Source organism: Scaptodrosophila lebanonensis, unplaced genomic scaffold, assembly GCF_003285725.1.
Source record: "Scaptodrosophila lebanonensis strain 11010-0011.00,11010-0021.00 unplaced genomic scaffold, SlebRS2 tig00001415-arrow-pilon, whole genome shotgun sequence".
NCBI lineage: Eukaryota > Metazoa > Arthropoda > Insecta > Diptera > Drosophilidae > Scaptodrosophila > Scaptodrosophila lebanonensis.
Window position 1 is genome coordinate 10124880 of NW_022060742.1, and position 284602 is coordinate 10409481.

General features: G+C 38.2%; 15 protein-coding genes and 2 pseudogenes across 17 annotated transcripts; 6 read left to right on the top strand and 11 right to left on the bottom strand.

The window, feature by feature from the left end:
- The first annotated feature begins 19867 nt into the window (after window positions 1-19867).
- On the top strand, window positions 19868-140461 carry LOC115632888. The gene is made up of 7 exons (XM_030530169.1): window positions 19868-19991; window positions 65701-65722; window positions 89824-90482; window positions 119414-119516; window positions 126489-126511; window positions 138021-138352; window positions 139959-140461. Exons 3-7 carry the CDS (start codon window positions 90008-90010, stop codon window positions 140292-140294), a joined length of 1269 nt encoding a protein of 422 aa, XP_030386029.1. The 5' UTR covers window positions 19868-19991; window positions 65701-65722; window positions 89824-90007; the 3' UTR covers window positions 140295-140461.
- A 4770-nt stretch (window positions 140462-145231) lies between these two features.
- Window positions 145232-145709, top strand: LOC115633040. Its single transcript, XM_030530383.1, has 2 exons — window positions 145232-145355; window positions 145448-145709. The coding sequence occupies exons 1-2, from the start codon at window positions 145247-145249 to the stop codon at window positions 145693-145695; spliced, it is 357 nt and encodes a 118-aa protein (XP_030386243.1). The 5' UTR covers window positions 145232-145246; the 3' UTR covers window positions 145696-145709.
- Window positions 145710-146433: 724 nt separating this feature from the next.
- On the top strand, window positions 146434-147203 carry LOC115632346. Its single transcript, XM_030529452.1, has 2 exons — window positions 146434-146782; window positions 146853-147203. Exons 1-2 carry the CDS (start codon window positions 146641-146643, stop codon window positions 147101-147103), a joined length of 393 nt encoding a protein of 130 aa, XP_030385312.1. The 5' UTR covers window positions 146434-146640; the 3' UTR covers window positions 147104-147203.
- A 64-nt stretch (window positions 147204-147267) lies between these two features.
- On the bottom strand, window positions 147268-150495 carry LOC115632347 (myosin-J heavy chain). Its single transcript, XM_030529453.1, has 4 exons — window positions 150422-150495; window positions 148047-150336; window positions 147689-147817; window positions 147268-147631 (listed from the first exon to the last, which is right to left on the bottom strand). The coding sequence occupies exons 2-4, from the start codon at window positions 150327-150329 to the stop codon at window positions 147389-147391; spliced, it is 2655 nt and encodes an 884-aa protein (XP_030385313.1). The 5' UTR covers window positions 150330-150336; window positions 150422-150495; the 3' UTR covers window positions 147268-147388.
- Window positions 150496-151249: 754 nt separating this feature from the next.
- LOC115632790 (alsin homolog) lies at window positions 151250-157355 on the top strand. Its single transcript, XM_030530041.1, has 5 exons — window positions 151250-153716; window positions 154350-154959; window positions 155014-156120; window positions 156554-156705; window positions 156772-157355. Exons 1-5 carry the CDS (start codon window positions 151250-151252, stop codon window positions 156993-156995), a joined length of 4560 nt encoding a protein of 1519 aa, XP_030385901.1. The 3' UTR covers window positions 156996-157355.
- Window positions 157356-157393: 38 nt separating this feature from the next.
- LOC115632263 (pyruvate kinase) lies at window positions 157394-159498 on the bottom strand. The gene is made up of 2 exons (XM_030529341.1): window positions 158990-159498; window positions 157394-158924 (listed from the first exon to the last, which is right to left on the bottom strand). Exons 1-2 carry the CDS (start codon window positions 159459-159461, stop codon window positions 157447-157449), a joined length of 1950 nt encoding a protein of 649 aa, XP_030385201.1. The 5' UTR covers window positions 159462-159498; the 3' UTR covers window positions 157394-157446.
- A 7774-nt stretch (window positions 159499-167272) lies between these two features.
- LOC115632791 (larval cuticle protein 1) lies at window positions 167273-168496 on the top strand. Its single transcript, XM_030530042.1, has 2 exons — window positions 167273-167971; window positions 168035-168496. The coding sequence occupies exons 1-2, from the start codon at window positions 167843-167845 to the stop codon at window positions 168494-168496; spliced, it is 591 nt and encodes a 196-aa protein (XP_030385902.1). The 5' UTR covers window positions 167273-167842.
- A 623-nt stretch (window positions 168497-169119) lies between these two features.
- On the bottom strand, window positions 169120-183514 carry LOC115632975 (ankyrin repeat and BTB/POZ domain-containing protein 2). 2 transcript variants are annotated; one of them, XM_030530286.1, is made up of 6 exons: window positions 183396-183514; window positions 173237-173451; window positions 170516-173206; window positions 169811-170174; window positions 169425-169749; window positions 169120-169356 (listed from the first exon to the last, which is right to left on the bottom strand). In XM_030530286.1, exons 1-6 carry the CDS (start codon window positions 183512-183514, stop codon window positions 169120-169122), a joined length of 3951 nt encoding a protein of 1316 aa, XP_030386146.1. The 2 variants fall into 2 exon arrangements, with proteins under 2 accessions (XP_030386146.1, XP_030386145.1); XM_030530285.1 differs by lacking the exon at window positions 183396-183514 and adding an exon at window positions 175596-176551.
- Window positions 183515-200670: 17156 nt separating this feature from the next.
- LOC115632710 (copper transport protein ATOX1) lies at window positions 200671-201691 on the bottom strand. Its single transcript, XM_030529952.1, has 3 exons — window positions 201526-201691; window positions 201310-201385; window positions 200671-201128 (listed from the first exon to the last, which is right to left on the bottom strand). Exons 1-3 carry the CDS (start codon window positions 201529-201531, stop codon window positions 200995-200997), a joined length of 216 nt encoding a protein of 71 aa, XP_030385812.1. The 5' UTR covers window positions 201532-201691; the 3' UTR covers window positions 200671-200994.
- A 256-nt stretch (window positions 201692-201947) lies between these two features.
- LOC115632823 lies at window positions 201948-203243 on the bottom strand (annotated as a pseudogene).
- A 489-nt stretch (window positions 203244-203732) lies between these two features.
- Window positions 203733-205027, bottom strand: LOC115632756 (annotated as a pseudogene).
- A 498-nt stretch (window positions 205028-205525) lies between these two features.
- LOC115632636 (probable fumarate hydratase, mitochondrial) lies at window positions 205526-207173 on the bottom strand. The gene is made up of 3 exons (XM_030529866.1): window positions 207023-207173; window positions 205955-206963; window positions 205526-205893 (listed from the first exon to the last, which is right to left on the bottom strand). The coding sequence occupies exons 1-3, from the start codon at window positions 207143-207145 to the stop codon at window positions 205634-205636; spliced, it is 1392 nt and encodes a 463-aa protein (XP_030385726.1). The 5' UTR covers window positions 207146-207173; the 3' UTR covers window positions 205526-205633.
- Window positions 207174-207290: 117 nt separating this feature from the next.
- Window positions 207291-208868, bottom strand: LOC115632635 (probable fumarate hydratase, mitochondrial). The gene is made up of 2 exons (XM_030529864.1): window positions 208673-208868; window positions 207291-208618 (listed from the first exon to the last, which is right to left on the bottom strand). Exons 1-2 carry the CDS (start codon window positions 208856-208858, stop codon window positions 207350-207352), a joined length of 1455 nt encoding a protein of 484 aa, XP_030385724.1. The 5' UTR covers window positions 208859-208868; the 3' UTR covers window positions 207291-207349.
- A 151-nt stretch (window positions 208869-209019) lies between these two features.
- Window positions 209020-209980, bottom strand: LOC115632792 (probable fumarate hydratase, mitochondrial). The gene is made up of 5 exons (XM_030530043.1): window positions 209936-209980; window positions 209665-209875; window positions 209487-209561; window positions 209200-209430; window positions 209020-209081 (listed from the first exon to the last, which is right to left on the bottom strand). The coding sequence occupies exons 1-5, from the start codon at window positions 209978-209980 to the stop codon at window positions 209020-209022; spliced, it is 624 nt and encodes a 207-aa protein (XP_030385903.1).
- Window positions 209981-210452: 472 nt separating this feature from the next.
- On the bottom strand, window positions 210453-211867 carry LOC115633098 (aldose 1-epimerase). The gene is made up of 2 exons (XM_030530479.1): window positions 211718-211867; window positions 210453-211648 (listed from the first exon to the last, which is right to left on the bottom strand). Exon 2 carries the CDS (start codon window positions 211614-211616, stop codon window positions 210474-210476), a length of 1143 nt encoding a protein of 380 aa, XP_030386339.1. The 5' UTR covers window positions 211617-211648; window positions 211718-211867; the 3' UTR covers window positions 210453-210473.
- A 295-nt stretch (window positions 211868-212162) lies between these two features.
- Window positions 212163-213010, bottom strand: LOC115633099 (ORM1-like protein). Its single transcript, XM_030530480.1, has 3 exons — window positions 212794-213010; window positions 212570-212721; window positions 212163-212506 (listed from the first exon to the last, which is right to left on the bottom strand). Exons 1-3 carry the CDS (start codon window positions 212968-212970, stop codon window positions 212371-212373), a joined length of 465 nt encoding a protein of 154 aa, XP_030386340.1. The 5' UTR covers window positions 212971-213010; the 3' UTR covers window positions 212163-212370.
- Window positions 213011-213141: 131 nt separating this feature from the next.
- Window positions 213142-220843, top strand: LOC115633101 (mediator of RNA polymerase II transcription subunit 1). 2 transcript variants are annotated; one of them, XM_030530481.1, is made up of 4 exons: window positions 213142-213463; window positions 213525-214805; window positions 214858-216791; window positions 219046-220843. In XM_030530481.1, the coding sequence occupies exons 1-4, from the start codon at window positions 213427-213429 to the stop codon at window positions 220435-220437; spliced, it is 4644 nt and encodes a 1547-aa protein (XP_030386341.1). In that variant the 5' UTR covers window positions 213142-213426; the 3' UTR covers window positions 220438-220843. The 2 variants fall into 2 exon arrangements, with proteins under 2 accessions (XP_030386341.1, XP_030386342.1); XM_030530482.1 differs by having other exon boundaries at window positions 213144-213463; window positions 219051-219485.
- Window positions 220844-284602: the final 63759 nt, after the last annotated feature.

The following is a 284602-nucleotide window of genomic DNA, read 5'->3' on the forward strand; positions in this document are numbered from 1 at the left end:
TGATGTGCACAGCCACTTGAAAGTGCAAAAAAAGTATTCTTCATCTGTCTTGATTAAATTGAACTGAGGAGCTGTGCTCGCAAGTCCTCTGAGAGGTAGTTGTGGATGGAAACTATATAGAAAGTTAATCCTCGCTACTGCGACATATACAAATAATTATGTACTTCGTGATCTGTTTATTTGAAGTTCCGAAACAATACTAACGTGAACCTCTTTAGACTGTTCAACTTTTGGATATATTTTTATATGTTACAAGCACAAAATAATATGGCGGGGTGTGGAACCATCACCTTTTTTCAAGTTATATCAAACCAATAATTTATTAGCGTCAATTATTAGTTGGTGTTTATAAAGAATAGGCAGACATTGATTATTTTACATAGCTTTCAATAATTGCATAACAACATTAACCTTAATCCTTAATTTCATAAAAAAATTGTTCATATTATACATTTCAATTAATATTGGGAGATCTACAAACATTTTCGCAATGAAAATTGTTTTAATGATTTATTTTAATAATGTAATTGTCGCTTAAATTACAATGATATGCAAGCAGCAATTATGAATTAAGCAATAAATAATATAGCAGTTTAGTATTTAAGATTCTGTTTGCTTAAATTCAAAATAAATTGCGCCTCATCTAATTACTCAAAGCGATGGCGATAGTATATTGGGAATATTAATAAGTCAGATAACATTGTGCAAACCCAAGCTTAAATAGAAATATTTACAAATATGCCATAGCTACTTCTTTAGCTCCTTGTAGTATGTCAGTTTTTTAAAAAATATTCAATAATAATAAAGGCTGAAAATTAAATGAAATACTTATATCGAAAATATCGAGGCTATCAGAGACTACTTTAGAAACTTTGGACGAAATCTTACTGCATTTCTATAATTAGTAGTAGTAGTATTCCATATATCTTTTGGAGTAGAATGGTTCCATTCATTTGTCCCTTTATCCTTTGATGATTGCTTGATTTTATTTTTTCAAATATAAATAAGTTTATAAAGCTTGTTTTAGTAATTTGTCTTTGTAATGAAATATTATTTTGTTAAATAATTTCATGACGGAAAAAAGAAAAGATTTGAATTGGATATTGTGTGTTTGAGGATTATTTGGCCAAGTCATACTCCTATTATTAGTCGTGTAATTTTAAGTAAAAGCCTTCTTGATGTTATTCAGGCAAATGTGTTCTACTTTCTACATTTCTTCAGTTTGTCCTTATTCCCTATTTAAAAGTCAAGGAAAATTTGAGGTTTATTTTTGATAAAAAAAAAATTTAAATTTAAAGAATGATCATTATTCTGTAATAATTATTAGTTAAGCTCTAAAGTAAAACTCAAAATTAATCATTAAATTTTAAGAGAATGTGTGTTCTACTTTCTACATTTCTTCAGCTCTTTAAAGCATTTCTGTGAAAATTATCTAATAAGTCAGAGATTTCATGAAAATTTGTAAATTGTTGATTGAAAATTTGTAGATTTCGCCTCTAGTTAACAGAAAACTACACAAGCTGTGAACAACTTTCTTTTTAATATTACTTAAAAGGTAGTTTGAATGTCATCTGTTCTCAAGTGAAAGCAGTGAAAGCAGAACTGACCCACAAGTTGCAAATTTCTCAGCTTTGTTAATTTTTCCCAACCATGGACCACCTTAATTAAATCTAGAATGTTTTCAACTAAAAAGAAAAGTTCCTAAATGTAAAATTTCATCCTTTCGTCAATTAGTTTCGTAATTGAAAGAGCTAATTGAATAAAGACATTACGAGACGCATTGTTGGCCAAACAAAAACAGATAAATGGCTTATTTTCGAATTGAACAAACTATTCGGATGGTGGTGGCTGGCGAAAATTGCGTGGACAAGAACGAATTGAGACCATATTGGGGCTCAATGAACAAATGAAGAGCAGAAGAGAGAGAGAGAGAAAAAAAGATGCACGTCATTTCCACAATTTCAATTAGGCTGCGCTGCTTCCAATTCAATTTGGAGCTGAATGTAAGACCCGAAAAGGAAATAATAAGGCGTAACTAAATAGGCGCTTTAGTCTATAATCATGACACAATTTCCGCCGCCAAACTCGAGCAAACTTCAGAACCGAATGCGCACACTCACTACACACTCATACACTCATACACTCATACACACACTCATACAGGCAGTGAAATGTGTGTTGATTGTAACAACAGTTGGCTCAGATAGAGACCCAGAATAGGCCTAGGGGGCAAACCTCTTCGATGCTCACCCGCGTTTTTTGCCCGAGAACCACATGAGATGTAGTTTGTGGTGTGGTAGTCGTATTTCAGGAAGTTCACATGACTTCTGCCCTCGACTGACGGCAATGACTTGGCGAAAAGCTACGAGTAACTACTATATATATCGGGCATTAATTCCATTTTGCTCGATTCAGACTGCGCGTCACAGTTGAGAGTTCAGCATGAAGGGGCCCCAGCCGGCGAGCCCCGGTGGGTAAGTAGCGCCCTAAATGATGATGATTTGTAATAAATTGAATATTAACCATCATTTGGTTGCTTGTAGTCACTATTATTCAATGTAATTGTGCGCTCGCCTCGCCGCTCTTTGTCTGGCAAATTGCCAACGCTTTATGGAGCCATAAAGTGGACAAAGAAATATGTTAATTCTTATCAAGAGATAAACAATGGCACTGAATGCCAGACGTCAGCTCTCTCTGGCACGCCCCGGCAGTCGCTACTCACGAATGTCACTCATTCGCACACCCATTTGCCGGTCCCAGTCCTGGTCCTAGCCTCTCCATCACGACATATTGGAGATATGACAGGTGCAGTAACGGGGTTGAGTTTCTGGTACGGTTTCGACTTCGGCTTCGGGGTGCGGTTGCGGCCTCAAGTGCACACCAACAGTGGAAGAAAGCGTGTTTGTGTTGCCACTCTAGGCCTATAATTAAGAAACCAGCTAAGTAGTGTAAATGCGCTCTGCAGAGCAGATCGGTTTGCTCTGTTCATAGGAAGTGGCTGGTTCCTGTGCTATAATTTGTGAACAATTACGCTTTGTAATAGCATTTAATGACTTCATTTTCCAAATAATGGCACCAGCCAGCGGGTTATTTCTTTGTTTTTTTCACTTCGATCTTATCTCTAGGTGGCGAGAATCGGGGCAGCTAAAAGCTTTCAAGTGTGCCGTATGGTGCAGGAAGAGGGCTCGGTAATATAATTAGAACCCCATTGAACGCCTCTAAATACTTGTACTTGCCTACACTTGTCCATCATCATCAGGCTCGACCCAATCGCCTATTCAATAGCTGGAGTGCCTAGCATCAGAGATCCCCGAGATACTTGTGATTGTGCATTCAATACTTAAGAGCTTATCTTCCGAATGAAGTTTGTTTCGATCAAAATGTGTCCGTTTTTTGCTGTCAGTAGAATTAACCGCTCATATAGCATGATTAATTTAATTTAAATGGCTAATATTAATATTATGTCAATCATCATTCTAAACACTTTGTGGAACATGGATAATGGATCATTCAACTGGAATATACAAAATATTTTTATAATTTTCAGTGGGGGTTATATTAAATATTTTATTTTCTGTATTAATTTGATTATTCATTGATGAATCTCGTTTGCAGTTTGATCGCAATTTCATATTTCGAGTATATACGCGATTATTCAAATTGCTGTTTTGTAGTTATTTCAAATCGATTGTACAAGTATATAGCATTTATTTATTTTTTTGTATTTTTTTATTTATTTATGTCAACAAACATTGACTGTCGACCTATCAGGAAAATAGATAAAAATTATAAAAAGCATCTTATAAGCTAGAAAAGCCTAAGAAGGAGAAATCTAATCAAATTACAATAATATCTAATATCGAATATCTAATTATTTGTCTATTGACTGTCATCGTTTATTATTAGCCTTTGTGTGTTTATTTATAATGCGTGCACTTGTTGTAAGGCTACAAGGTATAGAAATATTTTAATCAGATAAAATGCACCGCTACGATGCAATTAAGGGCTTACGGCGATATCTGCAAAATAACTTAGCACTTCAGTTTTTAACGAAGACTGTTTTTTCTCGACACAACAAGTGCAATACCCTTCGACTACCAAGCTACAATTGCTGAACTAACTAACGATCTACCAAGCCAGAACTGACAACTCCATTGAATACGTCTGCTTAAATATAACAAAAAGTAGTTTGCAAATAAAGTATTTTCTGATTAAAGCTACAATTGAACAAAAATAGTCTAGTCCCCCTTACATCGCGTTGTAAGGAATCCAAACGATGTAGACGCTGAGACAAATCAAAGGACAATGAAGATGCTCTAAAATATGGTTCCAATGCTAGTCCCGATTGAGTTCATTCACAGCTTAATCAGCAATTCAAATATGCATTTCTTACACCTTGGCTTACAAACTACCGAATTGATAATTTTGCTAAATTAATCCATTAAAAGCTATGATTGATTCAGGATTCTAAAATATTATCGATTTAAAAATTAAATTATTCAACTATGATTAATTTATTTTGAAGTTTCATAACCCTTTACATGAAGGGCTCTAATAATTTAGGAGCGACTGTACAGATTAAAATTTCCCAAATTAGAGCTCAGATTTCAATTCATTTTATCGAAATCGATTTGATGAATCAATTATTTTCAAATCTTTTTATCATAGTACTCTTAAATGAGCATTTAAATTGAATCCAATAAGAATTAATTTTAGCTCTGAGGCTCCATGCAATCAAACCATTTGTTATAGCCAGCCGGATCGTAATAAAATATTTTTTAAGGGAAGTTTGTTTTTGCTTATTGCTTAAGGATATACTTAAGGTTTGTTCTGTCCAGGGTCAGCGAATTACTAATTCAGGTTTATTCTGATCAAAAAAATAAAAATTTAAAGAATAATAATTATTTTATAATGGTTTATAATGATTATTAGTTAAGCTGTAAAGTAAAACTCAAATTATTTATTATATTTTAAGGGAATGAATAAAAATTAAAATTTGTAAATCATGGTGAGAATGCATAGATAATCCTAAAAAAAAGAATGTTGGTAAATTCCTCGCTTTCTCAAATTTACTATAAGCGAATGATTATTTCGTTTAAAAATATACAAAGTTTTGATAAATACACGTACTTTAAACAAATTAGACTACTGTACTTGATGACTATCATAGAAAGGATATAAATATTTGTATTTTAGTTGCAGAAGAGTGCCATTTAATAATAATTTGTTTATGTACAACAGTTTCAGAGATGCTAATTAGATAATTATACTCTGTACATGAAATGTACAAGAGTATATTAGGTTTGCGGGAGCTGAAAAATGTAACAGGCAGAAGGAGGCGTGGCAGACCCCACAAAGTATATATATTCTTGATCAGCATGACGAGACGAGTCGATCTAGCCCTGTCTGTCTGTCTGTCCGTCTGTCCGTCTGTCCGTCTGTCCGTCCGTATGAACACCTGGATCTCAGAGACTATAAGAGATAGAGACACCAAATTTTGCACGAAGATGCGTTATGTGTGTATTCTATACGAGTTTGTTTTATTTTTTTGATTTTCCCCCCCACTTCCCCCCTATGGGGGTTTTCCCGATTTTCCATTTGTATAATCGCCTATATCTCGGAGACTATAAGACCTAGGAACACCAAATTTTAGTCCCAGATGCCTTATGTGAATATGCAGAAAATGTATATTTTGGAATTCCCCTCCCTCCCCCCTCTACCCCGCAAATCGTAACTCCCGTAATTCTTGGAATTTCGAACTAAAATTTTGGAAATACCCCCAGTTAGTTATTATGTGTCCGTATGCCAAATTTCATTATGATAGACCGATTTAACAAGAAGTTATAGCCATAAATATATTTGCTGATGCAGCGCTGCTGCAGCGCTGCTCAAGCGCTGCCCGCGGCTGTTGTTGATGTTGCTGTTTGGTTGACTGCGAAAATGCTTACACAGACACGAATTGATGCGCATAGGCATACATACACTCACACAGACGCAATTGCTATGTAAATGTGCAATTATACACCCTTTACGTGAGTTCGAATACCGAGAGAGGTAAAATCGATCAAATTTTTTTTTTTATTTTCTTAATTTTTTTTATTTTCTATAATTATTGTAAACATATGTACAGAGTATTTCAAAGTCGGGACACCCGACTTTAGCTTTTTTACTTGTTTATATATTAAATTAGTCAGAAAATATATATAATTTTTTAAATGACATTACTTCTTTCTACAAAATTGATAAATTTCTTAATTATCTTATCTTGAAATTGGCATTTGAGTTGAGAGTTTTCCATCGGAAAATAAGGAGCTAATTTTCAATTATCCTTTTCATGCCCCTTATCTTAGCCTTAATCGCTCACCATCTGAAGTGATGGCGCACATTTTCCCTGAAGTTCCCATTAATCACAAGCATTCTCTATCGCCCCATTGCGGCTATATGGATGCTCTCAGAGTTTTCTTGGGCTCTGCTCTATAAACAAACTCAATTAGGGACCATTAAAGCTTTGATCACCTTTGGCTTTGGCTATGGCTACGACTAATGCACTTCCCATATGCATATCCTTGCCATCCTGCCTAAGTGCAAATAACTTCTTCAACTCAATTCGCGGAGCAACAACAATTTGTATTGCAAATTGCAAAAAGCTTTTAACATTATCAGTTGAGTAATCTGATCCGATTATCATTGGCGGTGCACATTACCGCAACCACATCCCAACTACCAGCAGCGAACAACGAACAACGAACAACCAACCGCCAACCAACAACAAACGTCAAGATGCATTCAGTCGTTCAGTCAACCAGAACGCATAGACCAAACCCATAGCCATAGCCAAAGCCAAAGCCATTGCCACAGCTATAGCTACAGCTACAGCTATGGCCAAGTTAGCAAGTTTTAGCCTTAATCCAGGGCGATGTCATTAAAAATATTTAAAACCTATGCGTCGCCTTCCATTCGTCCGCCTGCTCGCTGAGAAGATGGCAATTGTCTCAGCTGTTGACGTCGCTCTGACGCTGAAGCTGTCGTTGATGATGACGATGACGATGATGTTGACGATGGCGATGGCGATGACGATGACGATGATATGGAGCTGCTGATGGCCAAGTTGTTGCTGCCACTGCCACTGCCGAAGCCGATGCTGTTGCTGCTGCTGCTGCTGCTGTGATGCATTCAGTGCATAATCGTAAACATCACTTTGCATAATAAGAATGCTCCATCAATTCCTGGTGCTTGTCGGCGCCAGCTAGGAGCAGGAGCAGGAGCAGAGCAGCGAATGCCAAGCGAGTGCACAACTCTATCTAAAGTGATATTAATTAAAAGATCATTTATATCAGTATTCATAAAATAGCAAAATGTTGCTAGCAGCACAAAAAAATGCATATGTTGCTGACGTATTGCAGTTGCCAGCAGCAGCAGCAGCAACAACAACTTTGCGGCATATGCCTCATCAATGCCAAGCGAAATAAAGTTGAAGATTGCAGGCAGAAAAGGAGACAAGCAGGCAGGCAGGCAGGCAGGCAGGCTGGCTGGCTGGCTGGCTGGCTGGCCAGTCGGTCGGTCGGCCGGCAAGCAGGATGGAAAGAAGTTGTCGCTCAGTGCGTTGATATTTATTGATACTGACAATGAACTCTTGCAAAGACGAGGACGATGACGACGAAATGGTCGAGCTGGGAGAGTGGGAAGAGGGGAAAAGGGGAACGGAATGCGACTGCGACTGCGGGCGGCGGTGACTGCCGTTCGCGACGGCTGCTGAAGATGACAAGTTATGCAAATCGTGGAGACACCAAGATCAAAATAAACTTTACGCATGCAGCACAGGTGAGTGGGCAGAACGCACGACATGGACAAGGTCACACTGGAGAGGGAGGAGCAGGAGGAGTTGGCTGGAAGCCAAGCTGGAAGCCAAGCTGGACAGGCCGGGACCGGGACCGGGACAAACCTTAATTTCGCGAGCACTCTCAATTTTTCAAGCATGCTGTCCGAAACGAGTGCAAAAGTGAAAGATTGATGGCGAAATTACTTTAAATGTTTGTATGCCAGCACACACTCACACACACACACTCACACACACACACTCACACACATGGACAGACCCATCCATGACAGTGCAAGCCCTCAACGACAAAAACAACAACAGCATCAGCAGCAGCCAAGTTAGTCGACTTAGACAAACGTCTGTGTCTGCGTTGATCAATCTGCGACGGCTGCCAGCTACGCCTACCCAAAAGAAAAAAAAAATAACAAAAAAATAAAATAAGAAAAACTGTAGCTGTAGCCTGACTGACTGACTGACTGACTGGCTTAGCCGCGCCACCGGACAAAGACAGGGACAAGCAAGGACAGGGTCTAAAGACAGGCGACAAACCTGTCTGACTCTGTACCACACTAAGCAAAAACCAAAAAATGTGTTCGAAAGACGGCTTAGACCCAACTAAGAATGCTAGAAAGGGTTAGTTAGGAGCTCGAAACATATATCCAGAGATGAGTCAAGAGAGAAAATATACAACCGTCCAAGTTCAATTGAACGCAAGTGAAGCTATTTGACAATTAGAAAGGAAGAGGTTAAGCAAATAGATACATTTATTTCTTAAGCTCATCATAAATGAAATAATTAATCGTTAAGTTTATTTAACAAATTTAATGTTTGTCCACGACGGACAGTTTTAAATAAAAACACTCTGCTGATACAAAAATGTATTTCTTAAAAAACTAGATACCTTTAAAAACGAATAACATTTTATTTCTAATATCGTAGTAAATATCATTTTTCAACATTAATTTTTATATTATATTAACTCTTTTAAAATCGAGAAAAATATAAAAATACCTAGGTACAACAATTCAAATTTTGTTTTAAAATAAAAATTTGTGCAATTATTTATTGGTTGTTGCATATGGAATGCCCGTTTTAAAAATTCAAACTCAGTTGACGTGTAAAAATTTATAAATAAATGGTTATACAAATGTCTAAAATTTAACCCATAAAGAACCTTTTCTAGGGGGAATAAACATCAGGCTAAGACTTATTAAAATAAATATTAAGTTATCATGTTTAATGAAAAAAAAAAATTGCTTCCCAAGCCTGTATTACAGATCAAAGTTATTCCAAAATTGAAATTCCTTCTACTATCAATCAGTCTTCCAATAGATTTTCTCTATAGATGAATTTTCAAATTCTAAAAACTAATTATGTAGGTTTTTTATGTATATTTTGTTTGTTGTATATGTTACACAACTGTTCAAATGTCATTTATACTATATAGTGAAACGATTTTCATAAAATCCTACTAAATTGAAGTGTGGTAATACATGTTGTTAAAGAGCTTTTCTAACGAAAATTACCTATTCATGGATTATTAAAATAAACTTGGACTGATAGGACAAATGTATATATTAAGTTGTGTGTCCCTAAAAGTTATGATTCAAAAGATTTGAAGGTTCATACAGACAGACAGAGGAACAGAATCGCTCTATCTAGTTGTCTCTAAAACACAGTATCTGTCAATCGTTTCCAATTGTTTACAAACTTTATTTTAAAAAAACTGCTAAGCCTTTTAAAATATTCTCAGGTTATGTTATGGAAAATCGTTTAAAAATAAGCAGCACCCTAATCAGATTTCTGATGAAATGAGATATAGAAATAGGACTCTTCAATTCAATTCAATTCAATTGATGTGAAGCACATCTTTGGAGCCTGACATAGATGTAACTCTCTTCCAACTTGGTTATAACAGACTGCAAGTGGATTAAGAGCCTTTATGTTTGAATTAGCCCTTATTTCTCAGAGTGTGACTTTAACACTGGCACGCCAGTTCGACAGCGGTTCAACAAAATGCTTGCATGCCATTTTACATGCAACGAGGGGCAGAGCGTGTTGCAGCAAATGCAAGACGAGCTGTACTTGCCTACTTTGTAGTTGAACCAGGCGTCGCCATTGCCATCGTTGTCTTTGGCTCTGGCCATCAACTTGTCGCTGACCATGCCAAGTGGAGCCTGCCTTCTTGCCTGCCTGGCTGCCTGCCTGCCTGCCTGCCTGCTTGCATGCTCTTAGTCTTGGCCTTAGTCTTAGTCTTAGTCGGTCCAGACCGACCCGCTCTGGCTGACTTCAATCAGTCGAACGCAATTCGAGTTGACAACATGTCGCAAATGCGTACGAAGGACGGATGGATGGACCGTAGGTCGAGTATGTTACAACATGCTTCACTCTTATGATTATATAGATTATATTGCCTGGCATTGCCTGGCCGTTCCCTTCGCACCTCTCCCCCCTCCATCCAATCATTTGCCGAACCTGCGTCCAGTCAGCCGCATGTAATCCACGGCCACTCGTCCGCCCCTGCATTCTTAGCCCAGTACGGCTCCCTCAACAGACCGTGGTGAGCCTTTGCTTTGAGCTCCAGTTGAAGAAGCTCTGGCTTGCGTGATTGAAAGATTGAGTGGCGGCCGCAATTAAAGTGCCGTATGATGTATGGCAATTGTCGCAGTCCTAATTTGGTTTGCGTTTGTTAAGCCAAATGCAATTGAACAGGTGCACGCACTTCCACACACACACACTCAGATACACACACACACACACAAGCATTAGTACAATATGCATTTCAGCATTTGTATGAGTTGATGGAAGACTAGCAGGTTTGTCTTGGGAGCTAATTAGATTAGCACGTCATCAATCATCAATCAATCAAACAAATGCTGTAGCATTGGACTGGAATACAAAACGACCACTTCATGAACTCATGTGTATGGGAAGCCCTAAGGAAGTTTCATACAATAGCTATGATTTGAAATGTAAGATTTGCTTGCGAGTTGAAAATGTAAATAGAATTAGCTAGTTATCTTCATCATCTCTTGAGAGATCTACCCTTATTTTATTTTAAGACTTTAAGTCTTTTAGTATTGTCAATTTGGTTGAAGAAATTAAGATAATTGACTGTCTAATTTGTGTTACTACAATATATTGGAATATAATTGAACAGTTCAGTTATATGAGAAGAGTTTGTTGAATGTTATATTTCATTTCGGAACAACCTATTAATACCAAGAGCAATTAATTCAGATTAGATTAAAATTTGCTTACCTGTCGTTAGTCTCTAATAGAGAAGATTTCATAAAAAAAAAAAATAAATAAAAAGAAACAGGGTACAGGAGACTAATCCTATTCAATATGGTATTAATTTCCAATAGCAATAGTTATAGAAAATTACATCTTTAAATTCTTAAGGTACAGGAAATTATATACCGATATGACAATGAGGACCTCGATCGAAGTTAAGAGATTTTCAGTACAGCTGCTTAAAATAAAACATATTTTTCAAAATTTTATTAGACTGAGTCGGGGATCTATTAGTGCCATAATGGAACTTGACACTCTTGAGTACTACTAGTATAAAATCTAATGGCTTATATCTAATAGCTACTAACATCGACAAACGAAAGCGAGTTTTTTTCTAAGTATTACTTTCTTTTGATAGCACTAGTTACCAATAAACAGTAGTTTCTTTGCTTTTAACCAATTGTTGATGCTTTTAACCAATTGTTGATGCTTTTAACCAATTGTTGATGGTATGTTTGAGAAAGTGTTGGTGAAGACTTCTCCCATTGATTGAACCGATTTGTATGCCCTTAAAAGCTTCAACAATTCATAGCTACTGCTTAGATTCAACCATAACTTAGACACTTTTATAAATAAGTTGTGCAGAGTGTGGTTTCCACTATTCCGAACACCTTTTTAAGGCTTCAAATACACACCTGTTCTAGCCTGGGGTCGACGGCTTACGACGTCGCCCTAGAGAGATGAGTAAGCGAGCGACTTAAATTGCGGAAATGCAACAACCCTGTGGCCAATCCGCAGCCATCCCCGCTGCTGCGGTGTGCGGCTTTTTGGTGCATGTGGATGGCCATAGTTTTGCGCTTCAAATGCACATTTGGTAGCATAAAAGCCAACTTATTGACACTGCCATAAACTGGGCAGCAATCAAAATAATAAAAGATTTACAACAAACCTATTAGAACAGCAACAACAGCAACAACAACAATGACACCGACGGCTATAGTGCTAACAAAAAGCGCAAATAAACGGAATGGAATGAAATAATAAAATAAATAAGCGCATAAAAGATGAGCAGCGAAAATTTGCAGTAATTTGAGATTACGTTGGCATTATGAGCGAAGACTCTGCAACGTCTTCGGCTCCGGCTTCGTCTTCGTCTTCATCTCCAACTCTTGGCCTTTGTCTCCAATGTCTTCTGTCCGGCTTCGTCTTGGTCTTGGCTGTGCCTGTGGCTGCCGTTGCCAACTTTGGCAAGTCGAGGTGAAGGCACAGAGACCGCCAGGCATCTGTTAATGAATGGCGTTGCTGGTAATGAAGTGTTGGCCATAATGCCGCGCCGGCGACGATGACAGCCGCCGACCAGCAACCGCAACAACAACACCAGCAACAACACCATCCCAGTTGACACTGGAGACTTAGCAGATATGTGATAAGCGATAACGAACTTTGGCCATAAGCACATTTGGGCTAGTTAGGCAATTAGCCATGCAATTGGCGCTATTATGGCCAATTCACAATAAATAAGGAAAAGGCAAATGCCAGCGAAAGGCAATTTTAAGTTTTATTTTTTTTTATTACCATTACCCATGCATTTTTATTTTTATTACATTTGGTACGAATACTCGATGCAAAGGCGGAAATAATATATAGTATTTTAATTCTAATGGAAAACTTTGATATGGCATAAAAAATATTTCGCCTGCAGCAGCATACTTGTAGTATGACGAACTCGACAGAGTTGTAAAAGCCAAAGAAACGGCAGTCGGAACCGTTTTACAGCCCATGATGACGTGGCCATAAAGCGCAAGTACCGCTCGCACAAATCGCAAATCTTCTTGGAAAAAACTGCAATATCTTTTTGGTCGCTAAAAAAAAAAATGTAGTAATAGCATTAAGCCCAGTCGGAAAGTTTCGAGTCGTGTCGAGTCGCAGGCAGCGCGTCGAGTCCAACACTTTTCACACATCACAGGGTCGAGTGAAGGCTCAGAGCGAGGGGGTCGAGAGGGTGCGGATTTCGAAAAGCTAAAGCTAATGTTAATGTTGTCTGCTTGTAGGCAAATATTTGTATTTGTCTTTGATTTAAGCCGGACTTTGTATTATGTGTTTACAAAAAGCGGGCGACACTTGCAACGCCAAAGCACAATGGAATCAAAATGGCAAAGAGCTGCCTAAATTTATGTAAAATCTTGCATTCTCTTTATTATATAGAATTTATTATTATTTATTATATTTATTAGTCTAGTTAGTAATTCCTTATTTTGGGAAGACAAATCTACAGAGCGATAACCATTTCGTCAATGTCTTTGATTCCACGTTTCTATCTCTACTTGAAGCTGAAACTGTGCACCATAGTTTTGGATAAATCTACAAAAAAACAAAAAAAAAAACGTAAATTCTGGTATCATAAGAGTTAATCTTACGATACTTAAATATCAAATAGAATACCTTTTTTGTACCCAAGTGTTATTAAAGGCTCTTTTTTAACCAATACTTCTGTAACTCTTAATACAAGTACTTTCAATAAATACTTTTTTATACAAAAAATTATATTACTTGTTAGAATTAAAGTGATAAATGATTTATGTAACGAACCCATTAAATATGCTCTTTACTTTGTGATGCATATGGTAAGTAGGTAAACGCTTTAAGAATTCTGTTCTATGTAAAAAAACTAACTACAGGGTGCGCCATCTTTTATGTCGGTATGTAAATATTGAATAACTTTGTCATTAGTGAACCGATTGACTTGAGTAGACCAGTGTTGAAAACCTCAGTTCAAGAAATTGTACAGAACCAAATTAAATAAAAATATCTCATACTTGCAAATCGGTTGTTTATTTTCAAAGATATTCAATGTTTACATACCGACATACTATAAAAGATGGCGCACCCTGTATTCTAAGATGATTACGAGTTTTCTCAAACTTAAGAAAAAATTAAGCCTATTTTGGAATAGTTTCCCAATTGTTGCAGAGTAAAACCATCAAATTGAGGATACAAAATAAAGTTCATATTTTCTTTATTTCAAATAGAAGGAATGTTTCGGTATCATTATTTTATAAGTTTTATTTTTTTGCCCAAAAATAATGACTATTAGTTAAGTTGTAAGCTAAAACTCAACATTAATCAATCATTTATCATTAAATTGTAAGAGAATGAATAAAAATTTAATTTTATTACTCTTGATGATGATTTTTTCGTTTAAAAAAAACAACAAAATAACTAGTTTGATTTTTGTTTTAGACCACTGTCTGAGGGCGGTTGCGGCTTCCCTTGACCATTGGCTTGCATTGTCTTGGCCCGTTGTTTTTACCGAAAGGCGCACACACACACACACACACACACACACACACACACACACACACACACACACACACACACACACACACACACGCACACACACTGTCGCAGAGTCTAGGCTAAACGCCAAAGTGACATGCAAGACACAAATCATGATTTGTTGGCAGCGTCAACAGGCAGGGGCTAGAAACGTTGATGTCGCTGCCGTTGTCGCTCCCGCTGCTGAAGCTGAAGTTGAAGCAGTTGCTGGTGTTGATATGTTTGCTCTTCTTGTTGTTGTTGTTGTTGCTGCTGTTGTTGTTGTTGTTGTTGTTGGTAATGGCAGCCTCCAACTACAACAACTCTTTTTCAGCTATGCCGCAGCAACGGCAACGGGAACGTCAACAATGAAATTGTCAAGTGTTGACAAATAAATTTGAGGATTTTGAGAAGATTTACTTATGCTAATGAAAGACACTTGTCACAAATATCCACACATAAATATCTCTCGGGGCATGTGAGCTTCTGCGAGTGTGTGTGTGTGTATGTGTCTATCTCTGTATATATGTGTGTGTTTGAGTGTGTGTGCGGATATCTGCAGGCCAGCGCATCTTCTTTAAGTGCGGCCGTCGACGTCTCAACGTTGCGCCGCATAAATATGCGAGTTGGAGTTGGAGCTGAGGATGAAGCTGAGGCCGAAGCTGAAGCTGAATCTTCGAATGGATTGGCTGGTTGGCTGGCTGGCTGGTTGGTCGGCTGTGCAAAATAGCAAAAGTACCGTAACAAATTTGCAAAGTGAAAGAATTTGACGAAAGAGAGATGTTCGTTCGAATTCGTGGAATGGGAATGGGAATAGGAATGGAAATGGGCATGGGTATGGGGTATGGAGTATGGTTATGGGGCTAGTGTTTTCGGTAGAGAACTTACACAGAGAGTAGTAGGAGACACAGAAACAGAACGAATGGTGTCCCCACATACGAGTACAGCTGCATAAATATTTATGAATGGTAATGGTGAGGTGGAAATGGAAATGCCAATGGCAACGGCAATGGCAACAGCTACGGAAGAAGGATTTGTTAGTGTCAGCAACGTGTGATGGAGGGAGGGATGCAGGGAGAGGGTGTGGAGTGCCACGATGACACCTCATGTGTGCAGAAAGTCTCCCCGAGAGCTTCCAGAAAGACATATGTTTGTGTCTGTTCTAGGAGGACATGCATATTTCAAAAGCTACTATTGAATGAATAGATAGGCGAATGAAAAACTGACACACACTAGGAGCCTAGGAAGGAGAGCAAAGCTACTTGACAGCTTCACCTAAAAACTATTTGACAAGAAGAAACAAGAAGAGCAAAGAAAACCTTCGTGGACAGAAATTGATTCCAAAGTGTGCAAATACAACAACAAGCCAAGGAGTTTCCGAAAAATGTTTTATTTTCTTCTCACAACTATAGTATAAAAGGCCCTTAAATGCTAACAAATCTATTGAATTATTGGAATGCCTAGCACCCAATAGGTAACCTAATGAGGAGGCCTGAAAAACTTCCCCAAATACAGTGAAATCTCCTACGGTTCTAGTTTACATGCCACATTCAAAAGATGTGAAAGAAATATGTACATTAACATATGTATGAATGAATACATTAATGTATATATTTTCTGCATTTTAATGGGATAACCTCTCGTCCTTCTTCGCTATTCTGAAAATCTTGTAACGTACTTGTATGCGAGCTAGAATTGCCAAACTTGGTAAACTTATGTACGAATATTTCCAGAAAGTCCAGAAAGGGAATATTTTAGTTTTTTTTTTCTTTTTTTTTTTCTTAGATGCACACCCGCTCTGCTACTATAAGTGTTTTCCTCAAATCCCATAACTAATGAAATCTAATTAATTTTTTTTTTATTATTCTTTCTTTATCAATACGGATCGTTAGATATATTCTGCTAATTATGTTTTCAAAGTCAAGTAATACTTCTCTCATTCCTTATTAGAGAATAGAAAAACACATCAAACTACTGCCGCATTGTGTTCTTCAAGGCAATTAAAGGAGAGTACCCTGTAACTGAAGGGAAAAATGGATATATTCGATTATTGAAATACACCTTTCAATAATAAAAAATAAAGAATATTTTTCTTAACGGGCATAAAGATACAAATTAGGTTGATTTGTGACCGTCTGTCCATCCGTCCACATTGACCAAACTTGGTATTGAGGCACTCCTAATCCTCAAGCATTTTTTTTCCTCCTTGATTTTAATCTATATTTAATTTAATATTTTCCTTTTGTAATCTCTATCCTGGCGTTACAAGTATTAGGTGACTTTTAAATTAGTAAGCAAGTCAGTCTAAATATATATTGTTATTAAATAAATCGACAGATACACTTGTTGATTTAAATAAATAAATAAATAAAAATAAATAAATAAATAAATATTTATTTAGATCGATATCAATACATCTTAACTATACATATTATTTTATCTTATCTAATCTTATTCTTTATTTCTTATCTATATATCTGATATTTCAAAAGTTACATTTTAAATATTATAATGTTATTGCTTTTACATATGTGTTGTATTTTCATTTAGTTGTTCTCTTGAAAGTATGCTTGAATACTAATTCTAAAGGGTCAAGGGTCCAATATCCAGTATTTCGATAACTGTATTAGGTATTAGGTGACTTTTAAATTAGTAAGCAAGTCAGTCTAAATATATATTGTTATTATATAAATCGACAGATCCACTTGTTGATTTAAATAAATAAATAAATAAAAATAAATAAATAAATAAATATTTATTTAGATCGATATCAATACATCTTAACTATACATATTATTTTATCTTATCTAATCTTATTCTTTATTTCTTATCTATATATCTGATATTTCAAAAGTTACATTTTAAATATTATAATGTTATTGCTTTTACATATGTGTTGTATTTTCATTTAGTTGTTCTCTTGAAAGTATGCTTGAATACTAATTCTAAAGGGTCAAGGGTCCAATATCCAGTATTTCGATAACTGTAGAATTCCATATTGTTGCATTTTTTTTCGTAAGAGGACTATGTGTATAATAACAATATTTTGAAAATGAACGCAGCTTCATTATTTTTTTTTAATATTAATCGAAGCTTTTTGGTCATATTTTGAGAGATTTGTTTCTCGTATCATTGTTTTTGTTGATAACTTATTTAATTATAAAATAAAATAAAATTTTTTAGGTTCAATATGATTTAAACCCTATATTTCTACTTACGGTTTAATTTTTTATCCATTAATTCTCGTATCATTGTTTTTGTTGATAACTTATTTAATTATAAAATAAAATAAAATTTTTTAGGTTCAATATGATTTAAACCCTATATTTCTACTTACGGTTTAATTTTTTATCCATTAAATTACGGTCAGGTAATTGTGAAAAGTTTTGAAGTTTGTTTGTTTGAAGGTTGATCAGAATGTTTAATTCATTATACAAAACAATAGTTTAAAGATTTAGAATATTTCGGGTTACAACATATTTATCAAAATTAGTAAAATATACACAAGTTTTATTCATTATACAAAATAATACTTTAAAGATTTATTTATTTATTTATTTTTTTTTTGAGTTTTTGTTTTAACTTATTAAATATTTCTTATACTACAAAACTACTCTGTGAATGAGAGTCCAATTCTTAGGGTAATTAAATGAAAAGCATTCCTTCACTTAATTATTTAAGCAATGTTAAAAATATGAAAACAAAAATATATAAATGGAGATGGTGCAGAACACTTATACTTATAAATAATACTTATAAATAAATAATTTTAATTGGAATTGAAGTATAGCGCGCGCTTAATTGTTTAAAATGTAAGCAGTTTGAAGTGTTAAATATTTTCTATATTCCATAATTGAGACTTGTTCAACATTGTTCAAATTCTGTTCACACCTGCTTCTAAATAGTGTAATAACTGGCGATGTAGGCCGCCATTGCTCTATAATTTGAGTAGAACAAGCCGTTAAATCTGGTTTCTGGCTCTTGAGAATTTATTAGCCATCATTGAGTTGTACGCGGGCCTAATTAATGTCCAGATACATTATTTATTTATCTCGTATAGTTCGATTTCACACGCTCATCAGCTCTCGTCCACAATCGCGGCGTGTACTTAAAATTGTGAATCGCCGTGACTCCCCATCCCCATTCCGGCTGTTGAGTAATAAAAGCGGTAGGAGCGCGAACATTGTAAAGATGAAAAATTAGTATCTATGGCCACTACCTGTGAACTCTCGCGATAAAACAATAAATTTCTAAAATACAAGTTCTAAATTGCATGCCACGGCCTGGCTGCCTGCCTGCCTGCCTGCCTGTGCGCCATGCATGCTTATTTAGCCCCATTTGAGCGGGGCAGCATAATTGAGTAATTAAGTTGAGCGCGCTCGAACGAAACCCGTTCTGCGTTCGTTCGTTTTCCAATGCCAACGCATTCCATTTGGAGCGCAATCAGGTTTCGAGTGCAATGGAACGAATGGAAAGCGCTCGGGCCGTTGCATGAGTGAAATGGAATTGTATGGCAATGGAACGGCAACAAACACTGCAGCATTAATGAGTGGAATGATTGGCAGCGAAACAAACAAACTTGCTGCCGGCGTCGCTGCCGCTGCCAACGCCAACGGCAGCAGCACAAGCAGCCGCTATGGCTGCCAGCCGCTTGGCCGGTCTTCACAAACTTTGGCCGCTTCAGTTCAAATTGTGCGCTTTCTGACGCCCGTTCGACGTTCGCCGATTCGTTCGCGTCGCTGTCGCTAAAGATTCCGTTTCTGATTTTCTCAGCCGATTCTGTTGTACGCCGACGATAAATCTGCGATTTCCGATTTGCAAATGCAACAGCATATCTACACACCCATATACATATGACATACATATGTATGTATGTACATATATATGTTTCAATTATTGGCGCGCCCCTCAAAAAAGAAAAAATTCATTTTCAAATTTACGAAAATAAATTGAAATTTATGCCGCATGCATAATTAACAAGTTAATTGGCGCGCAAAAATTTTTGATCTTCTCAACGTCGTTGTTGTTGCTGCTGCTGATGCTGCTGATGCTGCTATCGTTATTGTTCTTTTAGTGCTAAAAAGTGCCTCGTAATCGCTTGCATTTATGCAGATAGATTAAAAATAAATATTTATTTAAGCGCATAATAAATTTATTGCAATTTTTCAACGTGCCAAAGAAGTGCAAACGGTTGCAGAAATTATTTGTTAACAACAACTACAACAAAAATCACATCGATTGAAAAGTGTAATTTGCATTTACAACAACAAAAATATTTTACAATACACGTGAACAAATTCTACTAAATAGATACATAGGTGGGTGGAGAAGAGGGGAGAGAGAAAAAGAGAGAAGGAGCAAGTTAGTGAGTGCATTAAATATTTATAACAAAGTGCAATGCATAAAAATTGAAATTAATATTGCAACAATAGTTGAATAAAGAGTTTTGTGCTAACAACAACACTGCCGACGAGACGCCTGCGCAGCCAATCCAGTATTTTTTAATTGGATATTTGCAGCGAGCAAACAGGAAACGGAAGCGGCTGCCATTTGCAACACACCAGAGAGAACAAGCCGGCGCAGAAAAAAACCAACTAACTAACACACACACACAGCAAAGGTAAATAGAAATATAAAGTATGCATGCAGACACACACACACACACACATCCATGCATGCATGCATGCAAGTACAAACAGTTTCCAACACTCAAAAGAGCTAGTATGTCAGTGTGTGTGTGTGTGTGTGTGTGTGTGGGACGTGATTTGTGCCAAATACTCGTAATTAGCCGGGCCAAGCTTAAATGCCAAAACATAAGCAGGCGAGATGAAAGCCAAATCCGCCAAACTCCACAGATTAGTCATCTCAGCCAAAAACACTTTTGGCCAACAAAAACGAAAACAATAGCTACTAGTACAATAACCACTTTTGACGACACTTTGACACCACAGTCAACGCTCCATTATGTGAACGTGCAATGCATCCAATGCGGAATAAAAAAAACTTGTCCGTTCGACTGTATGAACCCTCAGAACTTCTGAACCACAACAGCTAGAAATAAAACGAACTGGCATGTAGACTCAACTAAGTGTTGTGCAGGTGTAGTTTTGAATGAATTTGTGCAGTTTCATTATTTAAATCAAATAATTAATCGTCAAGCTTATCTAAGAAATTTAATGATTGTCCACGATGGACAGTTTTAAATAAAAACACTCTGCTAATACAAAAAAAAAAATAAAATAAAATAAAATTAAAGAAGTAGAAATCGTACTTTACAGAAATATTTTTATTTTCTTGCATTCTGATATTGTGAAATACGTTCAACAGCAAACATATCTCAGCATTTTAAGAATTCATTAAAAATAGTTCCAAAATAAAGGACAGCAAATATTAGACGCCTTGCATTATAGTTTAACAAAGTTAAGTGTGAATTATTTCCTGGTAGTTCGACAGTATCTAAAGTGTTTTCAAAAAATTTTGGAATTGAATAAATAGTATTTTAAAGCTATTTGCAAAAGGGAAGGAAGAAATTGCACAGATAACGAATTTGTGACCAGTGACCAAGTTATCATTTTTGGAACTGAAGAATTGTTGTACTACTCACTAAAATGTTAATTTTTATTCATGGAGTTGAAGTGAATTATTACTTCCAATATTTGTAGTATCTCTGAAAGCATTTAGAAATTCACATGCTTAATATTGTTTGGAATTTTCGGAGCTTTAAGTCGACTAATTCCTTGTTGAATTTGTAAGTACTTAGCCGTCTGGCATTTTAAATAATAGCAATAATCCGCTGGCAGCTCCAAGATTACATCGAAATCAGTATAAACGAATAGCTTTGTAAGGAAATTTGGTGAACTTGGCAATAACTCTTAAATCAGTTATTATTATTTCTCTTATACATATGTTGTGTGGTAAATTAATTATTTACTAGCATTTATTAGTATATAGTTAGGGCACAATTTAGCTATGGTTTTATTTTTATTTTTTTTAAGACAAATGCAAGTTATTTAGTGGAAGTTATTTAGTGGAAGTTATTTAGTGGAATTTCAACTTGTATTATTAATTGTATCTTCCCTTTTTGACACTCACAATAAGCTTTTACATATTTTCTTAAATGCTTGTGAACAAACCCCCTTGTAGATCATTGGGTCGAGTATTTATAGATGGCTTTGGATAGTTTGACGGAATATTTGGAGGTCATTGTGCTTACATTCGTTACGAATATAATATATAAGTATATCAAGAAATTTTTGTAATAATTTTATAGATTCCCCCAATTAGTCTCTAGTGGCTTGAACCAAGCTAGGATACCTGCTCATAATTGCAGTATTATCCGCAATCGAGGATGCCTGCGTTAATCAAATATTTTTACAAAATATCCGTATCTAATACAGCTCATGTTTAAAGATATAGTAACAGCAAGCTTTAGAAATATTTGCTCTATAAACTGGCTTTAAAAAGTTAAGTTTAAATTAATTTAAAAGTCACCCTAGCCGGCACTCACTGTTTGTTTTTTTTTTTCTTCTTCTCTCTGTTGCGTTTTATGGCCATGTTTTATAAAATGATTAAATTTGACAGGTTGACAATTTTTTGTTGTTGTTGTTTTTGTGTATGTCGGTTGCATGCTTTTAATGCCTCTACTCGTAATGTTTTCGTATTTTAAAAGCCAAACATGTGTTAATAATATGTGTACGAACACATCCAAATGAATTGGCAACTCAACAGGCATTTTACAAGATGCCCCAGAACCGAATTATCGGCATTGACCCGCCACGTCTGTGTGTGTGTCTGTCTGTCTATGTGTGTCTAAATACTTATGACATACATAAGTGTGTTTGTCTGTCAATTGAAGATTGTGTGTTCGTTTTAATTTTTGGCATAATATGTAAGTAGAGCAATAACATTAGCATTAACATTAACCACAAAGACATGACAAAACATACACACACACACACACACACACACACACACACACACACACTGTTGAGCTGGCCAACAACGGAGCGTGACTTAATGGCCCATTTGAATGTGTTGACGGCTCACCATTTGGCCTATTCGAGTAAATTTTCTTTAGAAAATTATTCATGCAAGCTGCTCATTCAAAATGATAAAGTGTGAAAGATATTATGTTTTATAACGAACATTAGAAGCCATTGTATGTCGACTATTCACAAGTCGAGTCGCCAAACACTTTGCTGCAATAAACTTTAAATATACGAGTATACGAGTATGTATTTGAATTCTGATTGTTAACAATAATGCCAGCCGGTTTGAAGTTCGTTTTATTATACTTGTGTGTGTGTATGCCTGTAAAATTCACTTTTAATTCAGATTTGGGCTTTTAGTGATTTGAGTTTTAGAAAATGTCTAAAAACTTGAATGTCCAGCGCTCTAATAAATCTTTTATGTCTTGAATATTGTATTGAAGAGTTCAGGAAATGGCTTCATAAATTGTTGACATTTCATTTGGAGTTGCATTCAATGAATAGTTGAGTTTTGTAAACACTTATACAGTGTGTTTCATATTTATACGACCCTCTATTGTTATTTTAATTTTATGAAAACCATTGCATACATAGCTTGTTTTTCTGTGTTTTTTTTGTCATTTCATAATTAAAAGACATTAGTCGGAATACTGATTTCACTGCTCTACTTGAAAGTAATATTGTTTCAATTATTAATTGCAATTAATAATATAATTATGGTGCGGAACTAGAAACAAGAAACTATCCACTAACCCACTAGGATTAAGCAAAAAAATTATGTATAAACTAAAAGCTTTAAAATCGATGTGGGACCTTAAAGTATGTTGAGCCGCTAGTTGTTTCAAAATTAATAAAAAGACTCTTTTTTTTTATCACGACAAACCATAACCAACAATTGGGACATTATTAGTTCTCCGACCATTTGTTAAGAAATTAATTAATAAATAAATCCATTAATAAGTAGCTGTATCAGACTCAACCGATATGGCTAAAGAAAATAATGATTAAATGGTAAAAAATTTAAAATAAAATTGCCCTTGCGTTACACATGATTTATGTATTACTCTCATAAAATTCAATTTATTGATCGAAAGTTATGGCACAACAATAGCAATAGTTGAGTAATATTATAAGGGCTTGCATACGCCGCAAAATTAGTCCAATCTAGCCGAATTTTACATCACACTTCACTCTACATTTTCTATATAGAAATTTGCTGAAAATTCATAATTCGGCTTTCAGATATCCCGACATATTTTCATATTTATTTCTAATTTAATGATTGTCCACGATGGTCAGTTTTAAATAAAAAACACTCTGCTAATAAAAAAAAATATATATATATATTTCTAAGAGAAAAATCATTTAAAATAAGAATGTAAACTTTAAATAAAAATCGGAATATGTCTGTATACACGTACATTTTTAAAGTTCAACCCGAAGTAAAAGGAAAGTAAAGGCATTTTAACTTTTGTCTAAGTTTTTGGTAAATAAAAACGAGTTGTCTGTTTTCTCGACTTAAAAACAATTAAAGTATTCAGTATTAAATGAGAAATGCAGGCTTATTTTATTGAGGTATCTACGCTATTCGGATTCCTTTGCAAACCCCAGAAGACAAACTAAGAGCGTTATATTTGGAGTTTTTTGCCTCAAAAAGAAATTCGCATTCAAAAAAATTAATAAAAAAAAATAATAAAAATTAAAATAACGTAGAAATCATATGTCAGCTGCATTTAAAGGGGAAAATGAGTATTTAGGATTTCCCCTTTTATTTTTTACTTGAGCTTAACTTATGCTTCAAATAATGTGCACATCTGAAGACATTTTGGCATTATTATTGTTAATCAATGCTAAGTCTTAAAATATACAATTATTTTCTTTTAGTTAAAAAATTCTCCTTTCTTTGCGCTAAAATAAACAATAAACAAATTTTTAAGGCGTCCTGATAAAATCTTACTTAAGCCCCACGAAGGTCGCTCAATTCGATAATAAACTTAATTGCACATAAAACTGCAGATGGTGATGGAGAAAATATTTCGCTAATCAGCTCCAAAAATATCGAAAATCCAATTAAAACTTTTCCGAGGCGGCACACGCTAAGAAAAAAGAATTCATTCTCCATTACCAACCAATCGCCGCCTAAAGTACATTTCTCTGTGTCTATTATCGCCGGCAAGCTGCCAAATATAATTGCAATCAGCACGCACTGATATATGTGTGCGAGTATTAATTACAAACGATTTTCTTTGGTCGCAGCAACAAAAACAACAACGAAGCGAGGTGAGGCGAGGTGAGGTGAGGCGCGGCGAGGCGGCAAAGGAATAAACATTTCATAATTAAGCAAAAGCAGCCGGAAGGAAAATATAATTACTGTGCGAGCACGCGCAAATTAAATTTTCTAATGTGCCACAAAGATATCTAAAGTGTTGCACACACACACACACACATCTACATACTTGTATAGTATACATATGTGGTCCTATTTGAATATCAAGTATACGCAGTGTGGAGCCAATTTAAATGGCAACAGTTGCAAACCACTGAGCCAAAAGTTTCAATTAGCTGCCAAGCTCAATGTAAATTAGTTACAATGTTGACTACAAATGCGTTGCACAGTCAATTGAACCCACATACACACACACGCACTCATACACACACACACACACAACTTGTAAGTGAATGTTAATTATAATATAAATGAAAGCAACTTAGCAGAGAAGCACAGAAAGAGAGGCTGAAGAGCAGCAATCACGAGTGGAACTTAATGCCATATAGATAACAAATAGAAGACCACAGTACATGTGGCACCACCACCCAACCACCCACACAACCACCCACAGAACCACTCCCCGAGCTGCAGTGTAACTCTCTAATTAAAGCGTCACAATAGTGCGAGCCACTAAGCACCCTGCCAGACATCAAGATCTGTGCTAACAAAGGTGTCTGTCTATATGTCTGTCCCTAGGTCTGTCTGTCTGCCAGCATTCTAAGCTGCAACGTCAACGATACGGATACGAATACGTAGACGTATACGGATACGTGTATACGCCTTACCCTCCCCCCACCCCTCCCCCTCTCGGGCCGTGTCGTGCCAATGTCAGCAGACGATGCTTTCTTTGTACACTCATTTCATTCTCATTCATTCATTCATGCTTTTTGTTTTAGAAATTGCACACACAAGTACTCACACTCACACACACACACACGCACACACACACACTCGCATGTATGTATAGCTGTGTGTGAGTGTACATGTGTAAATAAGTCTCTTTGGCTTTGTTGTGTGAAGGGTTTCCAAGCTAGCAGCAACCACCAGAGCCACCACCAATACAGAATCCCAGCGAGAAATCAGGCATCACAAGCTTAGGCGCGTAGATGTCGCCCCCTTTTCTTTATTTCTTATTGTTGTTGTTTTTATTTGCATAGCCAAGTCGCACAGCAACAAAATTCAAATCAGAAAAGGGGGCTCAAGTTCAAGTACAGCTTATGAAGGCTTCCTGCATTCTAATGCTCCCATGCTCCCAGCGTCTAGACTCTAGACTGCAGACTGCAGACCAGCAGCAGACGCAGACACAAAAGTTCAAGACTCCGCCGCCACTTAGACTAGAGATGAGCACGTGACACGACATCCACATGCGTGACAGGCTGGCCTAGCAAGAAATCTATAAATCGCCCCTCCTAGTGTCTAGACTCTAGACTGCAGACCAGCAGCAGACGCAGACACAAAAGTCCAAGGCTCTGACGCGCTAGTTAGACTAGAGATGAGCACGTGACACGACCTCCACATACATGGCAGGCCGGCTTAGCAAGAAATCTATAAATCTACATTTATATTTTTCAACTATTTATCTACATCAATTTATTTATGGAAGCTAAATACTTCAAAAGCAAAGTCACGATGGGTTGCAATCAAAAGCACGGCCAATTTCCATCTCTAACTGTAAATCAAAGAAGAAGCGCCACTGGAATAAAAGATAACAACTGTAGAAAAGAGTTAAATGTCACAGAAACAGACAACGAAACAAAAACAAAAACCAACAGAAAAGAAACACAAACAGCAACAACAATACCAACAACAAGAACAATCGCCAAGCCGGCATATTTGAATAAACATTAGAGAGACAAAGCGACAACATGCGACGATACTACTATATATCTCTGCTATCTGGGGAAATTACAAAACGGTGCACAAGAGTGAGAATTATAATGGCGACGGTGCCATAAATTATGGTCGAGACCGCGCCAGATTCCATGCAGCGAATTCTTTAGCCATAGTCGGACCCGATCCGCACCATCGACAGAGACATCAACGGCATCGTTAATACAAGTATCATCGTTCTGTGAGTGTGTTGCGGATTAATAAAGCGGCTAATTTGAATCAAACGAGTTGGCGTCGGCGTCAGCGTCAACATTAGCTTTGGCCAATTCCCATTTGCCGCGTCCGGCCAATTTGGCGTCTCTTGGCCAAGCTAGCAGCAGTAGCAAGCAAAAAATAAGAAATAAAATAATTATAATAATAATACATTGATTGGTGTGTGGTACGTGTTGCAAATAAGTTTTGAAAATCTAAACTCTCTGCTCATGACGGAAGTCGAGGTCGAGTCATGCTAGAAAAAGCCGAGAGATTCGTGCGCTTGGGCTTAGGGCGATAGTGCTGGGTTCTCTTATCTAGACATAACCTTGAGCTCTACTCATGCAACACGAATACTATACACATATTTACATTTGCCGCACTCGGGGGAATTGCAAAATCACTATTTTGAATAAATTAGTGCAGTGAAATGTTCAGATATTGAAATTCTTGCACGGCAGCTCTTACAATGAGTAATAAATAGCTATAGAGTATTTGAAATTTTCAAAAGATATAATATCGTTTGCATTTAATTTCCTTATCATGGCTAATGATGTGATTACTTTATAAGTCTGTCTACAAATGCTTGAATATATGTGAAAGAAATGGGAAATGGTAAAGGGTTACTAGAGTTTCATAAAAGTTTTGTTGTAATGAGCTGAAGAGTAATTCTGTGCTAATATTTTATTTATCTCTTTTTAAAATCTAGAGATGGCAGTACGCTTGGCCTTAACTTTTTCCAAATTAAAATAACCCTCAATTATTTTAAAAGGAAGAACAAGTCTTTAACTCCAAAGAGACAATTCATCTCGTCAACTGCTTCAACTACCTACTTATAGATTGCATTTCGAATTTCAATAATAATAATAATAATAAAGCATGAAGAAAGTAAAAAAAATAGATGTTGAGTATTTAAAAATGTATTCCCCTCACATTCTTACATAGTTATGGTTTTCATTGTTGACTTTACCGAAACTATATACTTCTTTCCCATTCTGGGCAAACCCTTCTTCTGCTCAGCATGTTTTGTATCCCTAGCCGGATACTACAACCACATACTAAATGAAATAATAAACTGTAAAGTTTATCTTTATCCAATTTAATGATTGTCCATGATGGACAGTTTTAAATAAAATACACTCTGCTATTAAAAAAAAATTTATGTTCTGTATCCGTGCGCAGACTGTAACTCCCTTTGCGTAATTCTTGTTGTTTAAAGCCTTTTCTTCTCTAGCTAGAAATGAGTGTAGCACCATCTCTAATGATTTCTCCTTAATATAGGTGTGTTGTAAGCCATCCCTTATGTAGACTGTCAACCGTTCTTCTGCTCACCAGATTCTACATCCATGAGCAGATTGTAGCGTAATTGTTGTTCTTCCTTTTCTTCTTAATAAAGCCATTCCTTACATAGACTTTCAACCGTTCTTCTAGCGTTTTCAGCAGAAATGAGGTGAGCCCTATTTTACTTTGTTTTGGGCAAGACATCAACACGTGCCGTCCTTGAGGTCGTTTCAAACTTGCCTCGTTTAGTAGTATTATCCATACTAGTGGGTCGATAATTATCACAGGACCAATCAAATATCTTTTAGGTAGAAATTATATAGACAAACAACCACAATGATTTGGCTTTACTCATTAAACTCTGTAAACTTTTGGAACATATTGAGGTTGCGATATCGTTTATCTTTTTCCGCATGAAGCCTTCCCTAAGTTGTTAATCTCAGACATTTTTGATATAAACGATGGATGATGATTGAGGATAGTTGTGTCTTACGAATGATCTGAATATCGTTGTGTGGTTATTGTATAGATCTGAGTGTTAAAGCCAAGAGGGTTGTTCTCGTAGGATGTGTTGCCTTTGCTGCGAGAATACAGCGACATCCAGCATTTAGATTTACTTTGAAGCACAAATTCAGTTCGAAAGAAATAAGTACTAAACAAAAGTGAACATATAGTAAATAAATAAACTAATAGTAGATGCTCCGTTTTTTGTGATGCTCCCTTTTCTTCAGAGATATAGAGATATACTATACTCCTTAAGGCAAATAAACGTATAATGTGAAGCAAAATTTGTAAATAAATTGATTATAGAGTCCTCTCTTCCCATTTTTATAATTGTTTTTAGTTTTTGTTCAAGTATATCTAAGTAGAAGCTCGGCTCATATTTCTTTAATGCTCCACAGTAGTTATTTTTTTGAGGTATATTCTGATTTTCCGCACATAGTATTGTACCTTCCAATACCTTTAAGTTTATTTAATTTTCTTTCTTTCTTAATTGCTTTCCAGCTTAAAACGGTTGTTGTTTCTAGACACAAAAAAGGTGCTCTTTCATTATCTTTCGAGAGCAAAAACTATCTTGATTATGGCTGTTGCATATTCATGCGCCAATTTGTTTTGTTAATTGCGAAGAACTAATCAAAACATGTACTATAATTTAAATTGGCAGCATTATCTAATCTAAATTGGGGGCGATGCGAAAATGCACAATATTTGGACAATATTGACGCGCTTTGAAGTCCGACAGCTGAGCCGCAACAACGATACAACAACAAGAATAAGAACATTATCGACTTACACAGATATCTGCATATATATAGGAGTATGTATGTATGTATGTCGAGCTATGCGAAGACAAATGCGACGACTTTTGATATGGGCTGAAGATGATGATGAGCTCTAATTTCGAAATTATACAAAATTATTGCTGACTGATTCAGACCCAACTTCGGCACTCTTAAGTGGAGTTGATGTTTATGTTGTTGTTCTTGTTGTTGTTTATGTTGTTGTTGTTATTCTTGTCAGTTGTTGTTGTTACTGCCAATCGCAATCTCAGTCCAAGTCCCAGGTCTCCAGACTTGAGACTGAAGACATCAGACATGAGACTTCCAACTCAGTTTCGGTTTCAGTTTCGGTTGCTCAACTTCAAATTGTCTTTGCTGTCGTTGTTATTGTTCTTCTTGTTGCTGTTGTTGTTGTTCTTTCTGGGCATATAACAAGTTAATTTTCATGTAAATTTCTGTTGTATGAGCACGACTGCCAGCCTTTCATTTCTCATAGCAGGCAGGCAGCAAGCCGGCAATGTCTGTGCGTCTTGGTGCGGATTCTGAATCTGATTCCGATTCTTTATTCTGTATATCTCCAAACAACTGCCGCCAAACAACAACCGGTTAACATAATCACTTAATTTTCTCATTGTGATTGTGTGCGTGCCTCGTTTTAGGCTGCCTTCATCCCATTCCTCTCTCCCTCTCCCTCACCCTCACCCTCACCCATCCCTAACCATCGACCATTAACTCATCTACCCGTACCGGCGTAGGCGCGCTCTTGCCGTCAAACGATTAGGGCCGCCTCGAACTGCGAGCAGAAGTTGTCTCGATATTTAAGCGGTTGGTGAGCGGCCGGGAATTCTCATTCAATATACTACTACAACATGCTATATCGATCGAACAAAAAGAAAAAGAAGTGTCAATATTATTAAGTGATGATGTTCAATATGTTCGACTCGATGCGCGGCAATGATAAACGAGCTGATGCTGATGCTGCCGATGCCGATGTCTCTAGCCCCTGCCCCGTGCCCCTGCCCCGACCCCAGCCACCGTATTGTAAATAATCGACAACAGCGCCAAAAGAAATCCAAAACTTGTCGAACAAAAAGCCAAAGCTAAGCACTAGCCCCCAGTTGATATATCTTATTTATATTTATGTTGTTAGTAGAAAATAATTTACACAATGTTTGAAGCGAAAAAAATGTGGCTGGGAAACGTAAAACCTGACACACTGCGTTTTTTATACGCTTCCATCATTTTTGGAGGCTATTTTTCTAGGCAGCCTATAATGTTTTATTGATTGCTAATTGATCTTTTTGTTGTTTTTATTGCCAGGTAATTTAGTTTTCGATAAAAGTGCTAATTTGTGTCAATTATTCAAATTGCTCATCAATTTTGTGTGAGAAAAACTCTTAATGTTTCTAACTTTTCTAGGGCTGGGCTTTCGGTAATTTGGTATGACATACTAATATCGATGTACGAAATATATATTCTTAAAGAAGAAGCTTTACGTAAACTATAGTATACTAGACTAATCATAAATGATGTTTGCAAAATTGCTTAAATTATAAAAGTGAATTATTACTTCCAATATTTATAACTATACTGCTTTAGTCAAAATAATATGTGTGGGATTTTATTGTAATATTACCTTTAAAAATAAAAAATTAATCATCAAATATAATCAACTTTATATTAAAATTCTACTAAATTAAATAAATAGTGATGAATAGTAATTACATTTTTCCATCTTCAATATTCTCTGCATTTTCTGTTTCCTTTTATATCATATATTCTCAAATTTATCTAATCTAACAATTAACTTGGGTATAATTTTCAGTAAGAATTCTTTATAATATTCTAATTATACTATACAAGCCACAAAAGAATTATGTTGTGTGCGGCAGGAATCAAGTAATCTTGCCGAGAATAATAGAAAACACTCGTATGTTAAAGAATCGGTTTCGATATCAAGATCACATTCTCCAATTTTTTTTAGTATGAAAGCAAAATTTGAAGTTGCAAATGCAAGTTGTTCATACAAATTGTGGAGCTTATTTTCCCCCTTTCAGGGTCGAGTTTTCCAAGGGTGGTTAACTACAACCTTTAAATTACACTTTGTAATCAAATATGTATCGCATAAATTGATTGATAAATTAAGCTATCAAGTCTTATATTTTTAGTCAATTTGCAGCTAATGTACAAATTGTTCGAATCAATCAAATTAATGTATTTGATTGACATTGAAACAACAAAAGCTTACATTGAAGCTCTGCGAAAATTGTAGGAAATGAAAGAGGGGCTACTCATTGCCTCCGTACACTTTGCAAACATTGCTCCAAAGTTATAATACCCTTACTTTGTAGGGCAATAAAAAAACCGGCAGCCGTTGTTTGTTCTTCGGCAAGGGCAAAAAAAAAATTGTGTGTGTGAATAGGAGAGTCGAGTAGAAAACAAACCGACTACCAAAATAGCAAACAAGCAAAGGCGAACAAACACAAAGACACAAAAAAGAAGTAGCTGAATAAAAACGAAAAAAAGCCAACAAAACAAATCAAAATGTGATTCAAAGCTAAACAAAAAACAATATGCGATCTTGTAGTGCGAGTCGAGTATGTGACGCCGTGGGGAAAAATTGAAACAAATGCTAAATTATTAGTACAAGAATGTTTGCAAAGGGGGCTGTGGGGGCTTTGGGGCTGCGCTTGTTTGTGCGGGCGTGTTTTTGTTTTCAGCTGCTTATTCATGACTGCAGTCACAACAACATTAGCCACAACAACAACAACAAGAACAACAGCAGCTCACAAGCCAACAAAATGAAAAGTCACAACTAAACAGAAAACACACCAAAAAAGAAAAAAATGAAACTGGCGAAAATAGCAACACGTGAAAAACACAACAACTTGCACTCGCAAAAAAATGTGCAGAAAAAGTTGAAAATGACGAAAATAAAAACTGAAATGCATACAAACACACACACACACACACACACACACAAGCATACATGTGTATATAGTATAGTCTAGCAGTTATGTTATTGCACATATCAATGAGATATCCGAGGGTGGCCTTAAGAGTTTAGAACGACCCACAATCTTCTATTGACAAATTCTAATTTATTTTATCGCTTTTTATCGAAACGGATTTCTATAAAATAGATCAGCCAGATGAAACGTTTTCTAACATTTTATTGGCAGTCTTCTTTTGTGCTGCAAGGATATTTCCCAGTTATGTAAATAGTAGGTAACAGAAAGAGTCTTCAAAAGCGACTTTAACTGCATTATCTTGAAAAATCCAAGTACAGTTTTAGCGTACAAGAAGGCGTTACATGCCCTTAGTTAAATCTTAAAGTCTATACTTTATAACAAAAGTTTAACAAAAGTTTAAATACAAGTATGTCAGCGTTCAAAGTCTGCATTACCCTGCAAGATATATGCGTGTCAGTCCTAACTAAATACGTAAAGTCTTAGGTTATTATATCATATCTTGTTGGGGTATAACATGGCTCTTTAAATAATATACATCTAATTATATCATAAATTATGAAATACCAGTGTCAGTCCTAACTAAATACGTAAAGTCTTAGGTTATTATATCATATCATGTTGGGGTATAACATGGCTCTTTAAATAATATACATCTAATTATATCATAAATTATGAAATACCAATATTTTTTAGATCTGATCTTTCCTAGAACATATAAATAAGTAATGCGCTGAACAACTAATATTGGGCTGCATTTAAGGAAAATCTCTTAAAGGTAGTTATACTCATACTAGAATCAAAACTTTCAAACACAAACCTACATAAATTGTTTTTAAATATTATAGATAAAAAGAAGGATAACCTAAAATTTGATTTTTGCTGAAAATATAAATTCCAAGTAGTTTAAATTTTTTTAAAATTATAATTAAAATAATTTTTAAAAATATATGCATGTTAAAGCCACTTTGAATTAAATAAAAAAATATTAGGTGAACATTTAAAAATAAGAATGGAAAGCAATTAAATTTATGAAGCTTTGCTGTATTTGACAGTAAAAAATCTACGGAAATATCAATATTTAGATGATTGCTTCATAATGGGAGTGTGAAAATCTAAAAGTATGATTATTGTTTGACCCGATCTAACGCATAAATTTTATACTTTTTGAAACATTTCTTTGCGAAGCTCGGTAGCTCGATGTAGTTCTTAGGAGATTTTTACAAACACAGAACATAAATTTAAAAGAATTCCAAATATCAGTTGATAGATAGATGTTTAATTCACAGGCCAAACTTCTTTCAATATTAAATTTCTTGGTCATATCTATATCTGATATAATGTTTGAACGATTCTGGCAATTTCTTTAGTAACCCACCCAAGCACAATTACAGCATGACGACCAACTGCATTCGTGTTTGTGTGTGTAGCCATGCATTTATGATGATTTTAAGCCTGCAGGCATCATCAGCAATGCGACCAGCCAGCCAGCCAGCCAGCTAGTCAGCCAAGCAGCCAAGCAGCCAAGCAGCAGTCGGTCGAGTAGCGAGCGTTGAAGTCGCCTCAGCTAACTATAAATAAAACAAAAAGCAACAATAGCAGCAGCAAAAAAACATACACACACAACATAGCTATATGGTATAGCAACTGAAGGACAGAGGGACAGACTTAGGCACTGAACGATAGGCAGAGACTCACATGCGAATGCATCAAAAGTTAAAAACTGCAAACTCGGGGGCTGCTGCAGCAGCGATGGCTAGAAACAAAACAGCTTCAGAGTGAGCTTCAGCTTCAGCCACAGCCACAGCTTCAACCTCAGCCCTAACTACAGCCTCAGCATAAAAACAACGCAAAATAATAATACAAATAACTATAGATGCATAGATACGACGATAGTTAGATGAACGACGATGGTTACAATGCACGAGAAGGATGTGAAGGAGAGCTTGCAAAACCCAATCCCTCTGCCTACGTCATCATCGTCAACATTGTTGCAACTATTGTGGTTGTGGTTGCTGTTGTTGTTGCTGTTGCTGTTGTCGTCAGAGTCGCGGTTGCTGCCATTGCCGTTGCCGTTGCCCTGGCCATAATTGTTTAGTTATAACCAAAGACCGCCTCAGCCTTGGCCCACCTGCACACAAAGCTCGAGAATTGTTGCTGCTCTTCTTCTTTTTATTCTGCTGCCGATTCTATCCCCCCTTCTCCGCCAGCTGCTGCTCTTTTGTGCAATCATGTGCAACCAAGTCAATAAACGCGAAGTCGCCTTCGCCGACGCCGACGCCACCGCCGCCAATAGCAACAACAACAGCAACAAGAACAACCACACAAGAAACACTCAGCAAAAAAAAAAAAAGAAACATTATTTTAGTCCGCAACCCATTTTAGGTGTCGCGAAGATAGAACTCGCTGGCATTCTGGTTGCCTTTAAATAAGGAGAATACTTTATTTCGGACTGCATAGTTCAAAGAAACTAAAATGAAATAAAATTTCTGCGCCACCTTGTTATCATTTATGGCTGTGGCTTAACTGTGAAATCTTTCCGTAGACATCACAGTTGGCTTAAGATTCTGAAAATAGTGCTGATTCACACGTGGCTCATTGAGGTTGTTGATATCAACAGATATATCTGATTTAACCAATTGAATAACAAGTTGCGAGAGCGAATTCTTGAAATCGTATAAATCTTTTTATGCTAATTCTTATTATTACAAGTTTGCTAGAATAAATGATTAATAGGTTAACACTAATTTTGTATTCCATTCTCAACTTGTTTGCTAAATATTAAACAAATAAATACATATATTTATTATTTTCTTACAAGCAATAACAAATCGGTTGATTGCTGGTTTCTTTCTTTTATTATATTATCCATTTAGAATATTTACGATGATTTGAACCTATAAATTATGGTTAGTTGCTTGCTTCAAAGAGAAGCTTACATTGCCACAACTTGGAAAGCTACTTGAATTGTAGCACGAACTTTTTCATCCGTCTTACTTCTTAAAGTTGAACTTCATCTTTCCTTGTACCAATAAGTTGATATCTTTGTGAACTTTCAAGTTATTGTAGTTGATAATATTAGCTTATCCCCACTTTTTATTTATATATTCTATATCATCAAAATAATTTGCAGAAAATACTCACAGTTTGTAACCAAGCTAAAACTAACATAAAATCGCATTCAGATAATAATAAAAGAACCTCACCACCCAACATCTCAATTACCGTCATTAACTAAACGACTAATGAAACTAATGTGAGTAACTTTCAGCACCCACTTATAACTAATTAATAAAACTAATATGAGTAACAATTCAACAAACTGCTGAAAATTATGCCTAATGTCACAGAAGACCGTCTTATTTCGATTACAATGGTTGAGGCGTTGGATCTCATACACCCACCCACCCAGATCTTAAAGGCCCGCCTGTCTCTTTTAATAAAAAAAAGGAAGAAAATTATTGGCGTAGTTTTCACTTTAGAAATAGTTTTCATGCATTTATAATAAATTTAAGAGTACTCTTTACAATCTTAGTTTTGTCAATTTCCAGTTCACCTACAATCAGGAATTTTTAGAAACTATCTAATAGAAATGCAGAATGTCTTCGCCATAATCTCTCTTAAGACTGCACTTTTCTCGAGTTCGATCAAAGTTTTTTCGCTGAGTGATTAGAACTGGCAGTACCAAGAAGAAGGCTACGGCTTACTCCCTTTTTGCATTGAACAAGAAGCAGGAATTGGCTCAGCTTTGCAGCTCAACAGCTCAGCTGAGCATTGGCCGTAGATAAAGGCAAAACCTGATTATGAGTAGCTCCGACCATGGACATTGCTACATGTTGTTGTTGTTGTTGCTGGTGTTGTTGTTTTGTATTCTAACACGATGCGGACGCGCACGTCCTCATCATCATCATCATCTTCATCGTCGTTGTCGTCGTAGTCGTCGTCTTCGTTGGCTCTGTTGGCTTGGTACGGATCTGGGCAAACAAAATGCGTCTTTAATGCAAACATGCAGGAGGCAGCAGCTTCCTTTGATGTTGCTGGCCGTGATTGGTGGGGGAGTGGTGGGGACGGGGGGCGGCATGTGTGTTGCATGTGCGTACAAAACTTTAAACAGGAATTTTAACAACTTGCTTTGTACTTTGCTTATTGTTGCTGTTGATGTTGATGGTGCTGTTGCTGTTGCTGTTGTTGTTGCTGCAGCAACAACATTCTGCGTGCAGCTACAACAACTGATTTATATAGAAAATTTCTATGCGTTCGCGATGTTATTATTGTTGTTGCTCTTGCTGTTGCTGTTGCTGCTGCTGCTGCTGTTGTCGCTAAACCCAAAAAGGAAGTGCATGCCACAATGTTGCTGCATGCCAAGCAACAGCAACAACAGCGAGAACAGCAACAACCAGTCAATGTGGCCAGCGTTCCAATTGCCAATTAGAAGATTTCATATTTTTGCCACCATGCGCATTTCAATTAGAGATTGAAAACGAGGCAGGCAGGTCAAATGCCAAAGCCACAGCAACAGCCACATTCAAAGCTGTAGCTGCAGTTGCAATTGTTGCTGTTTGCTGTTGCTGTTGTTGCTGCAGCTGATGTGGCACATCAAAGGGGACCGTCACCTGTTGCCAAAATGACGTTACACATAACACAAAAGAGTGGCGCAGATGATGAAGAGACGTATTTGCCGCTGCGAACATATGTTCAAGTGCACCGCAGGCTGTCAGTCAGTAAGTCATTCAGTCAGTCATTCAGTCAGTCATTCAGTCAGTCAGTCATTCAGTCAATTACACTCGAACGGCTCTTAACTGCAGTTAAAGGTTGAACTCTTCAGTTTCCACTACAGCTCGCGGCAACATGTTGCGATATCGTGATAATTAACGAAACTTTTAGCGGCGTCTCTGCGTCGCCCCAAGAGCTGAACGAGCCCCAACTTGACGCACAGCAGGGTGGTCAGCAACAGCAACAACAACAGCAAAAACAACAGCAACAACAGCAGCAACATCAAGTGGGCCGCTGCCGCTCGAACGGGCATCGAAAAAATTTATCTTTTTATTAAAAATTGCTACTTGCAGCAAACATTTTAATTATGGATGCGAAATACTGAAATACACACGCAACAAATAATGAAAATGACAAGCAACCGCCAACTGTTGTTGCTACCACTACCAAACAACAACAACAGCAACAACAACAAGAATATAAGAAGGTCAGGGCTAAGCTTTGCTAAAATGTTGCTATTAAAACTGCATTAAGCCGCTGCCAACTGTCTATAACTCGAACTTATGGATAAACGTTGTATCTTTGCATTTCTGACAGCTGTTCCAAATATCGGCGCATCCACTTCATCAAAGTCGCCCCAGGCAGTTGGCCAAATGCCCAGAAAATGTGTTATAATTGTGCCGGGGTGGGGCACAAAACAATCAATATGGTTATTAAAATATTATATTTTAATTTACCATACTTTTTGATAACCTTGCAAGGTTAACTCAAAGTGCATTACAATTTAACAATCCTTACAAAGGCTTAATTGCTATTCTTATTAATTTCATGAAGATTATGAGACATACTTGATACTCGATGCGGGAAGATGATCAGTCAAGAATTTAGGAGGCCTAGAGCTATTTACACAAACATGATTAATTATTGATACTGCTGCTAGTTATCTTTGATAGCTCGGATATCCTTAACTTTGGTTGCGTATCTTGCCTCCACCTAGTGGTTCCAGATACATTGCAACAAAAATTAGTGATTCTCAATTCTTGCTTTAGTCGTTACATATTTTGTTACAAAGTGCTTTCGGCTTACCGTAATTCTTGTAAGTTATTCTTATTTTAAATCACTTCATTTTTCTATTTCTACGATATCATCTTTATGTTTATTTTGCAATGCCTCTTAAAATTCTTGTAAAAGGTCAAACACAAATATCCAAAGTTTTAGCAACATGCGTAGAAGCAATCATACATATCAGCTATTGGATAACACCCACCAAAATATTTAAATTGTTCTTTACGTCATCTTTTTTAACACAAAGATGATTGTCCAATAGGTGACGTATTGCAGGGAAAGCCTAGCATTTTCCCAAAGAACGTTTTGTTTTCTGTGCCAACAAAAGCGACATCATTTATATATACATATTTAAATAAGACTATTCTCAAATCAAATAACTCAACAGCTATCGTTTTCTGCTTTCCTCTTTTAGCAGATTTATCTTCCCTGCACTCCTACTTAATATTTTTAATACTGATATTTGTTCATCAATATAATTTAACTCCTTCTTCATATTTAGTTTCCAAATAGCGCTGTGATACGTCATCTAAAATTTATTTGTATAACATGCTCGATAATTGCTAGAATTCTTTCATCCACACCTCAAGGTTCAAATGATTGATGTTAACAGTTTTATCATCACTAAAATTAATTGACAATTTATGCTATTTATGTTTCATTAATTAATTTTAATTTATATGTTCGTGAATCTGCAGCCCAGCCCACCTTTCGCAAACGAACCGTTTAATCTTTCGACAGCCATTTAACATTTTCAAAGAACAATACAAGAACTAATGAATGACACATGGTTGGTTTATTGAAAAATAAATACAACCAACAGAAACCAACACAGTCTGACATCAAAAGCCAAGTACAGCACGACATATCGCACTGCCCAGAGACAGACCTAAACACCTGTGCGACCCAATCTTTGTGAACCAATCGAGAGCTCATAAAGCAAAACGTGTTCACACGTCGGCGTGACGCCAACGATAGACAAAACAATATAGTATATGTATGTAGAAAAAAATTTGAGGAAAAAGGCAAATAAATAGAGAAAAATAAAAACATGACCTTTCGATATAAAACTTCGTTGTGGCCTCAGACGTTGACGACCCCCAACGCAACACACCCACCACACCACACCACACAAGCACCACACCAGCAGCAGCATCGCCAACAACAACAGCAACAACAAGAGTAACAGCAACAGCACCAACAACTGCGCGCATTCGTCATCTGGTTGGTGGAGCCTGGGGAGGAGTGGAGCCGAATGCTGAATGCTTGTGCTCATCAAATTCTCGCATGTTGCCTGTCAAACTAAAGTGACACACACACACACACACACACACAGAGACACACGCACATGGACACCACGACGAGACATGCGGCCACAGACTGAGGCTACACTCAGAAAAATATGCATGTAGTATGTTCAGATAATTATAATTGAAAGTGTAAAAGCTGATATACAAAGGCTCTGGGGCAAGGAAATGAAAGAAATAATTGTAATATTGTTTTAAAAGCAAATTTACAATCGTTAATTGTCGAATAGCCTCCCGAAAGTATGAGACATTTTGGGTTTTGTAATTTCAATGGGTGGCTTTTGCTTTCCTTTCATTACTTTTTACAGACAAGGACGTACGCAGCTTTTCCCAAAAGGGGGCCAAAATATTAAAATGTTGAATAAACAATAACTTATGCATATGATCAACAGAAAAAATTCAATCAGTTTTAGTGTTTCATTGGTTAAAAAAGCTAAGCTTTTGTTTTTTATTAAATTATAATTTTTTTCTAAGTTTATAAAGTGAATTCAGTCCAGTAATTGGAAAGCAAATTATAAATTTATAATTTTAAATGGTTTTTGAAATCCTAAAAAGTCTACTTAAAGTGTATATCGGCACATACTTATATAAGTTTAATTTTATAGGTTCTGCCTTGTAAGGCTATTGCATTTTTTTATCTCACATTTATCAAGACTTTTTCTTCTCCCTCTCTACTATAGAGCATAAGAAATGAAGGTAAATAGTTGAATATATTGAGTATATATTCTTATTCATGTTTACACTTTGCAAGCTTATGCTTTCAATAGATTTCGTTTAATTTTTCAATCTTTTTATTCGAACTAATACTTTGTAGAGCTCAGCTCTACATTATTCCAAAGAGAGTTAATGTGTATTGGTCATTTGCTGTATTTTTTTATGTTTCTTTTCTAATTACATTTGTTATGTAACAGATAAAATGAAAAATCATTTTGAATATTTTTATTTATTTTTATTGTTTTTTTTTTTATATTTGTAAACGAGTATATTTGTACTATGTCGATCAAACTTCTCCCTTTAACTTACTTAATTAATTTAAAACCAAAAGTTACACACTTCATACAGAAAAAGGCAATTAAAATGAGAAATAATTTACAGATTATATAGACATGCACTATCCGATTTTACTGCTGGATAGATTTAGTAAAGCTCTGTTCTAGACGTGAAATTTCTCCCAGTGCTGGAGTTCTGCCTCAGTCGCTGGACCTGTGCCTACGCCTGTTCCTGGCTGGGCATTGTCGTCTGCTCCTCTGGTGCCACATCCAACAGCTGCGCCTGCTGGCTGTAATTCCTTTGAAAAATTCCACCAGTTGCAACTGCAACTGCAACGACGTTGTCGTCAATGGCAGTGTTGCTGGCTTTGTTTGTTCTTGCTTTCGTTTTTGCTCACCGCACTTGCCATAATGTTTTTATGATGACCCACGGCAGCAGAGTCTGCACCCGCGCCGACTGCTCCAACGGCTCCAACAGACCAGCAAACCATCAGCCCCTGTTGGAGCTTTAATCCACTGGCAATGCACTTGCTCTTGTTGTTGTTGTTGTTGCTGTTTTTGTATTTTTGTTGTTGGGGCCTGCTCGGTTGCAATTAGCTGATGCTTCAACTATGTGCAACTATTCTTGGCGCACAATGACTTATGAGGAGCAGGCCGCTTGCAGTGGTGAAGAGTCGCGACTCCCAATGGCTGGGCGAGCATAACCGTAAAATTAATTAAAATTATTTAGCAGCCAAGTTGCCGCCTCAACAGCTACAGCAACAACAGCAACAACTCTACAAGCAGCAATGAAATTTGAGCAACTTGTGCATATTTTTTTTTCTTTTTGCAATAATTCGCTCGCAGCACCCGTCAATGGGCCCACAACTGTGACTGCGACTGCGACTTCCACTGGTGGGGTCAGCATTTGTAAGCGCATCGGCTTACAGCTGCCGCTGCTGCTGCTGCTGACTCCACTTAGCAGCTGGTGCTGCTGCTGCTGCTGCTGCCATGCCAGGTAAATAATAGCAGGCAACAGGCCGGGCCAGCAGGCAGCCAACACTGCAATCCATTTCAATTTCTGCGCCGCGCTTTAGATTACGCGCCCGATTAGTCGAGCACCTGGAGAATGCGTTTGAGAGCACGCGTTGCGCTCTTTACTTCATGCCTGGCATGGCGCGGTTCCTCGTAGCTCCGCCATTTGATGCCTGTTAGAGAAGCTGCAGTGGGCCGGCCTCATAAATGGGCCTAAATGGCAGACCTATCAGCAATACCAAGGCACGTGCCAAAACTCTGCAGAGACAATAAAAGCCCCTTTTGCAATCCATCGAATAGAGCATAAATAAATTATATTTATATATATATATTTTTCATATATTAAATTTTTCAGTAAAATTCTATTTTCCTAAATAAAATTAATAAATAATCCTAATTGCCATCCGACTATAAAGCCAGTGAGTAGGCAGTATACTTTGTTCACTTAATTAAATAAATAGCCGCTGCATGGAGTATAAATTTTAAATAAAATGCCACCTCTAAAAAAGTTAGAAAAATAATTATATTGTCAATGTTTTTCACATACACGAAAAAAAAAAATGAATCACACTGTTTTTGGTCATGACTCAAAAAGTGTTGTTGAGATCTTTACAAACGATAGCTTAAAAGAGAGACAATTCTTGCATCAATTTTACGTTTTTGAACAATCTGCCAATTTTTTCGGCTTAGACCTGACACCTTCAAAAGATCTTGCACAAAAGCGCAGCCGACTTCATGAGGCCAATAATGGATACCATCGGTGACATTTAATAAAAATAATTAATTGTTTTGTAACTTTTTTTAAAATTTGTTTTATACTCTTATAATATGACTCATTTGGACCACAAAAACCCAACACTTTAAACCACATTGGTAATCTTTAGAACCTGTCTCACTTTTGTTGCTTGTATCTTGTATTAGAATTATTTGAAAGTTTTATCGTTCATAATAATAACGAAAGGATTGTTGCATATTATTGTAGAGTCCTTGCTTTGGCAACCTTATTTTAAAGATCAGTCCAACTTAATAAACTTTTTTTTAAATTCCTTTTTACTCCAATTGGGAGCTTAGGGCTTTTACAAGTATCTCTATTTCTGGTCGTCTGTCTAGCTGTGTCCCACGTGTTGTTCTTATGGGATAATAATAATATAAGCTTTTATATATAATACGCTTTTAAGCTATAATTTTTACTTGTTTTCTATCCAAAAGATTGTGACAAAGTTTCAAGTTTTTAGGGATTTATATATCTGACGGCAAGGTTTTAGTTTCGCTGCAAAAATAATAATTTGAATGCAAAAAGAAAAATAACACTAAGCTTTCACAAGGGATATAGCCCTAAATTTGGTTAATTTTATTTGTTTTATTAAATTCAAATAATAAATTAAGCTAAAATATAATTCAATTATAATCTAAATCATGTGCTGCAAATAAAACTAACAACAAACCATTATTATTGAGCAAAAGAATTTGTAAATGCTTATTGTTTGGTAAAAAGCCAAAGTTCGATCCCCACTATATTTTGACATGATGCAGTGTCTCATCTAATGTTACCTTGAAAGACCCATAACTCGTAAGACTTTCGGCATACAAATGTTTGTTTCTTAACTCAAAAAGTTTCAAAGTTTCGGATTATACAGCAAACGTGTTCTAAAGTCCAATTCGGCACGCTTACACATGTTTCGTCGTCTCAGCACATCAACATCAAAAAAAAAAAAGAAAAAAACGATACGCGTAATAAAAATATTGCTCAGTCAGCGTATATATAAACAATTAATTAAAAATCAAACTTACAAAAATGTCATTGCCGGGCCAGCTCGAAGCGATCTGCACATCACGAAGTCAGCAAGAAATTTGTAGAAGTTGTTGGATCGAAATGCATTAAGTTGCAATTTCCAGGGACAATTTTTAATGCAGCGCTTTGACAAAGCGACTGTGTGATGAGTGCAGGAAATGACAAAACTTGCAAAACTTTTAATTTATTAATCGGGGGGAAAATAAAACGGCAAATTGTCAATAAAAAGCCAACGATGGCCAGCAGGACAGAGAGGCAAACAGGCAGACAGGCAGACGGGCAGACAGACAGACTGACAAGCAATCAACTCGAGACGTTGTGCAAACAAAATGCAAAGCTAAAACTTGCTAAAATCCCAACAACAACAGCAACAACAACAACAAGAACTAAAACAGCAACAACAAGTCAGCTAAAGTGGAGCTGGCGCTGGGAAGCTGTTAATGTTGTTGTTGTTGTTTTTGTTGTTGTTGTTGTTTCAGGTCCCATGCAAAACTCTTTACGCATTTGTAAGCAGCAGTCGCATGCAGAGGCTTCGAGCGAGCTGACTGTGGGAAAAGTGGGCGTGGTCGCATTAAACGGTATTCCAACTTTGCTTAAGTTCTTTCAGTTGTTGTTGTTCTTGTTGTTGTAGCTGTTTCTGCAATAAAATGATGCTCTGCCTCCGCCACTCTCCATTGATTTCATTTCGCATGTACACAGTATTTGTTTTTGGCTCTCTGGCTGCGACTCCGACTCCGACTACGGCTCTGACTCTGCCTCTGACTGCAATTAATTGACTGACGTTGCTGGGCACCCAAAAATAAAAGGGGCAGCGAAAGAGCAAAGCAGTTAACAATCAGACAGACAAACTGACAAACTGGCAGACTGACTGACTGACTAACTGACAAACAAACCAAAAGTCAGACAAACAAACAGAGTCGTCATCAGCGAAACCCCCTTAACCCAAACCAACCTCAGCTTAGCTTCCTCAGGCCACTCTTGTGGGGGTTGCGTGCATGAAAACGGCCTAAGCAGCTTACTTAAGCACAGTACGGTGCATAAGTGTGTGGCTAAATATAAATTAGAATCATATTCTAAATGCAATTAGCATTGCTTCTCAACTTGTTCATTCGTAATATTTGATCAACTCTCTTTGGAAAATTGTTATTCCGTTCAAATGATCTAAATTGTTTGTTTGCCAATCTTAACATATAATTTCGGCAAACTTTTGTAAAAGTTATTCAAATCTTTCAATTTTTAAATACGACTGATTTCGAGTAGACAATTGTATCCCCTTTGTCAAGCATTATGCTACGCAGAACCTGTGTGTACCAGAATACAAAAATATTTGACCTAAATTAAGTGGATTTTCGAACTGAAAGTGAGATTAATAATCTCAAATGATTTCTAAATGGCGTTATTCGAAGTTTAAATTAATAAGAAATAGCATTCGAGAACATAATGCATTTGTTTTAAAATACTTTCTTAAATAAAATCTTGTTATTTGGTTTAATATACCTTATCTCATTTAAGCTAAATAAAACCAAAACATTTCACAAACAAATTCTCTTTTATATTTACAGGTAGGTCTCTTTTCATCATCAGCAGCGATCGATCACAACATGCTTCTCAAAGAGATCAAATCTGTCGACGTTTTCGACACACACAATAAATACTTTCTGAAGAAAACGAAGCGGTTCTAGTGTGAAAACACTTTGCCACGGTTTTAGTTAAAGAGTTGTGGCATTTAAATGAAAAAAGTAAGCATTAGATAGATTAACGATTAACATTTATTCAGATCCTACTTTTCTTTTCTGAGCGTAACATTTTAATAATTCTGAATCAGAGATTTTGAGAGATTTTATCATCTCTTCAACCTCTTCAATCTTCAATCTCTTCAAAGTTTATCAACCTTTTCAAATTCAAATTAGAAGGAAGAACAACTTAGTATCAACCTGAACTAATTAATGACTGGAAGTATTAGCAACATTCACAAGTTTTCAAAGTAATAATCCAAAAAAGCTTATGCTTATTTCCATTAACGATTAACTTTTATATAGATATAATATTTTTCTTTTCATCTTGCTGAGCCTAACATTTAAATAATTCTGAATCAGAGATTTCATCTCATCATTCATCTCTTCAATCAACATTTTTAATGAATTTGACACCAGTTGAAATATATATGACAGAAAATTTATCAACCTTTTAAAATCCAAATCAGAAAGAATAACAACTCAGTAGCAAACCCATCAACCTGAACTAATTAATGACTGGAAGTATTTTAAAATCCAAATCAGAAAGAATAACAACTCAGTAGCAAACCCATCAACCTGAACTAATTAATGACTGGAAGTATTAGGAACATTCACAAGTTTCCAAAGTAGCAATCCAAAAAAGCGTTTGCTTAGTTGAATTTGACAAATTACTGCTATTGGCTAGTGTCTCTGTATGTCCTGCGAGCGCATCATTAGTGCCCCTAATCAACTCACAGTGCAAAGCTTCCCACATCCTTCCCCTCCACCACCAACACCGCCACCACCATCGATTCAGCATCTTCATCATTAACTTCGCGGCTGGCAAATTGATTCATTAGTCAAAGTGACTCTTATTTAGTAAATAAGCTAAAGCCGGAGAGAAGCACAGCTATACTCGTATAGCTATATTGCTTTAGTCAGATCGCGGCCAGCTGTGGACATTCGAGGGGACAGAGAGACGGATAGACGGGCAGACTGAGAACCAGACTAATGGAGCATTGTCGCATTCACTTCCCTTGCTCATGTTGCTGCTTTTGTTGTTGCTGCTGCTGTTGTTTCTGTTATTGCTGTTGTCCGACTATCCAGTTGCTGACATTGCCAATTGTCTGTCCGCCAGTCTGAGTGCCCGTCTATCTGTCGTCTGGCTATAGTCAGTTTCATTTGTCGCGCTAATGCATTAAAACCAAAGTGGACCAGCCAGCCAACCAGCCAGCAGCCAGCCACCTGCATTTTGTGTGCGTCGCGTGAGAGTTTTGCTCCACAACTTAATGTTCGCTTATTTATCAAATTGCATTTGATTTGTTAATTAAATTTTGCTATTTATGCTCATTATGGTAAGCGCCATTGTGGACCATGTCGTGCACGCCGTGAAATATCAGCAGACGAAGAGAAGAAAAAACAACCATACACACCCAAGTAGGGATGTAAATCAAAGGGAAAACATCGATGTAGATGCTCATCGATGTCTTTTTATAAAAAATCGATGCATGGCAAAAAACATCGATGCATCGCAAAAAACACCGATGCATCGCCAAAAACTTCGATACATCGCAAAAAACATCGATGCATCGATGTTTTAAAAAACTATCTTTCCATAGAAAATGATGCTTATACTTATTAGGAAGAAAATGAACCCAAATATTATAAATGAAAAATGTTAATATATCAAAACCGACTCTCATAGTATTTTACTTAATATTAACCAATAAAGGAATCGTCATCCTGACTTTGGACGAACTTGTATGGTTTACTTCAAAATAAATTATAAAAGCAAATCAATCCTACGCTTTGCAGTTACGCATTTTAGGAATATTAAACGAGGCTATACGTATTAAAATTAAATGCTTAACAATCGAAAATATAGTATATATAACAAAATACACTTTTTAATGAAAACATGAAAAAAAAATAATAATAATAATACAAATATACCTTGTCCGATAAAGCTTACCAAAATAATGGCCGCTTAAGAAAACAATGAAAATGTTCGATGTTTGGACAAACATCCATGGATCGACGATGTATCGCAAGCAAAGAAACATCGGAAAACATCGCTGCATCGGGTTAAAAACATTGTCGATGCTCGATACATCGATGTTTTTTACATCCCTACACCCAAGTCACAATATTTTATAGAATTGCGAGCACATTTTGAATATCAAACCGGTTAATTCAAATACTAACCAAAGACCAAATAGCAACCAACCAAAATGTAGCTGCTGCCCACCTCGGGCCAATGTTTTTGTTGTTGGTAATATTGTTGCCATTTCGGTCTCCAACTGTTATCAACGATACGAGTATGAACCGTTTTCTGGTTATGATTGTGTCACATTTTGTGTTTATTAACTGCTCGTTCGTTCTCCTCCTCCTCCTCCTCCTGCTCCATTGCCAGTATTTATATTTCCAATACTGCCTGCCACTCTGTTGCCGTTTTGGCAACAAAATTTATTTTTATTACAACTTTAATGACAAATAAATGTTGTATTAGTGTGCGAACCCCGCGGTGCGCATGAATTTCAAATCGTTCAACGTTCATCGCTCGTCGCTCGTCGTTCTGGCCTGTGGTGGGGAAGGGCCAGAGCGAGATAGAGATGGAGATAGAGCGCTAAGTAGTAGTATAAATATGATATAAAATAAACTTGTTATCCCTTTTAAGTTTCTGCTGCTGCTGCTGCTGCTCTGCTGCTAACGGTCTTCATGCCATTGTGGGAGTCGAGATGAGTGCGTGGATCGGACCGCGGTCATTGGTGCGGCGACAAGTATCTGATGGCTGCGATTTTTATGGTCTATTCCCAAGTGTTTGGTTGGCGGATTGATTAGCTAACCGACAACTGCACCCCCAATCCAACACACACACGCACACTCACACACACACACACCCATTTACGAGTACATATTCGTGGGTGTGGAGTCTAGCAGAGTCGTGGTGTAATGCTCAGCATTGATTCCTAGACTCAAGTGGCTGTTCAAAACTTGAATGTAACGACTGCTAATTACTTTTTACTTATAAAGTAAATTAGATTCGAAAGGCTTGTTCTTTGTAGAGGAATTGTTGACATACTCCACGATTTTTTACACGGAAGGTAGCGCTTATAATAGTGTGTTAATTACTTTATATACCTCAGAAAGTATATTTGATTTGAAAGACTTGTTCTTTGTGGTAGAACTGTTGTAATTCTCCAAGACTTTTTGCACTGAAGTTACTTTTTATTTACAAGGTATATTTGATTTGAAAGACATGTATTTTATGTTTAGTTAGAATTCTTATGGCAAATCGATTATTTTTACACTCGTATCAAAAAATTATGGTATTATTAACGATAAGTTGATTGTTTTTTAAAACTATTTGAACGCAAATTGAGTGCCTGCTGATTACTTTTTAGCAGTTTACTTGCACTTTTAAAAATGTTTCTTATACGATATTTTTGAGTTTATTAATTCGTTAAATCTGACTTTTTGTTGTCAACTTTCCTAACAAAAGTCGTTTCTTTTATATTAACTTTTTCCATAACTTTTTCCTTCCTCTGGTTTTTATATTTTTATTTCAAAGCAATGCCACGAAATGGGTGAAAAGGGTAGTCAATTGGAAAACTCTCCTCGTTAGGTTCATATTATGCCTGTAAGCATTGTAACTAAATTATCTCAGAAAAATGCAAACAAGTGTTTTATATTATTTAGTAGTATCTTAGTTTTCTTTATGAATTTTGCTTTATTATTCATTTTGCTTAAATTCTTTTTCTATGAAAAAAAAAACATACTATTCAGTAAATGCAGAGTATGAATTTGAAATCGAAGAGAGGACTTTTATCCAAAAATTCTAGCCGGAAAATATATTTTTTTAACGAAGCTCATGTAATAGATTCCCAAATATTAAAGCCACTGTCACACACGCAAATAGTTTGCTTACAAATTATCGTATTTTTCAGCAGGCTCTGAAAAATTAATCAGAAGAAACTTTGTTGCAGCAGAATTCTTATTAATTTTGATTGAAATAACATTATTTTCAAACCATTTGGTAACATTCGAGTAATTTTCGAGCAAATTATTTGCCTGCCTGTCAATGCTATATTCTCAAATCTGCATTTCCGATATGAAGTCGTCATCTAGATATATACATACATACGAGTGTGTGTGTAATGTAAATAAATTTGTTTAAAACAACAACAACAACACACTTTTACTTTTCATCATTGCGGTTGGAGGGAGATAACAACTGCCAGTTATTGAATACTGTACATCTGCATGTGCTGTATCTTTATATCGGGCTATGTATGCATCCATAATATAGATATATAGTATGTATACTACGGGGCTGTATATAAGTGTGTGTGTGTGTGTGTGTGAGTGTCTCAGCGGGAGCAGCAACCAGCAGAGTGTCACCTTTTGCGGTTCTCAAGCGCTGTCAAGCGTAATTTTATATGATCAGCTTTCGATTTGCGAAGCCTGAGGTTAAAAATTAAGCACAGACCGACCGCGCGACCGAACGACCGATCGACAGACCAACCTACCAACCAACCAACCAGCCAGCCAGCCAAGCGGCAGGCAACATGGCCACGGCGATAAGTAGAGAGATTGCCGTTGGCACCGAGTTGGACTTGCAGGGCGACTTCTCGACTCCAAGCTGGGACTCGGGCAAGGCGATTTTGCGGTTTTGTATCCAAAATGCAGCAAAAAAGAAAGAGTCGCTGCAGTGCGGCAATGTCGCGCTTGCTTTTTTTTTGTTTTTATTTCTGCAATTTTTGCAATTGATACTCGTATAGTATACCAGCCGATTCGATTGTCAAAGCCAATTGTGAGGCGGCGCGGCGTTTCGGCCATGTAAGCGAACTCTTCGCAGTTGCTTGCGGTTGTCGCCTGTCCGTCCTTACTTTATGCGATATGAATTACACGCGTTTCCTGGCACTTTTTCTCCTGCATACCAATATCTGCAGCAACATATAATGCCATTTTTCTCTTTATTATTATACGCCCCAAAGTGTGTTTGTGTGTGTGTCTGCATAATATAATAATTAAACGAATTGCCAAAGTGTGTCTTGAACAAACGCATGTCGTTCGTCACTCACACAATTGCACTTCCTTCGGCCCACCCGACAAAAGGAATCAGTTCGCCAACACTTTTTGGTTAGTATAAGCAGGTCCTTTGAGAGAAGTTTCCTCAAGAATGAATTACAATTTATTTACAATAACAAATGTGTTTGGTTTATTTAGGTTGGATAGAAAATAAGGTCCAATGAAGGTATAATATTAAAAATTAATTTGTTTTAAAAAAACCGTATGAAAGTCAGCTTAAACTATAAACAATAATCCTTTGTTATAGAAATAATGCATTCACTATTGTGAAAGATCCCATACTTTCAGTTATTTTTATTATTTTTATTTCACAAAGTAATAAAGGAATGTAGAATAATAATCATCATAAATTGTATAAATAATAGAACATTTTAAACATAAGAACGCAGAATAAAATTTTGGTCACATCAAAAATTTTAATTTTTAAAAAGTTCTGTATATTATTTAATGTTTTGTTTTGAGCTGAACTGTTTAATTACAAATATAACAAGAGAGAACGCTACAGTCGAGCAAGTCTGACAGTGTAATACCCTGTACACAGGTAAACTTCCGTCACTGAGTTATATGCGCCCAAAAAAAGGAAGAAGAAGAGCGAACTTGTTGCTGCAGTTTGGTGGGGTTGTACTGTAGAGAATTTGTTTCGCTAATAACTTTTCTTAGAATTGACCGAATTGGATAACATTTTAAACAAAAGTAGATAATTACATATATATGATGTGTGCAAAGTTTGGTTTAGGTTTGAAATGTGGACGCTATTGAAATTGAAATTCTGTAACTGGGGAAGGGGGGGAAAATTCCAAAAAATAAAATAAACTCGTCCTTTCTCGGACCTAGGAGAATCTGGATGCCAACTTTGGTTATTCTAGCTTTTATAGACAGACGGACAGACGGACGGACGGACGGACATGTCTAGATCGATTTCTCTCGTCATGCTGATTCAGAATATATATACTTTATGGGGTCGGAGATGCTTCCTTCTGCATGTTACATACTTTGCACAAACCTAATATACCCTTTTTACCCTACGGGTACAGGGTATAAAAATACAAAATAAACTTTCAAAAATGCTTTACAACATTTTAATAAAACACTTCGCAAATTAGTTTGTCAAGCGAATTAGAAGAATATTAACATTCAGAGACTATACAAATAGCTTGGTAAAGAATCTTCTTCTTCTTCTCAAACTTCTTCAAAATATTCGCTTAAAACGGATGCCTGTGCCGGGTGGGCGCAGGTTTTGCAAATGAGCTCGTTTCTGGGTTTCTGTATATCTGTGTGTTTGTGTGTATTTCTGTGTGTTTGTGTGTGTTTCTGTGTGTGAGTGAGTATCTGTGAATGAGCATAATGTAGCTCAAAAGTAGAAAGGCGAGCGCTGCTTGTACGCTCGAATGTTCGAAAAAGGGTTTTTATTTTTGCTGCCTTTATTTGTATTTTTACACTCGAGGTGTCAATTTCAACGCCCTTCTTTTGTTTGTCAGCACAGGACAGAACAGAACAGGACAGGACAGGGCAGGACAGGACAGAACAGCAGAGCACAGTATGTGCGATCAACCATACTAGTACTATATACATACAAATTTATGTGTTTGTCTGCATTTACTTATGAATATTACCCTCGTTTTCAATTTCTGCCAAATTATGCAAAGTTCTGAACATTGAGAGCGTCAGCAAAGTTGTGCTTCCTGCTCCTGCTGCTCCTGTCGCTCCTGTCAGGCAGCGCAATTGTGCGAGACCTTAGAAGGGTTAACAACCCAACAAAGCGTGCACTGCAAGAAATAATCGAGCATATATTATTATTGAGAACAGCAGACAGACCAACAGAGCGACAGACCGACAGTCGGACAGACAGCAGACATTACAATGTGGAGTGGAGGCGCGTTGGCTCTGCTAAATCTATAAATATTGCTTTTGTGTGGCTGCCACACCCATCGACGACGCCCACAAAAATGTTTAACATAAATATTTGCAAACTGCTTAAACAACGGCGTCTACAAGCGAAGAAATTAAAACGCATGCACACGCATATAAATTGCCTTTGACTTCTGCCATCTACCATCTACCAGGAATACTCGAACTCGTACCATCTGCCCACCAACTTCAACACGATCGATGAGGAGTGGGGGCGTGAGTTGGGCGTTGTAAATCAGCACCTCATCTCTCTGCTCATATATGTACATACACGTACATATGTCTAGATATGTACTATATACTATACTGGATGCAATTCAGGGCGACGCTTAACTCCTTCGCTGGCAGCCACAACATTCACACATCACATCAAATGTTGAATTTTTTATAATTTTTTTTTTTTTTTTTTTTTTTTTTTGGGGTGTGTACTTGTGGCACAGTCTGGAGCTGGAGCTGGAGTTGGAGTTGCTTCAGCATTTTGGGGGTGACATGGAGAACGCCCCGCATTCAGATTTGCATGTGTTGCTTCGCAACGAACTGACAACTCAATAAAATGTCGCTATTTTAATTTCGCCCTAATGTCAAATGCTCCGAGCACGTTGCGGATGTTGTGGCTGCTGATGATGTACATGGCGGTACGGTACGAGCAGTATGTACTGCTGCTAGTTGCCACATTAAACATCGTTTTTATGGCTTTGATACCGAGAAATTGCAGCAGCCCCACTAAATATGCTGACATTATTATTAAAGGGATCGCCACCAATTTCTATGGACATCAAAGAGCAGCGTCCGTAGCAATTAACTTTATGAGCTCGATAGCCATATGAATTCATGTAGTTAATAAAAATAAAAGCTGATAAAAAATTACATACTATACATGCTTATAAACAAAAGCTACAAAATTATTCAACAACTAGAAATGTCATTCAGCTAACTAGAACCTCAGAAAGTGCTAAACAACGATAGCAAAATAAAAAATTTTAAAGCAAATATATCCCTTCAAAAATTAACTTTAGAGAACATAGTTCTCTGGTCAGATATCTGGATCAATATAAAATATATGATTAACATTAATTCCAACCATTTCTACTTGCGTTCAGATTCCAGTTGCTATTCAAACACAACGGTTTAATATAAGTTTAATCATTATAAAATTAAATTATTTCTGTTATTAAAGAGTTTGAAAGCCCCTATAAGTTAACTAAAGTATTAGGTTTACTGATGGCGGATATTTATTTTAAAGCCTCTGGAACTATTAGTTCAGCATTAATGAAAAGAAAACCCTTTCTTAACTGTAGTTTTGTTTCTTAGTAAATTGTAGTTAATCAACTTCTTATTCATTTACCAAAGGGTTACTTCATAATACTAACTCTTCGATTAATCATACACCTCGCTTGTAATATGTTAACTTAAAGCCTTTATCACAAATTTTAACTTCTGGTTCACAAAGGAAAAAAATTGTATGTTTCAAGAAGTACACTTTGTAATGTTTTTAGTAATATTTTCAAGTAAACAGTGAACTGATAACAGTAATTCATTTATGAAAATATCACTTTCTTCTCTTGACTTTTGTTACAAATATTTTATTTGTCATTGTCACTCGTACCTCGTTAAAGTCCTAGAATGCTCAATGTGCCGGACACAGTTCATAGGTAATGGAAAAATAGGCGAATTTTTAAACATTTGTAAGCCATTCTAGAACAAACTCTTTGAATAATCCTTCATCTCGCTTTTTAAATTCAAACTTAAAGCTTTGATTAAAACTGTGTACTTACGGTTCACAACTAAAGCGGATCAAGTGATATATATTAATTACAAATAACTACATTTTGTATTGTTATTGTGAACATTTACATAAAAAAAAATACAAATTACAGTTAACTGATGATAGTAAGTGATTAATGAAAATAGAACTTTTTAGTTGCCTTTCGTTACAAATATTTTATTTTATTTGAAGTACTAGAATGCTCAAGGTCTGGTCCCCCTTCTCCATTTTGAGATCTTAAGCTGCAAACTACTTTTTTTTTGTTGTTGTTGAATTACTGATAACGACGAACAACACGCAGGTTCCCAAAATTATAAAATAAACGATGAGTGAGAGAGTAAAGAAATTATTCAGACAAATTTCCGCATAATTCCTATAATCGTATTCTGGCAGCTGAAATCAGACTGAGTTTCCTTTGATGGTGCTAGTGAGCAGATAACGTGGGTTAATTCGACTCGCAAGTGGGATAAAGTTAGAATCAATGTGCATAAAAAAACACTTTTTCATGACTGGCTGTCAGAGTTAATTGAAGCCAAAGCTTCTTACTTCTTCTCGAATCCACACACACATACTTATATACAGTACTTTAAAGCAGCAATCATTAAGCACTTATCTCTCCTTTGATTGCTCATTATAATCTTGCTCGTTAAAAATCATGCATTTTCAATTAATCGGCGATTGCCTGCAACTGCCTTGGCATTATGTATGACCACGTGTTGACAACAAAATTAATTCAAATTAGCAAAAAAGAAGAGGCCTGAGAGAGAGCGAGAGAGAGAGAGAGAGGTAGAGACTTCAAGGTTAGGCTCAATTTCAAGAGACTTGTGTGCCGCATGTGCGTGTTGCAAATTTGCCGGCTGAATGGCTAAGAAGGCAACAGAAGCGGCCTCAAATTGCTGCAACAAATTAAACTCTTTGCAACTACTTACTTATCGCATGGTGCCTCATTTTATGAGCAACAAAAATGAAACCAACTTGTTCGTTGACTGCTGCCGTATTGAAATTGCAATTGTCTGTTAACACTCCCCTCCCCACCCAATCCCACTCCATGTCTCTCCATCTCTCAACCATGCTGCTATATCCACTTGAGCCTTGCATAATTGCCGAGTGGGTTTCTGTTTTTATGAAGTTCACTGGCAAGTAGCCGAGAGACCCCATTATATTGGCGAGTATATAGCCTTGATGATTGGCTTGTTGACGACTTTGCGTGCCAAGAAGACGAGGACAGGTGGACGAGCTCGCTTGCTTGCTTGCCTGCCATCCACCATTTTGTGCAGTGTATTTGTTAACCGAGTGTGATAATTGCAACCCATTGCCGTCGCTGCATCGGAGTTACAGTCAGAGCAAACAAACAGCTTTTCTAATACCTGAGAGTCGACTTGAGTCGACTGAAAAGTCCAGTTCAGTCCAGTGGCTTTTCTGTGCGCTACTCGTGCAGCGAGCTGGCAATTTGAAGTGAGACATTAATCTCAGTTAGGTTTATCTTTGATGCATAATAAATTGGCCACTTTTAGTTTCCGCTCGCGCGCTCAAAAGGCGCCAACTAAAAGCAGCCATTTATTAATGTTAAAGCGTCCGACGAACACCCGATCTTATTAACCCAGTTACCAAACAGCCCCAAGTTATGGAGCCACAAAACAAAAACACAGAAACGGAAAAAACACACAAAATAATAAAAAATTAAGCGAGAAGGAAAACTTTTTGTACAGGTTTTCCCTCCCTTCGCTTAATATCAGCAGGTTTTCTGTGCTTTTTCTACAAATATTTCTCCTTCGTTGTTTCTTGTTTTTTAGGGGGGGGGGGCTGTTATGTTTGCTGAAACTTTTTGTGGCAACGCACGCGCGCACGCCTCTGTGGCGCTGTAAGTTTGTGTGCCAATAAAAATAAAAATTTCTTCTTCATGCACAAAGTAAACACTGCAGAATTGCAATCACTTTGCCATTATGAGGCCGAGACTCGGCCTCGGACTCCAACTTGGGCCTGGACTCTCCAAACTGATGCCGAAGCTAAAACTGAAGCTGAGACCCACGCCCTCAAAGTCGCGTTGGATGTGTGCAAACAGCCACTGGCAGCATCAATCTCCTAATGCGTTCAACATTTTTGCTGTTGCTGCATTTTATTGCAGCTCGCCAACTGCGCCAACGTCTCCAACGAGCCCATTAGGCAACGGCCAGACTGTGTGACCGCTCCACAAGAAATTTGACAAACTTTGCACACATTTCAATATTTATTTGGGGTGTAATCTGCTTCTACATTTTCAAGAGTTTAGATCTGTTTATTCTTATAAAGTTTTCAATTTTGTAAGTGAAGTGTGTATACGAAAGATAAATTCGAGATGTGGTGGACCTCTACCTATTAGACAAGGTGAAGACACCCGTCCTGGGGGTCTTCTTAAATTGCCTCTCAACATACAGAATGCAAAGGTTTCATTTGACTTTTTTGATTACTGGGTTTTTAAATAATAATGTATTCTGTGAAACCACAATTAAAAGTAAAAGGAACTTAATGGGTGGAATTTATTTACCAAATCTCTGGTGTGACCAAACAAAATTTATATGCGTCGTATTTAAAGCATTATCAAGACCAGGCTTGTCGTAACTCATTTATTGGAAATGGTTTTGGAAATAACAATCTTTATAGTAATATTTTGTTGGTGTCGCTTTTTGGAATATAAAAAGGACACCCATTAATGAATTGTCATAGATTAGACCAAGTCTCAAATCTCCCACCCCTGATAGATTTACTCTTGAACATGCAACTTTTCTTCGTCGGTTGTTTTTTTATAAAGATATCGACAACAATTATCGTAATGCCCACTTATCGATGATGTTATTGATTTTGAAATTAAATATTTGCCCTCAACTTGTTTATATACATATCTGGAAATTTTCCTCTATTGCAGACTGTATACATTTGTCTAGATTTCCTTAACACCTATCTGTCGATACTCTGAAAATTGTTAAAAACTAAATACTATACTAAACTAATTTAAAAAACGTTCGATTGATGATTTTTGATGCAGCGCTTTTCCTGTACTTGTGTTGTACAAGTACGCGTATATTATTGAATTGAGGCCACCTAAGCAATTTTCGAAAACTGAAACTTTCGATCTGCAGAATGTATACACACGGTTTGTTTAGACTGATCTGAACAGACCCCTCACAGCTCTCTTGCCTCGCAGCTTTCCGCTCCGCTTTGCCTGCATTAATGTTTACTTTTGATGTAGCACTTTTTTGTGTTTTTGTTGTGGTTTCTTCTCTCTTCAGTGCCTCAGTCGTTGTGCAGAGCCCGCTAAAAGTTTTTTGCCGAAAATTTGTGCTACATTTTTGTTGTGTTTCTTACTGTCGGGCGAATTGACTTGTTACCACGCCCCTCCTGCAGCTCCTGCTGATGTTGCACTCCCTTTCTGCCCCGCTTCCCATTCCGAATCAGACGAGCGACATGCAAATTTATGAAAGGAGCTTGAGCTGGGGCCTTTTTATATTAATTTTGTTGTTTCCCCCCCCTGCTCAAGCGTTGGAGCAACACGAAGCTGATGGCCTGGAGGGTGAAGGCGGGGTCCGAACATGCTGCTGAGCTTGTTTTCGTGCGCCGTAGTTAATAATTCGCTTGCATTACGCGCGATCTCAAAGAAGATGTCGTCTTAATGACTTCATTAATATTGAGTAAAACACACTCTTGTAGCTGTTCTTGTTGCTGTTGTTGTTGTTGTTGCTGCTGCTGTCGATGCACAAAGTGCAACCAAGCAAGCCAATTCAGACCAAAAGGCACAGTCCAGTGAAGTGAAATGTGCGGATGGCAACGAATTCGCGCTCGATTGCCAAAAGCAGCCAAAGAACGCTTCAATGCATCTCTTTTGTAGTTGTTGTTGTTGCTGTTGTTGTGGTTGTTGTTGTTTCCGCCGCACTGCGTGCAAAGTTGTTCCCATTGGCGTGACTTTCAAATTGATGGCGTTGTGGCAGCCACAGAGTATCGGCACATAATTCATCCAATTTATCCCGTGCCCGACTCTAGTCGCTGTAATTAAAATTAACTCGAAACCTAAACGGTTAATTTAATAAAAATGCATTAGGCCAGAAAGTTGCACTCTAAAATGCACGTGCTTGCCGTTTAAAATCGTTCCTTGGCATATTAATTCAATTAATTAGTGCTTAGGAGAATTCTAGCAAGACGAAGGCTAGTAAAATGATGTGATGTTATATTATAAGGTGTTTGTAAAATAAACATCAATTGTTTCTGCTATTTATATATTGTTAAACTTATTACTTTGGACAGATATTTTAATAGAACTTCCACTTCGGGCATGTTAAAACTTCCTGAATCGTCTAATCGACTTGCCTAACACCAATATCTTAGTTTATGCTTATTTATTATAAATTAAAACTTTACAGATTTTGCTATTTCTGTTCTAAATTTTTGTTAATAGAATGCAATTCTCAGAAATTTAATGATCTAATCAGAGATGATGTGAGATGTTTAGAGATGATCAGAGATGATGACAGATAAATTCGATAACGATTTTATCGTTTAAATGGGCTTCAACGAAATCTTTTGTATAATTAGCTGAAGCAATTTTTCTGCGCCACTTTTCTTTAAAGTAGTGCAGTACCTGAAGCAAATTCACTTTTAAAATTAAATGCATCGACTACAGCTTCCAAGTCAGATTATGGTTAGTCGGGCGGCCTGGGAGCCTCAAAGCTACAACCGCTTGCACTCCAGTTTACTTTAAATACAGGTTACGGATTCTATAAATCAGCCACAAGTATTTCTTAACACTTTTTGCGAGCTGTAACACTTTCAACCGCTCATTAAAAACCATTAAGGAAAATATTCAGCTGTGAAAAATTATGGCGTAAATGATACCCCCGAATGGTAACGACAGCAGCAACACTAACAACTACAATAACAACAACAGCAACAACATGAAGCAAAGAAACCTCGGCCGTGCCACACCGAGCTCGTAATTCACTAAACGCGTTTCGGAGTTTACTCGGTTTCTGTGTCATTTTCTTGTCTGCAAGTCGAGTCTAAGCGTCAAATAAATTTTGTCTACAAAACAAAGCCACAAAAAATAACGTAACGTCAAACAACAACAATTCCATTGGGCCGTGTAGATGGTTACGTTCTATGGCATTTGTTGCTTGTTTTGGCCGTTTCTATTTTTGCAACGAGCATTTGCCACAATTTGTTATTGGCCATTTAAGCCATTACCCGCTGCCTGTTGGCCATTGGCGTTGTTGGCGTTGTTGGCGTTGCGCACCAGAAATTTGTTGAGTGTTAATGACATTTTTATGTTTTAACGCTTGAAATGTTGCGGCCGCTTGGCAACTCTGGCCGTGGCGGCCTCTGTGCGGGCCGCCTTTTCAGTTCAATGAGAAAGCAAGACCAATTGAAATGGCGGTCTGGGTTACGTTCGAGTCGGACTCTTTAATAGTTGCGGGCTAGCCGGGTTTCTGTTTTCCTTTTATTTTATTTTATTTTATTTATTTTTTTGCTCTGCTCTGGTGAATTATTGCAACAGTCATTGGACATGGATTAGATTTTCAGGTGGACGGATGAACAGACAGGTGTACATATGTGAAAGCTTGTAAAATTGAAAGGAATTGGAAAAAGAAGTGCTTGCCGGCCGGCCATACCCTTCCCTTCACTAATGGCAGGAAAGAAGGTCGTGATTAGTAATACAAGAAAAGTATTCCATGGCAGCCACCTTCTCGCAATCGTTCAGAGCCTAGCTGCTGTCCATTTTAGTATTTTTTTTTATATCGAATTAGTTTACATCTCTTATGTTTTAGTGCTTTTCAGAATTTGCCATTTAGAATTGGTAATGCAAAAGCAATGCAAACTGTCAACACAAGCGGCACAGGTTTTACTGAATACAAAAAAAAGAAGAGCTAATATGGGGAGAGTCTTCTGTCAACCACTTTAACAACAAAAGGTTCCTCAGCAAATGATTATTGCACCATTAACTTAAGTCAGTCAGTCGCGTCTATCTAGTCAACAACAAAAAAGTAAATGATACTTTTGAAACTTGCTGTATTAAGAATTTGGTGAACAAACAACATTTTAGCATTCGAATGTGAAGTTGTTCAAATTATAAGAATGCGAACAATATTTTGAAAGAATTAATGTATTCTTTTAAAGAAAATATTTATTGATAACAACTGATTTCTTTATGAAAGATTAAAATTGTTAAAAGAGTGAAAAGACTTTTGGAACCATTCTTTGATTTGGTGGTTATCTAATTTTCTTACAGTTACTTATGGTAAGAGATTCCGATTTCCACAATAAGTAAAAGCTCTCTGTTCATATAGGTTAGTCTAAATATAAATATTATCTTTTATCTGCTGTGTTTTATCCAACCAAACCACATCGTAGGTAATATATGTTGAAGGTGCAGGAAAGCAGGAAGTAGTACCACATGTCAGATAAAAATGTATTGTGATATGATTTATTAGCTTCTAGTGCTAGCTCTGGCCGCTCCTGCAGTAAAAATGCTCTTCCTGGAACACATTTATTTGTATAGATGGGTGCCATTCAGTCTTCAGCAGCAACTTGTGCTGCAGGCGTATTTAAAAAGCTTGTTTGTGTTTATATAGAATTAACCACAAAGCTAACAGCATTTGTAGAAAATGAAATTATGTGAATTCCACTATCTCTGCGGTACCTTTGCAAGACTCTGTGGTATCAACACAATGAACCAACAATCTCTTCCACTCCTATGTGCAGCTTAAGCCGCACTCTGCCCTCCTTTTTCCGAACTTTCCACGCAGCCCTGCATTGGCCTGCAAGTTGTGTCAACATTAATTAAATTTCCGCGCGCATTTGTGAACTTTTAAGCAGCTAATTGGATTTCGGTTGGCGTCTCGTGCAACGACGACAACAACAACAACAACAACTACACCGACGACAACAACAGGCGAAGATGCACAAATAAACAACAACAAAAAACTAAACCAAATTTGCCCGCAACCAGCAACTAATAACTTGCGAAGCGCTCCACACAAACAACAAGAACAAATTTTCTTTGCGCGCTTCATCGGATGAACTTCATCCTGGCCCTGGCAGCGATGTCGACATCGACATCGACGTCAACGTCAACGTTCTTGCCAATGAGCCTGCAGTGCAGGTCTCCGACTCTGACAGCATTTTTTCATGCGAAAAGAAGGAAACGCTCCTATTAAATGTATTTTATTTGTATGTATTTCTCTGTTTTATTTATTTGTATATATTCCTTTGCTCAAGCTTCACTGGCGCTGCAATTTTGCAAATGTTTTCTTTTGCCCTTCCGCCGCGCATTCCCCCTCTTCCCCTCTCCCCATCTCCCACTCACCCCCTCTTCTTCTTTTAGCCATTTTAATGATTCACGTCGACGTTTCTGTCGAAAAATATTCCTTTAAAAGAAAGAGAGAAGAGAACACAATTTTTTGGGCAGGTGGCCTTTTTGCAATTTGGCGCGCTCGTGTTGGGCAACAACACAGTTGAAATTTAACGCAAATTCGTTAAATGTTTGTGTTCATTATGTTGGCTTTGAGGGTGGCAGGGAGGTGGAGGAGTCGGACTCCCATATAACCACCTACCTATGTATGTAACCGGCAGTCCAACTTGGCAGTCAAGTGCGTGGCCCCCGGGCTGCAGACATGCGCCACACTAGCAGCTTTTTATGCCTACTGTGTATGCATGTACACTGAGAGAAACTAATGCTCGAAAACCAAATGCATCTGGAATATGTTAGAGAACATTTAAGCGCGATAAGTTAACATTTAAGGGGAATTCAAGTATAGAAGATATAAGTGCAACAATCCATCTTTCTACTATGCTAGAAATCAGAGTAGATTATGGAGCATTTTCTGTCATGTAAAAAAGAAAAGGAACCTCAACAAATTTGTGAAAATGAAAGAGTTTGAAACATATTTTATTTAAATTGCATCGTGACTAAACTATTTTCAAACCGAATAAACTAATCAAAATAATCAAAAAATATTCGTATATTTTGAAAAACTCTCTACAAAAATTAAAAAAAAAAGGTTTTTTCTTACCAACTTCCTCAAAGCACGGCTGCTAAGTCGCAATCACCCAAAGGTTAAAAATAGAAAAAGATTTGTAGCAAAATTTAAAAAAAATATATTAAAAAAACAATTATAACATAAAGCACCAAGCAGCAAAAGTCATTTTACGAATTGCATTTAACCACAAAATGCAAATATAAGATTTGTGCATACATATTAAAAAATCATATAGTAAATGTAAACTTAGTCTGATATGTACTTAAATAGAGTAGAAGAAATATTTAATTAAAATGGTTTCAAGATGCTGATTGTGTGACAACAAGATGCATATTAAGGGGGATAATGATGTTGTCCGACATTTCATTTCTTGCGAACAAATAACAGCGTCTGTAATCAATTTAAAAGGTTTGGCCAAATATCTTGCGAATGATTTTAAATCAGGACCTAACATGCAATGCAAATTAATATTTAAATTTTAAAACTTTTGGAATGTACCTCCACCAGTCCACTCAGTTCCGGTCCAGTTGCTGTTGTCCCTCCCTCAATTCTTCAGAACCCACTTTTCAAAACTAAGCTTCCCAAATCTCAAATATTGTTTTAGAGTGTGACTTTATTTTTCAACAAAATATCACATTTATTCAATGTTTGTTTATAATTCTTGTTGCATCGATAAATTAGAACAGACTTTCACACCAGCCTCCTTTTTTTCGCGTGTACAGCGTCTAGAGTAAACAAAAATCAGCTGCGACGTCGCCTTCCAAGGGCAACGACTTTGACTTGAACGGAATGGCGGACGGAATGCAACTGCAATCGCGGCTAAAAACAATGCCAAAAAAAACATACAGCGTTCAGGGCACAAAAGCTCAAACTAATAACACTTAACTGTCGGGCCAAAGCTAAGCGTTAATTATGGCAAACCTTTGCATAGCTTGGACGCACACACACACACACACACACACACACACACACACACACACACACACACACACACATCATGTGTGTGAACACAGTTGTAAAGCAGCGGCAAGCATGAGTTGGCAATTCTTTCTGGCTAGAGAGCCTAAAACGTTTCCCGTAAGACAAAAAGCCCAGCTACTGAACTTTTGAACACTTGAGCCGCTTGCAGCAACTGTGACTGCAACTGCGACCCTCACCCCACCCCACCCCACTCCCACCCCTTCTACTCATAGTGTCTGCGACTGAGATGCCTGACTGACGTCTGCCGACGTTGACGCTGACGCTGTCGTTGTCGCTGACGCCGACGCATGTTGCAACATCAACAAAAGGAAACTCCGTGCAGTCTGGCAGGAGCAGCGAGCCAGCCAAGCCAAGTCAGTCTCTCTCCCTCCCCCGACACCCCCTCAGCCCTAACTCTCTCTCTCTCTCACACACACACACACACACACACCAACACACACACTTGGCAGGTTTTGGTCGTTTATTTTTTGTGTGTTTTTTGTTTTTGTTGGTCTTTGCTATTTGCTGCTAGACTTCAGTCAATGCACTCTCAATGACGTCGGTTGCGTCAGGCGAGGAGAGGGGGGCGGGGCGGGGCAGTGGGATGTAGAGGCTGCTGCACAACATTTGACTGACTGCACAAAATGAAAAAGTTTCGGAAAAAAAACACACAAATCCCAGGCAGGCCCAAAAGGAAAAACTTGAAAAAAAAAACGCAACACAGCAACAGCAGCAGCAGCAACAACAACAACAACAAAGTGGGAAAATGCATTGCATTTTATGTAGAGAAAAAAAAGTATTATTAACGCCTGTTGGATATGCCACAGGACGACGGCGATGTCGGCCGCCAACTGCAGAAACGGCAGCTACTGTGCAAAAATATTTCGTCAAGCTGTTGTTGCCGCGCCGCTTTTGTTGTTGTTACTGTTGTGTTTGTTGTTGTTGTTGTTGTAGTCGTCATCATCGTCGTTGCAAGTTTTTTTGGTCGCCCAAGCCCAGGCGCAGGAGCAGCCAAAGTGCATTTCCAGGCAACAGAATGCAGTCGGGCAAAAACGACAAACATGTCGCGCCGACAGGCTGCAACAGCAGAAGACGAAGCAGGCGGGGCAGCCGGGGCAGGAGGAGCGGTGCACTGACAAAGTCATGACTGGCACGTTCCCCTGCCAGCGGCCCCCGCCCTGCCCACTCATTAGGCGACAGTCGCTTCTACACTCTGGCTCTGACTACACTTCATCCTGCCGGGTTTGCCGCTATTTGGTATCCTGAGTCTGCGAAGCCTGAGACCGAGTCTTAAGCCATAACATCATCATCCACATCGTCATCGTCATGATTATCGTCACCAGCGATGGCAGCGGTGGCAGCGGCAGTCTCAGGCAGTTGCAAATTACACTCTCAGACTCAATTGTCTTTTGCCTTTGAGACTTGTGCGCTGCCCAAGCTCAGGTCTGGGCGCAGACAACAACAACAACAACAACAACAACAGCAGCAACAACAATAGCTGCATTTAACGCAATCTTTGGCTAGACAGACGACGACGAATCTCCCTTGGCCACTCGGCTGAGCTGTGATGTGGGCGGGGGGGAGTGGAGGGGCCCATAGGGGGTAGGTGCAACGTGTTGTGGTAGAATTGTCGCGTCATCGTCGCGACTTGCACTTCAAATTTGTGTATATGTTCATTATAATGGGGCTTGAACGCCCTGAAGTATGCAACACTTTTGACAAAATCAGGTACAGTTGTGTCTACTTACAATGCCTTTGATATTCGGAGAGCAAACGAAGAATACTAGGATGCTATCAATTAAAATCCTTTACTCGAATTAATAATCGTATGAATTGAAAAATGACAGTTTTGGAAGGAGGTTGTGGTAGAGGATCATTGGTGATTTCATTTTAAAGCTTCGATGGATTTTTACCAGAGACATTTTTCAATAAACCAAGTACGTTTTTCAAAACTTCAAGTTACTTAGCACTTGGATTATTTTTGGCATCCGAAAGAAATCCACTTTTCGAAGTCAGCATTAACTAGATACATACTTGAATGCGCACTTTCATTACAAACGAACATTTTTGAATGATTAAAGCTTATTTTTAAGAAAACTTTTGCCACAAATTCTAAATAATCTAACGAGAAAATCTAGTAAGAATTGCAAAGCAGTGCAACAAACAGCATTCCAGCCGATCTCTTTATAAGATAAAGCTTCATTCAAAAAATAAATCTCAAACTCTTTTAAGAAACATCACAGCTTCATTCAAAAAGTGAATCTAAAACTAGAAAGGCTCTTTTAAGAAACATCACAACTAACAAAGCTAATAGGGAATTGTGTATTAAAGAAGAAACTTAAATTAGCAAAGTCGAGTCAAGTCTTCAAAATTATAAAAATGTTACTAAAAAATACTAAAAGATCCAGCTAAACTATAAGTTTCCATTATCAGACTATGAGGCAGTGAACGTAATTTTTCATGAACTTATTAATTAAGAAATTATCGTAGCAGCCGATGGTATCCTAAAGAAATAAATCGTTCAAGGCATAATATCTCGAATTGTGTTATAGGATCAAGCAGTTAACAGTTTAAAGAAGAAATATATCTTTCAATAAAATTTCACTCAAATGAAATCATTAGTCATATTACAAGTTTTTTAAGAGTACATTTTTTTATAGGGTGGTCCAAATAATTTCATCTAAAATTAAAAAGAAAAAATAAGAAAAGAAAATTAAACGTTCCCATTATTTATGTAACACGATTTTATTCCTGTTGGCAACACTGGTAAGTCAGTTTTCCCAAACTTGTTGACGGTTTCTGGTTCGGTCTCACAAATGGCTTGCTTGATATTCGAGGCTTAAGAGATTCAGGGTCCGTTGTAGAGACATATGTATTGTAATCCTCACATAATTGGTACAAATTTTGTGTTTCTCCACCGACAGAAACGTCGTACAATAATATTCAATCCGATAGTTTTAGCAGAGAAGAGCTCCAAAAAAGAAATCTGGTATTATAGTACACCTACATTTTCGTACAATTTAAATAAATTGTGCATTAAATTTGTATTGTAATTTGATCTTCAGAAATTTAAAATACGTTGCCCCTAATGCCAAAATTGTAAATAACGTTTGCTTTTCCCACTATTTGTTTTTTCAGAACTCGTTCGTGTATTTATGAGGTATGTATAGTATGTATGTATAATGTACCCACACCAGCAGGTAATATTTAAGTAAATAAGCTCCCCATTTAAAGAATGGTGCGCATTGAGAGGCACAAAGCGGCTTTCAAACGCCAAACCAAACCCAAACAAAATTATCAACCTGCATAAGCAGGTAGTTGGGTAGAAGACATCATAAACGACGAATCTAGTATTTTGACAAGTGCGTGGGTTGTTTAAAGCCGCAAACTGACGCTGTCAAAACGATGTTTGGCGTGTTTCAAAGCGGGCCATCATCATCATTCCAAACGGCAGCGACTTTGTTGGCAACTCCAGCAGCAGAAACAGCAGCAGCCACGCCAACAAAATAAACATAATGATAAAATTAACAGCAACAACAACAAAGCAAAAGTGGCAACAGAAACACAAAAAGCAAAAAACAAAAACATCAGCCAAAGGGCTACCAACAACGCCCCGTTAAGATACAAAAACACACACCCAAGCATCCGTATCTCGGAGGTAGTTAAACTTAAAAAAAAAAAAAACTATGAAAAGATGAATGAATGTCTTATTAGGGAAGTAACGTGCGAGGGAACAGCAACAATAGAAATCGCTTTGATTGACAACTATGTTGAAATATCAAATTATGATTTCATAAATAGAAGAAAATAAGAGTTAAGCGGCTTTAAAATAAGGTAATTGCTGAGCTATTAGGCCTGGGTGTGGATGTAAAGAAAGACCGATAGCTCGTCTACCAGTTTTGGAGGTCAATGACAACCCATAATTGATTATTAACTGACAACAACGTGTAAGAGGGGGCAACAACAAAAATATAATATATCAAATTAATGCCAGCCAGAAGAAAATCATTTGATAGATACTTATATTAATTAACAATTATGGTTGCTGCAAGTTTGAAAACATGTTTCAAGCGGCATTTTAATTGTTCAGGCCTTGGCCACAACCTGCACTGGCAACAGCCAAGCAACTAACAACAACAACAAGATCATGGTCTAGAAAACATAAAACTGCCATACGTGTATATCGTGCATACGCTTGCATATCGAGGTATGTTATTATTATGATTATTACTGGAACAGCATTATGGAGGTGCCACATAATTCTCCCGCATTGCTGCACGAGCCCGCAGCGCAGAAACAAAAAGTTGCAGCTGATGCCGCAACCGGCGTGGCAACAACTAAGCAAAAACAATTTTTCACACCAAACGCCCAACATCGCCAATCGCCAATCGCCGGCAGTTCGAACATTTGATGTTCCTCGCCCAGATCGACATAATTCTGTTTTTGGAGGCGCTTTACGACCATCCGTGTCCGTCTCCGTATCCGTCTCCGTCTCCGTGCAAAAACCAATCAATGGTGCAATTTTCATTGCGGTCGGTCAGGGTTTTTATATTTTATTTTTTTTCTTTCTACTTCTTGGTGTGTCTTGTGGCTTAGCGGGCGATCTCACATGTGAGAGATCGTTGAAAGCAGAGGGAGATTGCGCCAACGGTATTGCGTCTTACTGCTTCAAATGCCATGACGAATACATTTCAATTTTAATCAATTCATGTTGTTGATTCTATCAGATTTGTTTCACCTGACCCAAGGATTCGAAATGTCAAACTTAGTTGTTAGTTCTAAAGTTGGCTTCAGCTAAACTTCAAATTAATTTGTTTGCTCGACAGTGCGTGTTTAAAAATGTTGAATTTGTCAATATTCGATTTAAACTCTACTGTAAATTGTTTGAAAAACTGCGCCAAACTGTATAACTTTTCCAATCATATCGATAACAATTTTAAACAAACAAGTTAGAAAACTGAAATTTCTAATGAAGCCATGAAGGAGGTTTATAAATAATTAAACAAATATATGATATATATATATATATATATATATGATAGGATAACAATAGATTTGTGCCAATGTAGCTTTACCCACCTCTTTCGACAGCTGGCTTAAGGGGCTTAAGTCCTCTATAGATGATCGCCATCTCTCTTTCTCTCTCTCCCTATCTTTCTCTCTCTCTGAAAGGGATAGAGGAAACGACGATGGTAGCGGTTCGGAGGGAAGCTGCCAATTTCCTGTAGTGGACAGATGGCGTTCGTGCCGTTCATGAAAATTTAGTTCCATTTCTTTTTGTCAATAAAATGTGAAGTATGCTGCAAATTTTAATTCAAATGTGCAGCAGAAATTATTTAAAAAAAAAAAAAAACAACAACCTGCATGAACAATAACAAAAAAAAGGAGTCAGACAATATTGATATTATGTAAAATAAAATTGTTGTTTATTGTAATAAGAACACTTTTCATGCATCACCTAAGTAAAAAAAGCTCTAAAACATATACTAAGGTCTTCAAACACATAAGCTGTGTGGCGGCTTAGTCCAGGGGTCATTGAATTAAACGTTTTGTAAAAAATACAAATTTACGATAGTTGAGATGTAAAGATGGGAATTCAATTTAGAATCAGAAAGTAGCCCAGAATCTTGGACTGTTGATGTACATTGTCAATAGTATAAGTGGCTAAGTCTGCACTGATAAAAGGTCATGAACTTATATTTGGAGCAACTAAGGTGCAAATGGTTAACCAAGAATAAAATATGCATTCAATTCATACAAAATATTCGGGAAATAAAGCTGCCAATTCAAAGGCAGGTCATTCAAAATGAATAAATACTACAAGTATAGTACTCGTACGTTCACGTTTATAATCTATTAATTAATGCTCTTATTGTCTCAATATTTTAAAAGTTAAATTATGGGAATAAATTTCAAGTTAAATAATAGTTATGAGTTATTTGAAAAGAAAACTGTTCATTCATTCAGCATTCTTCATTTATTTTGCTCAGCTTAGACTCTTCAATGCAATAGTTAATATATTGCTCTAATAACACCTACTATCAATTTGAAGGCTTTCTTTTTTAATTCTCAGCTTATTTGGTTTTGCTTAGCATTGCATTTTACTTTTCTTCAAATTTCCAATTATACACACCTGAATTCATTTTCAAGTTAATGTTGACATCACTTGTCATTAAAATGTTGAATTACAGTTTGGCGAGCACGCTGACGGCTTTTGTCATTCTAAAATAGGCCCAGAGTTGGAGTTGCAACGCAGTTTTTAATTTTTTAGCACTTGCATAGGAGTCTTTGCACATATTACGCATACGCCCCATGGCACAGCAAATGGTGCATTAACATGAATTCTTCATGAGACTATGAAATGTTTTTGTGACTTGTGGAACTAAAAACGAAACTGCTTCGCCGAGTTGCGGGCACCTAGAAAACACTTGACGGCAAACAATGCCGCTGCCTCTTCCCCAACCAGCCTCCGTCCGTCCTCGTAGAGAACTCCGACCACATGGAGGAGCAGCATGTCCGCCGCTCTGGGCACATGTGTCGGGCCGACGGACCAGCCTCCTGTTGATAATTACTGCCGTCTCTGGTGCTGCTGCAGCCGCTGCCAAGCAGGCTGTGCAGAATTTTTTGTTTACGAGCACATAAATGTAATTGGATGCGCAAAAATAGTATGTTTATAAATTTTCCAAAGCTCTCTATGCCAGTCTGGCCAGCAATTGCCGATCCGCCTGTCATCTTCTGGGCGGCAATTTCCAATAGCAAAAGGCAGCAGCACACCAACACGAACGTATACACAGAAAAAAAAAAAAACAAAGCAAATATCAATAAAAATAATACCTAGAAGTGATGTTAAAATCCTTGACGATGAAGAACTTACTATGTTTTGCCATTTATAATTCCCAACCGCTTCTTTCCTAGCGTGGAACAATTCTTATATTTTTTGAACATTTATTCGTAGATTTACTTGTTCTTTAAGATGAAATTTTGCTTTCGGAATTATGTATGTCATATTTATATTAAAAATGTGGTAAATATTCTGATGAAGACTAATGTCAAAATGTAGAAGAATTTATGGAGCTGGAAATATAAGTTGTTCTTCAGGTGTTTCGTAAGAAGTCGGGGTATCTGAAAAGGGGTCTATCGACCCTAAAGAGAAGCGCAGTTTGGCTGCTTTGGAGGCTAGGAAGGATTCAGCTAAGCACTTATCCTAAGATTTGGCATTTCAAAGGCTTTTCTTATTCGTTTACTCGATTGCGACTGTACCTGTTTGTTTTGTTCCATTTAAACACCAAAAAGGAACCATAACGTGCATAGAAGTTCTTGTTCAATATAACAAAATTAATTGGTCTATTAAGCAAAAACTCAAGGAACTAAAAAATATGCAATTGTTCCGTAAGTCTTAGGAAGTTAAGCTTTAAGGTTCTCTTGAATGGGAACAGCCAGCATTTTTCTCCAGTGTATACACATACGAGTATGTAGATGTATGTACATACATACATATGTATTTAATGTACATAGGCAAAGGCAAAACGTGTCATCATCGATTACGCAGTGCAGCTGCAACGAAGCGGCAAGAAGTCGACGTCAACGTCAACGTTCAGTGCAAACAAGTGGCCGCCGCTATCGCTTTGTATTATCGCGCCTGCTAAAAGAAGAAGAGGTGTGGATATGAGGGGAAACGAGGGGGGGGGGGGGGGGGGTGGGGAATGAGAAGCAGGAGCAGCAGTAGCACCAGCTCCAGCTCCAGCTTCTGTATCCGCGACGAGACACGCACTCCGATTCCCCGGGCGCGTAACTCAAAGCGACAACACTTGACACTAATTAATACATACGCACTGGGCAAGGGGCTGGTGGGGCTGGGGAGGGGAGGGGGCAGACAGGCCGACAGGCAGACATGCAACCTTCCACTGGCAGTGCCACCCACTCTGCACGTCGACGCGCTCGTCGCATTTCAATCAGGCCAGCCAGTCAGCCAGTTAGCTAGTCAGTCAGTCAAGCAGTCAGCCAGTCAGTGAAACAGACAGGCCGTCAGTCAGTTGTTTAGTAACTCGCCTCTCAGATTTGTTCGTGATAAAGTTGTTTGAAAGTGTTGCAGTTTGTTGCACAAACGCATCGCACACACGCACACTTACGCACTTTCACACACACACACACACACACACACACTCGCTGAGTGCCTAACTGGCACATTGACTGTTTCTGTTTCTGCGCCTGCTTCCGTTGCCAAGGCAGCCAGCTCCCAGCAGCCAGCAGCTGCTCAGGTGCGGCAGAGTGTGTGCCATTGTGGCAGCGATGCTTATCAGTTTGTCGACGTCGTTGCACGTTGCTCGTCGCACGTCGCATGTCTCATGTCGCCTGATGTGGCTTCGTTTTAACACGCAGCCTTGCCGTTGATAATGTTTACAGTTTACCGTTGCATTTCCTATGGTGCCGCGCCATTTCAGATGGCCCGCTGGCATTCCTCCTCTTTAAAGTTGTTGAAGGTTCACATCTTTATGATACCCATATGCATTTATTATGGCCAGAGTAAATGGACGGGTAAATGGAACAGTTGACTGAAAGTCATATTCATTTATGGCACGCACGAAAGTCCTTAAAGCTAATTGCATTTTGGGGAAGTAGCTAACATATTTAATTTACAGCTTTTGTCGATTTCCTTCAGCAGAACCTCAATAACAGAATCCCTTTAAGAGGAAGGGTTTGCGAAATGCAGCTTCAATTTTTCTTAAGATAAAAAAAACATACAAGTAGGTAGGTGACAAGGAATTTATTTATTTCTTCTGCTTAGCCACTTCCTTTCCAGAATATTCAGTTGGATTTGAATTGAAAATCTAAGCTTTATGATTTTTATTTTTTTTATAATTTTTTCAGTTTTACACTGTCAATTGTTGTTTAACTTTGTTCAGTTAATTAGAAGAGGCTAAGCTGCCTGCTGTACTCTTAACATTAAGATATCTTCACCTCACTTGTACATTCAAAATGTTTTTTAAAAAAGTGCAGAAATTTAATTGAATTGAATTGAAAATTATAAAAATTGAATAGTGTAATTTCATTTTAAAATGTAACTTCAGAAAATTACTGAACCTCTATGATTTATCATTATTTATGGTCAATTATATATATTCACGCATCTAAAGTAATTCTAAAACAGAAACGGGAAAATAGCTGAATATATGTCCAACGCTTGCTTATTGAAGTTGAAGTTGATGTAAAAATAAAATGACTGAATACACATGATTTCTTTAAAGGACGGTTATACTATATGTTCGCATTAGTTATAAAGAATTCTTCTCCCACACCTCACTTCAATTGTTAATTGTTAATTAATTCACTCATACATTTTACAAATGTCTTACTAGCAGCGGAATACAAACGATCAACTTTGGGTGCAGGATATAAAAACACAAGCCATCTACTCATTTCAGAATCAGAGGCCCCTACATTAAGTCCACCCTTCCACACTCTTGATTCTTTTTCATTTTTTTTTTTTTTAATTATTAAATGGGCTTTATCTATGTGTTCTTCATATAAATAACACAATTTAAGCTTGAAGCTGTTGGGAACATAAGGAACTTAAATTTCGTGCAAACCTGTGCTTTTACTACAGTCTCTCGTTGAACTCAAAAATATTATTATAGGCTCTTATTAAATATTCAAATATGCAGACATACCTATTGAAATTGTAAGTCAAAAACGATTAAAAGAAAAAACTTTTAGCTTCTGATAAATGCCACGAGTATGTAAATTTGTTTCATACAGCAACAGTAATTCTTTGGCATTTCCTCTGTCATTAGCAGAGTGCCGCTTCTGTCCAATGCTGTTTGTCAGCCAAATTCAAATTCGTGAGCGTTGCGGCATGATTCAAGCATCTAATATGCGCAACTCAATCATATCAGGCTTGTATCAAACAAACCGCCCGCTGGCACTTTTATTTGACAGTCCACCGACAATGATCGATGATGAAGTTGCGCACTGCCCTGGTCTGGTCTGGTCTGCCCTGGTCTGCCCTGGCCTGGCCTGGCCCCATTGGCACAAGCTCTACTACACAGCTACGTGTATTGCCGAAATTCAAATCCAAATCCAAATCGAAATCAGAGGCAGAGTCAGAGTCAGAGTCTTGCAATGCACACCTACCTTCCTACCCAGCTAGCTAGCAATTGATAACAATGGAAAAATCGACACAAAATAGCATTAATTTTCGGCTTAAAAGCAACTTTGACACTGGACGCTGAATAAACGCTTAATTAACACTCAATAGCGCGGCGAATCAAGCGGTAAGGAGGGGGCGGGGAAGGCAATTGAAGGTGCGACGAATGCAATTCAAAAGCCACAGACAGCCAAAAATTTCGATCGATACAGACAGACACACAGACAGACAGACAGACAGACAGACCGACAGACAGACAGCTGGAAAATCTGAAAAATCCAAGAAAATGTTTTCTGTGTCGCGGTGTGGCAAGCCCAGCAGGTCTCCCCACAAAAGAGTTGCGCGTATCGAAAATGACAGTTGCAGTTATTTTTGTTGTCGTTTTATTCTCGAAAATCAAACGGCAAACAAATCGTAATCACAAAACCCCCCTCCCCCAAGAAAAAAATCGACCGTCACTAAATGACTGAATGACTGACTTTGTTCGACGATTGCCGGCGACGCGACGTTGGCCAATTGGCAGCCGGAAAGTGAAAAGCAGCAACAGCAACAACAACAATACACAAACACACAGTCAGTCGCAGTGGCCAACACCTGAGGGCAAGGAGTTGCAGAGTTACGTCATTCACTGCCACAACCAAAATGCCCCTCGGTGACGGCCGCAGTCAACTTTGCTCCGTCGCTGCGACTGCGCTGTGTGGGTGCCTCGCCAAACCGCACAGTGGTCTACAGTTGGTTTTGCAAAGCTAAAAAAAAGTTTACTTTTTTTTCTTTTTTTCTGCCATTGATGGTGTCAGAAATGTGACAGTATATGGAACGCTTGATTATACATATAATATCCGAAATAAGGTTTACTCTTCTTCTAAAACAAAAACTTATATAAGCAATAATAGCATACATATACACAAACTTACCCAACTCCTATAATTAATATATCTTAATTACATAGTTAATATAAATTGTGGTAAGTTGGTTGAAATTCCGCCTTGGATTAGAATTCCTAGAATAAGTCCAATCAATTTGAAATTGTTGATTTGTACATCTTTAAAATTGAAGTTTCAATTTAATTTACTTTAGTTTCAATTTAAAATTGTTGATTTAAACATCTTCTCATATTTATATTGAATTTATGGTTTCTATTTGTAAAGTCATCATGTAAAATCGTTTCGTTTTTATTATTTATTTCAAATTCCTATTTCCTATATGAGAGTCACATTACTAATATTATCTATTGATCTATAGGCTTTTAAATAACATCTTAAAAATGAGCTATCAACAAATTTTTTGTGTTTGCATTCCACTAGCAGATAATTTGATAATTTTTTAAGACCAAGTAAACGTTATCTTTTCCAAACTTAAAGAAAGAGCTTACTTTCAACTTTGGGCTAACCATTGCAATAGTTTTTTTTTTTTTTTTTGCTTTGTATCAAAAGATAACAATATTGAGTGGTAAAATCGGGGTTTTTCTGCATTAATACTACCTTAGCTCTTTATTGTATATTAAATCGATTCATAGTACTTATCTGTAAAATTTTAACAAGTCCGAATAGCTCCCAAGCTGGGCTATATACATATATAGTACAGTATTTATTACACACGGATGCTGAAAACAATACACGAGACAAACATTCGCTTTAATTTTCTGTGTTTAATAAATGTCTTCACTCTGTGTTTCCAACTATAGTATGTTCATATTACAATATATCATCCAGCAAAAGTAAAAATGGGAAAAACCAACTTCACCATAAATCCAACTATTCGTTTTTAAACCTGTCAGCCATATTTTCATTTACATGTCCCGTTTATATAGTAAAGTACTGTACTTACCATAATTATAAAACGATTCAAACTTTTGATTTTCAAACCTCATCACGCCTTTGTCCTTTGTAAATAAAAATAATTTAGCTATATAGGGTATAGGCTTTCCTTATTTGAGATAAGATTGTGAAGAAAGCTCAGATTTTTCCTATATGCGATACAGTAGCATATGACAAATAATGATAAAACATATTAGTATTTTTTGCTTAAAAATATAAAGTAATTTTTGCACCTTACAATTTTATATAATTAATATGCCGATCTTGGGTCTTTCCATGCGCAAAAATTATTTTATTCATAGTTATGAGCGTTTAAAGTAAAAATGGCTCTCGTTGATTCCACTCATTTAAAATCGACTTTTTGAGTTCCAAAACGTTGTAATATTTTTTGTTATCGGAGTAAACTCAACATGCTAATATCCCACAAATACTTTGAATGGGCTTATTTGATTTTTTGGCTATTTTATTTTTTCAAGGAAACAGTCATGCAGAAGTTCCATAGTTTGCAGAATGGTATTTCACATTTCGTGTAATTTTATCATTGTGTGTGTGCCACTGTGCGAAGGAAGCCACATTTGGAAAATTGCACGAGCAATCGCTGTGAGCAACTTGCCAAGCGACGAATATCGATGATCGCGTCGAGATCTACTCGCATGTAACGTTTAAATTTGTTGAAACCGTTGGAAAGCCACCGAACTGCGTGGATTTCTTGTGCAGCTCCTCAATGTTTCTAATGTTTTGTTCGTTTTCTGTTTTCTTGACTATTCCTTGCACTTTTTTGTTGTTGTTGGCTTTTGTGCAATTCAGCCGTCGTTGCCGTCGCAACACATTCGGATTTTCATGCCTTTTTGAGTAAACAAGAGTTGCACGATTTTCTTGTAATTTTCCGCAATTTGGCTTTTAAAGCTATGTGGCGGCGCTGGCGTCGGTGGCGGCAACGTCGGCGTCAGCAGCCTGGCCAGCCCCGGCTTGGCTTGGCCTGAACCCACCCCCTCCCCCTCCCCCTCCGCCGCTTCCGCACCCGCACACCCACAGACAACACACGCGCCCGACAGCGACTCGAACGCCACCTACTTGGAGTTCGATTGCCGGTCGCATATAAATCTCAATGTTTGTTTAATTTCGTGTGTTTTTGTTTTAATTTGTCGACAAAAAATTGGCCGCGCAGTCCACACAAAATTCGACTAATTGCGAGGAGCGAGCGGTTGGGTTTTGGGTTTTGTGCAGTTTTTGGCAGTTTTGTTTTTGTTGTTGTTGTTGGGATCAGTCCGCAAATTCGCCTGCATGGCCAATTGCTCATTACGGCTCATTATTGCTGCTGTTGTTCTTGTTGTTGTTGCAGCTTGTACTTTTGTTGTTCGTTTCGTCGAGCCGAGGCGGCGGTTGCGACTGCAGGTTACAGGTTCTTGTTCCCATTTTTTTTTCCTTACCTTGCTTGTCCTTTTACTAAGCTCATTTTATTGTCAATGATCTTGTACTAAGATTAGCATAGATATTGTTTTCTATTTGTGATTAGATGTTGCAGCACGATTTTGTTTTACTTGTGGAATGTTTGTAATGCGGCTATGTAGTAAGCAGATAGACAACTTTGTACGACTATGCTTAGTTTTTGTGCTTAGGAAAGCAAATGAGAAACCAACTTCCGAAAAGGAATCCCAACAAGGCAGCCCCTTATTTGAAAGAAAGTTCCAAGGGAAAACCAGAGAATGTTTTTAAAACAATCAACTTTCCATGTTACACCTGGAGAACTATTATAAAATCTCGTTCATTTCATAGACAGATTATAAAAGAAGATGAATGCTTAAATTTCAAAGCGGAAATCAAAAAGTAAAGAAAACAAATAGGAACTATTTAGAAAACGAATAACCCTTTTCTCAGTATTGAAAATAACAAAAATGACACAAAGTCTATGTTAAATTTCCTCATGGTATTGAAATGAAGAAATAATGCGAAATATATATGTTTTTATACCCTGTACCCGTAGGGTAAAAAGGGTATATTAGGTTAGTGCAAAGTATGTAACATACAGAAGGAAGCATCTCCGACCCCATAAAGTATATATATTCTTGATCAGCATGACGAGAGAAATCGATCTAGACATGTCCGTCCGTCTGTCCGTCTGTCCGTCCGTCTGTCCGTCTGTCCGTCCGTCTGGATGAACGCGAGGATCTCAGAAACTATAAAAGCTAGAATAACCAAAGTTGGCATCCAGATTCTCCTAAGTCCGAGTAAGGACGAGTTTATTTTATTTTTTTGGATTTTCCCCCCCTCCCCCCGCTACAGAATTTCGTCAATAGCGTCTACATTTCAAATGCTACCTAAACCAAACTTTGCACACATAATTTATATATAATTGTCTACTGTTGTATAAAATTTTATTCAATTCGGTCAATTCTAAGAAAAGTTATTAGCGAAACAAATTCTCGCCAGTACAACCCCCACAAACTGCAGCAACAAGTTCGCTCTTCTTCTTCCTCTTTTTGCTGCTGATTTGGGCGCATATAACTCAGTGACGGAAGTTTACCTGGGTACAGGGTATTACACTGTCGGGCTTGCTCGACTGTAGCGTTCTCTCTTGTTTAAAGAAGCAATATGTCAAAATAATTCAGTAATTTAATAACTATTGACGCATGTTTAAAAATAGGCGTGCTTACAAAAAGCAAACAAACTAAAAATAAGGTAGTATTTAATAAAAAGTTCACTATTGAAAAATTTTATTAATTAAGTCCTTAAACAGAATGATTTCTAAAACAAACAAGATATGAAAAATATTAAGAGGGAATACAAATAATGATAATTCTGATATCTTAAAAGAATTAGCTTAAACAGAAACACAAAGTTCACTGTCGAGACTTTTATTTATTTTACTGTGACTGGGATAATTAAAATGAAGAATTTGTTAAGCATATTAGAATTATTACGCTCTATAAGTTATTTACACCAGCTTCTTGGTCACTGAAATCTCCTCTCATAAAAAGGTGGGTATATTCGCGCTGAAATCAAAACAATAATGACTACGGCTTAGCAAATTCATTGTTTGTTTTGTGACTCGAAAGAGAACTAATAAATGAGTAAAAAGCGTCGTTTTTATACTCCTGCTACTTTAAATAGTTTCTTTTACACCAGTTTATTTGTCCCTGACAGCGATTCTCATAAAAAAAATGGGTATATCCGGCTTTAAAATGAAAGAGGTATACCCAGTGTGGCGCTTTTAAAACGTGGAATGCCCGTAAAATACGAAATAAAATCATACCTACTAAATGCCATGGCAGGCTTGCACAATATTCTACAGTTTGTGTTTTATGTTTATTTAAAAATTTGCATTCCAATTAATTAGCCCCTTTTCGCATACATAAATCAGTTGGGTTTTCTTGTTCTACATGAACATGATTTCAATTTAATAAAATCCACAATTTACATTTTTGCATACACTTGTGCGCATTAGTCAGCAAAGCTGGTCGTAAAACCACGCTTATATGCCAAATAAACTAATAAATAAATGGATTTCCTTTGTTCCTCCTCAATTTATAAACATTTTAGAAATATTACGGACCATAAAATTGGACCAAACTCGATTTGGTTGCGCCCATGTCCAGCTCCAGGCCATCTGTCATGCGCGATTTCGATCGGATGCCAAAAAAGCCAAGAGCTAATAAAAATTTCAACAAATATCGTTGGTTTTTTACGATGGCCAGCCAATAATTTCCTTTCGCGTGAGTCGAAGATGTCATAAAATTTCGGTGCTCATCATTGTATACGGAGAAGAGCGGCGCGATTTGATTTTATGTGCCCATTCCAAATGGCCGTCTATTGTTTTAAATGTATTCTCACTGGTCTTGTAAATAATAATAAAATGCCGTGGAAGTCTCGAATGATACTTATTTGTGTACAAGTATGACAAAAATAACAAACAAAAAAAATAATGCGCCAGCAACTTTTATGACTTTCGCTTTTGGTTCGCTGCAAACGAAAGCCAAGCCGTGCATGTTGGCCAAAACCGCACGTAACATAACCAAGTCAGATCGAAGGCTTTCTGCTGCTGTAGGTCGAATCCGTTGAGCCGAACACCAACCGACAGCAAATGCATGTTCAATAGGAATTGGCATCAGACTGGCACTACAGGGTGGCATTTCTATATTTGGAGGCCTAAATCCCTAAACTCACACACACATATTTAAACACCAGCTTCAGTGCTGTTCCTTAAATTCCTCTTAGTCAGTATCGGTGAATATATCAAATATAAGTATAAAGGCCTGAGGAACTATTGAATATTTTCTATTTAGATTAAAAAAAGTACAATAATGAACATTTTTTGAATATTTTAGTTAGGCTTACTTATTAAAGAATGGAATTCTTTGAGTATTGGAACTTTAAAAGAAGTAATATCTAATTTGTTTTATCTCTTTTAAAAACTTCAGCGAAATTGTGATAGCGATTTAATTAATTCAAAATTTAAATGTTAAAATATGTAATGAATATGGTGTAAAATTCAACTTTATTTTAATTTTTATTGACTTATTTAATCTCTTATATCGACTAGTCTTATTTCGATAACTTATTGATTATGTACATTTTATAATGGCAATATTTTAATTAAATTTTACTTTTTGATGATGATTGAACAATGATTGTTTTACAATTATAATTCAAATATAATAAACAAAATTCGAATTCGAATTCATCACATTTTTAATTAAAATCAAAAAATTTAAATTTAATAAATATGGTTAAAGTTTTAGTCTTTCATGCTTGTATAAATTTAATATGAAATTAATATTATAATACAATTTTAAGCATGTTTTGCTTTATTTTCTCTGAGTTTTGCATTTTCTTTCCATGCCAATCTCAAAACCAAAAACATTTCAATTATACACTTACATCGAAATGGTTCATTTATTTAAATAGAATAACTTTTTTCATTGCCCCGGGCGCATAGTTGTCCAGAAGCGGGCCTGACTTTCAGCTACGCGTTATGAAATATTGAAACTTCGCTGCAAGTCGAAGTCGCTTTGGCCTCTGTGTTGGCGACTGGCGACTTACAAATCTATAGCACGCGGCATAAAACAGACCACTTGTGCCAAAGGAAAGCGGCAAGACACAAGACATGCACCGCCACCACCATAAGCACCACAATGATTTTGTTAAATGAAAGCGGCGGCGCACACCGGTGATGGCGGTGGCTAAAAATTCGCTGCGATGCAAAGCGATACAAATCGAAGCTGCGATCATCGGGCCGCAGCAGCGCTGATCATGTTGCACTTTCTGCGGCCGCTGCAGTATTTCAAATTGCAGGAGGAAGGAGGCGGGTGGCAGGTATGCAGGGGCAAGTTGAGCTGCAGCTCGAGCTTCGGCTCCAATAGTGGTATGATCGCGACTGCAGACGCCTGCGGCATAAATGCCCGACATAAAGGGCAAGAGTTCAGAAAATTGTGACTGTGGAAAATATTTTTGCTATTCTTCACAGTTTTCGCCTGCGGATCGGTTAGTTTAGGCTGTGGCAGTGAAACTGAAGCTAAACCCAAAGCTAAAACTGAAGCTGTTTTGCATCACGTTGCTGCAACAGATTTCGCGTGGTTGTGGCAATAAACTTAAAATATTGCCTACATGCGCCACAGTCGGCAACATAAACGGCCAACCACAGTAGACTGGCGTAGAGTAGAGAGGTCGATTGTAAGGCGACATGAATGCTGTCAGTCAAGAAGAAAAATTGAAAGTAAGTGTCACCTCCATGCTCCTTTCGTTTCCTCTCCTACACTTTAACCCATGAATTGCGATTGAGTTGAGCGGAAGAAAGCGAAACTATGACAACTATCTTACCGATGTGTTCTGGCAAGTGAAAGGTGCTACACGAAAGTGAAAAAGATGCATTTTGCTTATCTAAATCAGACATAGTGTAGAGTGGTATTGAATGTGTGAGAATATGTTTAGATTTGCTTAGACTTGTGACGAAAAAGTCTGTCACTTCTTTAGGCATAACTTTATGTTAAAAGAAACCTCTAAAAAACAAGAAAGTAAAGAAGAGTGAAGAATATACTGGAATACACTCATGTAGATATTTAAACACATTATACCAAGCTTCTATAAAATTAGCTTTTAGTTACAATAAAATTCTTTAACTCTCTAGAATAAGTTGAGGTCTTGCAGAAAATTCGATCTACAAGTATTTTGTGGTGCTGTTTTAAATTATTTAAATTTTTTAACCTTATCCTAGCATTACAAGTATCAGGTTACTTTTAAATTATTAAAATTATAAACATTTATTTATGTCTTTTGAACAATAATATGAAAATAAAAGGACAGCAGTGTTCAATAGGATATTTGGAAGTAACCGATAGCGGTAGAGTGATTCGAAGGAACGAGCAGGAGAGAAAGCGGAAAAGAACTCTTAACTATAAATAATTCCAACCGTACTTACACATTATTATTTTTTGGAACAAATTTATTATGATTTCTCCTAAAATAAGAATGCAAATAATAAAGTTTCAGTCTTTCATGTTAGCCAGTCCTGAGCTGTCTTACACCATCTCACATATATTTAAGAGCTATCATTCATTTAGATAAGATACAAATTTTTTCGTTCAAGTATAATGATCAACAGTACTACATAAATCTGTTTCAGATTGAATTTTCGTTGCCAGCCTAAAACGCTTGAGAACATTGTATTTCAAGGGACAAGACAATCATTTTTCCGTATTTATATAAAATACAAAAATTATAGTTTTCTGCAGCAACAAATATATTTAAGAACGAATCGCTGTAGCAGAAATTATATGCCCCTCTAATCGTAAGAGCCTTCTTTAATTGCAAATAAGGAAGCAGAAATGGATTCTATTGTAATTAGCAGTTGAATTAAATGGGAAACTTTTTATAACTCACGCTGAATGCACTTAATTTATTTGCATTTCCACTTAATTTTCTGCATGGAATTATTTGCATATAGTGGTACGAGTATATGAAGACATTGCTGTTTTTAAGAGTGCCACGGCAGCAAACAGCACAGCACTGTTTGGCTCGATAATGATGATCATCTGCAAACATCAATTCATATTTTTATGGGCATTGCAAGCCCGTTTTCCATGTTGCACCGCCAGTGCGAGGCCTATACGAGCTCGTATGACTTAATAAAGTCGGCGAAGCACCCCCGCATCGGTGGTTCGTGCTTATTTGTGCTACAGCCCAGCAGCAAGAACAACAACAACAACAACAACAGCAACAAAATGCAACTCTTGTAACCTAACATGGTTGCACATTTTGCCAACGGGATGCATGCGAGCATCGTGCATGCAACACTTAGAGTAGAGTAGAGTAGAGTAGAGTTGAATTGAGTTGAGGCTGCCACAGCCACAGCCAGAGTCGGAGCCAGAGCCAGAGCCACAGCGAAATTAAAGGCAAATCGCAACCAATCACAAAGATTACCCCCACACACAGAAACAAACACTCAAATGCACTTCAAAAGGAGCAGCAAGCCATCCCGCCCGTCCCCTTCCCTACCCTACCCTACCCTACCAAAACCAACGTGAAAACTTGTAAACTCATGCACACTATACGAGTATATACTATATACAAGTACATATAGTATATATATGTATATAGATATAGCATTTTGCTATGGGCCCTGCAGGCAACGGGCGAGCATTGTAGTGGTATTTTAAACACTGCCAGGCGCATAATCAAAACGCTTAAATTATAATAACTTTATTAAGAGAGCTGCCAGAGTGGGCAAAAGTGAATTCAAGTTACAGGCGTGCGCGCATGCCTCTTCCATTTCCCATAATTTGGCGGGAGACAACCACACACACACACACAGAGACACACACACACAACCTACTGCCTAGGCAGTTGAACAGGTGTAGTGCAGGTACCTTATACTACTCGTAACTCAAAAGAAAGCAACCAACCAACGAACCAATAGCCAAGCCAAAGCCACCAAACGATTGTCTGACTCTTTGAGTGGTTTTTACTCTGTACACACACTTGAGCGTGTGTTGTTGTTGTTGTTGTGCTGTGGTTGTGGTTGCCGCTCGCTGGTTATGATTGTTTTTTCATTTTCTCAAGTGATGAGTAGGATATCTGTCCATGTTGCCAGCAACAGTAACAGCAACAGCAACGGCAACGGCAACGACAACAACACAGCAACAAGCTATTTGCGACTCACGACTTTTCATGCAATTTTGAATTTAAAATTCTTCACACACTCTTTTCATTATGTGCTCCATTCCTGCCTGACTGGCCAACTCAGCCAACTCAGCCAACTTGGCCAAGTTGCCTTGGCTGTTGCTGTCGCTGTCCGGCCAACTTCTTTTGCCACTAGCTGAAAACGGGCCCGCCATCGAAGCCAAGGTAACAAAATAAGATGCTACTCTTGTGGCCATCTTCAAGTGCCTGTAACCGTGTGTGTGTTGTCTTATTCGTCTACAGTAAACGCTATTTAAAGCAGAAATATTAAATTTCAAATTGAAAAAGTTACAATTATATCGCTATGCTAATGAAGTCACTAATGCTGACCTGGGTAATTTACTTTTATTTATTTATGTCAACAAACAATCCTATGTCGACAGGAGGAAAATATATAAAAATTATAAGCCTAAGAAGGAGAAATCTAATCAATAATATCTAATTAAACAAATTACTAATTGAGGAATGGAATCTTTACTTTAAGTAAGAACTTATTTGCATTTACTCACCAATACTCACTATATAATTATATAGTCAGCTAATTTTTATATTTATCACATTTTCTTTAAGCAACCTAAACACATTTTAGAAAAGAGAGAGAAAATTCTTAAAAGTGTTAAAGTGGTTTCGAAAGCAGAGCCTAAAATATAATTGGAATAACCCGTTTCTGTATAACTACGATCAAGGACTTCCTCTCATATCCTTACTTATTCTCAAAGAAGAATTTTCAAACGCTATTAACTATTATCTATCAAAAGCTTTTAGTTGCTAAAAGGATTTGTCAAACTTTTTAGAATTATTTTTTATTTCGAAGCATTACTTACGGCCTTAGCAAACCATTGTTAATTAAAATACATTTAAACCAACTGGAGATCATAAATGACTTTACTTTATATAGAATATAGAATATATTTGAATGAATATTTTCAAGTTACACTAAGTTATAATATTTACTGTATATATGTATATATGTGTGTGGGGGGCACTAGAAGTCTCCACGCAATCGTCATTGACGTTGTTGTGTTGGTGTATGGCGATGACTGGCCAACTGTGCTCGGCTTGCTCTCGGCTCTTGGCTCAGGTTGGACGAGTTGCTGGCAGCCTGGCTGACTGGCTGACTGGCTGCCTAAGTTGGTGTTGGGCCAATGCCGCCGCTGCTGCTATTCTGCCACTCTGCCACTTGGTGGTCCAATTCAACGAATTGACTATAATCAGTCTAGTGCCAAGTACGCTTCAAGTGTCTACTCATGCACTCCTGTATGTATGGTGTGTGTATGTGTGCGTGTGTGTGTTCCTGTGTGTGTGTGTGTGTGTGCGGAGTAGGTGCAGCGGCCTCCGCTGGCGGCAAGTTCCAAGTTGTTGCGCTCATATATGCAAATGCCCTTCATGCCACCAGCTCTACAAGCAGGCGGCTCTCACGAGTGCGCTGCGTTGAAATTAATTTATTACAAAGCAACAAATTACAACACTCATTAATATTTTAGCCAAGTTTTGCGTAGTTAGTCAAGAGTTGCGTTCGCTGGGCAGCAGCTGCCTGCTTCTCATCCGCCTCCTCTTCCCCTCCCCAGCCAACGTATGGGCTACACGAATGCTTGCCAAGTGGCCAAACGGGCGACCAGCTAACTCGACTACACTGCTGGCTACACAAAAAGGAAGCTGCGCACCACTTGCTCCCGAACTCGTTGACAACTCTTCGCTGTACAGTGGGACATCCTCGCTAGCGGCTTTGATTGAGGAATTTAAATTTCTAAGCATCTAACAGACTCGTTGTGAATATCGGTTCGATTTAGATCAATTTAAATCAAACGTAATAATTCGTTTCATCGATAAGAAATTAAACTTCAAAACATATCTGGCAGCGATATCACATATCGATAACAATACCAAAATAGTTAAAATTTGTACATCTGTGCATTATTATTAAGTGACTTACAAAGATTAGGTCCCATTTAAACAAACAGTTTTTCTTCACATTATAAAGCCGAATTTCTATCAATAATCCCGAAAATTTAAGTGTAATAATCTAAATAGTTAGATTTAATTAATGAAAGTATTTAAATAGTGATCCCATCACTAATTTCAATAAATTTTTGCGAATTTTTCAAAGATATAGCATACTTTTCACATTCATAGCTTCAAAGACAAACTGAACTGTTAATTCTAACAAAATAAATAATTATTGTTATCCGATTTGATAAAGAAGTTAGTTTTAAGGTATGCTTTTTTTAGCCCACCGTGTACCGACTGTGTTGCTAGTCTGGGAGGTAGAGGCAGGGGCGTTGCCAAGCTGTCCGGCTTTAAGAAACGTCGCTCATACCTAATAAATCTGTAATTTGTAATTAATGTGAAAAATTGCCGCCTGAGACGCCAAACAAGCCTAAATTGTTATTATGGGCTCCGCACCGGTTCGGCCACAGGTCGGTCCACATACCTACATACGAGTACACCTCCATGTCCAAGTCCATGTCCCTGTCCCTGTCCCTGTCCACTCACCCGCCTGTTCCAACGCTGTCGTCTGTGGGCTTGGGGCGCCCGTTTGTGTTTTGTGGTGCGTGGCTCAGTTTCGTTTATTGTGCAGTTCATAAAAATTGCAAAGCACACTGCGCATGTGTGTCTCGCTCTGTCCAGCTCCTCCATTGGTCTGTTGTGGGTCAAAGCCATAATTCTTCGACAAGTTCGGCAGTTCTTTTTGCCTTTGGCTTCAGCAGCTTTGACTGTGGCTGTGGCATGCAACTGCTCCAAAGCACAGACTACAGACACAGTTTAATGTTCGTGCTGTGTTTCATAAATATAAATTAAGCCACTTGACTAACGCACAACGACGTGAACATGAGTGCGTTGGTTCATTCTACCAGTACGAGTAAGAGTACGAGTACATGCGACCACTACCGCGTGCCAAAGACTGAAAAGTGAAAAGTTGGTCACCCGTTTCTGGTTTGCGCAAATGTTGCCAAAATATTGCACTTTACCGGCAACTCATTTGTCTGGCGCTGACACACCACAGTGCTCCATTGTCTGTTGAAAGCAACCCATGCGGCGTGATTAATATGGAAGATGGCCAAGAAATGGGAGCAGACTGTAAGTGCAATCCGCATAAACATACTCCGCCAGCTACATATCTGGCTGCAGAACTCAAGATACACCAAATAGAAGCTATAGTATATGCCAACTTGTATTATCTTTAAAGTTGTCACTTCTTAAATAGACAAAACCAACTCCTTCCCTCATTCGAATTAGTACATTTTCAAAGAATGCTAAGTTAGTTGTCATTATTACTGCCCTAACTCGATTCGATATTATTTCAACTTCCACACATATCCGCGTACATATGTCCGCTTCAACTAACTAGCAATTCTTCGTTTTTTTAAACAGCCAGCAAATACTTTTCAAAGACAAACAGAATTAATATTTTAACTATGTAGGTGCTATCTGAAAATGTTTATATATTGTATAATTTGTGGACAAATTGTTATTTCTTATACAAGTTAAAAAGACTAGCAACGATTTTTTAGATTGGTCTTAAAAATTGGCTTAGATCAGGGTTCTAAATTGTGCAAAAATAAAAAAAAGGTAAAAGGATTTAGGATGTTTTATATTTTTAAGCTAGTCTGTTCTTATCTTTCGCATTGAAATGCCAAAAATTTAGTCTCTTTAATTGACCGATATTTAGAAGAAAAATTGCATCTAAATTTTTGATTATAAAAGATAGCTGTCTGAACATATCTGTCGCAAATAAATATGTAAAACCTATAAATAGAAATTGGAAGAGCGTCTGATAGATCCGTTAGCATCTTGCCATGTGCATTGCAAGCCTATGCGCCTTAAGGTATGTTACGAGTGCTAGGGAATGGCAGAGCAGTTGCTTCAGCGTTTCGCTAGCTTCCGGGTCCTTGAATTTCCTGCTGTGCTAAAAAATCTTCATAACATGGGCAGCTAGTAAGCACTGAACTGGAGTTGCAGCGAAAATCGGCCATATATATATATGTATATGTTTCACTATAAAATTCCCTAAAATATTCCCTAAAAAATACAAGCAACTACTTTTCTTAAAGCAATTTGTTCAAATCCAATTAACTCCTTCCGTATTTATGTAATGTGTATTTTAAATCCCTTCTCATTAGGTTTCAAATTAATGTAGTTAAAGCAGCCTGATGGCATTAAAACATTTGAATTCTTATTACAATTAAACACAATTAAGCTTTTTATGCTGGCTCGACCAAATCAAATTGTGATAGGTAGAAAAACTTTCAATATGCGAAGCAATTGGAGCACAATTCCCGCATAATAAAAGTCCCGATTGCGACATAAAACAAATCGGGCGTAAAATGTATGCACGCTTGATTGATAATATTCGAAAAGTCGAAGAGAAATACAAAAAACAACCCACAGAAAAAAATGAAACTGTACAAATATTTCTACTGTTGACCGCAAAAAGGTAACGAAAAAATTCGCGTTTTGTTCAGTGCCCTGCAATAACAACAATAACAGCATTGGCTATGGCCAATTGTTGGTCAGCATTCAATGGTGGAACGGTCAATCAGTCAGTTAGTCAGTTAGTCAGTCAGTCAGTCGACCGAATCAAAACAATTTCTTGATCTTGCGGCCAAGAAATGAGAAAAACACAGTGAGTGTTTTGAATGGCCTGCTGCCCCCGCCATATGAAAACGTGAGCCCAGAGACGTGAGACAAATAAAAAAATATTTAAGAAAAAAAACCGCTAGCAATAATAACAATTACAACGACTATGAGAACAACAACAACAACGCCGTTTATACGCCTGATGAGTGGAGCGCGGGCGCCTTTGAATATGCCACGAAATAAATTTTTATTCACTTGTAATACTTTTTTGTTTTTCACAACGAATCAATCACAGTGATTATGATAAATGATTTTGATTTTTCACTATTTTTGGTTATTGTTGTTATTGCGCCGCTATTTCTCGCTGGCTTTAGCGGCTGGCTGGCTGGCTGGCTGACTGGCCCGTTGCTTGTAATTGTTGGTTTATAAATCATAGAAAACATTTTTATAATTTTCTGTTATGAGTATGAACGAGTCTTTTGATTAACGCATTTGTCTGTCTGTCTATCTGTCGGTCCGTCTGTCCCTCTTCCCAGCGAGTTTCACTTTTTCTGCCATGCGAATTATTTGGCCAAAGCCACCGAAATGAAATGAAACTCCAACCTAGCGTTGACCCAATGAACTTCTCTCACTCACCATTTATTCAATGTCCGTCGCATAACGGCACTTATTGTATATAAAGCTGATTTATTTCTTCGCCAGTTGTCCACCCGCCACCGACGTTGTTGTTGTGGCCAAGTCAGTTACGCGCTTATCGCATTTTTCTAATCTTGTTAAAAAGCTTCATTAGTGTCAAAGTTTTTTTTTGTTATTATTATTTCTTTTTTTCTTTCTTATATGCAACGCCGCTCTATGAGTGGCCTGCATTGATTAATGTGTGTCAGTCGGAAACGGGCAACGTGTTGCTGCCACAGTAGCTGCCCCAAGCTCCAACCACAACACAACCACTTGCGCCCCACTATCTCCGAGAGTTGTTTGCATAGCCACGCCCAATTGCTGTTGTCCTCCCTCGTGTGCAATTTACAGACTCCACTTGTGTTGTCGAATCGAACAACATACAAGTACCAGACTCCTATCATTAGTTATTATTGTTGTAGTTTCCTAAGCGAGTGGAGCGTGAAAGAATTTATTGAATAAACCTAAAGAAGTCTTTGCACAGTTTTAATAAGACAGCAGCGTTCACAAAAAAAGAGCAAATACTTACATTATTGCTTAGATACCTGGTCTACATAAGCTACACAATTTTTCAGATGGATGTCTTTTAGAATGAATTGTTTCCTAAAAGTGCAATCTCGATATTTCGAATTGAAAATTTTGTCAATCATCATATCGTATTGTAGTGATAATATATGTATACAATTTTTTAAGTCTAAATAAATACTGATTCTGAATCGCTCTTTATTCCAACAAATATCAAAAACTATTGCTATGGTGTATATATTAAAAAGAAACAGTGTTTTCTGGAAATAAAAACTGTTTGAAATATTGTTTCTTTTAATTACAAATATTCATTAATTTCTAAGTACTGTTTGTTTTTCCCCTGCAAAAAAGGATTTGTTATTTTTATGTATTCTTAATATATCTAAATTATATTTCGCTAAACCTTAGTAACTGCTTAAAAATAACAGAGAAACATACATACTTGTATATTAGGATTAGACGATTTAGAAGGATTTCCTATATTTAGCTGAGGCAGTGTAGGGGCAATAAACCCTATTTAAAATTCCAACCAACTATAAAAAAATTTGGCATTCAGCACAATTTATCTCACAAGAAGTCGATGTACCATAAAGAACTTACGGAGATCTTTTGATTCAGAGGGGAATTTAGCACCTCTGTAAACCCAAGAATGAATTAGGTACTTTAAGAATAGCAAAATATTACTAAAAGAACCTTTTTCCCCAACCCCTAGAATTATAAAAAGAATCAAATGAAAATATCTTAACAAATCTCCCGATTTTTATTCAAAAGTTTTAGAACTGAATTGCGATGTAGACTGAAAGCGAAAACAAAGTATTTTGTGTTATTCTAGATGCTTATATAGAATATAGAATATATCTACCAAATATCGTTTCAATAAGTAAATTAATTCATACACTATTAAACATATTCTTTATTAAACGTATTTCGCACATATATACCTATTATAGACATATACTTGTATGTATGTATACTACCATCGAATATGTTAGTCCAAATTCATATTCCATTTGCTTATGATATTGACTATACATATATACATATTCCCTGAGATACTATATAAGTCTAGTAACTAAACTAATAAATAACTGCCTACAGAGCATAGACAACCACCATTTACAATGCCTTAGCATATCAAATGCGATCAACTATTTGGGGGACAACTTTCAAAAAAGTGCTAACAAGCCAAGCCGTCTGTCTGTCTGTTCGTTGTTAGTCGTTGCATGTCTTACAACTTGGTCTGCATATCGAATTAAGTAATACTTTTGTTTAATATTTTATGACAGATTTTAATAAATGTCCACCGCCATTCGTGCGCGTTTTTTTTTTTTTTCTTTTTCATTGCAGAGGCAGACTTGGACTCGGAACACCCAGATAGCGACGGCGACCACGCAACACATTCAGATCCCATGTGGCTGTCACCGCACTGACCGACGACCGCCGTCGACGAATAGTTTGCTAAGCACTCAATCGAGGACCTGGGTTGGTGGGACTGGTCGTTAGGAGTAGGAGTTTCGAGCAGGATTGGAAAATGTTCTCACGTCTGCCCGGTCCAAGCGGGGCGGACATTTATCAGGATGCAACGACGACGCTACGCTCAGTATTTCCAAATTCGCGACTGGACTCGCTAGCAGCGCATCCAACGCCCACCCATGCCAGCAACAGTCAGCTGCCTGCGCCCTATATCGATGACGATGTGGCCTCCGCCTCGGCCGCCGCTGCCGCCGTCGACGGTGCTGCCGAGTTGGGCAGCAGTGGCGCCGCTGGAGCCTACAATCCGCTGGAGGACAACGAGGACTGGTGGGCCAATGCCATCGAGGTGGACACATTCGACTCGCCGCTGGCCTTCGATGCGAGCGAGAATGGTCTATGGAACGGGCACTTTGTGCCTCCGCCGCCACGTCCGCCCTTTCTGGATGAAAGCGTCGCCGCGGATGGGCTCACCACCTGTGATCTATGCACATGGGCATGGCAGCGTAATGCCTACTCTCTGGATGGTTCGATAGGTAAGTGCTGATATCGATGGGTAGGCTCAACACAGCTCTAGGCTAGTACAAAAAAAAAAAGAAAAAGAAAATGGCCCGATCACTTTGTGTGATCCTTGCGCTCTCGCTCCCACTTCCGCTTTTCTGTAGTCGCTCTCACTATGATTACTATTGCTGATGCTGATGCTGTTGTTGCTGTTGTTGGTGGCGTGGCGTGTTTTTCAATTAAAAGTTCTACAAGGCCCCGCAACAATATCTGCACAACACATCGATCGCTGATATCAATTTATCAAACTGATGTTGGGCGTGCGTTCCGCGATTGCTTTTCGGCGCAATATTTTTCAAGATCCATTGCTCCAGACAAGTCCCCCTTTCTCCCTCCCTCCTCCCTCCTCCCTCGCCATATCGCTGTCTCTCTCCCTCCTACATTTGCATTATTACTTTTAGCAAATTTAATTGTGCACATAACTCTTTGTGGCAACTTTCGGCTTAGGCGTTACAACAGCCCCCAACTCGTGTCTCCCCGTTCTGGCTTCCTGCGCTATCGCGAGCATCGCCCGACCAAGTCATTTGTCTCTGCGCTCGTAAAAGAGCAACGGCTCGGGGTTAGACGAAAAAAATTATGAAAATATGAGGCAGTGGGCGTGAGTCTGCGCCTGCGCGGCTGTGGAAGCTCTGCCTAGACCATATCGGCTCCAGTGGGTTTGGCGGTGCGTCTGCCTCGCTTATTGTTTAATTTATTTGCAGAGGACTGCAAGAAGTGGAGCTTGCGGCCTAAATCTTCAACTTAAACAAGATCTTGTCGCCGCACGAGAGTAATTTGATTTTCACAAAGCAATTGCCATTGACATTCAAAAATTGCTATAGGGATTATTGCTGTGAGGGATTTCACATTGAAAACTTGCTTTGTTATAAAAAAGAACATAGTCGAAATAAATGAAATAATTGTCGCTTTTAAAATAAAAGGCTCGATAAGATCAACGACTAACATTCTTCTTACACAGTGTAGCCAATCATTGAAAAGGTATTCGCTTAGTTTTCCAAAAATTCATTTCAAGCGATGTTTACACTCCTTTTGGTATTGAAATTATTAATAAATTTAAACTGATTCCCATTTCAAAACCTTTTACATTTCACTGAACGCATTGCCCACCCAATAAAAAAACTATCAATTGTTTATAAAATCTTGAATGATTAGTCATTATATATTGCGGCCTAAATCTTCAACTTAAACAAGATCTTGTCGCCGCACGAGAGTAATTTGAGTTTCACAGAGCAATTGCAATTAACATTCAAAAATTATAGTTGAGAGGGATTTCAGATTAAAAACTTCGTTTCTTATAAAGTCTAACATAATCGGAATAAATAAAATGATGATCGCTTTTGAAATATTAGACTCAATAAGCTCAACATCTAATCATTAAAACGGTATATAATTTTCACTTAGTTTTTCAAAAATTCATTTCAACCGATGTTAACACTCCTTTTGTTTCAAAACTGTATCAAATTATTTATTGAAATTATTAATAAGCTTAAACTGCAATTTCAAAACCTTCTACATCTCAAAAAAGGCATTGCCGGAAGTCCAATAAAAAAACAAACTTTTTTTTATACAATATCGAATTTTATTAGATATTCTATATTTTTATTATATACTATATTTTATTATATATCAATATATTTATTGAAATTATTAATCAATTTAAACTGATTGCAATTTGAAAATCATCTACGTTTGACTAAACGCATCGGCCATCCAATAAAAAAGCAGTCAATTGGTTATAAAATCTTGAATTTAATTATATACTTGTATTGCGGCCTAAATCTTCAACTTAAATAAGATGTGGTTATAGTTGTGAGGAATTTTAATAAACCCAAATATTGTCGCTTTTGAATGTTTATATTATTATATTGTGATTGTTTTTATAAGTATTTCAAAAATTAATTTCAAGCAATATTAATATCTGTTCTGATTCAAAATTTTATCAATTTATTTATTAAAATTATTAATAAATTCAAACTGATTTCGAAACCCTTTTGCTACTAAAGGCATTGCCCGAAGCCCACACAATGAAAAAAATCATTTCTTATCAAATATTGAACTCAATTATTTATTTTTGGTTTTTTTTTAAATTCAAGGCCTAAGTAAAAGCCACAAGTTGTAAAAAATCATGCCATTCCTAACAGCAATCAAACTTTTCCTGACAATTTATTAAAAAGAAATGTTTGCAACATAATTTTGTACTGCAGCCAGCAGTATAATTAAGGCATTTATTAACATTAGTCAGCAAATGTTGAAACAAAGCCTCTAAAGTGTGCAATAAAGGGAAAAGGCAATGGCAAGAATTTCAGCACCACCCACAACTTTTAACAAGTTTTCAGGGCTCCGGCCTCATACACATACATAGCCCGGATGGGAATGCACAAAACGCACACATGGCATGGCATTTAGCCGTTTGATTTCCAGGAATCGCTTTCAGCGCAAATTGAAGTCATTATACATACTACTTATATATTGTAAAACTACGGCCGAGAGCGTACCAGACCGAACGCGAAATGGAGCGCCCAGGTTATGGTCTGTCATGTTGTCGGTACGACTGTTGGTTGGTTTGGGTTGCTTGGCCGGCTGGCTGGCTGGCTGGCTGGTTGGTTGGTTGGTTGGTTGGTTGGCTGGCTGGACGACTGCGTTATTAGGCTAATTATAGAGTGGATTGCTAGTGGCAAACATTTCAACATTTTTCATCATACAAATGTACATATATAAATGACTTAATTCATAGCAGTCTGCCACAGCAGTCGTCTGTGCGACTGTTTGTTGCGCCGCGACGTCTGCCGGACGAGACGAGACGGGACTGGAGTTGCGCGGAGGGGAGGGGACTGGAGGGGACTGGAGGGGACAGGACAGAACGGGTCCCCCCTGGTGTTGGCGGCAGCGGCAGCGGCAACAACGTGTCAACTAATTTGCAACACTCACAGGCTGGGACCCAAAGTTCCCTGGAAGTACCTGAGCATGGCCAGCGACTGCCTTTAGCAATTCTCTGCCATTTGCCTCCACACATATGTGTGTGTGTGTGTGTGTGTGTGTGTGTAGGGATTATAGGCTGCAGCTCTTAACTGCGGCATATTTAGCAGCTAAGCACCGAAAAAAAAACACATACACTTTTGACTAATGTCTTAATTTTGTGCTTAGGTGTTGGCAATTCGGCCAGCGCAACCTTTACGGTGCGCTACGGCAACGAAATCGTGCCAGATCGGCTGGAGACTGCAACGAATTGCCATTCACTTCGCCCGCCAACCACCAACACCACCACCAGCACCACCACCACCACCAACAACAGCAAGAAAACAAAAACAATTCCTCGGCTAAATTGAGTTTTTGCATGTTGCCGAGCAGGCAGGGCTTTGCCTCATTTTTTCCCTCAGCTTCGCTGGCGAATTGACAGCTGAATAAAATGTTATTATATTTACACCATAATTTGCATGGCAATTAATCAAATGGCATGCAAAATTTTTTCAGTTTTTTTCTAGTGATTTTTTGTTGTTGTCTACAAACAAAACCCATTTGGCGCTTTTTGTTCGCCGTCGCGACACATTTGGGGCTAGTCAGGCCGCGAGAGTCAGTTCCGAGAATTTCGAGCAACGAATTATCAAAAGGTTTGACCCGCAAAATGTCTAAATTACGAGTCGCACGACTTTTGGCCAACACTTCTCCACTATAAGCGTAGCAGATTCCGTAGCTCGTTAGGGTTCCATAACTTATCCATGGGTTACTCTACAGACTCCTGACTGCCGTTCTGTGGAAAATTAAGTTCACCGCTTGATTATTTCAACGGCATGTTTTGCGTAATTTATACGCAGACTGGCCTCCGCCTTTTATTAGCACCCACAAGCACACAAGCACACACACACACACACACAAACAAAGGGTACCTAATGCGTGTATTCCACAAATATTTACAGCAATTTGTAGCACAATAAAAATGAAATGAAATGCCGAGCCCACATCCCACATCCCAGAACGCTGATCCCAGACCCGTAACTTCAAACAAAGGAAGAAGGAAAAAGGACTGGCTTATACATATATTTGACTTTTTGTGGCTTTGAATGTTTTATTACATGTTTCAGTCAAAAACAACAATAATAACAATAGCTGGTCCAAGCAGCTGCTCCTCCCCTTCCTTCTCCTGCCCGTCAACTTCCTTGCCTGGCCTTGCTTTCCTCCTCTGTTCTCTGTTGAAAGCTTTTGATATTTTTATTGTTGCTGCGAAATAAATTCAAATAAATAAATTTAAGTTGCTGATTTTGGTGTAATAAAGCATGAAGTATACAAATAAACACACACACACCTACTATTGTCCGCTACTCAAGTTTTTTTCGTATGCATTGAAGCATAAAAAGCAACCTAAAGGATGGGGCAGGCATACGAAAATAAAAAGTCCGGCCCAACTCAAACACTTGTTATAATACACAGGCCATTGATTGTGTCATAAATATCAGAATGGCATTAGCCCCATAGAATATAGGAGTACTCGTAAATATTGTTACTACAGCGACTAAAGCCACAAATATCCATTGACAGATTTATGCACGCAAAACGCAATTGTAAGTTGCTCACTGAATTGCCCCCAAATGTGGCAGATTACCCATTTGGTTGGAAAACGAGATTGGTATTGGGCATTGGAAACAGCTGATGCTTTTGTAAGTGGCATTCCGAAAATTTATGTTAAGGCTGCTCTTTGAACCAGACAAGAGTAGACTAAGTATGTGTGTTTTCCTTGGCATACACGTTTTTTTTTTTAAAGTATTTTTTGAAAGTAAATCAATGTAATACCTGTAATTGTGCTCGAAAATCAGAGAATACATTTCACACACAAATCACAGCGAATTCTCATCTTATTGTGAATAACTTGCAACAAAAACATTGGTTTTAAATTCTCTATGAATTTTCTTACACCGATGTTAACTCATTTCTAGTTCTATCTGAATCTGATTACTTTTTTTATAATAAATACTATACATTTTCGAGATTAGAAATAAACTCAAAATTGAAGACAATTTATTCTTGAAAAGGGCTTAACAAATCTTCCGATTAAAAAGTAATCCATTTATAACAAAACACTTTCAAGCAAACCTTTTAAAAATATATTTTTCTGTTTCTGTTTTTTTTTTTTAATTTTTTTTGTGTATTGCTGTTTTTGGAGTTAGTGGATGATTTAACATAAATATACTTAAAATTGTTATACGATTTTTGGGATCTCTAAATGTTTGTTGTTTATAATTAAGTGTAGATCTGGCCAAGGTATACTTGTCGGCGAAAGTACGTTATTTTGTTATATTTCTTACTAGAAGTAGAGCAAACAATAGCCTTTATATCCTCCACTTTCCACTAAGGCAGTAAAAGCAAATCATGAGACTAAAAACATTAAAACCTTCCCATAGTAAAATAGTTGAGATAAGTAAAATAATTTATGCATTTATTGACATACTGCGAGTACTCTTAATATTTATTATCTGACATTCTTAGCAAAAATGCTTATACAAGTAGACCCCTGACTAAGTTTCAGATTACGCATTTTGTTGGAATGTCTTTGGTTATTTTGCCAGTTGCGGAAACAAATGTAAACCCTTTTCCACTCCCAACTCACGCATCTCTCAATAATGACGTCCACAGCTACATAAATCCAAGGGAGAGTGGTAGAGAGAGGGACAGGGAGGGGGGTTCGTGGTAGTTGGTTAACCTTTTGTTGGTTGCAAGAAAAATCCGCAAGTTGTAAAATTTATGCAAAACCACAATGAATTTTTGTTCATAACGTTGTGATGCAAGGCGTCGAGTTTTGTTGTTGTTTTTGTTTTTGTTTTTTTGTTTTGGTCTGTTTGGAAAAATCAAAATTGTAAACGGAAATGAGTGAATTCTTCTCATGTTTTGTAGCTTTGTTTGAATTGTTTTTCCTTCTTCATTCTGCTTCTCTGCTTTTCACTCGCTCGTATAATTGTGGAAACGCACTGTGCCTAAAGCCATAAAAAGTAAACATGCACACAAAAATATATATGTATATATATATATAGGAGTAGTATATGCGGGTGGAAGGGGCTCTGGCGTAACATATTTGCCATTTTCATGGAATTTTCATAATAATTTCTGCTTCGTTTGTTCATTTCGGTTCGGAGATTTAAAGTTCTTCGTCTATTATGTGGGCATTGTGCGATGTTTTGTCGCTTTTACTATCTGCTCCCCATACTATACTGCACTACTATATATATATGTATATACATACTATATATACGAGTGTATGTAGCTAGAGGGAGGGAGTGCAAACAAATGGCAGAATGGTAAAAAATAAACAAGCGCTGGACCTGGGGCGATGGGCGATGGGCGATGGGAATTGGCCAGCGGGCCGAGCCGGGCCGAGACAGTCTTTAACAGATCGAAAAAATTATTATTACTCGAGCGCAAGCGTTTTGTGAAATATTGCAGCGATTGGTGTGTGTGGGCGTGTGATGAAGATGGAGATCGTGCTGATGCTGTTGTTGTTGTTGCTGTTGCTGTTGCTGTTGTTATTATTTGTGTTGTTGGCAGTGCAGGGGATGCCTCATAATATTTTTAACTTTGTTTACATTTTGCATTTTTATTGTGGCGACGTCTGTGGTGCCTTCAACATTATTTCGCTGCATCTTGCGCTGCTTTGTGTTCTTTTTTTAATCAATTATTGCGGCTGCTCTGCTCAGCTCAGTAATGGTGATTGTGATGATGATGATGATGAAGATGAGGACGATGGGGGGACGCCCTTGTGCGTGGCAACCAGTTCCATGACTGGTGAATGGCGGACCACACACAGCTGCTAAATGTTTGCCTTTATGCGGGCGCCAAGCCGCAACCACAAAGTTAGCTCTGAACAGGACCTACTCGGTACATATAATAGAATTGCTGAAATGTTGATTAAAATAGTTTCACTTTTTAATTACAATTTATGCGTTTTTTGCCTGCTCGTTGGCTGCTAATTATAATTATTGAAGCGACGCTCAAGCCGAGCACAGCCAACAACATGCCACAAATAAACAAACAACAAAACTAAACGAAACGAAATCAAATGAAATGAAATGAAGTGAGACGGAAGCGTGGCAAATACGAGGCAGGGGCAGAAGATCAAAGAGACGCAACATGACACACACACACACACACACCAACGCACACATATACACACATACACACACACATACAGACAACGCCAACGCCATCGCAAAAAGAAATCCAGACGCGGCCAAACATTTTCTTTGTTGCACTATCGGAGCGACTTGACGCGGCGGCGACAACATCAAAGGAAATCTTAGACGCAGTTTTCCTTCCCAAACATAAACATGTGCCTGTTTGGTTTTCCTGCCTATGCTTTGCTTTGCTTATTTTTTCGGTTCGGCTTTCCACCGCCCAGGAACTGCAGCCAACCGGGCCGGCAGCCAGGCAGACATTTTCTCTGCATTTAGTGGAAAATTAAAAATCAATTTCTTGTGCACTGGCCCCTCCACAAATCTGCTCAGGCAGCTCATTAGCATCGCATCAACTCAAACGTTTATTCTTTACTTCATTTTCAATGTGAGAATGCGGGAGAGAATTTCCGAAATTTTGCACCGAGGCGACAAATTCTTTGAAAAGCTGCCAACCGCCATCGACTGCCTACGAAATACACTGGGGAGTTGCTCCAAATGGGCGACAACGAGGCCGAAATATCCGACAAGCCGTCCAACCGTCCATCCGACCAACCGACCAAAATGCAGACAACCAAGTGGGCGTTTATTTTTAGTAGCGAACAACAAAAAATCTAATTTACTAATGAGCCGTGAGCATTCGAGAAATGCTCATAAATTTCGTGTAATTGAAAAGCCATGAGCGTATAATTATGTGCGTCAGTTGGCATTAAGTTAAGGGGCGATGTCGAAGCACTTCATAACTTGTGCTGTGCTTCTTACTACCTGGAATCTCGGCGAATCGCTCTGATTTCGTGGATGAGGTCAGGCATGGAAGAAACTCTGAAAATATACAAGTATATATGCAAGTACTATACATACATATATTTCGCACTGCAAGTGAATAAATCGCCCTAAGGAAGAGCGCTCTTAGCTTTAAAGACGCTTTAGGCGCTTAAAACAGATAAGAGAAAAATCTTGTTACAGTTTTAAAAATTCAAACAATAGGGTCCTGAATTTATGGCAATTTTTATTGAATATATGTTCCAGACTTTTAAAGCGTAAGCCAAAGAAGTATTCACTGGAAAATAAAACTTATTGAAAATAATCAAACTATTGCGAAACAATTAGCTTCTTTTTACAAAATAAGAAAAAGGATCAATTGAGCTTAATTGTTATTATAATTATTTATTATGAAAATATTACGAATAATTATTTATTATAAACAAAAAACGTATTAGCTGCTAGGACTAAAGACGCGACTAATAAATATAATAAAAATATATAAGAGGAGGGGGTAGGGTATGAACCGTGTATCGAAAATTGATTTTAAGCCAACGGAGAGCCTTCTTTTGTCTCTAACTGAGATGATTCTTTTTAGATCAGATTTGAGACTTGATCTTTCTTCTTAACGCATTTTATCTAAAAACTTTTTGTTGAACAAATAGTAACTCATTATTGAAATTCAATGGCAATAGTATTTTTAAAAAATCTAGTTTCTTCGTGTCATTAACTGTAATTTAATAAAATAATTTAATATACTATTTTCAGTAAACTATTACTATACTTACACAAATTATTAATATCTTAGGAATTTATAGAAAAAAACCTACAATTAGGGTTAGGTTTTTTGAAAATTCTTTATTATTGTTTTATATTGATTTTCTGCTTTGTTTGACAATTTTGTAAATACATTATGAGTTGTCGTAAACTCTGTGCTCGTTCTCGAATTTGTATTCTTACCCAAAGCGGACACTCTAACTTTGCTTTCGGATGTCGGGCTTTTCAAAAGCTTCCAAACACTGCTCGAAATTCCGCTCACAAAACTTTACAAATACGTATTTTTACGATCGTGTAGCGGACTTTCTACCCATTCAACCCATTGAGTCGACACCTCGGAGCGGTGTAGCCTGCAATTGGAAATGTACATCACAAATTAAATTAAAATGTAGGTGAAATGCAGAGTCATAAAAAGCAGCGCATGCGCGGCGACTTGCATTTATAGTATAGTATATGCAGATACATATGTATGTTAAGCCTAAGCAGAGCTTTCTAGCCGACGAGGAGCCATTAAAATTAAATGCTGCTGTTTAATTTCCATGAAAGTATTTGAAGTTAAAGTTGGGATTGCATAAACATCTGACGTGCAATCAAATAAATTATAAATTACAATAGAAAAGAGAAGCCGAAATAGCATTTTCCAGCCATTAATGCCTGAATCGTGTCCAATGCCAGGCTAAGCCACCGTAGAATTTTCTAATTTCTGCACAACAGTAATAACAACAAAACACACGTAAACAGGTGTGGGCCGTCAACGTTCAACGTTCATTCTTGAGGCGATTGCTCGTTGTTTTATTAACCCTAAGCTGCCGCCGCTTTGCTGCAGCCAGCTCATAAAATGCACGCGAGTTTTGGCCAGAAGAGCATTAAAATTTTATGAACTGAAAATGACGACGAAGACAGATAATGTTGGCGGCGAAGAAAGGCAAGCACAAGGGGTACAAGCTTCACGTTACCCACATACGAGGAGTACACTATTTGGACACGTATAGCTGTAGGTATCGCCATATAGTCGTATAATCGCATGGTCATATCTAGCAGACTGTGGGTCGAGCTGCTGTTCGACTCTGGCCATGTTTACTGTAACACCTAATGTTTGACTAATTCGAAATATTTTTACGACTCTTGCGACTATTCCTCGAGTGTGACGACGACGACGACGACATTCTCCATTGGCAGGGTCTGCCCCCTTGTTCATAATTATTTTATGACTCGCTGCCGTACCCCAAATGTTCTACTGTTTAATTTTTGATTAGACGACGCATCGCATAGATAAACCCTCAAGTATAGTAACTGTTGACTTTTCAAGTCGATGATAGAGTTTATAGAAGGGGAGTGAAGCGGGAAGTTTCACAAATGTAACCACATTTCTGTAAGGTTTTGCATTTGCATAACGATATGGATCAGAAACAGCAACAGTAAAACCACATATAGTATATACGAGTATAGACATGGAGTTATAGTTACGTGTTTTTACGATGCGCCTTGTTTGTTTAATTGTCTTTTATTGTGGTCTTTAGGCGACATTAAGTTGCCTCTTATTTGCTCAGTTTGGTGTAAAGTGTAAACAAGTTTATGACGAGCCACAACAAATACATCCATCCATATACATACACACACATACTTGTACACATATATGTATGCCTAAGTTGGCCTACAAGAAAATTAAATGAAATATGCCATCTAGCATATCGCCTGCCTAATGTGCCACATAAATTATCAGTCGAGAGCAGCGATTTCCATTCCAGCGCGTAGGGGGGGCGTTGATTGGACGCCTTTCCCTACATCTGCACACGCCTGGGTGTGTTTATGCATTTTTCGATAGTTTGGCATACACTTGGACAGACTGCCAAAAATAAACCACCAACTAGCTGATAGTTGGTGTTGGCCGTCTCTCTCAATGTGCATATATGTGCACTGTGAGAAAAAATCTATTAGGCCACAATTTTTGTTTATTCAATGTTAATCAAATGGAGAATTCGGATAGAATCTCGAAGAGGACTTCTCAACGTCATATTTCAGGTTATAAGTAGAAAATGAATCCCAATCTGCACATTATTAAGTAAATTTCGATCTACTTATATTATTGTATTAAATTATATTAAATTATTTGCAAGAATGTTTTTAACGATTTCGGATTAGCCATAATTTAAATCATTTGAATAACATTTATCTCTAAAGATTATTTTAATTTTCTTTGCTGCCAAATGAGACAAGCTTGTGTGAAACAAACTAACTGTTCCAATCATTATGTTATAGAAGAAGCTCTATTAAACCAATCCTATATATCGATAAACTTGCTAAAGATTTTTTACTTAATTTAATTCAGAACTTGCTTGGGCTTAAAATAACTAATAAATCAAATAAATGAATATTTCTCTGAGAAGCTTTAGTTCGAAAAGTATATCACAATATCTAGTGAGAGCTAAAAATTCAGTAGTTTGGCTCGCCCTTGAGAAATTCCAATAATATCTGACTGGACTGGAAATGCGGGTTCGAACAAATACCTTCTGTTTATTGCAACTTTTAAAACAAAGAAAAACTTTAGTAAACAACGGAAAATATTCGTGCAATTTTTCAAGATTTTTATTTTGGTGGATTTGGAAGAACTTATCTTGACTAGATATTAATTTTGAAATTATATGCTTAGATTTGTGCTCTCAGTGTACGGAATACCAATGTGCGTTATTATAAATTCCCGGCGAACGCCAGCCTATAAATTAAACATTAAAATGTTGTATCTAGATTATGGCTAAACATTAAAAAGTTGACAACAAAGCAGCTTTCTGCACCAATTAATGCGCTCGTCATATTCGTAGCCATGGGCAGCCTTGGGTTAAGCATGGCACATTTGAATTTTTATTGAATCAGAGCCAAGCACTTTTTGCTTGTTTATTATGCTAACCAAAGAACAAACGACGCCATTTTCTTATTTTCGATTGGCGCAACTTTTGCGTTAATTGCTTTCTTCACAAAGTTCGCGACACAAATTAAGGCGCTGGCGTGGGTGGTTCGGTGGTTGCACCAAAAAAATCAAAAAAAAAAAAAAAAACAGTCAACAACAGCTAACAAAAGATTTATATATAGTATAGTACATACATCCTTACGTATTTGGACAAAGTTCGCAATTTCCCTTCCGCATTGGGGAGGGTATAGAAATGCGAATGCAAAAGGCAAATATACAAAACTAATTAAAATTCAACTTGGCAAAAAGTTTGGCCTAAGCAATAAATATTGTAAAATATGCTCCTTGGCACGCCCATGGCGCCCACAGCGCCCACCGCTGCGGCCCGAAAATACTTCCATTTGTCACCCGCCTGCCAAAGTTTTTGCTCTTCGTTCGGTGCAAGAATTGTGGCGTCAGGGCAAAGGCCCCGTATGCCAATCGCGGGTCAGAGGTCGCGGGTCGCGTGTCGTCGTTCAAGCTGCCTGGAAATTGAAATTGGTACGTCGAGAAAGTTGCAACAACGCGAGGTTACTTCAAAGGTTAACAAACACATGCGACTTTGTGGGTTTATGCCAAATAGCTGTCAATTGAAGGCTTCGAAATATTTTTGCCAGAGTGCATTGGAAAATTTACACTTTTTTTTAAGTTAAGCCAAAAGCCGAAGTAGAAGTTGTCAGGACATGTCTATGTAAATGGAAATGGAAATGTACGAGCAAACTTATACTATTGTTTATTTATTTAATTGCTTTTTTTTAATGCTCCTTGATGATTAAGTTCCAGCACAAATTCTTATAAGAAAGGAACCATAAGGTGTATGAATGGCAATGTGATTATTGATTTTCAAATTGAGAAGGATTTAAGAAAGGTTCAAAGCAGAACATTTAAACAATTACAAACAAACAAATTATTAAACATTTGAAAAATAGTGTGGACAGAAAATACAAAAAAAAACCCACTTGAAGAGAAAGCTTAAAAGATAGTTAGTTACATACGTAGTGGAGTAGTTTAATATACCATCTGATTAAATTTGACCCGCACTTGTTAAATAAATTAACATTTTAATGTATTTTAATACAAATCTGTACTATCGACTTCTTTGAGCTTTTGAGCTAATACAAGTTTGCCAACTTTATTTAAACTTGACATATACTCGTACACAATATATATTTATAAGTATATATACCCTTTGATGGCCTTTTATTCCTTCAGCAAATAACATCGATTAATAGCGCGATTGGCCAAAAATTCTGTCACAATTAGGCTGGAATGTGTTTTATTCCCAAAACATCGAAAATAATGTCTTGAGTCGATGCATAAGAGATGTTGAGAGATTTTGCTACTTTCCTACTTCTCCGATGTTATCGTCGCTAGTAAAGAGGGAGGGACAACTTTCATGGGTTAATTGCATTCTCGATAGGGTTGACTCCTCAACAACAATTCTGCAACATTTTCCATAGTCGTAAACATAAAATTTTAACTTAATCACTATCCCGCACAATTATCTACCTAGGAGAACAATAACCGATTCGTTATAAGCGCGCTGCTTAAATGGACCCATCTGGTTGTAATTTGTATTTTATACGATTATACTAATATAGACATGAATATACCTTTCTTGCTTATGTTGGTTGCTTGATTGCGCCAATAAGATGGCAGAATTAGCTTCTAAATAATCAGAAGTTATCCTAATAAGCTATCTTTGTAAGGTCTTATATATCAGGTTCTGGGTTCGGAGTTATTCAGAAATTTATTCTGGAAACATTATATTGGAGCAAAGCAGTTAAAAGTTTATTTAAAGGTATATACGAATTATTGGAATACTCTTAAAGGTATTCTAAAAATTGTAACTCTTGTGGCACAATTTCTTTTGGGTTGCAAATGTGATTATATTTCTGAATTCAATCTCCTTGACGCCTTCCTTACGCGATATAAATAATGACAGTCGTGACAATATTTAAATTGCATTTTTAGCATAAATATATGAGCTATGTTGTAGGGAAATTCAATTTGCAACGGTTTCTTGGCACTCACTGCGCTATTTAGTTGCTACCATTGTCCTTCCTTTTTTTGTCATCTCAGTAATCGTATTTACAAACGAACTTACAGCCAACTTTTTTGCGTTTTCTCCGAGTTCTTGCATTTCAGCCAAATTTGTTTCCTGATTTTTTCAGGGCCCTTCTTTTGGCGTAAGGCCAGAAAAATCAATGCAAGTAAAAGCCAAAATCTGTTGGCTGCCAACAAAACAAAAAAAAAAAACAACATAGATTCAATTATGCTAAGAATGTAGGAAAATTCAATTTTCCATTTGGCGCTCACACGCGTTGCTGGTGACACACACAGAAAGAAACACCAACACCGAAAAGGCATCATTTCGGGGCCAAGTCGGGCGTCGGCCGTAATGTAAATTATTATTTATATGCCCAGAATTTCAGGCATGAAACTTTTCCCACATGCCGCTAACAAAGTTAGTTACATAAACATTGATTAATTGCCCCAAACAATTAGTGCATTAACACGCTTCTACTTACTGGAACTGGCAAGAGGAAAAGCCAGTAGGGCGGGGAGTGAGGAGCGTTCGAAACCGTTGTAGGGACTGTGAAAAATGATACGACTGCGTTTAAAGGGGACCGGGGAATATCACTTAAGTCGCGTGCATAAATTAACGCCGGCTGCCAGAGTTGCCACATAAATTAGGCATTACCAGATGATAGAGATCGGCCGCTTCGGAATTGGTGAAAAGGAGGAGCAAAGCAAATTAAAATCGTTCGCTGTGCCAACCAACGAATCACCGTGCGTGTAAAACAGGGACAGACAATAGATTTCCATTTGTCAAGAGCAGCAGTTCCAAGAGGCAAAAAAACTAAAATCAAATCTACATATAAGTTATTAATAATGCCAGCAGCAGCGCAGCAGCAACATAACAACAACAACAACTTCATATAACCACAATGGTCTTTTAATACTCATTTAATATGCAAAAGTCTCAATGAATGCAAAAGAAGTGAGCCGACGACGTTCTTAAGAAAAATACGATTTGTATTTGTATTTCGAACGGATGGAAACAAAAAATGTTGCCGTGAGATTTGCATACAAATATTTAATAAAGTACAGTGAAAGTTAAAGAAACTCGACTCGATATTCGCTAGCTCAGGCGAGGCGGTGATTCGGACACTCTTTATTTGTGGACGTTTAAGACACAATTGCTTCTTTTGCAAATATTTTAACTACATTTTTTACTCGTATATTTACAAAACGATGTTATTATAGAAATAGTTTTTTTTTTCAGTTGTAGCATCCAGAAACTATGAATTTCTCGCGGCTGTGTCTTGTCCTGCAAGCCAATATTTTTTTAATAAAGCAAACTATTAATTTCTACAAAAAATATTTATTAAAAAAATTTATAAATAAGGCTCAAGATGATGATCTACCGATTTAATCTTCTGCGGCTACAATATTGCCATGGAAAAGTATATGGATTTGGGGTTTAAAAAATATTTGTTCATCTAAGATGTCTTCTAACAATATTAGAACGCCATGTTTTGTGTTAACTTATTTTTAATGCAACTAAATTATTTAAAAAATAACTATAATATCCGTTATTAAGAAATCTATTAGGATTAGTTGGAATATATATGAAATGAAATTTTTTTTTGTCATATTGGAAACACAAACGATTTGGCAATATGTAATAGGCTGTTAATTTCGATTGTCCCCATTATCGAGACAATGCTGTATCAGCATTCTTGCGTACATACAGAGTCTTGTACATGGTTCGGTGGCGAAGCCAAATGTCTCAATTATGAGCGCCAGCTGCACGTTGGTGTGTGTTGGCGGCTTTTTCCTAAACCGTTCGTTTTTTCGTGTTAACTGAATTTGCATAACAATGCCAACAAATTATCTACTAAACATTTATGTAATTATTTAGAAGCTGAATTATGCACTCATGCATATTTCTTACATATTTTTCTCTCAGAGCCGTCGTCGTCTTCATCGTCGCCTCTTGGGCAACACAGCCAGCACCTCATTTGTTAGGCTTTTCTTTCGTTTTCTGCGATTCAAATGTCTTAATTGAATTTTATGTCTTGGGCATTATTTCTTTGGAAAAAAAACCTTTTAAAGCGGCAGCCAAAGAACTTTTGTCGCATAGCTCGGACTGTTGCCCAAATTGAAATTGAAATGTCATTCCCTTCTGTGGCTGTGAAAGAGGTGACAACATTTTATATGCCAGTCGCCAACTGATCGGGCGATCGGGCGATCGAGCGACCAAGCAGCCGACCAGCCACCAAACGATCGACCAACAGATCGTTATCAGGGGCAGAGTTCCAATACGCGCTGCTCATTAGACTTATCACACGCGTACTAAGCAAACATTTCACCTTTTGTCCTTTTGTGGCAGGTAGGCGAGGGCCGGGCTCGCAGGTAACCGCTAGTTCCTGCCTTTTAATGGCGGGTGATAAATGTTTTGTGTAATTCTCTGTTGATTGTCGTCGCCTTTACTGTTTTCCTTCTCGAAATGAGTTGACATTGACTTTTGTTAGATCGTTAGAGGAGAGCGCGCATTATGTGCCGACCTCTTGAGGTACAATAGATAGCTCATTTAAAATTCAAGCATCTTACAGATACAAAGCAGAAAATGATCAATTTTTATGTTGTTGACAGGTTGCCCATACATCTGGTCTAGATAAAAAGTGTCATTTAGGTTTTTCACTCAAACAAACAAACAAATAAACTTTCGCTCGTCATTCCACCGCAAACAGGTTAGAAAAAAGTTCCTCTAATCTTCTACTTAAAGCAGAGCAAAGAAATATTGTAATTAGCTTAAGGGGACGATGACTTGAACGCTGCAGGGAGTGTTCATCATTAAATAAATATTGAGAACTGTCAGGTTCGTAGAAGTGCGATAAACGCTTCCTTAAGCTACACTTGAGTTTAGAAGAACTTATACATACATGTTTATTTGTAGGCATGATCGATCGAAAAAAAAGTATGGTAAGGCATGGAAAGTTTTGAAGATCTTATCGTGCAAAAAAATAACTTTTAACTCTTTTGACCGCTTTAGATTTGTGTGAAGCCACAGCTTCTGAGAAGCATCTACCATTGTTAATTAACCATTCATTTCGTCATATAAGAAGTTTAAATATAGTTAAAAAAAACCAATATTATTATATTTATTGGATTTGTGTGAAGCTACAATTTCTGAGAAGCATCTACTGTTCTTAATCAACCATAAAAAATACCATTAATTTTTTATTTAGTATACGAATTTCACATAATTGTTGACTTCAATTTGTATTTTCAAGACTCTCAAAATTTAATTTACAATCTAAGATTCATGAACCTAAAGCGCTTAAAATTAATACATTTGCTCTTAAATCGAAGTTGATGATTACTACTTGTAGATTAATATTTTTTAAGACAAAAACATGTTAGTTCTTTAAATTTAATGCTTTTTGAACCAAACTTCTATCTTTAATATTAAAACTATTTTGATGAAATTTAAATGTTTTTTGTTTGGAGCCTCACGAAACTGGTTCCAAATATGATATTAAGACTAAGTAGAATTGTGAGCGAAAGTAGAAACAAAGAAACCGAAACTATAAAAAAAGCGGATCACACAACAATATTGTAATGAATATTTCATTTGATTTGAAGGATCAAAAGAGTTCCGTTAAATTTTTATTGAATAAAATTAACTTTAGGTAGTAGGTTTCTAAAAAAAGATAAATTCAATAATAATAAACCTGGTCATACCTGTCTAGCTGGGTTGTTGTATATTGTGAAGAAAAAGTCAATTAGGTCCTCTATTGCAGCCACCCTGAGGTCTTGAACCATGAACATACCATTCGCCATTACTCTAAATATGTATACAACTAGTAGGTGTTTCGATTTGTTGGCATATAACTGCTCTTATACAACAAAAAGCTAAATAATTTATTGAATGTCTTTAGCTCGATTCTCAGATAACTTTGGGCGTTTGTAATATGCATTAAATGGGAGCGAAAGGGCCCGTTAGAGCGTATTCGTGTCGAAAATGAGTATTTAATTGACTGAAAGCTGATATCACCGAAATCATAGAATCTCGTTAGTTCTTGTAAATGAGCAACTGTTCTCAGCATTCCAATGCCCTTATTGTTACACATAGAGAAGTGATAATGTTCCATCATCGCATCTCCCCCTATGTAGGCACCAATCATTAAATTACATTCAATTGCTGGCCCTTTTTTCTATGTGTTTCTGCGGTAAAATTAAGTCATTAAAAGTGTTGGTCCAAACTGAATAAACAACACTAATGATTGCCACAGTAGCCATACCAGGCGCTCACCTGCCAAAAGGTAATTTCAAACTCAAACGCAAACCGAGCCCTGAAGAACAACAAATGCTCGTACAACCAGCAATGTGGAAATGTAAAACCGGCGTGTGGTATTGACCACAAATTAACAGTTGTAGCATTTCGCCGGCTCTAACTCCGGCTCCGACTCCGACTCCAACTCCAGCAGCGTGTTCGCCTGAACAATTTATGTAAAACATTGAAAAAATACTCGCAATTGCCTTAAATGCGGCCGAACTGTGGTTTGCCAGTCTTTGAAAATGGGTTAAATTCGAAAGTTTTCCATTTCACAATTACTTTTCTTTATTTTTGATTTGAAAATAATTTAAAGTATATTACAAACTCTTTGCTTTGGATTCAATGCACAATTTTATCAAAATTGTAAATAAATTTTAACTATTATGTTGCAATAATAGTATATATTCCAGATTTTCGTTGCTAATGTTCATTTAAAAAGCTAATTAGTAATTTATGCTACAATTGTATTCTACACAACAACACCAATTGTTGAAAAATTTGTTTTCGCAGTTTCTAAATTTTATTCAACCATTAATAATATCTTAACAGTCTTTGATATTCGACCTTAGCAGGAAACTTCTTCACGAAACCTTCCCTACTTTAACGACTAGTATTTTATTCAAATCGATTTTGAAAGAATTTCTGAATAACTCTGTAAACTCAATGGCGGCCGATCAATTATTATATCACAAATCTGCATACCTGTTATCTTTTTTTGAATTATTTATTGAAATAAATTGAATGAATAATGAAAATTCATCTTTTTACAACATTTTTGTGATTAAAACTAGATGAAGTAATTAATTTTTTTTATTTAAATCTATTCATTTATTTATTTTAATTTATTAATGAAAAGATTGATTGTGAACCACTGTGCGGCGCCTGGTTTCCATTGGGTGAACCTGCAATACGGACGGTACGGACTCATTCAGTGCGTAATTACGGTACACATTACAAACACAATGTGCATGTGCGCATTTGCACTTAATTGTGGCGCTTAATTAGACCAAAAAGGTGTACCCGATACACACACACACACACGGCACATACACACACACACTCATACATATACATATACAAACACTCATGCACACACTTGCCCACAAAGGGCAGACAATGGCCGAGAGCGCAGTTCACAAGCATTCGATTCAAATGCATTTACATGAGTTTCTGTCGGTTACTGTTTAACGACTCAATTCGCTTAATTGCGAGTAATTGCTGCTGCAGTAGCTTACTGTTCTATGGCCGCGCTGACTGCCGACTGGGGTGCAGAGTTGCCCCCCGACGGCTGCACAGTGTTGGCAACTTTTGAGTGTTGCCAAAAGCTGTTGAAGAGGAACAAAGTTTCAAAATCGTATCCCCTTATGGAGTAGTTGTTTTACAAAACACACAAAAAAACCCCCAAGCTAGTTTAGTTTATTTTGTATTCATATTCTTATTCTTAGAGATTACCATTTGGTTTTAGCAATGTTAGCTCAAAATCCATACTTCAGAATTTATATATGTAGCTATGGCAATACGGTAATTTAAATGTTTTATTTTCTTCAATATTTAAGTATAAAAAATTACACTTTTGCGACTAAGATGTAAATATATTAATATTAGCGATATTAGTTCACTTGCAAATCCATCCTTAATTGAACTTCAGAATTTTTATAGCTATCATAAATAAATGTTTTACTTGCTTCAATATTTGAGCATAAATTACACTTTTGCGACTAATTAAGACCGATTTGTTTTTTACTTGAAAGGAACATTAACATTTAGAAAACGTCTGTCTGTATGAACATTTCTATTTCGAAGGCAATAAGAGCTGATGGCTCCAAACTTTGCTTGTGTTATTTTCTGATATTTATAAAGTTCTAGCTTATAATAACAATCGAATTGAGTGACTCACATTTAAAGCCACTTTACTAATTCTTCATATTTTTAAAGCAATATTTTTTCGATCAAAAACGAAGATTTTATTAATATCATGTGACTTTTCTGATTCTTTGCTCGTTTAATTTAAATAATTTGCAAAAATTGTAATCATCTTTGTTTCTCAATTTCTTACATCTCCCTCAATTTGTGGCCCAATCGGAAACAAAATACATTGAAATTGGCTACCCTGGCAGTGCGTTTTATGGCAATCCAGAAAGGATTTCGCTGCGAAATGCGCTAATGATGCCACACAAATTACTCACTTGCAATTCTTGGGACAGCCGGCGGGTTCAGCGAACTTGCCAACAGCTGAAACTTGCCTGCAACAACAAATTACAAACAACCGAAAAATTAGCCAACGGTTGTTGTTGTTGCTGTTCTACCTCTCTCTCTCTCTTACCTCTCCATGTAATTAACTGAAGTGCAAACAAAGCTCAAGTCGGGTCCCAAATGGCCTCAGCCCTCTGCTCCAGTCAAGTGCCAAGCCGCCAAGTTCAACGCAATCGTCTGCGCCGACTATATACTCCTATATATCTCACACATATTATGTTTACAAACATACATACATACATATACTTCTATGTATGTGTAATATGTACATATATGTTATTGTGTTTGTTTTTTTTCTCTCGTTGGCAATTTCACGTGAAATTGTCGCCATCGTTGAACTTCTGTTGAAATTTTCGGCATTCGCCGCATACGCAAGGCATTGCCATCGCCATCAGCATCAGCATCGACATCGGCATCGGTATCTGTATCTCTGGTATCTGGTGGCGCCGCCGCTGGGGGTCCTGTCGCTGTCGCCGCGTTTGCGCATTCAATTTAATTTTTATTTCACTCGCCTGCCACACGGAGCGGCCAGAAGCCTTTAGCCCCATTCGACTCGCTGACATTTGCAGGCGCTGCAAAAATGTTGTGCGTCTCTTAACGACTTTCGGTTTGCTTGGCCAACTCAAAATTACAACAGCAGCAACAGCAACAACAACAACACAAACAATGACAATGACAACGACAACGGAAGAAATGCCGCTGAAGAATTGCTCAACGCATGTTGCACTTATTGTTGTTGTTGTTGTTGTTGTCGCTGCTGCTGTTGTTCATTTGATTATCACCACCGTCCTCGTGTAATTTATTATATTGACTTTTGTGACATAGCTGTGTGCCGAAAAAAAACCAGACCCTTATTTTTATGGCTTCAACCTTTCGCTTCCAACGCGCTGCTGACATTATTTAATTTGTCATTTAATTTTCTTCCTTTTTATTCGTTGTTGCCTTTTGGTTGTCAACTAAATTTTGCCACATGTTCAAGGTATGCATGTGTATGTGTGTGTGTGTGTGGCTGATAACCCTTGACCCACAGCTGTCGTTTATCAAGCACTAGTTATGACAGCTTTAAACGTAACTACGAGATGATTAATGAAAAACAAAAAGTTTACATTATTTATAGTATCCAATGCTATACTTAAAACCAATTAAAAATTCTTTTGAAATTCTTCTTTGCAAAAAAAAAGAATCCCTATAACTAGGCCTCGTAAGCCACTTAACACAATATAGCCCGAAATTACAAGTCTTTGAAAATATCCAAAAATGTCCACAACTTTAACATTACTTTTCTGCTAATTGTTTTGAATAAAATAAAAATAACTTAAAATTGTAGAATGAAAAAAAAAGTAGGTCTGTTGAAGAATCGAAAACAATTCAACAGAAGGGCCCTCCACCAATCCTGATAAGACTTATGTATGTATATGTAAATTTCTCAGTTTTATTTTGTTTTATTTTATTTTTTCTTCCTCGTAAATCAATAAAAATGTTTGTTTTTTGTTCAAAATAAATCGGTCATAGATTTCCATTTCGACTGAGAAGACTTATGTCTGTGTAGTTTTATGTCATCCTTAATATTTTCATTATCTTTCTATCAAATAAATATTCCATGTCTTTTATTCAACAACAAAAATCAGTTCCCTTATAAGTAGTAACGAAATCTATTTGAAAAACAGGCTTCCTGAATTGGTTAATATTAAATAATTTCGATAACTTCCCACGCATATAGTAAGATCAGGCAATGTTATTGAATTTTGAAAACAATTAATTTTACTTTCCACATTTAGTTTTAGTACAGGGAGCGAACTCTTTTGTTCAAAATGTTTGTGTCTTGAGAATTTTAGAGATGCAAGCTGAAACTCTGCAAAGATATTGAGCGAGGAAATAAGAGACTAACTGCAACGGCATCTTCGATATCCTTCTTGTGTATTCTGAATGCTCCTTCCATAGAGAGGACACATTATTTATTAAATAAATATATACATACGTTGTTTGACTGGCTATGCTTCTTATTTGGAAAATAATTCATTCAAAATGTAATTATTTAACCATTTTGGATTGAATTTTGTAAAATTTCTCCAACAAATGTTTTAAACCAAACATATCTCCAACTTAAACGCAACGATGGCGATTTTTGATAAATACAGCAATTATTTAGCTAAATTTTTCAATTAAATATGCACAATCACTCGTTTTGTCACTACTGCCAGCATACGGAGAAAATCTCATTAAAAACCAGTACTTGGGTGTCTTTATAGATGAGCTTAAGGCTAACGCTACTTTGTCACGCCTAATGCCTAATGCCTTGGCTGACTAATCCCAAACATTTGCCAAACTCAATTAATTAATTACTTTAAATCAAATTTGGAATTGTGTCGCCCACTGGGACGGGGGACAACAAAAATGAACCAAAAATGGCACGGCACGCTAAATCATTTCTTAATTGCTCAATTTGAAAACAAATGCGACCATTTAATTTAATTGTGTGCCCCGTTAATTGAGTCGTAGTCAGTCGTCTCGTACTCGAAACCGTGCCCCAAACCCACTCGGCTCGATGTTTGTGGCAACAAAATGAAACAGAAATGTGCAAAATGTGCAAAATGTACAAAATTGTCGAACCGCCCCCTGAGCTGATTTTGGCATTAGATAATGCGCCAAGAAATCATGTTGCTGTTGTTATTGTTGTTGTTGTTGTTGTTGTTCATTTTCAGCATTTTTATGGGCAATTAAAAAGTGCAACTGCAACGCGACAGTTTGCCAAAATCGGCACAATGCGACCGCTCAGCTGCAATTCCGACTGCAAATGCAACTGCTGGAACTGGAACTGGAACTGCAACTGCAACGCCAAAGGCAACAGTAATGGCAGCTATGCGATTTTTATATTTTAATGATTTACAACCGTTTTGGCCCACAAACTGAGACCAACGGGCAGCAGGTTGGGAGTTTGCAGCTTGTACTCGTGTGTACTTCACCTGCCGCCGATAATGGCGAACAGTCAGGCATCTAGGCAGGCAGGCAGGCAAGGAGGCTGGCTGCCAAATGCTGCTCCAAGTGTCGAAATTAGCATATAGAAAATATGCGATAATGCCCAATAAATGTCATTCAAATGTTGGGCCAATCTGTGTGCTGTTATGCTCGTAATGGCGACAGCTTTCAGCGTTTGAGATACGTGTAATGCATATTTGTAGATACGAGTACTAGATACATTTAAGCTGTTGTCTTTAGTTTCGCAATTGCAGCAGCGGCCATAAATCTCATTCGCAATGCATCCGATGTGCCATCAATCATATTTTTTGCAGATCGATTATTACAATTGCTGACAGACTGCAGCGTTCATCTGCATCTGCGGGCACCAAAACGCCCAAACGCTCAAACGAGCGACAGCGGCAGCCAAATGTGGGCTCATTTGTATCTGATGGATGTGCTTGCAGCTCACAGAGGCTGCGCACCAGTCTCCTGCTGTTGCAACTGCGACTGCGACTGTCACTCGAACATGCAATCGAGTTCTCTGGAACAGCGAAAACTGAAAACTGAAAACTTTTAGCGCAGCTGTGCGCGCATTACTCTCAAGTTGTTATTGTTTCTTGCTGTTGTTGTTATTTCGTGTTTCGTGTTAAGTCCTAAAAGTTCCAAGAAAATCACAAAACAAAGAAAACAAGAACTCGCTATGTTCTATGCCAAAATTGACGAGCCAGTTACAAACAACAAGCAACAAACTTCAACTTAAATGCCGACCGCACTGTCAAATGTCCAACGCTTGGTTGAAGTTAAAGTTTCAGTTGCAGTTGCCACGAAATTATTTTAATGAGTTGCCAATTAACCTGCAGACAAGCTGATGCTGAAGCTGCAACTGCAACTGCAACTAAAATAGATCGCCACTGTTCGGGCTAATAAAAACGTGGTTGGCAGCCAGAGCAGCACACCTGTTGTGCCAAGGGTTCCCCCTAAAGACCAAAACAAAACCCATTTGGCAGTCAGAGCCAACCATCTTCGGTGCACTTAGGAGGGGTGCTCCATTCTAGAGTAATTTAACTATTTACGAGCCTTCTGATGGCCACATGTGAAATTTGCGTATGCCAGTGAGTGTAATTACTCCAATGAAAGACTACTGAGAGGCAGGCTCTAAAAAAACAGATAGGTATAAAAACAGAGCAACATCAACTAGAGGTAATGGTTAATAAAAACTCCTTATACTTCTTTAAAGCTTTCAGATCTCTGCATCTATTCAAAACTGACTCTACATTCTGAGTTGAATTCCTTCTGTAAGAGTTCGTTTTTTGTAATTGAACTTCAGAATTTAATTATTCTAATTTTTTTCTTTTCTTAAAAAGTCTGTTCCAACAAATTGTAAGAAAAACTTTTGTTCGTGCTTTTCCTTATTTAGGATCTGTCCAGAGTTGGACAATTTTAATTTTATGAGAACTCTTGATTTAAAAACATGTTTCTGCGATGATGACTGCGTCGTGGTTCGAAGCCAGAGAAACTTCTCTCGAAGAAGCTCACATTACTTGATTCCCTCTAAATTATAATTGTCTACCATTTGTTAAATTCTGTTGTGTTTTCTATTCCAAACAATTTTAAAAAGTTATTATTTAAATGGAAATAACACTCGAATACAATTAAGGCTTGATGATACTTTTTGTGAATTAAATTAAAACGCAACTTAAAGGCAATTCAAGAACATAACAAAGTCTTAACACATTCCCCATTCGTTTTATAGTTTTATGTTCAATTAATTTCGACACTTTGTCAATTGTAATTAATTAAAAGAGTTGGCACTTTCTATTAATAAACTTAAGGAAATATTCTAAGAAACCTATTTGACGCTGGAATGCTAAGAATTGTTGTTCTGTTCATTTCTGATATGGTTAGTCCATTAATTGAGTTCACTGTTCATCATCATCATTTATTATATATATATAAATAATATTAGTATTACTTAGAAGTATAGACATTATTTTATCAATTATTCAATTGGATATGCCATCGTGAGAACATCAAACCAAACTGTGTTGTTAATACTCCTGCAAATATTTCCGATTTATATTCAAAGAGAGGCCAAATATTTTCACACAAAATCATAAAATGCTTGAAAACCATGAAGAGCAAATCTTAAAGAATTTATTTGAAATGGAAAACATTAGAAATTATGACATTTGCCAGACTGGCCATGACTTGTTGTGCTTCTTATATCATTTCCACTTGCTGAAGGGCTTGGCTTTTCTAGCACTTGCAATCATAATTAGCTTGAGCGGGGCTTTGAGCCCTCTTTCATCGCAATTATGCTAGGCTTTAGGAACTTGTATTTAAGCACGTACTCAGATATGCAGAACAACATTACAACAATTACGCCACATCGTCTTCATCTGGATAATGGATGCGTGTCCAGGATCTTTGTGCAACCTGCGCCATAATTGAGCGCTAAATAATTTATTAACAGTTAAGCAGCATTCGAAATACATGCGAGTATGTGTGTGTGTGTGTGTGTGTGTGTGCGCGCATGCAACAGCGCAGCATGAGTCATCAAATTTTAAAGAGCCATTGTTGTTGTAATTACGGTTGTTGTAATTGTTTTTCAGTGCTTGTTTGTCTTAGGCGAGCTGCTCTCATTAACAGACAGACGCCTGCCAGTTGGCGCCTTCCCATTGGACACTCGCCCCAACTAGCCGCCTCACATGCTGGCCCCATCTTTCTTTTCTCATTTTTAATAGCCACAACGCGACGTTGAACGCCCCGCTTATTAACGCGTTTCCTGTGGGCGTGGCAGCTTCCTCAATTCGCACACAGTTTTCATATAAAACGAAAAATGGTTTTTCACTCACTCGCACACTTTTTTAGTTTTTTTTGTTTTTTTTTTTGGTTGGTTATTAATTATGCTTTGAACTTTAGTTTGTTGTTGTTGCTGTTGCTGTTGTTGGCTCCTCAGCTTTTTTGGGGAATTAAATTATGGCGAAGACACTGAAAGGGAGCAGCAACAACAACAGCAACAACAATCAAAATGGCTGCAAGATAAAACAAGAGGCAACATGGCATAATGGCCTTTGCTTTCATTATAGGACCAGCAACACCATCATCGGCAACACCAGCAGCCGCATAAATATTTAAGCAACTGACAATGAGATAACAAGTTAAAACGGTAGCAAGTGAGCGGACTAGCGGGTTAGCGGGCCAGCGAGCAAGCGAGCAAGCGGGTGGCAGCTAGCGAGGAGCAAACTAAAATTTATAAGCCAAAATGAGGTCAAATTTTTTATGCCAGTTAGCCGGGCAGGCACTCAGACAGCAGCCAAGCAAATGTTAGTAGTCCATTCATCAGTTAGCAGCAGCGAGTAAATTACGTCTGTTGTTCTTGTTGTTGCTGCTGTTGTTGTTGGTGGCGCTTTGTTTATTTCAGCTACAATTTCGCGAGCTTTTATCTTTTGCCGGCAAATGGCAAACAGAGTCAGAGCCAGAGCCAGAGCCAACGGATAAAACGCCCGAGAGATGACACAGACAGCGGAACAGGCTGAAATATTTATATGCGTGTTGATTTCTGTTTGCTGGATTTAACCTTTTGGCATTCGTCGTAGTCGTCGACATCGTCCACATCGTCCACATCGTCGGCGTAGTCGGCTCGACCCCTTTTTGGGAGCCACGTTCACAAGATGGCCACTTTGTGATAACACCAACCCAGCCCCAAGCAGCGAAAAGGGTCAAAAAGCGAACGAATGTGTGTTTGTTTGCTTGCTCCACTCTAAGCCGTGCACAGTGGGACACAATAAATATTTTTGTATTGATCTTTGAACAACAAAAATATGATAAATTTTTATGCGAGCTGTTATAAATCAGTCTCTAGGGTATATTCGTCTTTACAATGTTAAAAGAAAGAAGAGAAACAAATATCTGCAATTGAATAACTTGGTCAAAAAACTTTTTTTTAATACCATTTTAATAGAACAAACTTCTTAGACTAGATTTGATCATCATTTCATTTCTCCTGATTATATATTATAAATCGAACTAAAATGGTTATTCTTAATAGTAGAATACTAGAATATTACTACTACTACTTATGAATTAGAGAGCTTTTTAATGAAAAGTAACATAAGTCGGTTGGCAATTAAGATTGCAGAATAAAATTTAACAAACGGACTTTACTGTTCTAATGCCAAAAGTCCTTCCTTATGGACATTCCCGTAATATCGACTGTTAAATATTTGCTCATCACATTTTTAACTCTACATCCTTTAAATATTGATTTAAATTAAATTTTAATTTATTTTTTTATCAAAAAAAAAGATAAGAAGTAAAAATAATAAAGTAATAGCAGCTGAACAAGTTTATTGATTTCTTGTAAAATCCTCCATTTATTATATTTTTTTAGAATTTAAAAATTTGTGTATAGGAAAGTTATGTGCTGTAGTTTTTTGCGAGTGATGTTTTTATCAATCTTATATCTTTTATGTATTCTTGCTTTTTGATTTACTAGATTTCAAGGCATATTGCGTCGTCCTCGTTGAGCTTTTCATTAAATTAAGGAACTGTGCTTATAACTGACATTAAAACGTTGCCGAAACGTTTTTTTCCTTTTTTGATATCAAGTTGCTTAACAACAATGATAAACTTTAAGCTGTCGATTTAAAAGTAACGTTCCTTGTGTTTAAATATAAAGCTGCTCGCCCACTGTGCCAAATTATTGCCGGTGCACGGAGCTCATACCCATGCCCAAGTACCGCTGCTCGCCTTGATAAATGCACGCTCATTTAACTTGGCTATAAATATTCTAAGTCACCGCCGAGCGGCGAACGGCAAACGGCGAGCGTCAAGCGGCGAGAAACGAGAAACGAGCGGCAGCATCAAGTTGTTAAGATAATAAACTTTGTAATTAATTTTGCATCGTTAAATGTGCAGCACACACCTAGCCAGCGACGCCCTGCCCCACGGCCACCCCTCCGCCCCTCTGCCCCATCTGCCACCCCTCTGCTCCACCGCACTCTGCTCATATTTCGCCCGAGCTGCCCATAGAGCTTCTTTTCTTTCATTTTTTTGTTGTTTTTTTTTTTTAATTTTTCTCTTCTCTAGTTTAATTTCACTTTGGCATTTTTAATCGCCTGTTCATCGCACTCTTTAGCCAGACTTTGGCTGGCCAGCTGCCATGTGTGCTGTTGTTGTTGTTGTTGTTGTTTAGTTGGTGTTGTTGTTATTACTGCTGTAGCTTTTGATGACGCCTAATTGACTCGACTCACGAATTTTTGCGTTCGGTTTGGTATTCACTCCTCAGAGACTGCGCCTTTTACAGCTACGCCAAAACACTTTTATGCCTCGCGGGTAGAATATAGCATATAGTATATAGTATTCGAGTATGTGTGTGAATATATAGTAGTGTGTGTGTGTGTGTGTGTGTGTGTGTGTGTTTGTTGCTATCTCTGTCCGCATCTTCCATGCATATTCATATTCATAACTTTTTATGAATTCATCATCTTTATCGCGCCATAAAAGTTGCATAATCATAAAAAATTACACCAAGAGTTGGACAGCCCGGTTGGTAAACTTGGATGCCCATGGCCCGAAACCAGAAGCCAACATCCAACAGCCAACAGTTAGCGGCCAACAGCAACAGCTGTTCATCTACCCACCCATTTGTAGTTTTATTATGCTCATTACACGTATTTATTTCTTCCTATTCCTTTATTCTTGCAGATACCGCTGGCGAACTGGGCTGGACATTCACCCTAATCATAGTTTCAATCATATCAGCTCTTATAGGTGCTATTGTAATGGTTATAGTTCTAAGATGTAGAAGGTAAGTCAATCAAACTCAATGTATATAGTATATAGTCACATGCCAACTTCCCGCTTAGAACATATAGTATTCTCGTAAATGTGGGGTTGCTTCTGAAATTTGTGACAAATGTGAAATTAACGTACAATTATCGAGTTATAATATCGAGTTCCGCATAACTACATACATAGATGTGTAGATGGAATTGATAAATTTGTCTGACTAATTGGCAACGTGAATACGCATATCAAGAGAAAGAAAATGTTAACAAACTTTGCCATAAAAATTAATTGCTATATACAAATTGCCAAAAGGAACAAACACAAAGACATTTTAATAAATAGCCAGTTTGGCATTTACAAAGAGAAACGCCGTAATTAGTCACATATAGTACACTGCTACGCATCTGAATAGGGTGATATACTATATAGGAAACTAATAATACCAATACCAAACATTTTAGTCCTCTTTATTCTTCATAATATCATTTGTACAGTAATTTAGTATTATGTATTATAGTTGTATAGCAGTCTGTCTGATTTCCGACTTGTTTGTATGTATGAACATCGATATATTTTTAACTACAAAACCTAGAGATATCCCTCTTCGCAATTCCATTTCTACTTTATACATAAATCGAGTGTATAAGAAACTGTTTATATTAGTAATTTTACAAAACTATCATAGAATCGATAGTGCTAACGCGAAAAACTTTACAAAGTCATTGAAGTTATTCAATAATCAATACATTTTAAATTTTATTGACTATTTCATATACTTAATAATGAAGTTATTTCTATAAATTTGCTCAACAAAAGATATGATGGTTTAGTTACTATTTTGTACTTATAAAGTAATTCTCCAGATATGATGGTTTAGTTACTATTTTGTACTTATAAAGTAATTCTCAAATTGGAATATAAACCAAACCGTACAATTAAACGCCTAACGCCTACACCCCTACATATAGAATATGAGTAGATTCTTCACAAATTCTATTCAGATGAGCAGCACTGTGTACGCGGAGCCTGGCTAGCCATGTACTTGTAGGCATGTTAAATAGACACATACATGGGCCGGAGGGACATTCAACTCAACCTTCTGCGACCCCGACCATCCGTCATCGGGGTCCAGCGCGACATTTACAAGTGAGACGCTGAAATTGAATATCTGGGAAAATATTGTAAAAATATCTGACTGTGTTTATCTGTAAGATTTACAACGCATAGCCCACACCACACACATACACGCGCACACAAAGCATACACATACACATATACATACATACATGTGTGGAAGGCATGTTGAAATATGCGCAAAAAAAAACACTATTAAAGCGACTGTGGCAAATCTATTAAACACCAACAACAATTCAATTAAACGCCCACCAAACCTTTAAAGTGAGGCAAGAACAACAGCAATAACAACAACAACAATAACAACTACAACAATAGCAACAAAAATGCTTTATAGCGGCACATACAAAAATAATCGACGAACAAAACAAAAGAACATGGAATTGCTTTATTACTTAATTGCTCTTTAAGAGAAACACACAACAACGGCAACAGCAACAACAACAACAGCAACAATTATAGCAACAATAACATTAGCAGCTGTGGCGGCGGCCACATTTTCGCCAAAAGCGTTTTGGCTTATAAAAAAAAGTGTAGAGTGGGTCACACACAAATCGCGACAAGATACATTTAAATGGGCATTCATGTGCTTCGGAATTGCTGGGGAGGGGGAGGGATCCGCTGCGAGGGTGGGGGCGCTAGTTGGCGTACACGCGAGCCCAAAATTAACAGAAATTTTGCAGCGCGCAGGCGCCGCCGGTCATGTGGGGGCCGCTCGCTGGCAGGCGGTGGCTGTGGCGTTGGCGACCATTGGTGGCAGTGGCATGTTCGCGTCGTACGTCGCGTCCAATTAAATTGTCATGTCGTCGTCGTCGTCGTTCGTCGTCGAGTCGCATTTGGCGGCATGTTTGCATAAAATTAATTTCTGAATAATTTGCCAAGCAAACAAACAATAAAAGCAAAAAATTAAAACTATCATTGGCAAACCGAAATTTCCATACTCTCCATAATTGTGCAAATAATTGGACAATCGCCCATTTCCCTTGATCAAATTTGTTAAGAAAAATGGGAACTTCCACATGATCATACATGAATAGCTAAGAAGGTTTTCCATTTCACAATGTGAATTCGTTCCTTGAGTAGGCACTCGGTTCGAATCACCCCGCAAACATCTTGACAAGAAGCATGATTACAAAAATGTCAAAGTTATCATAAGATTTAATAATTGTCCAAATAGGACAGATCTTAAATAAAGAATAAAGATTAAAAAAAATATATTTAATTAATGAAAACTAATATCAAATGTGTGATGTGTGAAATATCGCTTGAAGCTTTTCAGATTTTGTAGAATAAGCCCCTGTACCAAGTACTTATTGATTTGAATATTATGTTATAGCTTTAGTGTCCACCAATCACAGAATTTGTTGAGCTATAAAGCCATATCCTATTAAAATTTCATAAGCTTAGTGGCTGATGGGATGCTTAGAATATTCCATTTCTATCAACCCCTATACTAAGTACTTACTATAATTCCTCAGTAAAACTACTTCAGTTTTCAACTTGTACAAAATCGGGACCGCCATTTTTATTTAAACTGCATAGATCCTTAATATTATAAAAGTATTTCTTTAATAATTATTCGTATTCACTAAAACGATTATATTCCGATAAATCTAACCAATTCTAAATATGATTTGACAACTCTATGATTTGACAACTCTATGATTTGACAACTCTATGATTTGACAACTCTATTGATATTTCTTAATATTTTGCACTCCAATAGAATTTAAAAGATAATTACTCAATAAATAAATGGGCTCATCTATGGGCTCATCAGATCATTTGAAGACTTTACTTGAAGCAGCCCGTTCTCTTTATTATTGCAATTGAAAGATTTAAATGTCTATGCATATTATCTACAAAGATAAAAGATTATCCTTTCTAAGCTGGAAATCATCAGTAAATTGTCATACCCTTCGCTAGGGTATTATTCGTAAATGCCAAATGCAGGTTTCAAAAAGTGACAAGGCATTGAGCATTAAGTGCTGATGTTAAATGCACAACTAAGTAGGGTGGGGTGGGTTGGTGCTGGTGGTGGTGGCGGTGGTTGTGGTTGTGTCTGGCAATTCAACAACTTTGACATTATTGTTGTACGCATTCGCACGCCGCTTAAATCAACTTACACGGCAATTTTTGCATTTAGCCGCCCTCCTGGCCTCCTCTCTGGGCGAATCCCCCCACCACTCGGCCGCTGTTTGCCTTGCCGTCAGCTTTGTGTCGACTAAGTCTGTCAGCTTGCTGAGCCTGTCTGTCTGTCTGTTTGTTTTTCCATTTGTCCATTAGTCCGTCGGTCTCTTGACTTGTTTTCGCAACTGTTTTATGTCACTGCGGCCGTCGCCATGACGTGTTGGCTGCCAAATTAGCAGCAATTACATGTAATATCGGTTACACTTATTTGCATATCGGGGCAATTCTTGGCCGGTTAATGGCGCTATAAATTTAGCGTGTTGCAAGTTGCATTTGTGTTTCTATGCAGCATGATTTAAATACCCACATGCTGTAGGCCATTGGATTGAGTTGCCATTTGAATGGCCAGCGTTTCTTTTGAGCTACTTGTCTCGAAAATAAGCAACAACAATTCCAAAGTGCCATTGATTTGAAGTGCACCTGAATGGCTTTTCAAGCTCGCAGTGGCAGTTGAGCGCATTTTGAGGTCAGTCTGGGACAAATAGCTTCATATATGGCCATAAAATGTTACCTTACGGAGGATATTTCGTAATTGAAATAAAAGTATGCAAACAATTCCATTATTTATTGACACAGCTCCTAAGTAGTGTTTATTTATGAATCGAGGAGTTGGTTTGAACGTTTTTTAAACGTTCCTTACTACGGAAGGATAAAAGTAAAAGCAAATATTTGCTTAAGGCAATTTGTCTCAAATCAATATGAATACTGTGAGCCAAATCTTTGATACTCTTAATTAGAGAAATGAGGCTACTCGTATCAGGGCAATTATATACTCTAGATTTCTAAAGAATCAGTTTACTGTCTACACTTCAACATCTACTCTGATGTAATGTAAAAGAAACATTTCTTATTCTTTCAACTTATAAATGAAACTTTTGTTAATATTCTAAGAATTAGATATAAAGTAATGTTTTTTTTTAATGGTACTAAGCCTTTTTGTTAAAGATATTCATATATTTATTCTTAATTTTTGACACTCTTGGACGTCAAACAATACAGTTAAAACTTAACTGTTGTTTCGATGTTAAATGCGGGTCATTTCTTAATTACTTATATTAATAAATAATCGAACAAATCTTGAATTTAAGCTCTCCACTTCCTTAAAGCCAAATAATAAAAACGTAGAGAAAAGTTTTTTTATATTTGTGAAGTTGTTTCGTCTTTTGAGCAGCGCCCAGTGGTCGATTCCATAGGCCAAAAATAAAGAAATTAATGTCGGAATTTTGCCGCCAAATGTATCATCACTATCTCACAAAAGAACCAGCAGTTTTTTCTTTATTCCATCTGTATTTGTTACGAATAGCTTCAAAAATAAGAGTATTTTGACAGGTTGAATTAGCAGTGTAGGGGACTCGAAAGTGAAGTCAAATTAAATTAAATCAGTAACTATACCCCCGAGTTATATGGGAGCTATAATGAAATTTCGTTGGATGCTTAAATGGATACAAACTTCAGTTCGGATAAAAAATACAAAAAATTATTTACTAGGAGTTCATTTTGAATCGGTCAGTTATATGGGATCAATATAATAAAGTCGTACATATTTGGACATACTATTGTTATCTTACTACATATATAAGCCTATGGCAAAAGTTTCAGAACGATAGGTCCACTGTAAGTATTTTTGGCCGCAGATTCCATACAAGACCGACCACTGTGCAGCGCTGGGCAAGTGCCCAGGAGCTCTCTTACAATCAATGAGCTTTAACTTTAAGCGCTCTTCACATTAGGATGCTTAAAGATATAAAATATTGATATGGCTCATATACCAACAATGGTGATCAACTGCAGTACTACATTGTTTAATACTCAACACAATATTTAGAGCCAATTTGTTTTATTTATGTTAATAAGAAACATATTTGTTAGTCTTTTTTTTTAAATAAAATGTAAATATAAACAACTTTGTGGTTCTACGCACTTGATCTAGATTTTATACATGTTTTGTTTGTGCTTAAAGACAATGTTGTCTATTGTTTAGCAATTTACTGGCTCGAGTATATATTTTGAACATGCATTTGTTTTAAACGACTTTAAATCACGGCACAAGCCTCCACTGATTTTGCAGCTCAGCTTTCAAAGACTTTAGCCCACACCTAGGGGCAAGGCCTTCAGGCAAAGAAACAAAATTTTCATTTGACAATAACATTGTTAAATTGAACAAACGTGTTGCCGTCGCACAGATTCAAGTTTAAAGCGTTTAATGCTTTTAAGGCATTAAATTGCGGCCCCATAGAGACGCAAAACATAAAAAGGCGTGTTCAATTAGCATGCGCAGAAATCGAGCGGCGAAAAACAAGCGCAGCATAAAATTGAACATAGCTGGCAAAAGGAAAATGCTGCAAAAACACCAACCACTACATTGTGGAAAAAAGGAAAAACAGTTGGAAAATTAGCTCAGGCAAGGCAAACACACAGCCCCAGAGACTGACAGACGGGCGGAGAGACAGACAGACACAGAGGCAGGCAAGCAGGCAGACAGGAAGCAGGCAGGGAGCGAGCAAAATGAACGGTGAGCTTGTTCAATTAAATTGAATTGAAAATTCGAATGCGAATGAGAAGCGTGCGCGGCAGTTCGGCCCAAGTTAACATTATAATCGATCAGCCAAGGTAAAGCAAACGAGAGAAACTTGGGCCGCGTGCTGCCTGAAATCAATTGTGAGACAGCGGCTGAGACAGCGGGACCGACAGTTAATTGATACGCACAATCCATTAACTAAGACTCCATCCATTCGAATATCCATTGCATTCGATTTGATTCGACATTGCAGGCACATGATTGCACATGACCCAGAAAACGTTCGGTGCAGCGAGTAAATGAGGCAAAGATAATAAAGAATTTTCACTGAACAAGAGAGAAAAAATCGATTTTCGCGCTAATGGATGACCGATGGAAAACTGTTATGAAAATTGATGTCGTTAGAAAGTTCAAATTGTTCAACGGACGAGCGATTGACGCCCCTAGCTGCTGTTCAGGACAACAAACACCTGCAGGCTGACATCAACATCATCATCGTCATCGTCATCAACAACAGCTTCAGCTTCAGCTTCAACTTCAACTACAACATCCACATCCACAGCGAGATCAATAGACGCCCCAAGTTGGCAGGCGATGTCTGCAGCCCACAAATTGTGCTGGCAATCCGGTTTAAATGCCAACATCTTCACTTTTCAACGATTTTTTTGCTAATCTAATCACATCGTTTGTGTCGTAACAAATGGCGACGTTGTTCTTGTTGCTGTTGTTGTTGCTGTTGCTGCTTTTGCTGAATTGAATGCTGCTATAATGCAATTCTGTTGTTTCACAGCAAATGGAATTGTTATCTGCTTATATTTTGCAGTAGTTTATCTGCGTGTCATTCCGTCACACGCAGACATAAATGCAACAAACGCAAAAACAAATAAACAAACAGGCAAGCCAGGCAGGCAGGCTGGCAACCAGCCAGCCAGTCAGCCAGTCAGCGAGTCAGCCAGCCAGCTGAGTAAAGTTATTTGCGTGGCTGTCTGACTCGCTGGCAAGTTTGTGTCTTAAGTCTTTCGTTCTGACGCTTGTCGTTTGTAACGCTTTGGCATTGACAATTCGACATTTACTTTGTACAAATTTATGTTTACGCTAATTTCGATTATTAATTGCAACATTTTCTTTCTTATTTCTTTATCTTTGCAGAATTAAATCAGCGAATGCCAATGGTAAGTGGATTTAAATTCTATACAAAGTTTGGGGTGGGTGGAAACCTCAACAGGTGTCAGGTGTTGATGTCTGTTTTAACAACTCAGCCAGTTTCCAGTTAATTTATTAAGTTGACAAAAATTGCTTTAATTGGCATTTAATATTTTTCGAACAAGGCATAATATAACTATGTGCTTATACATACAAATTTCAATTTTTATATTAATTTTGTAAATGTGTTTTATTGGCATAGCTAATGAAAAAAGTAATTTATTTATTTATTTTACTGCTAACTATCATTCCACATACTTAGTCGATTAGCATCCCAGCAGACGAAAACTCTAGTGTAGTAAGTGCATTTAAATTCTCTATAAAGTTGAGATGGGTGGAAACCTCAACAGGTGTCAGGTGTTGCTGTCTGTTTTAACAACTCAGCCATTTTCTATTTAATTTATTAAGTTGACAAAAATTACTTTAATGGGCATTTAATATTTTCTTGACTATACGAGTTATATTCGTAGTATAATATACTCGTGCTCATACATACATTATTAAATTTTAATATTAATTTTATTTTAGACTGCAGACCTGACACAGTTCGAAATGGGCATTTAAATGTATTTCTCGGCATAGCCAATGCTTAAAGTATTTTCGACATTTGTTATCCTGATAACTATGATTCCACACATTTAGTCGAGTAGCATCCTAGCAGAAAAAAACTCTATCAGATTTTTATAACGCGAATTTAGCTTTCAAAACAAAAGAGAGTGGTTTTATTTTGTTTCCAGTTCCACTTCTCACTCTCCTACCTATATGAAAGAACCTATACTTGATAAATGTCGTAGGATACCTTTTTACAATTCGTTCTTATCACTTCGTCTCCTTTCCAATTTTCCTGTGCTCTCAAATCCGAGAACAATCTGTTATACTGGTTCGACTTCAAAAAGCACCCCTTCTTAATTGACTTTCTTTCTAAAAATGTATACAGTTTTTTAGTATAATATTTTTTCCAAGATCTCCTATCTGTACCACAACCACAAAAGTGGAAAACTATAATTTAATGAATAGTTTTTTTTTATTTTCGAGTGACAACTTGCTTGAGCTATTTAGCCGCCAGTAAAGTATACGCGTGACAGTTGACAATCGAACGTAAGCGCCTTTTAACTAAGACTGTTGAAGTCAATTAAGGTAGCTCTGATATTTTTGCTCTTTAAAGTGTAGCAGGGGTGTTAGGCGTTAAATATGGAAATTGAAATAGTCATTCATTATTATGTTTCTTATATTTCCTTCAATCAGGCTTTCTATCAGACTTCGGCTCATTGAATAGGGAATCAACGACACAAGTTTCTAAATTTGTTGTAGCAATACTGACCCTGACATCTTCACGTTTATTTACGTTTCACCAACAATTCCTGTTAATTTAAGGATTAGTCGATAATGGAAATTAGCTGCAGAGCTATGAAAAAAAAAGAGGCACGTTCATGACAACAGTTTGTTTGGCCCGCGCTGACTGCAATGCCCCAAAAATAAACTAAAGAGTGAACAAATATTTTTACATGCGACTTTGCGCATTTCCAAGAGGGAAATTTTTTCTCACAGACAGGCACATTTTGAACTGCTGGCAACTGGCAATTGGAAACTGGCAACTGGCAACTCGCAACTGGAAACTGGCGCTTGTCGCGACCACCTACTTCATTGGCGGGCTTTGGGAAGACGGCGACATAATCACGCGCTTTAAAAGCCGCTGACAGTTTAACGATTTGTTGCAATGTTTACTTTTTTGCTAAAGAGTTGCGCCCACTTTTGTTTTTGGCAACGGCTGCTGCATGCGTATTGGCAAAGAAATGCCACCACACACACACATACATACACCAAACAAACATCAATGGATGTCGCAACTTAAAAACTTCTTGTCTGAGGAGCAGGCAACAAACAAAAAAACTTGCGCCGAAAAAAGCACAGTCAGAAAGAAAACGGAGGAAAAAAAACAACGAAACAGGCATTTTCATGGGACAACTAATTGGCTGCTGTGACATTAAATGCCGTCAACAATTTGTCCTCCATGTCGATGTCGAGGATGGAGACGGCGCTGACTCCGACAGCTACAGAAGACAGTGAAATTGGCGCCAAATGAAAAGAGAGAGTTGGCTAAAGGGTCGCGGTCGAACTGATCGCTTTTGGGGGGCGCTCGTTCGATCGTTTGTCAATAATTCGCCTACTGAAGTACAGCAACAAGAACAGCAAAAACAGCAACAGCAACAACAACAACTAGCAACGGCCAGCAACTAAATCACAAAAAGTTTTTTGCACGATTTCCGAACGTGTTTGAAGTTAGTTTGTCGTCACACACAGAACCCAAACAAATTCGAATGAAAAGCCAAGTTGAAATTCGCGACCCGACCATGACAATTGTTTGCCTTAATTTGTCTACAAATTTCTTCAAAGTGGGTTGGCTGGCTGCCTATCTGCCTGTCCGTTCGTCCGTCCGTCTGTCTGTCTGTCTGTCTGCCTGCCTGGCTAGCTTTCCATATGCATTTTGGGGGAACCGGAGGCACGTACGAGCATTTTGCGCATGTGCGGCAGTTGCACGTTAGTGTCTGTGGTTTCCATTTCAACAGCAGCCGCAGCCGCAGCCGCTGCAACAGCAGATTTGTTGCACGAACGTGAAGTTCATGCATCATCAAAATTTGTAAGACTTCTTCAACTGCTCCCACCTCTCGTCCAAGAAAACAAATTAAAATGTTGCCACTTCTGCTACAATTTGCCGCTCACTGGATTGCATTTTTCGTTCGTTTGCGGAAGTGGATCGCCCGATTTCTGCTGAATTGCATGCCTCTGCAGAATTATGCAATTAAAAATAAGAAGAAGAGCTCCATATCACAAACAAAAAATAAATAAAAAGGCATCGAGAGCTGGGCTATGAGTTAATTAAACGAAACGATAGAATGTCGATCTTTAAAGACTTTATTGCTACACCTATGTAGGAAAATAAAAAGTAAGTTTATGACCAAAAAATAAACTTACACTTTGATTCAGAAATATGTTGAAAATAAACAGCTGAAAACAATTACTTGAATTTAAATTCGTGTTAGGAAGAAAGTTTAATACTTTTAGAACTATGTATCCTTAACTTTATCCAAATCCGTAAAAACTTTGGTGCTTCCCGAAACAAACCTTATCCTTTCCCGGCAAATTTAATATAACTTGTTTCAATATCAATGCCATTGGACTAATATTATAATAGTAAACAAATATGTAGCCGGAGAAAATCAAATGTTTATTATTTGTAACTAAGGAAAATCTTATACTTTTCACCACGACTTTGTCAAAGACCAGCTCTAAGGTAAATTATATAGTGCACATATTTTGATAAAGCTTCAGATGATGGTGAAGTGCCATACCAAACTTAAAAATAACTTTTTTGATTCCGATATCGTAATAAAAAAAACAGTTTTTGGTACTGGGATTGATTTGTTCGATCGTTCCAATGACAGCTATATAATACGGCTATATATGGTTTATTATAAACTTTCACTACATATAGATAAGACAAGTCTACATGCCAAGTTTGATGTCGCTAGCTGTTAAGGTTTCAAAGTTTTCAGTGTTCATACAGACGAACAGATGAACGCACGGACAGACAGGCATGTCAGTATCGAGTCGTATCTTCATGCTTATCATTTTTATACGCTTACTCTGGCAGCCTTCTAGTACTGGGTAGAAGAGTATGAAAGAACTACTGAGCTAGTGTGCGTAACATTTATTGTTGTATTCTAGAATAAACTGTAATTAAAGTACAATTCGCTGCAATTAACATAACAAGACACTTATTTTCTCCCCAATTTGAAAAGTCTTTCAAAATTTAATGTTGCACATTAGCTCCATTTGAGCTTAGCTGCACCCTCCAGAGATGCCAACTGCATCGCCATAAATACTCTACACACACGTAATTATTTAGTTGTTAACCCAACTGCACCATAAACATATATCTACTCAAACGCTGTTTTAACTGCATTTGCTCAACTGACTCGTGAATTTGTGTGTGTGTGTGTGTGTGTGTGTGTGTGTGTGTGTGTGTGACTGCCATTATATAGCATCGCCTCACCTTTCACTCTCATTAGTCGGTTCGGAAAGTTGGCCGCGCACCTCGAAGCTCAACCAAATTGGCGATCCAACTAATTAGCCGAATGCATACGCAGCAGCGGCTCTTTGCCAATTTCCCGAGTTATGCATGCACATGCATAATTTAGTCATTTCGGTCCCACTGTGTGCTTTGTCTATATACATATATACCGGTATATGTATGTACAGATGTGTGTGTGTGTGTTTGTTTTATGTTTATGATTTACGTACTGCAGCGCGCGTGTGAATGGCGCATACCTACTCCAGCTGGCAATGGCTATGTATATGGCCATATAGCTAGCTATATGGCAGTGGCGATTATTACCCAAACCTTATCGTCCATAGGTGCTCATATACATGCATTTTGTGCATGTCACAAACGCCACAGACAGACTCGGAGTAAGAGTCAGGCCCAGAGTCAGAGTCAGAGCCAGAGCCAGAGACCAACCAACCAACCGACCGCTGACCAGGCTAACCAGGCGATGGTAGTTGGCTTTAATGGCCAGTTTTTGCGCAGTGTTAACGATGTTGCCGCTGCTGCCGCTGCTGCTGTTACTGCACAACAACACCAACAAGAAAATGTATATATATATATATATATATATATATATATATATATATATATATATATATATATATTTATAAAATGAAAAAAAGCGGCAAACGACAAGCGGAGCAATAGACGGCCAACGGCCAACGGCATTGCACTTACGCTTTTTGCTCGACTCTAGCCGCTGGCGTTGCAGCAACAACATCGCCAGCAACAGCCGCAGTAGCAACAGCAACTGCTGCTGTTGCTGCTTTTGCTGTTACTGCTGCTGCCTTATCTGCCAACGCTTATCTCGCTCATATGCCTGCCAGCCACAATTCCAACAGCAGCCACAGCCGCAGCAGCAGCAGCAACAACAACAAAGACAGTGACTGTAAATTTTGTTAACAAAATATTTTGCAGCAGCTTTCGTGGCAAAAATTTAACGAAAAATTAAACAATAAATTGCAAGTCACTTGCTGCGAATACTTTATGCTCTTTGAAATATGTTTGCCAATTTGATAAATATTTAAGAATATTTAGAAAGAAGAATCTTAAATCATATTCACATTATCTTAACGAACTTTTTATTTATAAAGCAAGCATATGTAAAAGAAATGTTATCATTAATAACAAATTAAACTGACTTAAGAGTACAACTTTAAGAAATTAAATCAATCAAAAGTTCTCAAATTTGAATGAAACTTTTGAAATGTCGAACTAGGAAATGTATCGCTTTGATGCAAATGTATCTCAATCAAATATATATATATATCTTAAACTCGATTGTCTTTTGCTAAAAGACCATATTTCAAATATTTTTTTATATCCACCAGTCATGCTTTTTATTTCTATGGGTTGGTATGGCTGTTTCTATTTCCAATTCTAGCTTTACTTAACGGAAACGAACTTAACAATTTCAAGAAAACAAAGCACTATATTGATAGTTCCTTCGGCATCTTATATAAGTTTTATGTTTCAGTTAGCGGAATGAAATATAAATACATTTTTTACAATCCAACTTTTATATTAAAACTAAGGATAAATTTGTTTTTCATTAGTTTTTAGCATAGAAAAGAACCGAAAAGCAAACCCCAAAATTATATTGTTCTTTTATTAGTGTTCTTTATTCACAAACCTAGAGAACTTTGAAAAAATGTGCCTATTTTATTATTTTACTAACCAGTAGACTGCCTGTAGCAGACAGACAGACAGACAGTGAAATAATTTGCAAACCAATTTGTGCAATTTGCAAAATATGCCAGGAAAATAATTTAATTTCTGTTTAAAATATTAAGTTATGTAATTTAAAACTATTTAACATGTTCCTATGATTACCTACTTCTTAAATTTGTGTTGAAATTGTTTGCTTATCTTAATATTCTTTTATAATAAAAAATCATATTTTTTGAAATTTTTATGATTTGTAAAAGAGTTTTGAAAGAAAACAGCTAAAAATTACAAAAATCGTAGTTTATTTAATAAAATTTTAATTAAACTGTTATTATTTACAATAACTTAAATTAAACTTATTGAAAAATACAAATACAGGTTAACAAGGAGTTTAGTCTTATTTATTAATCAGAATCGCAGTACAGTTATTGTTTAACCCAACTTATAAAACAAAAGGCCATTAAAAATAAAGTCCAATAAGATAGATATTTCATTTTAAAAAATGTGTTCCAGGGAATGTCTACATAATATAGTATATTCGTATTAACTTTACTCTTTAAGCCATTACGATGGTAGACTAATTATGGTAGTTATATTGATTAGAAAATTAAGATCTATTCCGCAAAATATTCCTGATATTGCAAGATATGCAAATATGTATTTCTATGCATGCTTTCTAGCTTATGTCAAGCAAATATTTAAACCAAATACAGCTAATTCTGTTTTTACTCGGTCTTAATTTAACACGGTTTGAAAATTAAAAATTGTATTCCATTTAGCACAATTCAAAACAACTTATGATCAATGTCTTTTTTTACACGACTTTTTCTGGAACTAATCTACCGTGTAAATGCAGAAATATGTATGTGTATGTGCTATTCTTTATCTGACCAATTCACTTTTATATTTTGTTACATCTGCCTTACCTTATTTTTTGAATGGCCCCTAAACTCTTATTTCCATGCTTTGTTTGATTTTCTGCGCGGCTTCTTTTTTATTTAAAGAAAACCATGTTACCCGTGCTGCGAACTGTTGAATAGAGTATTTAAAGTGTTTTGTTGCGCTTTTTGTGACTAGAGGGAAATATTAACTGGCGTCTCAAGCAGTTTACTTGCGTTTGGCGAATAATGTGTGTTTTGCGTCGCCGGCAGTTTTGTGAAACAAGTCGTCGGCGCTCGACGATGGCAGCGACTGTGCGAGTAAATGGCAAATATGACATGTGTAATGAAGTCTTAATAGTTGCGATAGAGGCGCGATAGTTGCTGTTCGTGTATACGTATTTGTATTTGTATTTGTGTTTGTATTTGTTTCTGGCTATGCAAAATGTCACATTCAATTTTTATCGCATTCGCGTATGTATAATTAAAATAATGTTACGCATACGACACGTTGTCGCTCGCAGCTACTGTTGCTGTTTCAGGTGCTGCTAATTGGGCGGCATTTGCAATGAAATCCATACTGGCTAACGATGTCGAAATGTGAGCACAAATTGGCTTGAAATATGATACTCTTACTCTAACGATCTGGCATTGCTTAATATTGCATTTTATGATTTCATTTAAATATTTTCATTTGATAGCTTCAAAGAGATACTATAACATTTTATGTACTTGTATAAATATACAGATACTTGTAGTTTTCACATTTATTGTAATCCGTTCTAAGTAGGGCGTTCAATGCAAAATTTTTTACCTATTTTGGGTTCACATTCAATTTCATGTACACTATATATTAAAGCTTCAGGTCCGCCAAATGATAATACCTTCAGTCCACATGACTCTAAAGTGAATAACTTAATCAACTTTTCGTTGTTGTCACATGTTCTCTCTGTGCTTAAACAATGGAAAATTGAAAAGGGGTATGGTTTTCCGTGCTTTTTTTTTTTTGCTTCAGAACATAATTTCCTTTAAGCATTGTTTCATCTATCTGAGTAATTTTTCAAATAAAACAAACAAGCTACTTTACAAATATTTTGATCCTTCTGTCAAACTGATTCACAGACCTAACCCGATAGCATTCTAAGGGTATATATATTCGTTAAAATTTTATTTAAATCACTAGAAATGTGATTTTAAAATTTCATTCAACACGTACTTGAAACATTTTATCCATTGGAAGTCAGAAATGTTGAGTTCCTAAAAAGTAAAATATTAAAGTATATTTATTATAATTTATCAATGCCCATATTAGCCTGATTGGACAGCAGTTTTTACCTTTTCGGAGTAATGCATTGCTCAATATTTATTAAAAAGGCTCGTTCAGAAAACACCTTTGAAATACAATATTTAAGCTGATATTTTTAAAAGTTACGCTTAATGTAAAGTAGCTACAGAAAGGCTCAAGGGTTGCTATGTGAAATGAATTTTTCCCATTTTTATTATTATCCGCTTTTAAAAGATCGGCCAGCGTAACTATACCGACGAATGGTGGAAGCATCAAAGTCTCCTCCCTATATCTTCCTCCCAATGAAGCTTGGTGCAGGGCCGACTTTGATCTATTGCTTGCAACCTTAGGAGATAAGTTTATTGTAGGCGGTGATTTTAATGCAAAACACCAATGGTGGGGTAATTCCAGATCTTGCAGGCGAGGAAGGTGTTTGCAAGAGGCCATAGCTAGTACTACTTGCCAAGTTCTTGCTACTGGAGAGCCAACTTTCTACTCTTACAACACACGGCTTAACCCCTCTGCACTAGACTTCTTTATTGTCAACAGGATTGCCCTAAACAGACTCACCGTTGAAACAAAATATGAGCTCGCATCGGATCACCTTCCAGTAGTAGCGACGCTACATCATGCACCGCAATATAATCCCAAGAGGGAATATATTCTACCACCTGGCTCCCGTATTGATGTTTTTAAAGCCGATCTCGAAAGAAGAATTAACCTGAACGTCGAAATTAACAGCCCAGAGGATATCGAAGACGCGATATCAATCCTCATGAAGAACATTTCACTGGCTGCGTCTTCTGCTGCACCGAAAACTTTACGCTTGCCAACCCAACATAGTCAAGCTAGTCTACCACCAACGGCTGCTGCGCTCTTAAGCCTGAAAAGAAGAGTCAGGAAAGAATATGCAAGAACTGGAGATACTCGCATTCATCAAATCTACAAAAGACTGTCCAATCGACTGCAAAAAGAGCTTGCTAAAATCAGACAAGGCAGAATTGATGACATATTGGAAAGTGCTGGTCCAGATGCATCATTTAATTACTCGCTCTGGAAGCTTACGAGGCGATTCAAGAGGCTGGTCATCCCTAAGACTCCAATTAAGGATCCTTCAGGTGGATGGAGCTATTCCAGTCAGCAGAAAGCTGAAATCTTTGCAAACAGCCTAGAGGAAAGATTTAAGCCTTTTGACTTTACATCAGCAGATAGGCGAAGGGTAGTCGAGCTTAGGCTGGAGATGCCATTCCAAATGGCCTTGCCTGCAAGCCCAGTTACACTGCAAGAAGTGGTACAGCAGATAAAAAATCTAAAGGTCAAAAAAGCGCCTGGAGAAGACCTTTTAGACAACAGGACGCTGAAACTGCTCCCCACAAGGGCTCTGCTGTATATTGTTTTGCTCATGAATAACATACTCAGGCTGAGGCACTTTCCAAACTGCTGGAAAATGGCGCTAATTACGATGATTCCAAAGCCAGAGAAACAGCATACTGAAGTAGATGGATATAGGCCGATTAGTCTGCTACCTGCCCTCGGGAAGATGATGGAACGCGTGATTCTGGACCGGATTCTCCAGCTCGAAGCCGTGACGCGCAGAATTCCAAAATGGCAATTTGGATTTCGAAGAAGTCACGGAACACCGGAACAGCTCCACCGTGTGGTCAACTTCGCCCTGGAAGCCATGGAGCAAAAGATGTACTCAGTGGCTGTGTTTATGGATATTAAACAAGCTTTTGATAGAGTGTGGCATGATGGTCTCCTCTGCAAATTGAAAGGCATACTAACTCCTCAATTGTTTCAACTCATCGAAAGCTTTCTAAGGGACAGAAGCTTCAGAGTTGCTGTTGATGGAGTGAAATCCACGAGGCGCTCAATTTGTGCAGGAGTTCCCCAAGGCAGTGTTCTCGGTCCTACCCTGTATACATTATTTACTGCTGATATGCCTGCACCGCAAGAGATCCTTGGAGTAGACGAGAATGACGCACTAATAGCTACTTACGCAGACGACACTGCGGTGCTTACCAGATGCAGAGATATCGATGTAGCTTCGGAAGCCTTACAGCAGTATGTAAGTAGTTTCGAGAAGTGGGCTCTGAATTGGAACATTGGTATCAACGCCAGCAAGTGTGCGAATGTCACATTTACAACAAGGCCGTCGTCATGCGGAGATATCACAATGTTGGGGTCCACGCTCAGTCATACAAATTCGCACAAATATCTTGGTGTCATTCTGGACAGAAGGCTCAACTTCAGCAAGCATACAACAATGGTCAAGCGATCGGTCATGGCAAAAGCCGGAAAGATGGCATGGCTGCTTGCACCCTGCAACAAGCTGTCTCTGCACAGTAAGGTGACAGTATACAAGTCCATATTAAGTCCAATATGGAAGTATGCGCTACCAATTTATGGCATTGCCGCTGCATCGAACCTAAATAAAATAAGAGTTGCGCAAGCTAAAATACTCAGAAAAATATGCAACGCTCCCTGGTATATGCGCACTAGGGACATCGAAAGAGACTTATGTGTCCCCAAGGTTGGCGATGTCATTCAAATGCACGCAAGCAATTACGAGAAGCGACTCGGCAGTCACCCCAACGCACTAGCGAGGCGGCTCCTGTCCAAACCTAAGAAGAGAAGATTGAAGAAGTGCCATCCAAAGGATCTCCCCACAAGATCCCTTGTATAAAATATATAATATATATCATAAAATATAATTTCATTTCTAATGTAAAACATTGTAAATATTGTATATATGTACATAGATATAAGTGCGTCCTATAGATGCTTACTATAGACAACTTTTGTATTCCCTAACTTTCAACTAGCTTAAGCTGCCATATTGGTAGTAGAAAACTAGTTTAATAAATTGTATATATGTAAAAAAAAAAAAAAAAAAAAAAAAAAAGATCCTGCTTATGTTCAAATCGAAGTACTTTTTAAGGTAACATAAAACGCAATTCTCAATTGCTTTCAAATCTAGTTTAGAGTGTTGCCTAAGAATCCTCCGCTCTCATTGATTTGATTGCACAATTTGTTGCGAACTCACAACTGCAGTGGCTAAAAGACACAATTCCGGCCATTTGGCATTTGGCCATTACTCATAGGAAACAAGCCAAACGAATAGTTTTCGCGCACTTCGCCGGCACCTCGGCCCGATGCCATTGACAGCCGTTTAATTTACGCTCTGTTTGTTTGTTTGTTTGTTTACTCGCATTTGTTTGCTTGTTTCCCTTGTTTTGTTTTGTTTCGATTCGTTTTGTTTTGTTTGCCCAATTGTCGCAGCCGTTGCCTCTCGTTGTTGGCTGCCCAAAAGTCAATGAGGTGAATGTTTGATTTATCGTGCGATTATGCCCAAAATGTCAACGATTTCCTAAGCCCAGCCGTTGCACATGCGCCGATCTAGAATTAAAGCTAACGCAAGTGAGCTGGACTGGGGGTTCTTGTGCCTTTTTTTTTGTGGAGGAATGGGGGGGGGGGGGTTACTTTTAAAATACAAATACCAAAGCAACTATTCACGCTTCATTCAATTGGTCTGCTTACAGGTGGTCGCCCGCAGCCGTGGTGGTGTCGCAACAATCGCAATGGCGGCCAGAATCGTTCGCCAATATCGATCAAGCACTCAGCGGACAGCATTCGCCGACCGACCAGTAATTCCGGTGTGTGGACCTGGCTGGGCGGCAGTCGACGCTCATCGGCCGGACCTGATCAGATCGGTCCGCCATCCACATCGCCGGCCGAGAATCATTATACCCATATGGACGATGCATATAGTCCGGTGGGTGTCAGCGAGGCCCTCTATGCGGAATTGGATCGCGAATCGGTGCGCTCCGCCAATCCCTCATATCAGAACACCGCCTACAGTCAGTGTGGCGAGGTAAGTTTTCTTTTTGCAAATACAAATTTTAATTCATGAAATTTCTACAACTTTTCAAACAAGAGAGAATATAAGTCCTTGATCTTCATTTCAAGCAAAATATCCCAAGAAATTGTTAATAGCATTTAATTTAGAGTAACAACTCAAATGTGTTTCTATAATAGAGTTCTATTTACAACTAGCTTAAGCTCCCATTTTGGTAGCAGAATTCTATATACATTAAAAAGAAAAAATGATAATAATAGAGTCTAGCTTCGACACCTAAAATTTCCATTTTAAAATGAAAAAAAATTTAGAAAATCATCATAATACTGATTGACTTTAAGAAACATTTCAATAGAGTAAACCATTTAATTAGCGAATAATTTTATCTTCCCAACATTCCCGACACCATACAATAAAGTAGATAGTCAAATAAAATTGAAGAGATCCTGAAGCAGTGTATGAATAATATTGGCATCTGAATCTGCCCCAGCAACTAGTAAAATATTCACAAACAAGCAAAATACATTATTTATTTTAAACAAGATAGAACGCTACAGTCGAGCAAGCCCGACAGTAAAATAGCCTGTACTCTCCACAAAAAAGAAAAATTAAAAAAAAAAATTTTTTTAAAAAAATTAAATTATTAAAAAAAATTAATGAATTAATTAATTAAATTAAATTAGAATATATGTTTATGTTTAGTTTTAACAGCATACATTTACATCACGTACCTATGCGTGTTTATATGCGTGTATGTATGCAGCACAAAGTTGAACCAAAGCAGCAACAACAACAGCTGCGGGCAGCGCTGCCGACAGAGGCAGCGCATGAGCAGCGATTTTACTTATGGCTATAACTTTCTTCAGAATTGACCTATCATGATGAAATTTGGCACACGGACACATTAGTACTAACTGGATGTACCTACCAAAATTGATTTCAAAATTCTGAGAATTACGGAAGTTATAAGAAAAAACACGAATTGCGGGGGAGTGGAGGGGTGCATCGAAAAAAAACTCAAACTCGTACTTTCTCGGTCTTAGGAGAATATGGAAACCAAGTTTGGTTATTCTAGCTCTTATACTTTCTGAGATCCTTGCGTTCATACGGACAGACGGACAGACAGACGGACAGACGGACGGACGGACAAGGCTATATCGACTCGGCTTCTCATCCTGATCAAGAATATATATACTTTGTGGGGTCTGCCACGCCTCCTTCTGTGTGTTACATACATGCGCACAAAACTAGTATAGCCTTTCACCCTTTGGGTACAGGCTATAAAAAAAGTATTGGACAAGTACATACATTTATAAATTATTTGTAAAGAAGAAGGATTGACGGAAGCGGTACTGTGGATATCTTGCAAGATAATTATGAATTTAAGGCATATTTTGGGAACATAGAAGAGTTCTAGAAGTATCACGTTTTCACAAAATATGCTACAATGTCAACCATATTTTCATTTTAGAAATATATTTATGAAGTTTCTTCAACTATTAAAGCGCAATAGTTTTCAAACTTCTTTCCCCCATTATTCTCCGTCGTATCTATCCGTAATAGTAGCTTTATAATGCGAAAACAACTACAATAACTTTCACTGGCACTCTCTTCTTCGCAGAAATACAATTTCCAGGCCCACGAACAAGACATTCCGATGGTCGTTTCTTCGGCGCCCAGCAGTGCTTACTATTCGGATCTGTCGGTCACAGCGATGCCGGGCGGTGCCAGTGGCAGTAATCAGGGGGCCTACGAGATTGTGGGTCTGAATGTGATGTCCCAGCCTCTGCCCAATTGGGAGCATCACGGTGGGGGCGGAGTTGGCATTGGAGGCGTGCCCGGCGCTGCTGTGGCCGCCGGGCTGGGACCTGGAGATGCAATGACACAGCGACGTATGCCCAGACTGGCGGCCATCAACGAGACGAGCACGACAACAGTGCCCTCGGACTATGTGTGAGACGCAAAGGGAGAATGCTCGACAATTTTGTAATTTATTTAAGATATATAGATGGAGGGAAACAGAGGGATGTATGACTTCTAAAGTGAACAGAAATGCATTGTGAAATGTTCAGCGAGCTTAAAATGTTAATACAATATACACATAAATACACACATATATATATATACACGATAGATCTATATAGAACATATAAAATATGCTAGTGTGTAGGTTATACACATACGATACGATATACAAGTAAATACACACTACTGTGTCTTTGGTTAATTGTCTGATTTGTAAAATATTAGTAGGCATTTAGGTCTGTAGAGTTACGCAAGGATAAAGATTGATAACAATTGAGAATGATTGATGATGATGATGATGATGACGATGAAGATGACGATGATGATAAATGCATATTATGTATACAAGTATGTATTATACATAAATTATAAAGCTAGTTTTTATATAGTGTTAAACAACGATTTAATCGTGGGTGATATTTAGCCTAAATACGCTATATTCTTATGTTCTATGTACTTTAACATTTTCTAAAAATGTGCAAGGCGGCTTAAAGAGAAAACAGCAGTTAAACATTTGAAGTGAAAGCCAATTTACAGAATTGAACAGAAAACATCTTTGACATTTAGCAGAGAGTGCATCTAAAGTAGCATCCGTACCCCAATGAGAAATGAGAAACAAAACGTAAAACTATAAGTATCTGTACGCTCGCGATACGAGCGATATATATAACATATTATTTATACAGCAAAATACGAAAACAAAACGAAATATTTACACTGCAACTTTGAATTAATTTACGAGCATTTAAGCTGACAAGAATCATCTATTACAGAAGCAAAAGAACATATTTACAACGATTTTAATAATGCAACACAGATATACAAGCATAGTGCATACACACATACATACATACGTACATATATTGAGGAAATAACGACGAGTATTTAGAGAAACGATCGAATTATTTACACACATTATTGTATTTGCATGAACAAATAACCATAACCAGGACAGAACCAAACGCCAAGGCCACCGCATTCACTCCAAGCACGTCATATCATTTACGATTACTTCTACATACTACAGCATTAGAGCAATATAGCTCCCCAAAATATACAAATATATACGTATATATACGCACACACACACACACACACACACACACACACACACACACACACACACACACACACACACACACAACATAGACAATATGCAACTAATTTCCGATTTTCGTATCACTAGCAGGCGTATTTGAGTTTCCGCAACAGCAGCAAGGCATAGTAATTTAATTTTTGTACATTTTGTTTTAATTTAAATATGTTTATAACTATTGCTATTTACATTCAGAATCCCAAAACAAAATACAAAACAAAATAAAACATAAAATGCAATTTGTTTAATTAAGGGGGCTACTAATTGCAAAATCTTTTGCTCATCTGTATTAACGATAACGAAATATTTTGGCAAGAACCGTCAGACAGACAGATGAACATCTCTAGATCGATTTCTCTAGGCATGCTGAATAAGAATATATATACTTTATGGGGTCGGAGATGCTTCCTTCTGGCTGTTACATACTAGGTGCAATACATATACCCTTTTTACGCTACAGGTACATGGTATAATAAGCTTATGGAATTAACTAATTATTTTAAGTGCATAAATATCTAATGGCAAGGTCGACCGGATGTGACGTCTTCAGACTCCTCCTCATATGCCATGGCAAGACATCTTCATGGGTCCGTACCCGCCCTATGTACTGCGCAGCTAGCTCGTTAAGGAAGTCACCAACTTTGGATACTCCTTGGTCCTTTTTGATTACGCAGCACCGCGTCACTTACCATAAGGCAAATTTTTTATAGTTTTTTTTTTAAATTTAAAATAAAACAACTTTTAAAATATAACAACCTTTCTCTTTTTTATTGATTTTCTGCAGGAAGCAGGATCTGATCCTTATCCTTATAAATCAGCAGCAAGTCCTAAAAAGTCTCCTTTTTTATTTGCATTCATTTGTATGTAGTTGTAGCGCTGCAACCTATTTTTCTATTTATTTGTTTAATAATTAATTGGTTTGGAACCGGCTGCCGTTAAATAAGTGTAGCATATCATATAGGGGTGGAATTAAATTTATAATTTAATTGGTTTAAATACCGGCTGCAAAATGGTGTGAAGCTTGGCTTATATTTATTTTGCCAAATTGGTTTGAGCCCCAGCTGCTAAAAGGTGTGAAGATCGGCTAACATTAAGAAAAGTGTAGCATCTTTTAGGCGGCCGAATTTAATTTTAAATTTTGAAAAAATTGATCTTGCTGCTGGTTTATGTTCGCCTGGTACTTCAGATTTTGGCTTTTAGCATTTGCAGGCGATTTTATCAATTTTAGGGAAGCCGCAGCTGCCCTCGTACTTAGTTTGCAAAGTAACATATTTTCTACGTACTAGGCGAACATAATGCAGCAGGAGGATGATTTTTTAAAAAAAATTTAAAATAATTTAAGCCAGGCCTTAAACCATTTTGCAGCTGGGGCTCAAACCAATTTGCCAAATTGGTTTGAAGACCGGCTGAGAAAAGGTGTGAAGATCGGCTAACATTAAGAAAAGCGTGGTATCTTTTAGGCGGCCGAATTTAATTTTAAATTTTCAATTAAAATTCATCTTGCTGCTGGTTTATGTTCGCCTGGTACTTCAGATTTTGGCTTTTAGCATTTGCAGGCGATTTTATCAATTTTAGGGAAGCCGCAGCTGCCCTCGTACTTAGTTTGCAAAGTAACATATTTTCTACGTACTAGGCGAACATAATGCAGCAGGAGGATGATTTTTTAAAAAAAATTTAAAATAATTTAAGCCAGGCCTTAAACCATTTTGCAGCTGGGGCTCAAACCAATTTGCCAAATTGGTTTGAAGACCGGCTGAGAAAAGGTGTGAAGATCGGCTAACATTAAGAAAAGTGTAGCATCTTTTAGGCGGTCGAATTTAATTTTAAATTTTGAAAAAATTGATCTTGCTGCTGGTTTATGTTCGCCTGGTTCTTCAGATTTTGGCTTTTAGCATTTGCAGGCGATTTTTATCAATTTTAGGGAAGCCGCAGCTGCTCTCGGTCTTAGTTTGCAAACTGGCTTCTTTGCTACGTACTAGGCGAACATAATGCAGCAGGAGGATGATTTAAAAAAAAAAATTAAAATAATTTTAGCCAGGCTTTAAACCATTTGCAGCTGGGGCTCAAACCAAATTGCCAAATTGGTTTGAAGACCGGCTGCTAAAAGGTGTGAAGATCGGCTAACATGAAGAAAAGTGTAGCATCTTTTAGGCGGCCGAATTTAATTTTAAATTTTGAAAAAATTGATCTTGCTGCTGGTTTATGTTCGCCTGGTACTTCAGATTTTGGCTTTTAGCATTTGCAGGCGATTTTATCAATTTTACGGAAGCCGCAGCTGCCCTCGTACTTAGTTTGCAAAGTAATATATTTTCTACGTACTAGGCGAACATAATGCAGCAGGAGGATAATTTTTTAAAAAAAATTTAAAATAATTTAAGCCAGGCTTTAAACCATTTTGCAGCTGGGGCTCAAGCCAATTTGCCAAATTGGTTTGAAGACCGGCTGCTAAAAGGTGTGAAGATCGGCTAACATTAAGAAAAGCGTGGTATCTTTTAGGCGGCCGAATTTAATTTCAAATTTTCAAATAAAATTCATCTTGCTGCTGGTTTATGTTCGCCTGGTACTTCAGATTTTGGGGGTTTAGCAATTGCAAGCGTTTTGGCCATCGGCCAAACTGCTTTTTTTTATTTATGAGTCTATTTGAGACCTTCCTATAACCACTTTCTTCACCCCCCTCACCCATCACACTAATAAAAAGTATATTTAAAATTTATTTTAAGTCATTTATATTTTCTTTTATTTACAAATTTTATAATTCATGTAAATTGTACATACGTAGAAAAAATTAAACATAGAAAATTAAATATACACGAAAAAGGACACCAAAAGGACATCATCTCATTATTATTATAAGTATTATTATAAGTTGTATTTTTATAAATGGTATTATTATAAATTTTATGACAATACATTTTATTATTATTATAATACTTATAGCGCTTCCGAAGTGAAGATAGGCCCTTGATGAGGGGGGTTTTAGTGAGGTGCATGTCCCACATACCTCTCTGCGATGGCAGAGCGAGAGATGCATAAAGCACTTTTCCTCCTCAGCCCAAAAAAAAAAAAATAATCAAATAATCAAAAATATAATCAATTTCTTCTTTGCTCATTTGGCGAGTTGTTGGAACTTCAAAAAGGATATAAATCATGAAATCAAGTATTTTTACAAAATACAAATGATTTCTTGAAGTATTTGAGTCTATGTTTCAAAATTAAAATTTAAAGGCACCTTACTAATAAATAAAACTATATTTGAGCAGAAAATATTTTACAAGTACTTTCAAAATAAACCCGTCTCTTAAATGCCAGCTAGCATCGCGAATAGCAAAGATCCCAACCAAAAAACAAGCAGGTGCATTGACTAGCTACTAACAAGCAGTAAAAGTAAGAGCGCAAACAACAATCAAGCAGGGAATAGTGAAAACGCAAACCATCACAGCAGTGTGTTTAAAAATAATTTCTTAATTTCTCCTTATTTAATATTTTTGAATTTCAGAGAGTAGAATAGAGAGTTGAATAGCGAACAGAATAGAGAATTGAATACAGACTAAGATAGAGAATAGAATACAGAACAGAATAGATAATAGAATAGAGCATAACATATAGAATAAGTAGTATTCCAGCTCAGTAAATGTGGGGCTATTGTACAAAAATAAATGAAAGCTATTGTAGGGAAATGCATCAGCTACGGACATTACAATAATCAACAATAACCCTGACGAAATACGAGTATAGTAAATTATGATTAACTAAAGTCCAGACGTCAGTCGAACCATTCCAGTTAGAATATGCTGACGTTTACATTTCTGGCCAACGTGTTTCTCTTACTGTTGAGTCATGAGGACGCTCACGTGATCCATGTTATACTCAACGATGTGGTTGTATTAGTCACAAATGGTAAATCAGCTATATATTCATACATATATATGTATATAGGGATTATAAAGTGATAGACATAAGTGCATAATCAATTGTTGGTTTTTGCATAGATGACTGGAACTGCGACAAGATTACATGTCCTTTGCCAACTGCACTTTGCCGAGTGGTGGTGCGACCCGATAATACCAATCAAGGAAAAGCTATACGCATTAATATGTGCCTCGATGAGAAAAATAACACATTAATTGAGAAAACATTCACGGAAGATAGGCGATTGTCACTGAGCGGCCGACTGACTATGTTTACGTTTCGGAATGGAAATTCTTTTAGCGAGAACAATCCATTGGCCAAAGATTAAGCGGATACTTTATATGGTACTTATATATATATATATATATATATATATATATATATATATATATATATATATATATATATATATATATGTACATACATTTATGTAAGCAGATCAAAACTCGAAAGTTACAACACTATCGCGTTTGAATTATATTTTTGAAAGAAACGGCTATATAAGAATAAAGGTATGTCTTTCGCGGCTATTCTTAAGCATTCTCCGAAAATGGTAACTTTTCTGTTTTTCTCTAATTATGTTCAGCAATAATTCCCAGGCCGGAATAGGATAAGAAATTTATATTTGTAAGTTATTAAGCGAAATGGCGTTTCTAAGGAATCATTACTGTAGTGAATCGTAAGTAAGCCGAACAACTTCATTACTGTGGCTGGTCCAAGCGTTAAAACAAGAGGATTCAGCTACTCCAAGTCTGACATGACAGCCTGCCTCTTAAGATCTAGAAACTCCTCTCAGAACCGATTTCGTAAATGACAATTTATTGATATTTCTATAAGTATAGAATTGATAGTTAATCTTGAAAGAAGAATCTGAACAGATCGATCGTTACTAATCAATTCCAGTTATGCTTATATATACTATATATAACAGAGTATATTAAACAACCTTGTCGAAATGTCTGTAAAGTCGGATGCATTTAATTCGCCATAACGGCTTCGGTCTTTTTAAACAAGAGATAGACACATTTCAGTGGCAGATCATCTCAAATTGAACATGGCTTTACACCAAGTTGTGGCGGCTCTGATTATCCTGCTGGGCTGTTGTTCCCCTCCTGTGGCTACCCAATCGGATAAATCCGGCAAAAATATTGCACAGCTGGCTTTCGAAGTTGCACAACAAGCTGTGAATAATGCGGCTGCGATCGCACTTAGACCATTCACGTTCTTGAAAACAAATCCTAAATTGATAAAGGACGAAGTTTCTAAACAGTCAATGTCTCCACCACAATCACCCACTAAGCGACCCTGGTTCCGTTTCACTTTTCCGCCGCTGCGGCCCATATTTAGTCAAAATACGGCCGTGCTTACACCGGCTTTTACGAAGGTCGACGACATGCTGATACAACGAACCCGTTGTGAGTATATCCTTATCTAATATAATATCAAATTTTCAGATCGGAAGAATGTCGGCTTCTCCATTTGCAGCATTCTGGCGTTGCGATAAAATTCTCTGTCCCGTCGCCACAACGGAATATTGCCAAACCATGAAGGTAACAAGTCAAAAGAAGAAGAATTATTATGAACGTCGCAATACCTGTTTTGGCAAAAATAAGAAAGTGCTTCTTAGTAAAAGCGTATTAGAAAAAGGCAGGCCATACGAACAGATCCACATAATAGCGGAACTCCATCGGAATGGCATTTCCAATACACAAAATGTGCGGAACATAAAATATTAGCTAATTAAACCAAAATGATGGTTATACACACAATAATATATATTTATCAGCTATATAATAGTATATATGTTTGTTAATAAATAGACCACTCGCAAAAGGCGATAAACGGGGATAAATTAAAAAAAAAAACAATATTCGCGCTACATAACAAAAAAAAAAAAGAAAACAAAATAATTAAGTACGTAAAACAATACATAAACATAGGTCAGCACGTTACCATATTCAACTTAAGATAGTGGGGGCAGTAAGTAGGTTTCAAATGGTGGGTGTTGACTGTTCTAGGGTCTAGAATTGTTCTGCGACAGCTTGCAGCTCCTCCATCAAAGAGGGCATAGTCTCTCGGTGTGGTCTCATTCTTTGCTCCAGCTGGACCAGCAGCTCATTAAGTTGCCGAACATCGGTTTGACAGGAGGCTATACCTTCAGTCAGTTGGCACATATTCGGTTGAGTGCGTTGACTGCGCTCGATCAGCTCCATTACAAAGCTATTGCGTGGGCGGCCCGTCTCATTGGCGGTTTGTTGTATTAACTATATAGATAATTGTTGTTTTATATTTGTATTTCAATTGGCATTAGTTGCACTTGCCTTCTTGTAATCGTCAATCAAATTGGCCACCTCATGAGCTGGCTCCATCGACGGCGCATTCGCTGTGCATTTTCCCAGGTCCGATGCCTCAAAGCGAGTGCGTTCAGCAGCTAAACTCTGTTCCAGCACCTGTAAAAATAAATAATTATTACAAATTAAGTTTAAATAAGTTCAAATGTAATTGTATTCTCAACACAAAACATTGCATTTGGCTGTTAGGGACACATCCACATAATTATGAAGAGATTCAAAAAAAAATTTCAATATTGATGTTTTAAAAATGCAGCTAACGAATGTACAAAATGTACTTGCACTTTTAATACTATCTTTTCACCATTATACACTCGATCACAATTACCTTTATACGCTCCAAGGCTTGCTCATGTTTCCCGCGAGCCTCGGCTAGTTCCCGGCGCAGTGCAGGCAACTCTTCGGACTTTCTGCGCTGTAGTTTTGTGGCACGCAATTCCTTGCGTAGCAGTTTGGCGAAAACAGGCCAACTTTTTGTGCTCGGAAACTTGCGGCCTGTTTCAGTCTCCAAAACGTTGATTAGCATTTGAAGAGATTCGATTTCAGGACTCTGGCTCACTGCCTTTGGAATTGCACTTTCCTGTTGCAAGTTCTTCTCACGCTCCGACAGAAGCTCGGCTAACTGTCGTTCCAATTCTTTCACAGTTGCCGCCTCTTTAGCTTGAGCCGCGAGGCTCTCGTGGAATGTTTGCTTTAGTTGCTCGACTTCGGTGCTGCGCTGCAACTCTTGAGCGCAGCTAAACTGTTGTAGCTGCTGCAGTTCCTCATTTTGATCGGCAAACAATTTGTTTAATTCCTCTAGCTCGTCTGTCTTCAATTGCAACTGAGTGCGTCGTTGCTCTTCCAGCTGCTGCGTTGCTTGCAGGGCTTCAAGCAGCTGCATCCAGTCTGCCTCTGTGGCAGCGGTGTTTCTGATCTTCTCATCCTGCTGCCTCAGCAGTTTCTGCAGCAACGAAACTGTGTGTTGTTTTTGAGACTCTACGCTCTTTAGATGATCCTCCAAGAGATTTATGCGCTGTTTCAAAGGATTTAATTGCTCAGCTATTATTGCACTGATTGACTCGGTTTGGACTTCTACGTTTTGGCACTTATTTACTTTCTCAGCCGCAGCGAGGTGCTGTGACTGTTGTTTTTCCTGCATGCTCGTCAGTTGTTGCGTTTTTGTGGCTAACTGTTGTTGCCACATTTCGGCCTGATGCGTTTGGCTGTCCAATTGGGCTTCCTTTGCGGCCATTGCATCACTTAGCTGAGCACACTCGTCCACATAATTGCGGAGCTTCTTGCGCAGCTGCGAGATTTCTTGCAGATGGCTGTCACTTTCACACTCCAGCTTCCCATGCTCTATTTGCAAAAGTTCCAATCGGAATTTTGTGCTCTCGCATATGGCACACATGTCTGCATATTCTTTGTGCAGTCTGATCAGTTCCTGCTCCACAAATTGTAGTTGGGCTTGGCTTTGTTGCAGCTTCATAGCAAGGTCTTTTTTTTCTTCCTGCAATTCACCTATTGACGTGGCCTGCTCTTCCAGTTGTTGGCACTTTATAGCATCCTTGGTCTTTAGATTTTCATGCTCGAATTGCTGCGTCTCCAATGCAAAGCCTAATTGTTCCAGTTGCCGCTGTTGCTCCTCATTCTGTGCTTCTAGCTTAGACATCAGCGACAACTCATTTTGAAGATCATGCAGCGAGTTCTTCAGAGCGGCTATCTCACTAGTCTTTGCATTGATCTCCTCATGAAATAGCAGGCTGTAATTATGTACGGCATCTACACTGCATTCCTTGCTTAATTTGTCGTTGTAATGCTGCTTCAAGTCCATGAATTCCTGTTCCTTAAGCGCCAACAGGTGTTCCTGCGTTTGCAGCGTGTTGTTCAACTCTCCAACGACTTGACGCAGTTGCTCGCGTTCTGCTGTTAGGCTCCGTAATGTCGAGTTCTTTGTTTCCAGGCTGTGCTCCAAGGCACTTTTCTCATCCAGCAGCTGCTTGCACTTTCCAGTCACGTGTTTGTTCTCCAGTTCTAGACCAGCGAGGGCGCGCTGCAGCTGCAACATCTTGTCTTCATGCTCCAGACTCACCCGTTCTATGTCCGCCAACAACAGTTTCTTTTGCTTCCGCAAAACTTCAATCAATCGCTGTTGGTCTGTGAGCCGCGTCTGTTGTTGCTGCGCCTCGAACCCATCGACGGCATCTATATCATGCACAGCAGCTTCGGCATCCAGTGGAGTTAAAACAGCCGCTGGTGTTTGCATCTGCCGCTCAAGTGTCGCGCATTTGGCGTAGAGCTGCATACATTCCTGTTGTAAACGCTGATTCTCTTGCATATATTTACGCTCCTGTGTGTACAGTCGTTCCAATGTTTCGAGCCTGCTGTGCTTTTGAGATTTTAGCTCCTGCTTATACCATTGCTCAGACTTGCTTAGACGCTCCACCTCGCTGCGCGACTTACGCAGATCCTGCATGGCAAGAAACAGTGATTGCTCGTGTTCCCGAACATGTGACATGGATTTGGAGATGCTTGCGCTGGAACCCGCATCGTCACTGGCGCAACTGTAGTGTCCAGAGTCATCTGCTAGCACAGCAGTGCTGTTCTCGGCAGCACTGTCCGAATCCATTGGCTCTCTGCAGAACAAATTAACTTGAAAACTCGCGACGAAAAACACAAACTGGTTTAGCAACTGCTATTGCAGTGGGCGGTTTAACTTACCTGTTATTTTTTTATTTGCGCGGACATTGGCCAACTATGTGTGCAATAATACCGTAACTATACAACTTTAATTAACTACATTATACGCATATTGTGCCACATAAATAACAAATGCACAAAAAAACAACATATTTGGCACGCAAAACACAAAACAGCTGTAAGTGTGTACACACTAGCCGCATGAGCTTCTAATCGATTTGTGGTAGGGATGTGCGGTTAATGACATCTGCATTCAAGTCGAATACAATCACTGTGCTTTCTAACAATTGAAAAATGAAAATAAAAAGTTGTAGTTCAATGTAAGAATAAGTTGTAAGTTGAGCAAGACTAATACAAGATTAATAACGGTATTTAGAGTACGATTAGGACCGTCGTTTACAGTCCTACAGAAAAAACAAACAGCTAACTGCTTAAATTGTTTTATATTAAATATAAATTAAAATCTTTGATTTTTTATATTACAATTCCAAGTAATGCCTTTCAAAGTAAATTTAACTTAAGTCAATTACTTGAAAGTTTGTTTAATGAAATCAACTGTAGCTGCGGGCACCATATATAAATATGTGGTACGACATTTCATAACGACTTGCGACAAATTTCGATTGCACCGTCACTAGGGGTATCACCAATCGGGTATCGATGTATCGATGAATACCAACATCTCTAATGCGCAGTGAGTGAGATTGAACTGTTTATATTTAGTGCGACAAGTGTAAAAATGTTTTTTTAGCGTCCTTTGGCCATTGCTCAATGCAATTAGCATGTGTACATGAAAATAATTAGTGAAATATCGTGTTTCTAATCTGCGTCCGCGGCCTTACCACGCAAATGTCCAGTTCCAGCGGCAGCGCAGTCAACGTCAATGACGGCAACTCTTCCTATTCGTCTGTGGGTGGGGGTGGGGACGGAGATGTTTTGACAAAGTGCGAGGCTTTTGTTATTTATCATGAGGGGAAGACCTTGCAGCTGCACTGGCAGGGAGTGCCGTCATTAACACGATCGCCCGCTGTGCGCCTTTGCAGCCTGGCACCTCCGCAGCACCCCCACCACCCTCAGCCAGAGGAAACCAATTGCCTGTTTCTCCTCACAGCCGATAACTCACTGTATTTAGGCAAACTACTCTTAAAGAAGACGACGATTGAGTTTCAACTGTTACGCATTGATGTCATCGATGTGGCCTTTTGCCGCGGCACCCAGGAACTGTTTGTGGTTACCAAAGATGGCGCAGTACAGCGTCAGTGTATTGTAAACCAAACCTGCCGACCAGGCGCTTGGCAAACGCTTGATTTCGATCCCTTAGGACTGTGTGCGGATGGCGTTCGAATAAGGCGCGTGTGCTGCACGGCTCAAGGTGCAGTCTTTGTGAGCACCAGTGGATGCTATGTTATGGGCACCTGTGGCGATGTGTTCAATGCGGAATCGGAGCCTTTCCAAATGCGCCTCTATGACGAGGGCAAAGAACTAGTTGACTTGGTAGCCGGCGATGAGCATTTCGTACTTCTGGTGGCGCCTCAGAATACTGGAGAAGATCTGTTGCAGCTGCCCAGCTCTAAAGAGGACCGAGAGGCTTTGGGTGGCTCACAAGGTGCTTGTAGCAGCTTGATGGAGCATATCAGTGGAGTATCGTCAATGGCCACCCTTGACCGCGCGTCAGTGAAATCCTTAAGCAGCGCCACCGATAGCAACCATACCGAACGAAGCTTTGCTGCCAACGCGCGCTTTCTTCTGCACCAGGGCTATGCTCTGCTCCACACCCAACTTTTAACATTTGGCGCCTCCAACAACGGCCTTTTGGGTGTAGGTGATCATATAAGACGCGATAACGTAACACGCGTGCAAAAACTTGAGAACATGGGCGTTTGCAGCATTGGTGCTGGACGCGAGCACACGGTGGCACGTACTTTGGATGGACGTCTCTACCATTGGGGCTTAAATAGTCGCATGCAATTGGGCATTGATGGCGAGGATCTCAGCGTACCCACGGAAATCACCATTAGCGATCAGACACCATTGCCTAAGGAGGAACATATGGCACTAGAGGCTTGCTGTGGCGACTACCGCACGATATTACTCAATGCCAGTGGCCACATTCAGACGCTGCCGCCCAAGCAACAGTCCACCTACGCCCAAACGGTTCTTCATCTGCAACTCGGCGCAGCCTGGCCATTGCAGTTAAGACTGCTTCACAGCGCTGGAGGATTTACGTTGCATAATCATCGCCAGTTTCAGCGTCAATACCATTATTATCTGAGTCATTTGCAGTCGCAGATGCAGCTATTGCTCAAGGATCGAGTGGCGGTGCTAACGCTCCAGATGTGGCAGCGTCAGTCGGCGGCGGTCCCTGCTCTGAAAGCTCTCGAGCCTCTGCTGGTTAACTGGGAGCGCATGCTGTGCCTATTAACCGCATCACTCCACTCGCTTGAAGGCTACTATCGGGCGGACTATGTCCAAGCTGCGGATCTGCTATTTGTGTGCTATCATCGGGAATACATCGAGCTCTTGCACGGATATGTTAAGAGCTATTGCGACATCTATTCGGTTGATGGTTTTGGAGATGCTGTCAGAGCTATAGACTTGCTGCCCAGCCCGCTAGCTGAACTCAAGGAAGAAAGTTTTTTGACACGTCTGTTTCAGCAGCCATTTCACATCTATCAGGTGTTCATACAGTTCATGGAGATGCTGGTCAAAAGGCAGCCCGAGTACCAGGAGCATCGTGTAGCCTGGGCCGAGTTCGCAAGTCAAAGCTGCATTAGCCAAGAGCTGGCCGTCAGTACAAAAGAGTTCTGGAGCAATGAGCGCAATCAGCGCATACAGCATTTCCGGCGACGTCAGCGACGCGTTATACTCACGTCCTCGATGGTGCCGCTAAAGCTCGCAAGCATTAGCATGTCCAGCACCACCTTTATACTCTTCTCCGACTGCCTATGCCAGGTCGGAGGTCACTCTCTTTACACATATCCGCTGACCACCCTCTGGGTGCGCCAGGAGGGTGAGACGGGACTGTGTATCACGACACCCGAGAAAAGCTTTTCGCTACAGACGCGCACGCATGAAAATCGCAAAGTCTGGTACGATCAGCTACAGTCCAGCATTTTGGCTGCATTGGGTCGACCAAGGGACAGCAGAGTGCCGAGCGTGCGTTGCACCAGCTACGAATATAGCCGAGATCATCCTAAATACGCGAAAGTCAAGGCCTGCGGTAATTGGCGCAAGGGTGTCTTGCAAGGCAACTGCTATCTACAATACCCCGATGAGAGTGTGTACTTCGGAAGCATTTTAAATGGCGTTATCGAAGGTGAGTAATTGGAAAAAAAATATATAAAAATGTATAGTATATGCCTCTTTGTTCAATTTTGTGTGATTAACATTCCGATAAGATTTTACAAATTTTTATTATCAAATAAAAATATTGATTATAATTTATTACAAACTAATAGGTTGACAGCTTATCTCCTTCCTTATTAGCAGATCTATTTTATAATTTATAAGAAACATTTTCTCTTGAAGAAGTTTTATATTCCTATTATCAAGTTGTGTCTGTTTGGATCTATGTCTATGAAAGTAGCATAACTTCCATTATGGTCAACTTAATATAAATTGAAATTGTGGTTCAACACCATTCGATTGACGTATCGCGCACTAAAGTGCCAATAAAACCTTCAATATGTGCTTTAATGTTAGTGTAGTTTATCCACACCTTTCGCTGCTTCATGGACTGCAGTCCATGCTGATTGTAAATGAATCTTAATTGCCTTCCTTGAGATTCATTATTATTTTTAATAATCAGTAATGCGGGTGTTGCAGAAATTAAAATGGCGCAGTTAGAAGCAAAAGATAGAATGTTTTTTATACACTTTGTCTACAGAGATGAGATACAACTTGCGAAGATAACTATTCGCTTCTGCTTCATTCTCCTTTATGTTTGTAGGTCATGGGAAAATGGTTATTCCATCAAATGGAGTATATGTGGGTAGCTTCAAAGGCGGACGCTTTCACGGCCACGGTAGCTACGAGATGAATGGCAACGAAGTCTATGAGGGTAATTTTTTTGAGGGTCTTTTCCACGGACATGGCACGTTTCGCAGCAATCGTTATATATATGTGGGAGAATACCAGGCCAATGTACGCTGCGGCTATGGTGTTTTGGAGGACCTGCAGACCGGTGACAAATACATGGGAATGTTTGCGGATAACAAGCGCATGGGGGTGGGCATATGTATCACGGGCCGTGGAGACTACTTTGCTGGTACCTTCATTGGAGACGAGCTCATGAGCACTGGTGTGGCGGTCTTCGAAAACGAGTACTATTACGAGGGTGAACTAACGCTGCGTGGACCAAACGGTAAGGGCGAGTATTATATGCCCAATGGCGCGGTTCTAAAACTTGAGGATCAGCTAAGCTCTCGGGTGATCGGAGAAGAAGATAACTACGAGCTGAGTGGCAACAAGATGATCGGTCAGCTGAGCGGCAGTTGGAAACAAGTTCGCATACAAGCCGGCGAGCTGTGCCTTAATCGACGTTTTCCCAAATACCCACAGTAAGTTTTACATTCCTATTGCCTCATACATTCGCTTATTGAAAGTCTTTACAGATCGATTGAAAAGTTTGTCGTAGACAATAACCGGAAGTGGCGAGCGCTCTTCACTAATTTCGAGTCGGAACTAGAGAATTACAATGCGAATATAAATACAAGTGGGACTGGAAAGAAACAATCCAAAGCGCCTTTGAGTACAACCCAGCTCTGGAACTGCATTAGCGCCTACATGAGCAGACAGCACGCCCGCGAAGTGTCCGAGCTACAGCGGGACACATCGTTCTTTGAGCGTAACATTCTTCTGAGCTTCGCAAACAGCAGTTTCGACAAGTTGCCTCAGAAGACGGCACCAATAAAGAATCACGCATTGGACCTGCTCTCACCGCCACGACGCATTCAGTCGCAGGAGGCTTTATGCAGTAAGGATGCATTGCAGCGCGCAGACAGTTTACTCTCAATGGGGCACAATAGAGTGGCCAGTGGGGATTGCGATCTAAATGTGGGCTCATATGCTGCGACTTTTCCGCTGGATAATGGATTGCTCAGTAGCAGCTTCAATGGCGATCCTACGAGATCGTCGCAGAGTACTTTAAATGGAAGTTGCAGCAGCATTCCCAACAACAACAATGTCTCAAAACCAAATAACAATAACAACAGTAGTTGCTCAATTGCCTCAACATCGACCACGCTGGAAATGGTGCCTAGCTTTGGCATGGGTTCTACCCTCAGCAATGAAGATGTAAATGCCATTAGCCTGTACTTAGAACAAGCATTCAAGGACCGCCACCATCCGCTCTATGCACTGAACGAACGCGTTGCGAATTGCTTTCACTATTCATATGGGTACTGGAAGGTGAAACCGACATCTATTTTGGCCAAGCAGGCGATGCGTGAATGGGAATCGATCTCAAAGCGAATGTATCGATTTGTGCGCATGATGTTTCCTGCACTACCCGTAGATTACTGTTATTTGGAGGGCTCCACTGAGGTCGTCTCACATATAACTCTACTCTATCCTTTAGTGCTCTCTGAAGGCATCTACTCCACCCTTTTCGTGCTGTACGCCAATAAATACAGCGCCAAGGATGAGATGTACAGGCAGAATGTGAACTATGTAGACAGACTACAAAACGAGGATCTTATCGAACTGCTGGAGCTCGAACGGTAAGTAAGCTAAATGAAATATAATTTAAATATTAATCTTCATTTCGAATATACCTTACAACAGAGCTTAATCAGAAGTTGATACCAAATTTTGAAACGTTTATATGTTGGGATAAAAGCAATCGTAGTTGATACAAAATATACTTTGATTGTCAACTATGAAAAATATTTAAAAATTTACGATTCAAAGCAAAATTCAAATAAGGTATTGCTTCTAAAGATATTACAATTTTATTGTATTCATGCCTGTTTCCGTTCCGGCATTCGATCAAAGATAAATACCACTATGATAACAGTTTAATTTGTTTTCCAACATTTCCCTAATTGCTGGCTACTTCTATTTGGATATTCGATGACAGATTATTATTGCTCAATAATTCTCATTTTGTGGGATGAATTTCTGAATAATGTCAAGTTTCGTTTGCCATTTCAGTAACCTCAATGCTGTGATGAGCGACGCCTACTTTGACGAAGCCATACAAATGCTAAAGCAGCTGCAGGAAAAGTTCAGCCCCAAGAGCATGCTAACTGTGATACAAGAGTGCATGAAACTTCTAACCGATGCCTACAATAGCGCCACGGCTGGTAAGCCCACCTTCCGAGTTGTTACAAAAAAAGCAAATTAATTGAAATTCTTTAAACAAATTTCAGACAATTCGGAGCAGGTGAATGGCGATAACATGATACCCCTTACTATGCTGGCAGTGCTGCGTGCTGCCGTGCCACATTTGGGGGCGGAACTGGCGCTACTTGAAGATCTCACGGATGGCGCCAATTTTAAGGCTGAAATGAGCGGCCTGGCGGGCTACTGCTACACAACACTGAAGGCGGCCTACGAGCATGTTACCTCAAAAGCGCTGCAAAAGACACCCTGAACTTCAGACCCTGAACGATTAGGTGATTTGAGACGGATCGAGAAAGTGATTCGAATTGGGACGGTGTAAATGACTTGTTGTTGTTATTATTGTTATAGCTTTTTATGCAACGATCAGTTCAATGTTAGTTTAAACATACTACATACCCAAAGGTGTACCTAAAATGTTTATTTATATACATATATATATGCACTTAGTATGTAATTGTATCCTATGTTCAAGTCATCGTATATATTATGCAGTCGTATGTATTTTTCGTTATGTATTTATGAATGACTGCGCTGTTATAAATTTTGGTCGAAACCTAACACATTCCCACAATTTGCTATAGAAATAAACTAACCATATAAACTACCGACAGAGGCCAACAAAGGCGTGTATGGAAGAAAAATAGAATGTTTACATTTTAAATGATTTAATATATTTACTACCTAATGATTTGACGGAGCTTTCAAGTGCCGATGTGTTGAACATGAGGCTTAGTATCTTTATCCTCCTTATCCGCCTGCACGGGAAACATTGATGAGGCCATATGATCTGTGAAGTGGTGTTTGTCAAACTTATAGATGAGATAATTCTCGGGAAACGATGTGCCCGCCTCGTAGTTGTACACCAAAATAATCTGATCGTTGTGTTTCAGCTTTTTCCGGGCAGCCAAGTAGGCCAGCGCATAGATGGCCTTTCGGTATGTGTTCCGACGATGCGAAATAAAGTGTCTGGTGCGATAGGAGAGCATCGTCACATTGTGGTACAAGGACACATAGTCCTCAGCCGAGCGCATGTGACTAATGAACAGTATGGGGGCCCTGGGACGGAAGTGGGAGATTTTCTGCACCATTCGGGTGGTAACACCACACACCACAATGGCTACGGCCTGAACCTCGTACGAGGCGGTTACCACTGAGCGGGCCAGGGTGTCGGCGCCCGTATGGGAGCTGTCGCAGAAGGGCATCTTAGCCAGCGCCACTTGACCGATTTGATCGAAAATGGCGCCCTGCAGTAGGCTGAAGTAATAGGTTTTAAGTGAATCGTCGCATTTGATAAGATATTTGTCGGGAAAGTAGAACATATGGTAGTAATGGGCAGGATCTATGCGAAGTATCTGCTGGTTGATGAGGGTTGCGTCCAACACAATTGGCTTCTTCGCATCATGGGCCAGCTGCATGAGGCACTCGGCATCTGGGCACAAATGCATGATGTTGGGCGTGGGCTCTGTGGGTTTGGGTCGGGCGAGCTCTACGAAAAGCCCATCGTATCGTGTCATCACCCAATTGAGATCGCCATCGCAGCCCAGGATTTCATTGAGCACGACGCGTGCATACAGACGGAGATGATCGCACTCAAGCATCGCCATAGCTTCCTCTAGATCGTCCAGATATTCAATAGTGCCCACAAAATTCGACACGACTACGTTGATGCCCACCTCACGGGAAAAGGTCAAGTCCTCCAGCTCCTCGTAGGACACACGGAATCTGCGGCATCGTGAGGGAAACCGCACTGGCATGTAGGAGGTGAGCAGTCCAGGACGCGCTACACAACAATTGATATGATCCTGGCCGACACTCTTCACCATCAGTTGTATGTCCTCCCCCAAGAGTATAAAGTCGAACTCCTTGACATCGCAGAGAAGAAATCGCGCATTGACGTAAATAACGTGCGAGGTACAGCAATTCGAGTATTGGCGGTCGACGGTCAACATCACCTTATAGCCCCGCTTCAGCTCCACGCTGCAGGTCTCCGAATAGCTTTGGCTTAGGTAGCCTGTGTATTGGTAGCGTGGCGACAGTTTGGCAAAGACGGTGGAGACTACAGGAAAGCCGTACTCTTTGGAAGTGCTAAGCTCTGCTTCGCGGATCTGCAACATCATTGTTTGATTATCCCGTATGGTACCCGTAAAGAGATCGATCATAAAACAGCGCACGCCTGACACTGCGGGAGGGAAGCAGCTTCTGAGAAAATGGATCTTTAGCTACCATATACCAAGATTGTCTTACGCAAATAGCACTTCAATTCCTGGTCACATTGGCAACGCGTTAATTCAATGCAATTGCTGTTCCCGTTCAGCAGCACTGCGTCGGGCGTGTTTATGATCTCGAAGCCGTTGAAAAAATTATGCCAGCGATCTTCATCATCAAATGGCAACAAACACAGATCCTCGCTCAACTCCTCCCCAATGTCATCCTCGGTGTCCTCAATACCTGTGTCTGCAATGGGCAGTATCGGATCTTTGTGTATGGGAAAGCTTAGCTTTGACTGCATTTTCTGCAGATCTACACTCTGCGCTAAGCTATCGTTATCATCCACACCCAGCAGATTGACGAGAGTCTGGCGATTCTGCATTGTTGTTAGTTGCTCCTTCACACGTTGCAGTCTCTCCACGTCGACGGAGATGGCCTTCAGTCGTTTGCAGAGATTCGTCAGGATATCATCCATTGTATGCACCACTGTTTCGCGAATTTCGTCCATGTTGCCTAATAATGTACAAAACTAAGAAAATATACAATTAAATATAAAATCTGTCAAAACTTTTTATCTGAAATGGTCAAATCATTCACATGACAGAAAACATTCGAAAAATTAAGAATCTCTTGAAACTGAAACTGGATAAACAACAATTTAAACAAAAAAAGAAACCGATTTCAAACTATTAACAGGCACTAAAAAGTAAAAAATAATTGCGTATTCTTCTACAACTTAATATTCAATATATAATGTAGATACAATTATTGTTTTTTTTTGGAGTCGGTGTCAGCGGTCGCGCGCTGCGCCAGTCAAGAGAAAGAGGCCCTTCATTACGAACCATTTCAGATTCTTTTCTCTTTCTATATCTACTACGTCATTCTTACGTCATTCTAGTTATACGTGTATTGTCGTATAAAAGTTAATTTGAAATTGGGTTTAATTAGGTATTGGTAATCTGTCACAGTATATTGTCGTTCGTATAGAAGTTAATTTGTAAAAAAAAGTATTTCTTAAAGTATTCTCATATTATTACTGGTAGATTGATTGATTGATTGATATATTGTAAGGTTTCCTTGGCTGACACCGACTCCAAAAATAACAATAATTGTATCTACATTATATAATGAATATTAAGTTGTAGAAGAATACGTAATTATTTTTTACTTTTTAGTGCCTGTTAATAGTTTGAAATCGGTTTCTTTTTTTGTTTAAATTGTTGTTTATTTTTGGATTTTTAGTGAATGTGAAGTACACTAACTAATCTGTATGAATATGGGTAGACCTAATAAACGTGTTTCTCATATGAGACAGCGCCACTCTTGTTCTCAATATATTTTGTCGAAAACGTTCATCACACTGTATGTCTGTCGTCTGCGAATATCTTCTGTTCTGATTTGTTGAGTTGCGGCTCTTGTTGCAGTTTGTTCTTCTGACTTTTGAGCTTTTAGAACGCTGGGGTCGTGTATTTTTGCTACACGCATTGTTACGGTTAGATTTTTTCGACGGCATTATACTGAAATTGAAATTCTATTTCACATGATATCTCATTTAAATTTGATACTCATCTACCGGGTGCCTTCGAATGATATCTAAAACCCATGAACATTTTGTATGTTTTAAGAATTATATGGATTTCTCATGGATGCCATTGTCAGAATTGGACCAAATTGCAATGGGACCACATGGGAATCATCAGCTTTTAAATACAAAAGGAATCATTTAAATCGGTTTACACTGTCTAAAGTTCTGAGGTAACAATGAACAATACAGTCGAATTGAGAACGTCCTCGTTTGCAGAACCTAACCAAACTCTCATCAAAGTACCCTTAAAGTACATCCTTTCCAATAAAAAAAGAATCATCGGTTATCGTGATAAAAAGTTATTCGTTCATTTGTCTTGCACATACTTAATACAAATTACAAAATACATTGTCAGAACTGGACTAAATTTATATGGGACCATTCTGGAAGCACCAGCTTTCAAACGAATTATCAGACGAATTGATAACCTCCTCTTTTTTGAAATCGGTTAAAAATACAAAAATATCAAAACATAATGGAAAACTTTTGAGTACCATTCCATCAGTTTAATGAAAAGAATCAACGTAAAGCATATGCTTCAATACTGTCTTTTAAAAAGAAGTTCTTGTATGATTCCAATAGTTTTTAGTTAGAGTTTTTAGAGCTTGCTCCGGTTCTTGATCTAAAGAATTCGATATGTTTAAGTTTTGTGATTTTGTTAATATGAGTAATTTGTTCACACAAGTCCAATTACAACAATTTTATATAATAGAAATAATATATAATAGAAAACCCAATTTCTTTTCCACGAATTTCACAAACATTGATTATTATATTTATTCCAATAGCAGCTATACGATATACTATACTTGTAGTGCACAATTTACGAGCCTCAGAATATCATGAGTCACTCATAAATACTAAAATTATTAACGATATATTTATAAACAAAAATGGTACGATACTAAAATTTTTTGCACCGATCGGTTGTATGCCAACTACTACTTAACCGCTTACTTAAATATATATTGAGGTTGTATGTGGTTTGTAATAAACTTTCTCTGTGTAGGGTAAAGATAAGTGGTATGGTGCACAAGTTCTCCATGCTAATACGAATGGACAGACAGGCAAACGGGCAGACGGTGTTATCTTTATCGACTCACTTCGCAATACTATTCACAATCGAGTATTACCTGTAATGTAGTGTCTGCCACGCCTTTTTCTAGACTGGGCAATTAGACCTCTTGCACTATTCTGTTGCTTGCTGATGAATTTTATTAGTTACATATATAAGATGCAGGGCTTATGTATTTCAAGTTAAAGAGTGGTTATCTTTGAAGTTTACAATGCTTTCTTCAATAAATTATATGATCATTTGCTCAAACCCTATACCTTTAATTCCATAATCAATACATTTATTTCCTCATTTTAGGAGTTGCTTCAAGATACTCGTAGACCGTACTGAAAAGTGCGCTACGACCTCTTTTAACCTCGCGACTATTTTTATACTCTTTACATGAAATGCACAAGAGTATATTAGGTTTGCGCGACCTGAAAAATGTAACAGGCAGAAGGAGGCGTGGCAGAGCCCACGAAGTATATACATATTCTTGATCAGCATGACAATACGATTCGATTTGGTTTGTTTTATTTTTTCCATTTTCTTCTCCACTTCCCCCCTATTGTGGCTTTCCCGATTTTCCATTCGTATAATCGCCTATATCACGGAGACTATAAAATCTAGGGACATTAAATTTGAAGTCCAAGATGTCTTATGTCTTATCCCATGCAATTAGTGATAACTCCCCTAATTCTTGGAATTTCGAAATTCAGCAAAAACATTTAATTAGTGATTATGAGTCCATATGCCAAGTTTCATTATGATAGACCGATTTAACAGGAAGTTATAGCCATAAATATAATTGCCAAGCGCTGCCCACAGCTTTTCTTGATGTTGCTGCTTTAATTGACTGCAAACATGCTCACACAGACACGAATAGACACGCATAGACATGCATACACTCACATAGACGCAATTGCTATGTAAATGTGGAAATAAATGTACACCCTTTATGTGAGTTCAAATACCGAGAGAGGTAAAATGCATCGACATTTTTTTTTTAGTTTTCTTATTATTCTAAACATATGTACAGAGTATTTCAAAGTAGAAACACCCGACTTTAGCTTCTCTACTTGTTTGAACTCTGTTTACAGTTCATAGCCCACCCGCCTTTCAGCTTGGAGCCATTAAAGAAACCGCAATGCAAGCACAGGTAAACTATAAGCATATATTTTTTGTTTATATCCGTAATTTATTTCCCTCCCTTCTTCGAATCGACCGAAAAAAGTTAAAATTAGCAGCGCGTCAAGTGAAATGTTTACAATGTGAGAAAGTTAAATAAAACTAACTAAGCGTTTTAGAATTTCCAACAGTGGCATCAGAAGCAGCAGCACCAGCAGCAGCATTTTCCTCTCGAAAATGCTCAAGTGGGCAGCAGCCTGACAGCACACACACAAAGGAACACACACACACACACACACACATACATAAATACCCCAATGTTTAGAGATTCAAAAATCATATTCCGAAAAAAACTCGAACATTTTTTGTTGTTTATTTTCGCTCATGTGCCGACTTACTGACTGACAGATGTGCAGGGTGTGGCTAACCGTGGTGATTAGAGTAAGAGTAGAAGAATTGGAAGTGGAAATTCGCTTGGGGTCCGGCCTCTAATTGCAGGAATTACACGGATACTAATACTACAGGCATATTTGATTGAACTTTGATGTAAACTTCATTGTGGCTGTGGGGCTGGGGATTGGTGGGGAGACGGGCTTATGAGAGTATGTATATATGTATATATGTATGTTTCCTTAATAAGCTATTTTATCCGTTTTTAGAAACAGTTTTCCGTATCGTGCAGCAGCAGGAAATGTGTGTGGGTGTTTACATTATGAGGCATGGGGCGCACGATCGCTCTCCGCTCTCGTACTGGCCACCAGCAGCTGCTGAGCTACACAAATTTCCGTGCTCCGGCGTGCACTTGGAACTCGCCATTGCCTCTCTTTTATGGCCGTTTGCCTGTTGCTATCCCAGTCGCGCACGTCAGTGCATAGGTTTTTGTATATTTCTTGGTTTTTATATTTTCTAAAAACAAAAAAAAAAAAAACCGAACCGAGAAAAGAAACAAATACTTTCCTACGATCGCCGTCTTGTCTTTGAGTTTTCGAAATTTTGGAGCGTAGGTGCAGTGCGTCGCGACGCGTCAACGTGTACGGATCAGCTCGCTCGAAAAAAAATTTTCAAATTCCCAATAAGTATTCAATATATAAGTAAATACCTTGGCTTTCAATTTGGGGTGTGGTGATCAATTAAATTGTAAAAATAAAAGTGTACAGATGTAAAATTTTCCGAAGCAAAAACTAAATGCAATGTCTACCATCTGGAGCAGGAAAAGTTGCCATTTGAACTTGAATTATTCCGATTCAATTGCATGCAGCGTGGATGGGGAAGGATATCAGAAATTCACACCCCATTTCTCAACTGATTCCACAAGTTAGTCCGCTGCCTGCTTTTGGCTGGCGAAAACGCTATGCAAATTAAATGGCAAAAGCTTTTTGACTCGTCTCGCGAAATTTTGCTAAAAATATGTTCCGTTAAAAACGTTGAAGTCCAAAAACACGGGTCGGTCAGACGGAGGGCGGTGTGCGGGGAGCCGCTGCTATTGCTGCGGCTGCTAGTGTCTGCTTTTCATATTTTTATTTAATTTATTTATCGCTTATTTTTCCTCTGATTTCGTGCCCCACAATGTGCACATGTCGTCATTTTTGTTTACCCCACACACACGCACGTACATACATACATATGTACATATGTACACACACACATTTCTCTCATTGCCGCCCCCTCAATGGCTCGGAACGGGCCGGGTTGGGCCTTTTGTCTTCGCCATGCTGCCTGTTGCCTTTTTGGCTGTCATTAATTGCTGGTCCAATGAAACAAATCACTGTATAATTGCTGCAGCCCTCTCGCCTCTTGCCACTTGCCTCCTGGCGACCCAGCCGAGGCCTGTCATAGTTTACAACTTCCTTGGCCAAATCGCCATCTACGAGTACTTTGTTGGCTCAATTTGTGTGCCACTTATTCATATATTCGTGTCTCTGTCGCTGGCGCTGGCGCTGTCTCTGTGTGTGTTCATTGGCAGATGCCGATGGCTATGCCACGTTGCGTATGTGGGGGAAGTCCATTAAAAACAAAAAAGGAACCAGCACACAGTTATAAAAATAAAACTATTTTTGTACCATGTGTAGCGATCATTGATGAGAGCCAAATTACGACGACGATTTCAAAGATTCTCCCTGCCTGTTGCCATCGGCATCAGCCGTCAACCATCAGCCATCAGCCCTGCCCTGCCCTGCCCTGCCTTGCTAGGCACCGCCCCCTGGCACAGTTTTCCAGACATCTATAAATCAATCGAGAGAAATTAAATTAATTCAATTCAATTTAGATTATAAATCGAAATCACTTGTTATAGACACAAAAATCGGCCACTCGTCCCCCGAATTGCCTTCGTCATGATCCAAAGAAATTATTCAATACGCGTATATCGTGTATATAGTACACATGTATATACCATTCCATTTACATACAAGTACATATGTATGTATATGTATGTATGTACGCTTTGAAGTGATGTATGATGTGATGTGTGTGCAACAAAATTTTAGTCGATTTGTCTTTTTCCGCTTACTGTCGTTTTATTTGACAAAGACAGGAAAGGGAAAAAGGCATATTTACTAAGAATTAAACCAACTTGTACAGATGTTGAACGTGACTGAATACTATAGCTACTTAGATACAGCGCCTACAATCGTATATAGTGGCAGCTGTTGGTAAGTAAAAGTAAAATTTTGTCAAAATCTCGTACATAATGTTTTCTTTGAAAATAGAGAACATTTTCATTAGTCTGTATCTCAAATAATTATAATGCATACCAGAACTAATCGCCTGGAAGTCTTTATAGTTATAGGGATATCCCTTTTTACTGTGAGTGAAAAGGTAAGCATTAGTATTAGAATACTTTAGTATAACCATGATCAGCACCAAGCGACGAATCCATTCTTCGATATCTCTCCGTCCATCTCTCTGCTTAAGTAAAAGAGATTTTCTACTACTACATTTAACATTTCAGATCAGTAAAATCGATGTACTTGTATGTTTAAAAAATGTGTAGTACGGTACATATAGTTTAGTAAGCCTTTAGTAGTCCTAGGAGTGAGTGTTAAACAAGTTCCATCAATTATATCATTAAAGATAGCTAGGCGAATAGACATTTCTACGTATGATGCAATGCGAAAAGAATGTAATAATTTTCCTAAAATTCAATTTTCGTTAATTGTTTAGCTATACACTTGAAACAAACAAACAAACAAACATGTGTATATATATTTTTGCTTTATATACCATTTGTCGTGTACGAGTATACTTGTACATATATGTATGTATATTTTGACTGCATTTATACGAATATATATACAGCGACGATATACCCACTTACTGCTGATCTGTAACAGATATTTTAAATTTTACTCTGAAATGTTGAAATCGTTTTTTATTTTGCAATAAAAGTTTACGTATCATACCTCAAATGATGTATCGGATTAAATTTTAATGATGGGTGATTACTTTTAAAGCGATTACAAAACCATAACAATTTACTTTTAGCACAAGCGGCTTTTACAATATTTTGTAGGTTTTTGGAACTTAACAAATACGTACTCGTAGTATGTGTTTTATGCTTTGAACTAAAAGTGGTTTTAAAGTGAAATCGAAATAGAAATTGTCTGCAATGACTTACTTATTAATTATTTCATTGTTTAAATGTTTATAATACATATAGTATTATTATAAATATTAATTTGGCATTCCTGGCTATTCCTCTGTATATATACATACGAGTACATACATACCTACCGAAACTGAAGCATCTGCTTTGTGTTCGTAGATGAAAAGCCTATAAATTGATTTGTCTTCTATCGATATGCGCTCAAAATTTGAAGTGTCGGCCACAAGGTATAACGCAAATGTTCACAAACACATACAAACACATAAATACACATACATACAAGTGCAAACACATGCATCTGTATACTTGTATATAGCTTTATAATTACATATGTACATTTTGATGTTTGTGTAGCATTTCTAATGAAATGGAATTAAATGTTCAAAATTTATTGTTGCATAAACAAAAGGCAAGAAAAGAACTGATCTGGAGTGGAGCGCATGTGCCACCTTTAAGTATGTTTCGCCCCCCTCCCCCCGCCCCCTACCCCTCCACCTCCACCTCCCTCCTTTCGGGCACTGCCTAACATAGTTGGCAGTCAGGCAAAACATATTGCCTTCGCCCGTTGCAGTGCATTCCCTGCCCCTTTGGCTTTGTCTCCGCCTCTCTTCTCTCTCCTCTCTTATATACTATACATTTTTCCTATTTTTTTCAAAACTATGCATGTAGATCGAATATAGTCGATGTTCTAGCTGGAGAATTCAGTGCGCGGCCGGCACGGCCGGTGCCAAAAATAACAGCCAGAAACAACAACGGCAGCTCGTGGGGCTGGTGGGGCTGGTGGAGCTGAAGGCGCGGTAGGAGGCGGGCACGATGAAGGCGGATACGCAGCGTTTTGTTTATAGTTTTCATGTAAACAATTGCAAATGAAGAAAAATCTCGCCATGTTCCGTGCCTGGCTGTGGCGAGTTCGAGAAATATCGTTCCTTGAAAATCGTCTGAGTAGAAAATAATAATGTGAAAAGTAATCGAAGCGGTAACAATATGCAGGGGCATGGAACGTGCATTGAATTGCAGTCGGGTGGACCAAATCGATACATCCAATAAAATTCCAGTGCTTGCGCGATGCTTAACCTGAAATATGCGGCATTAAGTGCATCTGTGCATGGAAGCGGGAATACTTTTAACGGCCCACCAACCGCATCATACTTAATTCGAATATGTACGAGTATGTGCCGAGATGATGATCATCATCATGATGATGATACTTACTATATAATGGTCATGATGATGCTGAACCGCAGTTTACGTGGCGTTAAGCACTAAGTAAACAAACGCCTGGAGGAATGCAGTCCAAAATGTTTGCCAAATGAGTTGGCGAGGTGGTGAACTGGGCATAAATTAAACGAACAAATTGCAGGGCATCCAGAGGTGCATCCGTAATTTGCGCTTTTTAATTTATACCAAGAACTGGTTTCCATATATGTGTCAATTGTTAGAACCGGTAGGTATCCCGATCTGAATTTCGGCAACAAACTTCTGAGCATTGTCTTAATTGTCGGCGACTTATAAAAGACGATGACAGCGCTGACAAACTCAATTCGAGTTCAACCTCCTTGCCTTCAACAACGAGATCAGCTCAGCTTCGCTCATCTTCTCAAGCCAGCAATCGGAAATCTCAGATCAACAATCAACATGCTTAAGCTGGTAAGTATTGAAGACTTTTAGCGACATTCGACTGTAAATCTGACTAATGGGAACATTTCCCAGCTCTTACTATTCGCTCTGATCGCCTACACTCTGGCCGCACCCCCCAAAGTAATCATCGGCAGTGTGCAACATCAACATCAGCATCAGCAGCAGCATCAGCCGCAGGAACAACAGGTCGTACAATCGCCGGTGCTTATCCTAGAATCGGGTCATGAGAAGAACGAGGATGGCTCCTACAGCTTCCACTTCCGTGGTGAGGATGGCTCCTTCCGTGAGGAGAGCGCTGTGGTCCGCAACCAGGGCCAGAAGGATCAGCACTTGGAGGTGAACGGCTCGTATTCGTATTTCGATGCCAATGGCAAGGAGGTCGTTGTCCACTACAAGGCCGATGATCATGGCTTTGTGCCCGAAGGTGGCAATATTCCCGATGAGATTGCCGTGGCCGCCAAGCGCGTTAGCGAGCTGGGACCCGAGCAGCCGCCAATGACGCACAACACGCTCAAAACTGATAATGTTGCCTAAACAAGTTCAATAAAGAGTCGACCACACCAGCATCTATTATTCAAAGCAAACATGACAAGTCTTTTCATTTCCTTTTACTTCCTTTAATGAAGAAACAATTTCAACTAACTACAGGATACACTTGATCGTCCTCACTCTCATATAAGTTAAAAATTAACAGTGCGCTGAACAATTTGGGGAATAAAATACAAATACAAATACAAACTACATACAAAAGTAAATATAAATTGATTTGGGCGTCACATAGGCTAGGGGTATTGGCAGTTACTGGGTAGGTTATAATACATAGTTTATACGATACAAACGTTTAAGGTCGCTAAAGGTCTTAAGCAAAGCAATAAATATTCAGGGCGTTCACAAAGGCAGCCGACTATCAGATTAAATATAGCCTTCAACGATCATGATGAACGGATAATGAAGAGCAATTCTGAGCGCCAGAAGTCGGATGTTTCTTAAAGCAGTCTTAAATCAGACTCATATTTGAAAGTTAGCTTTAACTGAATGCACGTTTTCGAAGAACTTATCTGGAAATATGTTAGCAGATCTACTGAATTTAATATTTAGCATGCTGTACTGATAAGTGATTGTCGGTGAACCCCATCATTGTGTATATCGGTCTCTCGCTATTTCTTTGAGGGCGTGGTTGGCAGTGGCGTGCGAAAAGCGGCCACCAGGCCATTGGGCTTGCGGGTCTTCAGACGTTGTTGCAATGTCAGAAGCAAGCCAGCGAGCACATCATGGTTTGGTATCTTCTTGGCGAACAGTAAACGCTTTACAGAATCATCGTAAGTCAGCAGAGCGACCATGTTCTGCAGCAGAAAGCCCTGGCAGTACTCGAGCAGATTGTTTGCGTTGTAAACCTGAAAGTATAGGAGAGGAAGGTGTTAGGAAAGCTGCATTTATGACTTAGTACGGCTTATTCACAGACCTTAGCATGAATGTACATGGCGACAACATTGTCGATGTCAACCATTTCAGAGCAACGCGCCTCAGTGTAGCGGAGCAGCCCGTCTAGCTGGAAGAAACTGGCGGCAGCCATCAGTTCCAATACATTGCTGTTACACACATCCAGGGAGCTGCAGCCACCGCTATAGAGAAATTGCATGACCAGCTGGAAGATGTGGTAGCGTATGTCATTGATCTGCACAGTGGGCGTGTTCGCGTCGCTCAATTTTGAACTAAGCATGCTCTGGAAGCGTGGCGAGGCGGTTACCAAAACAATTTTGTGGCCATAAAACACCTTGCCTTCGACTCTGCAAAGGGAAATTAGATAATGTTAGTGTGCTTCTTATAAAGGTAAAAGTAATGACTCACCTGAAGGTGACATCACTCAGCTCTGGATTGTTGACAAATTTCGGATCGATGCGCGAACTGTGCACGGGTTGGAGCACAGGCTCCTTCAGCGGCATTAGTGTCTCCCAACCGAAGCAGGTGGCAAATATATCCGCCAAGAGCAGGGTGGTGCCTTCGTTCTTGTTGTATCGGAAAATGTTAAATAGCAGCGGCAGGCACTCGCTTACAAACTGAGCGCTATAGTCATCCGGGCAGACCTGCAGAAAGTCTTGCAACAACTGATCTATGACGACATCCAGGCGTAGTTCATGGGCGGCGGATAGCGCATGCATCCAACAGTGAAGTGTCCACGGAACACCCAATTTTCGCAGCTCTATTGTAATATCTGTGCAGGAAGAAAGAAAATTTAAGAGAGAGAATACGAGAATGGACCTTAAATAATGTTACTTATCAGCTATGAGGTACTAAGTTATTTGATTAAAATAAACATCAGCCTTAGAACTAAAAACCTTAAGCAGCGGTGGAAGGATGGGAGTATGAGTATGGGAATAATATATCAATTACAGAGATTGTCAATAGCTCGCTTTATATAAATAATAGTTATCGAATACTCGTACATTACAATCTGAGCATTTATTGATATGAATATGCGATTTTCGAAACCAATTTATTTAATCTTTCTGACTTCTTGCCAAGTATATAATATGTCTTTAGGAATTTACTTACCCAGATGATTGTTTTCGGCACTATGGTACATGGCTTCTTGTAGTCGCTTGATCTGTGTCTTGTTTAGCAAGGGCAGCAGATCTGTCGGTGCAGCTGTTCGGTCCGAAGCGCCAGGTGGCACACCTGGTCCTCTGACTGTTACATCGCCCTCCGCCAACATCTCCTCTAGCGACAAAACATCACGATCCCGAGTGCTGGGTGCTATCGGGTGCGTGAGCAGCTTGCGGAGGCACGAACGATGGCCATGGGCAGCGGCCACAGATATGGCACAGAAGCAGCCCTTCTGCGCGGATCCCACGCACATGGAGTCCTTCTGTTGTGTGGATAGGAAAGCATTGGCGCCGTGGGCCAACAGTAGCGCTACAATTTCCAAATTTCCCGTACCACATGCAACCTGTAAAGGTGTCAGCGTACATTTTTCTTCGCTAGCTCTGGCGCCGCCCTCGGCTTTGCCGCCGCGCTCAAGAAGAATGCGCAGGGCCACATAGTTGGCGCGACTGGCGGCAAAGGTGACTGCAGTCCAGTGTTGCGTATCTGCCTGTACTGCGGGATGGCCCGCTGTTCCTGCTGGTGGCACCTCCACATTGGGATCGCACCCAGCATCGAGAAGTGCTTGAATGGCCACCTCGTCATTCCTTATGCTGGCAATCATTAGAGCGGTCATGCCCGCATGATTCTGTGTATCGTAGCGTGTTGTTGGAGGTAACAGCTGTGCCGCCTGAGCCAGAAGCTCCGCACGTCCTGTCAAGAGTAACTTAAAAGCCACACCGATAGTTGCTCTGCGTCCCAGCTCTGAGGTGTCCTCACATATATTCGTGACAGCCGGCGGAGATGTGGTACCCGACACGGAGCCTGCGGTACCACTGTTGAAGTGCGTCTTTTTGGTGGGCAGCTCCTCATCATGGGCCACCGGTCGAATGGGGCAGTCCACGCCGGGCAACAGTAATCGCGCCGCCTGCATGATATCATCCTTGTCAATCATCACTGCACTACGATACTCGGCATGAGCAGACGCCACACGCAACCACTCCACAAGCGGTGGTAGCACCACGTAGGCACGCTCGTAGCACAATTCTTGGACGTTCTGAGTCGCGGCGCCTGCACTGCCCCCATTAGCCACCGTCTGACCCTGGCCTCCCGTCGTTTGAGCTGTCAACTCCGTGTGCTCCAACTGAGAGCAGCGCATGAAGTAGAAGAGAGCGGTCAATGCGGCGCCAGATAAGCAAGCATGCTGAAACTTTTGATGTTGGGTGCGCAAAGCTTTCTCCTTCAGCTCACTAATGCTGCCCACACAGGTAGCCAGGGAGGATTGGCTAGCCCAGCGCGGCATGGTCAAGGCACCCGAGGCTATGCGTCCGGCATTGAGATGGGCGAAGGGCTGTAGCAGACCCCACATATCGCCCGAACTGGCAATGCTCTGGTCCAGAGCTGCCGCTGTCAGTGGCTGCTGTACCGTGCAGTTGCTGCTGCACTGCAGCATGATTTCCTCCAGCAGATTCTCGATCCCAGCACACAAATAGACGGCCGCATACTCGTGTATGAACTTGCCCAGACGGGCATCCGTCATCCAACGATAAAAACGACCCACGGACAATTGTAGACCGGCACGCGCCGACTTGCTCTGTTTCAGAGCACTCTCGCCAGGCACAGCAAACATGGCGGCAGCACGCAAGCACGCCTTCGTGCAGGAGTCCGCCAGTGAGGAGCAGAGTACTACCTTGAAGGCTGCTGCCACCTCTTGCTTCGAGCAGAGACCCAATCCTGCTGAGAATCGTTGTATCTCGCGAGCAATCCTTACCAGCGCGCGCTGTAGGAGATAGCCGAGACGTGGGGTGACGTCGGCGGCCATGTGTTCTGCTTGCTCCTTACAACGCCCGTTGCGCATGACGCGCATAATGCAGTTTTGGCTCCAGGGTGGATGTTGCAGCTCCACTAGTCGATTATGGGAGTCTACCCAAACGAATTCATCGGCACTGGTTACATTTGTGTTCACTGTTTCTAGCGAGGAGTAGCGACCCAGTCGACGGGCCGGTTCCGAGCTTTCAGATCCAGCACTCAGACTGCTATAGGTACTGGTGCTGGTCTGGGATCGCATAGTCAGTTGCTGTATAGCCAGTTTGATGTCCTCCAGGCCACTACCACTCCAGGGTGCCTTAGCGGGTATGCCACGATGACGTGGTCGTGCATGCTGCTGACTGGAGCGGGAACGTGTGCTTCGGTTCGTGACGCCAGCGGCCAAACGGTCCTCTGGCAACGGTCCCAGGGTCATACCGCCCGCTGGTGAGGAGCTGCCATGACCACCGGTGTCAGACATGCTGGCATGGCCTGAGGAGCGGTTCTCATCGGAGGAGCTGTGACATTCCTGGACCCGCTGCAGCGCTCGAAACTCATGATGATGTGTGCGTGGCGAAGGATCACCAGTTCCGCCACTTCCTACACCACTTGAGCTCTGCGTTGGTGTGCCGCTGTGTCCGTTAGGGGGTGCCTTTGTGGGTATGCCTAAAGTGGGCCGATTGGGTGAGGGCTGGAGACTACCACTCAGCATGGGCGGCTGTGATTTCACTGGCGTGCTTTGTACAGTCAAACGTGCTGGTCCCGCAACGGCTCGTTGAGGCATTGCCGCCTTGGTAAGATGTGGCAATGGACTTGTAACTGTCGGCACTGCACACGCACCCATTTTATGGAAAACTCCTGCAACAGTTGAGGGTCCACCGCTACCACCCTTGTTCGGCTGATGCGCCAATTCTTTAAACACACGCGGCGCTGGTGTCGCCACGGCCAGTCCAAGTCCAACCTGAGACTGCATTGGCAGTGGACCGTTGTTTAGACTTCCAACCGGTTGCAGTTGCTGTGTCTGTGGCGGCGGAGGTGGCAGTCCTGTGATTTGCGTTGGAGGTTGCTGGGCCACAAAATTCGGAGGCATATTCGCCGTTGGCCTAGAAAGTAAGCAAAATAAAATGGAATAAATGATTATATAACCAAAAAAGCCTTAACTCTCGGTTCATATTAATTATACAATTTATGTTTAAGTTTATTAGAATTAACAACTTACTATAATAAGACATATGAGCGACAGAACCTTTTTAGTATATAAGGGCACAATTAAGGCTTACAAGTAGTTAAATGCGTATAATAAAAACGTTTGTTCAAAAATCTTAATTACTCCTCCTTTATTAGTGTTATTAGCCACGTAACTAGACCCTAATTTCTCTACTGCAATTGAGATATTAGTAATTTAAAAACCAGTGCGCTTACAACAACAGCTCGCTACTTAAAGGCATTTCAGGTATTTAAGCTGGACAGCTTTCGGAGGAAAAAAATTATTGTGTAATTAGTTCCGTTTATGTTCTAGCCAAAGCAAAGAAATTTGGGGACTTAAATATATAATTTGGGGATAATATTTTGCATTGTAGAAGAGAGATGAAATTGCTATTTTAAAACGTAATATTCATAAATAGCAGCACAGACCTAAATAATTAAGTATTAAATACACACACTAGTAACTACATACTTGCGTTAATTCTAGAATATATTAGAAGTGCTCTCAAGCATAGTCAAATTATCTGTTTAGAGTCCGACTCCAACATTCTGGTTGCTAAGCTTCTAGACTAATGTCGACTATTGTCGATTCAATCTTCTGGATCTGTCCAGATCTGTCCAATCATCTGTTTACCAAACACTTCTAAAGAACATTCTCTCTCCTCTTACAATTAATTGTGATAAACGGTCCATCCTTAAAATGGACCTTTATGGTTAAACGAAATTTAATGTAATGCGGAGTATTTCAAATCCAATAAATTCCAAAATTCCAAGCGCAATAAAAATGTCAATATTTTGTTGTAATTATACTTCTTTACGTATTGGGCTCTGCTTCGCACAAAGTTTCGATTTTATGGATGTGGCAAGCATTTTTGGCATTTTGTTGCTTAGTTCTTCTTTCATAATGTCGTTAATACGCTTTATATTTATCATAAATCCTTATACTAAACTACAAATGTATCGCCTGCTTTACATGTCCAAGCGTCTAAGCTCTTGAGTCATAAATTATGCAACTAATTAAAATTCAGCAGATTTCACAAAGAATTCAAGGTAGCCTGGTGCGCAGACGCTGGCTGGCTGTCTAAGTCAAAACAAACAAAGCGTCCCTAACGGTCGGGGCTTGCGACATCTGTCATATTACCGCTAATCTTTCGCAGCGTGTCGACAAATCTGCTCAAGATAGTTGGGCAGTACGAGTATGGCAGTTAATTAAAGACCCCTATCCAGCTGGTTGTCGTGCAAAACTTTGTCAACCTGTTGGAAAGTCGGCTGCTGCTCCACTCGCAGTTCTCACAATGGGCTTGGCGGCTTTAACAGTCAGTTATGAGCGCTCATTTGCATGTTGAGCTGCCAAGAAGAAGATTCCCGGCCAGCTTTAAGTCTTTGCTTTTGATTTAATTACGAGCGCGTTAATATTTTTTACCTCCTGCCCATTCTTTGTGTAACACAAAACGTTTGTGTTTATGGTTTTTTATTTACTATGATCGACCCACTTACAGACTGATGCAGAATTAAATCTTTAGAAGTTGTAACAATAAAACATTTTTGCCAGCCTTAAGCTATGGATCTAAGCTCTTTGGTTTTCGTACACTGACCCTTTGACACAGCAGCCGAGTCATCTGCTTGACCTCAATATATGTATGTGTTTGCTAACTTGTCTTTGAATCCCTGGATCCCACACTTTCTGCCGCCATTGCAGAAGGTGGCGAAGAAGTTAAAAAAAGTGCTGATTGTATCAAGTGGCTTCGATAGGCACAGTTACTCACAAAATATGTCTGGCAATTATCGCCATCTGATTAATGAATGGGGGGTTTAAATTGAATTGAATTCCCGTGAAATAACACCAAAAGCTATTATTACAAAATCAGAATCAGAAGAATTGATCTTAGGAACTATTTGCATCAATTACAAATGGAAAAGTGCCCTCAACGCTTTGCTGGGCTGAGGCAGTTCATAGACTCATAGTTCTGTCTGGCTATATTTTCTTTAAGCTTCCCGCCACTTTCACAGTGGGAATGGTATTGGGAGCTGGTTTCATTACCGTTTCGCTGCTCGTCGCCACTCCTGCACATAACTCCAATCGCACGAATCACACTGGCTGGCCGTCTCTGCATCGTGGCCAGGGTCGCTGTCATCGTCTTCATCTTCATCGTCATCATCTATGCCGTTGCCGTTGCTGTTGCTGTTGCTGTTGGCGTCGGATTTCAGCTCAAGCGGTGGCCGACCCACGACGGCAAGCGTTGGCTTTGCCACCGTTTCCACCAGAGCACTAGCGCGTCGGTAATTGCCTTCAATTTTGATATTAATTACGCCATTCTGCACGCTCTCAATGTAGGGCGGCAGTTCATCATCAGCGGCGTTGGCTTCATCGCTCTGCGGCGACTTCGTCGACTGCGGCTGCTGCTGCTTTGGTTCCTCCTCCTTGATCGTCTCTTTGTCTTTGTTGTTGTCACTGCGCCGTAGTTTCTGGGACATCTCTTGCAGCAGCTGCGAGTGGAGCTTGGCCGCATCTTTCTGGGGTGGCGAAGATTGTGGAGCGCGGGCCATGGAGTCACCGAAATAAATCACCACCTTGTGATTGGGCTTGCTGTTGGCTGCCACTTCCTTTCGCTGGGCCTTCGTTTTGCACGTTGCCGGCGTCAGGTCGGGCAGCTCTTCGATGGGCGTGGGTGAGGGTGTTTGGTTGCCGCGTTGAAAAAGCTGTGCAGTTGGCGTCGATGCTGCCGATTGTTGGAACATTTCGCTATTTCTCAGCGACTGTGGCTGAAATGATTTCAACGAGCTGATGCCGCTGCCCGCACCGCCCCCGCTGCTGCTGCCGCCTCCACGTCTGCGCAGTATGAAATTCTCATTTAGCATGCGTCCCAGCAGGGAGCTGGAACTGGAGCTGGGCGGAGCGGGGGCGCTGCGTTTGGGCGGCAGCTTAGCTGGCTTGGCGAGCTTGTAGGCGCGCAGTTCGCGGCAAAGGCTGCAAATGCAATCCTTGCTGCAGTACATCACAAAGATTTCAAAAAAAAAAACAAAGGGTGTGGATGGAGGGAGGTCGGGGTCACTATTTTCACTCGAACATTTGCACAGCACTTTTCATAGATTTGGCAGATTTTGTAAACTTTCCAGCAATTGTTGGAGTTGTTGGTGCTATAAATTTTAAATTTGATTTTAGTTGTTGCGCATAATTTTACACAAATAAAAGTAATCACAATAATTATTCAAATTATATATTTATTTTTGTTTTGTTTTGTTGATGTTGTTTTTTTTTTTTTTTTTGGCTTGCTATTGCAAAGCGTCTCCGTGCGCAGCGGTGCGTGGCCAAATGCTTGCTAACATTTGCCCAGAGTAGTGGTATACATAGCTGTTGTTGTGATATTTGTTACCGATTTGACCGCGTCTGAAGCGCGCGCGCTCGCATTCAAAGCCCGACTGAAGCTTGGCCTAGGCAATTGAAGTTGGCCAAGCTGGCGGTTCGGCTACAGCGCTGACGTCGCAGCTGGCTTCGCCGCCCAGTCATTGTCTACGCGCTGACTCTGTCTGGTTTTCCTCATTTTCACAATGTTTGTTGCTAGTGTTGCTGCTGCTGCTGCTGTTGAGCCCAGGCCCAGGCCCATACTCATGCCCATGCCACCTTGCAGGTCTTTGGCTTCGGGCCTGGGTAAATCTTTTCTATTTCAGCCGCATCGTGAGTTGTTGTTGCCGTTGTTGCTTTTTTTTCTCAGCTGCATTCAAACAATGGCACAACTGTAACAGCAGATTTTGACTTGAAGGCAGTGTGAATTTAATTATGTATAACAGATAGGGAGTCATACTGAGACGTGCAGGAGGGTCGGATGATGATGATGTTGCTGTTGTTGTTGCTGCCACCGCTGCTGTGGCAGTGGCTAAGGTTATACAATCTTGACACTTATCAGATCGTTTTGTCAGCTTCCTTCCGCGCCCAAGCCTAAACCCAAGCACAAGCACAAGACGAAAACCAAGACCAAGCCACAGCCACTGCCTGGCCCAGGCCTAGAGTGTAGAGACCTTTGTTCTAAATGTCATCGTAACCGTCGTCGTCATCGTCATCGCTGTTGTTAACACGCATGCGCAGACACGCGCGCGCACTTGAGTTCATCGTCATCGTTGAGATCGAGCAGATACGTTTCGTGTGAGGCTCTAATAAATTGTGCAGCGTTACCTGCTTCCTATGATTGATAGCGGTACTTAAGGTGTATAAGCCTAACGGTTTCATTTGTTTCTGACCACTAGAATCTTGTCGCAGACAAATGACCCACAGTTGGGCCACATCCTAACCGCAGACCACAAGCCACTGCCCAATTAGAAAGTGGCCCAAAAGCAGTCCAAGCGGCTATTTGATGAAATGTCAGTTCATTAATCGAACTACCCCTCCAGTAAAACGCCCACTTAATGCGGAAAACCCAAAACGCGACAGTCTAACTGAATGACTGACTGACTGACTGACTGCCTCACTCGCTCTCTGATTATACAACCACTTTCTTTGTTGCCTTCTTTTGGATTTCTAAGTTAATTATCTCAACAGCTACAAAAAAATTATGCCCAAACAATTTTCGCATTAAAAAGTTTACTTACAACTCGTATACGGAAAAGTAATGACGAGCTATAAATATGCTTACACCCATTACACACACTTGAGGCAGAGCGAGCGATTCAGGCACGACAAAAAGCAAAAGTTGTGAAGGAGTTTAATGTAATATTTGCGTGTTCATGCTACCAAGACTTTACTCAGATACTTACATGGGTGCTTCTTTGTGTGTGTGTGTGTGTGTGTGTGTGTGTGTGTGTGTGTGCAGCAAGTGGAAAAACTGGCCAAAGCCAGCAGCATTCACAGCATTTACAGGCAATCGCACAAAAACCTAAAAGCCTAATAGTTTTGCCGGCCCTTTGACGTCTGCAGTCCCACCCCTGACTGTCTACCTATATACTCGTACTAGCACTTTTTATGAATCTGCATCCAGCTCCTATGAACGAATGAATGAATGGACGATTGTGGCCATCTGTTAATATACATATATGTATGTACTAAATATTTTCATGTAAACGTGTATAAGTATGTCACTAAGGCTGGCCCACTAATGAAGCACAAACGCTGTCAGCAAAATGGCCAAAGCTCATGCAACTTTCGTTTTCCGCAGTTAGGCAAAAGGCCCGCAGATTGTTGCCGGTCATTAGAACTAGTCTTGGAGTGAGTCTTTGGCCAGTCTTCTGGCATTTACGAGTAAACCTAATTGAAGGGGATCTTAATTCCAAGAGAAATCGGTTAAGTATCCAACTGGCTCGCAGATGGATATGGCTAGATCCCATTCTCTAAACCTTAACAATATTAAAAGCATAGAAGAATATTAATTACTTTAAATACTCTGCGTATTTTATTCCATAAAACTGGAGAGGTAGTCTGTCTTCGACGACTCCTACTAGTTTGACCAGCTACTGTATTGTGGGTTATATTTATGTGAGCTGCTGTTAAGTGGATCTCTTCTTGATCAGATATGGCTACGTTTGGTTGACAACAATCTGTTGTGTTGTTCTAATTCTAAAGAAAAACCCTATATCTCGGAATATATTCTAAATTATTAGAAGTATTAAGTCTCTTTATTAATTTATCAATAAAGGAGAATGCAGGCTCTGGTGGGTAAGACGATTTTAGTCCAATCATAGTCTGTAGTAGAAGGAAGTACTTTTCGCCAAGAGCTAATAACCCAGACGCAAACAAGAGAAGTATATCAACTCTTGAAGAATCTATTTGAGTACAAAAGACTATCAAAGATTGCAGAGCGTTTTCTGCTCTAACGGGCGGCTCACACACTTCTAATAATAACAAAAATATTCCTTGGCTTTTAATAGGAACCCATCAAAATAAACAAACTGTAGCCTTAAAGATAATATTTTCCAGAATAAAAAACATCCAGATATCAATATTAGTACTTATTAGTTGAGTAGAATTATAATTTATTAAAATAACATCAAAGTTTCGCGTAAGTCTTAATATACACACGAAAAGTGATTGCAATTATCGATTTCATGTCTCTAAAAAATAAAGCCGATTTTCCTTAATATACTATTTATTTTAAGCATCAGCTTGATGCAAAAATGCTCTCTAATTACAACGCAATGAAATACAGATAAATGTAGAAAGTAAATTATTCCAATTTAATAAAATGATTTTCAGTTCAGTTAACAATATTATCGCTCTACAATCCAAGCTGCAATGGCATGAATCTACATGAATTCGAACGATTTATGAATTTGGCAAGGCTAGCTGAAGCTAACGCGCAGCTTAAACCAATAATTCAAATCAACAGTATTTACATACATTCAAATGTCCGTCTGTCTGTCTGTATGTACGAGTTGCTGGCTGCAGGCTATAGTGCCTTATGAAACTGAAATTTTGAAGTCGCCACATAAAAATAACCAATTCATGTCGCGCAATAGCACTTCAGATACAGATACAGATAGCGCTGAAGAGATGGAGATGGTGATGGAGATGGAGATACGCATGCGCAGATTACTTACGACGACGCATCATCAAGATTTCCGCATTCACGCGCCTGAAGTTCGAATTGTGAGTTGTGCGAGCCGTGTGAGTTGTTTGGTGGTAGTGATGGGACTATTGTGGCTTCCGTTTGGCTTGCTTGACGAGCGTCAAAGCCAAGTTAATAGCACCCGCAGCGAACGACTAATTAAAGTCGGCAATTTGATGCCTGTCGGTCTCCATCGTCTAAGTGCCTCTGATAACATCAGACTGGCGGCATGTGCCGTCGCATGGACAACAGCTGACACTTGGCAGGCGGCTTAGTCTCAGTCTCAGTCTCAGCTTCAGATCACACTCTGTCTTCCACTCCCACACTTTCGCGCCTGATTGCCAAGATTGCGGGGCAAATGAAATTAAAGAAATGGTTGGCGTGATTTAAGCAGTGCCGCCAATGCTGAGGGCTCTCGACGCTTTTCACCGTACATATTTTGACAAGCGCTAAAAGTATCTCACAGATATACGAGTACAAAGATAGATACACAGTCAAAGTCACAGCTGTAGAAGCGTGTGCGCTTCGTCTTTTACGAGTACGGGTACTCGTATATGTAGAAAGAAAGCCACAGCGTGACCGCGCGCTGTTTATAAAATTGTAACTACATTTTCACTTGCCATACGCTGCACTATGCCTGCCATCTGCCCCGTGCTTATAGGCAGCCCCCTTACCCCCTCCCCTTTACGTGTTTCTTTTTAGAGCTGCGTTAAAAATTACTGCCATCGTCGTCGGGCATGGAAGATGCTACAGAAAATGTAACGCTGGCGGGTTTGTTGAACTCAACCTAGCTGCGACGAACACTTGCACTTGCCATTGTCATTTGGATGTCGTTGCTACAAATTATGGGTAAGACCCACCCCGCCCCCTGCACACCGCTGCCCAATCCCTTCTCCATCATCATCATCATCATCACCATCACCATCATCATTTACGAACAGCGTCAACAATTGTAGCAAATTTTTGTACATTATTTTCCTATATGAAGTTTTCGGTCGCTACCTTCGTTGTATGCATTTAATATTATTATTGTTGCTGTCGCTGTTGCTATTGTTGTTGGTTGCTCTGTTGCTGCTGGGCCGTATTCGCAGCTAATTATTCACATTTTGCCATTTTCACTTTCATTTGTGTGAATTTCTACAGTCATGTACACACATTGTTATATATATGTACTTACATACATACAAATACTATATAATACTTGTCTAAGCTGCTGTTATTTTTCAACTTATTTCGCTCAAACATATTTATTCGCAACTCTAATTATTTGTGGGCTTTGCCTTTCCATCAGCCCAGGCCCTGATACGTGGATTTTTTTCAAATGCCAATTACTGGCAATCTTCATATTTCACAGCCCATGTGTTGCAATTAATCTCTCCATATCTCATTAATTGCCGCCCTCCAATCTAATCTACGGCCAAGCCCTCGCTCTTCAATTCTGTTCAATCCTAAATACCATTGTAATTGAATCGAATCTTTGGGCAGATGTGCTGAGCTTTTCATTTGCAAATTTGAATATGTGCCTCATATCTTTATAGTCGGCCATAAACCAAGTTTTGGCACACATCCGCTGCTCTTAGCCGACATTTGACATTATTTTGTTCAAATTAACCTTGACCGGCATCACAATGTGAAAAGACATACTTACTCGCATTTTTTTTTTTTTGCCAGTTTCTAGTTCAGCAACAGCAATAACAAACAAGTAATATTTCCTAAACCTGTCTAGCGTCTAACATTTTTTTACACGCTTCCGAAAGAAGAAGTTGGTCGCTCAGAACAAAACAAAACAAAACTTAACTGTCGGCCGGCGTCAGAGCTTGGACCTTTCACGCTTTTGTGCACAATTATGCACGCAAGTGTTAAGTCTGTCTAAGAACGAGTGCCGACGCACCTGCCTAGGAGTGCCCAAAAATAGAACCCATTGTTTGGCTCGGTACCGCCAATAAAAGCCCGACAGAAGAGCAAAAACTAACAGTACTTGGATGTGGTCAGAACTGCAAAAGAAATTGAAATTAATGGGAATGCTGGCGCCCTCTAGCGTAATATTGTGTTAATGGTTGAGAAATGTTGCTGCATACTTTCAGGCTTTTGCATTTTGCCACATCTTTCAAGTATGCTGCAGAGGCTAAAAGAAACGAACTTTTTACAAAATAACAAAAACAAATAAAAAGCTGTGCTTCGTCATTTAAGATGCCTTTTTAAGGTGGAACGATAGTGGGCGGCCCCTTAAGAACCTTAAGAACCCACAATGCAATCCTAAACAGTTGCGAAGATAGGGAATAAATAGAAAGTACCAACACCTTCAATATTACTAGCCTGCACTCCTTTGAAAATGATCTCAGTATCTGAGCAAACCCCTTGGTTTTCGGGCAAAACCTGCCACTGAGAAACTTGGCCATTTTGATTGATTTTAAGGTGGTTCAAAAAAGATACAAGGCATCATAATAGGGCAGTAAGTACTTCGTACTATAATTGTCCGAAAAATTCTTTAGTTAGTTACTTAGCTTTAAATGATAGCGATCTGGGATTAATTTATAACATTTGTTTCACATACGAGTAGTTGATTAAATAGCTATCTGTTCTTAGTGGGAAATATGGCGAACATAGATATCTCGTAGTTATTGGTATATTTTTTAACTCTTTTCGACGACAACCGTTTTCAGACTTATCACCATCCCAAACTTATTTACTAAGACTTATTTAATTCGTGACTTATTTAATAAATAATTGAAATCGGGCATTGAAAATTAAAGTGGAATAAAATTAGCACAGAAAAAACGTTTTATCACAATAATATTGGGATTTTGCATTCAAAGTGCCTAAGACTCTTCAAAAATTAAATATAAGCGTTTTACTTTTTCAAGCACTCCCAATTTGTAATTAAATTATTATTGCGTAGAAATTGCCAATTTAAAGGCCTTCACCCAGTTATAAATAATTTCGCTGATTCTTTTTGTGCTTTAGGGTGTTAGTAATGATGCCTTTCAATTAATCCAAACGAGCCACTAAATTGTTGTCAAAATCAATTAGTTTGGTTGCGACATAATTAAATAATCATTAATAATTTGTTCATCTGCTTAAGGTTACATTGTGAAATCATTATAATTGAGGATAAACGCTAACTTCTCTGTGTAAATTTCATATTAAATTAATGAAGGTTGTCATAGCAACATATTTGCTTTGAAAACTCATTATCGACAATCGTATCCATTCAGTCAATATACATATTAGAAGAAAAGGCTTTATTCCGATCAACTCCCTGATATTTAACGTTTAACCCTAACTACACACTTGATATTTAAACTTACCTTCGCGGTTTTGGTCGCACAATCTCGTGACTGGCATCTGTTATACACAGCGGACTGAGCGCGCCGGCCAAATGTGCCACGCCCACGCGATCTGTATCCCAATTATGGCGAGCGGGCATGATTGGCACTCTATGAGTGAAGTCGGGGATATGGAAATGGTGCGTGAGAATCGCCTACTCTGGTAGCCGTTGCATGTTGCTGTCGAAGGAAGCAAAACAAATATGATTAGTGAGCGCATAAAACATAAAATGAAGTGCAGCAGACAAGAAACAAGAAGCGAGCCCAAGATTTCCTCAATAAAGTGTCAAAATACATAGACCTACAGCAATTAGCCAATGCCGCTGCTACCACAGCCGATGCCGCTGTCGCTGCCGCCGCTGCTTCACTTCCTCTGCTCATAATAATTAAGGCTACGTCGCCAGAGAAAGCCAAGAGGGCCCCGGGCCTGGCATCGATCTCAACCTCGACGACGACGACGACTGACTGTGCCGACTAAACCGACGTGTTGCGTGTTTGCGTCATTGCCTTGAATGTCTGCAGCTTGTCTTTGTACTCCACAAAAATATGTTGCACATAAATGGCCTGAGCTGGAGACTGCCTCACTGGCCGGCTAACTGACTGACTGACCAGAGAGGCTGCGCGGTCTAGTTCGATTCGGTGAACTAGTCGCATGAGCAGAGATTACGTTTATGATTAGAACTGACAGTAATGGAAGCCCTTGATAAAAGCATGAGGATGGCTAAGCTCTTCAGAGTTTATAAATAAAATTCTTTCAAATTAATGGTATAAATATATTCGATCTTTAACTAGTTACATTTTAATTGAATTTCCCAAACAAACATTCCCAGGCAAGACCTATATTCTAGCGATCATTTTACGCATTTCTTATGAAATCACTTCAATCCATATTAAGTGATTATTATATAATGGTAATAGAAATTAGGTTTTCTTTTCAACATACATAGACTAGTTCAATATTTTTCAGGCATCATTATTTTTCTTGTAGCGCTAGTGATAAATTTCTTTTAAAAAGTTAAAATAATTATTAAATAAATGAGATGTCAAATCAGATATTCTTCAAATTGAATGCCAGTACTAGTAATTAGAATTTTAGGGACTACGAATACTTAAACAAAGTCGATATACGAAATAGAACACGTCTTATTTTCATTAGCAGAGTATTTGGATTTTTATATTTCTTTTTATTTCGATCAAGATATATGGATTTGAAATAAATAATCATGTAAACGTTGAGGTTGTGCATTTAAATTTGAAGAGTCCTCTTTGAACCGGTTGTTATCATAAAAATCGGTAACCCCCCAACTCAACTTGATCAATGATCGATACATAATTTTTAAATGGTTTCAATGTTGATGACCTGACCAAAATATTAGGAAAGTCTCTAAATCTCTCTTTAAATATTTCAAATTAAAAGATGGCATATTTTACGGAGCTCACTTAACACCATTCGAGAATATTATAAGTATTCGACGAGTTCAATATATTTGAACTCTTGGAAAGTTTTGCTATTTCTTCCTATGTCTAGACACTGGACTAAATGTTGGAGTACGCTTTCTGCTGAACTCTTTTGTTTGTATCGCTGGAGTTACATAGTGTATTAACAAGTAGTTCCACTTGATTTTTAAAACCAGTTCAGATTGAAATTTTGTGCAACTCCAGCAACCAAATAGTTGCCGGACTGACAGACTAGTTGATCGGCAACGTCTGCTGCTGCGTCTGCTGAACTGATGGTCTGTTGGTTTGCTGGTCTGCAGGTGTCATCAAGGTGCGTTAAAGAACTTTGGAGCCACATTGGCATGCAATCAATGCCGTTCGATTTCATTTCGCTGGAAATTGTTGTATAATGTCAGACATTTTTGCTATAAAAACAATTTTTTTTCTTAAGTTTGTAGCTAGTTTTGTTATCGTTCCCCGTAAAAATTCCCAAGTGGCGAATGGGAAGCGTCGACTGGCCAGCCGGCTGGCTCGAATACTCGCTAGCTAAATAGGTGTGCGGCTTGTGCTGTTGATGAGGTTTCTATTGAAAGCATAGCGATCTTATCGGAAGTGCTCGAGGCGGCATACCGTGTTGCCTGTTCTATTCAGACTGGAAGTGCTGTCAGTTGCTTCAATACACGATGCTCACACCTTTCCAAATGCGATGGGCCTTGCCACAACTCCTCTCCAAAAGTTAACTACCTTTATGGGCTCACAAACACAATCACTTGACTCAAATTCAACCTTGCAGATCATCATGTCGATTTATACTATACATACATACATACATATACACATATACTACATAGTCGTATGCATGGCTTGATAGTTTGGCATTGTCTTTATGCTCATTATGCCGATCATGCTGGTGAAGAGCACTTCGATAACGGCTTCGATGCCCAACTTCGTGATTGGTTTTAATAGCAAGTATTTCCTCAAAGTTGAATTCTACAGCCTTATCAATTCAATGCTGGAAAGGGGTCATCTCTGAGATCTTCCCTCAGTGTTCGCTTCTTAGATTTCTTTTTACTGTTTTTTATGTCTTCTTCTATTCGCATAAATTAACTTGATTCATCGACAACTCACCTGATAGTGGGCCAAATATCGACCACACTGGACAGCGATTGATACCCATATAAATGGCAGCTAAACTACCGCATCTGTCCCGCTTCTTCTGCGGAGTTTGCTTAGCCAGCTGCTCTAAGATTATATCGACTGCTGTGCCAGATTTATGATGCGCCGCTGTGAAAGCGCACTGAACTCGACGAATTTGTGAGTTTTTAATGTTTGCGGACCATTCAATTCGGGCCTTAATACCCGCAGTTAAATAAAAATATCAATCTATAAGCTAAAACCAGTTGATTGGCCAATACGATTTGCCTAAGAATGCTGCTACTTCGAATCTCACTGGCAGAAGGGCTATGGGGGTGCAGAGCGAAGAGTAACCTTTAAGATCGTGTCTTTCCCACGTACCTACCTTAATGTACACAGATTAGTTTGTCTTCTTATTTTTACACTCATTAGGGCGCGTCATAGAACTAGTGGAGGTCCTACATTTACAAGAACTTTAAGATGAAGCTACATGGCACAATCCTCAGTTGATGGCGACTCAACTACGAGTGTCTGTATTTCTTTTTCATCAACACGCGATGCTTCGATTAGCTAACTTTTAAAACTCAACGAAAAGAATTTAGAAGACCAGCATAAAAGATATGCATATATCAAAATGGATTATAAAAAAATACTATTCAGTTTAAAAAAGTAGTTTTTGGTTTTAAATTTTAAACAAATATTTGGGTTAGGCCAAGTCACTAGAGAGAGAGTGAGTTACTTTTACTTCGAAAGATATTTCAATCTATCCCCTCTTAACCGATTACTTAGTTCTATGATATTAAATAGGGTTAACAAAAAAGGCATTTAATTATCTCAAGAACGGAGGATCTAAATAAGTTTGTTTTCTTTAGGAATATGTGTTGTTCTTTTATGAGATAACGTAATTGAAAAAATTAATTTTTGTTTTTTTGTAATCGACAAGTCCGCTTTTCTGGTAAATATTTTCAATTTAATTAACAACCTGTAGATTCGGTTTACGCAGAAGACAGGCACTCTGGAACGTCTATTTATTTATTAGTGTTGTTCAAGCAATAATCATTTAACTATAATAACACTGAAGAAACCACTTATTTAAGTAATTTTGTTGTAGCTTAAAGTGTTATTTGTATATGTATACAATATATACACAGATATGTATGTACTCCTATGGGCATTCCTTTGCCCGTTCCTTCATATTGTGGTTGTCCCATTTGCCAAAGTGAAAGGCCGAGAGGCCCAGCCAGACAACGATCACACATACATAAGTATGTAAAATGTATATAAATCTAATTCTCACACAACAACAAAAATTCATAATTAATATGCCGCACATAAAGGTATTCGTTGCCTCTGTGCCACATTAAAATGCAACAACGCGAGGCACTTCGTCGCCTGCCCCCATTGCCTTTCTATACCTTCCTCATTGTCAGCAACAAGTTGGCGTTGGCGTGTTTGCAGCTGTGGTTTTTTTTCTTTCTCTTCTTAAATATTATATTTTTTATATTCGTGTTCTGCCGCTTGGACGTGACACTAATCGATGCGGTCTGTTACGCCCTTAACAATAATTTACATAATAAAACAAAGTCATTGGTCATTGATGCGCTGTTCGTGTTGGCGTTGAATCCCTGCTCAGAGCTCTGAGCTCAGATCAGAGCTAGTGGCGACAAATGCGGCAGCATATGTCTTGGCGGCTTAGATAAGTCCGACACAGCTCGTACCCACACCCCACCCCACCCCGGGCTAGTCATCAAACTCAGTGGCAAGCCACGATGCACTCATTAATCATACTAAAGATTAACGTTGAAATTTTCCAACAATTTTCGAGCTTCGAGCTGGGCTTGCTACGCTGCTTTGGCTCTTGTTTTTGTTGTCGTTGTTGTTGCTGTTGTTTTTGCTGGTCGATCGGCGCTCAGTTCGGCTAGGCTCGGATTGGTTTGGTTTCCACTTATAACGAAGATTAATTGCGTCGCTTATGCTAATCCATTGTCATTAGCCTTTTATAGGCAATCGCGGTGGCATTTGACCAACCAACTAACATACGTGTACGCAGAAGTATGCACACATGCGTGTTTATGCGATACAGGTGCTACTCGCTATAGCGTACTGAAGGTTTTGGAAGGGGCTTCAACTCAAAGTAGAAACTAATACGAAGTATTATAAGAAATATTCGATTTTTATTATTTAACAGGAACATTGCTAAAGTGCTTTGTATGAGAATCACAGAGGAGAGCTCAATATTATAAAAGTCTTAAGTAGGGCTTTAAATTCATAAAATTAAAACGCTTTCAGACTAAAATAAAATGGACAATCAATGTGAAATTAAATTAAATTATGACATTATTTAATTCCTTTGTTTAACACCTCCTGAGCATGGCTGAAGGGTGTATATTTGGAAAGGTAACATTTTCCAAAGGTAATTGTAAGTCCGACAGTTGTGGCCCATATAGAGTCATATAGTAGATTACCAACATGCGGGATATTTTAGGAATGCAAACTGGTATTAGGAGCTTCGATTTTTTATATAAGTATCAGAGCGCGGATATTACTTATACTTGTAGAATTTTCCGACATACTTGTATTATGTAGGAAAATGTCCAATTGAGATATAATTACTTAAATATATTTTAGTCTCATAAGATCCGGCCATTAATATCAGTTCTTAAACAAGTTTTTAAGGTATTTAAAAGGTATGCGTTTTTCACTTCGAATATTAAATATTCAAAAGCATTTTTTGAAAAACCGGTCGTCAACCCGAATGGTCACTCCTCCTAACATTACCTGTAGATGTAGATGTGTATAAGAAGGTGCATACTTGAAAGCTACTTCTGTGTGCTGGAAGGTAGCCGGGCAGGCAGTTGGGCAATTACACGACACCCCCGGCTAATGCTAATTTAAAATCCATTCTGCCGCTACTCGTGAGTCTGTGCGACAAAAGTAAAAGCGCTCGACTTGGGGCCATTATGATTGTTTGACCAACGCGCCGTTTGCCGAGCTGTTTTATCTAAACAATTTCATCGATTCATTTATAACCAATTCAACTGCGTGCTCAACGATGTGCCAAAAGTATCTGGTTTCTTTCGACTTGTGTTCAACCTGCAGGCATTATTTTTTTGTCTATAGCACTGTCGTCATCTCCATATCTATGGCTTTATGACTCTTTCATTCTAAGCCAGCCTCGAGGCCGAATGCTACCCAAGCCAATGCCTGTGCCCGTGCCCGTGCCCTTGCCCTTACTCTTGCCTCACTCCCTAACTCATTTATTCATTTGCCACAGCGCGTGCGTGTTTAATATTCCAAAACAAACAACAGCATAGGGCGAGCACACTGAGAGAAAAATGTCGACTAAAATTGATAAGTAATTTTAGAGTTCATTGACACAAGTCTAAGAATGTTGAATTACTTCAATAATTTGAAAAATACTAAATCAAGATAGCAACTCAATATAAAATAAAGTTGAATGTTGACTTATATTTTTACATATTCAATAATCAATTTGCACCTAGGGACGATTTGACAATGAATAACATTAATGTATGTATTGTAAATATCACTTCGATCAAAACCCCGAAAGAGAGGGTTTTAAATAGGCATATTCCGGGTCGCAAAAAAACTCTTATTAAAAAATAAAAATATTTTTTCGTAAGTAACAAAAAAATAATTTATTTTATAAATATTCGAGACACATCTCTTTTGGCCGCTTTTCGAATAACATAGCTGATCCTAGCTTCCATTCCTTTATTATATTTCGCAAAAGCAGAGTTATTCCAAAATAATTGTTTCAATACAAAATTATTATTCACAAAAACTCCTCGTAAGGATAATATTCTCAAAAGAATTATTCTTCATTAATGATTAAAAAGAAACTTGTGTGATAAGTTTATGAACTTTTTTTAATAGAAAAATGCATATAGCTTATAGATTGGAAGGGGCTTTTCAAAGGTGATTGTAATTGCTCGCATATTATTCAAGCAAACATTACAAATTAAATATTTAAAATTAAATCGACAAATAATCTAATTCTTGAACTAAACAGCTCTTGAAATTGAATAATATTGGAATTTTATTCGAAGAAGTGACTTTTCTTTCTCTGAGTGCAGAAGACATCTGAAATTGTTTCTTTACTTCGGGCCACTCGATGCTGCAGTGAGGCAGCAGAAATTGAAACGTTTTGTAACAGATACTCCCATTTGTTGACCCTTTTGTTGCGCCTGAGTTTTTCTGGCCGAGAGCGCTTTAGCCTGGCATGCAATGCAAACAATCTGAACTTGTGGCTCCACTCACTCATTCGGCCGTTGCGTGTCTTGCATATGATTACAATATGTAGTATGTATTTGTATTTAAAAAATTTTCCTTTTAAGATTTATGTCAAAACTGGCTCGTTAATAAATTCCATATTAAGTTTTCTCTTAATTGCAAACTGAGCCCAGACAGAACTCAGTCATAGTCTGAGTTCCAAACTTCAGGTTCAGTCAGAGGCAAGAGAAAGTGTTTCGGCTGTGCCTTTAAATTGGGTCACTCGTGTCATGTGCCTGCGATGCTGTTGTTATTGTTGTTGCTGCTGCTGGTGGTGGTGGTGGCGTTGCATGCCACAGCCCAGCTGCCTAACTGGCTGCTCTTTTCCTCATTGACATTTAAATGATTTCTTGCATTTCTTTGTCGCAGCGAAAAAATGCCATCGAGTCACAATTGCTGCCACGTGATGTCAGCCAAGGGGCAAAGCTGACAGCAACAATTTTTTTTTTGTACAAATATGTGATTTGTGTCTGTATACAAGTATGTATTTGTACGTGTATATGTTCAATTGACTTATGCAATCGCCGTAGCATATGAAAAAACAGCTGCCTCAGTGCTGGCCCAACAATTGGCGCGATTAGTGCCATGGGACCAATGTAATTCAAAACCAATAGCCAGCAGTCAACAAAAAACCACTCCACACACCAAAAAACCGAACTACAGATTTAACTGACCAGTTGTGGTGCTGGCTAGCCGAGTATAACGGTGTCGATTATGCGCCTATCAAACACCCAGCAATATAAAACCCCAGCAATAACAACAACACCATCTAATGGAGCCGATAATTAAAACAATGCTGCAGCTCTGTCTCGACTCCTATCTGGCCTCTCAGTCTGGGTCTCAGTCTGTGTCGCTGTTTCCCTTTTTGCTTTCGCTTTGAGTTCATAAAATGGTCTCATAATGTTTCAATAAGGCCACTGTCAATCGTTCCAAGTGTCTATTGATAAGTTTCGGAACAGTGGGACAAATGAGAGAAATTAATGGTCGTTTGTAAGAAATTCTTTAGTAGGCAATTTGTTGAAAATTACAAATTAAATTAAATACTAATGACATTTTTTAAAAAAGATCAATTGGAGATCAATTATTATATGTTGGAAGAAATTTAATTCATAAAATGCTCCGAAACTGCAGAGCATTTTATTTCTGTCAAGAATGAAATTGTATTTCAAAGAATTTCGCATTAATGATGAGTTAATAATTAAAGAGAATAAAACATTACATATAAATTGATAAAAAATAAAAACGAAATAAATATAAGTAACTGGTGGTGTTAAAAGAGTAGATAAGGAAGGGAAAATTTATGAGTTGGTATGCTGCGGCATATTGTTGGGTTCTTTCTATGTGATTGTGATACGCCAATAATATAATATATAGTATGTATAGGTGTATTTTCGTTTTGTTCAAAATAACTGAACCGTTAAATGCACGATCTCTAACTTTGTTACAAGACGCATTACTCAAATAGCAAATAGAAACAATCTCATCATCCTTGTGCAATACTTGTATCTTTTCCTTCAATAATCCGACTTAGTATGGAGATCGTTCTTCTCAACACATTAAATCTAAATTTAACAAGTGTTTCATTTAAAATTAAAAAACTCTGCGTGCGCTTCCTCACTCTCACAGAATCCAGGATCCCGTTCCTAAGCTAGCTAGACCAACAAAACGCACAAATTGTGTACCGATTATAACAAAATGAACCATTTAGTAAGTCTAGACTAATGTAGCTGCTTTTAAAGATTGCAAAGATCTTGGATGTATTGATTTCCATATCTAGGTTAGTTGTTTATTTTAGTAATGTTCTAATCAATTCACTCGAAGCTCTTGGGATGAGACCTCAATGTTCTGATTGGAAGGCTCTAAAATAGTTCACCTCTTTTAGTTCCTACATATCTTATAATGAATCAAATGTAATATATAGTATAACATTAGATATTTTGGTTTGCTTTTTCTTGAAATTTTGATCATTTATTTTGAAACAATGTCCACTATGCATCGCTCGCTTTTGAAGCTTCCCCTGCCTCTCTCGCGTCTCCGCAGACATGAAGGAATGTTACCGTTGCTTTTTTGTTGTAATTGTTGCTGTTGTTGCAGCGTTGGCACGCACTAAATCAGCTGCTATATGCACAATCAAATATTTCTAAAGCGCCTTTGTTGGCTAGTTCCCTTTTTATTATAACTAGTTTACATAGCATTAGTTAAATAGAAACAGAAACGAGATGAAATAAATTTAAAAAATGTATTCTGCCCCTCTCGCTCTGGCCCTCTGGGCCAGTTCATAAACAAAAGCGCAAAGGTGTCAAACGTCAAAGCTAAAGTCAATAAAAATAGTTTACTCATAGCTGGGAGAGTGTCTGTGTGTTTGTGTTGGCTATTTACGAGCTTGTTTGCTGTATGCTTTAAACAAGAACAGCGAGCGCCAAAGTATCCCACAGATACTCGTACAACAAGACATACTACTTATGTATTTTTTTTTGTCATGATATTTGCCAATGGGCGGCTTTTGGACCTATTGTCACATTCGAAGAAAAAGAAAAAACTCTCGACAAGAACAACAAACGTTTGAAACCGAGTCTGAACTTTGCCAACAACGCTTGACATGAACCGACCAGGCTCTGTGCCCATTTCGTAGATCTGGGTTGCGGCACAGAAAAAAAAATATCATATTTAACCAATACTATGGAACATTTAGCCGGCGCTGTAAGTTGCCAAATTAGCATAAACATATTCACATTTAAGCGAATTAATGAACAAAAAAGCCATTTGATTGCCGATCAAATGGTACTGGGTGTGGAACCGATTTGGCTACTACACAAATATTTCAAATGGAATTAGTGGGAATGTTTTGAAAACAGGCATGTAAGACTGAGTTTATATATATTTTGATTTTTATTTAATATTAAAGCAAAAACGGTATTTTGTATCTTTTTATACAAAAACGTGTATTTAGAGTTAGCTTCAAACAAATACAAAGAATAAAGCAATCTGTAGTAGATCAATCGATATCGCAGCATAAAGGGACTGAACTTTATAGAACTTTCATATTTAATACAAAACAGTTAAAGCTCAAATATTATTAAAAAAAAAAAAAACAATTCCTTAAATATTTTCGTTGCCTTAATACTTTAAATTTTTTATTGAAATTATTGAAATCTTTGTTCTTAACGATTCCAATATGCTAGGATCGGAAAGTCAATGGGTTTGGAAGTATGCGTGCTTCAAAATAATGTGATGCCTTTCAGAAAAGTGGTATTCAAATATTCATTGAATCAAACAAATGTTCAAACAAATGCTCTGCTAAAGTCACTATTAATGTAGTTTTCGAATTTAGCTCTGTTATACAAATTTGTTGCAGAACCTACATACATATTTATATTCGTTCAACTGCCTCAATTAGCAGAGGACCTATAGAGAATAACATACTTGTATAAAGTATCTTTGAATTATTTTATGCTATATAATGCCATGTTATTTACTTCCACGAGCTTCATCAGACAGTTCATAATACCCTTTTGAGGGATCAAATTTTAAGGAAATCCATACAATTTTGTTACTCTTTAAAGAAAGTGTATGATTGTATTGGTATCGTATAGAATAAATCATGACACATAAATAATTATTTTAATATTAACTGGTCCCCCAACCCGTTATCGGGCTATGACCTGACGGCTCTCCACATGCCTCTGCTTGACATATGAAGTATAAATTAACAGCGAAAGGTATTTTCAACAACGCATTAACCGGCCAAATTTTCAAATCGCAGTGTTAAACTAAAACCAACAAATTATTCATTTTAAATAGAATCATGGTGTGTAAGGCTGAAAAGTTGCTGATCTTTGGAACATTTCTATGATTCCGTATGAATTATAATTGCTTTCACATCATCGCGAAAATGGCAATACTTTATTCTCATAGTGAAATTGAAACGTTTTGAAAGGAGGAAAAAGTTTGAGCGTAATTTGTTTTAATTTTACTGAATACTTTTATTTTACAAGATATTGCAAGTCAAACAGCTGTTTTCAGAACAAATGTGTCAAATAAGGCAACATTTCTTCGCTAAGAACAGATACAGTGTTAGACTTCAGAAAACTTTTACAATGGCTCTTTAGAGAAATCATTGTTTTGCATTCAATAAATTAAATAGCATTTGTGCGGGCCATACTACTTGTATTTCATAAAAGTGCTTGTCAGAGAATGTTAAATTGTTATTTTAAATTAAGTAGTGGCCCCTAGACTCCTTTAGAGTCGATAAACTCTATGAGTGACCCCAATTCAAATATTTACCCATTAGTGCATCTAGAAAACTTACCTCTAACAAATTGATTGGCAGCTGCAAAGGTAATGGTAATCCAAAGAAAATGCACGGCGATTGAGCAAGCGCTGAGTATTTATTTACTTATGTGTTGCCCCCGCACTCCAATTAGACACGCTTTGCTGTGCTGTAGTTGCTCTTGTTGTTGTTGTTGTTGCTGTTGCTTTTGTTGGCTTTGCACTTCTATTGTTGCATTGTTGTTGTTGTTGTTGTTGCTGATGTTTGTTTAATGTCGTCAAGCGGCCTTGGCTTGATCGCTTTGTGGTTTGTTAAAAGATTGCGTGCAATTAATTAAGCAAATTGTTTTACTTTCACCTTTTGTGCAATTACAGAGCTCTTGTTATACCATTTGTGTGTATGTTGGTGTGTGTGTGTGTATTTATGCAAAGCATTTTACACACACACATACACGAATATTTATAAAGATGCACTCGCACACAAAGAAGCAGCACAGTCGACACCAAATTTATTTTTCTTGCATATTTCTCAACACTTCTTTTGTTGCTGCAATTTTGGCAGGTTTTGTTAACAGGAAAATTGACTTGCTTGTTGTTGTTGTTGTTGTTGTTGCTGTTGTTGCTGTGCAGAGCAACTTTTCACAAGCAAACAAACACAAGTACACACATACACACACGAACACACTCGCAAGACTCCTGCGCTTTGCAGCTTTAACGCCCGCGGCCAGTCAAAAAATAATATAAAAAGCGCACACACTAAAAGGAGCAACAAAAGAGCCGGGCGGGGCAGGAGGGGGCCGGGCGGCTGGTGTTGGTATTGGGAAATAGCCGTGTCGGAGCGTTCGAAGAATCGTTCTGCGCGACGAAAAGTCAAAAACACAACTGAACTGGCCAGCCGAGGGAAAAAGTATTTGTCAGGCACGCGCAATAGACCAACGAGGCTCGTAGCTGCCGCAACAACAGGTCTTGAGCGTTTTTTCGTGAGCGTCTCGTGAGTGTGAGTTGGCGTCGCTGTGGCAGCGACGCTGCCGTTGTCGTGGGCCAAACCAGTTGATCTTGTTTTGGTTCGAGAGTGCGGCAGCGGACTGCGCTTTACACGACGGCGACGATGGCGACGACGACGACGACGTTGCGTCGTCTGTTTACAAACGGCTCTGCTCCTTGCCAGCAAGTTCGTGTCCTAAGTCTTTTGTTTTGCTTGAATTTTTGTTTTGCTTTCAATCGGTTTTAGATTCGCTCTGCAAGGCAAGCCAGCGAGCTAGCCAGCCAGCCAAGCAAGCAGGCAGGCGCGCTTTTATCGAAGAGATACATATTTATGCTCAATTTTATTTTTTATTTTTTCTTACATTTTTTTTTTGCCTCGCTTAGAATTTTTGCGTTGCACTTAAACGTTGCGAATTTTTGTTGACTGCCTCATAAGTTTGTTGTCGTCGTCGTCGTCGTTGTTGTTGTTGTTGCTTTTTGGCTTTGTCGTGGGCTTGGCACACGCTCAGCCTCGGTTAATGTTCGGCCCAAGAATGTCTTGTATTGCCAACTTTGCGACAGGTTTGCGGTTTTCTGTGCGCTGTTGGTCTTTGCCAGCAACTCGTTGTTGTTGTTATTGTTGTTGCTGCTGCTTCTAACGCTGCTGCTACCTTTTGGCCATTGCTGCACACTCTTCTGGACTTCTTGCCATGCAATTTGCGCGTTTGGCGTGAACAGCAAAATATCGGCTACTGTTTGCATTTGTACAAATGTTATGAGAAATTCATTGGTCCCCCTCCTCCTGCCACACTCCTTTCCCTTAGCACTCTCGCTTCGTTTGTGGCACGTTGTGGCAGCGTAGGAGTCAGCGCTATTGGTTCATTGAACTGTCGGCTGAGACTTATGGCTAGGATATGGCAGAGGTTTGGCAAATTAGTCACAGTCAGAGTCAGAGTCGCAATCACAGTCACAGCCACAGCCACAGCGAGGGAATCTGGCCAGACGAGTGCTGGCCTGAGACCTTTTGACAAAAAGGCAATGAAACGACCTTGTCATGTGTACACACATACATGCGCATGCAAAAATACCAATAAATGTGTGTGTTTGTGTTTGTATGTGTGTTGCTTTTGTTTAGCTTTCGCAATCATGGGGTTGCTATGTTTCCGCCATTGAATGTGTATTGTCTTCACAATTTATTTTGGAATTTATTACAATACTACCTTTGGCTTCTAGATTCTCCCCTTGCCCCCCGTCCCCAACGCTTAGTTTAGTTTAGTGTGCCATTGTTCTGCCTATCGTCGGCGCGGCTCTTCTTGCCATCTTTTAACAATAAAGAGCGAGAATTTTTTCTGTTTTTTTTTTCATATTTTCCTTTTTTTTTTTTGGTTGCTTTAAGCCGCAACCAGTTGGTGCTGCCGCTTCGGTATGTGCAGCCTGCGTGTGCGCTCCTGCCAATGCCCGCTTACCACTTGACCACGACCAACTGGGCAACTGGTTGCGGGTTGGCCAAAAGCATGCGCCAAAGAATTTAACCAACGATTTTTGGAATGCTTCAATGTACCAAGTGCGCTCACACAAAAATACAACAACAATAATAATAACAACAACAGCAACCTTTAAGAGCAAAGTGGCGCGGAGGCTGTCGGTCGGTGGCAACCGCGCAACTTTGTTGAAACTTCCAGAGGGCTGCGTCCTGGGTCTGGATTATACACACATAAGTAAGTTGCCAGTTTAGAGATACAACACATTTTTCGATGGGCAAGCAACAGTTTTGAGCAGAAAGCTAGCCCCATCGCTTGAACATAGTAGTTAAGGCCTCTTCTGACGATGATCTATTCTAATTCACGGTAATTGAAACTCCTAATTTGCATTTTTAACTCGAAATATTTAAGTTCGACAAACCAAATGTGAGCGCAACGGAGCTCGATAATTATATTAGTCAACAAAGCTGGTTTTAGGTTAATTTCTGTTTATTTGTAATCGATTCTTCGCCTCTGACTAAGAGAAAAACGAACCCAAGCACAGTTTGTAACTTAACTGCCCAAGATAACACTTTTTTAACTCAAATATTCTAATAATCACAACTCAATGTCTGACCTAAATATTTCGGAGAATTAAAAAATCTATTATTGAATTGTGCGGCCCAGCTTTCAGCTCACCATTTAATTATTTATAAAGACGTTAAAGTCAGCAACAGCGTGATTAATTTACTGAGAAGTTTGGAAAAGATTTGCTGAATATATGAATTAAGCTTGTGCTGGATTTGTTATGTTCATACTTTCATAATAATGTGATATTCCAACAAAATATGAGGAGACTTTTTAGAAATCTTATCATATTTTCGTATTATAAACAGCATTTATGAATTTTCTGACTGACTGCTTTGTGCTTAGCCCACAGTCTAAACGGTGAGAGCTAAGAAATTGATATTTGGACTCTAGTTCGCTTTCACAGTGTAGGAAGCAGTTTTGGAATGTTCAAACATCAAAGGAGGAAATGGGCTCAAAAATTTGAAAAATAAAAAATCCAACAAACTTATACAAAGTACTACATCTAATACATATTTAAATAGAAACTAGATTGAATTAAATTTAGTACAGCAGTAATAAACAAATTCCCATATTTCCATAAGTACAAGCTTGCCTTTTAATGTTTGCTAACCAATTGTTATGAGCTGTCCAAATGTTTTTTACCTCGCTTATAGTTTAGTTAGTTAGTTTTCCTACCAAAGTGAATTCAATTTGTATAAGTGGTCTAAGTATTGGTATTGCTCAATATATGTATTATAGTCCGATTTAGTTAGAATGTTGAGACATTTGATAAAACCCATCTCAAATTTATTTCAGATAGATTAGAAATTAAGAGATTATGGCAAAATTGAGCAATCATTCCAATGATATACTTATGATATTCAGCCTACCCTATCTGGTTTCAACATATTGCCTGCTTACAGTAATAAGAAGTAACGTCAATAATTAAGCTTAATCTTTGAAGCTATCAAAGTCGTTAGACTAGTGTGCATAGAATGTCGTCTTAATCATTTATGTTTTGGCTCAGAATATTAGCAGTCACCACTTTAATATACACCTAATTCTTTTTTACACGGTAGATTGGTTACAGAAACAACCGTGTAAAAAAGATATTGATATTGCAAAATAGGGGATTGGTTCCATATCTCTAAAAAAATACATAAAATGAAATTTTTAATTTTCAAACCCTGTTTTATCATAATCGTGTTAAAAAAGACCTAATTCCTAAAAGTCGTGCAAAAAAACCGTGTAAAAAAGACATTGATAATATGCAAAATGAATCGTGCTAAATGGAATAAAGTCGTGTAACCACATATAAAATTTGTAATTTTTGAAACCGTGTTAAACAAAACCATGCAAATAAAGACCGTGTAAAAACCGAATTAGGTGTATTGGTGTTTTCTTTTTTTAAATAAAATAAGGAAGTCTTTAACGATCAAAATCTGATGAAAATGAGTATACTCTATATAGGAATGATTAGAGTATCTCAATTGAACAACTAACTGACCAAAATAATGATTAGAGTAAATCATTAATCAGTCAACATATTTATTTTCTAAAATCATAATTTATATAGAAACATGCTCGTCTTAGAGGCTACATTTGTAGAAAAAATATGTGAGTAAATAAAAGTAAAACTGTTGGTGAAATGTAAAATGATTTTTTAACATAACTCTAATTATGCATTATTATAAAAAGACTTTGAGTAAAAAGTGTGATTTTTTTCAGATTAGAAAAATGTTGCAACGTAAAACGAATTACCTGTTCTCTAGTGTTTCTTTTTGTTCTTGTTGCAAGTGAAGTGCACAAGTGAAGGCAACATTGTTGTCAGGAATTTTTCGCTGCTACATTCAGCCGAGTGGACAAATGCATTTGCCAGCCGCTGCAACATCTGTCGCATTGCGGCGGCGCCAAATTAAATGGCATTAACTCTAATGAATTGCTTTAACCACAATCCACACACACACACACACACATAGAATTGTCCCAAATCAAAGTCTTCAAATCTCATTATCACTGTGGTCCATAAAGGGAGTTTTAAAAAATCATCAGGCAAGGACGTGATGCTTGTTGTGACAGCTGAAACGGTGCCGGTGAAGCGTCCTTGCCTGGCAGGGATTTTTGGTATTGTTAGGAGCACGGCATGGACCATAAATCAATGCTAACCACAACAACAATGAGGTAGAGAACATTACGCAGAGGAAGCGATGAAACTGAGCAGGGAGGGCAAAAGGTGAGCTGAACTCAGAGCAGGTAGCTGCGACACACGACATAAAATTCCACACACACACACACACACAAAAGCCCCAAAACAAGAAAAAAAAAGATAAAAATAAAAAACGGTGCGTTCCGTTTCAATGAAACTGTTTTATGCATGCACGCTTGTAGTTGTTGGCGTTGTTGTTGCTGGTTTTGTTTTTGTTGAAAAACTCAATCAGGGGAGCGATTGTGTGGAGTTGGAGTTGCATTCTCTGCATACCAAAGTGGCATTTGTCAGTGTTTGATTGATAATTTCGTTACGCGTTGAATATGTCCCACAAAAACAAGAAACAAAAATTCATTTTGATTACTTTTGGGTCGCTGCTCAGATTTATGACATGTCCCACGGATCGTGAGTGGTTATGAGGCAGGGGGCACGGCATTAGTCTATTGTTATAGCCGCATTGCAATTAGTCAGTTGATTGGTTTTGACAGCCATGCCGGGCATGACTAACAACCGCCCGCATTCTCATTTCATGGAGCAACACACCATCTGGCCCGAGGCGAGCTTAATAGGTCAAGTCTCAGGCTACCTTTTCGCTTAATAATAATAGCAAACTAGTTTCAAATTATATGTATATAGTTTAAATATTAGATAGATATTTATTTAAAATTTGTAAATTTGTTAAATATTTAATTGTTTATGAGTAATCATAAGAAGATAATTGGCATATACGTACCTATGTAAGTATGTTCATATAATGTACTATATCTCTACTAATCGCACATTTAAAATGTTCTCAATTATACTTTTTGATTGGGCAAAACTTTCAGCTACTACTAATTAGCCTAAGGTGAGTTCAAACAGACACACTTTTCAAGATTGCTTGTGTGAACTCAGATTGGGCAGCATTAAGATTAAAATCTATTGATTTATACTTTATATATCTATTGGATAAACTGCACTGACATTACTGTAAACTACTTCAAAATTTGGGGCAAGAAACACTGTGCTTGGCGCGCACTAAATATTGTAATGCCAAAAAAAATTTGCATATTTAAGTTAAAATTTGTTTAAGTTTTAAATATCGCGTACGTTGTAAACTCCTGAACGTTAGCATCACGCTAGATTTTGAATGGTTCGTCATATCCGTCCTTTTTTCCATTGACGTCTCTCAGCAATTTCGGCAGATTCCGGGAACTTAGACTTCAAGTTTCAGTTTCCCGTATTTCCGAAACTTGCTGAAAAACTCATCTCATTCCTTCACACCCACATAGGTTGTAGTTTTTCCAGTCTTGCGCAATTGTTCCAACAGTTCATCAGACGATAAGTTCGATGTGACACTCACTGTCCTGTCATCCAGATTGATATTGACTTTCTCAACCTTATCTGTAAGAATGGTTTGTACAAAGCAAACAAAGCAAAGCAAACATTAGTTTGGCATTGGCAAAACAAATGTGGCGGCTGATAAGCGTCAGTCGGCAGCGTTCTGTCTACGCTTGTATTAAAAAGTGAAGCCCCATAATACGAGCACCACCACCAACCCCCGCCTGCCATTTATCATACGCACCGCCTAATTTCCCCAAAACACGCTCCACGGCACTGGCGCAGCCACCGCAGGTCATTTCCACTTTAAACTCGTGCACCTTCGGGGGAGTGGAGAAGAACAGAAAGAACGGTATTTATTATTTATGCTTACCCATTTTAAATTTGTTCTAATTAGACTGCATGTTTGTATATACACGTATACATGCATACATACTCACAATGATATGTGTGTACTTACAGGCATTCTGATAGAACTACTGGTGGGACGGCTCGACTCGGCCGTCGTGTGCTTATAGACTTCTGGTAGATTAAACAGCTTGACGGTTAACGCTGGCGTTCACTTATATATATGTATGAGCAGACGTGGCTAACACCTTCACAAAATCTGTTGCTTTTAACAGAACAGTTACAAATGAAATTGTTGTCAAATGAATGCGATTCTTCTTCTTATTAATTTCACCATTCAGTTCATTCATGAGGAAAACACACATAGAGCTGCCAACCTACTCGTATTAGAAGTAATTCTTTGCCGCTGTTGGTTTGGCGCTAATTTTAATTTTTTTAAAAGTCCGTCACATCAGGTCTACATACGTCTAATATAAAAGACACTCTACCGACAACAAATCTGTGTAATAGTAAAGTATGTAAATGAATAAAAACAAAGTTTAATGACGCCTTTAATTAAAAATTTCCATTATTTTTTAATTTTCCAATCAAGTAATTAGCTCTAAAAGTATTGTGTTTGTATTCTCGTGGTGGCTGCTTAGGCCTACACGTGCTTTGGACAGGCTCCAAACCTATAAACGACCTGGTGATCATACAATTCTCCGGGGTTTAGAATAATTGTTGGAAAATCTGGATTGTTCATCGAGTCGGGATACTTTTGCGTCTCCAAACAGAAAGATCCATGGCGTACATAGTGTGCGCCATCCTTGCCCAGAATTGGCACATCGCCACGTTCCTCATCAGGAAGATTGTTCGACGTGTAGAACTGGACACCTGGCTGATTGGTATGAATCTCCATATAGCGTCCGCTGCATGGATGGACGGCTCGTGCCACCAATTGTACACGGTTGGGCGGCACATCCACGCAGTAGTTGTTATCGAAACCACTTATGGGACAGTTGTAGACTTGTGTGATACGCTTGCCTAGATTTGACATATTGGTGAAGTCGTAAGGCGTGTTACGCACGCTCATCAGCTTGCCGGTGGGTATTTGGTCCAGGTCAGTGTCGACTAACTTGTGGGCTTTTATCATCAGCATATGTTGAAAGAGCGTATCCTTGCCGGTGCCATGACCGGCCAAATTAAAATAGGCATGATTGGTCACGTTAATGCAAGTCGTCGCCTTAGTGCGTGCCTCGATGCGCATGCCAAAGCAGCCCATTTCGTTTAGGGAAAAGTTGATGTTGGTGGTCACCTCGCCAGGATAACCCTCGTGGCCATCTGGCGAGATGTGCTGAATCGTGATGCCGTCCTTGTGTATGCCCACCACATCCCATATGACGCTATCGAAGCCGACGAATCCACCATGTAGCTGATACTTATCTCTAAAGTTACGCGTCACTTCAATCTCTCGGCCGCACAGCTTGAATCGGCCCTTGGCCACGCGGTTTGCGACCCTACCGATGGTGGCTCCGAAGTAGGCCGGTTGGTTTCGATAGTAGCCGGCCACATCATCGTATCCCAGGCAGACATCAACCAACTTGCCATTGGAGTCAGGCACCTTCACAGCCTGTATTATCGCTCCCAGGGTTAGCACAGAAACTGACATTCCCTTCTCGGTGGTCATGGTGAAACGGCGTACATTGGCAGTGGATTGGGACATGGGGTTCACGGCTATGCCGAACAAGTCCTCGGTTACGCGCACCATGCTGCAATTTTTCCTGAAAATTTAGCCGAAAATTTTGATAAATCGAACCGAAACATAAATTTTGGCTTGTAAGTATAGAGTGGAGAAAGAGCAAAAACGTTTTTCCTACATATTCATGCCTACTTCCTTATGTTCCTTCCACACATAAATATATTTCGTTTGTTTGTACTTCAAGCATTATGCATTATCAATTGTGTTCTTAGACTGTTAGCTAATAAAAGTCCTTGGTATTATTTATAAATAAAAATTAAATTTCTTAATTATGTTGCTTATAACAGAACATTTCGAATTGAATTTATTGTCCCCATAGATCGCTTCTTCTTTTTAATTAACTGGTGCTGCCAATCTACTCAAATTATGAGCTGCTGGCTATTTAGATCTAGATACGGCTTTTTCCAGTTATAAAACGAGCCAAATAAATGTAGTTGGAAAATAGATTATCAAAAAAAAAAAAAAAAACTGTCGAAGTACGAAAAATACCTTCGTAAGTTTACTTTACTTTGAGAAAGAAGGATAGTACATACAATCACGAACTAGATAAAAAAAAATAAGCAAATAAACAAATAATGAAGTAATTTGAAGAAACCACAACTTGTTTTCTCTTATTTATTATTCAATTTTCCATTAAAATGGTGAGCTCTAAATGTATTGCAATGTATCAATCTGGTGCTGCGTCCGCCTACTTCTGTTTGGGACACGCCCCAAAACTATATACGACCTGGTGGTCATACAATTCGCCGGGATTTAGAACAATCGACGGAAATTCTGGATTGTTCATGGAATCGGGATACTTCTGGGTCTCCAAACAGAAAGATCCATGTTTCACATAATGTACGCCATCCTTGCCAATGACTGGATCATCGCCACGTGCTTCGTCCGGAAGATTGTTCGATGTGTAGAATTGGACACCTGGCTGATTGGTGAGAATCTCCATGTACCGACCACTGCCAGGATGCACTGCACGAGCCACTAATTGAACACGTCCGGGCGGCACGTCCACGCAGTAGTTACAATCGAAACCGCATATGGGACGATTGTAGACCTGTTCTATACGCTTTCCCAGGTTCGTCAAGTTGTTGAAATCGAATGGAGTGCACTGTACACATGTCAGTTTTCCGTTGGGTATTTGTTCTAAATCAGTGTCGACTATTTTGTCAGCTTTGATCATCAACATATGTTGATGGAGCGTCTCCTTGCCGGTACCATGACCGGCCAAATTGAAGTATGCGTGATTGGTAACATTGATGCATGTCATTGCCTTGCAACGTGCCTCGATCCGCATAGTAAAGTTGCCCATATCGTTCAGGGAGAAGTTGATATTGGTAGTCACCTCGCCAGGGTAACCCTCGTGTCCATCGGGCGAGACATGCTGCATTGTTACGCCGTCCTTCTGTACACAGACAACATCCCAAATGACGGTGTCGAAGCCAACAAACCCACCGTGTAGCTGGTACTTGTCATTAAAGTTGCGCGTCACCTCAATCTCTCGACCGCACAGCTTGAATTTACCGTTGGCTACCCGGTTTGCGACCCGTCCGATAGTTGCCCCGAAATAGGCCGGCTGGTTTTGGTAGTAGCCGACCACATCGTTGTAGCCCAGGCAGACATCTTCCACCTTGCCATTTGAGTCCGGTACTTTCACAGCCTGTATTATCGCTCCCAGGGTTAGCACAGAAACTGACATCCCCTTGTCGTTGGTCATTGTAAATCGGCGGATTTTGGCAGTGGAATCACACATGGGGTTCACGGCTATGCCGAACATGTCTTCGGTTACGCGCACCATGCTGAAACAAGACGGTTAAGAATTAACTGAAAATTTTTGATGAATTGATCCGAAAGGAAAATTTTTGGAATGTACGTTAAGGCCCCAAAAGATTGATAAATAATGTTTACATGCTATAAGTCAGTAAAATCAAAGCCAACTGGAATACAAAATCGAAAGCAACATTAGTATATGTATATATTCCAAGTATATATAATAAACACTAAATCGAAATCGAGTACCGAACCTAAATCCGAATTTAATTAAATGTAGAAGAAGCTCTTCTCCCAGAGAAAGTTGCGAGTAATGAATACATTTTTTAATATGCAGGCCTTTTTTCGATTTTGAACTCAATTAACTAATTCGATAACGAAATGGTTAAATCTCATTCAGTTTTACAAATCAATAGAGTAATTGCATTTCAAAATTATTGCCAAGAAGCTAGTGCCTAAATTTTGTTCCATTATCCAATGCTAAAACCGAAAAGCACAGCCAGTGTTCGATATTTTGAATTTTAACAAATCAAAATGCAGAATTATTTGGTCTAGTTCAACCCGAAGGGATTTTCATAAGTTGCTCAAAATATTGGGAAACGTTTTTATGTCCAATTGATGCTCCCATTTAATTTTTTAAAAGAATATATAAAGGTTATAAATATACTTGTATTTTCTCAAAAAATGATTGTAATAAGTAATAAGGCGCGCTTCCGTTCTATTTCGGTCCCAACATCTGTTCCGGACGCACCCAATCATTGAAGTCCTTCTCTGATATTCCCGCATTGATAGCCTCCTGTTTCAAAGTGGTGCCATTTTTGTGCGCTGTCTTGGCTATGAGAGCCGCCTTGTCGTATCCAACGTGTGGGTTAAGAGCCGTCACTAGCATCAAGGATTCGTTCATGATCTTGGCAATTTTTTCCTTGTTAGCCTTTATACCTTTGACGCAGTTATTTGTGAATGTTATGCTGCCATCGGCTGGGATTGAGAACAATATTATTAGTTAACTTGTTAGGCCGCAGGTTTCCTTACTACTTACTCAACAGCTTTATGGAACGCAGCACATTCGACACAATGAGTGGCTTAAAGGTGTTTAGTTCGAAGTGGCCATTGGAACCACCCACAGAGACGGCCACGTGATTGCCCATTACTTGGGCGCAGATCATGGTTATGGCCTCGCACTGCGTTGGATTAACCTTGCCCGGCATAATCGAACTTCCTGGCTCGTTTTCGGGCAAGCTGAGCTCACCAAGGCCACAACGTGGTCCGGAACCCAAGAAACGGATATCATTGGCAATTTTCATAATGCTGACAGCTATAGTGTTTAGTGCACCATGAACCTCCACCATGGCATCACGGGCAGCTAAGGCCTCGAAGAAATTTGGTGCTGTTACGAAAGGTAAGGACGTCAGCTGCGCGATACGCTGGGCACACTTCTCCGCGAAGCCCTTTCGTGTGTTCAGACCAGTGCCGACAGCTGTACCCCCCAGAGCTAATTGATAGACGTGTGGCATGACAGCATCAAGGCGCTCAAGACCGTTAGTGAGTTGTTGCGTGTAGCCACTAAATTCCTGGCCAAGGGTCAGAGGCACGGCATCTTGTGTGTGAGTTCGTCCAATTTTAATAATGTCCTTCCACTCCTGCGACTTGGCAGCAAGGGCATCTCGCAGCCCTGTGATTGCCGGCCTCAGACGCTTCATCAGTTCAATGCCAACTGAAATGTGTATCGCTGACGGAAATGTGTCATTCGAGCTCTGAGACTTATTTACATGATCGTTGGGGTGTACCGGATCTTTGGAGCCTAAGGTCCCACCGAGCAGTTCAATGGCACGATTACTTATAACTTCATTTACATTCATGTTGGTCTGAGTACCGGAGCCCGTTTGCCAAATCGGCAGAGGAAAGTGATTCTCATCGTAGAGCTTGCCCGAAATAACCTCGTCCGCAGCACTCGCTATAGCTGTGCTGATCTTGGCTTCCAAGCCAAACTCCCTATTCACTTCGGCGGCAGCCTTCTTCAATATACCCATGGCCTGCACTACGGCCTTCTATGTACGTAAAGGGTCGGTTAGATATGATCTGCTTCAATAACCCAACCACTACTTACTGGCATCCGCTCTTCTATGCCGCCAATCGGGAAATTCAGAGCGCAACGCATGGTCTGTGCTCCAAAATAGCGATCCACGGGCACCTCCATCGCGCCGAGCGTGTCTTTCTCAATGCGCGACATCTTTTAGCTTGGAACCTTCCTGGCGGCAACAATTCCTTCGTAACCAATAGCACTTTGGGGCTTTTAGCATAAAAAAGAATGTGTATGTTTATGTAAATGGGGACTGACAGTCTGGGATATGGCTACCAAAACACACAGATACTTGTGTATTGGACATGCTGAAGTGGGACTTTATTTTCTCAAACAAACTAAATAAATTCCATACTATATTGGACCGAGCATATCTTCTGGTCGCACCCATTCATCGAATCTCTCCTCGAAAATGCCCGCCTTGATGGCTTCCTCTCTCAGTGTCGTTCCATTTTTGTGAGCCGACTTTGCAATTACAGCCGCGGCATCGTAGCCAATGTGTGGGCCTAATGCCGTGACAAGCATCAGGGATTCGTTCATAATCTGTTTTATTTTAGCCGTGTTTGCTTGGATGCCCTCCAAGCAGTTGAAGCAGAAGGTATTTAGACCATCGCCCAAAAGTGTAATAGAACGCAACACATTCGAGACAATAAGCGGCATAAAGACGTTCAACTCAAAATGTCCGTTGGAACCACCCACAGTGACGGCGACCTGGTTCCCCATCACCTGAGCGCAAATCATGGTCATAGCCTCGCACTGTGTGGGATTTACCTTGCCCGGCATTATTGAACTACCGGGCTCGTTCTCGGGCAAACTGAGCTCACCGAGCCCGCAACGCGGTCCGGAACCCAAAAAGCGAATATCATTTGCCATCTTCATGGTACTAATGGCGATGGTGTTCAGTATGCCATGCACTTCCACCATAGCATCACGAGCGCCAAGAGCCTCAAAAAAGTTGGGGGCGCTGACAAAAGGCAAATTAGTTAGCTTGGAAATGCGCTCGGCACACTTTTTCGCGAAGCCTGCTCGGGTATTGAGACCGGTGCCTACGGCAGTCCCACCTAGAGCCAGCTGATAGAGACGAGGCAAAGTTGAGTCTAGACGTTTCAAGCTATTCAAAATCTGTTGCTTGTATCCGCTGAACTCCTGGCCTAGTGTCAATGGCACAGCATCCATTAAGTGAGTTCTCCCGATCTTGATGATGTCCTTCCAGTCTTTCTCCTTCTTTTCCAACGCCGCAATGACCACTTTAAGTGATGGGTAGAGGGTTTCCTTCAGCTCTATGGCCACAGCTATATTGATGGCCGATGGAAATGTGTCGTTTGAGCTTTGTGACATATTTACGTGGTCATTGGGATGAACAGGATCCTTGGTGCCCAACTGGCCACCAAGTAGTTCAATTGCACGATTGCTTATAACCTCGTTCACATTCATATTTGTCTGAGTACCGGATCCCGTTTGCCAAATTACCAGCGGAAAGTGATCTTCATCGTAGAGTTTTCCAGAAATCACATCGTCGGCAGCCTTTGAAATGATCGAGCTAATGGACTCGTTCAAGCCGAATTCTTTGTTAACCTCAGCTGCTGCCTTTTTCAATACTCCCATGGCCGTTATAATAGCACGCTGAGGATGTAGTAAGTAGGGACAGAAGGTTTGGAGAAAGTGATGAAAACTTACAGGCATGCGTTCCTCCATACCCCCAATGGGAAAGTTCATCAGCGAACGCATGGTCTGTGCGCCAAAATAGCGATCTAGCGGAACATTTACGGATCCCATGGTGTCGTGTTCCACGCGTGTGTCGGGCACAACAAGACGCGTGAGCTTGTAGATCAAGCAAAGCAATTCCTTTTGGTCGAACGACATGTTGTCTAGTTTAAAAATATATGAAATACGATTACCCGCCCCAAGATGATAATGAAAGCCAGACAACTGCGATCGGAATCGATCGAAATGATGTGACACTTTTGAGGAACAAGTGTTTAAATATATTTATTTGGTGTCGCATCAATATTTCCTCGACGCTTTCACTTTAACCTTATGAACATACTTGGGAAATCCGGATGGTTCAGGGAACGGGGATACTTATCTATTTGTGAACAGAAAGAGCTGTTTACAAACGTAAAGAGAAACTGATTTATTTTGCAGTGCGAGTGGCTTTTATTATTCTTGAATTTACTTAAATTTAAAATTTTGGCTGAGCTCACCAAGGCCACAACGTGGTCCGGAACCCAAGAAACGGATATCATTGGCAATTTTCATAATGCTGACAGCTATAGTGTTTAGTGCACCATGAACCTCCACCATGGCATCACGGGCAGCTAAGGCCTCGAAGAAATTGGGTGCTGTTTCGAAAGGTAAGCACGTCAGTTCCGCGAATCCCTCCGCGAATCCCTTTCGTGTGTTCAGACCAGTGCCGACAGCTGTACCCCCAAGAGCTAAAAGACAGCATCGGGGCGCTTGAGAGCGTTAGTGAGTTGTTGTGCGTATCCACTTAATTCCTGGCCTGGGGTCAGAGGCACGGCATCTTGCCGCTTCAGACTCAGACGCTTCATCAGTTCAATGCCAACTGAAATGTGTATTCGAGCTCTGAGACTTATTTACATGATCGTTGGGGTGTACAGGATCTTTGGAGCCTAAGGTCCCATCGAGCATTTCAATGGCACGATTACTTATAACTTCATTCACATTCATGTTGGTCTGAGTACCGGAGCCTGTTTGCCAAATCGGCAGAGGAAAGTGATTCTCATCGTAGAGCTTGCCCGAAATAACCTCGTCCGCTGCATTGGATATAGCTGTGCTGATCTTGGCATCCAAGCCAAACTCTTTATTCACTTCGGCGGCAGGCTTCTTCAATATACCCATGGCCTGCACTACGGCCTTCTATTAAGGTAAAGGGTCCCTAAGACAAGATGTGCTTCTGATTACTCAGCAGCTACTTACAACGCATAGTCTGGGCTCAAAAATAGCCTCCTCTGTGCGCGACATGACGAAATCTTTTAATTGAAACCCGTCTCGCTGCAGAAATTAAAAAAAAAAAAGATGTAGACTGACATGACAGTCTGGGATACAATTACCATAAACGTTTATTATAATTGTAAATTGGATATCAATGGCATCGTATTTATCCTCGAAAACGACCGCCCGGATGGCAGCCTCTTAAGTGTCGTTTGCAGTCGCTGGGTCTAAGCGAATGTGTTGAGCTTTGAGACATGTTTACATGGTCATTGCGATGATCCAGACGGACGGACATGTCGAGATCGATTCGGCTCGTTAAAAATATATATACTTTATGGGGTCGGAGATGGCTCCTTCTCCCTTTTAACCCTACAGATATAGGGTATAAAAATATACGATTACCCGTCGCTAGGTGATAATGAAAACCGGAAAGCTCCGATGAACAAGGATCGAAATGTTGTGTCACTTTTGAACTACACGTAAATAACTATATCCGATAATCTTGCAATTAAATTTTCCAGCTTTATTTATTTATATTTTTGGTGTCGCAACAACACTTCCATGACTCTTCGACTCTAAATTCGTATACAACCTCATGTACATACTTTTCGCCCGGACTCAGAAATACCGATGGGAACTCCGGATGGTTCATAGAATCGGGGTACTTCTCTGTTTCTAAACAGAAGGAGCCATGCTTCACATAATGTGTACAGCCCTTGCCAATTACAGGATTATCGCCACGCGACTCATCCGGCAAATTGTTGGCCGTATAGAATTGCACTCCCGGCTGATTGGTCCAGATTAATAGGGCGCGTCCGCTCGGAGGATGTAGTACCTTAGCCACCATATTTATTCCCTTTACGTCCGGATCACTGTTCACAACAAAACAATTGTCATAACCCTTAATTGGACGATCTTCGAATTGCTTGAGGCGATCGCCCATTAGAACAGGCAGGCGCAGATCGAATACTGTGTCGTCTACGGGCAGGAATTTCCCTGTTGGTATCTGCGCCTCATCCGTGTCGATAATCTTTTCAGAAATGATCTCCACAGTGTGCTCGGCCAAAGCTTTGGGGCCAGCTGCATGCCCAGCCAAATTAAAATAGGCATGGTTGGACAAATTCACTGCCGTCGGCTTATCCGTCGATGCTTCGAAAATCACCCCAAAACGGTTCTGATTGTCCAACCAGTAGTGTATTAGCGTGGTAAGTTTGCCCGGATAGCCCTCATCCCCATCCGGCGATACATGGCGAAAGGTTAGGCGATCTTCGGACTTGCGTACGACTTCCCAAATGACGCTATCAAATCCAATGAAACCGCCGTGCAGCTGAAACGTGTTCTGGAAGTTTTTGGTAACCTCAATTTTTTTGTCACCAATCATGAACTCGCCATTGGCTACACGATTCGCGACGCGACCCAAGGTGCCACCGAAGTAGGCAGCTCGTGTGGATATATAACTAGCTATATCATCAAAGCCGAGACAAACATCATCGACCTTCTGAAACGCATCTGGCATGCGTACACTTTGGATAATCGCGCCAAGCGTTAACACTGACACAGACATTTGGTTGGAGTTGGTTAGCGTATAACGACGCACCATTTCCGGGGCCTTGGTGTACGGATTGACGGCCAGTCCGAAGATTTCCTCCTCCAAAGTCACGGGCATGTTGTTGATAGTGTCTTTAGTGTAGTTGTCAGCTGGAAAATTTAATTGTTTTAGTTCATTTGACTTAAAGACAGATAATACCGAGTATATAGTTTGCTCACCTGTGCTGCGCGTCTTGTCAATTGATGCTTGCAGGCGATGTTCACAAAGTCAAAGAGGGCACACCGAACTGATTAATTTTGTAGTGCGAGCGGCTTTTATTGTTAGTAATGGCACGTATCCGATGGCTTAGTGTGAGTGGGCAGCGACGTCGACGGCGTCCACAGAGTTTATAATACATGGGTAGTAATTAGACGACAGCAAAATGAGCAATCGACCTGAGAGCGTCGCATGGAGATTCAAATGTCTGGCTACTGCCAATTTAGTTGGCGACGTAGCGCAAATCTCAATGCACTCGAGCATTGCCAATTGTTGTTTAGCTATTTTACTTAGTCTATCATATACATACATTTAAAGATCCACACTTACATATAAATCGCGCCCATTCTCTGCCAGCAGCGAAATGCTATCAGCTTTCTGTTATTTAACAGCCACAGCTCTTGACTTTTAACACTCTTGTTGTTTTTGTTTTTTACATTGTACATTTGCGAATGTATTATTTTCAGTATACTATATACAGCAGAAATAATATATTAAACTAGGTATTAAGAGTAGTACCTGCACCAGAAATTCATAACAAGCAACACTTGCTCAGTCTACAGATGGTAAGCCTTAGGCTGGCACTCAAATCCTTTTCTATCCAAAGTGCTCCTTCTTAGTATTTGTTTATATTGAATAGCCGTACGCCATGAAATTGCGGCAACTTTGGCAGCGTGACCACGACAAGCGATATAAAATTAGCGATAAAGTGCTCCGTACTATTTCGAGTATACAGACAAGTGAGCAGGAAGCTGCAAGGTGAATGTTCATAGGGATTATGGTGTCTGCAATTATCAAGTATCTATAGTACATACAGAACAATAGGCACGGCAGTTAGGAACTTTCGCGTTCCCGTCATCTGCACTCCATCGTCAATCTGCTCCCAGTGGGTCCAACGTCTAGAGCTATCATTTTCAATGCTCAACCAGGGTGCGCCTTTTATTATATGCAGAAAGTAAAGATGTGCCTGACAAATAAATATTATTATTGCATCGACATTTGTATATTAATTCCGTTAATGCGCAATACTAATATTTACCGCATTGTGCAGCAAATTGGTCACAGTCCAAGCCCAGGGAATACTTATGAACGGAACAGATAACAAAACTAAATGCACTCCAAGCACACCAAGAAAGTAAGTCAGCCATAGACCACGTGCACGTAGCCAAGAGCTATTTGGATTGGGTTCGCCATGACCGCCAGCAATTGATGTCATTTTAAGTGCGTTTTATAATCTCCGGTTTGAGTGATGACCGACTTTTGTTTATTTGCAGAAAATTAGCCGATCAGCTGTTTGAGTATGTAGTACTTTTCCACCCGATACCAGTACACGTAAAAAGTAACCACAAAGTTCTGTAGTGCTATCCAAAGGGCTGCGCAACACTGTGAATGGCAATTTTGCCGTTGCGGCGTTGGTTTCTTCAAGACCGAAAATTTGTTATTTTGTGGTTATAAACATGGTTTACAAAATCAATTATTGCTTAAATGTACTGATCTAATGTTAATGTGCAACAAAAAAGTGGAAGACAACAGTTTAGAACGGAATTAAGCGTGAAAAATGACTGCGAAAAATTATTGAAAAAAAGTGCCGCGCGTGTGTGTATATGCGCATAATTGCGGCTCCTTAGGGGTGACAACAATTCAAAGAATAGCGACAGATTGAGGCGCAAAAATGAGCGGAGCAAACGCAAGATCAGCGGCAAATGCTGGTATACCTAATATTGAGTATATATCTATTTGTATTTTTACTAATGGACTTTTACCACATAGCCGGCTTTGTCAGCCACATACCCAGCATTGAGGAGAAGAACAAGCAGATACAGCAGGAGACGATGATGGAGAAATTGCGTGCCAAGTATCGGAATAAGCCAAAAACCTATGAGGAAATAAAAAAGTCGGTGCGCATGTATTTCATAGAGAAGCATTATCCGCTTGATCCGCTGTGCAAGGCGACACTCCAGTCAGCGCTGGACAAGCTTCAGCATTATATTAAGGTCACCTCGCGGCATGGTTTGGTGGAGCGCTTGGAGAGCTTGTCACGTCAGTTGGGCTTGAAATTCGTTGAGGATCAGCAGTTGCTATTTATTTCGACAGACATGTTCTACGTAGAGATTCAGCTAGATGCCAGTGGCAATTTATCTGACGTTAAGGTGCACCACGAGTGCAAAATAGACCAGCAGTCGAGTGAGCTGGTAAATTGCCTTAAACGCGGCGATTTTGCCGACTTCACTGTACAGCTGGAGGGTCTGTCCTCGATCTATCAGTTAAATGCCGAGCCAAAGGTTAAGAAGAAGGCATTTGTGGCACTGCAAGCCATGGAGACGGACATATACAATCTATATCAAACTCAAAACCACAAGGGGGACAGCTATGACATTATGAGTAACTCAGCCGTTGGCTTGGTGCTCCAGCGTCGTGGTGGCCATCCCATGAAGCTCACCTACTTCTGCCCGCCCATACATTTGCCGGAAGGCGAGAATAAAGCGACATGCGACTTTACCATTGAGCAGGTGATGCGAAGTCCAAACGGATTGAGTGCTACAGTCAACCTAGAAGGCTCCTCGGCAAATAAACTACAAATAATGCCTATCGTGACCTTTTCCCGCGATGCCCAGACTGGCTTGGATATGCCTACATATGCGCCACTAACACAGAATAACTCGATGTTGATGCCAGCAACTTATGTGCTACGCCTAAACAAACCCATGCCCGTTTGCTATGAGACTTTGCGTGCTCTGGGTTTGCCACTGACGGGAGAGGCGGGCAGCGGCGTTGAAACGACGCCTGCGACAACGGTTATGAACTTAATTGTGCAAACAGCCTCGAGAAATGCCATTAAAAACACACAAAAGGGTCTCTATGTAAATCTGCCCAAGGAAACGCATTGCTACTTCTTTACTGATAATCGAAAGCTGCAGGGGACTATAATTTCATCTCTTCCATTCACGGAGCCATCGCAAGTGCCCAGAATTATAGCGTTCCTCAAAAAACAGGCACTCTTCTACACGTTGCTTTCGTCATGCGTACGCGAACAGCAGAAACAATATAATGGTGAGTTGATCCATTCCTTACAGGCACAGAAACTAATGGGCATGTCTTCCAGATATGGACAGCACTGTTATATTGGAAGTAACGGCCGTGTCGTTTAACCAAATAACCGTAGAATTGCAGCATCCCTACGAAGAGTCGTTGGCTACTGTGGATTTTCTGCTCGAGGAGGGTCAAGCCACATGTACCATTTATTGCTTGAGCAATAACTATGATCTGCTCTCGCAAAAGCTAACGCGCACGGTGCGGAAAGTGTTATCCATTCCAATGGTTATTTACAAATTGCTCAAGTGTTGGGACGAAGAACATCAGCAGAAATTGCAAGGAGTGATTGGCACTGGAGTGGGGGGTGGCGGCGGTAGCGCAGGTTTTGGAAACAACAGCAGCAATACTGGCGGTTCAATGCCCAACACTGGCGGCAATAGCTTCGGCCAGTTTGGTATGGAAGCCAGTTCTGGAGAAGGCGGTGGCACTTTTACGAGTATAAGTAGCCTTAAAATGGACTCCAAGGTGCGTTCGCTGGCTGATTCATTTGCCGCATCCACCTCCGCCGCAGCAGCCATAGCAGGTCTGATTAATTTGAAGCGTGAAACGGATCCTCATGCAACAGCTGGCGCATCGGGAGCCACGCCGCCGGTGTCTAAAATGGACCTCAATGTGCCAACTGGGGCACAGGCTGCGGGGCAGGGCAAAAGTAGCGACATTGAGATAGCGGACAAATACAAAAATATCTGGAAGGATAAAACACCTAATTTAAAACACTGTGTCAGCATTACGCCCATTCCAGGCGATGGAAAACTGCAATCTCAGTCGCAGGGACAGCAACAACAGGTGCCCAACGCCATGGATGTAACACGCACGGGTGGCATTGAAATCATACCATTGAATGCGCAGGCGAGCAACAACAGTGCAGCAAGTTCCAATGCAGCCGCTACTACTATCACCATTACGCCGATAACGGGTAAAGAGACTTCCTCTAAGGAGAAAAAATCTGGTAGCAGTAGTAGCGGTTCCTCAAGTGTGGGGGGCAGTAGCAGCGGCGCCACAAAGCGACCACACGATGGCGGTGGCAGCAGCAGTGTCAGCGGTTCCAGCACAGGCTCGTCAGAGCAAAAGGAGAAGAAGCGAAAAAAGAAACGAGATGATTCTCCTATGGGCCCGCCCGAGAAGGTGTATTCGCGTCAAAACTCACCTGCTGCCGGCAGCGATCCCACCTCAGCTAGTGGTGTAGTTCGCAAGTTTTCTTCGCCCTCATCCTCGCCTAAGGGTGGCGGCGGCGGCAGCAGTTCTGCCAGCTGTGCTGGTCTTATGGCCGGAGTACCACCTGGCACCTCACTCTCAGCACGACCCAGCCCCAAGCACTCACCGGTGTACAGCAGTCCCAAGCACAATACTGCCTCGAATAGTCCCAAATCTCCATTTGGAACGCACTCACCCAAGCACGGCTCCTCGGGGAAGCCGAGCATGTCCACCTTAAAAAGCGCTACAGCAGCCACTAGTCTCAGTCCCAAGGGTGAGAAGCCAGGCAGTGGTGGAACGGCAGGTGTACCTTCTAGTTCGACGGCTACGTCTGGTGGCAACAGCGGCTCTATGGTGCGTTCATTTGCCAGTGTGGGCGCCCCTGTGCCGCCTTTGGCTAGCAGTGTTGGTGGCGGTGTTAAACGCGACAAGGATAAATCGGGTGGCAGCTCCGCAAGCACGGGATCAGTTTCGAATGTGGTTAATGCCGCTTCTAATGTCGCAGGCGTATCGCCAGCCACTGCAGCCAGCGTTGTTGCTGCAGTGGCAGCGGCAGCTGCCCTTAAGAATTCACAACAGCAGCAACAACAGCAGCAGCAACAACACCAACAACAGCAACTAAAATCTTCAGTGGCCAGTCTATCGCATTTGGCGGCGGGCGGTAATTTGAACGACTATGCTGTCGCGGCAGGTGCCGCTGCAGCTGCCTTGGAGTTAAGCGCTTTGCGCAAGGGCATGGCAGGAGGTGCGGTAAGTCCGTTTTCATAATGCGTAGCTCTCGCTCTTGGCCACCTCCTACATGTAGCCCTTAGATTGTAGCTCTAGAATTTTTAACCCGTAGTTAACTTTTATTTGTGTGCGTGTGTGTGCGTGTGTATAGGTGCATGGAGAGTACACCCTTCACTTTGGCTCGACCATCTAACCAACCAGCCTATTGCGATAACATCATGAAATGGTTAAATGCACTCCAAAACAGCAACTCTAAATAAATTGTACGCTAAATTTATGCACTTTGTTCTGATGAAATAACTTGTTAACTGATTTAAACTGATTTTCTGCAGTAGTCATGATTTTTACTATTATTCTTATTATTTTTGTTCTGTATTTTCTGTTTGATTGTAAATACAATATATAATTATGTACATTATGCACTTATGCCCTCTGCCTGTTTTATTTATTTATTATTAATATAAGCAACGTTGGCCCTTTCTCGCATGCACATTTATTAAAATTTTTGGTCAAGGGGTGTGTCTCATTGGTGTCGGTGTCAGGATTTTTTCTTGACTTTCCTTGTCTCTTTGCCAGTCGTTGAAGAAAGTTCAATTTCGATTATGATTGCATGTCTGGCCAAGTCCTGTGAATCTACCTGATGTTAAATCTTCAATACAATTTAATAATTTTGTTTCTGTATCAATTTTCACTTGGTTCAAAGAATTGTTGGAGATGTCTCTTCAAATTTTCATCTGAATATCCCTCCATTTTTGGTAAAATGGAATATTATGGCATTTTTTTCGGTTTGTTCTTTATACTGGAACGTACTGTACCGTTTCGATTAAACAATAGTTTTGAATTTTTCCTTGTTTAGTTTCGGCTCGATTCGCTGATTTGCTATAGATAATTTGATGAGCTCCCTGTGAGTTCGCATTACCTTTCCATTATTATTTTCTCACCTTTATGTGATTTCAAACATTTTAACAACACAGACTGTAAATAGTCCCAACAGCGGATTACGGTATGATATGTAGGCTAAGAGCAATATTTGGTAGTTAATTAATTAATTAATCAGCATTGTTAGCACAAAACGTAATAACATCTAATACATTCACGATTTCTAGATTAAACAATGCATAGTTTTAGCTAAATTAATGAATTGTAAATATTGCGAATGGATAACTAAAAACTAATACAATTAAATTCAAACCGACTGCATAGCTGCAAAACATGCGTTCGTAAACACGGATGGTTGGGGATATTTTATTGTTACTACTAAACTCAAAAAACTCATCTTTCATTCCTCACTGTTGGCGGCATATGCTGAACATATTTTGACAAGGGTCCTGTTGGTCAGACCTAGGTTCGATGACATCCAACTTTTACAAAAGAACTTTACAAGATTGAAAAGGCGACTAGACATATTCTGTGCATCGTTTTTGCTTCTACTATTATTAACAATTTAAATTGCCAATAAAGTCGTATTTCTTTTGGCATCTGTTGATTTTGTAAGATGTCTGGTTTAGTATCGGGTTGGAGTAAAAAAACCATCACCGTAATAGAATGACATTCCTACAATTGGTACTGGATTCACATTTTTTGTTATCATTTCATGTTTCGATTTGTCATTAACATACAATCAATCAATCATTTCGGTTTTCAATTGCCATTCAAATTTTTCTTGATTTTAGTTCGAGCTGAGAGATTTTCTTTAATTATTTTCGGTACCATTTATGAAGCTTCTGCAGATAGGGCTGTTAATTTATTTGTATTTTATACAATATTCTTATCTACATTTGAAAAATCCTCTAAATGCATTGCTGCCATATATTTGTAAATACATTCTAAGTAATTAAAACTAATATAAACTCTATACTAAAATTTAGTTGATTGTTAAATAACAAACTTCTTCGAGAATAACTTTACAAGACTACACAAATTTGTGCGCAAATTGTTTGCCATTCTAACCCTGAGCGAGCTTTTGCCAAGCCTCTTTTCTTGGTACGAGTACGGGGGTGTGTGCGTGTTTGTACGTGTGTGTGTAATGTGTATGATATAATGACTAATTACTAACGTGTCTACCCTCTTTCTCTTCCCCCCTTCTCTCTCCCGCACACATGCTGTTAATGCTGTATATTTTGATAATTTTACATATTATTCTCGACGCTGCCTTAACTGTGGCTATGATTTCTGATTTTGATTTTAATTTTGGTTTAATCGTTTGTCATCAACTGCCTCGTTGTTTTTTCGCACTTCCACACAAACACAAAAAAACACACGCTTACTTTGTCAGGTTAGTTTGATGACGTCGACGGCAGCTTTGGCAGCACAAACAACAACAATAACAACAACAGCAGTGCCAGCAGCAACAACAGCAGCAGCAACAGCAACAATGTCGGCGTCAGCAGCAACATCAATAGCAACAACAATGCCACTGGGAACAGCGGCCTCATCAATGCTGGCAACATCAACATCATTAGCAGCGGGAGCGGTGTCGGGGTCGGGGTCGGCGTCGGTGTCGTCAGCAACAGCAGCAGCGGGAGCAGCAACAACAGCAGCAATGCAAATGTCCCAACAGCCAGCAGTAGTGCCACATAGTAGCACAAGCGCAGGCGGCGGATTGGTCACTAGTGGCTGCACCGAAGCCGCCGGCAACATCGGCAGCAGCAGCGCTCAATCAACGGAATATATGGTGAAGACGAGCAGTCAGGAGGGCCTAAAGCTGACCATAAATAAGACGAGCAATAGTGGTAGTGGAGCTGGTGGTGGTATTGGAGGTGGCAATAACAACAATAACAATAAGAGCGGGGGCGCTGGACATGCGTCCAGTGGTGGCGCCAGTAAGACGAAGAGCAGCAGTGGTTCGACCACTAGCAGCCTTAAGAAACAGCACACTGGCTTAAAACCGGGAGTGAACAGTGGTCCAGCTTCAAAAAAAGCGTCGGGCAATTCCTCTTCCTCCTCTTCATCGTCATCATCATCCAGCACCAAGCATGTATTTCAAAAGGCCAACTCGTCCGGCAATTTAAGCAATAAGTTGAGCACCACCGGCGGTGGCGTGCCTCTAACCAAGAGCAATAGCACTAATTCATTTGGGTCGGAGCATGCGCCACCACGTCGTCGACCTAGCGTTGGGGGTTTGGCCATTGGTGGCGTGCGAAAGGGCAGCAGCTCGTCGGCAGCCAGCTCGGGTGCCGTGTCTCCGGCGGCATTAAGCGGTTCCATGTCACAGCCGCCGCCGCGCTTCGACCATCACACCGATATGATGACCATACTGCAATATGCATCACCTAGCATGGCCGCCAGCATGGAGGGTTTCATCAAGGGCCTGCACAACAAATTCCAAATACCCAAATTGTCGCAGCGTGGCAGCGCAGGCGGTGGTGGCACCACAACTGGGCGCACAGAAGCAGCTGCGGGCACTCCACTAACATCTCAGGAGAGCCACAGGGCAACGGAGCCACCACAGGTACCGAGCGCTAGCGATATAGCCGCAATGGCTGCCACTTTGGCGGCCACACCTTCAACCAGTGGGAGTGGGAGTGGAATTGGCATCTCAATGACATCACAGAAGCCACCACCACCACCCGCAAGCGCGTCCGATATGTTGCTCAATTTGACGAGCGGTGCCGTTGCCAACGATGGCATCGATGAGGAACTGCTGGCCAGTTTGGCTGGCGAATGACAGTCTCTTCGTGCTGCTCTATGCGGCTACCAGCGCCTGGCAGTATGCTATAGTTAATTATTTTAGTGCTAATATACCCGGCCTCCGCGGCGCTCTGCATTTGTTCACCCATTTAGAAATTTACCTACATATATCCTCACTATATACTTATTTATATACATAATTATAAATAATAAGGACTGTTCGCTTAGTTGAGTTTCCTATACTTTTGCCTTTTTGAATCTTTCGGAAACAACACAAATTCTTTGGTACAAAAACTGAAAATCGAAAGTCGGCAGAATTATTGCGCGTTGTTTGTTCTTTGAAATCAGCAGTAAGCCTGAAATTTCGGTTTAACATGGCTGAAATGATGATATTAATTTAATATATTTACGGAATTGTAAAGTATTGTTATAAGATACATTAATATGTAATATATACATTTAAAACTAATCACAAAAAAGGCAATATTCAATGGCGGCATCTTCTTGTATACCCTGTACCCGAAGCTTCCATTTTACTAAGCGCATCGATATAGACATGAATGTCGCTTTGTCCGTCTACCTATACCCTGTACCCTGTACTTTTGAGCTGTGACAGCTATGGAGACCAAACTTAATACAAGTATGTACACTCCCCTCTTATCCATATGCACACCAAGGTTATTACAAACCATACACATTTTTTACCTAAGTAGTACCTTAAACAAAGTTGGTATTTATTTATGAAGAGTCACCATATTCTAGAGTTTTATAGCTTTGTGAGATGGGAAGATTACAGGGTATACGAGAGTCGGGCGCACCCGACTCTAACCTTCTACTCATTGACTTTGGGACCACAGTGCTAAGCTACTGAAACTGAACAATGTTGCGTGGTTAAGTTTTGTTAATAATCTGTATGTCTACATATCTGGGAGTACTTACCTTAAATACTCGTTCATTGCTACAATATACGCCTAACTATCAAGTTAGGAGTTACATAGGCGCGTTAGCATTTATTATAAATATAATCATGTTTGACAAATGCTGGATATTCATCCTGATATTCTTAATAATAATTTATTTAATACTAACTTCGGATAATAATATGATATCCCAATCTTTGTCAGTTTAGCAATTTATGTGCAAATTGCATTTATCATCGACTTCCATATCCTGTAACATTTTTATTTGGCCATTCCGACATGTCAATCAAATTAATTGAGCTGCAATGTTTTAATAAAGATACGCGTTTCGAAATCAAACAAAAAATATGTCGGAGCAATGAGGCAAGCTGCCGAATTTTTTGAGATGTGTGGAAATGTGGAAGTCATCCAACCTGAAACGGAAGTTCAATGTCAGCCTTTCAGATACATATGTATGTATGTGTGTGCTGCTGATGAGGAAGACATCGACAGTCACATCAACATCAAAACGAATGATGTGGCTGCCACATAGCAACAACTTTGTTAACTTCGTTATGGCTTCGGCTCCAGTTACCGGCTGCCAAGGAAGGAACGAGTGTGCGTCATCTTTTGTTTCCGTTTTGTTTTCTGGCTGCTGATGTAGCCGCAGGCTGTGCCGGAAGCGACCGAATTACTGCGGCAAATTTCATAACTTACACACAAGCTGCCTTAATAAAATTGTCGGCCAGTTGACTAGACTGTGCACATATGATTCTGCAGTAGAAATTCGTTAAAAAGAAATCGCGCGAAATTTTATTTTCCACTTCGTTTCAGTTTCTTGATTTTCTTACCAAACAACATTATACTTTCCCTCTTATTTGTAAGAACTATTTGCATCTGTATTATTTAATAACGTAGGTCGCAAACAAATTAGGGATTCCTAGGGCTTAAAGATACATGGAATAAATTAAAAACAACACAATTTTAGAAAATAAACGTTTTTGAAAAAGTACTTTGCTTACTGTAAGTGGCAATAACTTCTATGTTTGCCAAACGTTTTTCATCAAATGTTACTAACTTCATTCTCAATGCCTTTGCCTCGACTACAGAAGTACGAAAAAGCCTTTAAATATTTGGTTCTTGGTAATATTTTTGTCTCAAATTTAATTGCCTTTTCTCTATGGATGCTGTGACTTAAAAGCTGTTCTCTGGAAAGCGTAAAGCTAAAAACAAGCTATTTTAAAGAATATGAAGTCCATTGGTATTCGAAGATATTTTTTACAATTTTCCATCTCCTTTCTAAAAGTCTTTATATTTTTACAACTTTCTTAAAAGTAATTTTAAATTCAATTTCAATGTAAAGTTTAAAGCTATTACAAGCTGGTGATATTATTAATGAGCTTTGAAGGGATCTTTCTAAGCCGAAGTTACTACTCTTAACATTTTTCCTCCATTTATTTCGATATGCAACCCAACAATATCTTTTTATATCCTTCACACTGTCATCCAAGGGCGTAGGAAGGGGGGCTGTTGCCCCAAACCCCTAGGAAAAATTTTGCCATATAAAGTCAACCACACGTTCATTATTATGACGCAATATTTTTCCCTATAATGGATCTGAGTTGGATTTGTTGAAGTTTTGCATTGATCATATGCATAACTTATTTTTTAAATGCATCGTGCATTATTTAATCAAAATTTTAATGTTTTGGCGCCCCTTTGGTAAAAGCTGCCTACGCCCTTGCTGTCATCACTTACAATACCAAGTAATTCTTGGAACCGTTTCTATGTGGTACAAGTATAGTCTGATATTTTGAATATCGAAAGGTTTGCTTGTTATACTTTATTGACGATGCGTTTTTTTTTTGCCATACGACTGCCTATTTAAAATACGTGAAAACATATCTTAGATGTAACATTAAAAGCTAAGTATCTCATCGAAATATCTGGGGGAAATATTGATTTTTGATAAATATTATATATATTTAATCATCTACAAGTATATAGTATATATTTTACCCAACGTGGAATTGGTGAAAAGGTCTATGCAAGTAAAAGTGTGGCTATATTTAAGTGATATTTCATTATTTCGATCATTTTGATCGAAAACCGTACTACGTGCAATTGGTCAATCTTAAAAATAGTGATTAAAACATTAGTGGATTGGGCTGGTGATGATCATTTAGGTAGCCATAACTACTAGTGGTCTTTATTTCTTAATTTGTGTTTTACTTTCAAAACAAATCAAAATTATACGGGAGGTTATCAAATGTAAAATATGAAGCTGAAAATTACCTGCAATCCTATGACGAACAAATTCTTTAAATAGAAGTTCCACTGTACTTGTGGCTGTCTCTTTTTTTACACCCATACATGTAACGTAACTGTCGCCTATGTGGGCCACCATTTGATTTATGTATACGACCTTATAGCATTTTCAAAATTTAATTTTCATGTTCAATTGTACGGCACTGACGTGCGGCCTGACAGTCGACTCATAGAGAAGCCCAATCCCCAGTACCCCACACAAAAACATAAAAAAGAAAGAAAGAAGGAAAAAAACTTTACCGCATTTCCAATTTAATGAACCCCCGTCGAGTATGCGATGCAAAGACTTGCCACTTACCAGCTGGCTGTCGTTCGATTCGGGACAATTTTTTACACTTCAATTAGCCGAAAAAGCCCGGAATCAGGCATCAGGGTTAGGCCACAAATCAAATTTCTCTAACCTCCCGTCGCGTGGCGTCGCCAGTGGCTAATTTAACTTAATTAGCTCAATCATGTGCATGATTTCAGAAAGCGCGCCATGCCTTGGCCTCGACTCGCAACATGGCTGCCGTGATTGAGTTTAGTGGCAGGAAAAAAAAATGGCCTTAAAGCTGCCGGAGCACGTATTGGTTTTACATTAAGCCTCGCCGTTAACCGACTTCCTTTTGTGCGCCGCTCGGCTAAATGAAAGCAGAATCCTAGCAGCCGGAAAACCGAATTTACATAGAATATCGACAGATTATCGCATAAAGTCGCTTATGGTGCCTGCTGCCCGTGCAACTGCCGCAAAATGCACAGACAGCACTTCTAATGTGCAGCATAAGAGGGACTCAGGAAGCGCTTCATGCCCCTACACTCGAAAAAAGTTGTATGCACAACACTTGGATAATATTTGCCCTCACTCTATACACAAACTCGTATGCTAACAAAACTTTTGCCCTCGACCAGCCTGGCAACGTGTCGTGTGCTCCGTTTCCAGCTTCAGCTCTTCTGTCTTCGTGCATCCTTGTGGAGTCTGTTTTGCTTGACTTTGGAGCACCGTGGTCGGATGTTTGTGTTTGTCTACCGTTTGGTAGTGGGTTAACGGGCGATTACACAAAGTTATAATAAACATCATATGGAGTGGAGCAAGCAAATAGAGCAATTTTGTCGTGGATATGCACACAAGAGGATGCGAATGAACTGTGAAGAACTCTGACATTAGCTCTACTGTTTCTTGTCTACGATGGGTGGGCCTTATTTTCCATTTACTTTGTATGGATATCTTCCGAAGTTAGGAGATAAATCAGGTGTCTTATATTCTTAAATCTACAGTTCAGACATTTCATAGTTCGGAAAATGCCTTAATTCCAAAATTAATTTCATACTTATTGTAGGCCCTTTTGAAACAAAGATTGATTGATTAATGATTGATTAGAATGGCAGGTCAGTTCGTTTATTGGAATGCAGGAAAATAAAAAAATATCGAAAGATGATTACAAGTATTAAGCTTCACATGTTTAAATAGAGCATGGTCACTATCGATAGTAGAGTCCATCGATGTTTTCGATAGTTTTGTATGAATCCATCGACACTATCGATAGTTCCATCGAAGTTTGAATGCAATAAAAAGAATTAAAGAAAAACATTATAATGTATTTAAAGTCACGATCCTATACAATGCTCAAAGGCTGCACATCCAAGGCGATCATACGCATCAGAGCTTTAACCATAATTATTTAATGAGAAGATAAATTTTTGTTAGTGGGTTGAACAAGCGTATTTTGTTGTAAAGGCATTTTTTCCTTAAAATGTTTCCACAATGTTTCTCTATTTGCTGTGGCGCTTTCAATTTTGGGTTCAAAGACTTTTTCCTAAAAAAAAGAAGAAGGAAAACACACATTTTATTAACACAGGACTTACTCATGTGAAACATGTTAACTTTCACTTTTGAGAAATTTGTCCACTTTTTTTCCAACTCCAGCCGTAGCCAACACCACCAATCGACTTCCAGAAATATTATATTTATGGTATTTATATAAATATTAATAAATAAAAATTGCCTTTACCAATTTGCACTATTCCTTTTAACGTGCAGTTCTACGAGCGAACTATTGTTGGTGGCCATAATTCCATCGATAGTTGCAAAAATTTAAAACTATCGATAGTGCTATCGATATTGCTATGCTCTATCAGTATCGAGTTGATATTATGTATTCTTTGTTCAATCATTTGATAAAGACTAAGCTAGGTAGCGGTTTGTTGAAATAACGAGTTAGTGCGAAATTAATAGATGCAGCCTAAAGAGTTATAAGTTCTTATCCTGCTATAATAATGTTTTAAACATTTATTTCATGGCTCGGTAGTCTGGAATTTTAGGAATTTCTAACACTAATTACAATACTGTAGCGCAATTCGTTGAGGGCACTTAGTAACACCTATTAATTCATTACAAAGAATCGAATGCAGTTGAATTGATTATCTTAGCTAAAATACCATTTAACATTTTTTTTTGGGATATTTTTTTTCTTTTAACCCTTAGTGGGACAATCATACAATTTATTAAAAATATCTTGACCTTGGACTTACGGAATAGGAAATTCAGCACAAATGTAGCTAGAATATTAACGTGTGCTGTCATCATGTGTTGGCCTTTCCTAGTAATAACATTTTAGGATATAATTTTCGCCTTGGACAATCGCATGTGTCCTATGCCCCCATAACCCCACTCCAAAAGTAGTCGTTCAGAGTAATAGTATATCAACACTAGTTGGGCGAATCATTTGACAGGCAATATGTACCTAAGCTTAGCACACATGCTCGAGCTCCTTTCCCTTCCCTTTAGACTTTATAACCTGCGCTTAAGTCGCCTTAGTCCGGGCTATAAAGCTGCGCAGTCATGCTTTAGAGCACGTAAGTGCCACGACATGCGCCAAATGCATTTGGAATGCAATTCAATTTCCCTTTGCTGTCGTCGCAGCTACATCTACTTTGTGCGAATGCCAACCCACCTTGGTGGCTGGTTGGGTGAGGGAGTCGTTTAGTTATTGATTAATTTAGGGAGCAGCTTCACTTGGCCTGTCGACGAAGTTGGCGCGGTTTTTCGCAGTTCATTTGCAAGTGTCACGGCCAGCGGCAGTTTAGCCCCTCAGGTGAATTGCTGTCAACAAGAAAAGTCAATATCGTTGTTTTTGCATTTGCAGCTTAAAATGTAAATGAATTTGATTGAAAAACTTGCGCTGCCGCACAATTAAAATGTTAGAAGATGGCTGACGGATGGCGGCTGCCGATTGGCTGTTAGTCTGCCAAGGTGTGCGGCCGTTGCTGTTGTTGTTGTTGCTGAGTGAAAAGTAATTCAAGTTGCTAAAACTTTGGCCATCAAACAAACCGACAGCTGTCTTTATCTGCCCGACGCGACGCGTCGCCACACGCTCTGCTGGCGCTTTGATGTATGCTACAATTTTCTTTATTGCACACAATTTTCCTTTGGGTTCCAAAGCTCAACCCCCGCCATTACTGCTCATGGGCACAGCTAGTTTGTAAAATGTTCGCCAACTTTTGGTCAACTTCTTCCAGTTTTGTTTGTTGTGTCTGTGTGTGTATGTGTATGTGTGTCTGGGTCTGGGTCTGTGCCTGTGCCTGTTTGTTTTTGCTTGCCACAAATCATTTGTTTATGCCCCCGATTTTGTTGCTTCGTTGCTATCGCATATCGCCTTGCCCTGCGATTAATCTTGTGTGGGCAGCCTGCTTAGTTTGTTTACAGTTTCAAAATAGATATTTCCCACTTATAAGTTTTCAGTTCAGTTTTATGAAGTGTCTGGTGTATGGCGTTTACTTATTGATTTGAGTTTTGACGAGCTATTTTGTTTTGCAAGAAAGTTCTACACACACGTACATATGTGGTATGTGTGAATAAAAGTTACCATTTGGGCCCGGCTGCATTCACATATTCGTTTGATTATCAAGCAACAAGCTGTCTCTTCATCATCTTACCCCGACATATAAGCCACGTAAATGTTTTGTTTACTTGGGCCATACGACCTTTGGCATTCGCCTACTCGTATACAAGTATTGCTGTTCTTCGAGACGTGGGCGTGACTTTCATTAACAATGAGAGCTAAAAATTTAAATCAAAATGCAATATTATTACTGCAATTTTTTTTTTTATGAAAAAATCCAAATTGTAGTCATTTCCTCAAATTTTAATGATTAATTTTGAGCTTTAAAATGAATTCTTTTGCTGAACTATATTATTCAATTCGGATTTAAGTGATTTGGTTTGTAAAATCATCTTTAAATAATAATAATTGGTTCATATAAAAGCCATTTTCATTTTTTTTTTTAATGAAGACAGTCTTCTGGAGTTATATAGAAGAGTAGGATATTAATGGGTTTTTAAAATCATCTTTAAATACAGTTAATTGGTTCATCAATATTTTGTCTGAGACATATAGTAGCCATTTATATTTATTTTTAAATTGAGGCAATCTTCTGGAATTATATAGTAGAGTAGGATTTTAATGGGTTTGTAAAATCATCTTTAAATACAGTTAATTCAGTTCATCAATATTTTTTCTGTTTCATATAGAAGCCATTTCTATTTGTTTTTGAACGAAGACAGTCTTCTGAAGATATAGAGTATATTAATGGGCTTGTAAAATCATCTTTAAATACAGTTGATTGGTTTCATTAATTTTTTCTGATACATATATAGAAGTATATACATATATTTAAATTGAGACAGTCTTCTGGAGTTATAGAGTAGGATATTAAGCTGAATGGTCAGTACAGCCTCAAATTTGATTATTTTCAATTATTTGACTGCCTTGAATCTGAATCTGAATTGTAACTTTTTAAGCTATAGTGTAACTCAAGTGTAAATGTACACTCTTGATATTTTTGGTGTCGACTCACGCGCTCACCGCAATCTGCAACTAACACCTGTGCGGCCAAGGCTTTAGTCAACACAACACAGGACAGGCCGAGAGCTTTTTCAAGGTTTTTCAATCAACGTTGGCCATCAATGCCAATGTTTACGCCCACCACAGCCGAAGATATACACACACCTATATTATTATAGGTTGTACGTGTAGTACAGACATGTACACACCAATATGAGGTGCAGATGATGAGCGTAAGGTAAACAACAACAGGCGACCACTCGAGCCCACTATTTATGAGCTTCGAGTCCTTGCCCAAGACATTGCTTATTATGCCTCATGACGCATTTAGTTTGTCGTCGGCAACATCAACAGCGGCGGATACGGTTGGTGGGAAAAGCATCGTTGCTGTTGATGTTGTTCTTATCCGGTTGACAAGGTGATTAGTGCTATCAAGGCTTGCGGCGGGTTGGAAAGTTCAATAAGACCGCCCTCCCCCAACTGCAGAAGCAATCGCTCCTCATTTGATGTAAGAGTATGAGGGGTGTTGCTGCTGTCATTGGCAGTATACTCAAAAAATTGCCAGCACGCACACTGGGTACAATGCCAAGCCCAAAAAACATATGGCACGCCCAGCTGAGCAAGCGTGTAAATGCAATTTCCGTTTGATGCAACCGGAATTACATACACACACCTGACTGACTGACTGACTGACTGAGTGACTGACTGGCAGGCAGGTGCAGAAAACCAAACCCGAAAGGCGAAAGGCAAACAGCATAGACATACAAGTATATGGTACGTATTTTGGCTGGCAAGTCAGGAAAAGCGAACCGAAAATGAAAAGCGAATGCACTTTTTGTCGATATCTGGGGGGAGGCTCCACCTCGCAGTTGCATTTCATTGAACTTATTGTTGCACCGTATTGTTTGCAGGATGGTTCCCTTTCTCCTCAGTGCACAATTATTGACAACGAACAACATCGTCACAGTTGTCCTCGGCGTTCCCTGGCGTCCTTCTCGTCGGCATCGTCTGGCGATTCCGCTTTATTGCGTTTTATGTCCTGCGCTTTTTCATGCGCATTTTATTTGCACAATTTCCACTGCACACTCTTGGCGCAACTTGCGATTGTTGAACGCAATCGCTTGGCTTTCAATATGTTTATAATTTTCCCATTGCCCCCTGCACATAACAGCATCTCATATGGCCAAAGTGCTCATATTTATCAAAGAGCGACGTATTGCTTGCTGTGCCGACATTTTTTAATAACTTGTGGTGGAGGGCATTCAATGCCTCTTAAAGGATCGCGCAAAAGCTATTGAAAGCAACGTGAAATCAGACTTACATATATACAATCACATTAATATGGGTGAAGTAACTGCAGCAATAATATTATTGCTACTTCTTGTGTGCTTTAAATATATATTTAATATATTTATATTGCATTATAATGCTTGTCGACTTAAAGGGTACAACAATTTTTGCAATAGTTACGATGATTAGCTTAAACAATAAACTGTTTACGATTTGCATTGGAGAGGGGGAGGGAGGGAAATTCCAAAATATACATTTTCTGCGTATTCACATAAGGCATCTGGGACTAAAATATGGTGTTCCTAGGTCTTATAGTCTCCGAGATATAGGCGATTATACGAATGGAAAATCGGGAAAATCAGGGGGGGGAAAATCAAAAAAATAAAACAAACTCGTATAGAATACACACATAACGCATCTTTGTGCAAAATTTGGTGTCTCTATGTCTTATAGTCTCTGAGATCCAGGTGTTCATACGGACGGACAGTCGGACAGACGGACAGACAGACAGACAGACAGACTAGGGCTAGATCGACTTGTCTCTATTGGAAATACCCCCAGTTGGTTATTATGTGTCCGACTGCCAAGTTTCACTATGATAGACCGATTTAACAAGAAGTTATAGCCATAAATATATTTGCTGCTACAGCGCTGCTCAAGCGCTGCTTGCGGCTGTTGTTGATGTTGCTGTTTGGTTGACTGCGAAAATGCTTACACAGACACGAATAGATGCGCATAGGCATATATACACTCACACAGACGCAATTGCTATGTAAATGTGCAATTATAAACCCTTTACGTGAGTTCGAATACCGAGAGAGGTAAAATCGATCAAATTTTTTTTTTTATTTTCTTAATTTTTTTATTTTTTATAATTATTGTAAACATATGTACAGAGTATTTCAAAGTCGGGACACCCGACTTTAGCTTTTTTACTTGTTAATATTAAAATATTAAAAATTAATGCAAAAAGTCGAGGAAATTATAGGGAAAAGTTTAGGATAAGATTATGATTGACTGCAGGTCAGGAGACGCAAGCTTTTTGAGTAGAACTGGCACTGGAGGCTGCAAAATTTTAGCTTCACTCTTTGCAATAGCTTCGTAATCGTGCATTTGCCCATTCATTTACAGACCATTACTCAAATGATTCACTAGAAATGGGTCAAAGAACCATCCAAGTGCATCCATTATGACCAACGGCATGATCTCGCTTTTCCGTTAGCCTTTGCCATTTTGCTTAACTGTTTTTATAGCTCAATTAACTGAAAAGCATTGTTTTCAAGGTGTGAAATGCAGAAACACAGACACTTACAATCCTTTCAAGCGCACACAAACACACACGCACAGAAGCATAAAGGAAACATGGTGCAGTTAAATGTCTTGGCTTTTTCCTCGAATGCCAGTTTCAGACTGTGACGGGCGTGGCAGTTTCTGTTGCACTCCACTAATGTTACTATTTATATGCCAAAGATCCGCTGCGTTCTGCGTTTATGGCCAAAACAATTGGCGATGAATAGAAAACTAAAGCGGAATACTCTCGTTTTATTGCATTTGAGATCTGAGCAAAAGTTTTAAAAGCTCATGGGATATACGAATACACGAGTACTTGTACTTATGGATGAAGTTGAATTTGTTCAAGTGAATGAAAAGGTCGTGAATTAAATGGGAATTGTGAGAATTTCAAGTCAAGTTACTATATTTGCGTGAAGTTGGGATTTACTTTGTCGTTCTGCTTACGTTACATGCCCGCAGGACGAACAATAACAACAATAGCTGTTGCAACAACAAAACAAGCAATTAAAATTGCGCCCCAGGCCATCCACTTTTGTTGCCCACAATCAGAAGAGGTGAGCACTTGGTTAAAAGCAATTTTACCGCAATTTCTTGTGCCCTTTCAGTTGGCCGTGAGCTTAAGCGCCGTCGGCCCATCATGTTGTGCAATACGCTGCCCAGCTTAAGATTTCTATCATTTAACAGGTGTCGGTCAGAGGTGGGAGCGTGATAAGTTATGAATTAGCCCGAAATATATGCACATTGTGGGCCAACTTTTCATAAATTATTTGATTTATCGAGGTTAGGTTTTGAGTGAACATTTTTTGAATTAATATACTTATAATTTTTACACTACCTCAGTAAAAGAACAAGAAACGAATGCTAAAGTCGAGCAGGCTCAACTCTTAAATACCCTGTACCACCCCTCAAATAATAAATTAATTTAATTTTATTAATTTAATTAAATTAATTTAATTAATTAACTAATTTAAATATAACATATTCCATAAATGCACACATACATTTACATTTACATCAGAATCGTGTCTATGCGTGTTTGTGTACTTGTACATATGTATGTACAGGGTGCGCCATCTTTTATGTCGGTATGTAAACATTGAATACAAGTATCTTTGAAAATAAACAACCGATTTTCAAGTATGAGATATTTTTATTTAATTTGGTTCTGTACAAATTCTTGAATTGAGGTTTTCAAAACTGGTCTACTCAAGTCAATCGGTTCACTAATGACAAAGTTATTCAATATTTACATACCGACATAAAAGATGGCGCACCCTGTATGTGTGCATTGGGCATGGTTATATGGCTATAACTTTCTTTCTGATCAACCTATCATAATGAAACTTGGTATACGGATATATAATTACTAACTGGATGTGTCTACCAAATTTTACGGAAGTTTTAGAAAATCTTAAATAGTGGGGGAGTGGGGGGTTGCATCGGGAAAAATGAACAAACTCGTCATTTCTCGGGCTCAGGAGAATCTGTATACCAAGTTTGGTTATTCTAGCTCTTATACTTTCTGAGATCCTTGCGTTCATACAGACAGACAGACGGACATGGCTATATCGACTCGGCTTGTCATGCTGATCAAGAATGTACTTGTGGGGTCTGCCACGCCTCCTTCTGTGTGTTACATGTACACTCGCACAAAACTAATATACCCTTGTACCCTTTGGGTACAGGGTATAATTATGTGACAAACTATTTTTGGGAATGCAGTCTGTTTTGTTTATCTCTTCTTATGTATGTATACACAACTATCATTTCCATGTTCTTTGCATATTTGGTTTACCATTAGCTGAAAAAGTCCCTTTGGCATTTGGTTATAAATAATTATATGTGTCTTTTACAATTCGCTCGCTGCTCCGCTTCGTTAATTGGTTTTAAAAGGTTTAATTACAAGAATTTTATTCTAAATTTAAACGTGAGTATACATATACATATGTTATAAAATGCATTTGCTTAGATATTGGTGTATTAGACTGTGGAAAATGCCTCGTGGAAATAGCCTTTCGGAATATGAGCAAGGAATAATCATTGGAATGCATGAAAGCGGTTCTCAAAATGTTGAAATTGCTAAAAAACGTAGTCGTCATAAAAATACTATTAGTAATTTCATTTTTTAAACTTACAAGAATATAAGACACATATAATTATTTTACTGATGTAGTGTTTTACTAATTTCACACAGAAACTGAGCAGAAATTGAATTTTAAAAAAATCATAAATTATATTACTCATAGTTTTGGCACAACAATAATTAACTGAATCATTGATTATTATATTTAGATGCACTATACTTTTTAGTTAATCACATACTCGAATTTTTATATTATACATTAACTCTTTTGTGTTACTCCAATGGAACTTTTGTGCTCTTATTTATTTAATAATTTAATAATTTAAAAATTTAATATTTTGAAAAATATTTAGACAAATTTATGGAGTTAATTATAGAATCTACCCTTCATTGCCTTGGCTCTAAATTAATATTGCAATTGAGGACTAGTTCTAAGTTACAACAATGCTAATAAATAAATAAAAAAAAAAAAGAAATAAGATCTTCCGAATCCAAAAGAAGCAGCGGGAAGGTTATGGTAAAAGTGTAGTTTTAATGTGTACTGGAAAATTTGCCATTCTTAAGGTCTTGGCCGCGCTCTACTCTAAAGACAGTCCGCACTCGCACTCACACTCACACAGACGCAGATTGCATTGTGCTGTGGCATTTGAGCCGGACGCTTGTCCAACTTACTGTTCGGTTGGCTCTTGGGCGATAAGGCAAGACTGCGACGACTAGAAGACAAAGCGTCATGGCGACAAGTTAAAAGCAAACAGACAACAAACAAGCTCCAAACAGTACGCCATAGCTATTCAATGAAATGTCAAAAGACAGGACGATGGCCACAACAAACTCTCCCACACACACACACACACATAAGCACGGGCGCGCACTTTAATGTCCGGGACTCTGGACTTGGAGCACGCACTGACCGGACATTAGCCGAATGCCAAACACTTCCGTTTCCTGGTGACATCTTCGTTTGCCTTCCTTACATTTCCTTGCTTCATGTCATTTTTTGTGTTACTTAGTGTAGGTTTGTATATCAATTTGTATAGTTATTGCTCGCTTCCTGCAGCGCTTCTGCCCCAAACAGTTGCGCCATTGGCCACAGTTACCGGCCAGAGTAAGTCCAATGCAATCATATTACAAGCCACATTTAATTTAATTTGTTGCGGAAATCAGAAAGATACTTTTGGCCCCTTTCCACAACAACAACAACAAGAAGACACAAAGCCATGTACTTCATTTCGTTTGTTTTATGGGATCGACGGAGCTGGTACTCGAGTTGGAGATGCTTGCTTGTTTGTGGCCACTCACTTGGCATTTAGAACTTGGCACTTAAATGTGGCGGAAATAACAAATAACTGCAGTGGCCAAATGGAATGAGGCGTTGCCCTTTTTTGGCCAACAAGTGCAGTGTTTTCTGAAGTGCGTGTTTTCAGTGTCTTCAAAACATAATCGCATTTATTCATTTATGAGTTGCCAAAAAGACTCACTCACCCATAATTTCTGCACTCAGACGCGATGCTCTGAATACGAGTGAAAATATTTGACGCATGCGTCAAGTTGCCGCCCATTTTGGACCGCGTTCTGGCCCATATGTTGCGCAACTTTCTATGTTTTTTTCAAGTTAACAACAAACCTGTTGCTTGATCCTACCCCCAAGCTGCTGTCTTACAAGAGCAAATGCTATTTGGCATGAACTCATGCCTAATAAAATCCATAACTATGAAAAATGATATTTAAATTCTAGCTTTAAGCAAATGGCTCTCATCTTTCAGTCAATGGCTATAAGCTATTCTCCGAAGTTACAAAGATATTTATTTTAGATTTTTCATTTGTCATTCAAAGCCTGGTCGCTCTTATTTGTTTTTCTTGTCAACCTCTTTGAAGCGACGCCAATTACGTGGCAAACAGCTGCCTGAGAACCAAAACCGAAATGCTGGTTACTGGTTACTTAGTCGCTTAGTTGGCTTGTGGCCTTGTGGCCCTGTTGCTTTGTGGCCAACGACGTCTGGACAATTCCTTTGAGGTTTTGTCAAGAGAAACATTTCAAAACGCTCAATTCACTCGAAGCGCCTTCTTGGCTGCCAAATCACTTTACAAATCCCATCAAATGCTTTTGCAAATACTTGATGGCCAGCTAGCCGCCGGCCCACAAACGACTGTTGGCCAAATCAAGTTCGTTAGAGGGTAGGTAAGCAGTAAATACATATATCAGCATTGCTAGTTGATGTGGGGCGCACTCCTTGTGCCAATCCCGCACTTCAATTCGCCAGGGTCCTAGGCACAACAACAATAGTCGAAAGCATACGCGCAGACAATTGGAAAATCTGGTGGTACCTTAGTTTACATTTAATTGAGGTCTGTTTCCATTTTCAATCTGCTGACCATATTTTGCGCATGAGTTGTGTGTTGTGTTTGGTCCACTTGTTTAATTAAATAATTTATGCAATGAGCAGCAAAAGCCACAGCTGCCGAATTCTGCTTGCAAAGTGCTTTACATAAACAAAACAACAAGTGCATGAAGCTAATGCTATTCTGAAAGGATATGGGGCTGTGTGCGTGTATAATTCTGCATAAATCGTAGGATGTGCTGAATATTAGCTTGACATTTATTGCCGTGCACAGATGGATGTGTTTGTCTTCAATACCCCAATTCACATAAATATATACATACTTGTATATGCATGCAGTAAAAATTCCGAATGTTGCTTTCCCTCTTTCCGCTATTTTTTTCGAGATCTATTGTTTCAATAATTTATTTTCATGCCCTAAATAAGTATCATCAGTAACTGGCTTTTTAATCTTTACTTCTTCCACACATCGAGACTTATTTTTAAAATGGCCTATCATGGCCTACATCATATAGTTGTTATGTAGCTGTATGACATAATATTGTAGAAAGGGTTACTTTTTGAATAACTTGTTCTTTTTAAAGATATTGGAGCCAAGTTGAAAATTGAGATTGTTGTTGGTGTTGCAGCCTCCATGGACGACAAAATGTAAAAACAGTTTCAGTTTTTCTTTTGAAGGCAGAGCAAATACTAGTTTAGGCACACTTTACAGGCCACTTCTATTACTTACTTGTAAGATACACAATTTTTGTAAATTGCATGTTTTCTTAAGTTGTTAAAAATTCGAGAGTTGATGTGCAGAAAACATTTTCTTTCTTGATTGCGCTGAGATTTTTATTTAGATAAACATTTTACACATTTTTGTGCATTTCCAATTAAAGAATGGTGGCCATTTTTTCGAAGAATTTTAGTTGACTTTCGTGAAATTCTCTTGTTTTTTCTTCATTCATTCAAACAAGTTAGTAATCTCGTTATATATCAAAATTTGCACTAAAATTGAATTGCAAAATATTGTTCGATGGTTAGTCATTCAGGATTTTCATACTATTTACAATTTTATATTTCTTCGCTATGTTTTCTTTGAGTTCATTGTTCATAAACAGTTGGTATTTAAAACTATTGTTTTACTATTTTCTAAAGCTACGTCTTAGTTCGCACTTCCACCAGTTATGTTTATTATGTCATATTATTGTCTATCTTAACTATAGTTATATTTAAGTATTTATATCTCCATCAATTCGTTTCAACAAGGCTCAACTATTTTTATTGTTGTATATACAATGGAACAGAGCTTGTCGTGATTTTACGAATCAAGTAAGGAATAAATTTTAAATACATGTCAGTCAAAGTGGGCAACAATTTGTAGCTCTATGCCTGACAGCTTAATGGCCTTGCAATAATTTAAATGCCATTAATGAATGTACATGTATATGTGTGGATGTGGATTTTTGGGCTGTTTATAATTTGTAAGCAGAATTCAGTGGGAAATGGAGAAAGCCATTTCCTATCAGTATGTTCTTAAATTCAAATGCCAGAGAGTTAATTCAGTATGAAATTTGAAGCATTATTGGTATTATGTTTGTTGTTGACAGTTGAATCGTGTAACAATTTTGAAAATGAATGAGATAAATTATGACTACACAGAGAACGAAAGTGGTAAGTGCTGTATTCTGACAAATAAAATAAATATCTTCTGGCCTTGCTGTGTTCTTTTTAATCGATTGCATAAAATATTCCTTAATTGGAAGTTTATATTGAATCTTAGTATAATGCTTGATGGCTTATCTTGCCTTTATTTATATACGTTCTAGTCTGCAATTTTAGTTTTGGATCTTCAATCATCTCTCAAGCCATAATTGCTAAACCTTCCACCACATAATTTTTAGAAAGTGGCGGATTCATTTTCAAGAACTCTTCAAAAATAAAGATAAAATGTCTTTTAAAGTTATCTCTCTAGGCCGTATCGTAGTCGTGTGGTTTTTAACTTTTTCAAATGACTATTAAAATATGTAATGCCATAAAGTTATTTAATTGTCGTGTCCCTCCTATCTGCAAGCAATTCACTCGCAGCTTGCTCTTTTCACGTATTGTTGAACATTCGAACATTTTTTCCTTTTTGATGTAGTTCCTTTGTATTCAATTTTTTGTTTCAATACTTATTTGTTGCAATTGTTTTTGTGAAACTGCACGCACACGCGCCTCGGCTTAAAAATGTGTTTCTGTTGTTGTTATTCCTGTTTTTTTTTTTTTTTTTTGTTGTATTGGGGACATTTCCTCATTGTTTACAGGAATATTTGTCGCCATTTTGCTGTTGTAATGAAGTGGAAAATGCAAACAAAAGTGACAAACAGCAGCATTTATTGCCAACGGCAAATGGGCTTAATGAAAATACGCGGAAACTGAAAGGGCACCAGAAAAATTAAAAAAAAACCTTAATAATAGCAACAAAGGAAGCAGAAAAGTTGCTGATGACAATTGTTTGTTTGCATTTTATTTATGCCTGTTTTTTGTTGCAGTTAGTAAATTGAAATTATTTAACATTGATATGCGCATTCAAGAAGGATGTGCCGAGGTCAGGTCAGTTGCACATTTGACTAAGTACTGCAATTTAAATATTGAATGAGGGCCAGGGTCTGCGTCCAGCGCTTCCATGAAATGAAAAATTCATGCAATTTTATGTTTGCCCTCGCGGTCTTCTGACACAACCAGAAGGTTAATTTATTATTTTATTCATTAGCAAGTGAAGCGCTAGGAAAATTAACAAGCTGCACTGGAGAAAAGTTAATTTTCACTTTAGTATTTTTGTTGGTGTTACTTTTTTTGCTGCTCCTGTTACAATGAAGCCGAATAATAATTACATATTACCATTCCTGGTGCTTCCTAGTAAAGGAATTGAGCTGTGAGCCTCCAGGTGTACTGCAGTCCTTCATAGTCGGACTTGCACCGTCAGAAAGGAAATTAAGAGAGTGATGGAAAGGCAGTTTCTGTTCATACTTTTCGCTCAGAAGCAATTTGTTATATGCAGACCAATAGCTCAAAGGTGAATGTTGTTCATAAAGCCCACTCGCACACAGTCTAGTACTGTCAAAAAAGCATTGAGTAACATCAATCATACGCTCTGTTGTACGTCAACGCAACCTGCGCTGACATTACCTGCACTTGAAGTCTTCTGAGTATAGCCAGCGTTTTTATCATTTCCCTGCGGGTCCTTTGATCTACATGCACTTGATGACGGCTTCTGGCTTTATGGTGCGCCTTTAACAGCGCCGTGATTGATGAAGCGCAAGAAAATGCATCAAATACATCATTGACCCGTCACGATACGAGCGTAGACCCACAAGTACAGCAAAAATGAAGTGTGGAAAATTAAAAAAAAATTGAAAGCACATTTGTTGTATTCAGAGCATGTTTATTCAAGTTCATTTTATTTAAGTTCATGTCCGTTTTTATTTCAAACATTCGCATTTAGTTTTAAATATAAGTTCATATGAAACGATGGAGTTTGTTAAAAAGGATTCGTTGAACGCATGGGGAACTAATTAATTTTCTTTTGCGTTGCATGTAACCATTGATTTGGGGTTTAATAGCATTTAATCTTTTAAATAATGTTGATTTTTTATACCCAATAAAGTTTCTAGAATAACACAATCAATCTGAAGAACAGATTGTGATGATAAGACGAACAATTAGGCATTGACAAACTATTTAAAAAAAAAGACTTAATGACTTTAGTTGCCTAAGAAGGTTGTAATATATTTTTACAGATAAAATAATACAAAAATTGTATTGACGGATTATTCGGAATCTTTCGACGCATTAGCGTTTTTATTAGAAATACTCGTATTTATTTTATTTATTTATTTTCATTACTGAACCTTAAATATATTCGGATTTTAAATCGAAAACCACTCGCTGTTTTGAATTATACAATTTTCTAGAAACCGTTTTTAAATAAATAAAAACATTAAAAAATATTATTTTTTTCATAACTTACTTTTAAAAATAAATTTAAATTTCAACAGTTCAGTTGAAAACCATGTCTGAAGTATCTGATCTATGAAAAAATGATAGTTTTTAGTACAAATTTTATTTTTGTGATAAACTTATTACATTAACGCTGTTGCTTTTGTTTAGACGTGCGTTTCCTGGTCCTCTTTTCAATGTTGATGTGGTATTGTGGTATGGGTATTTGTGTTTACTGTAAGAGCTTTTCGCACTCTAATATACACTGTTAATAACTCGTAATTGCATGAGGTAAACTGATAGCTAGCCTCACTTAATATAAAGGACTAGGTAGTTTCATTTTCAGTAAACATCGGGACGAGTAGCCATGAAGTAGCCGTTAGGCATTTCTAATAATAACTGTGAAAACACAAAAAGGTGCGCGCGTTTTCTAATTGTTTATGCCAAGCTACCACAAAAATATCAACAACAACAACACTATTAGGAACAAAAACAAAAGCGACAGCACAACAAGCTCCAGGACCATTGAAAAGACTCTGGCCAAGTGGTGCCAGGCCCACTTCAATTGTGACAAGGGACGCTGTTTGGGCAAAGCAAACAAATTTTGTTAGAAATTATCAACAAAATATTTCCGAAAATGGCATTACTCACGTACACGCACACGCACACACACACGTACACACGCAAGCACACACGCACGCACTTACTTACATACACACGAGGGCACTACACCAAGTGTGTAAAGAAAATATTTCCCCCTGACTGTCGTTCATGTGCAGCACTTTGTTATACTTTTTGTGGACATTTTAGTGTTATACGTGGGTTGGGGGTTTCGTCTGCCTGCATGTTGCCTTTCAGCCATTTCACTCAAAAATTCGTTCATTTCCTCCTGTTTGCTAAGCTTTTGTGTAACATTTGCACTCTACGCCTCTTCTTATCAAAGATGGACAGTTGACAAGTTCTGCTTTTCACGTAAGTCATATGAGAAGGTAAGGCTTGGTTGACGACCGCACCTTTCCGCAGACTTTATTTTAATGAAAAACAACTGATTTTTGTATTCTTTTTAACTATAATGAAAAATTATAGCATTTACAAGTACTTACTGCCGCCTCTTGATTTAAAGTAAACCCAAGAAGGTCCTTATTATTACATTATTATTATTGCATTATTATTATTACATTATTATTATTACATTATTATTATTGCATTATTATTATTACATTTTTATTATTTCGAGTGTCCTTTCTCTTTAGCATCAAAAACAATCTTAATTTTCTTCCCTTTAAAACTATTTGATTTGTCAGCTACGAGCTGCCATTATAAAAATTGGGTTTTCTCGGATTCCAAAAAAAAGTGCTCAGACTGCTTCTTGTATATAAACTATCCAATATAATATATTGGATATACGACTTATGTATGTACTTATGATAATCGAGTGCTGAAGACATTATGTAAGCATTAAAACTTTAGTATTTTAATAACAATTAGGTAAAAAACAAGTTAGCATTTCGAATGTTCAATTTCAATCAAGCGATAATGACTGTCTCCTTGATCCGCAGAAAAAGTGTCAGATTAATTCTGCAGGTAGTTGTGATTCTTTATTTATAGATTAATTTAGAGCACATTTCTGGGTTCAAATTGTATGATATTTTCAAACTTGAATTCGCAGTGAAGCCAGATGCGTTCTTAGAAAGTTTATAGTATATGTATTACTAAGTAAATTTATAATACACTTAAGCCAACCAATTGGAATCACTGAACGAGAATTTATGTTCTTACCTAGACAATCTAAAAGTTATTCGCCTTTAGAATTGAACGCCCTCTTAGAACTTGATTATTCCGATTTTGAAATCTTTTATAATTGTTTTGTTGTTTGATGTTAACACAGCTGGTTCCATATTTATACACCTAATTCTCTTTTCACACAGTTTTGATTTAACACGGTTTGAAAATTACAAATGTTATATATGATTTGGACGACTTTATTCCATTTAGCACGATTCATATTGCATATGATCTATGTCTTTTTTTACACAGTTGCTTACACAACTTTTTCTGAAACCAATCTCATTTCCCAACATTTTTACCTTAAAGTTAGCTTTTTGTCGATAATATATGTGTTCTTCAGTTTTTCACATATTTATTATAGAGGTTCGAGAGAGTCCTCTCTGAATTACAAATTATGGAAGAAAGTTTCAATATTTGTTTTTTTGGTTTCAATTAAATAATTTCTATATTTTGAAGACAATTTTTCACTCACGATAATGTCGCACGCCCATCTCTAGGCGGCTAACCAGCCTCTGCTCGTCTTGCTTGAAACTGACTTTTGAAATATTGCTGCCTCGTTGCGAATAGGCGCTGCAGGCCATATGCTCGAGTTTGTTGTGTTTTGTGGCACTTCGTTTGTAATTAGAAAATCTCAACAGCTCATTAATAGAATGACATTTTGGATCAAGCCAGCCAGCTGTAGCCATGTCCCTGATTTATGGGCAGGACCACCGACAACACAGCCGCGCTTAATGGCCTGACATTTGATTACTCAATGTATGAAATGCGATGGCAGCATTTCCGGCAACAACGCAGACTCCTTTCCATGCCACCCAGCATGCCAGCTAATTGAGTAATTTATGCCCGCTTGTTGTTGTCATTGTTGTTGTTGTTGTTGTCGTTGCGTATCCGTTAACCCAAAACTACAAGACACTTTGCATTCTATCTGTCTGCTCATCTGTCTGTCTGTCTATCTGACTGTATGTTTGCATGTCGGCGTATACCAATATATGGGTGTTGTTGTACTATATGTTTGTGTGGCTTGAGCTCAAAAGCCGCTTGAGCCGTTGCCGTTATCTAAGCATTGGCGGCTTTTGCTGTCTACTCTGTGAATGCGACATTTTGCCAGTCAGCTCATTTTCCTCAGCTGCTGGCTCAGTTACTCAGGCCCGTGGGGCTTGAGAGGAGAGGGCCAACAAAAGGCTGACAGGCAGCCAAGCAGTCGCCTCAAATTGTTGCTGGCAAGCGCAGCAAATTCATAAAACGTGACAAGAAACGCAAAATGGTTGGCGGAGGCGGGGCTTCCCCGCCACCTTAATAAGCCACACGGCACTGATTGAAAAAGGCAAAAATGCCAGCCATTTTCTTGGCTCTCGGTGTGATAAATTAATTTGACATTTTTGACGGTGTTGTGGCAAGCTCAAGAGGCTTGCAGCAGGCATGCTCCACCTCTGATTTATGCAAAAGAGTTGAGCGTGTCGCCTCATCTTGACACGCTTATTAGCGTTGCTGCTGCTGTTGTTAGCGAAAGCTTAAGACACAAATTTGAATATGAAATGAAGGAAGTCGATATCGATGCTAATGCTTGATGTTGTCATTCGGCATTAGGGCACTCTTTCATTATTTATATATCAGCTGGTTGCTTGAACTTGGACTTCTTCTTCGTCTGGCGCTCCTTTGTTGTCCGCTCAGCCGTGCTGCGGGATTGCGCTTTGTTATCCATTCGAGTGTTTTGTTTCTGGGAAAACAAGAAAAAGGAAAACACTTTACATTTTTCATTTTTACGACTAAAACAAAGCACAATAAATAAAAAGGAAAAAGAAATAAGTAATCGTCCCCGACTGGTGACCCCGACAGTTTCGTCTGTTTGAGGGATTAATAAAATGTTTGTTTCTTTTGCTTGGCTCGCTGTTTTGAAACTCTTTTGGGCTGGTAATAAAAAACGTAGAAAATTCAAATGCGTTGCATGTGTACGAGTATATGTGTAATGCATAAATAAAATGCGAACTCGTTCATTCTGGCCGACTGAGCAACTTTTTTAAGTTACAGAATAATAATATTATTTTGAATGTATTTATCAACCGGTTTTAATCAAGCCATCCAATATTCGAACCTGGATCAATGCTTTCATAGCTTAAACCGTTACAGTTGCTATATTTTACTTTAACAATAATAAAAGTTACTTAGTATGAGTAAATAGAAGCACTTCAACAGACGACACGTTACGTATCTAAACATCTTTTGCGCAAAAAAGTATATCAGATCTGGCTGGAGAAGTAAATGTTTTATGACATTTTGATTTACTTATTTGTTTGGTTGACAAATATGGACTACAATACAAGATAATTGTAAAGCAATCATTAGAAATAAAAGATAAACGTCTCGAAATGTTGAAGGATTTTTGTTGGCTCTCTGGCCAACAATGCATCGATTCACAGCCAAATAAGAAACCATGAAACTGTCTGTCTGACTCTTGAATACCCTGCATTAACCCTTTTTCCCAGCTACAACCATTTAATGAAAATAAATTATGGCTTAAAAAAACTAACTAAAAAGTAGAAACTAACTTTTAAGTATCAAGCGCTTGTGTTACAGAAATAGAAAATTCGAACAATCAGTTACGACTAATTAATTTGGAACAGGAAAAAAGAAAAATTAAAATATTAATAAAATAATTCAATTATAGTAAAAAATTTAATTTATGCTCAGCCGTTTCCGAAATCCAGGCGTTCATCTAGACGGACAGATGGACAGATAGAGAGACGGACGGACATTGTAATTGTATTGTCATCAGTGCTTGAGCCCTGTGCAAATTTTCAAGCTGATCAGACCTCTGGAAATTGTATGTTACATACATACATACAGGGTGCGTCATCTTTTATGTCGGTATGCAAACATTGAATATCCTTGAAAATAAACAACCGATTTTCAATGAGATATTTTTATTTAATTTGGTTCTGTACAATTCCTTGAACTGAGGTTTTCAACACTGGTCTACTCAAGTCAATCGGTTCACTAATGACAAAGTTATTCAATATTTACATACCGACATAAAAGATGGCACACCCTGTATTTCTTAGATTTTCGTGTTTTCTGTAATCATATAGTTTTCTTTTTTTAATTTGTTTGAACATTTCAAATCCGCAAGAGTTCGCTTTAATGAACGTTTTTTTTTTTTTGTGGCAACTGGAACCGGCAATGCAGTCTAAATTTTGTGCCTTCCGGCAACTTTTACTGCAACTCACGCGCTTTCCGTTTTATTAGTTTCTTGCTAAAGTTGTTTTAGTGTAATGCAAATGCCAACTTCAGCTTCCTGACCGCATTGTCATCTGCCTCAGCCGCCGTTCTCATGGCCATCACTCTGGTCCTTGCCATTATTTGCCACATCAGCAGCAGTAGCAGCAGGCTGGACATTTTCGTCTACCTTTCACTATTCGCGTCCCTTTACTTCACTTCATTTCGTTTGGCTTCTTTTTTTTTCGTTACGTAGTACATATTTTAACATGCTGCTTTCATTTACTTTTTGTTGTTGGCCAACATTGTCCTTCGCCTTTATTCTTCTCGGTCGTTGTAGTTGGTGTGGTTGGTTTTTGCCTTTCGGCATGCTAATGACACTTTTTTTTATGGCGACGGGCGCGGCTTTAACAAGCCAGCAACAACAAGAATAGCGACAATGTGCTGACGACAACGATGATGAGGCGTTAAAGTTAAAGGATTTTTAATATGCAACATTTTGTTAGGAAATGCAAAGGCACGAAGCGGGGAAGACAGGAGTGGGGAAAAAATAGTAACGGATATGTCTGTCAGTGCGCCAATGTTATTCATTACGGGAAGTTGCTATTTTTCTTGCCCTTCTATGCCACTCTGTGGGGACCGGCGCGACGCCAGGACTGATGAGGGAAAGGCACCCATGTTATGCTGTCAAATTGCGTCCAAGAGTAGATTCCTCTGCTGCCTGTCACTGGTTGGTGCTGGGACTTCAGGTTGGGCACAGCTCCGGCATGTCAAGTATGTAGTTTGGGGGCAATAAACTGACATTTAACTAATGAGTCGACGACTTGGCCCAGTAATTGAGCTCCTAATTAGAATGACAAGTGGGATGAGTAGGGCTTTACTATATATGGAGAAATGTAAAAGTTGGCAACAGAAATGGATCCATTTGACAGCGGCTAAAAATTATGACATTTCAAACGCACAATGCATTAAAGCACAGAGAGGAGGATAAAAAATAGTTGAGAATTCTTAAGAAAAGTATTTATAAAACATGAGTCTGGAGTTTATTACAAAACCCTACACATGCCACTTAACAATCATCGCCCTAGGTAAACAAATGACCTTTTTCAAAGCCCCTGGTTAGACTTTAAAAAATGCTTGTTGAGATTTCTATTTTTTTTTTTAAACATGGATATAATATCCTCATTGTATTTCATTTTCAAACTCTTTCCCACAACTGAATTCGATTAAATTATGCGGAATTTAAATTAGTGAATATTTCCAAATTCTCAAGACGATTGAATTATTGAAACAATATGTTTCAAACCAAATAACTCAATAATCACTTGATATCGAATACATTTCAAGTTGCTATGCCTCTCCGTCCGCTGCAATCAATGGCGACTTCATACATCATGGAGCTTTCGCCCAAAATCATCAACAACGGCAGCCCCGGACACAACTTGGCAGCACACACACACTTTTTAGGATGACAATAACGGGCATCTGGGCTTCAGTCTCAATTAGCACGCTTAAAACAATCATCAGCAATACACACTTGGTTCAAGATACTGATGCATCCTTGTACATGCATGTGTATCCTTGAAAAGTTTATTTAACAAACCACAACTAAGCACAATATATCCTAAACATTTAAATTTTTAAAGTTTAAAGTTGTATGGTTTTAATGATGAAGTATTATCCCAAACAACAATTTATAATTGTTATACCGAATTCGAGGTCGTGCTAGTTTCAATGATGAATTCGTGAAGGTCGACCGATGAGATCATATGCTTAGAGCAGATCGGCATATATAGTATATGCATCATCATTTTTCTGTCCAAAAAAATTATGTTCACGTTGAATACCCCACAATTTGCCTGATGCCCAAAAACAAGGGCGAATGGTGCAAGGAAAATGTTATACGATTCAACTCAGTATCCTAGAAATTGGTATGTCTTCTTTTTCTTTTTGCTTGCATTCAATTAAAAGGAATTTAATAAGAAGTAAGTTGTCTTTTTTAAATCAACTTTCTGGCTTTTGTGTCAGCAGGAGACACAGCATAGAGGTGCCTCAACGGTACTTAATAGTATACCGTGTGTGACTTAAACAAGTCCTACGAACAATAAGGATTCCATTGTATAATATTTTTCATTATTTACTCGTCGGCTGTCTGTCAACTGTCAACGTCGTCTCCCTATAGAGGAAACGGGACTGGGCCTGACCACAGCGGTGTGTCCTTCCTTGATGCTCCACTCCCAGTGTTCGAACTCCCACCTGGGCGGCTACGCAACCGCCTGTCTTTGTTGATTGTGTGCATTGTGCATTTGAATGATTGATTGCAATTTGATGCATATTGAAAATTGCCTTTTTGTATTTTTAAATGTGAAATGGCTGCATCAGTCTTCAATGTGTTGCGGCAGGTTATAAAACATATACATAGTATACTAGTTCATATAACCAAGTGGGCGACGCGGCAGCAGCGGACAAAGCCTAATTCCGAAAACTAGTCAACGACTGCTTTTCATGCATTTTGATTTGAGCGTATTATGTACATGGATGTACTCGTATATGTACTCATATGTACTATTTGTTTGCTTGTACATATGAGTTTGTTCTGTACACAACATATATAACTAACTGATTGCAATATGCAAACAACAAACGAGTCGGGAGGAGACAACTGTTGAAAATGGAATTTGCTGGGCCATGAGGTAACAGAACAGACAGAGAAGCAAATAAAATATATTCATTAATGAATATATTTAAGGAAACTTTAAATCGATGAAAAGCAAATAAACTATTAATATGCAAAATAGTACAATTTAAAATTTACTAAGTAGCTAAAACGGATCGAAATGAACCTGTTTGTGATTATACCAATGTACTTATATTTAGGGTGTTCTTCTGTGATAGATATACAAGTATTTATTAAATATTTGAATATGAATACATATACTGATTATGTACTTAAGGACGCAAACAATGTAACACTTTGTGATGCTGTCGGTTCAAAAATGAATTCAGCGTTTTAAAATATGATTAAAGAGCTAAAAAAAATTACAAAAACTCTTGCATGTATATATTGTTTTAACTAGTGATGAAGCGTTAGCAAGCAATCCTGAAACCAGAGTCTCGATTGAAAACACCGAAAAAAGTCTTTTATAGAAGTCAAAAAGATTAAAATATTGATTTGGCTCTACGATTCGAAGAACATTATTAATCGGAAACTATTGATCCACTTGGCCATACTGTCCAAGTTGCATTTTTTATTGATGTTTTGATTTGGCTCTGTGTGACTTTTAGTTTTCGGGAAAAGGGAGCGGCATGCCGGCCGACGACCTTAAAAGGGAAGAAAGGCAATAAATAAATAAAATAAATTAATTTTACCAAAATAACAATTATTTGTTCTTTTTTTGAAATCTTTTTTCTAATCGAGCCAGTTGAGAAAAAAAATAATAAAAGAAAAACTTTTCTGATATTGAACATCACCGATCATTGCAAGTTTATTGAAAATCAGATAAATATTATATTTCGTTGAAGGTTAAAAAAAAACCAAATAAAATATAATTTAAATATTAACGAACTTTTGCTCAGTTCTAGAACTTAGTAATAGTCATTATTGAGAGATAAATGTTAACCTTTCAGCTTTGTGGGCAACATTAAACACATATTTAAATCGTTTGTATTCAATATTCAATTTGTAAGGATATTTGAATGGAAAAATTGGGTTACTATAATTTATTAGCAGCATTTGTATAAACTGGAAATAAACGCTGTAGCGCCGAGTTGAGCAATGATAGTAGCGCCCTAATATATATGAAGCTAAATCAATAATTTTAATTGGGCAGGAAACAAATTTCAATAAAATGTATTTCCATATCTCAAACATTGTTGTTTGCTTAATTTAAGTGAGTTTGCATGTAAATGCTGGTGAAATGGGAAAAGAAAACAGCATGTCGAAACATTTGTGATGATAACTTGATTGCAAAGTACATACAAGTACATTAGTATTGGAGTTGATTGGCGTATAAATAAATACACTTAACACATAGAAAACTTTCAACTTTACTTTCAACTTTACTTTCTCACACTTCTGCTTATATACAGTACACGTACATACAAGTATATACAAGTATGCTGGCTTATCGGGCTGTCATGCATTTATTTCTTTGTACAACGTTGAATTGAACTCAGCCCGAACTTTGATAACTGAATTAAAATGTGCATTTTAAATATTTGGAGTGCAAAATTTGACAGCTGTTGCGAAAACTGTTCACTGTGAAAACTTTTTGATTGTTCCTCCCCAGTGTACTCAGCAGTTGTTTCTTTTTAGAGTGTGTAACATTGAGTTTTTGCAATTACATAATTGAAGTTTTTCTCCTTCGAAACTGAAATTTAATTTGTAAGCAGGAATATACATTTGCTTGGGCTTTAACACTCACGGTTGGATTTTGGCCAAAAACCGAGTATTCACTTTACTAGCTATTCATTTTATTTTACGCTTTCGTGGATGCCAGCACAAGTGATGGGGAAACGACCTTCTTGCCAATTTTCGCACTTACCGTAAGCCCACATACAAATTTTAGCGAACACTGTCGCTGAAGCGCAAGCTTATGGCTCGGACATTGCTGCCTTTCAATCCAATAGCGAAAAACTTATTCAAATATTGTCGCTTTCTGTGCAAGACGTTGATGTGGACCACGGCTAAGTGCCACACAATATTTGTCAACATCTAAAAGTTTCTTCAGGCACTCGTCGGGGCAGACACTCGTGTTGGTCTGGCCTCATTTACATAGCTTATAGAACCCACGAGCACGAGCCATTTAAATTTTCGGCAATAAATCTACAACACATGCAAAGAAGAGGCAGGGAAAAAAAAATCAAATTGCAAATATCAAATGGAAGAAGGCAAACAAATCAAAACTACTTTTACAACTTTGGCCAAGTTTGGTGGGTAGGTCGGAAAATGTACTCCAAGGGGCGGACGCCGGAGCATTGAATTAAGTAGGTACGACATGGTGTTGGGGCAGTAAAAAATCTAGCCCTCTCATTGTCACATTCAGTCGAGTCGACCTTAAAACTTGTGAAGTGGCGCGTCTGCTGGGTAAATAAGATAGTCTAGTATGAATTTCCATTTCACTCCGCCACAAACAATTTATTCATCATAACAAAGATGCGAATTATAGATGGAAAAAGTTCGCAATGACTTTTAAATAATGTTCTGGATTTAAGAAAACAAATTGCTTATTTCAAGAAAGTATTTCGTTTCAGACTATCGTTTCAAAATTTAAAAATGAATATTGGAAACAATTTGGTACTTCCAAAAAAATTTCTTTGTAAGAAAGTACTTGTCTATTACTATAAGTGTAATTAAGGAAAGGGGGAAAAGAGTAAGAATTTTAAAAACACTGATAAAATATGTGGGTTTTACACAAATGTATTTTATTTAATGGAATCAGTGCTTTAATTATTTAATGATAATTAGTAATTAAGTATACGTTTTCAAAAAAGGATTACACCTAATTCTGTTTTTACACGGTATATTGGTTCCAGAAACAACCGTGTAAATAAGACATTGATCATATGCAAAAATTGATTGGTTCCTTATCTCTAAAATATATGAAATATAAATATATATTTTTTTATATGACATATAAATGCAATTTTTAATTTTCAAACCGTGTTATATCAAAATCGTGTAATCGTCTGATGAATGGCAATGTCGATTTCACTTCTCTTATTATGACTACAATTCTCGTCTTCTGCCTATCCTACAGTTATTTGTCTTCAAAATTTGATGTTTATAGCTCTTATCGTCTTTGAGATCAGACGTACTGACATGGCTAAATAGACTCGGCCGTTAATGCTGATCAAGAAAGTGATTTCTTTTGTCTGTTAATTGTTTTACTTTGAACCTTTTAGGTACAAGGTATAACTATGTATATGTTTGAGAGATATTACAAGTTCTTTACTTGGCAACATCAGATGTCAAGATTCACGCTAATTTCTTGTGTAATAAGAAGCGCGTTAACAACTTGCCTGCATTCCACATCGCAAACAACGAATCTGTAGTAAAACTCTGTGCAACCTTAACTAAAAATATGCTTGAGACATGCTATAAGCTTGCCAAATAGTTATGGGTATTAATTATTGACATTGCACGAAGAGCGTGCGGACTAACAAGCCAAGGGCTGAGCCTGGCACAGACGTCATTATCCGAGCAGCGACACAACGAAGGAATTCAATTGGCATGTTCCCACTGCGCGGCACAAAGGCAAAGGTTGCAAGAGTATGTTGCGATGCGTGGACAGTATTAAATTAAAGCGATAACAAATTGCAATTACCGGGCCAACCAACGGGGGCGGCTAATGGAGTTTGGCTGCTGTGGGTTACGCCCACTGCGTCACATAAATATCCAAATTGACATAAATTAGTGGAGATTGGAAAAATTGCGACTGGCCTGAAGCGAGAGCAGCTTCAGCAGCAGTAGAAACAACAACACGAATGACAACAACACTGTTCGATGGCAGCTTGCAGTTAGCCGTTGTTGTCCTTGTTATAAATGTGGCTTTTATGGCTGGCCATGTAACTGTAGTCCATGTAAGGCTATCAGGCTGCATTAAATACACATGTACTTGTCGCCAGGATCGCGTGTGCCTGAGTAAATGTCGCATAAATTAAATGCCAAATAAGGTCAAGATATAAATTACAATTTGATTGCAAGTAAACGGTTTCAGGACTACAATAAATTGGCAAATGGGTCAATGCTCAAAAGAATAAATGACTTGATCAGTATAATAATAATTTACGCTCAGAATTTTAAAATTCGTTGCTGATTGTGGCTTTTAACTGATTGTAACAGAGTATTAATACATTTAACATGTTATACTGAAATGTATAACTAAATAAATGTATACAAGTATATGTGAAACTAAAATGGAGATTTTATTCAAATGAAATTACAAAATATCACAAGAAAAACAATAGATTATCAAATGTTGATCACTTAAAGCCACGTATTGATTTGAAACACTTATTTTGTTGATGAATCGTCGATATAAAAAGATACAAATGTAAATAAATTCAATTTACTTTAAAATAATATATAATCCCCGTTTGAATTTATGAAGTAATTAGGAATAAATTAAAATACCTTTTTACGAATTTGTATGATTTTACATAAATACTATTAAAAATTTGGATTATTAAGATTTACAACCGAAAATGTAAGAGCTGTCTATATAATAATTAAATTGTTTTTGTATCAAATGCCATTAGCTTAAACATGTAACGAAAGTTATTTTTTGGTATGTAGAGTTGTTATTCAAACTTGTTTTTAATGAATTAGCCAAAGCTTTTTATATAATTTCCACTAATTTAGTAATCTTTTCATACTATATGTATATGAATGGCGATGCTAACAATTGTAACGAATAATGTAGCTGCGTTAAAATGTTTATGAATGTGCTATTACACGGCTTTGTAAATGTTGAATGGCCTCTGCCTAGTTGTATTAAATAACACTACATTTTCGATGTGCAAGCACATTTAAAGTTCTGGCAAGACGGTTAGCTGCATGTGGCAGTCATTCAAATAAAAACTATAGCATACTTAAGTGGGCCGCGAGGCACAGTAAGTCCGTGTATGTCTTTAAACATGTCATTGCACTCGGCTGCCATAAAACCAGCCTTTATATATAATCCTAGAAGCTCGTTGGTTGTTTTCACCAGGAGCAGGATGCAGTCAGATGCAGACAGCTTCTGGGCAGTGGCAGGCGAAAAACTTTTTTTGCGAATATCGCGCACGGCATTTTTTATACGCGAACATAAAATTAAACAATATTTCATGTGTACAGCTTGCGGCTGTGCTCTTTGGCGAAAAAAAAGTGTTGACAACATTTGCGCTTAACAAGGCATACATATGAAAACATATTATGACAGCTCTTTCATTCAGGCCATTCGTTTCAAGCTGTTTATCCTTTACGTACTGGTATATAGTACATGTGCTGTGTTATTTTATAACCCGATTTTCTTGCAGCAGCAATCCACTGCTAATTGGCTCTTAATAACAATAATGCCACTCATAATGCCTTGAATGACTGTAAGTTAAATAATAATATTCCGCTGATAATCCTGATGCAGAATTGGGATGCCATGCTCTTGTTGATTTTCGAGCGCACTTCAGCTTGACAATTAAGTGCAAGCCAACTATAAGCTTCTAACATTATCATTTAGCTGTTTTCAATGCCGCTGCTTGTGCCACACCCACCTCCAGGACACGACGCTATAACAACATTCACTTCCACAAATATATGCACGCGTAAACATGCATGCATTAAAAGAAAAAATAGATTGAAGAATTATTTAAAATTGATCGTCCAATTTTTTCGTTGCAATCATAAAGAAATATTTTGTCAAACGGACTCATAAAGTGATCTAATTTTTTAAATAGGTTTCATAGAATATATACATATTTTATTTTATTTATTTAAATATGAACATATTGATAAAGAATTATTTTCAAATAAGTATATAATATAGTAAGTATGTATAAGTAAAGTACTATAACTGTTTAACAGACATCAAATTTGTTTAAGCCGCTCAGTAAGACATACTATAAATTGTCATTGACTACTACTATAAGCTATGAGACTATTCGAAAATATGAGCATGGTTATAAGGGAATATGTACGAATATTAATCAAACATTGAATGATAATGGAATATAATTTATTTAACGCTCTTTGCTGCCTTTGAATAGACATTTTTTGACCTGTAGAATGTTATCATCAGATTTGATTTCGTTAATTGTCATAATTTGCCAAAAATGATTCAAGTACACTAAAGCTATTTTACACATAACAATCAATTTAATTGCATAAAATTATATAGAGATTCATTAAATTTTTCTCTAGGTGTATGCACAGAACTAAGCAATATTGGCGGTAAGTTGACAAACAGCACTGTTTTGCATCGACTGAACCACCGCAAAGCTAACACAAAGTCCGCCTTATGGCAAGTACTCCCACACACTCTCAGCCACATCACGCATACGACGTGTGGGCCATTTCCATTGAGCATTACATATGAATATGTGGCACCATGTATACTCGTATACACATGGGTATATGTGTTCCTCAATATACATGTACATATGTATGTGCCTGGTGTGTGTGTGTTCTTGTGGGTTTTTAAGTTTAATTAGAGCACTTGTCGGTGCGCGTATGAGTGGGAAGTGCTTTGTGGCAAAGCAATTGAGTTGTTCCTGAGGTTGCCGGAGTTTTGTGGTTGCCGGTTGCGATTGACGATTAATGTGGCAACAATCCATGGCATAGAAACGGGTATTCAGTGCTGATTACTTCAAAGCATGGAAGCCATTTTTGGTTAACGCTCATGGTTACCATTTTTGGTTGCTCGTCACATTTGAAATCAATAGTATGTGCACTTTGTGTATAATACCTGTCCCTAAATAAAAACCTCAGGGCAGTGGAATAGAGCAGAACAGCTAGCAATGACGCATCTGCTGTAAGGGAAGAATAAACTTCATAATTAAGCATGATGATGATTTCTACTGAACACACTGGAATGGAAGCAGTGCACTGCCTTTGAAAAGTGTAAAATAAATGCAGTCTTTGGAAAAAATGAAAAAAAAAACCTGCTCTATAATAGTAATAATGAAAAATTAAAATTAAAACTAAATGTGCATTGAAGCGTTTTAATTGGTAATGCTTTTCTGGATATACATGTATGGCTGGGCAATACATTGAGATCAATATAACTCTTCTTAAAGTTTAAAAAGATAGATAGATTCTTATAAAGATAATTTTAATTTGAACAAAAAATAATGTTATAAATCAGTTTAATATCTTTTTTGGCATTCTTAATGTTGCTATTTCGTGTTTCCAGCTATCATCTTAAAGCTTTTTGCTCTTATATATGTACATATGTTGACCTCTCTTGATCGTATATCGCCATTCCATTCCATTTATGAAATTTATTGCACTTTTGCAATTAATGTCAACGCTGCGTTCTGGGTGAGCCTGGAGCTTGGAGCTGCCACAGGAAATCCATTTAGATATTTTAAGTTTTTGCAAAGCGAGCAAGCACCACAACATCACAGCGCCATTTAAACATGTCGAGCAGCCAAACGACGACAACAACGACCACGCAGTCGAGTTTTATGGCCAAATCGAGGAAGCTGCAAGTGCAGCAAATGGCACGTGTTTGTTGCTGAGCGGCAAAGCTTTGCGCCAAAATGGCGTCGGCAATGGCGTTGGTGTTGGCAGCTTAACGGATCCGCCTGCAACCGGAGATGGCGCTGGAGACGGTGTTTGGCCTTAATGGCTAGGTACATAGCATGTTGCATACTTGGCGAGCTGAGCGTGCTGTATATGTTGTACATGAATAAATTTTAAATTTTCTATTCGATAAGCATCCGCACACCATGTCGTATAAGCAATATACGTATAAATTCATATATAATTCGCATACGTCATGTGGTGCCAAAAAATGATAATATAAACAAACTGTGCTGAAAATATTGAAGTACATAGCTGTGCAAAAAGTGGGCGTACTAAATTAGACCACTCATGTGGAAATGCATTCATGTTGAGCTCAACTTTGTTTATGTCATCATTTTTGCAATAATAATTTGTACTCTGTACCCGAGGCTTATAAAAGAGACAACGAATTATTTATGCTGTATGTAACAACCACTAAATAGGCGTGGCAAACAGCATAAATATTATTGGTAGGTGTGGTGAGAAGATATGACATGACTTCCTATCTGACTCGAATGTTTCGCTTGAGTGTCTGATTGTCTGTTTTTTTTTAGCAGCGTTGGGATCCAAATCCACCAAACTCCCAAGGACTGATTTATGGAAGTTAATGTTTGTGTCATTTGTAGTGATATTTTCTCAATTAAAAAATAATACAATTTATATTTTAACTTCTGTTTTGTGCCAATTCAGGCTCATAATTTTGCCCCTACTTAGGACACACATATTTCTTAATTAAATATTTGGTTCTCATTAAATTTTTCTCTTAATCTTACTATTAAGTAAGTTTATTTAAGTTTTATTTGCAAGATACACAGATTGGGACAAACACATTTTTTTAAATTTTTATTTATTTTTTTTTTTAAATATTACTATTAAGTAAGTTTATTTAAGTTTTATTAGCAAGATTCACTTTTTATCTTTTACGCTTGATAAGGCCTCTGGTTCATTGGTCTTCAACTAGTCCTAGTTTTATGATATTATTGGAGTCTTGATAGATTTGTCTTTAGCACTAAACAGATTTTTGTCTTATTGAGTGTTGATGCAGCGTGCTGAATTAACCAGTATGTAAGCCTATTGTTTGTGTTTGATTGTAGAGTATAAGCTTATAGAGCATGACCGACTATAACGTATGTATTTTTTTCGCAACCACGAGATTGTTTTGTGTGTAAACTTTTGTGAAGAGGCAGCCTGTTTGATAAATTGCGCTACTTTCTGTTGACTTTCGAAAATATGAAAAATGATAAATGGAAAAGGACTATTAAACATTTTTAATTAAAAGCACCATATAACACACTTTCATCTACAAATATCTGTCTGTCATTTGTGTGTCTATCTGTCTATCTCGCAATGGTTTAACTGTTATTTGCGTTAGGCTATAAACGTATTTATTTCCATTACGACTCGCACTTGCTATTACATGCGCACAAAACTTTTGTGACAATTAATTTGGTGCGCAGAGCCGTTAATAAAATCGCAATTAATATGTTGGGCCAAAGTGGTAATAAGCCGGAAACTTGTCTGTTTTTGCCCAAAGGCCATGAAACACCAAGTGTCATGCAGTTCGGTCGAATTTCATTTAAGAGCGCTTAAAGCATTTAATGACACTCGAAGGCAAACAGACCCAGCCACAGCAACAGCAAAAGCAACAACATCAGCAGCGGCAACATCAAACAGGACACAGACCTTTTGCCCATTGATTGCAAAGTTGTGCCAAATAAACTTTTTGCTGGCCTTGTTGCAAAAGGTTTTTTCGAGAAACATTCTTCCCTTCCTAATTAGAACAAAAAAAAAACCTGCACAGCTGCTATTAACAAAAAATAAATAAATTAGAAGAAAGAAGTGCGCGTAAAAATTGATTTTAAATTTCAATATAAAATTCAGTTTAAGATTTATATTCGCACTCACCCAATCGTTTGGTAAACTCTGTGAAATGGTAAAGTAATTATGCGCGCAAAAGTATGCTATGTTTTATCCAAGGCAACTGAGTGAGCCCAACCGTCGAGCCTTTTTGCCGTTTTTGCATTCAAAAGTCAATTTTCAAAATTGAAATATAAATTATTGAAGCGTGAAAAGAGGCAACCATGCCAAAGGCCAGTCACTGTGTGGGGATGATGGCGTTGAGTCGCTGCCATTGAGGGTTGGGTTGAGTTGGGTGTGGCCCACAGGACAGTGACAACTTGACGCCTGCGTTGAAAATATATCTACAAAGACACATTTGGTATGAAATATAATGCACTTAAACATGTTTTTGTTGCTCTTAAGTGGTGTTTGTGGTGCAATAAATTGCTCAACATTTAAAGCAATATTTTCTGGTATTCAGCTTCACTTGGCACTGGAAACTGACAAACTGATCATAAAATGTTGAGTTCATGTGCCCCACAAATATAAATACATTTAGCACACAAATTGTATGAAAAGAGAATAAGTGTTAGTTTTGTTTATTTTCGCTCATATCCTTCCCTTTTTTGAAGCATTTTAATGTGTATATTATAAAAGCTTTAATAGTTACATATTTACAACATTTCCTGATATCATTGTGTTAGTGAAAAGTTTAAGTGATGAGCGATTTTTTGTTTGTTTATATCTATGAGAATATAGGCTTTTGATGTAATTGGGGCTGTCAATTTTAGACAAGCTATTTAAATATTTAATAAGCAACATTTACTTTATTTCAATCCATTTAATATTTACTATGTGATATATTTTGGAAATTTAATAAGACTACTCGTATAGTTTAAGGTAATGGATGGATATCATCCTTATTTGCACAGAAAAATAAACAAAATATAAAAACTAACTGTATCATTTGAATGCTTTATTTAGCCGATTTAAATGAGAATTATATATTAATTATAGTACGTGTGTAATGTTTTGTTTATTTACATTTAGAATTAATTAGAATTATTGAAAAACTTTGTATTGCATATAACACTAGGGAAAATATAAAATTAAGCTCGTGTGGCCTTGGGTTAAGGAGAGTCTTCATATCAAGTGTGGTCAAGGGCGTTGCACCCCCCTACAAAAAATTTTGCCATATAAAGTGCGTACATTATTATGACGCACTATTTCGCCTTAAAATGGATCTGAGTTGGATTTGTTGAAGTTTTTTCATTGATCATATGCATAAATTATTCATTAAATGCATCGTGCATTATTTAATAAAAATTTTAATTTTTTGGCCCCCCCTTTGGCAAAAGCTGCTTACGCCCTTGACTATAGTTAATGTGGCATAAATTCAGGTGCTCATCCAGACATACTTATACTTAGTTGGGTCAGAGAAACTTCGTTCTGCCTTTTACATACTCTGCACAAACCTTTTTACTAAACAGGAAAGAGGTATCGAAATGTAATTTAACTGAAGAAAATGGATAAAAGATAGACAGCTCAGAAACGAAGTCATTGGTAAAGAAAGTAGTTATCTGAAGACTGGGCTCAGAGAAGACGTGGTCAGGGTGTTCAAATACTTATCGTAAGGCAAATTATAAAATGACGCATTATTAAAAATTTAATAGTACTGCTAAAGCAACATTAGATACTTGTAGTAACTATTACTGCCCGTTATATTTGAATCAATAAAAGTTTATGTACAAGTACTCTGCATTGCTTAATATTTACTTAAATATAATCAGCTCAAAGGTTTCGTAAAATAGTTTAACTGCGTTTAAGTCAGGCTGATTAAGATTCTAGCTTTCATTTCGTAGCTCACACAAAATTGGAAACATGTGATTCAACTGGTGTTCACATTCTGTATGTATGTAAGTTCCGCTCAGTTATTTTCACACACACACACACACACACTGCGACAATGCCTGATATATGCAATTAATTAAGGCTGATGTATGCACAATCTGGCATTAATTTAAATTCAATATGATATCACTTCAGTAGTGCATATACAATTAAGTGTATGTGCGAGCTTTTATTCGCTTACTGCAATTAGCTTATGCAGAAGCTCCATTTGCCATGGGCAATCAATTGGCCAGCAAGTTAAACTTTAAGCCGCTTATTTCTCATTGTAATTTTATGGCACTTTAATTGAAGATTTAAGCAATTTACACATCATATTACTGTTGTGTGAAAAAAGAATAAAGGAGAAATATGAAACGTTTGCAGTGGGCTCCTTTTGAAATTGAATTTTCAATTTATGCATTTTATGTGGATTTTTTTGTAGTTGTCATTGCTGTTGTTGCTATTGTTGTTATTGTGGCTGCCTTTACGTACCGCACACACACACACACACACTCACACACAAATAAACCACAAAATATGCGACACCACACAAAGCGGCGACAACATTGGCAAGTCGATGGCGACAAGGGAATGACGAAATGGGAAATGGAAATGGAGAAATGGAAATGGCGACGGCGACAATGGCAACGCATTTCACACACAAATATTTGTTTATGTCACATGTGGGCACAGCTACACAAATACACACATACACATACATACTCACAAATATGTATAGACCCACTTTTATAGAAGCAGTCAGACATGCTTATGAATATTGTAAAGGCACACATATTAGTACATACATATATACACATATATAGTATAGTATGTGTATATACATTGGGAAATACGCTTTGCTGTGCTCGTTTCTATAGACGCAAATCGTAAACATATTTTGATTTATTGTTTACGGACGACTAGCGTGAAATTACCAAATGATTTTACTGCTTACAGGTCTGACACACTTAGAAAAATTTCAACTCCCCTATAGAATGTCTACAAACGCTTTCAAGAAGGTGTGAAGAGGTACCTTTTGATAGTGGCTATACCGTGGGCAGAATGATAGTTTTCTTCTATTTATGAATACATAAGACTAGCTTAGCAGTAAGAAAAACTACATTTTCATATAAGTTGCTTTAAAAAAGTGAAGTGGTAATTAAAGAGTTTTCCATGTTAGTAGAATTACTAATCAACTGAAGATTTTTTTTCTTAAGATTTATAATACCGAATAGTCATAAGCGAACGGTAATATTTAAATCTAGTCATAAGATAATCTGTATGGCATCCCTAAAAAATAAGGATATATAAAACGATAAGATATATATACAAGGGCGTATAAAATCGACCACACGTTCTTTATTATGACACACTATTGCGCCTTAAGATGAAACCGAGTTGGGTTTGGTTAAAGTTTTTTCATTCATCATATGCACAAATTATTTTTGAAATGCATTGTGCATTATTTAATCGAAATTTTAATTTTAGGATATGCCACCTGTATGGCATCCCTAAAATAATAAAACACATCGTAGATTTTTAAAAGAATAGCGACAAGAAAGAGTATGTAACTAGTCTTGAGCTTAGCAGCGTTCGAAGCCACACGTGTGAAGAGTGAAGTACAGAGTAAAGCTATTTAAAAAGTGTAAAAGACCGCTGATTAAAATAAAGTATATCGCTATTGAAAAGACACTGTTTATTATACATACTTGCACGTACATACACATTGTATTGGGACATCTGACACCCCCTGACAGTATCTATAATTCTACCACTTACTGTTTCAAAAGTAGGTTACCACAAATGGTTTAATTTTGTTTTAGATTTGATTTGATATCTATAATTCTACCACTTACTGTTTCAAAAGTAGGTTACCACAAATGGTTTAATTTTGTTTTAGATTTGATAGAATAAAATATAAAATTTTTGACGCTCATTTTATTCATAAAAAAAAGTACGAAAAGTACAGAAAATATATGTTCTGTACTATTCGCAATTTTTAATATCTAAATGAGGCTTAATTAATAGAATAACTTCGACTAACTTGCAAAGGTTTACTACACAAATATTAAATCAAATTATTTTCAGTGCATTCTATTGCAGCTGGAATACTTTTATTTAATGTCTAATAAACTCACCTGCTTTATATGTACATAATAGGCCTGCTTGGCGTATGCGTAATATTCTTTCAATTCAGTCAACTTGACGTGGCCGTCCTAGAATTTCGATTGAAATTCATTTCGGAGATTATAGAGCATGACATACAACAAAAGTGTCGTCCACTCAGCAGGCAAGCCATCATTTGCCACAAGTATTTGAAATCGTTTTCTGACAGCTGACACGCCCACACCCCACATGGAGACCCAGACCGCTCACAAAAATTTGTAGACAAGCCAATGCAATCAATAATCGACTCATTCACTCTCAGCTCAAATATCTTTAACTCCCTCGCTCTCTTACCCTGCGGCATGTCCCAGTTCATTAAGCTCAGTCAGCCAGTTATTCAGTGAGTCAGTCTTTAATGCTGGAAATATGTCAAGCTGCCCCATCACACAGTTTGAAAATTATCAGGAAAACTTGATATGATTTGATTTGTGTTTCGTGTGACAAACAGTCAAAACAAATCAAGCGTTTCCGTCATGAAGAGCCTGATTTTGTGGATTCCGGTCAGCAGGCCAATGACATGGCAATGCAGGCAACACAGAGCCCCATGTCCTTGTTGTTGTACCCTTTGTCGCTCCACTGCTTCAGGGCTGGCTTTTAAAGGCATCCGTCCAGCAACTTGCTTGCTTCAACATGTTTTTTTTTTACCCCCTACCGAAAAAAAAAACTGAATAACAAAAAATGAAAACATGCAGTAAACCGCAAAATCCACAAATATGTAGAAATGGTTGATCTCTTTTTTGGTGCGGGCCTAAGGGCACACGACATTCACCATCAGGCCTGATTAGAGATGGCCTTCGAAATATTTATGGTGAAGGGGCAAATCATTGAAAAGAATACAATCGCCACTTTTTAAATTTCTTAAGAAAATCAATCGCGATGTTTATGTTACAGAGAATTCTCGTATCATTTAATTTCTCTAATTTAGCATGTCTATAAAAAATGATCAAATATGATATTTTTAGGTTGCTAATAAGAAAATTTGTATGTATGTAGGCAATTGAACTTCTGATTCTTCTGATAAGCATAATTGACCAAAAATCTTGTGTAAAACATTATATTTAATGTATTATTCAAATCATATTCTAAGGTACTTCTAAAACATCTATTGGGGTTGAAATATCTCTATTTTGTATTTATTGATAGGGCTATTTTTGACAAATCTGTTACGTAACTCTGAAGCTTCATTAAAATCCATATAATCTCGCAAACATAGGAAGAATTTGTGAAGAAATCCTAAAATTGATGATTGTCATGTTTTTTGATTACTAAGATACCTAACTAATTGAGATTTCTATAGTGCCTCATCTTAACCTAGTGTTATAAAAATCAGATTACGAAATCATAAAGCTGACATTCTAATGATTGATGAAGCAATGTTTGTATAAGTGTAATGATCGGGGAGGAGGCGCAGGATATTTAAAAGACGGGCTGGCAGGACATTAATATTCCAATCGTTAAAAGAGAAAAGAATTCTCTTTTCAACCGCTGTTATTATACGCCACATTTAGCAGACAACTTCAAATTGTAGGAACTATTTTATTATTTCTGATTGGGATGTATAGTACATGATGACGGCCTCTGCTGTCATAGCTAAGAAATAAGCTAGCCTATAATTTTATTATTATTAAGTTAGCTCTTAAATAAATAAATAAACGACACGATTACTGACAACGGTTGTTGATTGCAGGGCTACCAGAACGTGAATAAATTTCCAATAACAAAATTAATACTACTAGTAGAGACTGATTAGAAATTATATATTATTATCGGTAATCGTAATGAACTGCGGAATAGGCCCACTTTTATGGTAATTAAATTGTTTTTTCATCTTATTTATGCCATTTGAAGTACCTATTGAAATAATATACATCCGTATTAATAGTTTTTTCCATTCAGTGCTGTAAATAAAATACGTTAACATGGTTGTTTGTCTGTTAGTGTTAATATTATTATTATTTAAAAAATATAAAACTAGTGCCATTTCTCGTATTGTTAATATTAAAAACAATTAAACTAGTGTCATTTCTCTCATTTCAAATATATTTTCCCATTTCAAATATTTCTATTACTTTTTGACTTTACAAATTGAAAATAAAAGTAACAGCTACGAAAACTAATTACTAACTAATTTTTTTACGTGACAAATTTTGTGATGATTACTGATTCCATAAAATGAAAGAAAATTGGCACCATTTTAACTTTGACATGACTTTGGTATGACTCCAAAGAAAATAGTGCAAAATTGATAAATATAAGGTTATAGTGCCTTCCATAGTTTCGGGAACTGTGTCACGATCTCATCTCTAGAGCTGTGGTGTATGTCAGTATTTGACAGTCAATGGGATTTGTTTTAGTCCGCGCTACAATGTCGCCATCATTGTCGTCGGTGTGTCGTTGTCATGGGGAACGCTGTTGTCGCCGCCGCTGTTCCCGCTCGCTATCCCTTATACACATATGCGAGTACACATGTATTTGTACGAGTTTGTACATACATTGTATAAATCCTTTTTTCGACAGTTGCCGTCGACGTCGCCACCGTCGTGCTCCAAAATGTGTTTGCATATGATGAAGGGTTTCATTTGATTTGGCTGGGTTGCCATTTTTCTGGTTTCGCAGTTGCCATTGTCGTTGTTGTTGTTGTGGTGCCACTTGTTGTTGCCGCTTTTTTGTTTGTTCACCAAGAGTTGAAACAGCAATATAAGCTCAACAAGCAGCTTGCCCCGCAAATCCCATACGCATGCTTCATTCACTTCGCTCTGGCTGGTAAAGGCAAATGAAAAATCAACATAAAACATATGTTCGTCTTGAACAAATCGCTTAAATTAGCATATGGCATTGAGCTGGCTTTGCATTGGACAAATGCGGAATGTGTGAAAAGAGCTCAGAGCCAACGAAACTGAGGCAGATAAGGAGAAATGAGTGGGAAACAAAGATTTGGCAATAATTGGAAGAATAAAAGTAAATATTGTATGTAATGGGAATGTGATGTCTTCATTTGGACTGGGAATAGAGACCTCCTCTGAACAATCCGGGTTTGGGTGAAGAGCCTCTTCTGCTGGTTATTCTAGTGCTGCTTGCATACGCCTCACTACACACTCGTATATATGCAAATGCCTTTGCATTGAAATCAATTTGGCTTGAAAGCAAAAAGTAAAATGGCGCCATGAGCATCTGTCTGTGAAGATGGCGGGAGAGTAGAGAGCAAGTGTGGGGAAAGGCGCGCCGCCTACATGCATATGCATATGTTCGAAGTCGATGCTCGGCCATGTAGACGCAGTTAAGCGGCGGTCAGGGTGACCATAATTCCTATTCAGTACTTCTTGGAAAAAAAATTATAAATTGTATGCGTTTTTTATGAGTTTTTCGTTTTGTATGGAACTCTTAACAAAATAACAAAATAAAAAATCGTGTAACAAAATATGTTTACATTAATTAGTTCTACTGAATGGTTTTAAAATCGAGCTTTGTTATTTCTCCTGTGATGTGCGACTTTTCAATGCCCTTCCTGGTTGCTTTTTATTGGATCGTTTACTAAGTAATTTCGTTTTTAGTGCCTTTTGCCATATTTTGGGCAAAAAATTGATTCCACGCTCATAAAATGTTTGATCCTTGCAGGCGCAAAACTAGTCCAAGTGGTTATGCGGTTAATGCAGCGAAGCAAATTTCGTTCTGTAAGAACATGAGGAACCCATATGTCAAGCTTAGACAAATTTAATCTTTCAGCAATCTCTCGAGTTATTATTCGACAATTTGCATCGACCAACGAATTTATTTTATCCAAAACGGCTTCGAGAGGCCTTCCAATTTTGGCATTGGCGTTCTTCTCCGTACACCTCACATAATTTTCGCCTTGTATGAACTACATTTTTACCCTTTTGATAGTAAAACAGAAAAATATGCCGAAAATGCTGTTTTCGATCTTCCATCTCCGATAGGGCACCAAACAAAAACAATTTCGAAAACTTAAAAGAACAATTTTAGAAAAAAGTCTTTGCTGATATAGTCAGCTGTTATAATAGATAACTGTAAAGCGACTAAGAGTGAAGTTGGCTGCGAAAAAATTCAATAAGATCAGTTGTTGTCATCAAACGAAATTACTTAGTGAACGACCCAATAAATTATAAACATTTTAAATTAGAGAATAGTGCAACGTAGTTGTGTATTATGTATTTTGTATTAAAACATAAGATATTGTTGAGTGAATTAAAGCACAATAGGCAAAACATTGTAATTTCAGTTATATTCGATCAATATCCAATAGCAATCAATTTATAATTATTTGTTATCGTCTATGATCGATTATTGATCACTGATTATTATCAGTCACTAATTAGCTTTTCGATTCGATCTCACTATAATATAAAATAACAATTAAAGAAAACAGCTATAGCTAATTGGTTTTAGTAATCAACAGCATTTTCTATCGGAATCTTATTTTAACCATTTTCATTCTTGTTGCTATGTCTCTGGATATCTTTTTTGTATTTCATGTTTTATTTTGTTGCTCTTTTATTTTGTGCTAGTTTAAAATTGAATCAATTGTTCTTGCTGAGAAACACGGCGAATTGGAAATAGATTCAAGGGGATATACATAGTATAATGCCGATAAATGCTTTTGTTGCTACAAATCAACTTAGTATACATATATAGGGAATATTAAATATGCAAAATGGAATATTAGTTGTAGACTAAATAATGATGAAATGTGTGGTGTTTAATGCACCTAAAACGCAAGTTAAGAATTGAACAACAACAGAATTTCACAGCAGTTTTGCAAAATCTGTTATGTATTTCCATTGAAACCTGTTCTCACACTTTGATTTTAGCCCAAAATGTGAAATAACAATGTTCTTGATTTTTTTGTCAAATTTATTATAATTGAGAAATGCTGGTCACCCTGGTGATGGTGGAAGGTGACACACATACATAGTTGGGGCCAGTGCCCGTCTGTGCTTTGGCTGTTAGTGTAATGAAGCGGAAGTGTTTTATGCTAATACGCCTGTGTGTGCACGCATGTGTGTTTCTGTGTGTGTGTGTATGTGGCATGGAATTTTTGTATGTACTCGTACCAGAATAAGTGTGTCGCTTGCTCTTTTGCAAACAAATGTGCGCTACTTTTGGCATTTGCATTCAAACGGCAACGAGCAAATATGAGTCGAGTAAGGCCTGAGCTGCATTAAGCCGCCCGTCCCTTACAGTTGGACAGCGTTTGTTTGTTGTTGCTCTTGTTGTTGGCACAGGTTGCTGCTCGTCTGAAATAAACAATTGCAACAGCAGTTGGCCAGAAAAACTGAAATGTGGCCTGGGCCTCTGCGTAGCATAGACTGCATTGCACTTAAGTGTTCGAGCGCTTTGTGCGGCATTGTTTTTGGTTGACAGTGTCACAGGCGGCTAGCTGGGCGCAAACAGACAGAGAACGATTCACACTGCGCCCAGAGACTATCCTTCGGCTAAAAGTCATTAGTGGCAGTAAACACGCAACTGCAGTTGCAGCATCAACCAGAAAACAAAAACAAAAATAAAACCAACTGCAGAGAGGCCATGCCCAGAGTCCATTAAATTAGGAAAATGCTGCAGTGGTTGGTGCTGGCGATTTACACTATACATGCTAGGCAGCCTTAAATGCGAGTAGCTTAGTTTTTGTTTTCAATTTAGGGACTTACGAAATTAGAGTGGTTTTAATTCAAATGAAAGCGTTACTTTTTCATTCACATAAGTTAAAGCCTTGGTCATCTTTAACTTCATTTTCGATTCTTCTTTTGTTGCTAACATTGCTCAGCTATGTTGGAATTTTCATAGATTTTTGATATTCCTTACAAAGGCAAATCGTTGCACATTCTTCTTCGTTGATTACATTAAATTGGTTCTTTTGTAAAGAATATTGAAAATAATTTTTTGCTCATCGTTTACTGTTTAAAAATTAAATGATGCCTAAAATTTAGACAGCAGCTATCAACATGATGAAATAATGAGCTGTTGGCATATTTATAGGCTATGTACAGCAGGTTTTCGTGTGAAACTGGTGCCTAATTGGTGTGACGATTTACGACGAGAAAAATTTAAAAGCACTTTCAAATGTAAAGGAATGCAAAAGCTCTAAACAACAAAAACTAATCTTTACAAATAAAATTAATAAATTAAATTATAGTAAGGAAGACAGATAATTGAAATGGTGAAATGGTTTATTTTTAGTCAATTTTTTTATTTTTTATTTTATTCTTTTTAACTACACTTGGCAGCTTCTATAAGAATATTTGTTCCATCTAACTCTCTACTTCCAGCCGTCTGTCTGTCTTGGCTGTATCCCATGTGGTGTTGTTTTCTGGGTAATTCCTGAAGGGTAGTCCGCCGCCAGGTTGTCGTCTTTAGGTCTGCTTCCTTGCGCGTATTCCTCCAGTCTAGCGCCATCCTTAACATCGACATCGAAGTGGAGTCGTTTTGGGTTCGTTTGTTCTTGTATAAGTTTCCATAATCATGTTGTTGTCAGTGGACCTGGTGATTGTCCAGGCACTAAAAATTAAAAGTACAGATCTTTCAAGAACATTTAAACTTTCGATTAATCGACAACGAAAGATTGCTAGCGAAGTGCTTCCTGTTAAATACAAGTATTATATGAAAGCTCAGCTATGTTTACAGATGAGAAGATATAAAGATTGAATGCAAAAATCACTTTACATTGACATATGGTCAATTGTATTAGTAATTAATTGGTATACCCCTAATTCTGTTTTTACACGGTCTGGTAAATGTGATCTGCATCTTCTTTGATGTCGTTTCCACTGCAGGTACACGTGTCTCAATACTGCATCATGGCCGAACTAATGGAGGTATGCCCGAAAGCAGTCGTACCCGCTGAATACCTAAGTATTAATAAAATAAATCGTCCATGTCTGGCGGTATGTCTAACAGCCCGTATTTGAGGCTTTCCAGTGCCGTAGCCAGCGGTCTATGCTCAGTTGAGTTCCGCTCCGCAGACTCCATTGAATACGGAGGTTTCTTGAAAAGCCAGGATAATTGAAAGCGTAAGTCTCGTAAAAAGCATGATATATGTATTAACTGTTTTGGAAAGCAAAGTCAGCATCACACTCAGCTATTTGATGGCCCTTTTAAAAAAATACTAGTAATCATTTACTGATTGAAATGCGTATATATAACATGCATTAAAGGTATATTGAACATACTTGTATGTTAGCACTTTCCATAATATGTAAACTTATAGTATGTGTGTACTCCAAATTTATTAGCTCTGGCAATGTTTCCATTGCAGTCACGTACCAGAGCTACATATATAGGCAGCAGCTTGCCGGGCTCCGACTTTCTCCATTTCAGCAAGCAATTGCACCGCGCCTTGAATATAAAAAGAATTCGAAAACCTAGCGAAAAAAGTTGAACTGCAAATGTTGTGCATTTTTTCTGCAACTTGCAACTTGCAGCACAGCAAATGAAAAAACATGCCGCACATTTCATGTAGATGCATGCCTTTGCATAAATTTGCCATACGGGCCATTAAGGAATCGTTTTACATACTTTTTCTCGGAATATATTTTTTTCCGGGGCCACACATCACAAAAGCTGAGCCAAAAATGTTCCACGCTGTTGCACACACAAATGTTGCCCGTTGTTGCATAAGTTTTAACTAGTTTTAAAGTCTACAACTACAATGCTACAACTTGACTCCAACCCCAAATCTGGGTAACCGAATAGTCAGATACAGTCGTGCCCTCAACACATACACTTTTCAGTGCATTTTGGTTTGGCCTTGCTAGTATTTGTTATTGTTGTTGTTGTTATTGTTGCATAGCAACAAACTGAAGCAGGAAACCACTTTGAAAACACAGTTCCCCTGCTGTCTGAGATGGTTATCGAACCATTCTCTCTTCAAAAAAACCTTCCATTTGTACTCTGGTTACGACAATGTGGTTGCATTTCTAGCAATTATGCAAAAATGTTACTTTTATTAACCAATTTCAACGTTTTCAAATTTGCATTTACAGTTATTAGAAGTAATGTTATAGCAAAGCAAATACACTCAACATTGTGCGCACTCTGGACGAAATGGTCAGCGTTTCGGCCAAAATTTAAAATTTGTTTTTTATCTAAGCAGGTTCTCCAATAATATCTCTATTATGTTCTGTGCTTTTTATATATTATAGAAGGCATCAGAATAACAAAACGAACTGATGTGGTCATATTGGAGGATTATTTCTTGGTCATCAATAGTCATACTCCTTCTTCTCTCTGTTCAGTTTTTCTTTTTTTTATACCGGTAGCTCTATTGACGCCTCTGACCACACTTGGCTGTAAGACGGGGCACAGCTAACCGAAGGGCAAATAATATTCCCCCACCTTCTCCTTCTTAGGCTTTTCTAGCTTATAAGATGCTTATTATAATTTTTATATAATTTCCTCCTATGTCGACAGTCAATGTTTGTTGCCATAAATAAATAAATAAATTAACTGCAAGTTATATATGATCGGCTTAAAGAGAAAGGTAGTCAAATAACTGTGCCGCTTTTAGAAATATTTAAGGTACGAGTAAAGTGTAGAAAATTTTTACAAAAAGTGAAAAAAGTGAATTTTTAAAATATGGATAAAAAATTCATATATTACTTGTTAATATTTAAAGGTTTGGCTTTCTTGAAATGAAAAATGCCATTATATTGGAATGGATATGTTTTAAAATCATATGCATTTTTAAGGCAATATTAATTTCAATAACTATCTGCATTTATTTAAAATAACCTGATTTCAATACTTTTTCTTGGCTGAAGATGAATAAATGTAGAAACTTGTAACTTTTATTCAGTTATTTCATAATATACTACCAGTAATATCAGAAATACAGCTGAATACCTCTAAGCCAGAAACTTCTGTTAAGTGGTTGATTTTATAACGACATTTATCTCTATCACTCATGATTCGGATTATATACTATATACTAATAACCATGATTAAGCTCTTTTATCTTTGACAAACATTTATATATTTTCTGCTATTATATCTGTAGTCGTCAACGTAAATGTGATTTATCAAGCCCAGGAGGACGAATCCGCCTCCATTTCTAAGGAATCAAATAAAAGAAATACGGAAATTAATAGAAGCTGTTAATGTTATGTTAACTAAGACAGAAAACTATAGTTAAATTGATATTAGAGCCAGACAAACTACAAATGTATCGCAAATAAATCCTTAAAATCAATATATTTAATCTAATAGTATAAAATGTCTATATGTTTACATGAGTAGATGAAGCTTTTTATGTTCTAGTTACAAATAAATACTACAAATGAGGATATTTTTTATGTTCATATGTCAACCAGAATTCTCGATTAACTGTAATGAGCTTTTTTCTCAACGTGCAAATGAGGTTAAACTGTAACTAGCGTAATAATTTTCTGTTTCTGTTCAATTAAACAAATTCATGCCAGAAGCCTATTTGAATTGAATTTCCATTTTATTATTTTTTTTAGATGTCCGGAAACTTAGCATTACTTTGAGTTTGGAAGTTATTGCCTTAAATTACACATTACATTAGTGAATCCTTAAAACTACTTTCAAAATGTTGAACTCTTCATTTTTCTATTCCATTGTTTATTTTCTGGGAAGTGTAGATGCACATCGCTTGCAGCCACTTTTGTAAATTTCTCCAGTCTTTGAGTGACAGTATTCACACAAAAAGTGTCTTCGCAAGGCACACACTTTACACACAAATTCTATCAAAGTTTGTCTCTCTGCATGTGTGTGTGTGTGTGTGTGTGTGTGTGTGTGTGCCTTGAGTTGTTCTGGTTAAGTGGTTATGCACGCCTTTTGCACTTAGCATGGCGGTTGAATGGCTGCTTACATGAGCCACATGATCGTAAAATTCAAATGAACTTCATTTGTTTTTTGGTTTTTTGCAAATGGTTTCAACATTTAGTTTAAATTGTGGTGTAGCAGATTAGTTGGTAAGAAAACGATTAACAAAGTTTACACACGTGGGCCGTTTCCTTATGCCTTTCCTGTATAGCAGTGGAACTTTCTTTCTTGTTTTTATCTTAGTTCCATACTTAGAATAATTATTCCTTTTAGAATTGACAATTAGTGGGCGCCCTGCTATCAAAAAGATTTTAAAATAGGCATATTATACAAAATTATTAAGGAGATGACATAATTTTGCAGATTAACTTGTTTAATCAAATTATTATTCAAGTATTAATTCATTTATCGCCTTTAATTTTCTAAAATGAATTAAGTTTGATACTTTTAATACAAAATTCATGTATTTCGTTGCTTAAAACTTTATGCTACAATTAATAATTGTTATTATAAGTAAATTGTAAGATATATCAATACAATACTTTATTTAAAACAAGAGAGAACGCTACAGTCGAGCAAGCCCGACAGTGTAATACCCTGTACCCAGGTAAACTTCCGTCACTGAGTTATATGCGCCCATAGCAGCAACAAAAAGAGGAAGAAGAAGAGCGAACTTGTTGCTGCAGTTTGTGGGGGTTGTACTGGCGAGAATTTGTTTTGCTAATAACTTTTCTTAGAATTGACCGAATTGAATAAAATTTTGAACAACAGTAGACAATTATATATAAATTATGTGTGCAAAGTTTGGTTTAGGTAGCATTTGAAATGTGGACGCTATTGGATAAATTCTGTAGCGGGGGAAGGGGGGGAAAATTAAAAAAAAAAAATAAACTCGTCCTTACTCGGACCTAGGAGAATCTGGATGCCAACTTTGGTTATTCTAGCTTTTATAGTTTCTGAGATCCTCGCGTTCATCCAGACGGACGGACAGACGGACGGACAGACGGACGGACATGTCTAGATCGATTTCTCTCGTCATGCTGATCAAGAATATATATACTTTATGGGGTCGGAGATGCTTCCTTCTGTATGTTACATACTTTGCACAAACCTAATATACCCTGTTTACCCTACGGGTACAGGGTATAAAAATGCAATTTTTGACACTCCTAAGATCTGTAGATGAGCACTTTTTCTATAAATGTTTTTGATCAAAAAGTTCTATATGTAAGGGCTTTGCTAGAATTTTGTATATATATATATATAATATAGTCTTTATTTGCCGCACTGGCCATGAAATTTGGTTAACAATAGCTTATACAAGTATCTAGGTACAAATTCCAGCCTTAAATCTCTTGCATATTTGCCATTATGCTATTATTTAATTAATGAAAGCATTTAAATATATAACAATAGCTTATACAAGTATCTAGGTACAAATTCCAGCCTTTAATCTTTTGCATATTTGCCTTTATGCTATTATTTAATTAAATTTATCAGCACCACTCGCAAATATACAGCTTTTTTAGTGCAGTGCATGCTTTTTTCCTCAAAGCAAACTATCTTTAACTTCAATAGGCAGAATGTTGAAACTGATATGCAGTTTTGTATTAACATATCTAAAAATATTTCAAAGTTAAAAAATAGGTACCGCCTTTGCCAATAAATGAGGAAAACTGATTGCTCAGTAAAAGGCTAGCACACAGCTTTTTTTATGCGGACACTTTTGTGTGGGAAGATTCCCCAATATAAGCTATTCGGGTATATAACTCTAATGTATAAATGATAAATAAAGTCCTATCATAAACTAGAGCTAATGTACTTTCAAATGGTAACAATTTTTCATTGAGCCATAGTAGGTTTTTTGTTATAGACGACTTTGGACGATAATATATATGACATAAAATAAACTGTGTGTACTATAGTTCCGAGGTGAAAATAATTGGCGAGCTGGTGAAGCCAGAAATTGAAATTCTTGGAAAAGAACGAAAATAAATACATGTATATGGAAAATATGAATTTTATTTACATTTTACAAGTATTTTATTTTATTTCTGCACCATGATGAAGTATTTGGTTAATTTATCTGCAGCTACCCTTTCTCTTTCGCTTCTCACTTTCTCTGCGCTTCCAATGAATACTGCTTTTTCACGCCATTCGCTCGACGTCATGATAACAGCGTTTTTCTCGTCGCTTTGAGTTCGTCCATGAATTTAGGCTGCTCCTCAACTTTAAACAAGAAAATAATGCTAAAGTCGAGCGGCCTCAACTCTAAACAAGTAAAAACCCGACTTTAAAATACTCTTTACATATGTTTACAATAATAATAGAAAATAAAAAAATTAAGAAAATTAAAAAAAAAAAATTTTGATCGATTTTACCTTTCTCGGTATTCGAACTCACGTAAAGGGTGTATAATTGCACATTTACATAGCAATTGCGACTGTGTGAGTGCATGTATGCCCATGCGCATCTATTCGTGTCTGTGTAAGCATTTTCGCAGTCAACCAAACAGCAACATCAACAACTGCCGCGGGCAGCGCTGCAGCAGCAAATATATTTATGGCTATAACTTCTCGTTAAATCGGTCTATCATAGTAAATCTTGGAAACATAATAACCAACTGGGGGTATTTGCAAAATTTTAGTTCGAAATTCCAAGAATTACGGGAGTTAGAAAAAATCTCAATTTGCAGGGGAGAGGGGTGAGGGAGGGAAATTCCAAAATATAAATTTTCTGCGTATTCACACAAGGCATCTAGGACTAAAATTTGGTGTTCCTAGGTCTTATAGTCTTATATAGGCGATTATACGAATGGAAAATCGGGAAAACCCCCATAGGGGGGAAGTGGGAAGGGGGGGGGAAGGGGGAATCAAAAAAATAAAACAAACTCGTATAGAATACACACATAACGCATCTTTGTGCAAAATTTGGTGTCTCTATCTCTTATAGTCTCTGAGATCCAGGTGTTCATACGGACGGACAGACGGACAGACAGATCGACTCGTCTCGTCATGCTGATCAAGAATATATATACTTTGTGGGGTCTGCCACGCCTCCTTCTGCCTGTTACATTTTTCAGCTCCCGCAAACCTAATATACTCTTGTACATTTCATGTAACAAAAATGAGATAACTTTTAAGAGACGAACAATTTTTGCATTACTTTCATCAAATGATGCTTAATTTGCCTGAAGGTTCGACAAGATTAAAAGCCTTTACCCATTTGTCGATTAAAGGTGAAGCATTATTGTGGAAACTATTCAAAATGCACAGAATATTTGAATTATTCCTATCAGTTTTCTTTCCATTTGCGTAAATAAAGTAATAATAGTGGAAAAGTATTTATGTATTTTTAGCATGCCTGCACAAATATTCCGGCATCCGTCTGATTATTTATGCCACTGAAAATTTTTATTGCTTTCGCAAATGCCAAGCTGGCACACAAATAACATTTCAGTGGACAGGACAGTCCGATGTGACCGCAGGAAATGCTGCAACCAGTTAAGAGCAAATAGTGAGATATTTTAGAACTTGGTACAGACACACACACACACGCATGCACAACCCGTACACACAGTGACAAATTGTTCCTTGGACATATAGAATGTGTGTTTGTGTGTCTGTGTGATTTTTTGCATGGTACATGGGAAACTATTGGGCAACCAAATAATGTAACCAAATCCAAAGTTGTGGTTCGTCCTTTTGCAGCAAGCAAACAAAGCCATGGAGAGGGGGTGAAGAGGGGAGGAAAGTATCAGAAGAGTGAATGTACTGTGCTGGTAACAGATGACGCTGTTATGGTTTCTGCTTCGCAGCTGAATTGTAATGCACTCTCTGGCCGGCTGCTGGGAGGCATGCTGACCAGTGCTGTCATAATTTTTTGAGCAAAAACAGCCAAAAAAATAAAGCTAAAATAAGCTTAAAAAACGAGCCGGCCTTAAAAACACTATTTTCTTGGTTTAATTTAAGGAAATATCTGTTTTCATATTAATTCTATATTCTTAATTAATAATTTATAATAATAATATGAGATTCTTGTAAAAATAATAATATAAAATGCACATTAAAATCAAGCTAAAAATTCTACAGTTGTTCATCTAAACTCACTGCCTCTTCGTCAGGATAATTTTGTTGTTACGATTAAGTCCGTATCTTAAATTGAAAATTAATTAATATGAATATGGTTTATTTGCTTCCAAAAAACATACCTTACGCTTCACCTGGCTGAAGACCCGCTCCACTTCGCGAACACTTTGTTTATACACTTTAGAATTATCTTATCTCAGCGAAGAAGAAAAAAACGGCTTATGCTCGAGGGTGGGAGTGATTTTGATAGATTTTACTATCGAAAGTCGTTTATCACTGCTTATATTCATGATTTTAAGTGTTGACAAAGCTAAGGAAGACAGTTTATGGTGAAATATAAAGTAAGGATAGAAAAAGGCTAAATAAATTTTTTTCAAACTAGAATTCCCGCAATCGGCTATTTTCGAATTTTTCCCGCGCTGGCATTTAAAAAACCAGATCTAGCGGGAAAAAAGCTAAAATGACAGCACTGATGCTGACACAAGTTGCCCGCCCGCATGAGCTATGACCGCACATTTGTAATGATTAAGTTGCCAGGCTGGAGTAGCAGTCCTTGCCTATAACATGCAGAAATATCAGCGCTGACCACCCACTTCCCAAGGGTACCGGCTCTGCAGCCGCCTGTCCCGTCTGTTTAATAATTTAGCTTTGTTTGTGTAAAAAATGCTTAATGCTCTGTCTTTTCCTTTTTTCGGCACAAATTCTGACAGACTTGTTAGCTGGAAATTGCCAATACCTAGACGTTAAAATGCATCGACATTTTTCCATGGAAATTCCACCGTTGCCACTGATTGAATTCAAATGCCTAATGAGCTCGCCCTCGACGTTGTCCTTCCCGTTGTCTTCATTCTCTTCGCTGTTGTGAAGCCAAGCAATAACAATCGGTCACACAATCGACAGACTGATTGTAGGCGACTTGGCAGTCAGAACCCACACCTGCCTAATGCCGTTGTCCTGGTCACGAGCTTTGGTCAGAAGTTGATGTTTGTTGTCATGTTTTCGTAGGCATTAGAGCTTATGATGGCCATGAGTTTTGACATCCTTTTTCTCAGCGCATTTTTTTTATTGTTTGCGCATTTTTTCAGTAATTGACGTCATCTTTATGAAATACATTCTTTAGCCGCACAATATTTATGAATTCTCCATTTATCGCGCAATTACTCAAACTGCCTTTACATGTCCGTCAAATTTTACACTGGAAAATAGTTTATTATAAATACAATATAATTTGCTTAGTTGCCTCGATACTCATTAGCTGCTTCGGCAAGATAGCTGCATGCAATTTTTTCTTTTGGCAACATTAATTATTGATTTCTCTTAAAATAATTGCGTTTGGCCTTAAGCGCCTCATATCGGCTGTCATTTTTTGTCATTTTTTATGAATAGCTGCGCCACCTATGAAATATTTTTTCAAATTGGTAGTCCCTTCATATTCATTATAAAATGCCAATGTGTACATTTTTTTTACAACCGTTAATTGTTTTGATCGTGAGTTTGAGTTATGAAAAAAGTTTGTTTTGTTATCTTCTTACTTTTGCCTTACAATTATGAAATCAAATATCAAAATGAAGTGCCTTACGTTGATTTACAGTTATTTATCTAATAAGATTTATCTTTTCTTAATTTCTTCCTTTCACTATCATCTCAAGAGAGCATTCGTGAGCTCGTGCTTGTGCAGCGAAAGAGATAGGCTTAGTTTTCTTTCAACTGTTGAGCGCGTCGCGTCGGTTGCTTATGTAGTGTCGCAAGAATATATTGTCGCCTGCACGTGGATTTGTGTGTGTGTTTTTTTTTCAAGTGTTTATGTTAAAGTGTTTTTTGCATTACTCAATATGGAAATATAATAGCAATCAAATCGATCATTATGTACCTACATATCAGTAGGTAAGCATTAATTTAATGTTTTTTCATTGCTTTTATTCACACTTTTATTGCGCATTACATAATTACTATACATGTACATATGTATGTATGTACATGTATTTATATACCGCAATTATTAAAAAACACGACAATTGGGCTTTATATTTGCCAGTTAATTAAAAGAGAAATTAAAATACGCAAACTAAATGCATTTGTTTTACGTTTGTATATTTAATAATTTGTATTTTGCATAATTGTTTGGCTAAGCCTAATGTTTCACATATGTATGTATCTATAACAGTTTTCTTAGTTCTGCCTTTTTATATTCGCATCAGAGCAAAGCGCTCTCTCTCTCTTTCGTTGCGAATGTCAGCAGCAGTGCTGCCAGCTTAACCATTTTGTCCGCCAGATTTGTAGTTTATTAAAAGTCGATTAAGGTAAAAGCATTATTATGCGGCTAGTGATGATAGCTATTTTAAAAATAAAGTATCATTGCAGTTTCAAGTGTATGCATATATGTATAACTGTATAAATGTCAAAAGCACTTATTTGCATTAAGCTGCATTTAGCTTTTCAATATGCGAATCTAGCTTTTTGACGCTCTGGAATTGGCAACACTGATCTGCAGATTATTGATTGTGCGACGTGCGCCTTGTCGAGAGCGTTAGAGCGAACACCCAACATGTTAAGACAGCGGTAAAGAATCGTGTATAAGGACACGCCGCTCAAGTGTAACGCCGTTTATGTGAAACTTTGTTTCCATGCGTAGCTACACTCCACTTACACTCCGCCCTTTAATCTGTTTTCTATTGCCCACTACTTCCAAGCCAAGCATGCTGGAGGCTTAATTTAAATTAAAGCTAATTTAATTTAATATGGTGGATTATTTAATGGGCAAATTTTAAGTTCTTACAAATGCTTTTAGTGAATTTTTATTATTTTTAACACAATTATTACTTAAATTTTAGATAGTGATATGAATGAATGAATTTATTGAATGAATTACAATTTGCACAACAATTGAATGTTAAGTTATTTAAAACAAAAACCAAACCAAAAAAACTAAAAATAATTTCTGTACGCAAAATAAAAATCTAAGATGGACAAAATGACAAACACAGGCTATACAGGTTTGGACAAGTTAAAATATTATGCATTGGGAGCCAAAAGGATAAAAAGGCTGATACTAGGGAGCCTCCGAATACAGCAGCAAGGGGAAAACGTAGTAAGCCATAAAAAAGACAAAGAACCGACGAACTTACTGTGAAATTTAATTGCCAATGCACTCGAAAAATTAAAAAAATAATTATATATGAAATAAGTAGTAGGAAATACATACAAAAAGGGGAAACGTATGTTTTAATTTTGTTAAATTTTCTTTAATTTTGTTTTATGGATGAGGTTAATACTTATATCGGGACACAGAACAAGGTTTTATAAAAAAGGCGATCAACAAAAAAAAAAAAAAAAAAAACACAATACAAAATTCTGAATAAATAAGTTTAAAGTTCTATGTATCTATGATGAATAACTGTTTTACTTAAAGGATGAAAGAGCTCATTATTATGTAAAAAATGAAAACAATACAGAATTTGAATATTATTTTAAACTGAGAATTTTCACAGAAACCTAAACTTCAACTTAACTCGATATAATAATTATTTGCAGTGCGTCAGAGCTGCAAAAAGGCAAACATAGACAGTTGCAAATAACAGTGGCTGCTCATATTCACAGCGGCAATGTCAGTCTGTAATTATATAATAATTATGTATTTAGTCGCCACTCAAAACCCTCGCGCCATTTATTGGCAATTTGTGGTTAGAATTGAAAAACCATGAAAATTACCAACACATTAAATAAAATGTTATATAAAAGAGAAAAATAAATTAGATTAAAAATGCCAGCGGCAAAAAAGAATCTCGTGTTCAGCCTTGTGTCATGCATTATGTTTTAATTAGTCACCATAGCAATGAAAAGTGGTTTTGAGAGCTCGCTTGTTCGGTAAACATTTGTCAGACACTCGACTATAATTCGAAAAGCAATCAATGCCTGTTTCTATTTATGAACATTCAATCAACTCAGCGGAGAAAACTTTCGGCCATGGTATTGGCAATTTGGTAAATTGCATCAATAATTGATTAGTGTTACCTGTTCCTCTTCAGCCGTCAATGTAACCGACGAGGCAGCTCGGCCGCTTCCCAAAAGTTGTCCTTGTTATTGTTAGCCAGGCAGCCAGGAGGGCAGCTAGTTGGAATCCACAGTTCAGTATCACTAGCTATAGCTTCGATATGGCTTAACAATTTGTTGCAATCAACCAAGGCCATGCACTTGAATTGGCGTTGCCTGTTCTTCTCATTTCAAGTCCTTGACCATTCATTACACGTGTTTTGTGTGTTATCATATATGTTTTTGTATGTTCATACATGTTCCTGCATGGAGCGCACAGTTGCGTATCAATCATATTATATCGGACATAACCGTGTTTTCCACTTACAAATACCCCCGGCCCAATAAGTGGTCGCCTGCGATTTTTAATTTCAATTGCCATGCTCTGCCTGCTTGTGAACTTACTAGTATTTCGTGTTTAAAGTGAAAATTTCGCTTCTCCGTAGTACGTCTTGGAACTCTTTTGGATTTAAAACCCATGCCACTTGAAGAAAAAATATGCAATGTATGTTTTGGACACACACTTTATGGTTGATCCTTAAAAAATGACATAATATTATAATAAACTATGGGTTGGCAAAAAGCCTTCGTCTAAACATTGAGAAAATTGATCAACATTGCGATATTTCGATGACAAAATGCAGATAAATGAAATTAGAACATAATACCACATGTATTTTTTATACCCATTGTATTATGATTGAAAATATTACTTTCATTGGGGTATTCATAAATCAATCAGGTTATATGGAAACATCATTGAAATCGTATCGAAAATCCATGAAAATGAGATCGAATGGCAGAACCATTCTGACATATTATTGATCATTAGAGCTAACACTTCTTGCTATCAACTTTTGAACTACTTCCCCAATTGAACAGCATAGAGATTTGAAAAGATTTCTTTGTCAATACCAATATGAGAATGTAATGAAAAAAACTCAAAGCTATCCAATTCATAATTGCTTTGTTGTTCCTGTTGTCCTCACTGGCTTATTTCTATTTGATAAGTGAAATTGAAAATTTGATTGAAGTTTTGAATTATTTAATAAACGCCAAGAGTCTCATTCACTCTGTTGGCTGCTAAAACTTTTGTCAGCTCATTGACTTGTCACTTGGCGTGACAGCTTGACTGCCACTTCTGCCACTGGCAGCAAGAACTTTGTCCTTATGTCTTACCAAAACTTTCCCTGTTTTTACATTGCTCATACGCCGCGTGTGATGCATGTTAAAAGTTTTTTTCTCTCTGTCTTCATATACAGAGGAAAACTTTGTGCCTGGCCGCATTTTAATTGAAGCCAACAGGAAGACAACATGTCACACACCTAGGAGCGCGACTTATTGTTAATGTTAATGTTGCTGTTGTTGTTGCTTAAGTTGCTCATGTTGTCCACTTAGGAGTAGTTTGTTGTTTGTTGCGCACTTCGACTTAAACTATAAATTACTAAGTGACAAATCGCTTGTGTGCACATTTGTCCTTATGCCACCACTTGTTTGTTGTTCAAAGTGTTGGCATGACATATCCACCAACAATAACAAAAACAACAGCTGTAACAATACAGGCAACAACAACAACTTCGGCACTCCCAAGCAAACAACAATGTAAGCAATGGTTCGACACGCAACAATTGGCCCATGGCTGACAGAGGGTGCAGAAAATCGGTTTTGCATATGTATGCGAACATTTCTAAAGGACACCGCAGAAAATTGTGGTGTTGACCCATTCGCATTAATGTGGCTTGAAGTGACATCAGGTTGAAAATAACTATGCAACGGACGGGAATTCGTGACATTAATTAATTAAGTTGACGTTTGGAATGCCAATAAGCGCACTCAACAAGGAAATACTCATTAGCGTTTACTGGAATATAACAAGCGTTCCGCAAACAGTTTTATAAAAAAAAATAAAATGTTTTCTAAATTGTATTTTAAAGTACAAATTGATGTAAACGAATCGAATTTTTGGGCTGAAAAAAGCATTAGAAATGCACGATATCTTAATTTCGTGGCAAATTATTTATAATTCAAAACTGTGTTTACAAAGCAAATACTTCAGATATTTAGACGACACAAAATTAGGCTTTAAAAATGACCTTTAAATGACTGAGTGATTCGTAAAGTACCGCTCGATTATATGTTCATTTAAAATATAAAATACGAACCGCAGAGACCAGGCGTCGCATAAACATAATTAAATTTAAAACTTGAAGCAATTGTTTTTATTTTTTTTTTTTTAGTAAGTAAAATTAGCAAGGGTTCTATTCGGATAAGGGAAAGCAGTGGGCTATATTTCACATTATTAAAGAATCCTTTTGCTCGCACTATATGTATCCATCCGCTTTTAGGTTGTTCGGTTCTCCCCATTTTAAAATATGTGTCAATTTGTTTCCACCTGAGACAAAAAAACAGTCGAAACAATGGACTGAAAGGGTAGAATCTCAATACTTTTGCGTTAACAAAAAGTTATCCCAAATTAAAAACAATCATCAGAGCTATCACTTTTAACTTTTGAAGCAAATTCTTTTTAAATCGAAGTAGGTGAATATTCGAAAGTTGTATCGCCCAACTCAACCCACTCGCATAAAGTTAAATGGAAGCATTGCTGCTATGAACTTTTTCTGAAGTTGAAAAACGAATTTTTATTTTTTAACACACATTCTTTATTTGGCTTGAAAGTTATTTTACAACTATTTTTAATATGCAGCATATTCGTTTCTTGTTTGTGTGGCAAACAATTTTACATCTCAGCTGCCATGGCCTTTTATATTTGTGGTTTTCACCAATAATTTACATACATACATGTACATACATATATACTCGTAGTTGATTTATAGTTGCTGCATTAATTTAAAAATGTTGCCCTCTAATTGGATTTCCGGCTTATGCCATAAGTTCTGTAACACATTTAACACACAAAAACACACTTTACTTGTATTTATTTAGGCTAATTTCCAGCACACTTTTTACATCAAATTATTCTTTTTAAATTTCGCTAATAATTGATTTTATATTTATAGGAATTTTTGATGGGTCTCCTAAATTAACCGGGACGCCTGAGAGGCACATGCTAAGTGACAGTAATAGCTAGTAGTTTGTGTTTTTTTTTTTTTTTTCATAATTTGTTGCTTATTTTCATTTAAATTTAATTTCATTTATTTATACATACAAAGAAGCCAACAATACATACACATATTGTTTTTAGATTATTATAAAAGTTATAGGTTGTCTTATTTCATTCTTAAATTAAAATTTGCTTATTTTTATCAACATTTACGACAATAGCTTAAATATTTCACGAATTGTGTTCAAAGATTAACCTAACCACCAGTTTTCTTAAGTCTCTAGGCTTTTCGTCTGCCTCAGTTGACAAAACGTATATTTATATCGTACTTAAAATATGTAAATACCTATTACAAATGTCTTCGCTCCAATTTATACTGTTATATGTTTACGTTAATTTGATTTAAGTGTAAGATTAAGCAGCTCTTTAAATACCCTTTCTTACGCTCCCACACATTTGTGAATGCAATTTAAAACTGCTCTCAAACATCCATTTGATAAAATACCAACAGCACACGAAATAAAACACAGAAACTGTTTATGAGTATTCACATTTATATATTTACAAGCAGTATATACATATACTTTATTTATGTATGTATGTAATATATGTAAGTAACAAATGTTTAATTTGTCAACAATTTTTGTGTATTCTGGCTTACCATTGCTAATATTACGTATACGCACTGTTGCGTGTAGAAAGAAACTTTTTACAAATGGGGGGGTAGGCAACAATCAAAAGTAAACGAAAGTCTGTGACACATTTTTGAAAGCTTAATATACGACACTGCAAGCGCACGTGTTTGCGTATGTAAATCAGTGTGTGTATGTGAGTAAGTGTGTGTGTGTGTGTGTGTATGTGTGGCATCGTTGCAACGTCGTCTGACATAAGCTTTCAAAAGCGGGGCTCATGGTCAACACAATTTTGCATACTTTTGGTCTTCAGTTTTGTTGCTTCGCCTGGATTTTCTATCTTCTTTTTTTCATTCTTTTCTATTTGCTTCCTTGCCACACGTCAACAACAGGGTTGTCGTTGTTGACAGGAGCGACAAACTCAAAATTGTGGCTGCATTAAATGCGCTCGTCATTTACTTATTTATACTTTAAGTTCTCTCCTATGTGATAGCACTTAATTTACAGGCAAAAACACTTACCAAGCGCTTTAAGCTACTCAGTTTGTTTCGGGTTTGCCAATATGTTAATGCTTAAATACTTGTAGGTGCTGGTAATATACATATGTGTACACGAGTTGCCTAAGGCTAAGTTGTCAGTATCCTATGACTAACATGTACATACATAATTATGTATGTGGCTCAAATTACACTTGAAGTTGCAGCAACTTCTTTATTTCAATCACACGACATGCATACAAACCAACACATTTACATTTTTGTGACCGAGCACACACACACACAGACACAAGCATCCAACAGCAGCCAGCAATTACAGAATGGGTGCAGTCGCTGACCAACAAAGTAGTTCCTAATACCTGTCTCGTTATTCAATAAATTAGTTCAACTAATCGGTAACAGCGGACAGTAACAGTAATTATAAAAATAAGTCAGCTGAAAAAAACCATTAAAACAAAATCTTGGCACATTTTGTTAAAAGAGCTTCCAACCCGGTAACAGCGGACAGTAACAGTAATTATAAAAATAAGTCAGCTGAAAAAAACCATTAAAACAAAATCTTGGCACATTTTGTTAAAAGAGCTTCCAACCCATCGATTCCACCAGTTCTTTCCCTAAAAATGATCCACAAATCTACTCAAGTAAGTTTCTAACATATCTTTTTGATATTGTGATCTCATCGACAAGTTAAATCAGATGGCGCATGAATTTTTTGAAAAAGAATTTGAGGACTCCTGCATTGTGTGTCGCTTTAAAAGCGAAAAATTTTAAGAACTTAATTCAATAATATCACAAAATAGTTAAGAAATATAATCACTCTGTTGGTTTTAAAGCAACCAATTATATTGGGACTAATTTCCAAAGAAGAAAAATAAAAAAAAAAATTTTTAGAATTACTTGACTTCTATGAGGCATCTTTAACGGCAAACCGAAAGTTTTGTTTCAAAATTCTAATGAGCCAAGTTGGGTTTCTGCTATTTCTTTAATTGAATCTTAATTTATGTCCTGCTCAGATTTAAGGAACTCTTAGCTATTAGTCAAATATGTGCTGTTTAAGAAGCAATAAAGCGTTTTTTATTTTTTATTCATTATCAAGTAATGCCCAGCCAACGTCTCACCAAGTCAGCCCAATCAGTTGGGTCATCAGCAACCACAGATGCTGTGGCCAATAAAATCCCAAGCTAAATTTCAATTAGCTGCCTTAAACAACTTTCAACTGTCAGTCAATTCTGCATTTGGGCTTTTTCTTCTCCACTGTTCCCTCTCCCTTTCTAATTTCCACATATTTTCCACTTCGATGTGGCACGTAAATCTCGCCATCGGCGCATTAATGTCAGCTTAGGATTGTTTTTTCTCCGTGTTGTTGTTGTTGTTGTTATTTGTCTCCGCCCATTTTTGTTGGCATTTTCAAACGGCGTCAATTTATTTTTTCCTATATGTGCTTTTTTACTCTTTCGCTTGTTTTCCACCCATTTTTGCGGTTTGGTTTGTCAATGACAGCAAAAAAAGGCAGACTGTGACAAACATATATACATACTACGTACATATTTCCGCACAATTGACAGACGGAATTTCAGACTTTTGCGATACGGGTCGGAATTGGCAATGAAAGGAGGACAAATCATTCGGCATAACAGTGCGAAATATTTGTGTACGAGCTGGTATGTGTGTTTGTGTCATTTGGCCATAAATTGATGCGAATTGTCGCCTTTGGCAGTCGTTAGATGTTATTGCTCCTCTTGCAGCTCTTGTGGGCGCAACACTCGGAGCACAAATTCTGTAAAGTATAATGGGTTCAACTCTATTAAAGTTCATGCATTTTGTGCTTTTGTATATAAAACTACATATTTCAGCACATAAGTAGATGATCGAAGTCGATTGTTGATTCTTATAGATATTATTTTAAACGCATTCTTCAGCACTGCTGT

What these genes read in the sequence shown, in the direction of transcription:
- LOC115632263 (XM_030529341.1), bottom strand. Translation starts at nt 159,461, where the DNA reads ATGGACGAAATTCGCGAAACAGTGGTGCATACAATGGATGATATCCTG. An exon ending in GGAATTGAAGTGCTATTTGC is followed by an intron (nt 158,925 to 158,989) that starts GTAAGACAATCT and finishes TCCCTCCCGCAG; the next exon opens with TGTCAGGCGTGCGCTGTTTT.
- LOC115632888 (XM_030530169.1), top strand. Translation starts at nt 90,008, where the DNA reads ATGTTCTCACGTCTGCCCGGTCCAAGCGGGGCGGACATTTATCAGGAT. An exon ending in CTCTCTGGATGGTTCGATAG is followed by an intron (nt 90,483 to 119,413) that starts GTAAGTGCTGAT and finishes TTATTCTTGCAG; the next exon opens with ATACCGCTGGCGAACTGGGC. An exon ending in TAAATCAGCGAATGCCAATG is followed by an intron (nt 126,512 to 138,020) that starts GTAAGTGGATTT and finishes GTCTGCTTACAG; the next exon opens with GTGGTCGCCCGCAGCCGTGG.
- LOC115632791 (XM_030530042.1), top strand. Translation starts at nt 167,843, where the DNA reads ATGACAGCGCTGACAAACTCAATTCGAGTTCAACCTCCTTGCCTTCAA. An exon ending in CAATCAACATGCTTAAGCTG is followed by an intron (nt 167,972 to 168,034) that starts GTAAGTATTGAA and finishes AACATTTCCCAG; the next exon opens with CTCTTACTATTCGCTCTGAT.
- LOC115632790 (XM_030530041.1), top strand. Translation starts at nt 151,250, where the DNA reads ATGTCCAGTTCCAGCGGCAGCGCAGTCAACGTCAATGACGGCAACTCT. An exon ending in TTTAAATGGCGTTATCGAAG is followed by an intron (nt 153,717 to 154,349) that starts GTGAGTAATTGG and finishes TTATGTTTGTAG; the next exon opens with GTCATGGGAAAATGGTTATT. An exon ending in CGTTTTCCCAAATACCCACA is followed by an intron (nt 154,960 to 155,013) that starts GTAAGTTTTACA and finishes AAGTCTTTACAG; the next exon opens with ATCGATTGAAAAGTTTGTCG.
- LOC115632347 (XM_030529453.1), bottom strand. Translation starts at nt 150,329, where the DNA reads ATGGATTCGGACAGTGCTGCCGAGAACAGCACTGCTGTGCTAGCAGAT. An exon ending in AAGCCTTGGAGCGTATAAAG is followed by an intron (nt 147,818 to 148,046) that starts GTAATTGTGATC and finishes TTATTTTTACAG; the next exon opens with GTGCTGGAACAGAGTTTAGC. An exon ending in TGATTGACGATTACAAGAAG is followed by an intron (nt 147,632 to 147,688) that starts GCAAGTGCAACT and finishes TTATCTATATAG; the next exon opens with TTAATACAACAAACCGCCAA.
- LOC115633101 (XM_030530481.1), top strand. Translation starts at nt 213,427, where the DNA reads ATGAGCGGAGCAAACGCAAGATCAGCGGCAAATGCTG. An exon ending in AAGATCAGCGGCAAATGCTG is followed by an intron (nt 213,464 to 213,524) that starts GTATACCTAATA and finishes TTTACCACATAG; the next exon opens with CCGGCTTTGTCAGCCACATA. An exon ending in AGGGCATGGCAGGAGGTGCG is followed by an intron (nt 216,792 to 219,045) that starts GTAAGTCCGTTT and finishes TTACTTTGTCAG; the next exon opens with GTTAGTTTGATGACGTCGAC.
- LOC115632975 (XM_030530285.1), bottom strand. Translation starts at nt 176,551, where the DNA reads ATGTACTGCAGCAAGGATTGCATTTGCAGCCTTTGCCGCGAACTGCGC. An exon ending in GGCGCATCAGCCGAACAAGG is followed by an intron (nt 173,207 to 173,236) that starts GTGGTAGCGGTG and finishes CAACTGTTGCAG; the next exon opens with GAGTTTTCCATAAAATGGGT. An exon ending in TGCCGAAAACAATCATCTGG is followed by an intron (nt 170,175 to 170,515) that starts GTAAGTAAATTC and finishes CTTCCTGCACAG; the next exon opens with ATATTACAATAGAGCTGCGA.
- LOC115632346 (XM_030529452.1), top strand. Translation starts at nt 146,641, where the DNA reads ATGTCTCCACCACAATCACCCACTAAGCGACCCTGGTTCCGTTTCACT. An exon ending in GCTGATACAACGAACCCGTT is followed by an intron (nt 146,783 to 146,852) that starts GTGAGTATATCC and finishes CTCCATTTGCAG; the next exon opens with CATTCTGGCGTTGCGATAAA.
- LOC115632792 (XM_030530043.1), bottom strand. Translation starts at nt 209,980, where the DNA reads ATGTCGCGCACAGAGGAGGCTATTTTTGAGCCCAGACTATGCGTT. An exon ending in GAATGTGAATGAAGTTATAA is followed by an intron (nt 209,562 to 209,664) that starts GTAATCGTGCCA and finishes TACACATTTCAG; the next exon opens with TTGGCATTGAACTGATGAAG. An exon ending in GACCCCAGGCCAGGAATTAA is followed by an intron (nt 209,431 to 209,486) that starts GTGGATACGCAC and finishes GCTGTCTTTTAG; the next exon opens with CTCTTGGGGGTACAGCTGTC.
- LOC115633040 (XM_030530383.1), top strand. Translation starts at nt 145,247, where the DNA reads ATGCTGACGTTTACATTTCTGGCCAACGTGTTTCTCTTACTGTTGAGT. An exon ending in GGTTGTATTAGTCACAAATG is followed by an intron (nt 145,356 to 145,447) that starts GTAAATCAGCTA and finishes GTTTTTGCATAG; the next exon opens with ATGACTGGAACTGCGACAAG.
- LOC115632635 (XM_030529864.1), bottom strand. Translation starts at nt 208,858, where the DNA reads ATGTCGTTCGACCAAAAGGAATTGCTTTGCTTGATCTACAAGCTCACG. An exon ending in GTATGGAGGAACGCATGCCT is followed by an intron (nt 208,619 to 208,672) that starts GTAAGTTTTCAT and finishes CTACATCCTCAG; the next exon opens with CGTGCTATTATAACGGCCAT.
- LOC115633098 (XM_030530479.1), bottom strand. Translation starts at nt 211,616, where the DNA reads ATGCCCGTGACTTTGGAGGAGGAAATCTTCGGACTGGCCGTCAATCCG.
- LOC115632710 (XM_030529952.1), bottom strand. An exon ending in TGTTTTGGGGAAATTAGGCG is followed by an intron (nt 201,129 to 201,309) that starts GTGCGTATGATA and finishes CCATTCTTACAG; the next exon opens with ATAAGGTTGAGAAAGTCAAT.
- LOC115633099 (XM_030530480.1), bottom strand. Translation starts at nt 212,970, where the DNA reads ATGACATCAATTGCTGGCGGTCATGGCGAACCCAATCCAAATAGCTCT. An exon ending in CCAATTTGCTGCACAATGCG is followed by an intron (nt 212,722 to 212,793) that starts GTAAATATTAGT and finishes TTTATTTGTCAG; the next exon opens with GCACATCTTTACTTTCTGCA. An exon ending in ACTGCCGTGCCTATTGTTCT is followed by an intron (nt 212,507 to 212,569) that starts GTATGTACTATA and finishes TTCACCTTGCAG; the next exon opens with CTTCCTGCTCACTTGTCTGT.
- LOC115632636 (XM_030529866.1), bottom strand. Translation starts at nt 207,145, where the DNA reads ATGTCGCGCATTGAGAAAGACACGCTCGGCGCGATGGAGGTGCCCGTG. An exon ending in GCATAGAAGAGCGGATGCCA is followed by an intron (nt 206,964 to 207,022) that starts GTAAGTAGTGGT and finishes TTACGTACATAG; the next exon opens with AAGGCCGTAGTGCAGGCCAT. An exon ending in GCGTTCCATAAAGCTGTTGA is followed by an intron (nt 205,894 to 205,954) that starts GTAAGTAGTAAG and finishes TCTCAATCCCAG; the next exon opens with CCGATGGCAGCATAACATTC.